At 56.1% G+C, this 288,358-nt stretch overlaps 1 protein-coding gene across 2 annotated transcripts; it reads right to left on the minus strand.

Moving 5' to 3' along the window:
* Nucleotides 1-5,943: 5,943 nt before the first annotated feature.
* On the minus strand, nucleotides 5,944-229,770 carry ST3GAL3 (ST3 beta-galactoside alpha-2,3-sialyltransferase 3). Of its 2 annotated transcripts, XM_078867490.1 has the most exons (12): nucleotides 229,653-229,770; nucleotides 90,184-90,251; nucleotides 81,663-81,827; nucleotides 76,238-76,280; nucleotides 74,937-75,029; nucleotides 68,569-68,663; nucleotides 64,290-64,353; nucleotides 63,547-63,639; nucleotides 62,846-63,032; nucleotides 40,676-40,822; nucleotides 19,355-19,501; nucleotides 5,944-12,811 (listed from the first exon to the last, which is right to left on the minus strand). In XM_078867490.1, the coding sequence occupies exons 3-12, from the start codon at nucleotides 81,778-81,780 to the stop codon at nucleotides 12,722-12,724; spliced, it is 1,077 nt and encodes a 358-aa protein (XP_078723616.1). In that variant the 5' UTR covers nucleotides 81,781-81,827; nucleotides 90,184-90,251; nucleotides 229,653-229,770; the 3' UTR covers nucleotides 5,944-12,721. The 2 variants fall into 2 exon arrangements, with proteins under 2 accessions (XP_078723616.1, XP_078723617.1); XM_078867491.1 differs by lacking the exons at nucleotides 81,663-81,827; nucleotides 90,184-90,251; nucleotides 229,653-229,770 and adding an exon at nucleotides 80,597-80,863.
* Nucleotides 229,771-288,358: the final 58,588 nt, after the last annotated feature.

Consider the following 288,358-nt stretch of genomic DNA (forward strand, 5'->3'; position numbering starts at 1 on the left):
TGGGCGACGTTCGGCGTTTCATTGGGTTTGCATACTACTATCGCCGGTTCGTTAAGAACTTTGCCACACTGGCTAAACCACTGCATGTTCTGACGGGCAAAAATCAGAGGTTGAAATGGGGTCCGGAGGAGGAACGCTCTTTTCACTCGCTTCGGGATTACCTCGCCACGGCGCCTACGCTCGACTACCCAGACTTTTCCCAGCCGTTCATCCTTGACACGGATGCTAGCGATATCGGCATCGGGGCCGTTTTATCGCAACGTAAAGACGGAGTTGAGCGAGTAGGGTTCTGTCCCCTGCAGAAACACGATATTGCGTGACGAGGCGGGAACTTTTGGCGATCGTACATTTTGTCCGGCTGTACCGGCCCAGCCTGTATGGGAGGAAATTCCTCGTTCGCACTGATCACGCGGCTTTGCAATACTCGTTAAAATTGGACCAACCATCAGGCCAATTGGCTCGGTGGTTGGAATCGTTACAGGAATTTTCCTTCGATATCACGTACCGTAAGGGTGCTCGCCACACCAACGCGGACGCGCTCTCCAGGTTACCACCCATTCCCCCGTGCGCTTGTCTAATGGGTATGCACCACTGTGCAGCGCCGCCTACCTCGCCCTGTCCGGTTATGGGAGTGATGTCGAACGAGGACAGCCAGGATGTACCAGTCGGCACTGATGATACACTGCGGCTGCCGCACTCGGTGTGGCTACGCGAGCAGGAGGCCGATGCCTCTCTGGCTCCGCTGCGGAAACTGATCGGGAAACCGAGAGCTCATTTGGCGGGATGGAAATGGCAGATGTTCCGGGGCCGGGGGTAACTATTGATGTGTACTGATGTATTGTCTGACCGATCACGCCTGGTCGTGCCTACATCCCTTCGCCATGACCTGCTCCGCTCTCTGCACGCTGACAAATTAATGCACCTCGGCGTGCAGAAGACTTTGGCCGCAATGCAGAAAGATTTATTTTGGTCCGGCATGACGGCAGACGTTAACGACTTTGTCCGGTCATGCCATGATTGTGCGAAGAGGAACCCGCCTCGGAAACATTATGTGCCGCCACTACGTTCCATTGAGGTATCCCGTATCAATGAATTAGTCGCTCTGGACATCCTGGGGCCGTTCCCTCCATCGGCTAGGGGCAACAAATACCTTCTGGTCGGGGTAGAATATTTTTCTCGATGGCCTATGGCCTGGCCTCTGCCTGACCAAACGGCCGCGTCCATCACCGATGCTTTCTTGAATGGTTATGTCATGGATAAAGGAGCACCCGAGAGGCTGCTCACAAATCAGGGACGTAACTTCTCCAAATTGCTCAAGGATGTTTGCGATGCGCTGGGCACCAAAAAAATCTGCACTTCCCCTTACCATCTGCAAACGGATGGCATGCTGGAACGATTTAACCGCACCCTTTCGGCTATGCTTTGTCACACGGTGAGTGAAAAACAGACTGATTGGGACTTGCACATACCGGGCGTCCTAGCGGCCTACCGCATAGTTCCGCACGCGTCCACGGGATATTCGCCATTTTTCCTGATGTATGGCCGTGAGAATGCACCCCCCATTGATGTGCAACTGGGTACGCCGAGTAAACAACCGTCCCTTTCCTTGCCTGGTCACGTACGGGACTCGCTTGCACGGGTTACAGAGGCGCGAGAGGCCGCCAGATGTGCGACGGTCCGTATGCAGGCAAGGAACGAGAGGTGTGCGCGTCGATCGCGTACTCACATGCCCTGGTCGGTGGGCGATCTGGCATGGCTCCACTGCCCTCAGGTGCCAGCGGGCACATCCCCTAAACTGCACAGGCCTTGGCGGGGGCCTGTGACGTTGGTGGACATTCGGAACCCACAGAGTGTTCGCGTCCAATACGGAAAACGTCAGTGGTACGTCCCATCGGTCGCGACTCAAACCCTACGTTGACCCGCGTGCCGACCCCTCATCTCCACTTGTTGACCTGCCGTGTTCTGATGTGCCAAATATGCCGATTGCCTCGCCCGTTGATCCCCAGCGGGACTGTGTTGTGCCCCCCGCAGATGAACAGGTTTTGAGGGCTGATGAGACCCCTGCCGTCCCTCCTCCAACGGGACATACCCCGGATACGACTGAAACTGAACATTCTCCTTCTTCTTCTTCACGTCAACCACTTCCTGCAGATCCGGCGGCAAGGCGACCATGCGCAGGAAGCGGAGAGGGTCCCGCGGTGCGTACGCGGTCGAAATCTCTTCCGTTTCGATAGCATTGATTGCCTTGCAGTCCCTTCCCTGTTGTTACTGCGCTGCAGGGGCGCCCTAATGTATGTCTGTTGTTCATGGGTGATTTTGTTTTTTTTTTCGGCGCAAAGACGCCTGTTTCACCCCTTTCCTTGTTAATGCATCTTAGACGCCCTAATAAGCAACTTTATGGGATCGGCTTGTTACCCTTTTCCCAGCCGAGACGGCTGACTTTTTCACCGGGGGGGGGGGGGGGGGGGGGGTGATGTAATGAGAGCCTATGTCCGGCTCACGTGGTGATCGGCTCTGCCGGTCTTGCACTACAGCCAATGGGGGGAGAGCCTGGGAGCATGACCCTGGCGTGATCGAGGGGTGTCAGCTAGGATGATTGGTTCTGCTGGTCTTGGCCTCAGCCAATGGGAAGACAAGTCAGGGGCGTGGTCCCGGGAGTTGATGGGGGAATCTGGAACATTCAGCGCAGGCTATTAAGGATTGGCTGGAGCGTACCACGTGACCCAGGCATTAAATATGGGAAGAGCCGAGGGACACGTGGTCAGACAAGGAACGGAGAGAGGGGCCACGCGCGAGCAGGGCTCCGAGTGCCACGTGGCGGTGCGTCTCTTGCGATCTGTCTGCCCACTTCCCGTTGCCTGCCAGCAACGGGGAGTGCTTGTGAACTGAGATAAGTAAATAAAAGGACCGATTCCACAAGCCGTCTCCAGAGTATTATTACACACACACAGTGTACACCACACACATACAGTGTACACCCCACACACACACAGTGTGTACACACACACAGTGCACACACCACAGTGTACACACACACAGTGTACACACACACACAGTGTACACACCACAGTGTACACACACAGTGTACACACACACACAGTGCACACACCACAGTGTACACACCACAGTGTACGCACACAGTGTACACACACACCACACACACACAGTGTACACACCACACACACACAGTGTACACCACACCCACACAGTGTACACACACACGGTGTGTACATCACAGACACATTGTACACACACACAGTGTACACACCACACACAGTGTACACACACACACAGTGTATACACCGCACACAGTGTACACACACACACAGTGTACACACACACACACAGTGTACACACATACACACAGTGTACACACACACACAGTGTACACACATACACACAGTGTACACACATACAGTGTGCACACCACACACACAGTGTACACACACACAGTGTACACACACACAGTGCACACGCATAGTGTACACCACACACAGTGTACACACACAGTGTGTACACCAACACACACAGTGTACACATACCACACACACAGTGCACACACGCAGTGTACACCACACACACACAGTGTACACACACAGTGTACACAGTGTACACACACATACACAGTGTACACACCACACACACACACAGTGTACACACACAGTGGACACACATACAGTGTACACACACACAGTGTACACCACACACACACAGTGTACACCCCACACACACACAGTGTACACACACACAGTGTACACCACACACACACAGTGTACACCCCCCCCCCCCACACACAGTGTACACACACACAGTGCACACACTAACACACACACAGTGTACACACACCGACACACACAGTGTACACCACACACACACGAAGTTTATTCACCAGGTACCCACAAAGACAACGATCCCCGTCTAAAGCCTTGGCACAGACTGCCCGGGAAAGTGCCGCTGGGTACACAACACGTGAGAAGCGACGACAAACGGAAAGGATCACGAAAACAGCCCCGCATGCATTATTTGGGTAAATGCTGTAAGCGAGCACCTATTAAGGCCGGCTCAGCACAATTGCCTGTCCGAGTGTTGGTGTTTGCTCACCTCCGCAGGAACACGTCAATGGTCGAGTCCACCTCGGGGGGAGGACCATCGCAGGTTCAGATACAACTCGGCCACTGAGGTTGCAAGTGAAATGGAGTATCGGTGACATCACCTCCGCGCTTGTGCCAGGCTAGGTGCACTTTGAGGCCCTCACGTGAAGTGCTGCTGGCAAGTCACGGGACACACCCAGCATGTGTGCATGTTGCACCTCTTTCGCACCGTACCTAGCCAACCGAGCTAATCTGTGGTGCGGGAGATTATTGTAGACCCGGGTGTTATGGGTTTGCTGACCTTGAGAGTGCATCACGTGTGTTCCCCGCTGTGTTTTAGCCGCCCGTCGCTTCGCTCGTTTTCGTGAGCGTCGCTCCTCCGCCCTCCGTTGTTGTTGGGAGGACGGCCGCCTCCAACTGCCCAGTAGCAGCGTCCTTCACGAGCCTCCTCCATCAGAGGCCGATCTTGGCACTGCCTGCACGAGCCATTGGCAACTCCACTGAACCCCCCCCACCCGTACCGCATCATCTCCAGCCCGTGCCGTGCTCGTTTACCCCCCACCCCAACCTCCATACGGCCAAACAAAAGCCGCGTGGGGCATACGGTGGCTGGGCATGCGGACGAGACGACCCAGTCAACGCAGCTTCGCCTGCCGGAGGAGCGAAGCGATGACCATTGTCCATATGTTTGAAGGTTACGTGAGCTCGCTAGAGCAATCTGGACAAACCCCAGGATGGATCGTATCCAGACCGGCCTCAGTAGTTCCAAGTGGGCGCAGGTGTTTCTATTAAATGGGAAAAAGGGGTATAGCTGTGGTCAGCGTGAAACCTACTTCGAAACTTCGTGCGGAGCGGGCTCGAGGCGACTTTCCACAGAAGAGCACGGCAAATGAAAAGATGACTTCACGGAGACGGCGATCACATCTTGTTTACAGCCCTGAGCCGAGTGGTGGGAATTCCGCATTCATCATTCAACGGCTGTTGACTCACCGACAAACTGGTGCTCACTTCGACTCCAGATGGACTGTGAGCTGCTTCAACCCCCAACAGTCACTCACACCTTCAGATCCACGCAACGATGTCTCGTATAGTTTTGAACAGACTGTTGGCGAGCACCTCCTAAGGTCAGATATTCTTCATGCATTGTTGGCTCTAAGCTGGAATCGAGCTCGGGTTGCCAGGTTCGTAACGCAGTACGCTAACCCAGTGGCACCGCTCACACACCAAGACCCCCATACAGCCTGTAACAGAACTGTTGGGGCAAGTGCTGTTAGCGAGCACTTATGAAGGCCGGCACACGAGGTAGGTGGCCAGCTGTCTTTGTCTTCCTAGTGGCGACATTTATACATCGCACCAGGTACATTTAAGTCTGAGTCGACCTAGGGGAGTCCCATGACCACCCACTCACACATTTTCACACAACCACCGGCCCCCACCCACACACAAATACAAAGAGCCCCCGTATAGCGCTAACAGACTGTTGGGCAAGTTCTGTTAGCGAGTAGCACCACGTGGAGGTGGGTAACCAGCAACAACGGCCAGCCACCTTTGTCTCCCTAGTGGCGATATCTACATGTTGCACCAGGTACTCATTTGAGGCTGAATCGGCCTAGGGGAGGCCCAGGACCAGTTCAGATAATATAATCGTTACTGGTGGTGGCCGTGAGCGGGAATTGAACTAGGGTGACCTGGTTTGTAGCGCAGCGCACAGACCACTACACTACCGCTCCCTCATATACCCCCTCCTACTCACACACCAATACATACTAACAACCCCTCACACCCACCAACACACCCACACACACACCAACACCTACCCACACACACACAGACACACACAGGGGACGCGATGTCCACAGAGCCGGGGTTTATTTACAAGGAGGAGGCCGGTGCCGTGAGCTGGCAGCGCGCGTGGTTAGAAGATCGCCGCGCTTGTTAATGGTCGCTAAATAAATACTCGAGAAACGAACATCGTCAAACAGCCCCCAACGTAAATAGGCCACCCTGCAGCCACCACCACCACCGCCGCCGTCAGTGGCTCTGCGGTGAGAACGCGAACTCGCCCACTCGGGGGGGGGGGGGGTTTCACGCCACAGCGTCGCTCGCTCCTTTGCCCGGACTCCAACCCTGGCTCTCGGACTTGAGCCGCGCCCTTTCCCGCTGCACCCGATAGGTGCCAGAGCGCAGCGCCAGCGGCGTGCACGATGCGCAGTGCACGCCGCGTCGAGACGGCGCGATGAGAAGGAGTGTGCGCTACAGAGTGTGGATTGGAAGGAGGCAGCCGAGCGGATAGCGCTGCGCTAACGAACCTGGCGACGCCAGTTCCGATTCCCGCTCACGGTCAACACCAGTGACGAATACCTGAACCGGTCCTGGGCCTCCCCTAGGTCGACTCAGCCTAAAATTAGAACCTGTTGCATTGTGTAAACATCGCCTCCTTGGGGAAACAAAGGCGGCCGGGCGTGATGCTGGTCACCGACCCCATCGTGTGCCGTGCCGGCCTTCATAGGCGGTCGCTCACAGCACTTTCCCCAAGTCTGTTAAGGCTACACGGGGATCTTTGTCTTTTGATGGGAGGGTGCGGCACGGTCCACAGCTCTTCAGGCATCCGCTGTGCTCGGTCAATGGGGAAGTTGCGCGGTTCGGGGCGTGCGCCGTCATCGGAGCGGACTTCCACCGAGGGAGCCTTCAAGAGGAGTCCCGCGCGCAGACGCACAGACTCGCGGTCGTGGCCACGTGCTCGTGAAGCGGTCGGGCTTCGTGGGGACGACTGCGGGTTGCAGAGCCGACCCAAGAGGAACCCCTCGGCTTCTTTGTCTTGTAGCGAGACCCCGCGAGGCAGCACCGGGGGAGTTGCCTCTTACGTTTCGTTTCCTTTAAAACGAGGTCCGCGTGTTCTTTGACGATTTGTGTTTTCGTTATCGTTGCTGTGTCCGTCACTGCCAAACTCAGTTTCGTCAAATAACATTTGTGTGTACACGATGAGTTGGGGAAACAAAGGCGATATTGATTTGCTTTGTTCTTTCTTTCTCAAACGCCACCACTGCGAGCGGGATTCGCCGCAGCGCTCTCGAGAGTCAATTGAAAGTTTCCGCGTGGAGAAACGGAAACCTTGAAAATAACTCTCTGTGCGCGGACCCCGTGGGTAGAGGACACGCGGCCCTGGGAATCCGTAAGGGGTGCCCGAGCGGGCCGCGACCCCAAATCAACCCCTTGACACGCCGACCTCAACACAGGAGCGAAGCCCCTCCGAGCCTGCACACTGATGAATTGTTAACAAGCAAAAAAAACTGCAAAGGATATATATTTAAATTGTTGTGCCCTCATACACGTGGGTTATCACGTCACGTCCCGGTTTCCCTCCCACATAAAGCCAAACGTTTATTGCAGGAGGAAAGCCATATCAGTACAACACATGGTTGGCTCGCTTACTCGGTTTAAAATCAGCATGCGCACTGCCGCGTGGATCAGCCCCGACTGATGAACACAGCGCGGGACACATTCGCTCATATCCACGCGCCCTTATTTTGCGTGGGTCATGAGCCAATGTCAATCTTCCCCCATCACAGTAGAAGCCGATTATATACACACCTTATAACTACAGTTCTGATATATGCAACACACCCTAACATTACACCGGCGGGAAGACGTATGACAGCTTCTGATACAAATACTCTACACTTGGAATACCGTGTCCCACCAGCTCCTCCACCACCACACTGCAGCCCACAGCAACCCACTCACTCGTGATTAGCATCGTTGTCCTTCCCCGCACCTCCGATTAACACGATTGGCTCTGTACGGTGCGAAAGTTCGACATATATTCAACCCATTCACTCACTCACTCACCCACTTGCCATACAGCAATCCACTCACTCGCACACACACTCACTCACCCACTCACTCTCACCCACTTACCAATTCACACTCAGCCACTCACACCCACTCACTCGTCACTTCTCTTTCTTCTCCCCTCGCGCCGCTCCACTTTGGAATTCCCTCCCATCGCCGTCTATCCCACCGAAGCGCTCATAAACAACAACCGTGCCCAGCGGAGACAAGTGTTAACCCTCATCCATTACAACCTTGATAAGAGATGTTTGTTGCCGGCCGAATGCCGTTTCGGACCTTTTGGTCAGCAACTATCAAAAATAACAAAACAACAAAGAGAAGAGATACGTGTGGCCTTGCTCCAAAAGCGAAGCGCTCGGTTGCTCAGCACCCAGCTTCTTCCGCTCGATCAGCAGGGCCTCCTTGGTCTCCCTTTCGGCTGTCACTCGGCCCGATCAGTCGAACGCACAGCGTGGAGGAAGCACGGACGAGGGGATCCGCCCGACGGCGACTTCAAAAACACCGTGGATGAGGAGGGAGCCTCCGACGATAACGCAAAGTCGCGGTTTGGTCTTCTTGGCCTCGCGTGCTTAGAAATCGCGGTCACTTCGGTGGCGGCGGGGGGATGCGAGCCGGCACCCTCGGTGTGACGGGGGTCTTGATGGTAGCGAAGGAGCTGCGAATCGTTCATCATCACCTTGCTGCTGCTTGGGCAACAGCTGCTGGGACCAGGGTACGAGGAGGAGCCGAAGCAGCGAGATGTGGGGCGAAGGACAGATGCGTGAGGTGGCAGAAGCAAAAGAGAGCACAGGGGTAGCTCGGTCACAGCCAAGAAGCTGGGAGGAGGTGGGGGAAGAGCTGCGAGAAGCAGCTGCTGATGAGGAAGTGGTGGGAGGAACCTGGAGAGAGATGCGAGAGGAAGAGACTGGGAGAGCTCAAGAATACAGATGGAGAAGAGAAGTCGTCTCCTCCTCTTCGCAGAGATACCCACGGACATCTCCGGGCAGGGGGTAGGGGGCTCTGTCTAGAGATGATTTGTGAGCTCCTCTCCTATGCCATCGCTTTTCTTTGTTCTGAGTAGCAAACAGGTGATGGGACATCAACATCAGCTACCATTCTCCACGAAGTAGTGGTGATATCAGCAAGGAATTTGTGCCAGGCTAGGTGTAGTCTGAAACTGTGTAGCGTCAATATCCTCGCTGGCACGTGGTGATGGGATGGACCCAGGTGCCATGGGTTGACTGAAATGCCCGACAGATGCACCACCTGTGCTCTCTACAGTGGTCACTCGCTCGATAAGCCACCCGGTGCTCCGCTCGTTGTTGTGAGCGTCGCAACGTCACCCTCCATTGTTGTTGGAGGGCGACTGCCTCCACCTGCCCAGTAGCGTCCTTCACGAGCCTCCTCCACAGAAGCCGTTTTTGACACCGCTGGTACCAGTTATCGGAAAGTTTCCCATACCACACCAACCCCTCCCACCCCCCCCCCCCCCGAGTACGTGATGTACCCAAGGCATGCCCCTTCATACTGAGTGAGAGTTCCACAGGACATGACGAAGCCAATGAAAGGATAACGCCGCTCTACTGAAACTTCCACTGCCAAACCAGAGCTGTCCACGAGCAACATTGCCCAGGTAAGCGAACACCTCCACCCTCTCTACAAGCTCCCGGGTGTTTTGCTTTGGTAGGGGTGATCCTAAGGCCCCATCTCTTTGTGGTATCCTCTATGCTAAGCAAAAAAGCCTCTAACTTTTTCTCGGAGTGAGCAACAGCATATCTAAACAACAGCATATTATAAACAACAGCATATCTAAGATGTTTTTATCAGTTTGGGAGACGTCTCTAGATATCGCCCGGCATCAACTAGCCTCCCACTGCATCTGTACCGGATATAAATTCCACTGCGACTGCCATGGAAAGCTACTCCAACTACGTGCTGAAAAAGTGAAATCGCGTAGGGGCCAGAGGTCATCCCTGTCACATCGCAAGGCAAACAAGGAATGGCTTCAACTCCAGACCACACAGCTATAGCTGGGACTACCCACCATCATGAAGGGCCTTAATGATCATAAGCAGAGGATCAGGGACCTGGAAAGCACCAAGAAACTAAAGCCCTCGTTTTTTTGTAATGGTATCATAGGCCTTGACATTGTCAATTAAGTAGAGATCTATATCCCGTTAACATTATTTGGCAAGGCTGGTGAGTCAGATGCCTTCCATGGTCTCCTCTACCAGGTGTGGCCCCATGAGTTATCTTATTTGAGGACTTAAATGCCCAAGTGGGTCAAGAAACTCGCACTTGGGTGATAGTCATTTGAGACAATGAGCCAGATCAGCTCAACAAACATGGTACTTAGCCAACGGGTTTGTAATCACCGACACAACTGTTCCGCCATCGACACATTAGACACCATCTTGGGTGCGCGCCGGGTCTGAGAAAAACTCATGTACTGGACTACGCAATGGAAGAAGAGTGAATGTGGGGCCATGCCTTTGATACCTAGAGGAACCTATCGTGTGTGTGGTCCGGGCACCGAACCATCGGCTTATCATCTATACGGTGGCGCCGACTTATGTTCTTTCACTGCGGCGGCGGTGGTGGATGTCAACCTACGGTGCCCCCTTTCAAGCCCGCAACGGCGAGCTGTTGAGAGCTGCAGGCGAGTATTTGACGACTGCTTTGCTGTTCAGTTTGGCGTCTGGCTCCCTCCCTTCTGATGCCGAGAGGGAAAATGGTCAAGGTTCAGGACCGTGGCTTACGCAGCCGCTACCGCTGTGGTATCTAGTCCGGACCTCCCCAGAAATCGTGGATGATGATGGAGTAGGTGTTTTCAGCGAGCCGAGATAAAAGCAGCAGAACAAATTCTGCACAACATCAGTCGCGCGCGCGTCTGCACCACGTCAACTCTGGCGAGCGACCCCCACGGCAGCAGCAAAGTGCCATTGAGGCGAGCGCCTGAAGAATTTTCCCGCAACCACGCTCTCGGCCTTAACGCAACTTTAGAATGCGACGACTCCTCGATACACGCCAACAGCGAGGCTGCGTGGCCTTCAAAGGAATCATACCGTTACAATGTATATGTACGCACACGCACAAGCGCACACACATGCACGCGCATGCGCACGCAGCGCCACGTACGTAAACATGATATACTGTAGCGTTTAAAATGTAGTGAGAGTGAAAATCTGCTGCGCGAGTGCCAACACAAACGTGATCGCCGAAGGTTGTAATACTGACAATGGCGCAGCAAATAAAGAGCTCGCGTTCGGGAGTCCTGTAAACTGCCCGCGTCTCAATCCCGCGCGTCCCCAACGCAATACTGCTCAGTGGGCACGGCGCGAGCTCCCCCCCCCCCCCCCGGAGTCGGTGGCTTTGATCTCGCCAGGATTCCTCCCGCCCAGCAGTGCAGCATCCCGCAGGTGAAGGGCACAGTGATGGGCGCAGCTCGGCCTCCAACGACTCGTTAACACTGATGGTGGTGTCGGGCTCGGTGGGCCACGGGCCGACCACCCTGATAATGCACATGCGAGCTTAATTAGTAATCTACGCGTCCCCCCCCCACCCCCAGCGCCCTCCCCCACCCTCGGAGATGATATTCTCACGAAGAAAAAAATGTACGCACAAAATCATTACAAATATGTAATGGGAGTGCGATTGGTAGACTAAGGCTATAAAATGTATACAGGTCGAGCGGGAATGTCGTCTCCGCTAGGACGGCAGGGGTAGCGGAGGTAGCCGGGGGGAGCACATTTTAAGTACTATTGGGGGGGGGCAGATGTCATGATGAACAGTTTAAACTTAACATTTAAAAAAATAATACTAATATTTTTAAAAGCGCTACAATTTTACATTCCAGCAGGGCCAGCGGATAGATCCCATGGCAGCGCCACGCTCACCATACAAGGGAACGTCAGTGCCGCCTCCTGGCCAAAGAAACCCGGAGCGCGATTGTTAATCGAGAACACAAAGTAACACTGATCTAGCGCCGCCATCACCGTCGTTGTTGTCACCGTCGGGGGCCGTCATCACGCGGCGCCGATTCACGCCAGGCTCCCCACGACGCTCTTCCGTCGACGTCTCGGTTCCTCTCTCGGCTCCTCTTCCCCGGGGCCGCCAGTCCTACGCGTCCGGGAGCGCGAGCGCTTGACGCCCGGGTGGGTGGGTGGTCGGGCGGGGCCACGGGTGGCACCGCGCGTGCCAGGGTTTGGCACCGCTCGCCACCGCTGCGCATTGGGAGCGCGCCAATGCGCGACGTGATATGCTCAACTCTCGCGTACGTCGCGGGGGGTGTTTTTGTTGTCATTTTGATTTGAAGTCTCCTCGGTCCGAGCGTCGTGCACGCGTCGCTTTTTGTCGATGTGTTTTTCGTTCACGGTGCGTGGAGATGGAGTGCAGAACCATTTCTTTTCCCCATAGCGGCAAACGGAGAGAGGGGGGGGAACCGCAGCGCCCGCCCGCTGCATACATCAGCGTCAAACAAACATGAGCTTGCGCCTGCCTGTTTACGTTGTCCCAAATACCTTTAAACGCCTGACCCTACCACTCCGCCTTTTCCGCCGCTGTCATTGCGCAACCTAGGTCGCCAAGAAAAATTTGGCACTTGTCGCAGTTATGAACGCGAAACAAAAGTTAGTGGGGGTTTTTTTTGCTGGCTCTTTAAAATATTTTGCTACTTGTTTTGCTTTCAGCTTATTTTCCATCGCAAGGTGAGCAAGGAGGAGGTCCGTGACTGCCAAGTCAGCTCCTGCGATGGCTCCTCGCCTCGACCTCCCCCCCCGCCCCCCCACAGCCCCCCGGGGTCAGATGCCTCCCGTCAGGTCCCTGATGACTCTGCCCCGCACGAGCTTCCGCAGGAAGTCCTTCTCCCTCGCGATGTTGTGAGTCCACGACTGTGGGGTCGGGGGGGATCGGCAGCGGTGGGAGGAGAGGGGAAGGAGGAGGGGGGGATAGTGAACAGTCAGGAGGGGGACGAGGACAGCGAGGGGTGGCGGTGCGCTGAGCGGGGAAGGGGGAGGGGCAGGGTCGGGAGGAGGCGACATGGAGGAGGGAGTGGGAAGATTTGGAAAGCGAACACCGAGGCAGGCGGCGCGGGTGAGGACATTGGCAAAAACGGAGGGCGGCTCGAGATCTTATCCGCGTTTGTCGCGGATTATATAATTTGCTTTGAGCTCAGGCGCCGCCGTAGCTGTGCGAGTGCTCCCTCGGAGCAAGCACTTTGTAAATAAACTTCAAGTCCACCTCACTAGGAATGACAGGAGCTGCAACGACAAAAAAAAACTCATTCTTTATGGGCCTCGGGGCCCCACTTTTCAGTCCCCTAAAACCCAAACAGCCCCGTTTGTTTGTGTGCTAATAGACGGGGGGGGGAGCGGTGGGGGCGCACTGCAGCACTGCCAGCCAGGCAGGACCTCTCACTGCAGCAAAAAACCACTCGAAAACAGCAAACATGGAATGTGTAAAGAAAGGAGAGGACGACGGCTTATCCATTGTGAGCAGCCCGCTTGCCCCACTCGCAGTAAACACCCGCCGGGGTAAACGCTCTCTCGCTGACCCGTGATAGAGCCCCTGGAGTGATCCCGCTGTGGGCTCACCACGGGGCGGGACATGTCGCGCGTGCGTGCCACAGACCCCCCTCTACCACAAACCCCCATGATGGCTCGGCCCCCCGGAGGGGGGCTAAAGGTGGCCCCGCGGGGCAGTGGCGATACTCGGAGTCCGCTTGCTTGCGCCGGCCTCTGCGCCTCCGTGAGCCGTTTGCGATGCATCCTTTGTGATTTTAACACGTAGTAGAAGCAGTGCTTTCTTGACCAATTATATCCACGATAGAGGTTTTTTGTTTGGTTATATCGCGTGAATAAAGATGTGTCGTGAATACCCATGACCACTACCCGACAATAGTAAGGTTTGTCACGTCAACAAAACGTGCCGATTAGTTACGAGTTTAGCACACCGGTTGTGTGTTGGAGAGTAAACCCACAACATTTACAATTCGAGTACCGTGACGTTCACCTGGTAATTACAACCAGCAGCCTTGTCAGGTGACAAACAGCTGCGGAGAAATCCTCCTTCTGTTTCGGTCTTAAGTAGAGGGGGTAAATGTGATGTCGTCACTTGTGAGCCAAACCAGAGGGCAGGTTAATATAGTCATGACAATGACAATGGATATCGATTATTAGTTGGATCATTCACAATTAATGTACGTACATTATGTACAATATGTTAATCTAACAATATGCAGAGAAGCAATTAATCCGGTACACACATTCATAGCTTTGCTAATACATCTTTCGTTTAGAGAAATTTGGCTGCTATAAATGTCCACGCGACAAGCCACTTTGTTGAGCTCTCATTTGTGGCCAGGTCGCTTCTGAAAAAGAGCTACGTAGCTCAGTAGGGCCTTACCTGGTAAAATAAAAAAAAACTGTTTTAATAGCTTAATTTGCAGTACCCATTATTGGCTGATTGCAGTTCATCACCATTCGCGTATGGTGACCTGTATAGGCATGCAGTTATACAGCGTACTATTATTTGGTAATACGCTTCCAAGCAGCACTAAGCCTGTAGTTATTCGAACGTTTAAAATGATTTTCATTTCTCTAGATTCTCTAATTAGTCTTGGCCAGTAGTAAGTAGTTTCACACAAAACATCAACATTATCGAAATCAATTATGTGTCCTTGTTGGCATGCGTGTTCGGCAACTGTTATTTTAGTCTTATGGTGATCAAGAAATTTAAACTGTTAAAATACCATACATTGGGGAGTAACTAATAAACTAGCCAGAATTTTGGAAAAACATTCGAGTAAGATTTGGCACGGTACATAAAATACAAAAACTAATGTCTGGTATCAATCTAGATTTGAAGTTTTCGTGACTGCAGGGATCCATACTCTTTGGTTCTTTCGGTAAAGTCACGTAGGTATAAATAATAAAATAAATTTAATTAGGACGTTTCGGGCGCAACACAAGCATCCGTCATCAGGTGGGACAACCACAGCAAGAAAGAATTGCTTAATCTTCAGCTGAATCTTCAGTGTTTTTTATATCTACGTGACTTTACCGAAAGAACCAAAGAGTAATGTCTGGTACTAAAGATGTTTTGCCGAAGCTATACACAGAAGGTGTGTACCGGATTAATTGCTCCTTTGGTAAATGCTATGTTGGTCAGACGGGTGGTGGTGGGTTTAACGACACATTTATATTTACGCGATCTAACCCAACGACTACCTCTATCATCCTTCGCGATGTCACAATTGGAATGATGGTGGCGACGCGGTCTCGCGCTCGCCCGCTCACCCGCCAGTCCTTGGCTGCTGGCAGTCAGGTGCCGGCCGGTCGGGCGCTTCCAGCGGGGGGGGGGGGGGCAATGCAACCGAGTCGGGTGACGCGGTATCCGCAACTGTCACCCTGAGCGCCGTGCGGCGCCACCCCTCGGCTGCCCTGGCTTCCTCTTCCCCTCTAAAGGAGCTGCGGTCGAGGCAGCCGGGGCAGCGTGAAGTCAGAGCCGACGCCGCTCAACATATCTAGGTTTGACTCTAAAGGTTCAGCCACCCATGGTAAACCGGTTCTCAAGTGTGGCGAGTTGATCGTCGTAGCCCTGGCACCAGTGATGATAGAGACCTGTAGACTCACACAGACTGGGTAATGATTAAACCGGGTTCTCAAGTGTATCGAATCGATGGTCTGAGCCCAGTTAACAACAAATGCACACGAAACAATTACGTAAAATTTTGCGCGAGTCTATGAATTTGGCTCAATTCCAACCAGTGAGAATTAGCAACGTCGGTTTGACTGCCACGTAACAAAACATTTCTCTGCATCAGGCCACGTGGCTCAGCGATTCTCCTACGCCGTGCGAATAAGAAATAACCTGGAGGCATTGCAGAAGTCGTTTTGCGACATCAGTTGACGAGGTGTGACGCGGCGCTCTGCGAGGACACCAGCATCAGCGTCAGGCCGATGTTGGTGCGAGTGCCACGCGGTGACGTCGTCGCAGACATTCAGAGGCGATGACATCACCGCTGCCCTTGTGCCAGGCTGGGCGCGCTATAAGATCACGTGAAGTGTCGAATGGTGCCATAGGTTGACTGAACGAGATGACTGACAGATGCACAACCTCTGCTCCCATTGTGCCAACTCGCTGCGTTTTAGCCACCTGGCACTCCGCTCGTTGTTGTGAGCATCGCTCCTCTGCCCTCCCGTTATTGTTGGAGGGCGACTGCCTCCAACTGCCCAGTAGCGTCTTTCACGAGCCTCCTTCACAGAGGCCTAATTTAACCACTGGTACCAGTCATCAGCAAGTTCACTCAGCTCCACATACTCCTGTACCACATCAGCCCATCTCTTCTCAAGCCAATGCAGCATCCATTTAGCCCCCTCTATGCAGCCAAACAGAAGCTGTTTGGGCATGCGGTGGATGGGCATGCAGGCTACAAGATCCAGCCATTGTAGCCTCGCCTACCAGAGGAGCTCAGCGCTGGGACTGTGTCCAGATCATTCAAGGATCTCTGAGCTCTTCACACAATCTAGTCTGGTTAAACCCAGGCTGGATCGTAGGCAGGCCAGCCAGTCCAGATGTTCCTTTAAATGGGTTCACGTTTCGCAAGCATAGAGAAGGGAGGGCAAGACTGTGAGCGAGCGACAGGCCGGGTGGCTTACATGCAGTTCCACGCAGTTGATGAAGAGATAATGCCGCTTGACTGATTAAGAGTGAGACCCCTGTTGTCCAGGTTATGGGACATTTTCAACTCTCTAAAACTGCCCATTACTCATGGGGAGTTGAGGGGGTGGATAATTTGCTGACACAAATTACCCAGCCGAGTGCATTATTATTTTGATTGGGCTCATGGTTCAGTAGGAGTCTAAAACTCTGAGCAGCAATTACCAGAGTATCAGTATAACATGCTTGACCAAATAGGAAGCCATTCCTTGACCACACCTGAGCATTGATCATTATCTGTACCAGAAGGGAATTCCTCTGATAAAACCATGGAAAGTGTATTTAACCACATCGGCAAAACAGACATTAAATAATGTAGGAGCCAGAGGACATCCCTGTTGCAACTCAAGGTGAAAGGGGGAATGGCTCTGACTCCCAGCCACGTAGCTGGCTGGGAGTCAGAGACCCTGAAAGCACAAACAACAACCCAGAGCCCTGGCCTACTGATGGTATACTAGGCCTTGACCATGTAAAAAAAGCAGAGATTTAGGTTCTGTTGAAATGAACTAGAACTCTATTGCAGCAGACGGACAAGGAATGTGACGTTTGTGCAGGACCGCCTCAGGCTAAAACCACATTGGGGCTCCGCAAGCCTCTCCTCGAGTGACAATGAACAATCCTTTCCAGGACCTTTGCCAGCTTCACTGAGAAGGGAATGCTACAGTAGTTGTTACAAACAATGCGGTCTCCCTTCTTAAAATGGGGGACCACCAGAGCAACCTTACAATCCTGGAAAACCTGTCCTGTGGTTCAGGCGGTTGTAATTATGTCATGAAGGGCAGCCTGCACACAATCACCACCCTCTCTGAGCAGTTCGCTTGGGAGGTCATCTCTGCTCGGCGCTTTTCCCGGTCTCAGGCTTTGGATCGCTCTTAAAACCTCCTTAGCAGATTGTATATCATCAGCCAGCCACTCAGAGGGAGTGGCTAATTCCTCCAATATTTGAGGGGACTGCAGCCCCAGCAGGGTGATGTTATGTGGGCTGAGGGGTTTTTCCTGCCCCAGGACAGCAATGCTCAGCAAACCTGCAGACCTGTTCCTTGGGGTCGGAGATCGGATCACCACCTTTACCCTTGGGGACGGTAATAAGTGTGGTGCTGCGAGTTACTTTTTTGATGGAAATAAAGAGTCATTTGTGATCGTGAGATGCTGAGGCATTTCCATCTCCTCAGCATCCCATGACCACCACTCATCCTTGCAGAGGCGCATGGATCTCTAACCCTCTGAATGGGCTTGTCACTTTCCCTCAGCTATTTCAAACACCTCCTCTGTCAGCAAGGGTTTCTGGGGGAGGTCTGGTCTGCGTACCCAATGTAGCCATTGCAGCTGCATGAGCCACAGACCTGAACCTCACCCATTTCCCCTTGGCATCAAAAGGAGGGGGGGAGGGTGATTCCAACCCCAGCTGCAAACAATGATGGCAATCTCACTTGCAAACTTTCATCAGCGAGACGACGCCAAGCCGCTGTGGGTTTTAATGGGGTCCTAGGTGGATGCCCAAGACCGCAGTGCAAATAACAAGCCGATGATTAGTGGGAAAATCACCCCCACCGTGGGTCCCGGTGTCAAGGACATGGGCCTGTAATCTCTGTTCCATCACTCTGCAGGCCAGCAGATGTTCTTTCTTGGACCCGGCGTACATCCATGTTGTGTGCATTCACTGAAGCCGGAACAGCGTATTCGTGATTACAAGACAATGGGCTGCACATATGTCTAGAAGCCTCCTGCTTTTATTGATCTGATCTGGCCCATGCCTTCCAATCATTCCAGTCCAGGTGCATGTATGATGACCAACTCGGGCATTAAAGTCACCCAACAAAATGAATTTGTCCTAAGGGGCCACTTTAGACAACATCGGGGAAAGGTCAGAGAAGGCATCCGACTCAACAGCCTCGCCTATATTACTCAAATAATTATTCATTTTGTGTGAGAGAGTAAGCCACCATCACCACCATTTCATGCCTCCCATTGACAGTAGCCTGGGAATCAGCTTCCCACACCTCACCGCCACACTCCCACATCCCCTTCAGTCTTTTGCTCAGAAAAAAAACCCCTCCCTGTTGTTTGGCAGTCTCCTGCCCCAAGTGAAGGACTGTCTATCCCTCATGGTGACCACAGCCACAACCATGTGAGCGTAAAAAATGAGAGCCTGTCACAGTGGCCCAGGCGGTGCCAGCGCAGCTCCCGACTGGGGAGCGGACAGCCTCTCCTCCGCAAGCGAGCGCTCGATCATTCGACGTGGATCAACCGTTTCTGAAAGAACCCGGAGGGGGTGGGGTGAGTGCTTCAGTTTCGCAGCTTGGCTATATGGGGTTTGGCCAGGAGAGCCTGTCCCAACCGAGGCCTCCGGCACAAGCACAATCTTCATCGGCTGTTTCCATCGTGAGTTTTGCTGAAGTCAAATGAAAGTCGAAGGCGTTACGAGCCCCAAGCTATACACGCAAAGACAAAGGTCCCCCATATAGCCTGAAAAGACTGTTGGGGCAAGTACTGTAAGCGAGCCCCTATGAAGGGCAGTACGAAACACGACGAGGTGGGTGGACAACACCACGCCCGGCCGCCTTTGTCTCCCTAGTGCTGATGTTTACACACTATACAAGGTAGTCATTTTAACTCGGGTCGCTGGGAATGTAGCGCAGCTAACCGCTGCTACACTACCTACTAAGGGACGCACACAAGCACATACACAAACAAAGAAACACACACAGAATCACCTCCTTGATGGCTGACATCTTGGTGCTCTCGTAGTAGTGCAACGGAGCGCTCAGGTTGCTCATATCGTAGCCGAAGCCGGCGACGTCCACTTCGTCGCAGTTGTGCAGCGCCATCGTGATGGCCACCGTGCCCAGTGTGGGGATGTTCTGCACGGTCAGAGGCGACAGTGGCACACAACGCCAAAACCAGCAGACACACAGAGATTACAAGACACTCACTTAGACCAGCAGACATACAAAGATCACTAGACACTCACTTAGACCAGCAGACACACAGAGATCACTAGACACTCACTTAGACCAGCAGACACAATGAGATCACTAGACACACACTTAGACCAGCAGACACACAGAGATCACTAGTCACACACTTAGACCAGCAGACACACAGAGATCACTAGACACTCACTTAGACCAGCAGACACTTAGACCAGCAGACACGCAGAGATCACTAGACACTCACTTAGACCAGCAGACACAATGAGATCACTAGACACTCGCTTAGACCAGCAGACACGCAGAGATCACTAGACACTCACTTAGACCAGCAGACACACAGAGATCACTAGACACTTACTTAGACCAGCAGACACACAGAGATAACTAGACACTCACTTAGACCAGCAGACACATAGAGATCACTAGTCACACTTAGACCAGCAGACACACAGATATCACTAGACACTCACTTAGACCAGCAGACACACAGAGATCACTAGACACACTTAGACCAGCAGACACACAGAGATCACTAGACACACACTTAGACCAGCAGACACGCAGAGATCACTAGACACACACTTAGACCAGCAGACACACAGAGATCACTAGACACTCACTTAGACCAGCAGACACACAGAGATCACTAGACACACACTTAGACCAGCAGACACGCAGAGATCACTAGTAACTCACGTAGACCAGCAGACACGCAGAGATCACTAGTCACTCACTTAGACCAGCAGACACACAGATATCACTAGACACTCACTTAGACCAGCAGACACACAGAGATCACTAGACACACACTTAGACCAGCAGACACACAGAGATCACTAGACACTCACTTAGACCAGCAAACACACATAGATCACTAGACACACACTTAGACCACCAGACACAGAGAGATCACTAGACACACACTTAGACCAGCAGACACGCAGAGATCACTAGTAACTCACTTAGACCAGCAAACACACAGAGATCACTAGACACACACTTAGACCAGCAGACACACAGAGATCACTAGACACACTTAGACCAGCAGACACACAGAGATCACTAGACACTCACTTAGACCAGCAGACACACAGAGATCACTAGACACTCACTTAGACCAGCAGACACACAGAGATCACTAGACACACACTTAGACCAGCAGACACGCAGAGATCACTAGTCACTCACTTAGACCAGCAGACACGCAGAGATCACTAGTCACTCACTTAGACCAGCAGACATACAGAGATCACTAGACACTCACTTAGACCAGCAGACACGCAGAGATCACTAGTCACTCACTTAGACCAGCAGACACACAGAGATCACTAGACACTCACTTAGACCAGCAGACACACAGATATCACTAGACACACTAAGACCAGCAGACACACAGAGATCACTAGACACTCACTTAGACCAGCAGACACACAGAGATCACTAGACACTCACTTAGACCAGCAGACACACAGAGATCACTAGTCACTCACGTAGACCAGCAGACACACAGAGATCACTAGACACTCACTTAGACCAGCAGACACACAGAGATCACTAGACACTCACTTAGACCAGCAGACACAAAGAGATCACTAAACACTCACTTAGACCAGCAGACACACAGAGATCACTAGACACACAATTACACCAGCAGACACACAGAGATCACTAGACACTCACTTAGAGCAGCAGACACACAGAGATCACTAGACACTCACTTAGACCAGCAGACACACAGAGATCACTAGACACACAATTAGACCAGCAGACACACAGATCACTAGACACACAATTAGACCAGCAGACACACAGAGATCACTAGACACTTACTTAGACCAGCAGACACACAGAGATAACAAGACACTCACTTAGACCAGCAGACACACAGAGATCACTAGTCACACTTAGACCAGCAGACACACAGATATCACTAGACACTCACTTAGACCAGCAGACACACAGAGATCACTAGACACACTTAGACCAGCAGACACACAGAGAGCACTAGACACTCACTTAGACAAGCAGACACACAGAGATCACTAGTCACTCACTTAGACCAGCAGACACACAGAGAGCACTAGACACTCACTTAGACCAGCAAACACACAGAGATCACTAGTCACTCACTTAGACCAGCAGACACACAGAGAGCACTAGCCACTCACTTAGACCAGCAGACATACAGAGATCACTAGACACTCACTTAGACCAGCAAACACACAGAGATCACTAGACACACACTTAGACCACCAGACAAACAGAGATCACTAGACACACACTTAGACCAGCAGACACACAGAGATCACTAGACACACTTAGACCAGCAGACACACAGAGATCACAAGACACTCACTTAGACCAGCAGACACACAGAGATCATCAGACACTCACGTAGACCAGCAGACACAATGAGATCACTAGACACTCGCTTAGACCAGCAGACACACAGAGATCACTAGACACACACTTAGACCAGCAGACACACAGAGATCACTAGACACTCACTTAGACCAGCAGACACTTAGACCAGCAGACACGCAGAGATCACTAGACACTCACTTAGACCAGCAGACACAATGAGATCACTAGACACTCGCTTAGACCAGCAGACACGCAGAGATCACTAGACACTCACTTAGACCAGCAGACACACAGAGATCACTAGACACTTACTTAGACCAGCAGACACACAGAGATAACTAGACACTCACTTAGACCAGCAGACACATAGAGATCACTAGTCACACTTAGACCAGCAGACACACAGATATCACTAGACACTCACTTAGACCAGCAGACACACAGAGATCACTAGACACACTTAGACCAGCAGACACACAGAGATCACTAGACACACACTTAGACCAGCAGACACGCAGAGATCACTAGACACACACTTAGACCAGCAGACACACAGAGATCACTAGACACTCACTTAGACCAGCAGACACACAGAGATCACTAGACACACACTTAGACCAGCAGACACGCAGAGATCACTAGTAACTCACGTAGACCAGCAGACACGCAGAGATCACTAGTCACTCACTTAGACCAGCAGACACACAGATATCACTAGACACTCACTTAGACCAGCAGACACACAGAGATCACTAGACACACACTTAGACCAGCAGACACACAGAGATCACTAGACACTCACTTAGACCAGCAAACACACATAGATCACTAGACACACACTTAGACCACCAGACACAGAGAGATCACTAGACACACACTTAGACCAGCAGACACGCAGAGATCACTAGTAACTCACTTAGACCAGCAAACACACAGAGATCACTAGACACACACTTAGACCAGCAGACACACAGAGATCACTAGACACACTTAGACCAGCAGACACACAGAGATCACTAGACACTCACTTAGACCAGCAGACACACAGAGATCACTAGACACACTTAGACCAGCAGACACACAGAGATCACAAGACACTCACTTAGACCAGCAGACACACAGAGATCATCAGACACTCACGTAGACCAGCAGACACAATGAGATCACTAGACACTCGCTTAGACCAGCAGACACACAGAGATCACTAGACACACACTTAGACCAGCAGACACACAGAGATCACTAGACACTCACTTAGACCAGCAGACACTTAGACCAGCAGACACGCAGAGATCACTAGACACTCACTTAGACCAGCAGACACAATGAGATCACTAGACACTCGCTTAGACCAGCAGACACGCAGAGATCACTAGACACTCACTTAGACCAGCAGACACACAGAGATCACTAGACACTTACTTAGACCAGCAGACACACAGAGATAACTAGACACTCACTTAGACCAGCAGACACATAGAGATCACTAGTCACACTTAGACCAGCAGACACACAGATATCACTAGACACTCACTTAGACCAGCAGACACACAGAGATCACTAGACACACTTAGACCAGCAGACACACAGAGATCACTAGACACACACTTAGACCAGCAGACACGCAGAGATCACTAGACACACACTTAGACCAGCAGACACACAGAGATCACTAGACACTCACTTAGACCAGCAGACACACAGAGATCACTAGACACACACTTAGACCAGCAGACACGCAGAGATCACTAGTAACTCACGTAGACCAGCAGACACGCAGAGATCACTAGTCACTCACTTAGACCAGCAGACACACAGATATCACTAGACACTCACTTAGACCAGCAGACACACAGAGATCACTAGACACACACTTAGACCAGCAGACACACAGAGATCACTAGACACTCACTTAGACCAGCAAACACACATAGATCACTAGACACACACTTAGACCACCAGACACAGAGAGATCACTAGACACACACTTAGACCAGCAGACACGCAGAGATCACTAGTAACTCACTTAGACCAGCAAACACACAGAGATCACTAGACACACACTTAGACCAGCAGACACACAGAGATCACTAGACACACTTAGACCAGCAGACACACAGAGATCACTAGACACTCACTTAGACCAGCAGACACACAGAGATCACTAGACACTCACTTAGACCAGCAGACACACAGAGATCACTAGACACACACTTAGACCAGCAGACACGCAGAGATCACTAGTAACTCACTTAGACCAGCAGACACACAGAGATCACTCGACACACTTAGACCAGCAGACACAGAGATCACTAGTCACACACTTAGACCAGCAGACACACAGAGATCACTAGTCACACTTAGACCAGCAGACACACAGAGATCACTAGACACACTTAAACCAGCAGACACACAGAGATCACTAGACACACACGTAGACCAGCAGACACACAGAGATCACTAGACACTTACTTAGACCAGCAGACACACAGAGATAACTAGACACTCACTTAGACCAGCAGACACACAGAGATCACTAGTCACACTTAGACCAGCAGACACACAGATATCACTAGACACTCACTTAGACCAGCAGACACACAGAGATCACTAGACACACTTAGACCAGCAGACACACAGAGATCACTAGACACACACTTAGACCAGCAGACACACAGAGATCACTAGTCACTCACTTAGACCAGCAGACACACAGAGATCACTAGACACACACTTAGACCAGCAGACACACAGAGATCACTAGACACACTTAGACCAGCAGACACACAGAGATCACTAGACACACACTTAGACCAACAGACACACAGAGATCACTAGACACTCACTTAGACCAGCAGACACACAGAGATCACTAGACACACTTAGACCAGCAGACACACAGAGATCACTAGTCACTCACTTAGACCAGCAGACACACAGAGATCACTAGTCATTCACTTAGACCAGCAGACACACAGAGATCACTAGTAACTCACTTAGACCAGCAGACACACAGAGAGCACTAGACACTCACTTAGACCAGCAGACACACAGAGATCACTAGTCACTCACTTAGACCAGCAGACACACAGAGATCACTAGACACTCACTTAGACCAGCAGACACACAGAGATCACTAGTCACTCACTTAGACCAGCAGACACACAGAGAGCACTAGACACTCACTTAGACCAGCAGACACACAGAGATCACTAGTCACTCACTTAGACCAGCAGACACACAGAGAGCACTAGACACTCACTTAGACCAGCAGACACACAGAGATCACTAGACACTCACTTAGACCAGCAAACACACAGAGATTACTAGACACCAGAGGTGGGACAAAGTCATTGTTATGCAAGTCCAAGTCGAGTCGCAAGTCATCAAATTCATGACTCGAGTCTGACTCGAGTCCAAGTCACATGACTCGAGTCCACATCTCAGAGGTGGGACAAAGTCATTGTTATGCAAGTCCAAGTCGAGTCGCAAGTCATCAAATTCATGACTCGAGTCTGACTCGAGTCCAAGTCATATGACTGGAGTCCACACCTCTGCTAGACACACACTTAGACCACCAGACACACAGAGATCACTAGACACACACTTAGACCAGCAGACACACAAAGATCACTAGACACACTTAGACCAGCAGACACACAGAGATCACTAGACACTCACTTAGACCAGCAGACACACAGAGATCATCAGACACTCACTTAGACCAGCAGACACACAGAGATCACTAGACACACACTTAGACCAGCAGACACACAGAGATCACTAGACACTCACTTAGACCAGCAGACACTTAGACCAGCAGACACGCAGAGATCACTAGTCACTCACTTAGACCAGCAGACACACAGAGATCACTAGACACTCACTTAGACCAGCAGACACACAGAGATCACTAGACACTCACTTAGACTAGCAGACACACAGAGATCACTAGACACTCACTTAGACCAGCAGACACACAGAGATCACTAGACACACACTTAGACCAGCAGACACACAGAGATCACTAGACACTCGCTTAGACCAGCAGACACACAGAGATCACTAGACACACACTTAGACCAGCAGACACACAGAGATCACTAGACACTCACTTAGACCAGCAGACACTTAGACCAGCAGACACGCAGAGATCACTAGACACTCACTTAGACCAGCAGACACAATGAGATCACTAGACACTCGCTTAGACCAGCAGACACGCAGAGATCACTAGACACTCACTTAGACCAGCAGACACACAGAGATCACTAGACACTTACTTAGACCAGCAGACACACAGAGATAACTAGACACTCACTTAGACCAGCAGACACATAGAGATCACTAGTCACACTTAGACCAGCAGACACACAGATATCACTAGACACTCACTTAGACCAGCAGACACACAGAGATCACTAGACACACTTAGACCAGCAGACACACAGAGATCACTAGACACACACTTAGACCAGCAGACACGCAGAGATCACTAGACACACACTTAGACCAGCAGACACACAGAGATCACTAGACACTCACTTAGACCAGCAGACACACAGAGATCACTAGACACACACTTAGACCAGCAGACACGCAGAGATCACTAGTAACTCACGTAGACCAGCAGACACGCAGAGATCACTAGTCACTCACTTAGACCAGCAGACACACAGATATCACTAGACACTCACTTAGACCAGCAGACACACAGAGATCACTAGACACACACTTAGACCAGCAGACACACAGAGATCACTAGACACTCACTTAGACCAGCAAACACACATAGATCACTAGACACACACTTAGACCACCAGACACAGAGAGATCACTAGACACACACTTAGACCAGCAGACACGCAGAGATCACTAGTAACTCACTTAGACCAGCAAACACACAGAGATCACTAGACACACACTTAGACCAGCAGACACACAGAGATCACTAGACACACTTAGACCAGCAGACACACAGAGATCACTAGACACTCACTTAGACCAGCAGACACACAGAGATCACTAGACACTCACTTAGACCAGCAGACACACAGAGATCACTAGACACACACTTAGACCAGCAGACACGCAGAGATCACTAGTCACTCACTTAGACCAGCAGACACGCAGAGATCACTAGTCACTCACTTAGACCAGCAGACATACAGAGATCACTAGACACTCACTTAGACCAGCAGACACGCAGAGATCACTAGTCACTCACTTAGACCAGCAGACACACAGAGATCACTAGACACTCACTTAGACCAGCAGACACACAGATATCACTAGACACACTAAGACCAGCAGACACACAGAGATCACTAGACACTCACTTAGACCAGCAGACACACAGAGATGACTAGACACTCACTTAGACCAGCAGACACACAGAGATCACTAGTCACTCACGTAGACCAGCAGACACACAGAGATCACTAGACACTCACTTAGACCAGCAGACACACAGAGATCACTAGACACTCACTTAGACCAGCAGACACAAAGAGATCACTAAACACTCACTTAGACCAGCAGACACACAGAGATCACTAGACACACAATTACACCAGCAGACACACAGAGATCACTAGACACTCACTTAGAGCAGCAGACACACAGAGATCACTAGACACTCACTTAGACCAGCAGACACACAGAGATCACTAGACACACAATTAGACCAGCAGACACACAGATCACTAGACACACAATTAGACCAGCAGACACACAGAGATCACTAGACACTTACTTAGACCAGCAGACACACAGAGATAACAAGACACTCACTTAGACCAGCAGACACACAGAGATCACTAGTCACACTTAGACCAGCAGACACACAGATATCACTAGACACTCACTTAGACCAGCAGACACACAGAGATCACTAGACACACTTAGACCAGCAGACACACAGAGAGCACTAGACACTCACTTAGACCAGCAGACACACAGAGATCACTAGTCACTCACTTAGACCAGCAGACACACAGAGAGCACTAGACACTCACTTAGACCAGCAAACACACAGAGATCACTAGTCACTCACTTAGACCAGCAGACACACAGAGAGCACTAGCCACTCACTTAGACCAGCAGACATACAGAGATCACTAGACACTCACTTAGACCAGCAAACACACAGAGATCACTAGACACACACTTAGACCACCAGACAAACAGAGATCACTAGACACACACTTAGACCAGCAGACACACAGAGATCACTAGACACACTTAGACCAGCAGACACACAGAGATCACAAGACACTCACTTAGACCAGCAGACACACAGAGATCATCAGACACTCACGTAGACCAGCAGACACAATGAGATCACTAGACACTCGCTTAGACCAGCAGACACACAGAGATCACTAGACACACACTTAGACCAGCAGACACACAGAGATCACTAGACACTCACTTAGACCAGCAGACACTTAGACCAGCAGACACGCAGAGATCACTAGACACTCACTTAGACCAGCAGACACAATGAGATCACTAGACACTCGCTTAGACCAGCAGACACGCAGAGATCACTAGACACTCACTTAGACCAGCAGACACACAGAGATCACTAGACACTTACTTAGACCAGCAGACACACAGAGATAACTAGACACTCACTTAGACCAGCAGACACATAGAGATCACTAGTCACACTTAGACCAGCAGACACACAGATATCACTAGACACTCACTTAGACCAGCAGACACACAGAGATCACTAGACACACTTAGACCAGCAGACACACAGAGATCACTAGACACACACTTAGACCAGCAGACACGCAGAGATCACTAGACACACACTTAGACCAGCAGACACACAGAGATCACTAGACACTCACTTAGACCAGCAGACACACAGAGATCACTAGACACACACTTAGACCAGCAGACACGCAGAGATCACTAGTAACTCACGTAGACCAGCAGACACGCAGAGATCACTAGTCACTCACTTAGACCAGCAGACACACAGATATCACTAGACACTCACTTAGACCAGCAGACACACAGAGATCACTAGACACACACTTAGACCAGCAGACACACAGAGATCACTAGACACTCACTTAGACCAGCAAACACACATAGATCACTAGACACACACTTAGACCACCAGACACAGAGAGATCACTAGACACACACTTAGACCAGCAGACACGCAGAGATCACTAGTAACTCACTTAGACCAGCAAACACACAGAGATCACTAGACACACACTTAGACCAGCAGACACACAGAGATCACTAGACACACTTAGACCAGCAGACACACAGAGATCACTAGACACTCACTTAGACCAGCAGACACACAGAGATCACTAGACACACTTAGACCAGCAGACACACAGAGATCACAAGACACTCACTTAGACCAGCAGACACACAGAGATCATCAGACACTCACGTAGACCAGCAGACACAATGAGATCACTAGACACTCGCTTAGACCAGCAGACACACAGAGATCACTAGACACACACTTAGACCAGCAGACACACAGAGATCACTAGACACTCACTTAGACCAGCAGACACTTAGACCAGCAGACACGCAGAGATCACTAGACACTCACTTAGACCAGCAGACACAATGAGATCACTAGACACTCGCTTAGACCAGCAGACACGCAGAGATCACTAGACACTCACTTAGACCAGCAGACACACAGAGATCACTAGACACTTACTTAGACCAGCAGACACACAGAGATAACTAGACACTCACTTAGACCAGCAGACACATAGAGATCACTAGTCACACTTAGACCAGCAGACACACAGATATCACTAGACACTCACTTAGACCAGCAGACACACAGAGATCACTAGACACACTTAGACCAGCAGACACACAGAGATCACTAGACACACACTTAGACCAGCAGACACGCAGAGATCACTAGACACACACTTAGACCAGCAGACACACAGAGATCACTAGACACTCACTTAGACCAGCAGACACACAGAGATCACTAGACACACACTTAGACCAGCAGACACGCAGAGATCACTAGTAACTCACGTAGACCAGCAGACACGCAGAGATCACTAGTCACTCACTTAGACCAGCAGACACACAGATATCACTAGACACTCACTTAGACCAGCAGACACACAGAGATCACTAGACACACACTTAGACCAGCAGACACACAGAGATCACTAGACACTCACTTAGACCAGCAAACACACATAGATCACTAGACACACACTTAGACCACCAGACACAGAGAGATCACTAGACACACACTTAGACCAGCAGACACGCAGAGATCACTAGTAACTCACTTAGACCAGCAAACACACAGAGATCACTAGACACACACTTAGACCAGCAGACACACAGAGATCACTAGACACACTTAGACCAGCAGACACACAGAGATCACTAGACACTCACTTAGACCAGCAGACACACAGAGATCACTAGACACTCACTTAGACCAGCAGACACACAGAGATCACTAGACACACACTTAGACCAGCAGACACGCAGAGATCACTAGTAACTCACTTAGACCAGCAGACACACAGAGATCACTCGACACACTTAGACCAGCAGACACAGAGATCACTAGTCACACACTTAGACCAGCAGACACACAGAGATCACTAGTCACACTTAGACCAGCAGACACACAGAGATCACTAGACACACTTAAACCAGCAGACACACAGAGATCACTAGACACACACGTAGACCAGCAGACACACAGAGATCACTAGACACTTACTTAGACCAGCAGACACACAGAGATAACTAGACACTCACTTAGACCAGCAGACACACAGAGATCACTAGTCACACTTAGACCAGCAGACACACAGATATCACTAGACACTCACTTAGACCAGCAGACACACAGAGATCACTAGACACACTTAGACCAGCAGACACACAGAGATCACTAGACACACACTTAGACCAGCAGACACACAGAGATCACTAGTCACTCACTTAGACCAGCAGACACACAGAGATCACTAGACACACACTTAGACCAGCAGACACACAGAGATCACTAGACACACTTAGACCAGCAGACACACAGAGATCACTAGACACACACTTAGACCAACAGACACACAGAGATCACTAGACACTCACTTAGACCAGCAGACACACAGAGATCACTAGACACACTTAGACCAGCAGACACACAGAGATCACTAGTCACTCACTTAGACCAGCAGACACACAGAGATCACTAGTCATTCACTTAGACCAGCAGACACACAGAGATCACTAGTAACTCACTTAGACCAGCAGACACACAGAGAGCACTAGACACTCACTTAGACCAGCAGACACACAGAGATCACTAGTCACTCACTTAGACCAGCAGACACACAGAGATCACTAGACACTCACTTAGACCAGCAGACACACAGAGATCACTAGTCACTCACTTAGACCAGCAGACACACAGAGAGCACTAGACACTCACTTAGACCAGCAGACACACAGAGATCACTAGTCACTCACTTAGACCAGCAGACACACAGAGAGCACTAGACACTCACTTAGACCAGCAGACACACAGAGATCACTAGACACTCACTTAGACCAGCAAACACACAGAGATTACTAGACACCAGAGGTGGGACAAAGTCATTGTTATGCAAGTCCAAGTCGAGTCGCAAGTCATCAAATTCATGACTCGAGTCTGACTCGAGTCCAAGTCACATGACTCGAGTCCACATCTCAGAGGTGGGACAAAGTCATTGTTATGCAAGTCCAAGTCGAGTCGCAAGTCATCAAATTCATGACTCGAGTCTGACTCGAGTCCAAGTCACATGACTGGAGTCCACACCTCTGCTAGACACACACTTAGACCACCAGACACACAGAGATCACTAGACACACACTTAGACCAGCAGACACACAAAGATCACTAGACACACTTAGACCAGCAGACACACAGAGATCACTAGACACTCACTTAGACCAGCAGACACACAGAGATCATCAGACACTCACTTAGACCAGCAGACACACAGAGATCACTAGACACACACTTAGACCAGCAGACACACAGAGATCACTAGACACTCACTTAGACCAGCAGACACTTAGACCAGCAGACACGCAGAGATCACTAGTCACTCACTTAGACCAGCAGACACACAGAGATCACTAGACACTCACTTAGACCAGCAGACACACAGAGATCACTAGACACTCACTTAGACTAGCAGACACACAGAGATCACTAGACACTCACTTAGACCAGCAGACACACAGAGATCACTAGACACACACTTAGACCAGCAGACACACAGAGATCACTAGACACTCAATTAGACTAGCAGACACACAGAGATCACTAGACACTCACTTAGCCCAGCAGACACACAAAGATCACTAGTCACTCACTTAGACCAGCAGACACACAGAGATCACTAGACACACACTTAGACCAGCAGACACGCAGCGATCACTAGTCACTCACTTAGACCAGCAGACACACAGAGATCACTAGACACTCACTTAGACCAGCAGACACACAGAGATCACTAGACACTCACTTAGACCAGCAGACACACAGAGATCACTAGACACACACTTAGACCAGCAGACACACAGAGATCACTAGACACACTTAGACCAGCAGACACACAGAGATCACTAGACACACACTTAGACCAGCAGACACACAGAGATCACTAGACACTCACTTAGACCAGCAGACACACAGAGATCACTAGACACACTTAGACCAGCAGACACACAGAGATCACTAGTCACTCACTTAGACCAGCAGACACACAGAGATCACTAGTCACTCACTTAGACCAGCAGACACACAGAGATCACTAGTCACTCACTTAGACCAGCAGACACACAGAGAGCACTAGACACTCACTTAGACCAGCAGACACACAGAGATCACTAGTCACTCACTTAGACCAGCAGACACACAGAGATCACTAGACACTCACTTAGACCAGCAGACACACAGAGATCACTAGTCACTCACTTAGACCAGCAGACACACAGAGAGCACTAGACACTCACTTAGACCAGCAGACACACAGAGATCACTAGTCACTCACTTAGACCAGCAGACACACAGAGAGCACTAGACACTCACTTAGACCAGCAGACACACAGAGATCACTAGTCACTCACTTAGACCAGCAGACACACAGAGATCACTAGACACACTTAGACCAGCAGACACACAGAGATCACTAGACACACACTTAGACCAACAGACACACAGAGATCACTAGACACTCACTTAGACCAGCAGACACACAGAGATCACTAGACACACTTAGACCAGCAGACACACAGAGATCACTAGTCACTCACTTAGACCAGCAGACACACAGAGATCACTAGTCATTCACTTAGACCAGCAGACACACAGAGATCACTAGTAACTCACTTAGACCAGCAGACACACAGAGAGCACTAGACACTCACTTAGACCAGCAGACACACAGAGATCACTAGTCACTCACTTAGACCAGCAGACACACAGAGATCACTAGACACTCACTTAGACCAGCAGACACACAGAGATCACTAGTCACTCACTTAGACCAGCAGACACACAGAGAGCACTAGACACTAACTTAGACCAGCAGACACACAGAGATCACTAGTCACTCACTTAGACCAGCAGACACACAGAGAGCACTAGACACACACTTAGACCACCAGACACACAGAGATCACTAGACACACACTTAGACCAGCAGACACACAAAGATCACTAGACACACTTAGACCAGCAGACACACAGAGATCACTAGACACTCACTTAGACCAGCAGACACACAGAGATCATCAGACACTCACTTAGACCAGCAGACACACAGAGATCACTAGACACACACTTAGACCAGCAGACACACAGAGATCACTAGACACTCACTTAGACCAGCAGACACTTAGACCAGCAGACACGCAGAGATCACTAGTCACTCACTTAGACCAGCAGACACACAGAGATCACTAGACACTCACTTAGACCAGCAGACACACAGAGATCACTAGACACTCACTTAGACCAGCAGACACACAGAGATCACTAGACACTCACTTAGACCAGCAGACACACAGAGATCACTAGACACACACTTAGACCAGCAGACACACAGAGATCACTAGACACTCACTTAGACCAGCAGACACACAGAGATCACTAGACACTCACTTAGCCCAGCAGACACACAAAGATCACTAGTCACTCACTTAGACCAGCAGACACACAGAGATCACTAGACACACACTTAGACCAGCAGACACGCAGCGATCACTAGTCACTCAATTAGACCAGCAGACACACAGAGATCACTAGACACTCACTTAGACCAGCAGACACACAGAGATCACTAGACACTCACTTAGACCAGCAGACACACAGAGATCACTAGACACACACTTAGACCAGCAGACACACAGAGATCACTAGACACACTTAGACCAGCAGACACACAGAGATCACTAGACACACACTTAGACCAGCAGACACACAGAGATCACTAGACACTCACTTAGACCAGCAGACACACAGAGATCACTAGACACACTTAGACCAGCAGACACACAGAGATCACTAGTCACTCACTTAGACCAGCAGACACACAGAGATCACTAGTCACTCACTTAGACCAGCAGACACACAGAGATCACTAGTCACTCACTTAGACCAGCAGACACACAGAGAGCACTAGACACTCACTTAGACCAGCAGACACACAGAGATCACTAGTCACTCACTTAGACCAGCAGACACACAGAGATCACTAGACACTCACTTAGACCAGCAGACACACAGAGATCACTAGTCACTCACTTAGACCAGCAGACACACAGAGAGCACTAGACACTCACTTAGACCAGCAGACACACAGAGATCACTAGTCACTCACTTAGACCAGCAGACACACAGAGAGCACTAGACACTCACTTAGACCAGCAGACACACAGAGATCACTAGACACTCACTTAGACCAGCAAACACACAGAGATCACTAGACACACACTTAGACCACCAGACACACAGAGATCACTAGACACACACTTAGACCAGCAGACACACAAAGATCACTAGACACACTTAGACCAGCAGACACACAGAGATCACTAGACACTCACTTAGACCAGCAGACACACAGAGATCATCAGACACTCACTTAGACCAGCAGACACACAGAGATCACTAGACACACACTTAGACCAGCAGACACACAGAGATCACTAGACACTCACTTAGACCAGCAGACACTTAGACCAGCAGACACGCAGAGATCACTAGTCACTCACTTAGACCAGCAGACACACAGAGATCACTAGACACTCACTTAGACCAGCAGACACACAGAGATCACTAGACACTCACTTAGACCAGCAGACACACAGAGATCACTAGGCACTCACTTAGACCAGCAGACACACAGAGATCACTAGACACACACTTAGACCAGCAGACACACAGAGATCACTAGACACTCACTTAGACCAGCAGACACACAGAGATCACTAGACACTCACTTAGCCCAGCAGACACACAAAGATCACTAGTCACTCACTTAGACCAGCAGACACACAGAGATCACTAGACACACACTTAGACCAGCAGACACGCAGCGATCACTAGTCACTCACTTAGACCAGCAGACACACAGAGATCACTAGACACTCACTTAGACCAGCAGACACACAGAGATCACTAGTCACTCACTTAGACCAGCAGACACACAGAGATCACTAGACACTCACTTAGACCATCAGACACACAGCGATCACTAGACACTCACTTAGACCAACAGACACGCAGAGATCACTAGACACTCACTTAGACGAGCAGACACACAGAGATCACTAGACACACACTTAGACCAGCAGACACACAGAGATCACTAGACACTCACTTAGACCAGCAGACACACAGAGATCACTAGACACTCACTTAGACCAGCAGACACACAGAGATCACTAGTCACACACTTACACCAGCAGACACACAGAGATCACTAGACACTCACTTAGACCAGCAGACACACAGAGATCACTAGACACACACTTAGACCAGCAGACACACAGAGATCACTAGACACACTTAGACCAGCAGACACACAGAGATCACTAGACACACACTTAGATTAGCAGACACACAGAGATCACTAGACACTCACTTAGACCAGCAGACACACAGAGATCACTAGACACACTTAGACCAGCAGACACACAGAGATCACTAGTCACTCACTTAGACCAGCAGACACACAGAGATCACTAGTCACTCACTTAGACCAGCAGACACACAGAGATCACTAGTCACTCACTTAGACCAGCAGACACACAGAGAGCACTAGACACTCACTTAGACCAGCAGACACACAGAGATCACTAGTCACTCACTTAGACCAGCAGACACACAGAGATCACTAGACACTCACTTAGACCAGCAGACACACAGAGATCACTAGTCACTCACTTAGACCAGCAGACACACAGAGAGCACTAGACACTCACTTAGACCAGCAGACACACAGAGATCACTAGACACACACTTAGACCACCAGACACACAGAGATCACTAGACACACACTTAGACCAGCAGACACACAAAGATCACTAGACACACTTAGACCAGCAGACACACAGAGATCACTAGACACTCACTTAGACCAGCAGACACACAGAGATCATCAGACACTCACTTAGACCAGCAGACACACAGAGATCACTAGACACACACTTAGACCAGCAGACACACAGAGATCACTAGACACTCACTTAGACCAGCAGACACTTAGACCAGCAGACACGCAGAGATCACTAGTCACTCACTTAGACCAGCAGACACACAGAGATCACTAGACACTCACTTAGACCAGCAGACACACAGAGATCACTAGACACTCACTTAGACCAGCAGACACACAGAGATCACTAGACACTCACTTAGACCAGCAGACACACAGAGATCACTAGACACACACTTAGACCAGCAGACACACAGAGATCACTAGACACTCACTTAGACCAGCAGACACACAGAGATCACTAGACACTCACTTAGCCCAGCAGACACACAAAGATCACTAGTCACTCACTTAGACCAGCAGACACACAGAGATCACTAGACACACACTTAGACCAGCAGACACGCAGCGATCACTAGTCACTCACTTAGACCAGCAGACACACAGAGATCACTAGACACTCACTTAGACCAGCAGACACACAGAGATCACTAGTCACTCACTTAGACCAGCAGACACACAGAGATCACTAGACACTCACTTAGACCATCAGACACACAGCGATCACTAGACACTCACTTAGACCAACAGACACACAGAGATCACTAGACACTCACTTAGACCAGCAAACACACAGAGATCACTAGACACTCACTTAGACCAGCAGACACACAGAGATCACTAGACACACACTTAGACCAGCAAACACACATAGCTCACTAGACACACACTTAGACCACCAGACACGCAGAGATCACTAGTAACTCACTTAGACCAGCAGACATACAGAGATCACGAGTCACTCACTTAGACCAGCAGACATACAGAGATCACTAGACACACTTAGACCAGCAGACACACAGAGATCACTAGTCACACACTTAGACCAGCAGACACACAGACATCACTAGACACTCACTTAGACCAGCAGACACACAGAGATCACTAGACACACACTTAGACCAGCAGACACACAGAGATCACTAGACACTCACTTAGCCCAGCAGACACACAGAGATCACTAGTCACTCACTTAGACCAGCAGACACACAGAGATCACTAGACACACACTTAGACCAGCAGACACGCAGCGATCACTAGTCACTCACTTAGACCAGCAGACACACAGAGATCACTAGACACTCACTTAGACCATCAGACACACAGCGATCACTAGACACTCACTTAGACCAACAGACACGCAGAGATCACTAGACACTCACTTAGACGAGCAGACACACAGAGATCACTAGACACACACTTAGATCAGCAGACACACAGAGATCACTAGACACTCACTTAGACCAGCAGACACACAGAGATCACTAGACACTCACTAAGCCCAGCAGACACACAGAGATCACTAGTCACTCACTTAGACCAGCAGACACACAAAGATCACTAGACACATACTTAGACCAGCAGACACGCAGAGATCACTAGTCACTCACTTAGACCAGCAGACACACAGAGATCACTAGTCACTCACTTAGACCAGCAGACACACAGAGAGCACTAGACACTCACTTAGACCAGCAGACACACAGAGATCACTAGTCACTCACTTAGACCAGCAGACACACAGAGATCACTAGACACTCACTTAGACCAGCAGACACACAGAGATCACTAGTCACTCACTTAGACCAGCAGACACACAGAGAGCACTAGACACTCACTTAGACCAGCAGACACACAGAGATCACTAGACACACACTTAGACCACCAGACACACAGAGATCACTAGACACACACTTAGACCAGCAGACACACAAAGATCACTAGACACACTTAGACCAGCAGACACACAGAGATCACTAGACACTCACTTAGACCAGCAGACACACAGAGATCATCAGACACTCACTTAGACCAGCAGACACACAGAGATCACTAGACACACACTTAGACCAGCAGACACACAGAGATCACTAGACACTCACTTAGACCAGCAGACACTTAGACCAGCAGACACGCAGAGATCACTAGTCACTCACTTAGACCAGCAGACACACAGAGATCACTAGACACTCACTTAGACCAGCAGACACACAGAGATCACTAGACACTCACTTAGACCAGCAGACACACAGAGATCACTAGACACTCACTTAGACCAGCAGACACACAGAGATCACTAGACACACACTTAGACCAGCAGACACACAGAGATCACTAGACACTCACTTAGACCAGCAGACACACAGAGATCACTAGACACTCACTTAGCCCAGCAGACACACAAAGATCACTAGTCACTCACTTAGACCAGCAGACACACAGAGATCACTAGACACACACTTAGACCAGCAGACACGCAGCGATCACTAGTCACTCACTTAGACCAGCAGACACACAGAGATCACTAGACACTCACTTAGACCAGCAGACACACAGAGATCACTAGTCACTCACTTAGACCAGCAGACACACAGAGATCACTAGACACTCACTTAGACCATCAGACACACAGCGATCACTAGACACTCACTTAGACCAACAGACACGCAGAGATCACTAGACACTCACTTAGACGAGCAGACACACAGAGATCACTAGACACACACTTAGACCAGCAGACACACAGAGATCACTAGACACTCACTTAGACCAGCAGACACACAGAGATCACTAGACACTCACTTAGACCAGCAGACACACAGAGATCACTAGTCACACACTTACACCAGCAGACACACAGAGATCACTAGACACTCACTTAGACCAGCAAACACACAGAGATCACTAGACACTCACTTAGACCAGCAGACACACAGAGATCACTAGACACACACTTAGACCAGCAAACACACATAGCTCACTAGACACACACTTAGACCACCAGACACGCAGAGATCACTAGTAACTCACTTAGACCAGCAGACATACAGAGATCACGAGTCACTCACTTAGACCAGCAGACATACAGAGATCACTAGACACACTTAGACCAGCAGACACACAGAGATCACTAGTCACACACTTAGACCAGCAGACACACAGACATCACTAGACACTCACTTAGACCAGCAGACACACAGAGATCACTAGACACACACTTAGACCAGCAGACACACAGAGATCACTAGACACTCACTTAGCCCAGCAGACACACAGAGATCACTAGTCACTCACTTAGACCAGCAGACACACAGAGATCACTAGACACACACTTAGACCAGCAGACACGCAGCGATCACTAGTCACTCACTTAGACCAGCAGACACACAGAGATCACTAGACACTCACTTAGACCATCAGACACACAGCGATCACTAGACACTCACTTAGACCAACAGACACGCAGAGATCACTAGACACTCACTTAGACGAGCAGACACACAGAGATCACTAGACACACACTTAGATCAGCAGACACACAGAGATCACTAGACACTCACTTAGACCAGCAGACACACAGAGATCACTAGACACTCACTAAGCCCAGCAGACACACAGAGATCACTAGTCACTCACTTAGACCAGCAGACACACAAAGATCACTAGACACATACTTAGACCAGCAGACACGCAGAGATCACTAGTCACTCACTTAGACCAGCAGACACACAGAGATCACTAGTCACTAACTTAGACCAGCAGACACACAGAGATCACTAGACACACACTTAGACCAGCAGACACGGAAATTGCACAACACGTGTAAAAAAAATTTGCAGGAAAGATTCTTCAAGTCTTCAAGCGATTTTCGGGAAGGCACAGCACTGAAGAATCTGGCCGATACTTTTTCGGGGGGGGGGAAGGGGGGCGGGGGTGTTCAGTTTGCAAACACATCTCAAAATGAAAGGAGATATGAGGGCGTGGGAATGTGGGGGACACGGAGATGCACAGACGTGGGGACACGGGGTCACGGCTGGCGCAGGATGTCTCGCTCAGCTGCGAGACACCCTGCGTAGGTTTGGTAGGGCGTCGAGCCACCCCGTGCCTCGGGCGCTGTGTGGGGTCCCTCAGAGGCCGCACTCACCCCGTGGCCCATCATGCCGTTGTTGACAGGAAGGCCGATGAAGGTGAAGGCAGCCTCTCGGATGAAGTACGGGTTGAGGATGCGGATGTCCTCTGGTCTCCTCGGGACCTGCGTGGCCACGGACTTCCAGAAGCCCTGGATTGGGTGCTGGGTGCGCGTTCCGTGTACGTTCGCATGTAATCAGGTGTGCGTGCGTGCGTGTGCGCATGTCCGTTTGTGTGTATTTGTACGCGAGTGTGTGTATGTGTGCGCGTGTAGGTTTGTGTGTGTGTGTGTTTGTATGTGAGTGTGTGTGTTTGTACGCGAGTGTGTGTATGTGTGCGTGTGTAGGTTTGTGTGTGTGTGTTTTGTACGAGAGTGTGTGTGTTTGTATGCGAGTGTGTGTATGTGTGCGCGTGTAGGTTTGTGTGTGTGTGTGTTTGTACGCGAGTGTGTGTGTAAGCGTGTAGGTTTGTGCGAGTGTGTATGTATGCGAGTGTGTGTATGTAGGTTTGTGTGTGTGTTTGTACGCGAGTGTGTGTATGTGTGTGCGTGTAGGTTTGTGTGAGTGTGTATGTATGCGAGTGTGTGTATGTAGGTTCGTGTTCGTGTATGTATGCGAGTGTGTGTATGTGTGTAGGTTTGTGTGTGTATGCGGGCGTGTTAGCCCATGGGAAATAAGAAGCCACACATGCATCGGCGTAAGCTGCTTATCGAATCCTTTGCAGAGGCGCCAACTCCACGCTTGTGGATTGGCCGCTTTAACGCTGCTTTTGCTTCTGCGAGAAAAAACGATTTGGTGACGGTTTTATTTTTCAGCATCTTCGTTCACCGTCATGGAAACAGAATATCCCACATTGCAGCAATTAACTAAGCTCATTAAGCCACGCAACATTCCGGACGCGCACGTGTACACACACCCATACACACGTACTAAGGGATGTGTTCCCGATTTTCTAATTCGAATATCACACGTTAATAATCTGGACAATCTAAAAACAAAACTTTCGGTTCGATACGGAGGCGAGCGATCGGGTGGAGCGACGACGCTCCGACTCGGCATGACCACTGATCCATGTGTGTCCTGTACATGAGTTGAACTTCTTTCGCACCGTACGTAGCCAACCACGCTTAATCGGAGGTTTAGCATGATCCCTCTTGTTTTGCAGGAGGATGCGGTACATTATCAAGATATCCCAAAAAATATAATAACATTTTTAATAACCTAAATCCATCGTTATCATAAAAATAGTTTCCCACCCTCTGATGCTGAGAACGTGTTGAGAATTAAATGCGCCAATGAGCACCTCTGACGCGAAGCCTCAAACTGTCGGTTGTCACCGTGCGCCCAGAGCTTCACCACGGGGCGTCAATGGAGCTACGGGGTGAGTCAACATTCGTGATTCATTCAAAAGCAATCCACTGTGCTCACGTCGCTGCTTCGGAAGTCGGCAAGAGCCCCTCACACGCACTTACAGACTGTGTCCATACTCACGCACATGCAACAAAGACAAAGGTCCCCTGTTACAGCCTTTACAAAGACTGTTTGGGCAAGTGCTGTTCGAGAGCACCGATGAAGGCCGGCACGGCACGAGGGGGTAGGTGGCCAACACCATACTCGGCTGCCTTTGCCTCCCCAGTGGTGATATTTATGCACTATACCAAGTAATTATTTGAGGCTGAGTCGATCTAGGGCATGCCCAGGACAGGTTCAGATAATCACCACTGGTGTTGGTCGTCTACAATGTTTTAGACGTCGTCTGCTTCAGAGATGTTAATTATGGATTTTGATGTGCTGAATTCAAATATGATAATTACAACAACTGATTGGCTACTGTTCCCAAGATATTTACGTTATCACATTTTAGGTCTCTGTATATTGTGTAGATAATAGAGTTTTACTCATAAGTTGTAAACCTAGGTCTTTTCATGTGTTTATGGTTGCTTTACACGATAACATGTCACCTGTCCTGTTCACGTAACACTTTTAAATCAGCAAAAGGGTTATATAAATAAAATGTATCATGAAACAAAAGGCAAAAAACTATTATGTATATATAAGTACAAAGTTTAGTCCTCATTCAGTGTCTACTCGGCGCTTCTTGGCTTCTCTCTTGTATTCATTACATGGAGCATCTCGTGTCACTGTCCAGCAATAGTCTGCAAGCATTGATGGGCTCCATTTGTCGCAATGTCCCGGTGACATCGCTCGCCATGCTCATTGCTCACTGCTCCACAGTTCGGTGGGAAAACATCTATAGGAGAGTGCAAAAAATGTATCTTTAGTGACATGTTGCCTTGAGGAGGTTTTCCACCAACTCCCTGTGGTTGTCTGCCTTGTTGTTTCCGAGAAAATGTGTTGCTACTAACTGGAAGGCGTTCCATGCCGTCTTTTCCTTGTCACGCAGTGCACTGTCAAATGCATCATCTCGAATAAGTTCACGAATCTGAGGACCAACAAAGACACCTTCCTTTATCTTAGCTTCACTTAACCTTGAAAGATTTCTACGGAGGTACTTGAAAGCTGCTTGTATTTTGTCCATGGCTTTGACAAAGTTCTTCATCAAACCCAGCTTGATGTGTAAGGGTGGTAACAAAATCTTCCTTGATTCAACAAGTGTTGGACGCTGGACACTTTTCCTCCCAGGCTCCAATGAATGTCGGTGTGGCCAATCTGTCTTGATGTAGTGGGAATCTCTCACACGACTATTCCATTCGAAGGCAAAACAGCAGTACTTTGTGTACCCAGTCTGCAGACCAAGCAAGAGAGCAACAACCTTCAAATCGCCATAAAGCTGCCACTGATGTTGGTCATAGTTTATGCACCTCAAAAGTTGTTTTATGTTGTCATAGGTTTCCTTCATATCGACTGCATGACCAACTGGAATTGATGGCAAAACATTGCCATTATGCAGCAAAACAGCTTTAAGACTCATCTTCGATTAATCAATGAACAGTCTCCACTCATCTGGATCATGAACGATGTTGAGGGCTGCCATCACACCATACATGTTGTTGCAGGCTACAAGATCACCTTGCATGAAGAAGAATGGAACAAGACCCTTTTGATGGTCATGGAACATGGAAACCCTAACATCACCTGCCAGGAGATTCCACTGCTGCAGTCTGGAGCCCAACAGCTCTGCCTTACTCTTGGGCAGTTCCAAATCCCTGACAAGGTCACCTTGTGTTATGAGGTGTGGTTCAGAGGAGGATGGGAGAAAATCTGGGTCATGTGACCTTGATGGTTCAGGACCAGAAGTTTCATCCTCTTCCTCGTCTGACTTAAGTGAGAATTATTCTGGTGCATCAGGAACCGACAGTCCTTCTCCGTGGGGTAGTGAGCATATAGCTGATGGAATGTTTGGATAATGCACAGTCCACTTTTTCTTCTTTGACATACCTTTCCCAACTGGAGGCACCATGCAGAAGTAACAATTGCTGATATGATCCTTTGACTCTCTCCAAATCATTGGCACTGCAAAAGGCATAGATTTCCTTTTCCTGTTCAATCACTGGCGAAGATTTGTTGCATAAGTGTTGCAGCATATGTGTGGGGCTCACATCTTGTACTGATCTCCAATTTTGCAGCCAAAATGAAGGTGATAGGCTTTTTTGATATGAAGCTTTCGTGACTGCAGGAATCCATAGCTTTCCCACCTGATGACGGACGCTTGTGTTGCGCCCGAAACGTCGTGAATTATTTTATTTTATACCTACGTGACGTTACCGAAAGTATCAGAGAGTATGTGATAGGCTTTCTTAACCATAGTGGTTATACTGCGCTTTTGCGATGCAAAAGTCACTTCACCACAAACAGCAGGCGTTATCTGCTTTGTTCACACAATTACGAGGCATCTCTGCTCACTTTGGCTAAACAGAATTGTTTCCCTTTGCAAAATCAAACACTGACAAATACGAGAGCACGACACTGCATGATTTTTAGAGCTGATATAGGGCAATTTGTTCAGCAGAGGGATGTAAGTCTAGTTATGATTTCATCATCCATGACTTCTAGGAATAACATGATGCAATTCATAAAATGTATGACGTAATACCAGGTTCAGATTGCATCATGCATTATTTTGCTCAAAAAGCAAGTACTGGCCAAAACCAGTCGTAGATTTACTCATAGATCCAGTCAGATATGTATTTTAGTCATTTCTGGTTTAAATTGAGATCCCTTCCCTTTATAACGCACTTATCCTCCGCCACTCCCAAGTCAAGGGTCGTATTTATTGACCCAGTAGCATATCTTGAAAACTAGAGCCAATCAACAATTTTAAGCGTCATTTTCATTCTTAGTGACCCAGAATTAGTGAAGTTGAACTACATTTATTTCGGAAGCATTTTGGCTGTAGACCAGTGTATAATCAAACTCCGGTCGCCAAGTTTGTAGTGCAGCGCGCTAACCGCTACACTACCGCTCCCCATACACACACACACACAGGGCCACACACACGCACCACACACATCCATCAACACACACGGGCACATACACACAGGAAGACAAAGATGCCCCTATAGCCGTGTAATAGCTTGTTGAGGCAAGTGCTGCTGGCAAAAACCATTAAGAATGGCACGGAGCATGAGGACGTGGTGTGGTTAGCACCACGCCCGGCTGCCTTTGTCCCCCCCCCTCCGCCGCATGCAGATGTTTAAACAGCCTACTGGGTACTCATTTGATGTTTAATTGATCTAGGGAAGGAACAGGACTGGCTCAGATATCACTTGCCACTGATGGTAGCCATGGCTGGGAATTGAACTCAAGTGTGCTGGGTTTGTAGTACAGTGCGCTAATCACCACACAACCACATCCCCACACAACAATTGCCCGCCACTGTTTTTGGAAGGGCGACTGTCTCCGAATGCCCAGTAGCGTCCTTCACGAGCCTCCTCCAGAGGCCGATCTTGAAACCGCTGGTATGCAGGTAGCTTCCAAACGGAGCTACACAGGGGATGCCAATTCATGGCGTTTGACTGATTAGGAGACCTCTGCTGACAATACCAGAGCGAGTCATAAAGCACACTGCTCGTGTTTGGAATACTTCCCCACTCTCTTCAAAACTGATCCATCACTCATGGGAAATGGAGGGGGTGGAATGTTTGATGACACAAAAACCCAGGCAGGTGCTTCGTTTTTGTGGGACTAATTAGGCCGCTGTACGTGAGCTGTATCGTTCAGTTTCGTTCCGACAAACGGGGCACTACTTTTTCTTTGGCTCAATATGTTCAACGTTAATAAAAGGTATCCAAGCAAAAAGTTCTCCACGCATTATCCTGCAGTTAATGAGAAAAGTGTAATTTATTGGCGCACTATATTGACTGCGTATTGAGACATATAAAACTGTTGAGCTAGATTTTAAACCAATCAGCATCGAAAATGTAAGTAGATCAGAGCCAAAATCAGGCCAATATCACTACGCACATGTAAACATGGAGGAGGACATAAGCAGCGCAGCTTCATCTGATAGCGGCGATCAAGCTCGATGCAGCGTATCATCCCAAGACTAGGTGAGTTCCACACAGCCATGTCCTTTATGGCAGTGATAGGCAAACGTTTCAAAGAAGCAGGACTACAGGATATGCTGATTGAATCAAATGTGGTAGCTGTTGGTTCACTAAATGGAGTCATTAGTGGACATCACTACAACGTAGTATTCGTGCACACAAACTCCTATTTGAGGCAATGCATATCTTGCGGTTGAGGTCATTTCTTCAGTCCCTTCCTGAGCAACATCACACTCGTTACATATCAGCCATGGAAGATATAGTACGAGAGTACAAGTCTGAGGCAGGATTTTCATATAACTCAGTGTCTGACATATTATCAGATATGCTGTCCTGCTATGATAGATATGTACATGAGATGAACTCTGTTAATTCCACCTTTGAACTTTGGAGCTCATACATTGAAATGGTTCAACTGTTACTGAGTTTCATTAGAGCAACCAGAGACTCTGACTGGAGCCTTCACTTAGCAACAGTGAGACGTATGCTGGCATGGTATTTTGCATATGACCGCCAAAATTATGCAAGGTACCTATCAGAATATTGGGTCGAGATGATCAATCTTCCAAAGACTCATCCACACTGCTATGAAGAAGTTACTGCAAAAGGAAACTGGACAGTACAGCGTAAGGATGCTAACAGGTTCTCATCCATAGCTTGTGACCAAGCAATAGAACAAACCTGCAACCGTGATTCAAAGACCAAAGGCGGAAAACTGGGATAACATTGAACAGAGGTGCCATCCAGCGATGGATACTGTCTCATCCTGAACATTCTGCAATCACAAGGCAGTGTGAAATGATGGCTGGAATGCAACATGAAGAGAGGGGTCATAAAGAGTTGGATGCAACAATAATTGCAAAAGACAATGCTGCTGTTATATCTTTGGTTTCAGCGGTTGAGTCTATGATCAATCCCTTCCTGCCTCGTGAAGATCTTGTATGTATTAGCTCTGGTGTTGTTGCTACAAAGACTGTCAGAGATGACATACAAAGTGCTTGTGATAAAGGTGAAACAGCTCTGAAAAATGTCATCCAAGATCGAGTCCAGTCATCAAAAACAGACTTCTTCTCTCCAATAAAGTCCTTGAAGCTCACTACGTTTGGGGATCAAATGAAGAAATCATCCAAGACAAAAGATGGAAATAAAGTCATTCTAAAAAATGACAGGAGACTCTTTGCACGACTGTTAGTGATAAGTCAATCCTGGTCTGTAAACTTAAAGAGATTCTGACATATTCACTTGGCAATATCTCATCCCCGCTAGCAAGCACTGGTGGTTCATTAGCCAAAACAAATAAGGCTGCTCTTCTAGCTTGTTTAGAATCAAAGAACAAGGACTGTCATGTGAACAAGACTGTTGGTGATAATGGTGCCCTATTGATAGATGGCATGGCATTGATCAGGAGTCTCAAGAATATACCAGACACATTCGGTGAGCTTGCTGATGATCTTCTTCAACTTATGATTAAGATGGGTAGAAAGTTCAGTTGTCCAAGGGTCGATTTTGTCATTGATCGCTACCCGGCAGTGAGCATCAACAATGCTGAACGATCAAGACGTGCTGTTGCTGGACAACAATTACTGCAAATATACAGCATGAAGCAGAAGACTCCAAGTCAGTGGACCAAGTTTCTAGCCAGTGGTGAAAATAAAGAAGCCTTGACAGACTTTCTCTTTGAGACATGGAGAACTGTGCCTTTACAAGCAGCTGGAAAAGACATAGCTATCTTTGTGGCACACAGAAATGTATGTCATCAACTCACTCTTAAAGATGGCATTATGTCTGTCAAAGAGGTAGAATCTTTGACTTGTGACCATGAAGAAGCTGACACGAGGCTCCTACTTCATGCAAAACATGACTGGAGTGAACTTTATAATAAGATAATCATCCAGAGTCCTGACACTGATGTTGCTATCATTTCACTTTCAATAATGGCTAAGCTTCCCTCAGAAAAGATGTACTTTCTGACAGGAACAAGACAGGCAAAGAATGTTAGATCTCCAGACTATTGGTTCTGCTTTGGGTCCTTCACTAACAGAGGCACTGATAGGACTACACACATTCACTGGCTGTGACTCATCTAGTTCCTTTTATGGGAAAGGAAAAGAGAAACCACTAAATATAGTGTCTGGAAATGCAGAGTACGTCAGTGCATTTGTTGCTCTTGGGAGGCAATTTGAAATGGACAGCACCACATTTGTGACCATAGAACGTTTTGTGTGTGAGCTGTATGGAGAAAAGGTATCAGATGTTAATTTGGCCAGATACAATAGGTTCTGTGTCCAGGCCTCTTCCAAACAGACATTACCTCCAAAAAAAGATGCACTTACAGAGCACTTCAAGCGTGCTAACTACCAAGCTGCAATCCACAGGAGAGCATTGGATCCGTTTATAAATGCTCCCAGTCCAGACGACTTTGGATGGATTGTCAAGGATGGTGATCTCATTATATCATGGATGACTAAAGATCCAGCTCCTCAACAGATTTTGGGGTCACTCCACTGTGGGTGTAAGTCTGGTACTTGTACAGGTGGAAGATGCTCATGCCACAAGGCTGGCCTGGCCTGCACTGACCTATGTAAATGTGTTCATTGTGACAATGTGAGATTAACTGAGGATATTGTTTCATGTGAATCTGATGGTGAGGACAGTGATCTTGATATTTAGTGATGTGTATATGATCATACAATTAATATAGGACATATATATTTAATATAAATCAATCAAAATTAAATCTTGTTTACAATAATCATTCCTGTGAATATGTACATGTAGTGCAGTTACTGCTCGTGTATGCGAATTGACAATTCACCATTAAATGTGTTATTTTGAAAAGTGTTTTTTTTATATATTATATTTTGGCTTAATTCTATTTGTTATTCAGATTTTACCTCAAATATTACCTTTGAATTGAAACAACATAATGATAAGTAATTGGGATGTTAATGCTACAGTAGAAGTTTTCTTGATAATCTTATCATGTTTACTGTGCATAGATAGCAACTTCAGGTATATCACACATTTCAAACTGGTTTATTTTGTACTTCAAGTGGTAATTCTGCATTTTTGGGTTTATATGATAAACAGGTTTGAAAGTGCAAAATTCCCTATGGTTTCCCTTTTTTCAAAATGGGCACCTTTAGCATCATTTCTCTCAAAAACTGCAAGGTTGTGTGCGGAGAACTTTTTCCTAAGGAGTCTCTATATATTTCTGATGTTAAATATAAAAAAAGTAGGTAGTGCCCCACTTGGTGGAACGAAACCCTATTTCTAGGCCTCTTTTAGGCTACCGACAGCGGCCTAAATGTTAAACCCCCATCTCTGAACCCTTTCTCATACCGAGACATCTGCAAGTTGCAGGGTGGGTGTCCCATTCACTGCTCAATCTAGGAGCGCGCAAGCGGGTCAGCGTTAATTTTATTTCGAGAGGTGTAGTCTTGCACCTGTTTTTAAAGACGTTGCAGAGAACTGAAGCGACACGACCACTATACTCTATGATAGCTGGCACCAAAATTGCCACATGCCCTCGTGCATGGCCTTGTGAGAGCGTCGGTAGTGATAAGGTTTTTTAGTTTTTTTCCAGTTGCGTTTTGATGACGTACAGGTACGTCATTATAACGAGAAAGAGGGTTAAGTGGCACGCTCCAGGTTCAGCAGCAATCTTCCAGATCATCAGCTTCTCAAACTACATATTCAAAGCCGATATTAAGTGACGTAAGAGCTGAGGACATCCTTGTTGCACGCCAAGGTGAACAGGGAATGGCTCTGACTCACCAAAACGTAGCCTCACAAGGGCCTGCCCACCATCATGAAGGTCTTTAATGATCGTAAGTAGAGGGTCTGGGTCTCTGAAAGCACGAATAATAACCCAGAGCCCTGGCCTATTGATGGTATCCTAGGCCTTGACCAGGTCAATAAATATTCTTGGGTCTTTCGGTAGTCACGTAGATAGGTTCAAAGAAAATAACAAAAAATAACAAAAAACTACGACGTTTCGATCGCAACACAAGCGTTCGTCATCAGGAAACAGCTGCTGAGGCAGACTGTTTTGAAAGGTTTAAAATGGGTGTAGCACAAGGGTCATGAACGAAGTGGGCGGGGCTAGTGATAAATTAGCATGTTAATGTAAGATCGGAGAGCGGTCTCCATGTGGGCGTGGAGGTGACTATGATACTGTGAGAGATTAGCATGTTAATGGAAGATCGCAGAGCAGCAACGTCGAGCTCGTGAGTGAGGTGGCTGTTTTAGTGTGGGAAATTTAACCTGTTAATGTAAAATTAGAGAGCCGAAAATAACAACTAAAGTAGTAGAATGGGAACATCACAGCCAGTTATGACTTAAACTGGTTGATAACGTCCTTCCAATGTTTGCTCAGTTCATACCCATCTTCTCGAATTAAGTTGTGTCTGTCTTGAACCTATCTACGTGACTTTACCGAAACACCCAAGAATATGAATTCCTGCAGTCACGAAAGCTTTAAGTCAAGATTCAGATCAATAAAGCATAGATGTAGGTCCTGTTGAAATTCTCTACTCCTCTGCTGCAGCAGACGGACAGCTTCCGTGCAGGACCGCCCTGGTTTGAAACCACATTGGGGCTCCGCAAGCCTTACCTGAGCATGCCTCACAAGGCAATGTTGACTAACCCTTGCCAGGACATTTTCTGGCACACGGAAGTGGGAGATGCCCCGGTAGTTGTTACAATCAGTATGGTCCCCCTTTTTGAAGAGGGGAACCACCAGGGCCATCCTTCCAATCCTGCGGAAGCCGTCCTGTAATCCAGGCAGTTGTAAATATGTCATGAAGGGTAGCCTGCACACAATTCCGCTCTCAGACTCTGAATCGCTCTTCGCACTGCCTCAACAGATGGCACATCACAGGAAGCAGCGACTGCTTCCTACAATACACGAGGCACCACAGCCCCTTCAGGATGAATCCCACCTTGCCCCATGATGTTATCTGGGCTGAGGGGTTTCACCTCCCCCCAAGATCTCACAGAAATGCTCAGCAAACATGCTGACCTGTTCCTGATGGGAATAAGCATGGCACTGCAACTTGCTTTTTTGATGGAATTAAATAGTGTCGAGGCATATTCTTTGGGTCTTTCGGTAAAGTCATGTAGATAGAAAAAATAATAACAATAAAATAATAAATATAAAAAATGAAAATAAAGTGAATAAAAAAATTATAAAAATATCACGACGTTTCGATCGCAACACAAGCAATCGTCATCAGGCAATCGTCATCATCTGCTGATGACGACTGCTTGTGTTACAATCGAAACGTTGTGATATTTTTATTATTTTGTATTCAATCTATTTTCATTTCTTATTATTTTATTGTTATTATTTTATCTATTTACGTGACTTTACCGAAAGACCCCAAAAATATGAATTTCTGCAGCCACAAAAGCTTTAAGTCAAGATTTAGTGTCGAGGCAGTTTACATATTCTCAGCAAACCACGACCACCGCTCACTCGTACAGCGCCACACAGCTTGCTGAACCTTCAAATGAAGGCTGCGGTAAGCCTCCTCGCTCACCAACATGAGAGACTGCAGAAGGTGGGAGTGGGCCTGTCGCATTCCCTCAGCTAGTCGGAACACCTCCTCTGACAGCCATGGTTTATCGGGAGGTCTGGACTGCGTGCCCAATGCAGCAATAGCAAGCAGCTGCATGAGCCATAGTCCAGAACCTCACCGATTTCCATTCAGCATCAGAAGAGGGGGTGTGGGGGGGGATGCAAACCCCAGCAGCAAGCGAAGATGAAATTCTCGCAAGCCGAGATCAGGCCATTGTGGATTTGAATGGGGTCCTAGGGGGCCATCCACCAGCACAGTGCATGCACATCCCGGCACCAGCACATACACACCAACCCTCACCACATGGGCCCATACACACAAACAAAGATTCACCATATAGCCTTAACGGACTATTGGGGCAAGTGCTGTTAGCAAGTAGCACCAATGAAGGCTGGCACTGTGGCACAAGAGGGGGTAGGTGGCCAGCACCACGTCTGATCGCCTTTGTATCCCCAGCGGTGATGTTTAAACACTGCACCAGGTGCTAATTTAAGGCACATTGGTGTTGGCCGTGAACAGGAAATAAACTCGGGTTGCCGGGTTCGTAGAGCAGTGCGCTAACCACTGCGCCACCGCTCCACACTTAAAAACACACCCACACGCGCAAACACAACCCCCACACACCACACACGGACACAATCACGTTCGTCCAAACACACACAGACAAAGATCCCCCCCTCCCCACCCCCAGTATAGCCTCAGCAGACTGTTGGGGGCAGGTGCTGTTAGAGAGCACACACACACCCACACACAATAAACCAGTTCCAAGTGCCACTGAGGCTGACCCGTCGATGTCGACTTAATGCATAATTTCGCCTGGCAGCTCTAATTGCGCAGTGTCTCGTTTATTTACTCGGAAGAGTTGTACTCCTTAAAAACCAATAACTCTACTGGAGGGGGATGGGGGGGTGGGGGTGGCCCAGGCACCCGCGTGTGGTCCCGCTCAGCCCTGGCCCCAATGGCTGGCGCAATCACGGCGCGATATTCACGAGCGTGACGTTACCGCGAGAGAGAACACTGCGACACAAACAGCTCGCGACACAGCACGCTCCGCCGACGTTTTCACGCGTCAATTTATTTTGGGTTTTTGAAGACGTTCAATGCATCTGAAAAAGCTAAGCGTCAAATTTTGCTCGACGCGCGATTTTTGTGAAAGCAATGGGAGAAGCCGGCTACCAGCGACGGGCGTCGAGTTCGGGAGCGCGGTACGGCCAACGCTCTTATTTCTTTTTTTATTTGAATATCCAAGCGCAAGCGCGCGTGTTTGTTGTTTTATCGAGAGAGTCGCATCTTTAAGCAATCAGCGCTGTAGGGAGGGACGCTCCGCACTCCTCTGCTCTGCTCCGCGCGCTCCGCCTCGGCACAACAACAGCCGCAGCGGCGGCCGCAGCGGCGGCGGCGTAATCTGTGAAACCCAAGCACCTCCCCACTTCACGTGCCGCAGGACCTTGCCACAAAACTTATACGATCCGGCGGGACATTTGCCAACAATGTTAGTGTGCACACTCATTACGATTAGCAAAGCTATAAACGCGTTTGACATCCTGAACCCGTGGGAGAGCGGCACCATCTGCCGCTCCTGCTCTGCTTTCATGAGACACCTATGTGCTCGCCCCCCCCACTTCTGCCCCCGACCAGCACTGCTCTGGATCCTGACCGCTCTGACATATGTTAACCCCGAGCGGGGTTCCGACATCCCTGAAGGGAGCGCGCACGACGAGGGCAACATCCAGAGCCATGGCAACTCGGTCCCTGTTGCAGCTTCCGGTCGAACATGGGCAGCACACAGCCTCGACCGGGCAGCGCGTGGCCGTGCTGCCCCGCTTGGAGCGGGCCCCCGGGCCCCCCGCCGAATCCGAGCCCGCCACCGCTCAAATTACACTCCGCGTCCCAGCTGCGCGTCTTGCCAAAACCGTTTCGTCTGAAACAGTTCGGGGAAAAAAGTGTTTTTTCTCCGAGCATATCGGCTCGTCGGGATTCGGCGTGCAAGCGACGCGGCCGCTCGAAGGAGCCACGTGGCGCCGCGGGCGCTTTCGGCGCTCCACGCGGTCGCTCCACCCGGCAAGGAAGGTCAACCCTGAGAGCGGCCGGGAACGCCCCGGGTGAGCTGTTGATCGACGGCGACGCTAGCGGCTCGTCGGCGCTCGTGCAGCATTGCCGTCGTTGCCCTCGCCGCCCCCCCGGCGTATTTACAAAACGCAACGGCGACAACCGGAATTCCGATCGGCCACTTAACCCGGTTCGCCGCCATGCAGCTCGGTAACGGAGGGGCACAAAACAGGGCGAGCTGTAAGCGATACACGGGGCACCGCGCGACTCCCGGGTGGATGTACCCTGGGCGTATGAGACCACGAGACTTGACCTTTACAGGGTTAAGCAATCATCATTAGGAGTGACAATGTGGCTCACGGCGCTGGTCCCCGATTCATTGATTTGCGATCGAGGAGCGAGGTGCCAATTACCCACCGTGGGAGCGATCACAATGTGTCGGTGGGCCCCCTTCCGTAGCGCGAGAAGACAATCCGGATTGTGACGAGCCAAGGGGGGGGTTGCGCTGCATACGCGCGTGCGTGCATTCAAACCCATTGTCACAAATCTCCGAGTATGGTGAGAAAGACAATTCCCGAGCGCAGGTTTTCCGACTTCTCAGGGTCCCGTTGCGCAGCGTCGTTCACAATGGGGCAGATTGTCCCGACGGCGCGCGCATCAACGGCTTCACGCGGCTTAGGATTGAGGATCGAGCGCGCCGCATGCACCACCCCCACCCCCACCGACCCCACCCCCACCGACCCCCCCACCCCCCCGTCGGTCGGTCTCACATCGCCACGGCCGCTCCCGGCCAACGGTTCCGCTGCTACGGAGGCCGTGCCAGGCGCAACTGCGAGACAATCGGGAGTATAAAGCGCAGCGGGAAGCGATACGCACGCTCGCGTTTGTGCGGGTGGGATTTATTGCCGTGTTTATCGGGTGCACTCCGCGAATCCCGACCACCCCCACCGCTCCCCCCCCGCCACGGCCGTGACAAACGCATCCTCTGATTATTCTCATCGCTGAGACACGTTTGGCAGAGCCGGGAGCTGGCGTGCACGCCTGCGCCGGCGCGCACCCCTGCGCGGCTCCTGTCGCCACGATTAGGGCACCGCGCTGATTGCACGGAGCCGCCACTCTGTTGAATCAAGAGACAGTATTTGTTGTTACGAGACAAAGGGGAAAGGGCTCTTTAACATCGAGACATTTCCTGCAGTGGCGACGTGTTATTGGGAAATGTGGTCACGATGTGACAATCGTAGTGTGAGGCTTGGTGTGTGTACACATGCGCGTGTGTGCACGTGTGTACGTATGTGGGGAGCGGTAGCATAACGGTTAGCGCGTTGCACTATGAACCTGGCGATTCGAGTTCCATTCCCGCTCATGGCCAACGTCAGTGACGATTATTTGAATTGGTCCTGGGCCTCTCCTAGGTCGATTCAGCCTCAAATAAGTACCTGGTGTGTGTGTAAATATCATAACTTAGGGAGACAAAGGTGACCAGGCAAGGTGTTGGCGCACCCACCCCGTCGTGTGCCGTTCCGGCCTTCATAGGTGCTCGCTCACAGCACTTGCACCAACAGTCTGTTCAAGCTGGACAGCGGAATTTGGCCTCTGTACGTGTGTATGAATGTAAGTGTGTATGAATGTACGTGTGTATGAATGTACGTGTGTATGAATGTACGTGTGTATGAATCTACGTGTGTATGTATGTATGTGTGTATGAATGTACGTATGTATAATGTACGTGTGTATGCGTGCGTCTGTGTGTAATGCAATCAAAGCTGAGTGAAACAAATGATTATCTCCAGGTAGGCACCAGGAGGTTGAGTGTGAAGTCACAACACTCTGACCACCAACAACTAAACACCACACAGCTGAATTCCTCTATAACCACCACCACCACCACAGCCTCATTCCTCTACAACCACCACCACCCCAGTCTCATTCCTCTATAACCACCACCACCACACAGCTGAATTACTCTATAACCACCACCACACAGCCTCATTCCTCTACAACCACCACCACCACCACAGCCTCATTCCTCTACAACCACCACCACCACCACAGCCTCATTCCTCTATAACCACCAACACGACACCGCCTCATTCCTCTACAACCTCTGCTACAGAAGCTGCCTGAAATCACTTCTGACCCAATATCACTCTTAAATATTTACCCAAATAAGCTTAATAAATTCTCAAATACATATTATACTCATTATGTTTTATTTTACCAGGTAAAAAGTCCATTGAGCTATACAGCTCTTTTTCATAAGCAACCTGGCAACAAATGATAGCTCAACCAAGTGGCTTATCACGTGGAAATGTATAGCAACCAAATACTCTAAATGCATGTTTGTAAATGCGGAGGGAAAAACCAGAGGACCTGGAGAAAAATCCACGCGACCACAGGGAGAGAGACATGCAAACTCCAAATATATAGCAGACGTCAGGCTCGGGATAGAACCCACAACCTCCTGTATACCAGGCCAGGTAGCGCCAGCGCGACGCTGGAGGATCCTGTATTGGGATGTTTCGCCAAATTACATCACTTGGTGTCGCAATGTGGGAGGGTGGAAACTGGAGAACTCGGAGAATCCCTGGCCGTCAAGGGGCGACACTCAGCACTGCCTGCTGACCTCCTCGCAACCCCACGCCTACAGCAGCCGGCAAGCCTTGGTGGGTCGCCTATTCAGCTCCTAACCCAGCTCAACCCTTGCTCAGATCTCCTGAGAGATCTGATGGCGTGCATTTCGGGTGATGGGGCCATAGGCGTGGCGAGGGAGCCACCCCGACCGCACATGATCACTGCTTCAAACGTCCGGCAGTTCACCACCAGCGTTGGTTCAAGCGAGTCTGATAGCTGATGAGACACAGTGTGTCAACACCCGGTCCAGAGTTTTGCTTGTGTCGAACCAATGCTGCTAAAATTATTCAATCCCAGAAGGCCGTGTGGCTGAAGGGATGTTTAAACAATCACTGCTTAGCGAGTTTGCTACTTGTATTCCCCAACCGCGACCCCAATGGCGATAGCAGCGCATCGTAGCACGTAGCGGTCGTAGTGACATGGAGGGAGCGATAGTGCCATTCACGGTCAGGCGTGCACTCCTCTCCCGTCCCGTCCACCGTTTGGCTCACACCTGGGCCGCCCCCCCCACTCGCCCTCTCGCCTGCCCGCACTGCAAGGGGGAGCCCTTGCAAGGACCCCCCGCGACCACCGGCAAATAAAATAAATCACTCTCGTCGCTTGCACAACGGCGACGCGGAATCGCCGGGCAGCCGCGGTTTATTTGCCGTGCCGACGACGCGCTGCGGCGATAGCGTGCAGGTGTGTGTGGACAAGAATGCGCGCACGCGTGCTTGTGCGTGTGTACGTGCGTTTGTGTGCACTCTGCGCTCGTGTGCCTGTGCGCGCGTGTGAAGTGCTAGTGCGGCGGTCGGCTCTATCAACCCGGTGACACGAGTTCGATTCCCGGTGTCGAATATCTGCACCGGTCTTGGGCCTTTGCTAGGTCAACCAGTGCGGTGTGTAAACATCAGCTTCTGGGAAACAAAGGCGGCCAGGTATGGTACTGTCCACCCAGTTTCTCGTGAGCCATGCCAGCCTTAATAGGTGCTCGCTAACAGCACTTTCCCCAAAAACCTGTTAAAGCTATACGGGGGATCTTTGTCTTGGCTTGTGTGGAGCGGTAGTTCACCGGTCAGCTCTATGAACCCAGCGACCCGAGTTTAATTCCCGCTCACAGCCAACATCAGTGACGAATATCTGCATTGGTTCTGGGCCTTCCCCAAGTAAATTCAGCTTCAAATGAGTACCTAGGTGTGGTGTGTAAACATAAGCTTTAGGGAGACAAAGGTGGCCGGGAATGGTGTTGGCTACCCACCCTTCGTGAGCCGTACTCGCGAACAGTACGTGCATGCGTGTTCGTGGGTGCGTGTGTAGTGGTGCAACGGTTAACGTGCTGCACTACAAACTCAGAGACCCGAGTTCAATTCCCGATCAGGGCCAACGCCAGTGACGATCATCCGAGCCAGTCCTGGGCCTCCCCTAGGTCGACTCAGCCTCAAACAAGTACCTGGTGCAGTGTGTAAACATCGCCACTGGCGGCAGGCGTGGTGCTGGCCACCCTCCCCCCTTCGTATGCCATGCCAGCATTAATAGGTGCTCGATAACAAGCCATTGCCCCAACAGTCTGTTTAAAGGCTACACCGGGACCTTTGCCTTTGCTGGGTACGAGCACGAGTGCGTGTACGTATGCAGAGAGCGTGCTGGCAGCGCGCGCACACACACACTCGCACACGCTATTAAGCGGCCCGGTCCCATCTCCTTCAAGCCAATTTCCCCGGGAGTGGCTAGCACTGATAAGGATGCTTATCTGTCTTTTAAACAAATTGACTGGAACTTATCAACGGGGGGGGGGGGTGTAGCTGCTGAGTCAATTATGAAGCCGAGAGGCTGAGGACAAAGTGAACGTCTGCGTTGAACTGAGGGGGCGGGGGAGGAAATAAATAAATGGAAAAACCAAATGGAAAGAAAACTCGACTGTTTTCTCAGCCCGTCTCACGAGCCAGCACCCGGCACGCCGGCCCGAATTCTTGAAAATGTTTTCACAAACCCCGCAAAGTCCCAAACGTCAATGTGAAGATTCTGTAGCATCCAACCGTGACTCGAGGGGGGGGGGGGGCAACAGACACCCCTCCCCAATAACCGGCAAAATGGAACCAAATACATCACTCGCTCTGTTTGGACTGCGCGAAAAGCGAGTCAGCGGCACCGGCTGGTGGGAACCGCGGCGTGCCCGGTAACCCTCGCGCGAGCGCGGGACGACGGAGGAGGAGCGGTGGCGCTGAGTGATTTGAACCCTGTGCCGCGCACGCGGTCCCTAGCCAGGGAGAGGCCCCCCGAGCGCAGCGCTCTGCTCCGAATTAAGCCGGCAAAATTTGGGAGGTGATTTGACGGTCGACTGAAGTCCGCCAGATTTTAATGAAGCCATGCGGTGGAGAAACGCCGTTGTTTTTCAGTGTCACGCACGCACGCGCGCCGCCCGGTGATTACAATGCCAAGCCCGCTACCAGAAACCCGACGCTCTCGTTCATGAAAACAAAAATCGTGGCTATTAGCAGTTCGGTGGGTCAGGGATTTGAGGGGCGACCCTTTTTGCGTCGCCGTTGGGAGGTTCCTATCGCGTTACCTAATCAGCCACGAACACGACTTGCCCTCCCCGTCTCCTTTCCCCCCCATCCCCATCCTACCAAGCAAAGCCCACCGAGGTATTAACTTATTTTTCAGAAGCGACCTGGCCACAAATGATAGCTCAGCAAAGTGGCCCATCATTTGGACATTTATAGCAGCAAAGTTTATAGTGGAGCCACGTACGAGGAGTCACCGCACAAGGGCCTCGCTCCACGCTGCCTGGAGGCCTCCCCCCCATCTCCACCCAGACCTCGCTCCATTGGAGGGGTTTGACTGTCGCTCGGCACTCGTGGAGCGACGGCTCCTCGAGTGCCGAGCTCAATGATTCACGCGCATAGATGCAAACTTGGGCACGACTCCCCAATGGACGCGCTTCACCGCAGCGCCAGCGCATGGCCACCGCGGGAACCGACACTGCGCGCCGAGAGCCCCCGGGTCAACCGGCGCCGTGGGTGGAGGAACGGTGCCGTGGGTGGGGGAACGGTGCCGTGGGTTGGGGAACGGTGCCGTGGGTGGGGGAACGGTGCCGTGGGAATGGTGCCGGGAGTAGGGGAACGGTGCCGGGGACGGGGAAACGGTGCCGGGGACGGGGGAACGGTGCCGTGGGTGGGGGAACGGTGCCGTGGGTGGGGGAACGGTGCCGGGGACGGGGGAACGGTGCCGGGAACGGTGGGAGGCTGGCGAGCACGAGTAGGGCCCGACAGTGCGCACTAACAAACGTTGATTTACGACCTTGCAGCAGGCTCCCCCTGCCGCGGATGAAGATGAAGAAACGATTTAGAAACTCCGTGAGAGCTCGGTAGTAAACAGCGACACGGGGGCCGAGTAGCCATCGGGACGCGCAAGGGGCACACGGGCCAACCGAACATCGACGCCCGCGGCCTCCCGATACGGTAACGCCGAGCGTGTGGAGGCCGCGACGGCGACATCCCAGGCCTGCTTCAAACAAACGCACCACACTTCAGTTTCTTGGGAAAAACATTGAAAAGAAAATTATCAGAGACATGCGCACTAACACACGCGAAAACTAACACAGGCGCGCGCTAACACAGCCGCGTGCGCGTAGACACTCGGCTACAAAGACAGAGATCCCCCATCAAGCCATAACAGACTGTTGGGGCAAGTGCACCTATGAAGGCCGGCACACCGCACTAGGGGGTGGATGGCCAGCACCGTGCCCCGGCCGCCTTTGTCTCCCTATTAGCAACATTGATGCTGAGTCGACCTTGGGGAGGGCCAAGACCAGTTCAGAAAATCATCACTGGTTTTGGCCATGAGTGGGAATCGAACTCATGTGGCCGTGTTTGTAGCTCAGATACACATATAGACGTGGTCACAAACATACAATCACATACCGTCACACACCCGGAGTCACACCCTATACATACACAGTCACACGTATATGGTCACACACAATTACAACAGTTACATACACACCCATTGACACATGCACACACACACACACTGTCAAACGCATTGTCGCACACGGTCACTCATGCGCACAGAGGCTCACACGCACACGATCACGCACACATATGCATGCACACGCACGCACGCGCACGCACGCAAGAGGAGCGGCGCACACACTCGGGGACGGCCGCATGACACTCTGTGCCAACGGCAGGGATCACGCTGCGGCAGAGGAGGAACGCCATTTGCGTTCTTGTGGTTCGGGTGATTAAGTGCGGTCCGCATCAGCCAGGTTTCTCCCGCGCCCTGCCAAGGAGCGACGCGCATTCCATAGTAATAGAGGTTTTTTTTTCATCTCAAAATAACCGATCGCGTTACCTGAGAGCTGTCGCTCAGAGCCGCGCTCGCCAAAGCCATTTCCCCCCCACATCCCTCCCCTTTCTGGGCAAATTAAATATATAAAATGGGACGGCTGCCGCTTTGTCGCGGCAGCGCGGAGAGGGAGAAAAAAACCAAAGCTTCCTCTGAAAATGGAAAATGTTTACACAGATTCGCCAGCGGCCCGAGACCCACGCAGGAATTTGAACGCAACAATCGCTGCGGCTCCGCGAGCCGTGGCGGCCGGGCCCCTCCGCCTCCTCTGCCATGGCCGCGCTCGCCTTTCACTCCACGCCGTTTAAAAGCAGCCGCGCTCCGCGGGGCGGAACGGCGTCCCGCTCGCCGGGGGGGGCCGCCTCGCGCTGCCGCCCCATCACGGCGTCCCCGCGACTCTTTCCACTCCCCGGTCGACGAGCGAGCGAGCGAGCGAACGGCTGGTGCTTGTTTCTCTCTCCGCTACACCGGGGGGCCATTGTCGCGTGAGCATAGGACGCGCGCAAAAGCGAGCGAGCAAGCGAAGTGGCGGAAGAGCGTTGGATGAGGGAGGGTGCGCGGACCCCCCGCCCCCCCCCCCCGGGTTGAAGGTGGTTGCGGTGGCGGCAGCGGCAGCAGCGGCGTCGCGTCGCTAAAACGGGTCCTAGCAAGGGGCCCCCAACACCTCCCAGAGCAGCGCAGTAAACGCTTCTCGTTCGTGAAGCAATTGGGGCCTTCTGAAGCGTTATGCGTGTGGCCGCTCGGGTTGCGCAGGCCAAACACGGCGAGGGGGGGGGGGCTGACGAGATTGAAAGTGACTCGGCCGCGGCAGTCGGCATATGGGATCACTCTGCGCATCGCCAAACATTTCTGAGCATCTTTCAAACAACAAGCAAAGCGCAAAGCTAAACATTACGTGTATGTAGCCCCGTTGCGATCGCACAAAGGTGACCCACGAGGTTCGGGGCCCCCGGGCCCGCCTGCTCGGCCGCACTCCGCTGACAACACGCCGCATGACCTCCCGCACCGCCGCCCGTGCTGACGATGGCCTCTCGCTGCTTTCTGCGGGCCGCCCCCCCCGCCCCCACCTGCACCCCCCCACCCCACCGGCCCCCGTACCCGGCCCCAACACACGTGGTCCAAAAGGGCTCCGAGGTCACTTCATTCAAACGGCGTTTGAACGCTCGCAAAGCCCAAGCATGTGGCATTGAAAAATGCTGGCAACACCGGCGAGCGCTGTTCTCATACGGCGTGCACTCTCTCTGCTAGCTCTGCTCTCCGTCTCTCTCTCTCTCCTGGTCTCTCGCTCTCTGTCGAGGCCTGCTAGGTGCAACACAATACGTGTTTGGGTTTATACAGCGTCTAAATGCTGTACCCGCATGTCAAGACACTGTGCGCAACAAACAGAGGGAGTGTTTATTCTTCATCGAGAAAGGCAGACTCGGTCATTGGTGGAGAAGCAGAGGAGGATCTTGAGCTGAAACTTTGAGCAGGGGCAGGGACTCGACAGCATAGGGGCAACAGAGCAGAATGAGCGACCTTCCACTGAACAAAGGTCGACTGGAGGCTTTGACAAAAAGTATTGGTTGCTTGAGCTGACAGTGCGTGGAGGTGGAGTAGAGTGAGATGAGAGGGATGCGGTACGAGCGTGCGTGGATAATCTCAAATCGGGTGACTATGCGATCTTGAAATTGATCTAGGATTGTATTGGGAGCCAGTGAAGAGACGGGAGCATTGTGGTGATGTCGTTTTTGTTGTGGGTGTGGATGAGAAGCCTGGCAGCGGCATCTTGAAGCTCGGCATCAGTGACCACTGCAAGGCTTTGGCCACCCTAGGCCAGTGCGGTGTCAAGAGTTCAAGAGGTCAAGCCAAGTCTATTTGTGCTAGCTCAAGGCGGATACTTTACCGACTGTGAACATTTAGCCAAACAGGAGGATAGACTCTCTCTCCAGTCTCACAGGTGTACTCTTTCTCTGTCTGCTTCTGTGTTATCACTTTTCCCCTCTGGTCTCTCTATCTCGGCTGTGGCTGTCGGCTACGCAATTGACGCCCCCCCTCTCTCTCTCGCTCTTACTCATTCACCCATCCGCCCGCTCGCCCACTCACTCACCATCTTCTCACTGTACACGACGCTGCGTAGCCAGCGGAAGTCGTGCGGCTTGAAGCCGGCGAAGACGAACAGCGAGTCGGCCTCGTACTTGCGCGGGTCCTGGATGGCGCCCTCGGGGTAAGTGATGCGCATGGTGGTGCGCGCGCCCACGTCGCGCTCGAACCCACGCACCGGAGCGTTGTTCAGCCTGGGGGCGGGCGGCGGCACAACAAAGCACTGTGGTTGGGGTGGTGGTGGTAGTGTCCGTGATGGTTGGTGGAGGAGGTATCCACAATTGGGATGGTGGTGGTGAAGGTGCTGGTGGTGAAAGTGCTGGTGGTGAAGGTAGTGGTGTTGGTGAAAGTGGTGAAGGTGTTGTGGGAATTGGTGAAGGTGTTGTGGTGCAAGTAGTGACAGTAGCGAGGGTGTTCATGGTGGTGGTGATTCACATAAGGGTGGTCGTTGTGGTGATGTTCGCAATATTGGTTGTGGTGCCCACGAGGTGGAGTCCATGTGGTGGTGGTGGATCAGCAGGAGACTTGATGATGAAGCGAGCTCCTTGTGCGCTTTACATTCAGTCGCCAGCAGTTCCCCTCTCGGGGGGGAGGGGGGGGGGCGGCAGCTCGCTCAATAATCGGTGGAGACCCGGGAAGTGCACAGAGGTGGCGCGGAGCCCAGAAAGCGCCGCGAGCTTCTGGCTCCGCTCCGGCACCGAAACCCACCGGATGATGAAGTCGTACTCGTCGATCCGGGCGCCCAGCGACTTGTTGAAGAGGATTCCGCCACTCCCCACGATCACGCAGCGCCTGCACGCGCTGCACCACCACGCGTGCGTGGTCGGGGAGTGGGTCGCAGGTCAGCGTCGCGCGCGGGGAAAATATGTTCGGCCCTCTCTTGCGCTCCCGACGCGCCGGCCCCGTTGGGGGCGAGCGAGCTGCGGCGCGGACACCGCGCAGGAAACATTCGAACGCGACGCTGGGAGAGGTTGCCGCCACGTTGCAGAACGTCAACGCTGTCGGACGGTGTAAACCGAATGCCTCAGTAACAGCGCCACATTGATTGCAGGGGAGGACACGTGATCTCTCGGCGCACGGTGGCCTTAGTAACCTGGGTGGGGGGGGGGAGTGCTGGGACTTGGGGGTGGGGGCGCAGAGACCAGCGGTCTGTATTGGGGGGGTCGCCATACAGGCGCTGTGGGCCGACCTCGAAGCCAAAACAACCGAGTGTGGTCACAAAGATTTTGCGGTAAACTCTGCATTTGGCTTCGAGTCCAGTGGTTTAGGATTGTTTAGAAAAAAATACCGAGGTTTGTTAACATCGCGCCGCTTGCGCTCGAAATGCGCCGGCCTCAGAATTCACCGCCAAGAACGCGTGGGGGACCGATCCCGCGCTCCTTAGCAGCAGATGTGCGCCGCTGCAAACCTGGCCGCCCCGTCAGGCCTCGCTGGGCCCACGCTCCGCTCACCTCTGCAAGTGGAGAGGCAGGTCCGACTCTTTCGTCTTCGCCAAGATTTCGTTGACGATCTTTTCTGCAAGGACAAGGCAGGGCCGTCGTTAAGAACTCCGTCGTGAGGAATTCGAGCGGCCGCCAGCGGCGAGAGGAGTACGGGCCATGCGGCGCTCGCGGTCTCGGCGCGCTCGCAATCACCACGACGTACCGCTCTGCGCCGACATTCCTCGGGCGGGACGGCGAGCGGCGCGAAGGTAAGCAACGCAGCCAGAGCCCGCGTTTTCCTGCGAGTTTTCAACACCTCACGGGCATGCACCGTCGTTGAGAACGTCGGTCAATTGATCCAAACAGGGGGTACAGGGAGGCCGATCGAAAACGACGGCAAGCGGCGGCGGTGGCGAGTCGCGATGCGAGGAGCCGATTGTGTCGGATTGAAAGGCCGAGCCAGGGCCGTCCCACACCCGGGGGGGGGGAGGGGTGGGTAGCGGTGGCGCGTTTTCACCACGAAGGCTCATCCTGAATGACGGAACCGAACAACGTCCCCATGCCATTCCCACCCCTCCCTCCTGGCTCCATAGCCCATGCGCCCGCCCGCCCGGCTGCCATCAGGACCCTTATCTCCAGACTCCATGGTGGATTTCCACGCCCGCCCCCCCCAAAACAAACTCGCCGTATCGCGCGGCGCAGCCCAAACGCCAAGGGCCGTCACAAAAGCCGCCGCGCAATCAGGTGCCAACGCTCACGCCAGCCTCGCAAAGCCGCGACCCTCCGGCTGCGGCCGCCCCCATCCCCCCCCCTCTGCCATCATGGCCGGCGCTCCGCTCCACTCTAGGCGCGGTCGCCAAGGGAAGCGGTCGCCGGGCCTGCGGACGGCCGGGGTTTACGGGCGCGATTGTCAGCGGGCTTGGCACGGTGCCACCTGCTGCCGGGGCTTGCGAGCGTACGCTTGTGTGTACGTGCACATGCACACGCGTGTGCACGTGCATGTGTGCATGAGTGTGTACGTGCGAACCCACTCGATTCCCACTCACAACCAATAACAATGGCGGATATTTTAACTGAACCTGGGCCTCCCCTATGTCCACAATAATGAGTACCTGGTGCGGTGCATAAACATTGCCACTGGGGAGACTAAGGTGGTCGGGTGCGGTGCTATGAAAGCCGTGCTCGCATTCACAGGCGCTCCCTAACAGCCCTTGCCCCAAATGTCTGTGGAGGCCCTAGGGGGGATTTGTTTTAATACATGTGTGTACATGCGTGCATGTGTGTGCATGTCGATTCCTGCTCACGGCCACCAACATCAGTGACTATTATCTGAACCGATCTTGGGCCTCCACTTGGTAAACTCAGCCTCAAATGAGTACCTAGAACGGCGTGTAAACATCGCCACTGGGGAGAAAAAGGCGGCCGGGCGTGGTGCTGGCCACCCACCGCCTTCGCGTGCCATGTCGGCCTTCATAGGTGCTCGTTAACAGCACTTGCCCCAACAGTCTGTTAAGGCTATACGGGGGATCTTTGTACGTGTGTGTGTACGTGTGACTTTGTATAAGCGGCGTGCGTACGCGCCTGCATGGGTACGTGCGTGGGTACGTACGTGCGTGCATACGTATTTCGCCCCGGTTTGACGAGCGGCCACCGCTCCGATCGAGTGACCTTAAACGCCCGAGCCCAAGATCCCAGGCAGAGCCACATCTCTTGTCTCGTGAGGCATCCTGGGGTAGCACGGAGCGCGATAGAAGGCCGGTGGTAAAGTGCGGAGCGGGCGGTGTGGAGGGACGATGTGAAAAGGCCGATCGCGTCGGAGACGCAGAACGAGGGGACAGACGCTACGAGGAACTGACGGGAAGTCGTCGGGGAGGAAGGTGGAGGTGTAGGCGTGACTCGCCACAAGTGGCTCGGCCGGGTTGATCAGGAAGACGATCGTTGATGGAAAAATGGAGAACGGAAAGCGGGAAGAGGAAGGACGCCGAAACGTACGCGGTCGAACGTATGCGGCATTCCGTGGGAAGATGCTGACAATAACAAATTATGGAGAGCGTCCGTCACGCGGGACTCAAGCAGCGGCTGCGAGGGTGACACCGAGAGAGAGAGATCGACGAAGGCCAGATGTAAGTAAAAAAAATATAGAGGATTAAGAAGCTCGCGTCCAAATCAAAGTTCACAAGATCGTGTGAAACCGCGGCCCCGGGGACGGAATCCATGGGGGCCACGGCGTTGAAAAATGGTGCCGCGGTATTAAAAATGGAAGCGGGAAACGATCCGAGACTCACCGTGCCATCACCCCGACCCCCGAGAAAGCGCTAATTCGTCTTACTGATGACTGTCAAAACAAGGGATTTTTTTTAGCAATGTACTTGGCATTCCAATAAATATCTGTCTAACTGATAACTGTCAAAACACGATGTGCCAGCGACGTACATGGCCGTGCCATTAAACACAACGCGCAGCGAGCGCGAGCCCAGGGCGTCATTTTTCAATCCAGCCTGCCGTATATTTTTCTTCATTGGTTATGATTTTAGGGAGAGAAAAAATATATTTAATTCCCGTTTGTGTTATGCTCTAAAAACCTGTCCTGTTTGAGACCTAAAACTAACACCGGCAGTCGCAGTGGACTCCACTCGGCGGTGGAGATCATCATCATCGTCGGAGAAAGCCACGGCACACAGCGATGTCTCTGAACCGCCACAACAACGGCCGCTCATCGCCCTGGAGGCATCCACCAGTGGTGTCCACCAGTGGAGTCCACCAGACAAGTCCACCAGTGGTGTCCACCAGAGGTATCTCCAAGGGGTGTCCACCAGTGGTGTCCACCAGGCGTTTCCACCAGAGCCGTCCAACATTCACCGATACAGCCACCCCTCCACCCCCCCCACCCCACCAACCCCACCACGTGCGTAAGAGGTTTCCTGGCCCTGGGCAGCTGGACCACTCACGGTGCTGCTGGACTATTACTATTACTGAGCTATCATTACTGAGCTATCATTACAGCTCTTAGGTGCCGGACACTTAGGTGCTGGCATTTGGGGCCTGTGTGTTCAGCAAAAATGATTTAAAACAACACACACACGCACGCACGGCTACAATCCAAGACAACAGCCATAGCAACAGCTGGAACACGACACAGCCAAAACCGCAGCCCCAGCCACTACCCCATCCACTGCCACAGAAATGATTATAATCATCATCACAACTTCTACTACAGCAACAACAAGCTGAACCACGGTCACCACCACGACATCAAACAGTTAAAGCCACAACCTGAACGACAGTCACAACCACAATCCCAGTCACAATCAATCCCAGCCACAATCCCAGCCACGACCACAATCCCAGCCACGACCACAATCCCAGCCACGACCACAATCCCAGCCACAATCCCAGCCATGACCACAATCCCAGCCACGACCACATTCCCAGCCACGACCACAATCCCAGCCACAATCCCAGCCACGACCACAATCCCAGCCACGACCACAATCCCAGCCACAATCCCAGCCACGACCACAATCCCAGCCACAATCCCAGCCACAATCCCAGCCACAATCTCAGCCACGACCACAATCCCAGCCACAATCTCAGCCACGACCACATTCCATGGCAGCCGAGGCTCGGGGGGGGGGTGTAGGGATTTACCAACCGGAAGCAATTCCTACGCTCAGTGGGCACACATGAAGCCGCGAGCGTGGAGCCGCGAGTGTGGAGCCACGCACGCAAACTAGCGGCATTCGCTTACAGTCCGGGGATACGACAGCTTCTGTCGTCACAGAGCAGACCAAAGGGTGCAAGTGAGACAAACGAGCACCAAGACGCAATGAAGCATGTTCGTGTGCAGCCCTCCGTCCATCCACTGCCAATGACAACCACCTACCCATCGCCAACCGCGACCTCACCAATGCTCCTCGCCGCCAACTCAAGTCCCGATCCCACCTCTGGGATCGCACAGCTGCTGTCACCCTCGAAGACTCTCACCAAGATCCGGAATGCTGGCAAACAGACAAAACTCTTGGCCGGTTTAAACGTTCAATGTCTCATCAGCAGAGTCAGGCTTGACTGAACCAATGCTGGTTAATAGCCAGACGTTTAGAGGCAGCAAGGACCCCTAACCCTGTGAGATATGGGTCCTATTTTGACACACAACTCTATAAAAATACCCAGCGCAAAGTAATCAATCAATACAAATGCCTGAGTCTTGGCCCAGGCTCACAGAACCACAGCCAGCGGGTCTACACTGTTGCCCTGTTTGTTATTTGTATTTCCTAAACGAGGGAGGGGAGGGGGCAGGGAAGGGACCAACCTTGGCCGCGGAGCCCGAAGGGCGGGGAAAAGTCTCGGAGTCTCCCCCACCTCTTGAAGCTCCTGTCCAGGAACATGGGTGCCACGCGGACAAACCTGCAGGACACAGGGTCACGTGACAGACACGCGGTCACGTGGCGCAGACACAGGGTCACATGACACACACATGCTCACATGACACAGAGTCAAGTGACACAGACACTGGGTCACGTGACACAGACACATGATCACGTGAGATGTGTGACACATACGGTCACATGACACACCCGAGAGCAATCTCAGGTAAGACACAGAGAGCGACCCGTGACACAGACTCCCATGGCACATACAAAGCCGCGATTTCGCGTGACGCGGTGTTCGCTTGACACGGACCGGATCTCTCGCAACACAGGCGGGGAATCATGTGACGGGGTGTCAATGACAAACAGGATCTAATGTGACGGAGGGACGGGATTTTGTGTAACGCAGACGACCGCGACACAGTCAGGACCCCCGTGTGATACAGACGGTCTCGCGTGACACGCGGGCGTCTCCTGTGACGCGGAACAACAAAGGGCCCGCTTCGTTGCTCTCTCCCAACCCCCCGGCGGCAGAGGGCTCCATCTTTCAGTGCCGTCGCCGGCACGAGGATTGACGGCGGGGCAGGTGTGGGGGACGTGGGCGCCCGTTTCTCACGGATTCCAGCGCCGCCACCGCCGCAACCGCCACAGCCACCACCGCCGCGGTGGCCCCCCGGCTCGGTGTCAGGTTTAACGAGTGCGCCTTTTGGCCCAAAACGGCGCTCGGCGGACGCATGTGGCGGCAGTGACAGGTGCTCGCGACGGCGGGGACGGCAGCTTTCCGGAAAAGAAAACAACGTATCGTCAGGGAAAAACTCGATGGCAGAAGGAGAGACATTGACAAGGAGCGGGGGATCTCCGGTGCCAATGCTCGAGGGGCAGGAGCTTCGGGGCCACGCGAGCGAGCGACCGGGCCCGGCGCAGGATTGGCAAAAGCGGCAAACGGCTGCCGCTCCCCCAGTTTCGCCACCCGGCGAAACAAACGCCAAACCAAACCTGACGGGGCATTTCAACCAGAGATCTGCGCCGGCGTCGCTCGTGATTACAGGCAGGAGGGCGCATTCTCGTCCCGCCCGATTTGGTAGGCACCAGCGATCACGGGCGGGCGGTCCGTCCGACGTGTTCCGGGGGTCTCTGTCCGCTTCTGAAAACGAACCTGGCGCTCGTCCCGAAACGAATATTTTACTAGCGGTAAAGATATGGAGGCCGCGAGCAGCCCACCCGCACGCGCGAGCATCTGGCCCGCGGACGTCCGAGCACAAATTGGGCGCGCTCGTAAAAATCGTCTCGGGGCCGGACTCGCCCGCCAGATGAACGCGTGGGGCCAAGGGAGGGAGGGAGGAGCGCCAGGTTCGTTTTCGGAGGGAAGGAGGGAGGGAGGGGCCTCCCGCCGCGAGCTTGCGGTGCAGCCACCGGCGCCCGTGATCCGAACTCGGCATTATCTCCCTCATGGATTGCGAAACCGGCCACAACGCCGACGTCAAAACCGCTCCGACATCCAGCGGCTGACGGTTGAGCTCCGGAATGTTAAGCCTTCACCGGGCGTGGACGCGCTTCCCAGCGAGCATTAATTGGGAAGCCGTGGGTCACGAGTCTGCCTTGCCCTGTTAATATTGTAAAAACCGTCCACCTTTGACCGCCGCAGTGATTGGACTCCACCCTTCAAACCCAATCGACAGGGTCGTGTTGGAGGCAGCACGGCCAAGGATCCCTTAAGCTGATCAGAAACATGATTTATCCGGCTGTGTTTTAATTACCATTATGCAGGTAGCAGAAGAAGGGAGAGGAGGAGGCAGAGGAGGAGAAGCCCGTATTTCACTAAAGCGGGGCTCACCGAGTAAGACAGAACCCCTCGGCCGACAGACACGATGGGCCAACAAAAGCGAGCGGCGATGATGATGACCCTAGAGACCGGTGCCGCAGCGCAGCACAACCACGCTGGCGGGAAATCTCATTGGACGTTCGGGGCACGTCCGACAGGGACGACCGCGCGTCTGTCGACAAGTGTGAAGGCCGTGACGGAAAGCTTTCGCGATCTGACATCCCCCCGCTGCAGAAGATTAAGATGTCAACGATAAGGACGCCAGCGCCGTCCTGATTAGCACAACCCGGGGCGGGTGGCACGCGGGCCGCGGGGGGAGGGGAGAGTGCGGCGGGGATGCTGGAAAGACGGGGCGTGAGTGGGGGGGGTGTGGGAGGATGGGGGGGCGGGGTGCGGGCCAGACGCTGTCCGTTATGCGGCCGTACGAGCCAGGAATAGACGCGCGTGCTCTGAGAAGAGGCGATCGTTGTCACACGTCCCCCCTGACCTCATCCGCGCACAGGTTTGACATGCACGCCATCGGACGAGCCGCCGCACGCGCACGCGCGCATCGCGGCGCTGCGTCTTTTCCATACGGCTGCTGCTGCTATCGATGCAGAGCAGCAGCTGTGACGCTACGCTGAGGTGGTGGCGGAGTGGTGAATCGTCGCTATGATGATGCTGTGAGCCTGGCACGAATTGACACTGTCGCGTCTTCAACTGTGTAACTTATAAATAATCATGAGCATCGTCGGGAGAATACGACTTTCTGGGAGTGTGGTTTTCCAATACAAACGTCTGGAACTTCAGCGGCAATGGATCAAGCTGAGACACTGAATGTCAAAACCGGGTCCAGAGTTTTGCTTGGGTTGAAGCAATGCTGCTGAAATTATGCTGCTGACGGGATGTGTGAAACATACTTTCTTGCTTTGTTCCTTGGAGGGATGGATGTGACGGAGGCCAATTGTCTGCCCGTTACTGTCGTATTTTTTTCCTTTCGCTATTTACACCCCGAGAGATATCCCCACCGTGTCATCGTCATCGTGCCACGATTGGTAAAGGCGCAGCCCAGCGATCGCCCACCCACGCCAGCTCTGGAGATACGGAAAGCCCCCTCTCAACGACATGAAGCTGAACTGTTCCACCCTGGCCCCAATGAACGTCTCGGAACACATATCACGCCGTGCGATGTGTCAGAGAACGGTTGCGGAAGATAACGTCACAGAACCACATCTGAGGTGCCTTTACCCAGATAGCCGTCAGTAAGCGTTTTCTTTTGGTAAACGCTGTCTGTGTTATTTTACCATTTCAACCCCGTCCGTGCAGAATATCCATTGGCGATGTGTAAATGGGGAGACAAAGGCGGCTGAGCGTGGTGTTGGCCATCTACCCCCTCGTGTGCCGTGCCGGCCTTCATAGGTGCTCGCTAACAGCACTTACCCCAACAGTCTTTTAAGGCTATACGGGGGACCTTTGTATTTGACCCCTGAGTTAAGAAGCGGTGGCGCAGTGGTTAGCGCACCGTGCTACGAACCCGGCAACCCAAGTTCGATTCCCACTCACGACATCAACAGTGGCGAATATGTGAACCGGTCCCACCACCTCATGCGCCGTGGTGCTCATGAAGTGATCTGTTCAGGCTATCCGGGGGGACCTTTGTCTTTGTTTGACCCCTGAACCACCTGGCTACTCTCGCTTCCAAATAGAGATCCAGTTCAAGCTGAACAGGCACTAAATCTAATGCCAAGTGAACGGTCTCGTCATTGTGAAGGAGTGGGATTGAGTGTGGATGCTTCCTCTCCTCGCCCGCAACACTCTCATCCCATAGTTTCATTTCCGGGATGTGGTCCACTGAGCTCTGTTGGAGCCCAGGCTGATCGTGACGAACGCTGCAGGAGCAGTTGCAAGCCAAGTCAAAGTGCTCAAAACTGGCATTCGGGCTGCTCTCATTTCATGTTTACAGCCCTGGAACCAGTAGTGGAAATTCCCAATTCCCATGGCAGGGATGAGTCAATGCATAGGACAATTATCGGTGACTTACCCCACAAAGCGGTCATAATTTTATCAACCCCGGAGGGAGGGATGATGGGCCTAGTCAACCTCCCCAACCAGAACTTGAACTCACAGCCTTCCGAATGTGAGCCGCTCGCTCTAGCGCTGGGCAGCCACCTGACTGACTGAGTGAAAATACGAAATCTCCCTCTGTGGGAATGACCATCCAGGCCCACAGTTTAAACCTGGGGACCCGTTCTTGGGAAGTAGCCCGAGCCCGATGGAAGACGAGGGGGGCGAGGAGCAGCGGGAGGTCACGGGCCCCGGCTCACTCGCTCGCTCGCTCCAGGGAGCAGCGGGCACGCCAAGGGGGCAGGCGGCGCTGCCCAGTGAAGCTCGACAAAGCCGCGTGCCGCTGCCGCAGCCCCGCCGTGCCACGCGTGACCCCGAGAGGGGCCGCATGCCGTCACCAGCAGAGGGAACAAAACCGGGCCGGGTGAGCAGCCTCGCTCCCTCGCTGGCTCGCCTATCCCGTCACCGCCTGTTGTGAAGGGTGAAGGGATTTGGAGGCTTAGGCTAAAACGCTGCGCTGTCGTCTGCGCTGCCTTCAAGGCGCGAGCTTTAGGGGCTGAACTGGCAAAAATCCTCCTGTGACTAAAATAAACAAATAGCGAGCGGCCAAGAGAGAGAGCGCGCGCATATACACGTTACGCAAACGCACACGCTGTGCAAGCCGCACAGAGGCGCACACGTGTGCAGTACACACACGCATGACGTGCGCACACTTTGTGCACGTGCAGAACACTCGCTCACTCACTGGCTCAGTCTCCTCATCATTCTTCTATCGCTACTACCATGGTTACTGTGTTCCATGAACCTCAATAATTGATTCCTCCTGCTATGTTGAGAGCTCAGTCTACCAGACACTGACTGTTTCGTCTCACCCAACACACTCATCCGTACCGTGTTCAACGACCAAACTGCAGGTCACGACAACACACACCAATCACTAATCGACCACTCACTCACTCACTATCCTATGCACCAACATACACAATCACTCACCTACCCACTCTTCCACTTACCCGCCCACCCACCACACTGCAGGTCACTTCACTTCTCTTTCAGCTTCGTCCCTCGCACCGCTCCACTTTGGAATTCCCTCCTCCCATCATACTCATCATCATCGTCTTTCCCCCCACCCCTCACTCAATTCAAGACACGTGTTACACTCCAACTATTTACCGCTTTGCTAACAGTGCTGTTGGTTGCTGGCCGCGTGACGGGACAGGCCTCTGCTTGGCAGTTGCGTAAACATATATAAATAAAAAGGGAAAATATAAAAAAGTAGAAAAAAAATAGATCGCTAGAGCGCGTCACTGCGTGTGTGTTGTGCGGTCGTGCGGCCCGCGCATCGCTGCGTGTGCGTTGGCCTCAAGCCCGGCCCAGCCCGGCCACTCACGACCGTCATCTGGAGCGCTCTCCGCACGAAACAAGGCCGCCACGCTCATTGTAATAAACTACAAGTATACTATTTTATTCCACAAGGTAAGACCCACTGAGCTACATCGATATTTTTCAGAAGTGGATGACTTGCCCAAGCTATAAATCAGATCTATATAAATTACTTATTATTTAGTTACATGTAGTTACTTGCTTTCCTTTTTCTCTATGTTGTACTCCTATCGTGATGTTTTTCCTGTTCGCTGTTCTAACTTGCTGACCTGCCCAATACGGACATCTGTGAAAAAGAGCTTCATAGCTCATCGGATTCCTCTTCCTGCAGTCTAAATATTCCATTCTGATTGTCACGTGGAACTTCATAGTCGTCAAATCCTCTAAACACGTGACATTGATTCTAAACTTGGAAAAACCGAAGGACCCAGAGTAAAATCCACATGACCACGAAGAGAGAGACACACAAACTCCAAATATACAGCAAGCGTCGTCAGGGTCGGGATCAAACCCACGTCCTCCTGCATACCAGGCGAGGGAGCCCCCCTAATGGACTCTTCCTCTTTTTTCTCTTCTCTGGACGGAGTTTTTTTTATTTTCCACAGTTTTTTCCACGTTCCATTTAAGCAGCGGTGCGGGGCCGATCTCCGGCGCCCCGTCGCGTCCGCGCCGCGGGGAGCGCGACTCTTCGCTCGTTGACGGGATATTTAAACAAAATACTCCTTCATGTGCAGGTATAGATTCGTACGTGGAGGTACGGAAAGGCGGCAGTGTCTGCTTATGGTTTTTGTTGTTGTCGCTTATATTCTCTGCAATACCGCAAATTATGGTCTCGCGGGATCTAGTTTTGCGTCGAACTAGGACCCACATCTAAGAGAGAGAGCCCTTTGCCTATGCACATCTGGACAGTTCACCAGAATCGGTTTAAGCAAGCAAGACTGCTGACGAGACACAGAATGCGTTGAACCGATGCAGCTGAAATTACGCGTAAAAAAACGCTGGTATGTTTGTGAGCGGAGGGACAGTGGTGGTGGCGGCGTACGCGTTGGCTCTGTTACTCACTTGGGGAAGATGGCCGTCATCTGGCTGGGGGTGTAGCTCCCGCGGCACGCAGGCTCCGTGCCGTTCCCTCCTCGAGCATCTTCCGTGGCGGCCCTGGGGGGGAGGGGGGGATGGGGGGCGAGTGGGGTCAGGGGATTGGCCGAGTGGGGTCAAGGAACCGAGGTGTCAGGGGTCAGGAAGAGGGGGTGACAGGGGGTCGCAGGGATGAAGTCAGCGGGATCGGAGAGACGGGGTGAGCGGGAGATCAGCGCCGTGTCGGGCGGAAAACGTAAATCAACTTTGAGCGGCGGCCACCACCGCGGCCTCTCTGACATCTGCCCCTTCCCCCACTCCGCTCTGCCCCCCGTGCACCTGTGGAGAATCTGAGCGTCACCCCCTACGGATGTCTCCACCGTGCCGCCCCAACCGCACTCACTGCTGGATCTCCTGATGTCTAACTCCACCCCGGGGACGGGGGCAGGGGACGTGCAGAGCACAGCAGCGCAACTCCCTCCCACCGCAGGCGCGAACGGGAGGCCTGGCCTGCTAAGCCGAGCCGCTCAGCGTGCCCCTGAGCGGTTACAGGCCCAGCGCTGGAGCCTCCGCAACAAACCAAGACCACGAGCGGGAGGCCACAGCTCGTTATTACTTCTTAAATGAGGCGTTGAAGGGGGGTAGGGGGATGGCATGCACCCCACAGAATGGACACAGATGGTGCTGCACCACCCAGCGGGTTCAAGATTTTGTCAAACAACGTGGAGCCCCCCCCCCACTTCCCCAAACCCCCACCACCCCCCCACCACCCGCTCTTTGCTTGCCCAAATTAAACAAAAGGCCGCAAGGAACCGGGGTTTAAACGGCAATTTGAAGAACTTTGACAATTCAGGGCCACTGCTTGAAACACAAACTCATTCCGTTTAGCATCTCGGGAGTCACCTCAGGTGCCTCTTCTCAACGCGGCTTTTGCCTGCGCCCATTGGCTTAAGCGTCCCATTAGGATAACTCAAACAGCACCGTAGCAGGCTCCCACCGCCGCCTCCGCGGGCTGTTAAAGGACGAGTCGGCGACTTGTTACACCCGCTTACGAAAACACGCCGAGCGAGAATCGACGGCTTTGTTCACTTAAAGTAAATAAGCGATTCCTGTCGGCCTGAGGAGGAATTAACCTCTCGCGCAATTCAGCAACGCGAGGGCTCCGAGCGGTATCATGGCGTAGAGGGATGGATGTTTTAACGGCGCCGCCGTCTTCTTTATTGGCGAGCGAGTGGCGCGACCGCCGCGGCGGCCTAGCGGGATAATTACAAAGGCATGTCTCGACTCACCCTCGCGGCTCGAACTTCAGCACGAATCCCAGCCGATCAAACTCTGCAAGAAACAGAGGGGGGGAGGGAAACAAGCAGAACAAGGTCTCGTCACTCGGCGGCCCGGCCGCCCGGCTCTCCCACCGGGCCCTGCGGCCCCGAGGCAGCGGCCGCGCTCGGGGCATTAACCGTGGCGCTTCCCACGACTTGAAACTTCGAGCCGAGCGCACATGGGCGGAGGGAGCGAGCGTAGAATGGGAAAGGAGGCCCGCGCTCGTACGCGAGTCTGGCGCGGCACGCACGTTAAGGGCCGCGAGCGACACGTACCGTCGCGTCCGTGTGGGGTCGCTCGAGGCGCAGGTGGGAACGGTGCGAGTTTTGTTTGAGGGACTGCAGGCCAGCGCTCGCCGCTGCCGAGCCTGCGCCGGGACACGGTGAATCGCGCGGAGGAAATCACATTCCGAGTCGGTCGGCCAGCTCTTGGGCACAGCGCGGGTCCTTAGGCCACGTCGAATTCGCAAGAGACGTCCGTTTGGACTTTCGGGGCACGGGCGACGGTCACGGCGGCCCGGCGGTGGTGGCGTCGGCAGCGCCACTTCCCGCCTCGCTGGCCACGGGCGCTATGAGCGAGCTCACGGATCGGCCAGACTGGCGAGAACGAAGTCAGATCAATCAGTAATGGGCAGCTGCTTGTCTCATTGTAATTCACAACGGCTGCATTAGATCGGAGGAAAGCTTTGTTTATTCTTTCAAATTGCTTGAAAACTACCTCGGAAAATATAACTCGTGGAAATGTGATCCATTTGAATCATTTGAAACGTTTCTAACTCGCGTGCCTTGTGAAACTGCCACTGCTCAGGACTACTCAGAGCGACCCGGCACGGGACTTATGCGAGCGTAATTATTGACTCGTCTTACCCCGTTGTTAGAGGACCATTATAATAACCGCAGTTATCGCGGGGTCCAAAACAAAGAGGAGCGAGCGAGAGGGGGTTGGGGAGTGGGGAGGGGATACGGGCAGAGACTCGGGACGTGGGACGCGGGACATTCTATTCCCAGCTCTGCCGGCGACCCGCGCAGATTTATCGCCCCGCTCGGCCGTTTTACATAAGCATCCGAGCGGCTTCATAACAACAAATCTCACCGCTGCAGTTGATGATTTCTCAGCATCTGGTATTTTGCGTTAAAAACGTTGATTTCACCTCCGCGCACTCGGGGCCCGGCGTGGTGTTTTTGTTTGGCGCGGCGCGGAATCGGTGGACGGGATGGGGGCCCGGCCCGGCGCGGTGCGAAAACATGGCGCGGACCGTTTTGGCGAGCCCGCTGCTTTCTCTCAAAACAGCGACGGCGGCAAACAAAGTTGAAGAATCGCTCGCAAGACATTCATCAGCGGCGGCGAGGAGGAGGAACCCTACCCCGCAATCCCCCCCCCGCTCCCCCCCTGAACCCAGAGGGCCGCGAAGCTGCGGGCACAACAGCGGCGCAGTGGCATGGATGCGCGGAATGCGCCCGGCGTGGGCACTGCCGGCGCTCCGCGCGGATAAGCCCTGCCATTTTTATACGCTTTATCGGAGGGGCCGCAGGCGCCTCGATCACCCTCGCGCCATTACTCAGCACGCTGTTGCGACGAGCGGGTGCCTGCCGGTCATTTAGCCCGGGCACTTCTGGGCGACACTTCTTCGCGAGACGCCGGGAGAAACGCACGCATGAGATAACCGTGACTTCACCGGCCGCCGCATCACCACAAAGAAATCCTCGACTCCTCGCGCACATGCACGTATGCGCAAACAGGCGCATGAAATGCAACCGCGACTCTTGAAAGGACGAAGCTCATGACCGTGGCACTGCATTTTCGGCATGCTTCAAGCGTGAGATTTTCTCCTCCTTGTCACACAGACTGCCAAACTTTATGAGCAAACAGCCTCAGCGGACTACACCTCTGCCCACGCGCGCGTAAATAAAAGCATTTTTTGCGCGCATGAGATGTTTTTGCCCCGTGGATGCCACGAGGGCCGTAAACACGCTGCTCCGTGCACCCATGTAGAGGCGTCGCGCCGAGGCAGATGCCCCCCCCTCCCCCGCCGCGTGCCGTGTTTGTTCAATCCCAGCGCCGCAAACCCTCGCTCGCCTCCACCGCCACTCTGTGTCACGTCACCGCCGCAATTGTTAACATGCCCTCTCGCCGACAAACATCCGCGGGGGTATCAAACGGGGCGCACACGGGACCAGAACCGCGAGCGCCCCGTGCAGGGCAAGTGGTGGTGGGGGGGGGTGTCCGCAAGCCGCCCTGTAGTTCTCATTAAAAACAATCGTTTTTTTGTAAAAACAACTTTTAAGACTCGGGCCGCGGACGGGCACACGTTTGGATCAGACGGCGAGAAGAGCCGTGACGCCGGGAGAGACGCGGGGAGAGATGCTGCGAGAAATTCTGGGAGAGACACGGGGAGAGCTGCCGAGAGACACGCAGGGAAAGACGCGTGGAAAGATGCTGGGAATCCACGCCGGGAACCCACCGCGATGCAAAACCCTACGCCGTTCCATCCGGCAACATCAACCACTAATCACTTGACAACTTCCGCTTTATAGACAGGGCCTAATTTGGCAATGCGGCCTGACTGCTCTAACAAGACAAAAAAAAACACACCCCCCAGCTCGGCCACTCACCAAAATAAAACCATCATCACCGCCGTGTTTATAGTGCGGCCATTCCGAGCTCAACACAGTACGCCCGAACGTAACTTGCCCCCGCGTCTCGTAAACTGGTCCTCGCGCTCGGCGCTCGTATTTTGTTGGATCCCCTGTGCTGCAGTTTGCCGCCGGATTCCGAGTGGGCTGAGGCAGGAGACAGGACCGCGGTCCGGGGCACGCACGCCCCGGCGGGCGGCGTGCCACTCGGCGCTCACTGGCGCGGGGGTTTTGTTTCGGGCGCCCCGCGTGGCATCGCGCACGTGTCCGTGGACGCCGGTGAGCTCGGCGTGGGTTATGTGGGCGCGGTTCTCGTGAGATCCGGCGCGACACAGCACGGAACGCACCACGGCCACAATGTGTCCCCCACCGGGGCTACGCTGAGCAGCAGATGGGAGGCTCGAGGGGCCACTGCTCACGGTGACGATTCGGCACGGGACAATCCACACCCCCCACCGCCCCCCGGCGACTCCACAAGGTCCCCATTCTGGGACACGATTCTACTCCAGAATGAGCTCGAGCGTTGCGTCATTGTTGTTACCGTCGCCATCCATCTCACTCCACCTCAAGAGCTTATCTCATCGCTCCATCGCCGGTGGTGGTCGTGCCGCTTCATCACCGGTGTCATCCGGCGACCATCAGTGGACATTCTCTCCCTTGGCTGCCGCTCCATCCAACGATGACGTGTCCAGCCCGACGCAACTCTTTTTGACGATCAACCTGGGCGTCTCTCGTTTTGTTTCTCTACTAATCCCTGTCCTCTCCTCGCCGTCACTCGGTGTACATTCCCAGCATACGTCTCTCCACTTGCGAAGACTTTTTGGGAACCGTATATACCCTAGATTCTCTTACACGCCTCCTGATTCAACGCCGCGTATCGCGAGCACAATAATCGAGTGTAATAATCGACTAATCGTTGCATTGTGACGACCAACTGCCGCAGCCAGCATATAGAACGCCCCCGCCGGGCCGTGAGTAGCACCCTGGCAGGGTCACCTCTTCTCACCCATGCAGCTCAGGGCATCAGGCAGGGTGTGCAGCTCAGGGCATCAGGCAGGGTGTGCAGGTGACAGCTGCACTCGAACTCAATGAGCCTTGAGTTTTTCTCTTCCGTCCTCCAGCTTCCTTCGTCCGATTTTGACTTGTTGCCTTCTTCTTCTTCACGTGCAGGCCTTCCTTCTAGTCAATCGAGCGGCACCTTTTCTGTCTCACACTCTCTTCAGTTTTCAGTGCACCCTGGGCAAGCATCGGGACTGCTCACCCATTTGCTACCGCGCCCGCTCCCCAGCCCACCCACCCACCCGCTCGCCCAGCCGCTCGCCGATCACCTGGGCAACTGTGGTTGCGGACGCGCACGGAGAACAATGGAGCAGCGAGAAGCCAGCCTGGATCCGCGCTCCGCGCCGCTGCTGCTGCGCTGCCCCCTGCTGCTCGTGGCACGCACGCGCAGGGCTCACGACGGGCAGCGTCACCGCAGGACTCGCCACGGACAGCGCCACTGCAGGGGGCATGGGGGGGGGTGGTGCATAGCGGGGGGCAGCTGGCGAGATGAACCCTTCGCCTCCCCACAAATCGATGAAGATGTATCACAAAGTCATCACTATCAGCCATCGTCAATCCAAGGCCTCTCCAAGCCGCCGCCATGTTTCGCGATCCCGCGATGTAACGATCCACCCGCGCACGAACCAAGCTCACCGCTCCATCCCCCCGGTTGGCCGCCCTCTTGGGTGCGTTCCATCCATCGTCCAACATCCCTGCTATCGTTGAGGCATCCTGTCCAGGCCCCACTCGCTTCTCTTGATAGTCTGGATGATGATGATGTCTCTATCCTGTTCTCTAATCCATGGATTCCTCGTCTCTCCGTCTCTCAGTGCCATCCCACGCGCGCGTCTTGCGCACTCGTCGGTTTCTGTTCCGCACGTTTGGGTCGTGGCCGCGGTGTCGGCAGTAGGAGGCGCTGCTACCACGCTCTGGCGAGACACTTTTTTATAATTTTGGGCGGAAGCGTTTGTGACCAAAATACTGACTCCAGGGGCACGAAAGCACTATGCGACACATCATGTAAAAAATATGAGAACAATAATATATATAGTCAGAGCCTACGTATTTTTTACGTTAAAACCTAACAATAGGTTTTACCCTTTCTGGCAATAAAACAGGTGCTAAGATGTTCAAACACCAAATAGAATCCTCTTTCAAGGAATCCTGTCTGCATTACCCACACGTGTGTTTGTCAACTCGTAATTGATGTTATTTTCGTGGAGATTTCTTTCTGTGCAGTTTAATCAGGCGTGGCCCTAAACGTCACCCATCACGTTTTTCCGTGATTATTGATGAGCGTGTTGATTTTTATTTATTCGATACCTGAATTGCTTTTAGACTTTTTTTTACATCATTCAGTCGTACGCAAGCGAACCACCCCCACGCCCGCCGCGGAAACCGTTCCTCGATCCAATCGATTCGTGGCCGCCACTGCAAGACATCGGGGTGCAGGGGTCCACGCGGGGTGGCGCCCTGGACGCCAGGCGCTTTCCGCGCACTCGACGCAGTGCAGCGGCACGAGGGATCCCGCGGTGGGATGGCGACGGCCGCTGCACGGGGGGCGGCTAGCGGGGCAGGGGGGCGCCTCGTCTCCCGAGAGACGGCGACGAGCGAGAGGCTTCATTGGAAACGGGGAAGCAGCTCGAGCCCGGACTGGAAAATAAAACGGGGAGGGGGGTGGGGTTATGGGGGAGAGGGTACGGAGGGGAGGGGCACTCACGTGGCTCGTGGGCCCAGGCCACCTGGTGCAGCTTGCCGGAGGAGTAGTAGAGGAACCCCACCACCAGGGTGAGGCAGAGCGCCGCAAGGACGCTGCGCGCCATCGGGAGCGCGCTCATCCTCACATCGTCATCCTCACATCGTCATCCTCACATCGTCCTGCCGTCTGCTCCCTCGCCCCGCATCGCGCACACGGGGGGGGGGGGGGGCGTGAGAAGTGATAATAAAGATGATGAGAGATGTGAGGGATGAAAGAGAGGCAGGTAAATGCGTGTGTGAGGGGTGAGGGGGAAGTGGGTGAGGGGTGAAGGGGAAGTGGGTGAGGGGTGAGGGGAAAGTGAGTGAAGGGAAAGTGAGTGAGGGGTGGGGGGGAAGTGAGTGAGGGGTGAGGGGGAAGTGGGTGAGGGGTGAGGGGGAAGTGGGTGAGGGGTGAGGGGGAAGTGGGTGAGGGGTGAGGGGGAAGTGAGTGAGGGGTGAGGGGGAAGTGGGTGAGGGGTGAGGGGGAAGTGGGTGAGGGGTGAGGGGGAAGTGGGTGAGGGGTGAGGGGGAAGTGGGTGAGAGGTGAGAGGGAAGTGGGTGAGGGGTGAGGGGGAAGTGGGTGAGGGGTGAGGGGGAAGTTGGTGAATGATTGACATAGAATGATTGGGCACAGTGGTTGTAACACAGACACACACATAGACACACACACAGACACACACACACAGACACACGCATAGACACACACACAGACACACAGACACACACACAGACACTCTATGTAATAACACCAACAGACAACTGCACATGGCGCAATCCCCGCTGAAGCTTCACGTTACGTGACTTCCCTCCCCCTCTTCATCTAGTGCTGAACTTCTTTCGCACCGTACGTAGCCAACTGTGCTAATCCGGCGGGGACGTTTGCCCAAACAATCGACGAGGCTCACGGGTCTTTTGAAATCGAGGGGAATTGCAAGGCACACAGAGACGTAAACGAGGCGGCGCACTGGGATACCTCAGGGCCCGGATGCATTGTCTCACACATCTAGCCAGCCTCCACGGAGGTAAACTGAATGATCTAATAACCTCAATCCACAAACACATATTTCTGTTCCACCTTGCCTTAGCAGCTGCTCATATTCAAGGCTGGATCGACCTCATGAAGGCTGCAGCACTGGTTCGGCTACCACTCGCCACTGACGTTAACCGTGGCAGCTGGGAAATGAACTCGGCGAGGGTGGGAGTCAACAACAAGGGAGCAGTGCGGATCGGAGTGGTAGTTCCACTGCTGGGGAGCTCCGCCTCTGGGTGGCTGCAAGCTGGGTGGCTCCACTGACAGCGGCTCAGCCTGCGTTTTTGATTTTGGCCCCAGAGAGTTTCCTCCACGAGACGTTCTAACGAGCGCCGTGAGCTCCTCTCCGGCTGCAGAGCCCAGCAGCACCGCGGTCGCGCAACGAACGGTTTAACAATCGTCATCATCGTCCGTGGTCAATGCACCGCTGGATGAATGCCTCCCCATGCCGCCGCCAACTTCCACACGATTCTGCGAAGCAACAATCCATCCGGCACCTGGCGATGCACAAACTGGTTCCGCCGCTCCATCTCCTTCATGGTGGACGCCCTCTCTGGAGCGTTCCGTTCCTTTGCTGCCACTCCGTTGTTGTTATTATACCTGACCATCGGCCATCGTCCCTTGTGACCGCAACACATCCTGCCCTGCCTGAGGCCGACTCGCTTCTCTTTGGACGAAGTCACCGACCCACGGATATTCTCTAATCCACGTGTTCCTCTGCCTTGGCTAAAATCAGCTTGCTGGCAGACCCGTGAGTTGGCGCGTGACCAGCAACCACAGTCATTGGGACAGGTATACCCATGCGGTGTGCCGGGCATGGAAATATTGCCAGGGTTGTCAAGGCAGACAGAATCAGCTGCAGTTGTAGGAAAACAAAGCGATTTCCTGCTCATGAGAACATTTGAGGCAATGGTGCTCAACTCCTTTATTACAGCCCTGCAACGCCAGTTGTGAAAATTCCACATTCCTATGGCGGGGCGGAGTCCCATCAGGCATAGCCGCAAACCGTCGGGACGCCTCAGGCAGACGTCGGAATAACAGAAAGGCCGGGAAGAGACGCAAATGTGCCGTGACGAGCAGCACCACACCTCCCCGCACCGCACACACCGCACGCTGTGCACCGCAGTGGTGGCGGTGAGCTCTCACCACCCGCCACGCGCCGCACCTCTGCGCCACCCGCTGCTTCGCTGCCACCACCCTGACAACGAAGGGGGGGGGGGGCTATCGCCAACGCTGCCCGTCCCGCCGCCACAGCTGCGCGAGGCCCGGAGCCACGCGTGGGCGGCGTGGGGAACGGGGGGCCCCGGTGCCTTCGCGAGCCACCGGGGAAGAGGAAGAGGCGGGCGGGGGGGAGGTGCGGAGGCCGTCTGTCGCCGCGGCGACGGCTTCACGGCCGACCCCGACGGTGGCGGCCGCGAGGGGTTTGCGCTCAGCCCTCGCGGGCGTCAAATTTCCGACGACTTCTGCGAGGTGGCCGGTACTGCGGTGAAGTACGGTCAAACAGCCCCAAGGACCCGCGCGGCGTGGGGAGGTCACACGTCCTCGCGGTAGATTGACACACGGTTCCCGTGCGCGTACAGATTACCGAGACCTGAAGCCTGCTGCAGGCTTCCAGCATAACTGTCGGTGTGACTGTCGGTGTGACTGTCGGAGTGACTGCCGGCATAACTACCAGCATGACTGCCAGCATGACTGCCAGAGTCACCGCCAGAGTGACTGCCAGCAAGTGGCTTAAAGGAGCCAACGAGCATGGCGTATAACCAAGATGGCGATGTCGTCACCGTGGCCAAGCCCAGCGATGACGACATCGCCACCACCGCACCTCCTCACCACCACCGCACCTCCTCACCACCACCGCACCTCCTCACCACCACCGCACCTCCTCACCACCACCGCACCTCCTCACCACCACCGCACCTCCTCACCACCACCGCACCTCCTCACCACCGCCGCACCTCCTCACCACCGCCGCACCTCCTTACCACCACCGCACCTCCTCACCACCACCGCACCTCCTCACCACCACCGCACCTCCTCACCACCACCGCACCTCCTCACCACCACCGCACCTCCTCACCACCACCGCACCTCCTCACCACCACCGCACCTCCTCACCACCACCGCACCTCCTCACCACCACCGCACCTCCTCACCACCACCGCACCTCCTCACCACCACCGCGCTCTACCCTTCATGCAGTCGACACACGGAGGCCACCAAGATCTACCCGGACAGCCTCGTACCGTGTGACCTTCGACTCTCACAGACTCACACGGAGCCCCACAGGCTCACATGGAGACACACACTGACCCACAGATCTTCCCTGACAGTCTCCCATCATCTGCTCTTAAGTCTCCTCTTCCGCTTGTGTCTCCGGGGGCAGTCTCCCCACCAGGCACGAACTGGGCCCAACCCGCTTGGCTCCCAGCACCGGGTGGGATCGTGCGTGTGCAGTGCCATTCGGTCGTCGGGCTCCGTCAAAGGCAGGGTTCGTGCCGTCAGTAAACGGGTTAACGAGACCAGCCACTGGTGGCCGCTACACTTGCGATGATGCTAAAATACAACAATTGATCTTCGAATCGGATTACGACCTTGAATAAATCCCCTGCCATCATCGTCTCCTTTTTCCAAGCTCAATCACTCCCCAACTTGCCACTCACTCACCCACCACACCTACTGACACCCTCACTCACCCACGGACCCACCCACCACACCTACTCACTCTCCCTTATTCACCCCCCACACCTACTCACTCTCACTCACCCATGCACTCAACCACCACACCTACTCACTCTCAATCACTCACCCACGCACTTACCCATACACCTACTCACTCTCACAACAACCGCCATTCGTCACTAAGTGGCGGTGACGTCACCACGATGCTTTTGCCAGGCTATGTGCACTTTGAGGCCACGTGAAGTGTCGAACGCCCGCTGGCAGGTCACGGTGCAGACGCAGGTGCCACGGGTCGACTGACTGAGATGACTGAGACGACTGGCTGATGCACCACCCTGTGCCCCCTACTGTGCAAATTTGCTGTGCTTTATCCACCCAGCGCTCCGCTCGTTGTTGTGAGCGTTGCTCCTCCGCCCTCCGTTGTTGTTGGAGGGCGACTGCCTCCAACTGCCCAGTAGCGTCCTTCACGAGCCTCCTCCACAGAGGCTGATCTTGACACCGCTGGGATCAGTCATTGGCAAGTCCACTCAGCTCCATATCCTCCTGTACCACATTACTCCATCTCTTCTCTAGCCCATGCCGCGCCCGTTTAGCCCCCTCGATCCGGCTGAACAAAAGCTGCTTAAGCATGTGGTGGCTGGGCATGTGGCCTACATGACCCAGCCAACGCAGCCTTGCCCGACGGAGGAGCTCACCAATGGGACTTTGTCCAGATCTGGTTAAACCCAGGATGGATCGTCGGCAGGCCAGCCTAAATGTTTCTAACAGGCGAAGATGTTTCATTAGGAAGGATCCACGTTTCGCAAGTGTAGTGAGTTCAACTGCATCGCAGATGCACTTCTTGGAGGCAACACATTTATTAAACCAACACACGGGGTACTACCCCTTAACACATTAACAACCTATAGTGGTAGACCACCAGGCTATCTACACTAATTACACGGGAATTAGCTACGATGGATCGGACCCTGGCATGGGTCCGGGTCCACGTGTTGGTGACTCTTGTAGGATGTAGAATGTAGAATGTAGATTCTTCAGGATGAACAAGAACAGCCGGTCTCTCTCGGGGACCCGGCTTTTATCCTCTGTGGCGGGGCTAGCTCCGCCCTTAGCCACGACCACCTTCTGGAATCCTCTAGCAGGTTCCCGGCCCTGACACGTGACCACCCCTGTGTAGACTATACTGGTCACGTGTCCTTCGGGGTCAACCAGAGTGCCATGGCCATTAGTAACCCCATTCCCATGGCCGGCACTCTCACACCCTACCCTGTAGGGGTCGGCACTGCACGCAGAGCACTGCCAGTCAGTGCTCACCGAGTACCTCTAGGGCCGGTACTGCACCCACATATACGTGGTGCCCGCGATGTCGATACATCGCATGCCGTGCCTCTCTCGGGCCGGCATTACAGTGACATCCGCGATGTCACTACACAAGTGTAGGGGTGTTACGGAGGGGCTGTATACATAGGATCACACGGGAAACAAACACAGTGGGCGGGGCTTCGTGAGTGCACGGGGAGGTGCTCTCAACGACGTCCGCACAGGGCAGCCTGGGGGGGCTGGCCCCACCCCTCAGCGAGGGGTTTTGGTATAAAAGGGGATGAGCCGGAGAGCTCGGGGTAGAATGTTAAAGCTAAACCAGTGAAGACCGAAGATCGTCTAGCTAGAGCCCTGGACTCCCCTGGGTCGCCGCCCTTGTCAGGGCCGCGCAGGACCGAGCCAGCGGCGTGGTCCCGAGAACCAGAGCTAGTGCTCTGGGACTCCGGGTACCGTAGCCCGACTTACCAGTGTCGGGCCAGACAGCCTCCCCTAGCCCGTTAGTGGAGGACTAGGAGGTAGGTCAGAGATAGCTAGCAGTGTATTCCCAGCTAGCGGGTGAGGGGGCCGATACCCCCTCCAGTGTTGTATGTCCGCGGTTGTGACAACTGTTGCGGAATAAATACGTGTGCCTCAACCCCGGCGTCCAAGAGTCCTCAACGATATTACACAAGCATAGAGAAGGGAGGAAATGACTGTGGCAGAGAAGACCTGAAGCTTTGTGCGGAGAGACAGGCCAGGTATCTTCCACACAGCGTTACGCAACCGAAGAAAAGATTAATGCCGCTCGACTGATTCGGAGTGAGACCTCTGCTGTCAAACTGGAGCCGGTCATGAGCACACTGCCCAGGTATGGTAAACTCTCCACTCTCTCCACAACTGCCCATCCCCCACCACACCTACTCACTCTCCCTTACTCACCCCCCACACCTACTCACTCTCACTCACCCACGCAATCACCCACCACACCTACGCACTCTCCCTCACTCACCCACGAACTCACCCACACGCCTACTTACTCGCACTCACTCACCCACACACCTAATCACTCTCACTCACTCACCCACACACTCACCCATCACACTGCCCTTGCGCTCGCACTGCCCCACTCTGGAATTCCCTCCTCCGGTCGTCGCCATCGAACGTCGTCGTAGTCATCCTCGTCGCTTTCCCCCACTCAATTCAAGGAACGTGTTAACTCTGATAGATCTATCTCACAACTTGTATGGTGCGGTTTGTTGCTGGCCGATCGTGCTCAGCAACGGCGTCGACCGTGAAACGGATTGACCGCGGTTCCAAGGGCTCACAAAGGCACCGCGACAATCGGCATGACGGAGCTCACGGTGACGCCACATGCACCGTGCGTGCCGGCGTCTCATCAGCCGGGCGGTGGCTACGGCGCACGGGGCCCGGCGATCATCGGGCGTTGTGGAGGCAGCAGCGAGGTAGGTGGATCACATGCGGGTTTTACAATACTCCCCTCCTGCGGCTGTGGAGGAGTAGCCGCACCCTGGCTCCCCACGAGTTTGCGCTTACGGCCAAAAATGTGGAACTCCACCTGTTCCGTCTGTACGGGATCAAGCGTTGTCCCTTCGTGCCCGCGCATGGGTTTCCTCCCGTGTCCTCTGGTTTCTCTCCCACGTGTTAATACTCATTCAATTGACCTTCGTATATAGAGGACCGCAGAGCATGAGCAACTGTTGGTAGCGTCAGCTCCTCACCACCACGTGGCTGCTCTCGCTGCTGCCTTCCCACTACTCGTCTGAGGTTCCTCCTCCTCTGAGTTGGTCCGTTACCAGTTGACATCAATATCAGCGTACCAGTTGACATCAATATCATTGTGACTGAGCGGGGTCAGCGGGGTCAGCGGGGGTGAGCGGGGGGAGTGGGGTTAACGGGGTGAGCGGGGTGAGCTGGGTGAGTAGGGCTGAGCGGGGTGAGTGGGGGTGAGCGGGGTTAGTGGGGGTGAGCGGGGTGAGTGGGGGTGAACGGGGGTTAGTAGGGGTGAGCGGGGTAAGCAGGGTGAGTGGGGTCAACGGGAGTGAGTGGGGTCAACGGGGGTGAGCGGGGTGAGTGGGGGTAAGCAGGGTGAGTGGGGGTGAGCGGGGTGAGCGGGGGTGAGTAGGGGTGAGTGGGGGTGAGCGGGGTGAGTGGGGGTGAGCGGGGTGAGTGGGGGTCAGCGGGGTGAGTGGGGATGCGTGGGAGTGAGCGGGGTGAGTGGGGGTGAGCGGGGGTGAGCGGGGTCAGTGGGGGTGAACGGGGGTTAGTAGGGGTGAGCGGGGTAAGCAGGGTGAGTGGGGTCAACGGGAGTGAGTGGGGTCAACGGGGGTGAGCGGGGTGAGTGGGGGTAAGCAGGGTGAGTGGGGGTGAGCGGGGTGAGCGGGGGTAAGTAGGGGTGAGTGGGGGTGAGCGGGGTGAGTGGGGGTGAGCGGGGTGAGTGGGGGTCAGCGGGGTGAGCGGGGATGAGTGGGAGTGAGCGGGGTGAGTGGGGGTGAGCGGGGTGAGTGGGGTCAGTGAGAGTGAGTGGGGTGAGTGGGGGTGAGCGGGGTGAGTGGGGTCTGCGGGGGTGAGCGGGGGTGAGCGGGGGTGAGAGGGGTGAGTGGGGGTGAGCGGGGTGAGCGGGGGTGAGTGGGGTCAGTGGGGGTGAGTGGGGTGAGTGGGTGTGTGTGGGGTGAGTGGGGTCAACGGGGTGAGCGGGGTCAACGGGGTGAGCGGGGTGAGTGGGGGTGAACGGGGGTTAGTAGGGGTGAGCGGGGTAAGCAGGGTGAGTGGGGTCAACGGGAGTGAGTGGGGTCAACGGGGGTGAGCGGGGTGAGTGGGGGTAAGCAGGGTGAGTGGGGGTGAGCGGGGTGAGCGGGGGGTGAGTAGGGGTGAGTGGGGGTGAGCGGGGTGAGTGGGGGTGAGCGGGGTGAGTGGGGGTCAGCGGGGTGAGTGGGGATGCGTGGGAGTGAGCGGGGTGAGTGGGGGTGAGCGGGGGTGAGCGGGGTCAGTGGGGGTGAACGGGGGTTAGTAGGGGTGAGCGGGGTAAGCAGGGTGAGTGGGGTCAACGGGAGTGAGTGGGGTCAACGGGGGTGAGCGGGGTGAGTGGGGGTAAGCAGGGTGAGTGGGGGTGAGCGGGGTGAGCGGGGGTAAGTAGGGGTGAGTGGGGGTGAGCGGGGTGAGTGGGGGTGAGCGGGGTGAGTGGGGGTCAGCGGGGTGAGCGGGGATGAGTGGGAGTGAGCGGGGTGAGTGGGGGTGAGCGGGGTGAGTGGGGTCAGTGAGAGTGAGTGGGGTGAGTGGGGGTGAGCGGGGTGAGTGGGGTCTGCGGGGGTGAGCGGGGGTGAGCGGGGGTGAGAGGGGTGAGTGGGGGTGAGCGGGGTGAGCGGGGGTGAGTGGGGTCAGTGGGGGTGAGTGGGGTGAGTGGGTGTGTGTGGGGTGAGTGGGGTCAACGGGGTGAGCGGGGTCAACGGGGTGAGCGGGGTGAGCGGGGTGAGCGTACCGGGTGAGCGGGGTGCAGGGCGGTGTCTCTTCACGGCCAGGACACCCAGCGGGGCCAGTGCATGGCGTCTGTGGTGGAGCAGAGACAGAGTCGACACAGTGGCCTCACACTCACCAGCACTCACAAACACTCACCAGCACTCGCCAGCTCTCACCAACATACACACAAACACACATAAACACCAGTGCCCCACCAGTGCGCCACCCGTGCCCCACAAGTGTGCCACCCTTGCCCCTGTGCCCCACCCGTGCCGCACCCGTGCCTCTCTCACCCTGGAGTCGCTACTCACGGCGGGAACCTAGCTCCATCTTGAGCTTCTACTATACGCATCCTAAAATAGCCGTGGCTCACTCATGCACACACACGCACGAACACACACGCACAAACACACGCACGCACACACACGCACACAACAACAACCGCCATTCGCCACTAAGTGGCGGTGACGTCACCACGACGCTTGTGCCAGGCCATGTGCACCTTGAGGCCACGTGAAGTGTCGAACGCCCGCTGGCAGGAGGTCACGGGGCAGACCCAGGTGCCACGGGTCGACTGACCGAGATGACCGAGATGACTGACTGATGCACCACCTGTGCCCCCTACTGTGCCAACTTGCTGTGCTTTAGCCACCCGGCGCTCTGCTCGTTGTTGTGAGCGTCGCTCCTCCGCCCTCCGTTGTTGTTGGAGGGCGACTGCCTCCAACTGCCCAGTAGCGTCCTTCACGAGCCTCCTCCACTGAGGCCGATCTTGACACCGCTGGTACCAGTCATCGGCAAGTCCACTCAGCTCCACGTCCTCCTGTACCACATCACTCCATCTCTTCTCTAGCCCGTGCCGCGCCCGTTTAGCCCCCACGATCCGGCCGAACAAAAGCTGCTTAGGCATGCGGTGGCTGGGCATGCGGGCTACATGACCCAGCCAACGCAGCCTTGCCTGCCGGAGGAGCTCACACGCACACAACAACAACAACCGCCATTCGCCACTAAGTGGCGGTGACGTCACCACGACGCTTGTGCCAGGCCATGTGCACCCTGAGGCCACGTGAAGTGTCGAACGCCCGCTGGCAGGAGGTCACGGGGCAGACCCAGGTGCCACGGGTCGACTGACCGAGATGACCGAGACGAGTGGCTGATGCACCACCTGTGCCCCCTACTGTGCCAACTTGCTGTGCTTTAGCCACCCAGCGCTCCGCTCGTTGTTGTGAGCGTCGCTCCTCCGCCCTCCGTTGTTGTTGGAGGGCGACTGCCTCCAACTGCCCAGTAGCGTCCTTCACGAGCCTCCTCCACTGAGGCCGATCTTGACACCGCTGGTACCAGTCATCGGCAAGTCCACTCAGCTCCACGTCCTCCTGTACCACATCACTCCATCTCTTCTCTAGCCCGTGCCGCGCCCGTTTAGCCCCCTCGATCCGGCCGAACAAAAGCTGTTTAGGCATGCGGTGGCTGGGCATGCGGGCTACATGACCCAGCCAACGCAGCCTTGCCTGCCGGAGGAGCTCACTGATAGGACTTTGCCCAGATCTTTCAAGGACTTGTGAGCTCCTCACACAATCCAGCCTGGTTAAACCCAGGATGGATCGTAGGCAGGCCAGCCTAAATGTTTCCAACCGGCGAAGATGCTCCACTAGGGGGGTCCACGTTTCGCAAGCGTAGAGAAGGGAGGGAATGACCGTGGCCGAGAAGACCTGAAGCTTCGTGCGGAGCGACAGACCAGGTAGCTTCCACACAGCGTTACGCAACCGATGAAAAGATATTGCCGCTCGACTGATTCGGAGTGAGACCTCTGCTGATAAACTGGAGCCGGTCATAAGCACACTGCCCAGGTATGGGAAACTCTCCACTCTCTCCACAACTGCCCCATCACCGATTGGGAGTTGTGGGGGTGGAGTGCCAGATGGTACAAAATACCCAGGCAGGTGCTTAGTTTTGGTGGGGCTGATGGTAAGGCCCCACCTCTTAGTGGCACGCTCCAGTCTCAGCAGCAGCGTCTCCAACTCCTCTTCTGAATGAGCAGCTATTACCAAATCATCGGCATACATAACGTGGTTGACCAATAGGGAGCCATCCCTTGATCGCACCCGGGCGTCGATCAGCCTCCCATTATATCTGTACCAAATGGTAATTCCCCCGGTACAGCTATTGAAGGCTTCACGAACTACGCAGTCGAAATAGATGTTAAATAATGTGGGAGCCAGAGGACATCCCTGTCGCACCCCAAGGTGTACAGGGAAAGGCTCCGACTCCCGGCCACGTAGTTTTACCCGGGCCCGCTCACCATCATGAAGGTCCTTAATGATCGTGAGCAGAGGGTCAGGGACTCCGAAAGCACGAAGAACAACCCAGAGCCCAGTCCGACTGATGGTATCATAGGCCTTGACCAGGTCAATAAAGCAGAGATGTAGGTCTTTTTGGAATTCCCTACACCTCTGCTGTAGCAGACGGACAGAAAATATGGCATCTGTGCAGGACCGCCCTTTCCTGAAACCGCATTGGGGCTCCGCAAGCCTCTCCTCAGCGTGCCTAGCAAGGCGATGTTGAATAATCCTTGCCAGGACCTTACCCGGCACACTGAGGAGTGAGATGCCCCTGTAGTTGTTACAGTCGGTACGGTCCCCCTTCTTAAAGAGGGGGACCACCAGGGCATCCTTCCAGTCCTGCGGAACCCGTCCAGTGGTCCAGACTGTTGTTATGATGTCATATAGGGCAGTCTGTGCACAAACGCCACCCTCCCTCAGCATTTCGCTTGGGAGATCATCTCTGCCCGGTGCCTTCCCTGGTCTCAGACTCCGGATCGCCCTCAGTACTTCCTCAACAGCTGGTACCTCAGCCAGCCACTCACAGGGGGTGACCTCTTCCAATATTTGAGGCACCGCAGCCTCAGCAGGGTTATCCCCACTTTGTGCCATGATGTTTTCCTGGCTGAGAGATTTTCCCTCCCCCAGGACCTCACAGAAATGCTCAGCAAATCTGCAAACCAGTTCCTGGGGGTCGGAGATTGGATCACCGTTTTTTCCTCTAATGATGGTAATAGGTGTGGCGCTGCAGGTTACTTTTTTGATGGAGTTAAATAGTGATTTGTGATCGCGGGCCACTGAGGCAGACTCCATCTCCTCAGCAACCCGCGACCACCACCCATCCTTACAGCGCCTTACGGCTCTCCGAACCTCCGAGCGAAGGCTGCGGTAAACCTCCTCATTCTCTGACGTGGGATGCTGTAGGCGATGAGAGTGGGCCTGTCGCTTTTTCTCAATTAACCTGAACACCTCCTCCGTCAGCCAGGGTTCCCGGGGAGGTCTGGACCGCGTACCCAAAGCAGCCATTGCAGCTGCATGAGTCACAGTCTTAAACCTCGCCCATTTACCCTCGACATCAGGTGGAGTGGGGGACGATGCCAACCCCAGCTGCAAGCGATGATGAAATTCTCGCTTGCAACTTTCATCAGCTAACTTAGACCAGGCCACTTTTGGTTGGAATGGGATCCTGGGTGTACACCCACCACCGGAGTGGAAGAATGGCAGGCGCATCTTACAGATGACTAGTCGATGGTCAGAGGGCAGATCCGCTCCACGGTAGGTCCTGGTGTCAAGGACATGGGCTCGCATCCGCTGGTCCGTCACTATGTAGTCCAGCAGATGTTCTTGCTTGGACCCGGCATGCATCCATGATGTTGTGTGGATGCGCCGATGCCGGAAGAGCGTGTTGGTAATTACAAGCCCATGGGCTGCACAAAAATCTAGCAGCCTCCTACCGTTATTATTGAGCTGATCTGGCCCATGCCTTCCAATCACTCCAGACCAGGTGCCAGCATCATGACCAACTCGGGCATTGAAGTCACCCAACAAGATGACTCTGTCCCGAGTGGCCACTTTAGCCAGCACCTGTGACAGGAGGTCATAGAAAGCGTCCGACTCATCGGCTTTGCCTGCATCCCTCCACGGATGTTCGTCTTCGGTGGGGGCATAAGTAACCACGACCACCACTCCTCGCCTCTGGTTGATGGGAAGGCGAGCCCAAAGTATCCTGGGGCTTACAGCTTCCCACACCTCACCGCCACGCTCCCACGCCCCCTTCATTCTTTTGTTCAGAAGAAGAGCCACACCCTGTTGTTTGGCAGTCTCCTGCCCCGAGTAGAGGACTGTCCACCCCTCATGGTGGCAGGAGCCAGAACCGGTCCACCGGACCTCCTGAATGCCACAGAGATCCAGGCGGTACCGGTCCAGCTCCCGACAGAGGAGTGGCAGCCTCTCCTCCGCAGTGAGCGTTCGAACATTCCACGTGGCCATCCGCAATGGTTTTTCGTTGTTTCTGGAGAAGCCCCGAGGGTTAAAATTCAATCTCCTGGCTCCGCCAAATGGGGTTTGGCCAGGAGACGTCATAAAAGCCTGACCCCCCGGGGCCTCCGGCACAAGCTTATTAATTACAGGTTTATGTTTAATTCGTAGTTTAGTGGTGGTTAATTGAAGGTGGAGGGGTTACCAGCCCCTCGCACCCGTCCAGAGCCCCCGTTTAGCCACTGTGGTGGTCACAGACGCCATGAGGGGAGAGGCCAATGGGCATTGGCCCTCCCCCCACAGCACTGCCCACGACAGTGTTGCCCGTCCGGCACCGCGAGGAGGTAGGAGGTTGTTTTGCCGGACACACACACGCACGCACACACACGCACACACACACGCAAGCGCACACACACGCACACACACACGCATGCACACACACGCACACACGCACAAACACACGCATGCACACACACGCACACACAGGGCCATCTGCCGACTGCCGGCCACCGCCACTCGCCGCTCATGTAGATCGCGCCTTGAGGGCACGGCGCCGGAGATGCGACGGTGTTGGCATGCCAACAATTCCGCGGCCTCCACACTGCGCCCACGAGCAGGTCGCTGACACTCGAAACGTTCCGACGACGACCCTCCGGGTGCCGCGCCGCGTCACAAGCGTCGCGGCGACGCCGGGCTGGGCGATCGTGGCCGGGGCCGGGTACGGAGGACCCGGCTCACCGAGCGTCTCAATGAGCGTGACGACCGCTTGCTGCATAATTCACGGTGCCCCCCCCAACCCCCTACTACTCCGCGGGCACGGAGAGGATGCGGCGTTGACAACTCGCGGGCCCGGCAATCGCACGAGCGAGCGGCGCCATTAATCTCACTCGGCGTGCGCCCGCGACACGGGGCGAGCAAAAACAAACAGCGAGCACGCAGCAATCCACAGCCACTTGAGCACAGGCAGGCGGCAGTGACAACACGGGCGGCAGTGACAACACGGGCGGCAGTGTGACACTGACCCTGACGCACACAGAGACGTAGACACACGGACAAAGACACAGAGAGGGACGTAGACGCATAGACAGATACACGGACAGAGACACAGAGACAGATACACAGACCAAACACAGAGGCACATCGACAGATACACAGACCCATTAAGACACAGAGAGAGACACGCGCACACAGACACCTTCATCTATAGCCAGGTGAGTGAGCGTGACACACCTTGCTCACAGAGCGAGCGATCCCCTGCTCAACTGAGCATTGAGGCAACGGTGCTCATTCCACACTCGTGTTGCAGAGTCCACAGGACAACCGCTGTTGATTTCCCCCACAAAGTGGTTTCTTGTTGTATCGACCTCTGGAGGGAGGGATGATGGGCTGAGTCAACCGGTCTCCCACCTCCCAACCAGAATGTGAACTCGTGACGATGACGCTACGCGCGCGTTGCGACCCACTGAACAGAAGACCGGTCCTTGACGGCGAGCAGCCGTCTGAAGGCCGTCACGTCCCCAGTGTGACGCTGGTCGCGAAGCCCACACGCGATCAACACCGTGGCCATAAAAACGGAAAAACAAATACACCGTGGAAGACGTTTCGGGCAATGGCACTTCTTCATGGCAGAGAGAGCGTCGCCCTGGGCCATTGCCCGAAACGTCGACCAAAATGTATTTCCACCCGGAGGGCCCCACACGCGGTCGGGTGCCATTACGGACGGGCGCGAGGAGTAACGCCGTTGTTTGTGCCCATGCGTCCCGTTACACGCCGACACGAGTGGCCATTGTGTGACAGAAACAAAGCCGCTCCACGTGCGGGGTTAACGGCGCGCACCAGGAGCGGTGGGACCGTTAATCGTTCGCAGAGTCCACACGAACCGGCGGTGTGCACCACGGAATCGCGTACGGCAGGGGTCCCCAACTCCCAGGCCGCGGGCCGGTACCGTACGTGCGAGTGTGAGGAACCGGGCCGCACAGCAGGAGGTGAGCGGTGGGCGAGCGAGCGAAGCTTCATCGTCTGTATTGACAGCCGCTCCCCATCGCTCGCAATGACGTCTGAGCTCCGCCTCCTGACAGATCAGCGGCGGCACCCCCAGATGGGACCGTCTAGTTACAGGAAAACAAGCTCAGGACTCCCACTGATTCTGCATTATGGTGAGTTGAATAATGATTTCATTATATATTACAATGTAATAATAATATAAATAAAGTGCACAATAAATGTAATGCGCTTGAATCATCCCGAAACCATCCCCCCCCTCCCCTACCGGTCCCTGGTGCCAAAAAGGTTGGGGACCGCTGGTGTACAGCATCGCGTACGTGTGAGTGTGTGTTGGCTGGGTGCAATGTTCACTGTGTAAACACGCACTGTGTGTGTTGTTTGAGTGTGTGGAGTGGTAGTGTAACAGTTAGCGCAGCGCTACGAACTTGGCCACCCGAATTCGATTCCCACACACAGGCAACACCAGTGACGATAATCTGAACCGGTCCTGGGCCTCCCATAGGTCGACTCAGCCTAAAAACAGTACCTAATGCGGTATGGAAACATCGCCACTAGGGAGACAAAGGCAGCCGGGCGTGGTGCTGGCCACCCACCCCCTCGTGTGCTGTGCCAGACTTCAGAAGTGCTCGCTAACAGCACTTGCCCCAACAATCTGTAAAGGCTACACAAGGGATCTTTGTTTATGGTGTGGGGAGCGATAGTGTGGTGGTTAGCACGCTGCGCTACGAACTTGGTGACCTGAACTCCATTCTCGCTCACGGCCAACACCAGTGACCGGTCAAGGGCCTCCCCTAGGTCGACTCAGCTTCAAATGAATACCTGGTGCGGTGTGAACATATTGCCAACGGGGAGGCAAAGACGGAAAGATATGGAACTGTTCACCCATCTCGTGTGCCGTGTCGCCCTTCAAAGGTACTCGCTAACAGCACTTGCCCCAACAGTCAAGTTCAGGCTATATGGGGATCTTTGTCGCGGATTGACGCAAAGTGACACTGCAGCAGCATGCGCGCGTTGCGACCCACGAGCGCCGTGCCACGCACGGGGACATCTGCGAGTATGAATATTTAACGGGTCGCAAACCCAGAGGGGCCCAGGCTGGACCCAGCGCCAACGACGAACCTCAAACCGCACGCAAAAGCCGCAGAGGAGCGGCGAAAACTTAGGACGGCCACATTCGCTGCAATCACCTGCACACGTCCTGCACACGGGCTGCTTCCCACCGGCGAGTGGCTTCACTGGCAATGTGGCACCGACAACAGCAGCAGCAGCAGCACCACAAGATTACGTCAATTAGATTCTGCCTCCCGGTCTGCACAGCCCTCCGAGGGGTGGCCTGGAGTCTATTAATTGCACCCAAGTTTGCGAATTGGGAGTGATAGCCCCCCCCACCCACCCCCTCGAATAAGCAGCACCTCCTCGCTCACGTGCTCCCGCTTACGTGCAGTTCAAGTGCACCGTACGTTCACTTGCGTGTGCTCACTGGGTGAAAGCAGTGAACGCACACATGGGACATCCCCAACTGTTGCTACAACACTCAGGGAGTTTCAGCAACGACTTGGCAAGTCAGAATCTCCTCCCTCAGCATATCGACATCAAATCCCCAGCACCGTCCGTACCGTCCTCCCGTCTGAAATCGATCGAGACGTAGTCTATTTTGGGAGCGCGCCTCCACACTCCTCTGCCGGCTGTTAAGAACCCCCAGGTGGGCTGGGGAAACTTCCTCCGTTAGTGGTAACGATCGGAGACTTGGCAAACTGCTTATGCGGTGTGGGGCAGAGGTCGCAACCGGGTACCCGATACCTGTACCCTACCCGATACCTGGCTACCCGTACCCGGCCGGGTACGGGTACCCATTTGCGACCCTGGTGCGGCCGGGTACGGGTACGGGTAAGGAATCAAAGTCCGTTTGCGACCTCTGGTGTGGGGCGAACCATCAAGCGCACATCGCTGATGGCTACCCCAGTACAACAAGTTGACTAGTCCACTCAGCTACCCCACTACAAGTGGATTAGTCCACTCAGCTACCCCACTACAACAAGTGGATTAGTCCACTCAGTTACCCCACTACAACAAGTGGATCAGTCCACTCAGTTACCCCACTACAACAAATGGATTAGTCCACTCAGCTACCCCACTACAACAAGTGGATCAGTCCACTCAGTTATCCCACTACAACAAGTGGATCAGTCCACTCAGTTACCCCACTACAACAAGTGGATCAGTCCACTCAGTTACCCCACTACAACAAGTGGACTAGTCCACTCAGTTACCCCACTACAACAAGTGGATCAGTCCACTCAGCTACCCCACTACAACAAGTGGATTAGTCCACTCAGCTACCCCACTACAACAAGTGGATTAGTCCACTCAGTTACCCCACTACAACAAGTGGATTAGTCCACTCAGCTACCCCCACTACAACAAGTGGATTAGTCCACTCAGTTACCCCACTACAACAAGTGGATTAGTCCACTCAGTTACCCCACTACAACAAGTGGATCAGTCCACTCAGCTACCCCACTACAACAAGTGGATTAGTCCACTCAGTTACCCCACTACAACAAGTGGATTAGTCCACTCAGTTACCCCACTACAACAAGTGGATTAGTCCACTCAGCTACCCCCACTACAACAAGTGGATCAGTCCACTCAGCTACCCCACTACAACAAGTGGATTAGTCCACTCAGTTACCCCACTACAACAAGTGGATTAGTCCACTCAGTTACCCCACTACAACAAGTGGATTAGTCCACTCAGCTACCCCACTACAACAAGTGGATTAGTCCACTCAGTTACCCCACTACAACAAGTGGATTAGTCCACTCAGCTACCCCACTACAACAAGTGGATTAGTCCACTCAGCTACCCCACTACAACAAGTGGATTAGTCCACTCAGCTACCCCACTACAACAAGTGGATTAGTCCACTCAGTTACCCCACTACAACAAGTGGACTAGTCCACTCAGCTACCCCACTACTACAAGTGGACTAGTCCACTCAGCTACCCCACTACAACAAGTGGATTAGTCTACTCAGCTACCCCACTACAACAAGTGGACTAGTCCACTCAGCTACCCCACTACAACAAGTGGATTAGTCCACTCAGCTACCCCACTACTACAAGTGGACTAGTCCACTCAGCTACCCCACTACAACAAGTGGATTAGTGCACTCAGTTACCCCACTACAACAAGTGGATTAGTCCACTCAGCTACCCCACTACAACAAGTGGACTAGTCCACTCAGTTACCCCACTACAACAAGTGGACTAGTCCACTCAGCTACCCCACTACAAGTGGACTAGTCCACTCAGCTACCCCACTACAACAAGTGGACTAGTTCACTCAGCTACCCTACTACAACAAGTGGACTAGTCCACTCAGCTACCCCACTACAACAAGTGGACTAGTTCACTCAGCTACCCTACTACAACAAGTGGATTAGTCCACTCAGCTACCCCACTACAACAAGTGGATCAGTCCACTCAGTTACCCCACTACAACAAGTGGATCAGTGCACTCAGCTACCCCACTACAACAAGTGGATTAGTCCACTCATCTACCCCACTACAACAAGTGGATCAGTCCACTCAGTTACCCCACTACAACAAGTGGATTAGTCCACTCAGCTACTCCACGACAACAAGTGGATTAGTGCAGTCAGCTACCCCACTACAACAAATAGAAGTCCACTCAGCTACCCCACTACAACAAGTGGATTAGTCCACTCAGCTACCCCACTACAACAAGTGGATTAGTCCACTCAGCTACCCCACTACAACAAGTGGACTAGTCCACTCAGCTACCCCACTACAACAAGTGGATCAGTCCACTCAGCTACCCCACTACAACAAGCGTGTTCTGGTGGAACGAGCGGACTTCACTCAGCGACCACTCCGGATTCCGCGTAACAAGACTCACAACACTAAACGTACAACTGTGGCCCTGTTGCTTTTTTGAAACAACACACAAAAGAAGAAGACTGGGTGAGATGTCCACTGCAATCACGCACGCCATTGTATGCGTGTGTACACATGTCCTTCCGTGTTTGCTGTGTGTGTTGGTGGACCGTGAGCGAGTGTGCGTGTGTGCTTTTGTTGTTGTTAAGTGTGTATGTGTGGGTGAGTGAGTGTATGCGTGGGTGGATAAGCATGTACGTGTGGGTCAGCGAGTATATGCATGGGTGAGTGTGTGTGGTTGATGTGTGTGGTTATAGGGGAGCAGCATTGTAGCGGTTCACGCGCTATGCTACAAAACCGGCGACTCAAGAGTTCGATTTTCCTGCTCACAACCAACAGTGGCGAATATCTGAACCAGTCTTGGGCCTCCCCTAGGTCGACTCAGCCTCAAATGAGTACCTGGTGCGGTGTGGTAACATCGCCACTAGGCAGAGAAAGGCAGCCGGGCGTGGGGCTGTCCACCCACCGACCTTCATTGATGCTCGCTAATGGCATTGACGTATACGGGGTATATTTGTATGATTATAGACGTCACGTCATTGCATCTTTACTGCGATGGTGTTAACCGACGCCCTGGATGGGAGCCACTTCTCGAGGGCAGAGTGTCGTCTTTGTCTGCTAACAAGCGACTCGCACCACTTCCTTCCGTGGGATCTGGCGGACGGAAGGAAGCGACGTTCCGCTCACCGCGGAACCTCCTAGGAGGCTCTCCAATCTTCTGCTCACGGCTTCCGACGGTGAGAACCGGAGCGACCTCCCGCTGCTCAAACGATTCGAGGAAACCGGTTGCTCTCGTCTCCCGTTTACAGCCCCGAGCCTGCGGAGGAAATTCCACATTCCTACGTTGTTTATCGACCTCAGAGGGATGATGATGGGCTGAGTCAACCCCTAATCAACGAGGATTTGAACTCGCAACCTTTCCCACCGGAACCCTCTTGCATTACTGCTGAGCCGCCACTTAGCCGGTCACTTTGGCTTATAAATAAAAAATAGTGCCAGCTCACTCCCCACCCATATATTCGAGGTGCCACCCCCCCCCCCCTTTAGTGCCTCATTTGCCGTGCCCGAGAGTTGCTGGTGCAGCAGCAGCAGCCGAGTCCCGAACACCGCGGGGACGCCGTGGAGGAGGCCCGTGGCGTCCACTGCATCCCACGCGAGCACGGGAGGGGGGGGGGTAGAGCTCCAAATAGGACAATTGGCCCTGGGTCCCACACGAAAGAGGGCCCCAGGCCAGTCGTGGGAGCGCAGGCCTCACACGTGGCATTCTGTCCCCCGGGGCCTCCGGGAAACCTCTGGGTAGGCCCTGCACAAGGCCCCGCAATTATTAGATCCCACCTCGGGGAATGCAGCGTGCGCGAGAAACAGCGGTCCGTGCGGCCCTATCGTAGCTGGAGGCTGTCCAGACGCAATCGACCTCATCCAGAATTGATTAAGTGCGAATATCTTTAATGGGAGTCTCTCTGGGCTGGGCGTTCTGTCAACCCAGAGTGTTTAATAGTTTGTTAAATATTTAAGCGCCATTCCGCGAGGATTCAAGAATCATCGGCCGCGTTGCCATTTTCCAATACTTTTGTACAGCAGCGAAGCCCTGGGAAGCCATGGGAAATCAGCTGCAACAACCACAGTTGCAGAGTAAATAACTGCCCTTTGAGAGGCAATGGAAACGAGGACAATTATCTCCAGTTGAACTTTTAATTCCCTGTTGCCCCAAACCACTCCACCATAGAGAGCCGAAAGACTCTGGCCACCACCACCACCGCCATCACTACCGCCACCACCACCGCCACCACTGCCACCACCGCCGCCACCACCGCCACCACCACCGCCACCACCGCCGCCGCCACCGCCACCACCGCCACCACCGCCACCGCCACCACCATCGCCGCCGCCGCCACCATCGCCGCCGCCGCCACCAACGCCACCACCGCCGCCACCACCGCCACCGCCGCCACCGCCGCCACCATCGCCGCCGCCGCCGCCGCCGCCACCGCCGCCATCAATGCCGCCACCACCGTTAACGCCACCACCGCCTCCGCCGTATCCACCGCCTCCACCATCACGTGCACCCTGGGGCCCAATTTTCTGAAGGGGCGAGCGGCGGGAGGCTCCAGGTGCGAGACGAGGCTCACGCCAACCCCCCACACCCACCCCTCCTCCACCGGTTCCACTGCTATAACGGCTCCACCGGCTACATCAACTCCACCGGCTCCACCGGCTCCACCACTCTACTTGCTCCACCGCTCTACCCCTCCACCGCTCTACCCCTCCACCGCTCTACCCCTCCACCGCTCTACCCCTCCACCGCTCTACCCCTCCACCGCTCTACCCCTCCATCGGCTCCTCCCGCTCAACCGGCTCCTCCGGATCTGCCTCCAAGCGGCACTCGTTTCTGCCAAGGCTCATCGCCGTACCCGCCCGTACCAGCAAGTACCCCCAAGTACCTGCCAGGACCCGCACGTGCCCGCCCGTAGCTGCAAGTACCCACACGTACCCGCTAGCTCCCGTAAGAACCCGCCCATTCTCACCAGTACGCGCATGCACCCCCAAGTACCAGAGAGGACGACACTCTCTCTCTGCTGAAGCCCTCTCGTCATGGCCAGCAGCATGCGCATCGAGCTCCTGAACATCTGTCGCCGCCGCCGTCATTCCCAGGACGAGAATGTTTAGTCGCTCGCCCTGCGCAGCGTCTCACGGGGAAGGAACGCGCGCGAGGCTCCAATAGTTTGTTGAGTGTTGGCTACGTACGGTGCACACGGAGGACTAGAGTCGATGGTCATCTCAGCCGGGTCGTGCCTCCAAATAGCGCGGTTGGCTACGTACCGTGCCAAAGAAGTTCACACATACATACATACATAGACCACCAATATACTACCAACACCACACCGCCACTACTACTATCATCACCACCACCACTATACCACAAACACCACACCGCCACTGACATACACTATTAGCGCACCTCTGATTAGCATGGTTGGCAAAGTACGGGGCCAAAGAAGTTCAACGTACCTACGGTACATACGTACATACGTATATACGTACATACACGTCGCCAACGACTGCCCATGCGAGACACGCAGCCCTCGAGCTGGGCTCCTCGTGACAAGTCGCTCGTCTCCAGCGGCGTGGATGGGCAGCGTTGCCGCGAGCCTGGCACTGGCAGGGGACTCAGGAGTAAGTCCAGCGGTGTGCACAGAAGCCCAGCTCCAGACTGGAATCGTGGGCCGGGCAGTACGGCAATCGTTGATAAAGACTTTAAGTAACAAAAAAATGTTAATGCAATTTTATCTTCATAATTGCATAATTGTTATTAGTTGTTTATTATTATTGTGCATTCTTGAATGTACATCATTGTTTGTTGTTGTTATATCGACGAGTCAACAAATATAACTAGAACCTAAACTATTATTTTATTTGACTAGGTAAGGCCCACTGAGCTATATAGCTCTTTTTCAGAACCAACTTGGCCACAAATGGTCCCTCAACAAAGCGGCTAATAAAAATAAATCTAAACGCATGTTTACAAATATGGAGGAAAAACCAGAGGACCCAAAGAAAAACCCACACGACCACAGGGAGAACATGCACACTCCAGATATGCAGGCAAACACACGACTTCCTGCATACCGGGCAAGGGAGATCTCGCCACCGGTCACCCTGGGTGAGGGAGGAGTGGTGGGAGCTCTGTCTGTGCCCAGCCCAGCCTGGCTCCTCTCGGTAAACACGCAGCAGTTCAGTTGCACCTCCTTCCTGTAACTCTCCATGATGCCATCAATCCCCTCTCGAGGCAGCGTCGCAAGCTGAGACTGCCATTCACGAGGGTCCTGCCTCTTAGTTGTTTGACCAACACCAATATCCCTCTTTTTAAAGCTTTCGTGACTGCAGGGATTCATCTTCTTGGTTCTTTCGGGAAAGTCACGTAGAAGGGAAGTAATAAAATAATAAAATTAAACATAATAAAATAATTCTCACGACGTTTCGGCCACAACGCAAGCAGCCGTCCTCAGGTGAAGACCAGGTCTGTCGGGGAGACAGCGTCTGAATGAAACACCACCAAGCTTGGAGCGTATATTTAAGCTGGGTTGGAAGGGGGGAAGGGCGCCTTGACAACATAATTTGCATATCAAGAGGAATTTAGCATATTTATGGGAAATGCTAATATTGCATAATGCACGGGCATAATATGACTTTGAAACCCCCCGCACACCTCCTACGCATTTCACAAGTAGTACTAATCACATACCTGCATTTCCCATAAATATGCTAAATTCCTCTTGATATGCAAATTATTTTGTCAAGGCTCCCTTCCCCCCTTCCAACCCAGCTTAAATATACGCTCCAAGCGTGGTGGTGTTTCATTCAGACGCTGTCTCCCCGACAGACCTGGTCTTCACCTGAGGATGGCTGCTTGCGTTGTGGCCGAAACGTCGTGAGAATTATTTTATTATGTTTAATTTTATTATTTTATTACTTCCCTTCTACGTGACTTTACCGAAAGAACCAAGAAGACCAATATCCCTCTGCTGACCACAACCGGATTACAATTCACGACCTCCATCCTGCCCAGTTGCGTGTCAGGTGACGCGAGAGCACACAGCGGAGCGACCAGGAGGAGGAGGCTGCTACCATCTCCTTCCTCTCTGTCTGCCTCTTCCCTCGGACTGCTTCACTCTGGGAAGTCCCTCCTGCCGTCGTCTATTCTTCGACAAGCACGAATAGTAATAACCTTGCTCAATTCTATAATAATAATAACAGCCTTCCTAAATTCAATAATAACAATACCCGTGCTCAATCAAAACCCGTGTTACAACCGTGATGGCCCTGTCTGTTGCTGGCCGCTTGACGTTTTAGATCCTTGAGACCGTAACAAATAAACAATGGGTCACACTGTCTCTGGACTTTCGTGGAGGAATCCGATGAGCTATACAGCTCTTTTTAACAGATGTCCAGTATTTCACAGATGACCTTGAGAAAGCATGGCCACATCGCAGCTGGTGCCCCCCCGTGGATCTGTCCGGCGTCAGGTTATGGGTTAGAGTTCATGTAAGGTTAAGGATAAGGAGCTGGGGTTAGAGGTAATATGTGTGTATGTATAGACTGTGTATGTAGCCAACCGTGCTAATCGGAGGTTAGGGGTTAGGGTGACGGATTAGGGTTAGGATTAGGGCTAAAGTGTTAGAGATTAGGGTTAAGGGTTAAAAGTAAGCATTAGAGGTGAGGGTTATTGGTCAGGGTTAGAGATTTGGGTTACGGGTTAGAGGTTAACGGTTAGGGTTAGAGTTAATGGTTAGGTTAGAGGTTAATGTTGAGGTTTAGAGGTTAATGTTGAGGTTTAGAGGTTAATGGTTATGGGTAGAGGTTAACAGTTAGGGTTATCAGTTAATGGTTATGGTTAGAGGTTAATGGTTACGGTTAGCTGCAGCCATGGGAGGGCAGGGGTGGGAGTGACACCATCACCACGCCTTTGACGGCGCTCGGTGACGGCGGCTCCACTCAGCCCAGGGGCCTCCCCGGAGCCACGCTCCCCCTGCAGGCTAATTGCACCTCCGGTGAGTGCTGGCGCAACACGAACCCTACTAATTTAATTTCCACACGCAACACGGTGGAGGGCTGGCCGCGTTATTAAATACGCAGCGCAAACAGCGGCCACGCAGATCCCCCCAGCAGCGAGGACGCGGCGGCAGGGAGCAAACCGCTATGCCGCCACCACCACCGCCACCACGACCTCCGCCACAACCGCCACGACCATCACCACGACCTCCGCCACAACCGCCACCACGACCTCCACAACTGCCACGACCATCACCACGACCTCCGCCACAACCGCCACCATCACCACAACCACCGCCACGACCTCTGCCACCATCGCCACCACGACCGCCACGACCACAGCCACCACAACCTCCGCGACCTCCGCGACCGCCGCCACGACCGCCGCCACCGCGTGGCAGTGCCGCGCGGAGGCCGAGACGCCGCGGTTTATGGGGGAACGTGAAACGCAAGAAGCGGGAGCTGCCGGCGCCCGACACGGTTCTGTGTGAACGAGTGAGCGCCCGGCTCGGCCCCTCCACATGGCCCTCCCCCTCCCACGTGAACAGCATTGGAGCGTCCTTGCTTTTGTCTCCAAAATCCATCGTGCGCACTGCCTTCCCTTTTCTGGTTCAACGCCAGTTCACCGCAAACAAAAATCTGTGGACCTGTTTTGACATTCAGTGTCCCGTCAACAACAAAATTGATTTTAGGGTGCTCCCAGAAGGCCGTATGGCCAATGGGCATGCGTGGAACGACGCTTGCATTGTTCACGTGGAGAACCGGCTACGCGAAGGGGAAGTACTCTCTGCAGAGAAATTTCTTCAGTTATATTCTTCGCAATGACACTCATGATTTCCTTTTCATTATTGTGCATGTTGATGTTTTAGCTCCGATATGTATAAATATACAGACGTGCACGCACACACATTAGTGATAAATATCTTCACTTAAAGTTTCGTGACTGCAAGAATATGAATATAATTAATATTATTGGGTCTTTCGGTAAAGTCACGTAGATAGGTTCAAAGAAAATAACAAAAAATAACAAAAAACTACGACGTTTCGATGTCAACACAAGCGGTCGCCTTCAGGTAAAGGGGGGTTAGCTTCCAAGGCAAACTGTTTATAAGGGTTTGAAATGGGAGTAACCCAAATGTCAGAAGCCAATGATAATGTAAGTGGTGGGCAGCCAACCCGACGGTGGTTGGTTTTCACCAATCAAAGGGCTGCCAGGTGAAAATTTGCATGTTAAAGAGAGATGAGCATGTTAATCGCAGATCGCAGAGCCGCAACCAAGGGGTCGGCGTGAGAAGTGACTGCTAGTGTGAACCGAGTGAAAGCGCAAGTTTGAAATGGGAGTGAAGCACAACTAACATCGCAAGGTAGTAGGATGGGAACATCATAGCCAATTGTGCCTTAAACTGGTTAACATCCTTCCAATGATTGCTCAGTTTGTACCCATCTTCTCGGTTGAAATTGTGTCTGAGTCTATATATATGTATGGCTTCATGAACGAATCTTTGTTGATAACCAGTGGGCTTGCAAAGTACCATCGTCTTAGATAAATCAATTTCGTGAGCCCACCGCATTAAAACAATGATCAGCCACGGCCGAGGTATTGGTCCTACCGTGTTTCAGATCTGCCTTATGTATTATGACTGCAGAACATGGGAAATTGTTGGTAGCGCCGACTCATCTCTTGGCGGCCTTTCCCGCTCGTCTGTGGTTCCTCCTCCTCCTCCCCGCACCTCCGAGTCGTTCTCTCGGCACAGGAGCGAGCGGATAGTATGTGGCAGGCGGCGGCAGCGTGCTGACACAATGATGATTATAATTATTAGTAAGTGTAACGAGCAGCTGAGCGATGGTTATACTCGTTTACTCGATCCCAAGGTTAACTGCATCAACAACGCCTCCTCCTTTTCCTCCTCCTCATCGCATCACCGTCACCACCGCCGCCAGAACCCCTACGCCAGCAGCAGAGTGAGGGCCATGTTTCGCTATTGGTATCAAACATTTGCAGTCGTAATTTTCTGGGTATTTATCAATCCTTGGCAATTGTGCAGCCTCAAGAAACATTTCTTTGGATGTTAAATAAAAATCCAAATCTGGTAAGTGGGATTGTGACGAGATATGTTGTTTACGAACATGCGGTTAAATCCCTGCCACGGTTTAACCGCTTGGAGAGATGCCAAGGGGGGACATTTGTGGCAATTCTCCGTCTGGAACTTTCTCTCCCACTGCACACAGCAGCAGCAGTGTCCAGCCACCACCATCCACCTTCAAGCAAAAGATCAAGGCTCTCAGCCGTCCAGACTCTCACCCCTCCAGACTCTCACCCCTCCAGGCACTCACCCCTCCAGGCACTCACCCCTCCAGACACTCACCCCTCCAGACTCTCACCCCTCCAGACCCTCACCCCTCCAGACTCTCACCCCTCCAGACTCTCACCCCTCCAGACCCTCACCCCTCCAGACTCTCACCCACCCAGACTCTCACCCCTCCAGACTCTTACCTACCCAGAACACTTACCCATCCAGACTCTCACCCCTCCAGACTCTCACCCACGCAGACTCTCCCCCACCCAGACTCTCACCCACCCAGACTCTCACCCCTCCAGACTCTCACCCACCCAGACCCTCACCCATCCAGACTCTCACCCACCCAGACTCTCACCCCTCCAGACTCTCACCCACCCAGACTCTCACCCACCCAGACTCTCACCCACCCAGACTCTCACCCCTCCAGACTCTCACCCACCCAGAAACTCACCCTTCCAGACTCTCACCCATCCAGACTCTCACCCAATCAGACTCTCACCCACTCAGACTCTCACCCACCAAGACTCTCACCCACCCAGACTCTCACCCACCCAGACTCTCACCCATCCAGACTCTCACCCACCCAAACTCTCACCACTCCAGACTCTCACCCCTCCAGGCTCTCACCCCTCCAGACTCTCACCCCTCCAGACTCTCACCCATCCAGACTCTCACACCTCCAGACTCTCACCCACATAGACTCTCACCCATCCAGACCCTCACCCTTCCAGACACTCACCCACCCAGACTATCACTCCTCCAGACACTCACCCCTCCATACTCTCACCCATCCAGACTCTCAACCCTCCAGACTCTCACCCTTCCAGACTCTCACCCATCCAGACACTCACCCACCCAGACTCTCACCCCTCCAGACACTCACCCCTCCAGACTCTCACCCCTCCAGACTCTCACCCACCCAGACTCTCACCCCTCCAGACTCTCACCCCTCCAGACTCTCACCCTTCCAGACTCTCACCCCTCCAGACTCTCACCCACCCAGACTCTCACCCACCCAGACTTTCACCCCTCCAGACGCTCACCCCTCCAGACTCTCACCCACCCAGACTCTCACCCGCCCAGACTCTCACCCCTCCAGACTCTTACCCACCCAGAACACTTACCCACCCAGACTCTCACCCACCCAGACCCTCACCCATCCAGACTCTCACCCCTCCAGACACTCACCCGCCCAGACTCTCACCCCTCCAGACTCTCACCCACGCAGACTCTCACCCCACCAGACTCTCACCCACCCAGACTCTCACCCGCCCACACCCTCACCCACCCAGACTCTCACCCACCCAGACTCTCACCCACCCAGACTCTCACCCCTCCAGACTCTCACCCACCCAGACACTCACCCTTCCAGACTCTCACCCATCCAGACTCTCACCCAATCAGACTCTCACCCACTCAGACTCTCACCCACCAAGACTCTCACCCACCCAGACTCTCACCCACCCAGACTCTCACCCATCCAGACTCTCACCCACCCAAACTCTCACCCCTCCAGACTCTCACCCCTCCAGGCTCTCACCCCTCCAGACTCTCACCCCTCCAGACTCTCACCCATCCAGACTCTCACACCTCCAGACTCTCACCCACCTAGACTCTCACCCATCCAGACCCTCACCCTTCCAGACACTCACCCACCCAGACTATCACTCCTCCAGACACTCACCCCTCCATACTCTCACCCATCCAGACTCTCAACCCTCCAGACTCTCACCCTTCCAGACTCTCACCCATCCAGACACTCACCCACCCAGACTCTCACCCCTCCAGACACTCACCCCTCCAGACTCTCACCCCTCCAGACTCTCACCCACCCAGACTCTCACCCCTCCAGACTCTCACCCCTCCAGACTCTCACCCTTCCAGACTCTCACCCCTCCAGACTCTCACCCACCCAGACTCTCACCCCTCCAGACTCTCACCCTTCCAGACTCTCACCCCTCCAGACTCTCACCCACCCAGACCCTCACCCATTCAGACTCTCACCCCTCCAGACACTCACCCACCCAGACTCTCACCCACCCAGACTCTCACCCCTCCAGACTCTCACCCCTCCAGACTCTCACCCCTCCAGACTCTCACCCTTCCAGACCCTCACCCCTCCAGACTCTCACCCCTCCAGACTCTCACCCCTCAAGACACTCACCCCTCCATACTCTCACCCTTCCAGACTCTCACCCCTCCAGACTCTCACCCACCCAGACTCTCACCCCTCCAGACTCTCACCCACCCAGACTCTCACCCCTCCAGACTCTCACCCCTCCAGACTCTCACCCTTCCAGACTCTCACCCCTCCAGACTCTCACCCACTCAGACTCTCACCCACCAAGACTCTCACCCACCCAGACTCTCACCCACCCAGACTCTCACCCCTCCAGACTCTCACCCCTCCAGACCCTCACCCACCCAGACTCTCACCCACCCAGACTCTCACCCACCCAGACTTTCACCCCTCCAGACGCTCAGCCCTCCAGACTCTCACCCACCCAGACTCTCACCCGCCCAGACTCTCACCCCTCCAGACTCTTACCCACCCAGAACACTTACCCACCCAGACTCTCACCCCTCCAGACTCTCACCCACGCAGACTCTCCCCCACCCAGACTCTCACCCGCCCAGACTCTCACCCCTCCAGACTCTCACCCACCCAGACTCTCACCCATCCAGACACTCACCCACCCAGACTCTCACCCCTCCAGACACTCACCCCTCCAGACTCTCACCCCTCCAGACTCTCACCCACCCAGACTCTCACCCCTCCAGACTCTCACCCCTCCAGACTCTCACCCTTCCAGACTCTCACCCCTCCAGACTCTCACCCACCCAGACTCTCACCCCTCCAGACTCTCACCCTTCCAGACTCTCACCCCTCCAGACTCTCACCCACCCAGACCCTCACCCATTCAGACTCTCACCCCTCCAGACACTCACCCACCCAGACTCTCACCCACCCAGACTCTCACCCCTCCAGACTCTCACCCCTCCAGACTCTCACCCCTCCAGACTCTCACCCTTCCAGACCCTCACCCCTCCAGACTCTCACCCCTCCAGACTCTCACCCCTCAAGACACTCACCCCTCCATACTCTCACCCTTCCAGACTCTCACCCCTCCAGACTCTCACCCACCCAGACTCTCACCCCTCCAGACTCTCACCCACCCAGACTCTCACCCCTCCAGACTCTCACCCCTCCAGACTCTCACCCTTCCAGACTCTCACCCCTCCAGACTCTCACCCACTCAGACTCTCACCCACCAAGACTCTCACCCACCCAGACTCTCACCCACCCAGACTCTCACCCCTCCAGACTCTCACCCCTCCAGACCCTCACCCACCCAGACTCTCACCCACCCAGACTCTCACCCACCCAGACTTTCACCCCTCCAGACGCTCAGCCCTCCAGACTCTCACCCACCCAGACTCTCACCCGCCCAGACTCTCACCCCTCCAGACTCTTACCCACCCAGAACACTTACCCACCCAGACTCTCACCCCTCCAGACTCTCACCCACGCAGACTCTCCCCCACCCAGACTCTCACCCGCCCAGACTCTCACCCCTCCAGACTCTCACCCACGCAGACTCTCACCCCTCCAGACTCTCACCCACCCAGACTCTCACCCGCCCACACCCTCACCCACCCAGACTCTCACCCGCCCAGACTCTCACCCTTCCAGACTCTCACCCACGCAGACTCTCACCCGCCCAGACTCTCACCCTTCCAGACTCTCACCCACCCAGACTCTCACCCCTCCAGACTTTCATCCTTCCAGACTCTCACCCACCCAGACTCTCACCCACCCAGACTCTCACCCCTCCAGACTCTCACCCACCCAGACACTCACCCTTCCAGACTCTCACCCCTCCAGACTCTCACCCAATCAGACTCTCACCCACTCAGACTCTCACCCACCAAGACTCTCACCCACCCAGACTCTCACCCACCCAGACTCTCACCCATCCAGACTCTCACCCACCCAAACTCTCACCCCTCCAGACTCTCACCCCTCCAGGCTCTCACCCCTCCAGACTCTCACCCCTCCAGACTCTCACCCATCCAGACTCTCACACCTCCAGACTCTCACCCACCTAGACTCTCACCCATCCAGACCCTCACCCTTCCAGACACTCACCCACCCAGACTATCACTCCTCCAGACACTCACCCCTCCATACTCTCACCCATCCAGACTCTCAACCCTCCAGACTCTCACCCTTCCAGACTCTCACCCATCCAGACACTCACCCACCCAGACTCTCACCCCTCCAGACACTCACCCCTCCAGACTCTCACCCCTCCAGACTCTCACCCACCCAGACTCTCACCCCTCCAGACTCTCACCCCTCCAGACTCTCACCCTTCCAGACTCTCACCCCTCCAGACTCTCACCAACCCAGACTCTCACCCCTCCAGACTCTCACCCTTCCAGACTCTCACCCCTCCAGACTCTCACCCACCCAGACCCTCACCCATCCAGACTCTCACCCCTCCAAACACTCACCCACCCAGACTCTCACCCACCCAGACTCTCACCCCTCCAGACTCTCACCCCTCCAGACTCTCACCCCTCCAGACTCTCACCCCTCCAGACTCTCACCCTTCCAGACCCTCACCCCTCCAGACTCTCACCCCTCCAGACTCTCACCCCTCAAGACACTCACCCCTCCATACTCTCACCCTTCCAGACTCTCACCCCTCCAGACTCTCACCCACCCAGACTCTCACCCCTCCAGACTCTCACCCACCCAGACTCTCACCCCTCCAGACTCTCACCCCTCCAGACTCTCACCCTTCCAGTCTCTCACCCCTCCAGACTCTCACCCACCCAGACTCTCACCCGCCCAGACTCTCACCCCTCCAGACTCTCACCCCTCCAGACTCTCACCCCTCCAGACTCTCACCCACCCAGACCCTCACCCACCCAGACTCTCACCCACCCAGACTCTCACCCACCCAGACTTTCACCCCTCCAGACGCTCACCCCTCCAGACTCTCACCCACCCAGACTCTCACCCGCCCAGACTCTCACCCCTCCAGACTCTCACCCACGCAGACTCTCACCCCTCCAGACTCTCACCCACCCAGACTCTCACCCGCCCACACCCTCACCCACCCAGACTCTCACCCGCCCAGACTCTCACCCTTCCAGACTCTCACCCGCCCAGACTCTCACCCTTCCAGACTCTCACCCACCCAGACTCTCACCCCTCCAGACTTTCATCCTTCCAGACTCTCACCCACCCAGACTCTCACCCACCCAGACTCTCACCCGCCCAGACTCTCACCCTTCCAGACTCTCACCCACCCAGACTCTCACCCCTCCAGACTTTCATCCTTCCAGACTCTCACCCACCCAGACTCTCACCCCTCCAGACTCTCACCCCTCCAGACTCTCACCCATCCAGACTCTCACACCTCCAGACTCTCACCCACCTAGACTCTCACCCATCCAGACCCTCACCCTTCCAGACACTCACCCACCCAGACTATCACTCCTCCAGACACTCACCCCTCCATACTCTCACCCATCCAGACTCTCAACCCTCCAGACTCTCACCCTTCCAGACTCTCACCCATCCAGACACTCACCCACCCAGACTCGCACCCCTCCAGACACTCACCCCTCCAGACTCTCACCCCTCCAGACTCTCACCCACCCAAACACTCACCCACCCAGACTCTCACCCCTCCAGACACTCACCTCTCCAGACTCTCACCCTTCAAGACTCTCACCGCTCCAGACACTCACCCATTCAGACTCTCACCCCTCCAGACTCTCACCCCTCCAGACTCTCACTTCCAGACACTCACCCTTCCAGACTCTCACCCTTCCAGACACTCACCCACCCAGACTCTCACCCCTCCAGACACTCACCCCTTCAAGACTCTCACCCCTCCAGACCCTCACCCCTCCAGACTCTCACCCATCCAGACCCTCACCCCTCCAGACTATCACCCCTCCAGACTCTCACTCCTTCAGACCCTCACCCCTCCAGACTCTCACCCCTCCAGACTCTCACCCCTCCAGACTCTCACCCACCCAGACACTCACCCATCCAGACTCTCACCCCTCCAGACTCTCACCCATCCAGACCCTCACCCCTCCAGACTATCACCCCTCCAGACTCTCACCCCTTCAGACCCTCACCCCTCCAGACTCTCACCCACCCAGACACTCACCCATCCAGACTCTCACCCACCCAGACTCTCACCCCTCCAGACTCTCACCCCTCCAGACTCTCACCATTCCAGACTCTCACCCCTCCAGACTCTCACCCACCCAGACTCTCACCCGCCCAGACTCTCACCCCTCCAGACTCTCACCCACCCAGACTCTCACCCGCCCAGACTCTCACCCACCCAGACTCTCACCCGCCCAGACTCTCACCCTTCCAGACTCTCACCCCTCCAGACTCTCACCCACCCAGACTTTCACCCCTCCAGACTTTCACCCTTCCAGACTCTCACCCCCCCAGACTCTCACCCCTCCAGACTCTCACCCTTCAAGACTCTCACCCCTCCAGACACTCACCCATTCAGACTCTCACCCCTCCAGACTCTCACCCCTCCAGACTCTCACTTCCAGACACTCACCCTTCCAGACTCTCACCCTTCCAGACACACCCAGACTCTCACCCCTCCAGACACTCACTCCTTCAAGACTCTCACCCCTCCGGACTCTCACCCCTCCAGACTCTCACCCCTCCAGACTCTCACCCCTCCAGACCCTCACCCCTCCAGACTATCACCCTTCCAGACTCTCACCCCTTCAGACCCTAACCCCTCCAGACTCTCACCCCTCCAGACTCTCACCCCTCCAGACTCTCACCCACCCAGACTCTCACCCCTCCAGACTCTCACCCACCCAGACTCTCACCCCTCCAGACTCTCACCCCTCCAGACTCTCACCATTCCAGACTCTCACCCCTCCAGACTCTCACCCCTCCAGACTCTCACCCATCCAGACTCTCACACCTCCAGACTCTCACCCACCTAGACTCTCACCCATCCAGACCCTCACCCTTCCAGACTCTCACCCCTCCAGACTCTCACCCACCCAGACTCTCACCCGCCCAGACTCTCACCCTTCCAGACTCTCACCCCTCCAGACTCTCACCCCTCCAGACTCTCACCCCTCCAGACTCTCACCCATCCAGACCCTCACCCCTCCAGACTATCACCCCTCCAGACTATCACCCCTTCAGACCCTCACCCCTCCAGACTCTCACCCCTCCAGACTCTCACCCCTCCAGACTCTCACCCGCCCAGACACTCACCCATCCAGACTCTCACCCACCCAGACTCTCACCCCTCCAGACTCTCACCCCTCCAGACTCTCACCATTCCAGACTCTCACCCCTCCAGACTCTCACCCACCCAGACTCTCACCCGCCCAGACTCTCACCCCTCCAGACTCTCACCCACCCAGACTCTCACCCGCCCAGACTCTCACCCACCCAGACTCTCACCCGCCCAGACTCTCACCCTTCCAGACTCTCACCCCTCCAGACTCTCACCCACCCAGACTCTCACCCCTCCAGACTTTCACCCTTCCAGACTCTCACCCCTCCAGACTCTCACCCCTCCAGACTCTCACCCTTCAAGACTCTCACCCCTCCAGACACTCACCCATTCAGACTCTCACCCCTCCAGACTCTCACCCCTCCAGACTCTCACTTCCAGACACTCACCCTTCCAGACTCTCACCCTTCCAGACACACCCAGACTCTCACCCCTCCAGACACTCACCCCTTCAAGACTCTCACCCCTCCGGACTCTCACCCCTCCAGACTCTCACCCCTCCAGACTCTCACCCCTCCAGACCCTCACCCCTCCAGACTATCACCCTTCCAGACTCTCACCCCTTCAGACCCTAACCCCTCCAGACTCTCACCCCTCCAGACTCTCACCCCTCCAGACTCTCACCCACCCAGACTCTCACCCCTCCAGACTCTCACCCACCCAGACTCTCACCCCTCCAGACTCTCACCCCTCCAGACTCTCACCATTCCAGACTCTCACCCCTCCAGACTCTCACCCCTCCAGACTCTCACCCATCCAGACTCTCACACCTCCAGACTCTCACCCACCTAGACTCTCACCCATCCAGACCCTCACCCTTCCAGACTCTCACCCCTCCAGACTCTCACCCACCCAGACTCTCACCCGCCCAGACTCTCACCCTTCCAGACTCTCACCCCTCCAGACTCTCACCCACCCAGACTCTCACCTCTCCAGACTTTCACCCTTCCAGACTCTCACCCACCCAGACTCTCACCCACCCAGACTCTCACCCCTCCAGACTCTCACCCACCCAGACACTCACCCATCCAGACTCTCACCCACCCAGACTCTCACCCCTCCAGACTCTCACCCATCCAGACCCTCACCCCTCCAGACTATCACCCCTCCAGACTCTCACCCCTTCAGACCCTCACCCCTCCAGACTCTCACCCCTCCAGACTCTCACCCCTCCAGACTCTCACCCACCCAGACACTCACCCATCCAGACTCTCACCCATCCAGACTCTCACACCTCCAGACTCTCACCCACCTAGACTCTCACCCATCCAGACCCTCACCCTTCCAGACACTCACCCACCCAGACTATCACTCCTCCAGACACTCACCCCTCCATACTCTCACCCATCCAGACTCTCAACCCTCCAGACTCTCACCCTTCCAGACTCTCACCCATCCAGACACTCACCCACCCAGACTCTCACCCCTCCAGACACTCACCCCTCCAGACTCTCACCCCTCCAGACTCTCACCCACCCAAACACTCACCCACCCAGACTCTCACCCCTCCAGACACTCACCTCTCCAGACTCTCACCCTTCAAGACTCTCACCCCTCCAGACACTCACCCATTCAGACTCTCACCCCTCCAGACTCTCACCCCTCCAGACTCTCACTTCCAGACACTCACCCTTCCAGACTCTCACCCTTCCAGACACTCACCCACCCAGACTCTCACCCCTCCAGACACTCACCCCTTCAAGACTCTCACCCCTCCAGACCCTCACCCCTCCAGACTCTCACCCATCCAGACCCTCACCCCTCCAGACTATCACCCCTCCAGACTCTCACTCCTTCAGACCCTCACCCCTCCAGACTATCACCCCTCCAGACTCTCACCCCTTCAGACCCTCACCCCTCCAGACTCTCACCCCTCCAGACTCTCACCCCTCCAGACTCTCACCCACCCAGACACTCACCCATCCAGACTCTCACCCACCCAGACTCTCACCCCTCCAGACTCTCACCCCTCCAGACTCTCACCATTCCAGACTCTCACCCCTCCAGACTCTCACCCACCCAGACTCTCACCCGCCCAGACTCTCACCCCTCCAGACTCTCACCCACCCAGACTCTCACCCGCCCAGACTCTCACCCACCCAGACTCTCACCCGCCCAGACTCTCACCCTTCCAGACTCTCACCCCTCCAGACTCTCACCCACCCAGACTCTCACCCCTCCAGACTTTCACCCTTCCAGACTCTCACCCCTCCAGACTCTCACCCATCCAGACTCTCACCCTTCAAGACTCTCACCCCTCCAGACACTCACCCATTCAGACTCTCACCCCTCCAGACTCTCACCCCTCCAGACTCTCACTTCCAGACACTCACCCTTCCAGACTCTCACCCTTCCAGACACACCCTGACTCTCACCCCTCCAGACACTCACCCCTTCAAGACTCTCACCCCTCCGGACTCTCACCCCTCCAGACTCTCACCCCTCCAGACTCTCACCCCTCCAGACCCTCACCCCTCCAGACTATCACCCTTCCAGACTCTCACCCCTTCAGACCCTAACCCCTCCAGACTCTCACCCCTCCAGACTCTCACCCCTCCAGACTCTCACCCACCCAGACTCTCACCCCTCCAGACTCTCACCCACCCAGACTCTCACCCCTCCAGACTCTCACCCCTCCAGACTCTCACCATTCCAGACTCTCACCCCTCCAGACTCTCACCCACCCAGACTCTCACCCGCCCAGACTCTCACCCCTCCAGACTCTCACCCACCCAGACTCTCACCCGCCCAGACTCTCACCCCTCCAGACTCTCACCCACCCAGACTCTCACCCGCCCAGACTCTCACCCACCCAGACTCTCACCCGCCCAGACTCTCACCCTTCCAGACTCTCACCCCTCCAGACTCTCACCCACCCAGACTCTCACCCCTCCAGACTTTCACCCTTCCAGACTCTCACCCCTCCAGACTCTCACCCATCCAGACTCTCACCATTCAAGACTCTCACCCCTCCAGACACTCACCCATTCAGACTCTCACCCCTCCAGACTCTCACCCCTCCAGACTCTCACTTCCAGACACTCACCCTTCCAGACTCTCACCCTTCCAGACACACCCAGACTCTCACCCCTCCAGACACTCACCCCTTCAAGACTCTCACCCCTCCGGACTCTCACCCCTCCAGACTCTCACCCCTCCAGACTCTCACCCCTCCAGACCCTCACCCCTCCAGACTATCACCCTTCCAGACTCTCACCCCTTCAGACCCTAACCCCTCCAGACTCTCACCCCTCCAGACTCTCACCCCTCCAGACTCTCACCCACCCAGACTCTCACCCCTCCAGACTCTCACCCACCCAGACTCTCACCCCTCCAGACTCTCACCCCTCCAGACTCTCACCATTCCAGACTCTCACCCCTCCAGACTCTCACCCACCCAGACTCTCACCCGCCCAGACTCTCACCCCTCCAGACTCTCACCCACCCAGACTCTCACCCGCCCAGACTCTCACCCACCCAGACTCTCACCCCTCCAGACTCTCACCCACCCAGACTCTCACCCGCCCAGACTCTCACCCTTCCAGACTCTCACCCCTCCAGACTCTCACCCACCCAGACGCTCACCTCTCCAGACTTTCACCCTTCCAGACTCTCACCCACCCAGACTCTCACCCACCCAGACTCTCACCCCTCCAGACTCTCACCCACCCAGACTCTCACCCCTCCAGACTCTCACCCACCCAGACTCTCACCCACCCAGACACTCACCCATCCAGACTCTCACCCACCCAGACTCTCACCCCTCCAGACTCTCACCCCTCCAGACTCTCACCATTCCAGACTCTCACCCCTCCAGACTCTCACCCACCCAGACTCTCACCCGCCCAGACTCTCACCCCTCCAGACTCTCACCCGCCCAGACTCTCACCCACCCAGACTCTCACCCGCCCAGACTCTCACCCTTCCAGACTCTCACCCCTCCAGACTCTCACCCACCCAGACTCTCACCCCTCCAGACTTTCACCCTTCCAGACTCTCACCCCTCCAGACTCTCACCCCTCCAGACTCTCACCCTTCAAGACTCTCACCCCTCCAGACACTCACCCATTCAGACTCTCACCCCTCCAGACTCTCACCCCTCCAGACTCTCACTTCCAGACACTCACCCTTCCAGACTCTCACCCTTCCAGACACACCCAGACTCTCACCCCTCCAGACACTCACCCCTTCAAGACTCTCACCCCTCCGGACTCTCACCCCTCCAGACTCTCACCCCTCCAGACTCTCACCCCTCCAGACCCTCACCCCTCCAGACTATCACCCTTCCAGACTCTCACCCCTTCAGACCCTAACCCCTCCAGACTCTCACCCCTCCAGACTCTCACCCCTCCAGACTCTCACCCACCCAGACTCTCACCCCTCCAGACTCTCACCCACCCAGACTCTCACCCCTCCAGACTCTCACCCCTCCAGACTCTCACCATTCCAGACTCTCACCCCTCCAGACTCTCACCCCTCCAGACTCTCACCCATCCAGACTCTCACACCTCCAGACTCTCACCCACCTAGACTCTCACCCATCCAGACCCTCACCCTTCCAGACTCTCACCCCTCCAGACTCTCACCCGCCCAGACTCTCACCCGCCCAGACTCTCACCCTTCCAGACTCTCACCCCTCCAGACTCTCACCCACCCAGACTCTCACCTCTCCAGACTTTCACCCTTCCAGACTCTCACCCACCCAGACTCTCACCCACCGAGACTCTCACCCCTCCAGACTCTCACCCACCCAGACACTCACCCATCCAGACTCTCACCCACCCAGACTCTCACCCCTCCAGACTCTCACCCATCCAGACCCTCACCCCTCCAGACTATCACCCCTCCAGACTCTCACCCCTTCAGACCCTCACCCCTCCAGACTCTCACCCCTCCAGACTCTCACCCCTCCAGACTCTCACCCACCCAGACACTCACCCATCCAGACTCTCACCCATCCAGACTCTCACACCTCCAGACTCTCACCCACCTAGACTCTCACCCATCCAGACCCTCACCCTTCCAGACACTCACCCACCCAGACTATCACTCCTCCAGACACTCACCCCTCCAGACTCTCACCCCTCCAGACTCTCACCCACCCAAACACTCACCCACCCAGACTCTCACCCCTCCAGACACTCACCTCTCCAGACTCTCACCCTTCAAGACTCTCACCCCTCCAGACACTCACCCATTCAGACTCTCACCCCTCCAGACTCTCACCCCTCCAGACTCTCACTTCCAGACACTCACCCTTCCAGACTCTCACCCTTCCAGACACTCACCCACCCAGACTCTCACCCCTCCAGACACTCACCCCTTCAAGACTCTCACCCCTCCAGACCCTCACCCCTCCAGACTCTCACCCATCCAGACCCTCACCCCTCCAGACTATCACCCCTCCAGACTCTCACTCCTTCAGACCCTCACCCCTCCAGACTCTCACCCCTCCAGACTCTCACCCCTCCAGACTCTCACCCCTCCAGACTCTCACCCCTCCAGACTCTCACCCCTCCAGACTCTCACCCATCCAGACTCTCACCCCTCCAGACTATCACCCCTCCAGACTCTCACCCCTTCAGACCCTCACCCCTCCAGACTCTCACCCCTCCAGACTCTCACCCCTCCAGACTCTCACCCACCCAGACACTCACCCATCCAGACTCTCACCCACCCAGACTCTCACCCCTCCAGACTCTCACCCCTCCAGACTCTCACCATTCCAGACTCTCACCCCTCCAGACTCTCACCCACCCAGACTCTCACCCGCCCAGACTCTCACCCCTCCAGACTCTCACCCACCCAGACTCTCACCCGCCCAGACTCTCACCCACCCAGACTCTCACCCGCCCAGACTCTCACCCTTCCAGACTCTCACCCCTCCAGACTCTCACCCACCCAGACTCTCACCCCTCCAGACTTTCACCCTTCCAGACTCTCACCCCTCCAGACTCTCACCCATCCAGACTCTCAACCTTCAAGACTCTCACCCCTCCAGACACTCACCCATTCAGACTCTCACCCCTCCAGACTCTCACCCCTCCAGACTCTCACTTCCAGACACTCACCCTTCCAGACTCTCACCCTTCCAGACACACCCAGACTCTCACCCCTCCAGACACTCACCCCTTCAAGACTCTCACCCCTCCGGACTCTCACCCCTCCAGACTCTCACCCCTCCAGACTCTCACCCCTCCAGACCCTCACCCCTCCAGACTATCACCCTTCCAGACTCTCACCCCTTCAGACCCTAACCCCTCGAGACTCTCACCCCTCCAGACTCTCACCCCTCCAGACTCTCACCCACCCAGACTATCACCCTTCCAGACTCTCACCCCTTCAGACCCTAACCCCTCCAGACTCTCACCCCTCCAGACTCTCACCCCTCCAGACTCTCACCCACCCAGACTCTCACCCCTCCAGACTCTCACCCACCCAGACTCTCACCCCTCCAGACTCTCACCCCTCCAGACTCTCACCATTCCAGACTCTCACCCCTCCAGACTCTCACCCCTCCAGACTCTCACCCATCCAGACTCTCACACCTCCAGACTCTCACCCACCTAGACTCTCACCCATCCAGACCCTCACCCTTCCAGACTCTCACCCCTCCAGACTCTCACCCACCCAGACTCTCACCCGCCCAGACTCTCACCCTTCCAGACTCTCACCCCTCCAGACTCTCACCCACCCAGACTCTCACCTCTCCAGACTTTCACCCTTCCAGACTCTCACCCACCCAGACTCTCACCCACCCAGACTCTCACCCCTCCAGACTCTCACCCACCCAGACACTCACCCATCCAGACTCTCACCCACCCAGACTCTCACCCCTCCAGACTCTCACCCATCCAGACCCTCACCCCTCCAGACTATCACCCCTCCAGACTCTCACCCCTTCAGACCCTCACCCCTCCAGACTCTCACCCCTCCAGACTCTCACCCCTCCAGACTCTCACCCACCCAGACACTCACCCATCCAGACTCTCACCCATCCAGACTCTCACACCTCCAGACTCTCACCCACCTAGACTCTCACCCATCCAGACCCTCACCCTTCCAGACACTCACCCACCCAGACTATCACTCCTCCAGACACTCACCCCTCCATACTCTCACCCATCCAGACTCTCAACCCTCCAGACTCTCACCCTTCCAGACTCTCACCCATCCAGACACTCACCCACCCAGACTCTCACCCCTCCAGACACTCACCCCTCCAGACTCTCACCCCTCCAGACTCTCACCCACCCAAACACTCACCCACCCAGACTCTCACCCCTCCAGACACTCACCTCTCCAGACTCTCACCCTTCAAGACTCTCACCCCTCCAGACACTCACCCATTCAGACTCTCACCCCTCCAGACTCTCACCCCTCCAGACTCTCACTTCCAGACACTCACCCTTCCAGACTCTCACCCTTCCAGACACTCACCCACCCAGACTCTCACCCCTCCAGACACTCACCCCTTCAAGACTCTCACCCCTCCAGACCCTCACCCCTCCAGACTCTCACCCATCCAGACCCTCACCCCTCCAGACTATCACCCCTCCAGACTCTCACTCCTTCAGACCCTCACCCCTCCAGACTATCACCCCTCCAGACTCTCACCCCTTCAGACCCTCACCCCTCCAGACTCTCACCCCTCCAGACTCTCACCCCTCCAGACTCTCACCCACCCAGACACTCACCCATCCAGACTCTCACCCACCCAGACTCTCACCCCTCCAGACTCTCACCCCTCCAGACTCTCACCATTCCAGACTCTCACCCCTCCAGACTCTCACCCACCCAGACTCTCACCCGCCCAGACTCTCACCCCTCCAGACTCTCACCCACCCAGACTCTCACCCGCCCAGACTCTCACCCACCCAGACTCTCACCCGCCCAGACTCTCACCCTTCCAGACTCTCACCCCTCCAGACTCTCACCCACCCAGACTCTCACCCCTCCAGACTTTCACCCTTCCAGACTCTCACCCCTCCAGACTCTCACCCATCCAGACTCTCACCCTTCAAGACTCTCACCCCTCCAGACACTCACCCATTCAGACTCTCACCCCTCCAGACTCTCACCCCTCCAGACTCTCACTTCCAGACACTCACCCTTCCAGACTCTCACCCTTCCAGACACACCCTGACTCTCACCCCTCCAGACACTCACCCCTTCAAGACTCTCACCCCTCCGGACTCTCACCCCTCCAGACTCTCACCCCTCCAGACTCTCACCCCTCCAGACCCTCACCCCTCCAGACTATCACCCTTCCAGACTCTCACCCCTTCAGACCCTAACCCCTCCAGACTCTCACCCCTCCAGACTCTCACCCCTCCAGACTCTCACCCACCCAGACTCTCACCCCTCCAGACTCTCACCCACCCAGACTCTCACCCCTCCAGACTCTCACCCCTCCAGACTCTCACCATTCCAGACTCTCACCCCTCCAGACTCTCACCCACCCAGACTCTCACCCGCCCAGACTCTCACCCCTCCAGACTCTCACCCACCCAGACTCTCACCCGCCCAGACTCTCACCCCTCCAGACTCTCACCCACCCAGACTCTCACCCGCCCAGACTCTCACCCACCCAGACTCTCACCCGCCCAGACTCTCACCCTTCCAGACTCTCACCCCTCCAGACTCTCACCCACCCAGACTCTCACCCCTCCAGACTTTCACCCTTCCAGACTCTCACCCCTCCAGACTCTCACCCATCCAGACTCTCACCATTCAAGACTCTCACCCCTCCAGACACTCACCCATTCAGACTCTCACCCCTCCAGACTCTCACCCCTCCAGACTCTCACTTCCAGACACTCACCCTTCCAGACTCTCACCCTTCCAGACACACCCAGACTCTCACCCCTCCAGACACTCACCCCTTCAAGACTCTCACCCCTCCGGACTCTCACCCCTCCAGACTCTCACCCCTCCAGACTCTCACCCCTCCAGACCCTCACCCCTCCAGACTATCACCCTTCCAGACTCTCACCCCTTCAGACCCTAACCCCTCCAGACTCTCACCCCTCCAGACTCTCACCCCTCCAGACTCTCACCCACCCAGACTCTCACCCCTCCAGACTCTCACCCACCCAGACTCTCACCCCTCCAGACTCTCACCCCTCCAGACTCTCACCATTCCAGACTCTCACCCCTCCAGACTCTCACCCACCCAGACTCTCACCCGCCCAGACTCTCACCCCTCCAGACTCTCACCCACCCAGACTCTCACCCGCCCAGACTCTCACCCACCCAGACTCTCACCCCTCCAGACTCTCACCCACCCAGACTCTCACCCGCCCAGACTCTCACCCTTCCAGACTCTCACCCCTCCAGACTCTCACCCACCCAGACGCTCACCTCTCCAGACTTTCACCCTTCCAGACTCTCACCCACCCAGACTCTCACCCACCCAGACTCTCACCCCTCCAGACTCTCACCCACCCAGACTCTCACCCCTCCAGACTCTCACCCACCCAGACTCTCACCCACCCAGACACTCACCCATCCAGACTCTCACCCACCCAGACTCTCACCCCTCCAGACTCTCACCCCTCCAGACTCTCACCATTCCAGACTCTCACCCCTCCAGACTCTCACCCACCCAGACTCTCACCCGCCCAGACTCTCACCCCTCCAGACTCTCACCCGCCCAGACTCTCACCCACCCAGACTCTCACCCGCCCAGACTCTCACCCTTCCAGACTCTCACCCCTCCAGACTCTCACCCACCCAGACTCTCACCCCTCCAGACTTTCACCCTTCCAGACTCTCACCCCTCCAGACTCTCACCCCTCCAGACTCTCACCCTTCAAGACTCTCACCCCTCCAGACACTCACCCATTCAGACTCTCACCCCTCCAGACTCTCACCCCTCCAGACTCTCACTTCCAGACACTCACCCTTCCAGACTCTCACCCTTCCAGACACACCCAGACTCTCACCCCTCCAGACACTCACCCCTTCAAGACTCTCACCCCTCCGGACTCTCACCCCTCCAGACTCTCACCCCTCCAGACTCTCACCCCTCCAGACCCTCACCCCTCCAGACTATCACCCTTCCAGACTCTCACCCCTTCAGACCCTAACCCCTCCAGACTCTCACCCCTCCAGACTCTCACCCCTCCAGACTCTCACCCACCCAGACTCTCACCCCTCCAGACTCTCACCCACCCAGACTCTCACCCCTCCAGACTCTCACCCCTCCAGACTCTCACCATTCCAGACTCTCACCCCTCCAGACTCTCACCCCTCCAGACTCTCACCCATCCAGACTCTCACACCTCCAGACTCTCACCCACCTAGACTCTCACCCATCCAGACCCTCACCCTTCCAGACTCTCACCCCTCCAGACTCTCACCCGCCCAGACTCTCACCCGCCCAGACTCTCACCCTTCCAGACTCTCACCCCTCCAGACTCTCACCCACCCAGACTCTCACCTCTCCAGACTTTCACCCTTCCAGACTCTCACCCACCCAGACTCTCACCCACCGAGACTCTCACCCCTCCAGACTCTCACCCACCCAGACACTCACCCATCCAGACTCTCACCCACCCAGACTCTCACCCCTCCAGACTCTCACCCATCCAGACCCTCACCCCTCCAGACTATCACCCCTCCAGACTCTCACCCCTTCAGACCCTCACCCCTCCAGACTCTCACCCCTCCAGACTCTCACCCCTCCAGACTCTCACCCACCCAGACACTCACCCATCCAGACTCTCACCCATCCAGACTCTCACACCTCCAGACTCTCACCCACCTAGACTCTCACCCATCCAGACCCTCACCCTTCCAGACACTCACCCACCCAGACTATCACTCCTCCAGACACTCACCCCTCCAGACTCTCACCCCTCCAGACTCTCACCCACCCAAACACTCACCCACCCAGACTCTCACCCCTCCAGACACTCACCTCTCCAGACTCTCACCCTTCAAGACTCTCACCCCTCCAGACACTCACCCATTCAGACTCTCACCCCTCCAGACTCTCACCCCTCCAGACTCTCACTTCCAGACACTCACCCTTCCAGACTCTCACCCTTCCAGACACTCACCCACCCAGACTCTCACCCCTCCAGACACTCACCCCTTCAAGACTCTCACCCCTCCAGACCCTCACCCCTCCAGACTCTCACCCATCCAGACCCTCACCCCTCCAGACTATCACCCCTCCAGACTCTCACTCCTTCAGACCCTCACCCCTCCAGACTCTCACCCCTCCAGACTCTCACCCCTCCAGACTCTCACCCCTCCAGACTCTCACCCCTCCAGACTCTCACCCCTCCAGACTCTCACCCATCCAGACTCTCACCCCTCCAGACTATCACCCCTCCAGACTCTCACCCCTTCAGACCCTCACCCCTCCAGACTCTCACCCCTCCAGACTCTCACCCCTCCAGACTCTCACCCACCCAGACACTCACCCATCCAGACTCTCACCCACCCAGACTCTCACCCCTCCAGACTCTCACCCCTCCAGACTCTCACCATTCCAGACTCTCACCCCTCCAGACTCTCACCCACCCAGACTCTCACCCGCCCAGACTCTCACCCCTCCAGACTCTCACCCACCCAGACTCTCACCCGCCCAGACTCTCACCCACCCAGACTCTCACCCGCCCAGACTCTCACCCTTCCAGACTCTCACCCCTCCAGACTCTCACCCACCCAGACTCTCACCCCTCCAGACTTTCACCCTTCCAGACTCTCACCCCTCCAGACTCTCACCCATCCAGACTCTCAACCTTCAAGACTCTCACCCCTCCAGACACTCACCCATTCAGACTCTCACCCCTCCAGACTCTCACCCCTCCAGACTCTCACTTCCAGACACTCACCCTTCCAGACTCTCACCCTTCCAGACACACCCAGACTCTCACCCCTCCAGACACTCACCCCTTCAAGACTCTCACCCCTCCGGACTCTCACCCCTCCAGACTCTCACCCCTCCAGACTCTCACCCCTCCAGACCCTCACCCCTCCAGACTATCACCCTTCCAGACTCTCACCCCTTCAGACCCTAACCCCTCGAGACTCTCACCCCTCCAGACTCTCACCCCTCCAGACTCTCACCCACCCAGACTCTCACCCCTCCAGACTCTCACCCACCCAGACTCTCACCCCTCCAGACTCTCACCCCTCCAGACTCTCACCATTCCAGACTCTCACCCCTCCAGACTCTCACCCACCCAGACTCTCACCCGCCCAGACTCTCACCCCTCCAGACTCTCACCCACCCAGACTCTCACCCGCCCAGACTCTCACCCCTCCAGACTATCACCCCTCCAGACTCTCACCCCTTCAGACCCTCACCCCTCCAGACTCTCACCCCTCCAGACTCTCACCCCTCCAGACTCTCACCCACCCAGACACTCACCCATCCAGACTCTCACCCACCCAGACTCTCACCCCTCCAGACTCTCACCCCTCCAGACTCTCACCATTCCAGACTCTCACCCCTCCAGACTCTCACCCACCCAGACTCTCACCCGCCCAGACTCTCACCCCTCCAGACTCTCACCCACCCAGACTCTCACCCGCCCAGACTCTCACCCACCCAGACTCTCACCCGCCCAGACTCTCACCCTTCCAGACTCTCACCCCTCCAGACTCTCACCCACCCAGACTCTCACCCCTCCAGACTTTCACCCTTCCAGACTCTCACCCCTCCAGACTCTCACCCATCCAGACTCTCACCCTTCAAGACTCTCACCCCTCCAGACACTCACCCATTCAGACTCTCACCCCTCCAGACTCTCACCCCTCCAGACTCTCACTTCCAGACACTCACCCTTCCAGACTCTCACCCTTCCAGACACACCCAGACTCTCACCCCTCCAGACACTCACCCCTTCAAGACTCTCACCCCTCCGGACTCTCACCCCTCCAGACTCTCACCCCTCCAGACTCTCACCCCTCCAGACCCTCACCCCTCCAGACTATCACCCTTCCAGACTCTCACCCCTTCAGACCCTAACCCCTCCAGACTCTCACCCCTCCAGACTCTCACCCCTCCAGACTCTCACCCACCCAGACTCTCACCCCTCCAGACTCTCACCCACCCAGACTCTCACCCCTCCAGACTCTCACCCCTCCAGACTCTCACCATTCCAGACTCTCACCCCTCCAGACTCTCACCCACCCAGACTCTCACCCGCCCAGACTCTCACCCCTCCAGACTCTCACCCACCCAGACTCTCACCCGCCCAGACTCTCACCCACCCAGACTCTCACCCCTCCAGACTCTCACCCACCCAGACTCTCACCCGCCCAGACTCTCACCCTTCCAGACTCTCACCCCTCCAGACTCTCACCCACCCAAACTCTCACCTCTCCAGACTTTCACCCTTCCAGACTCTCACCCACCCAGACTCTCACCCACCCAGACTCTCACCCCTCCAGACTCTCACCCACCCAGACTCTCACCCCTCCAGACTCTCACCCACCCAGACTCTCACCCACCCAGACACTCACCCTTCCAGACTCTCACCCATCCAGACTCTCACCGATTCAGACTCTCACCCGCTAAGACTCTCACCCACCAAGACTCTCACCCACCCAGACCCTCACCCACCCAGACTCTCACCCATCCAGACTCTCACCCACCCAAACTCTCACCCCTCCAGACTCTCACCCATCCAGACACTCACCCACCCAGACTCTTACCCCTCCAGAAACTCACCCCTCCAGACTCTCACCCATTCAGACTCTCACCCCTCCAGATCACCTCTCGAGACTCTCACCCCTCCAGACTCTCACCTCTCGAGACTCTCACCCCTCCAGACTCTTACCCACCTAGACTCTCACCCACCCAGACACTCACCCACCAAGACTCTCACTCCTCCAGACACTCACCCCTCCATACTCTCACCGATCCAGACTCTCAACCCTCCAGACTCTCACCCTTCCAGACTCTCACCCATCCAGACACTCACCCACCCAGACACTCAACCACCCAGACTCTCACCCCTCCAGACACTCACCCCTCCAGACTCTCACCCCTCCAGACTCTCACCCCTCCAGACTCTCACCCATTCAGACTCTCACCCCTCCAGATGACCTCTCGAGACTCTCACCCCTCCAGACTCTAACCTCTCGAGACTCTCACCCCTCTAGACTCTCACCCACCCAGACTCTCACCCATCCAGACTCTCACCCACCCAAACTCTCACCCCTCCAGACTCTCACCCCTCCAGGCTCTCACCCACCCAGACTCTCACCCCTCCAGACCCTCACCCATCCAGACCCTCACCCTTCCAGACTCTCACCCACCCAGACTCTCACCCCTCCAGACTCTCACCCCTCCAGACACTCACCTCTCCAGACTCTCACCCCTCCAGACTCTCACCCCTCCAGACTCTCACCCATTCAGACTCTCACCCCTCCAGATGACCTCTCGAGACTCTCACCCCTCCAGACTCTAACCTCTCGAGACCCTCACCCCTCCAGACTCTCACCCACCCAGACTCTCACCCACCTAGACTCTCACCCACCCATACTCTCACCCATCCAGACTCTCACCCACCCAAACCCTCACCCCTCCAGACACTCACCCACCCAGACCCTCACCCCTCCAGACCCTCACCCATCCAGACCCTCACCCTTCCAGACTCTCACCCACCCAGACTCTCACCCCTCTAGACTCTCACCCACCCAGACTCTCACCCCTCCAGACACTCACCCACCCAGACTCTCACCCCTCCACTCTCACCCTTCCAGACTCTCACCCTTCCAGAAACTCACCCACCCAGACTTTCACCCCTCCAGACCCTCACCCACCCAGACACGCACCCCTCCAGACTCTCACCCACCCAGACTCTCACCCCTCCAGAATCTCAGCCATTCAGACTCTCACCCCTCCAGACTCTCACCCCTCCAGACTCTCACCCTTCAAGACTCTCACCCCTGCAGACACTCACCCATTCAGACTCTCACCCCTCCAGACTCTCACCCCTCCAGACTCTCACTTCCAGACACTCACCCTTCCAGACTCTCACCCTTCCAGACACTCACCCACCCAGACTCTCACCCCTCCAGACACTCACCCCTTCAAGACTCTCACCCCTCCAGACTCTCACCCCTCCAGACTCTCACCCATCCAGACCCTCACCCCTCCAGACTATCACCCCTCCAGACTCTGACCCCTTCAGACCCTCACCCCTCCAGACTCTCACCCCTCCAGACTCTCACCCCTCCAGACTCTCACCCACCCAGACTCTCACCCATCCAGACTCTCACCCACCCAGACTCTCACCCCTCCAGACTCTCACCCATCCAGACTCTCACCATTCCAGACTCTCACCCCTCCAGACTCTCACCCACCCAGACTCTCACCCGCCCAGACTCTCACCCCTCCAGACTCTCACCCACCCAGACTCTCACCCGCCCAGACTCTCACCCACCCAGACTCTCACCCGCCCAGACTCTCACCCTTCCAGACTCTCACCCCTCCAGACTCTCACCCACCCAGACTCTCACCCCTCCAGACTTTCACCCTTCCAGACTCTCACCCCTCCAGACTCTCACCCATCCAGACTCTCACCCTTCAAGACTCTCACCCCTCCAGACACTCACCCATTCAGACTCTCACCCCTCCAGACTCTCACCCCTCCAGACTCTCACTTCCAGACACTCACCCTTCCAGACTCTCACCCTTCCAGACACACCCAGACTCTCACCCCTCCAGACACTCACCCCTTCAAGACTCTCACCCCTCCGGACTCTCACCCCTCCAGACTCTCACCCCTCCAGACTCTCACCCCTCCAGACCCTCACCCCTCAAGACTATCACCCTTCCAGACTCTCACCCCTTCAGACCCTAACCCCTCCAGACTCTCACCCCTCCAGACTCTCACCCCTCTAGACTCTCACCCACCCAGACTCTCACCCATCCAGACTCTCACCCACCCAAACTCTCACCCCTCCAGACTCTCACCCCTCCAGGCTCTCACCCACCCAGACTCTCACCCCTCCAGACCCTCACCCATCCAGACCCTCACCCTTCAAGACTCTCACCCACCCAGACTCTCACCCCTCCAGACTCTCACCCCTCCAGACACTCACCTCTCCAGACTCTCACCCCTCCAGACTCTCACCCCTCCAGACTCTCACCCATTCAGACTCTCACCCCTCCAGATGACCTCTCGAGACTCTCACCCCTCCAGACTCTAACCTCTCGAGACCCTCACCCCTCCAGACTCTCACCCACCCAGACTCTCACCCACCTAGACTCTCACCCACCCATACTCTCACCCATCCAGACTCTCACCCACCCAAACCCTCACCCCTCCAGACACTCACCCACCCAGACCCTCACCCCTCCAGACCCTCACCCATCCAGACCCTCACCCTTCCAGACTCTCACCCACCCAGACTCTCACCCCTCTAGACTCTCACCCACCCAGACTCTCACCCTTCCAGAAACTCACCCACCCAGACTTTCACCCCTCCAGACCCTCACCCACCCAGACACGCACCCCTCCAGACTCTCACCCACCCAGACTCTCACCCCTCCAGACTCTCACCCATTCAGACTCTCACCCCTCCAGACTCTCACCCCTCCAGACTCTCACCCTTCAAGACTCTCACCCCTGCAGACACTCACCCATTCAGACTCTCACCCCTCCAGACTCTCACCCCTCCAGACTCTCACTTCCAGACACTCACCCTTCCAGACTCTCACCCTTCCAGACACTCACCCACCCAGACTCTCACCCCTCCAGACACTCACCCCTTCAAGACTCTCACCCCTCCAGACTCTCACCCCTCCAGACTCTCACCCATCCAGACCCTCACCCCTCCAGACTATCACCCCTCCAGACTCTGACCCCTTCAGACCCTCACCCCTCCAGACTCTCACCCCTCCAGACTCTCACCCCTCCAGACTCTCACCCACCCAGACTCTCACCCATCCAGACTCTCACCCACCCAGACTCTCACCCCTCCAGACTCTCACCCCTCCAGACTCTCACCATTCCAGACTCTCACCCCTCCAGACTCTCACCCACCCAGACTCTCACCCGCCCAGACTCTCACCCCTCCAGACTCTCACCCACCCAGACACTCACCCGCCCAGACTCTCACCCACCCAGACTCTCACCCGCCCAGACTCTCACCCTTCCAGACTCTCACCCCTCCAGACTCTCACCCACCCAGACTCTCACCCCTCCAGACTTTCACCCTTCCAGACTCTCACCCCTCCAGACTCTCACCCACCCAGACTCTCACCCCTCCAGACTTTCACCCTTCCAGACTCTCACCCCTCCAGACTCTCACCCCTCCGGACTCTCACCCTTCAAGACTCTCACCCCTCCAGACACTCACCCATTCAGACTCTCACCCCTCCAGACTCTCACCCCTCCAGACTCTCACTTCCAGACACTCACCCTTCCAGACTCTCACCCTTCCAGACACTCACCCACCTAGACTCTCACCCCTCCAGACACTCACCCCTTCAAGACTCTCACCCCTCCGGACTCTCACCCCTCCAGACTCTCACCCCTCCAGACTCTCACCCCTCCAGACCCTCACCCCTCCAGACTATCACCCCTCCAGACTCTCACCCCTTCAGACCCTCACCCCTCCAGACTCTCACCCCTCCAGACTCTCACCCCTCCAGACTCTCACCCACCCAGACTCTCACCCCTCCAGACTCTCACCCACCCAGACTCTCACCCCTCCAGACTCTCACCCCTCCAGACTCTCACCATTCCAGACTCTCACGCCTCCAGACTCTCACCCACCCAGACTCTCACCCGCCCAGACTCTCACCCTTCCAGACTCTCACCGCTCCAGACTCTCACCCACCCAGACTCTCACCCCTCCAGACTTTCACCCTTCCAGACTCTCGCCCATCCAGACTCTCACCCCTCCAGACTCTCACCCACCAAGACTCTCACCCACCCAGACTCTCACCCCTCCAGACTCTCACCCTTCCAGACTCTCACCCTTCCAGAAACTCACCCACCCAGACTTTCACCCCTCCAGACCCTCACCCACCCAGACACGCACCCCTCCAGACTCTCACCCACCCAGACTCTCACCCCTCCAGACTCTCACCCATTCAGACTCTCACCCCTCCAGACTCTCACCCCTCCAGACTCTCACCCTTCAAGACTCTCACCCCTGCAGACACTCACCCATTCAGACTCTCACCCCTCCAGACTCTCACTTCCAGACACTCACCCTTCCAGACTCTCACCCTTCCAGACACTCACCCACCCAGACTCTCACCCCTCCAGACACTCACCCCTTCAAGACTCTCACCCCTCCAGACTCTCACCCCTCCAGACTCTCACCCATCCAGACCCTCACCCCTCCAGACTATCACCCCTCCAGACTCTGACCCCTTCAGACCCTCACCCCTCCAGACTCTCACCCCTCCAGACTCTCACCCCTCCAGACTCTCACCCCTCCAGACTCTCACCCACCCAGACTCTCACCCATCCAGACTCTCACCCACCCAGACTCTCACCCCTCCAGACTCTCACCCCTCCAGACTCTCACCATTCCAGACTCTCACCCCTCCAGACTCTCACCCACCCAGACTCTCACCCGCCCAGACTCTCACCCCTCCAGACTCTCACCCACCCAGACTCTCACCCGCCCAGACTCTCACCCACCCAGACTCTCACCCGCCCAGACTCTCACCCTTCCAGACTCTCACCCCTCCAGACTCTCACCCACCCAGACTCTCACCCCTCCAGACTTTCACCCTTCCAGACTCTCACCCCTCCAGACTCTCACCCCTCCGGACTCTCACCCTTCAAGACTCTCACCCCTCCAGACACTCACCCATTCAGACTCTCACCCCTCCAGACTCTCACCCCTCCAGACTCTCACTTCCAGACACTCACCCTTCCAGACTCTCACCCTTCCAGACACTCACCCACCTAGACTCTCACCCCTCCAGACACTCACCCCTTCAAGACTCTCACCCCTCCGGACTCTCACCCCTCCAGACTCTCACCCCTCCAGACTCTCACCCCTCCAGACCCTAACCCCTCCAGACTATCACCCCTCCAGACTCTCACCCCTTCAGACCCTCACCCCTCCAGACTCTCACCCCTCCAGACTCTCACCCCTCCAGACTCTCACCCACCCAGACTCTCACCCCTCCAGACTCTCACCCACCCAGACTCTCACCCCTCCAGACTCTCACCCCTCCAGACTCTCACCATTCCAGACTCTCACCCCTCCAGACTCTCACCCACCCAGACTCTCACCCGCCCAGACTCTCACCCTTCCAGACTCTCACCGCTCCAGACTCTCACCCACCCAGACTCTCACCCCTCCAGACTTTCACCCTTCCAGACTCTCACCCACCCAGACTCTCACCCACCCAGACTCTCACCCCTCCAGACTCTCACCCACCAAGACTCTCACCCACCCAGACTCTCACCCCTCCAGACTCTCACCCTTCCAGACTCTCACCCATCCAGACACTCACCCACCCAGACTCTCACCCCTCCAGATACTCACCCCTCCAGACTCTCACCCATTCAGACTCTCACCCCTCCAGATCACCTCTCGAGACTCTCACCCCTCCAGAGTCTCACCTCTCGAGACTCTCACCCCTCCAGACTCTCATCCACCTAGACTCTCACCCACCCAGACACTCACTCACCCAGACTCTCACTCCTCCAGACACTCACCCCTCCATACTCTCACTGATCCAGACTCTCAACCCTCCAGACTCTCACCCTTCCAGACTCTCACTCATCCAGACACTCACCCACCCAGACACTCACCCACCCAGACTCTCACCCCTCCAGACACTCACCCCTCCAGACTCTCACCCCTCCAGACTCTCACCCCTCCAGACTCTCACCCATTCAGACTCTCACCCCTCCAGATGACCTCTCGAGACTCTCACCCCTCCAGACTCTAACCTCTCGAGACTCTCACCCCTCCAGACTCTCACCCACCCAGACAATCACCCACCTAGACTCTCACCCACCCAGACTCTCACCCATCCAGACTCTCACCCACCCAAACTCTCACCCCTCCAGACTCTCACCCCTCCAGACTCTCACCCACCCAGACTCTCACCCCTCCAGACCCTCACCCATCCAGACCCTCACCCTTCCAGACTCTCACCCACCCAGACTCTCACCCCTCCAGACTCTCACCCACCCGGGCTCTCACCCCTCCAGACACTCACCCACCCAGACTCTCACCCTTCCAGACTCTCACCCTTCCAGAAACTCACCCACCCAGACTTTCACCCCTCCAGACCCTCACCCACCCAGACACTCACCCACCCAGACACTCACCCCTCCAGACTCTCACCCCTCCAGACACTCACCCACCCAGACTCTCACCCCTCCAGACTCTCACCCATTCAGACTCTCACCCCTCCAGACTCTCACCCCTCCAGACTCTCACCCTTCAAGACTCTCACCCCTCCAGACACTCACCCATTCAGACTCTCACCCACCCAGACACTCACCCCTCCAGACTCTTACCCCTCCAGACACTCACCCACCCAAACTCTCACCTCTCCAGACTCTCACCCATTCAGACTCTCACCCCTCCAGACTCTCACCCCTCCAGACTCTCACCCTTCCAAGACTCTCACCCCTCCAGACACTCACCCATTCAGACTCTCACCCCTCCAGACTCTCACCCCTCCAGACTCTCACTTCCAGACACTCACCCTTCCAGACTCTCACCCTTCCAGACACTCACCCACCCAGACTCTCACCCCTCCAGACACTCACCCCTTCAAGACTCTCACCCCTCCACACTCTCACCCCTCCAGACTCTCACCCCTCCAGACTCTCACCCCTCCAGACTCTCACCCATCCAGACCCTCACCCCTCCAGACTATCACCCCTCCAGACTCTCACCCCTTCAGACCCTCACCCCTCCAGACTCTCACCCCTCCAGACTCTCACCCCTCCAGACTCTCACCCACCCAGACACTCACCCATCCAGACTCTCACCCACCCAGACTCTCACCCCTCCAGACTCTCACCCCTCCAGACTCTCACCATTCCAGACTCTCACCCCTCCAGACTCTCACCCACCCAGACTCTCACCCGCCCAGACTCTCACCCCTCCAGACTCTCACCCACCCAGACTCTCACCCGCCCAGACTCTCACCCACCCAGACTCTCACCCGCCCAGACTCTCACCCTTCCAGACTCTCACCCCTCCAGACTCTCACCCACCCAGACTCTCACCCCTCCAGACTTTCACCCTTCCAGACTCTCACCCCTCCAGACTCTCACCCATCCAGACTCTCACACTTCAAGACTCTCACCCCTCCAGACACTCACCCATTCAGACTCTCACCCCTCCAGACTCTCACCCCTCCAGACTCTCACTTCCAGACACTCACCCTTCCAGACTCTCACCCTTCCAGACACACCCAGACTCTCACCCCTCCAGACACTCACCCCTTCAAGACTCTCACCCCTCCGGACTCTCACCCCTCCAGACTCTCACCCCTCCAGACTCTCACCCCTCCAGACCCTCACCCCTCCAGACTATCACCCTTCCAGACTCTCACCCCTTCAGACCCTAACCCCTCCAGACTCTCACCCCTCCAGACTCTCACCCCTCCAGACTCTCACCCACCCAGACTCTCACCCCTCCAGACTCTCACCCACCCAGACTCTCACCCCTCCAGACTCTCACCCCTCCAGACTCTCACCATTCCAGACTCTCACCCCTCCAGACTCTCACCCACCCAGACTCTCACCCGCCCAGACTCTCACCCCTCCAGACTCTCAACCACCCAGACTCTCACCCGCCCAGACTCTCACCCACCCAGACTCTCACCCCTCCAGACTCTCACCCACCCAGACTCTCACCCGCCCAGACTCTCACCCTTCCAGACTCTCACCCCTCCAGACTCTCACCCACCCAGACTCTCACCTCTCCAGACTTTCACCCTTCCAGACTCTCACCCACCCAGACTCTCACCCATCCAGACTCTCACCGATTCAGACTCTCACCCACTAAGACTCTCACCCACCAAGACTCTCACCCACCCAGACCCTCACCCACCCAGACTCTCACCCATCCAGACTCTCACCCACCCAAACTCTCACCCCTCCAGACTCTCACCCATCCAGACACTCACCCACCCAGACTCTTACCCCTCCAGAAACTCACCCCTCCAGACTCTCACCCATTCAGACTCTCACCCCTCCAGATCACCTCTCGAGACTCTCACCCCTCCAGACTCTCACCTCTCGAGACTCTCACCCCTCCAGACTCTTACCCACCTAGACTCTCACCCACCCAGACACTCACCCACCAAGACTCTCACTCCTCCAGACACTCACCCCTCCATACTCTCACCGATCCAGACTCTCAACCCTCCAGACTCTCACCCTTCCAGACTCTCACCCATCCAGACACTCACCCACCCAGACACTCAACCACCCAGACTCTCACCCCTCCAGACACTCACCCCTATAGACTCTCACCCCTCCAGACTCTCACCCCTCCAGACTCTCACCCATTCAGACTCTCACCCCTCCAGATGACCTCTCGAGACTCTCACCCCTCCAGACTCTAACCTCTCGAGACTCTCACCCCTCTAGACTCTCACCCACCCAGACTCTCACCCATCCAGACTCTCACCCACCCAAACTCTCACCCCTCCAGACTCTCACCCCTCCAGGCTCTCACCCACCCAGACTCTCACCCCTCCAGACCCTCACCCATCCAGACCCTCACCCTTCCAGACTCTCACCCACCCAGACTCTCACCCCTCCAGACTCTCACCCCTCCAGACACTCACCTCTCCAGACTCTCACCCCTCCAGACTCTCACCCCTCCAGACTCTCACCCATTCAGACTCTCACCCCTCCAGATGACCTCTCGAGACTCTCACCCCTCCAGACTCTAACCTCTCGAGACCCTCACCCCTCCAGACTCTCACCCACCCAGACTCTCACCCACCTAGACTCTCACCCACCCATACTCTCACCCATCCAGACTCTCACCCACCCAAACCCTCACCCCTCCAGACACTCACCCACCCAGACCCTCACCCCTCCAGACCCTCACCCATCCAGACCCTCACCCTTCCAGACTCTCATCCACCCAGACTCTCACCCCTCTAGACTCTCACCCACCCAGACTCTCACCCCTTCAGACACTCACCCACCCAGACTCTCACCCCTCCACTCTCACCCTTCCAGACTCTCACCCTTCCAGAAACTCACCCACCCAGACTTTCACCCCTCCAGACCCTCACCCACCCAGACACGCACCCCTCCAGACTCTCACCCACCCAGACTCTCACCCCTCCAGACTCTCACCCATTCAGACTCTCACCCCTCCAGACTCTCACCCCTCCAGACTCTCACTTCCAGACACTCACCCTTCCAGACTCTCACCCTTCCAGACACTCACCCACCCAGAATCTCACCCCTCCAGACACTCACCCCTTCAAGACTCTCACCCCTCCAGACTCTCACCCCTCCAGACTCTCACCCATCCAGACCCTCACCCCTCCAGACTATCACCCCTCCAGACTCTGACCCCTTCAGACCCTCACCCCTCCAGACTCTCACCCCTCCAGACTCTCACCCCTCCAGACTCTCACCCACCCAGACTCTCACCCATCCAGACTCTCACCCACCCAGACTCTCACCCCTCCAGACTCTCACCCCTCCAGACTCTCACCATTCCAGACTCTCACCCCTCCAGACTCTCACCCACCCAGACTCTCACCCGCCCAGACTCTCACCCCTCCAGACTCTCACCCACCCAGACTCTCACCCGCCCAGACTCTCACCCACCCAGACTCTCACCCGCCCAGACTCTCACCCTTCCAGACCCTCACCCATCCAGACCCTCACCCTTCCAGACTCTCACCCACCCAGACTCTCACCCCTCTAGACTCTCACCCACCCAGACTCTCACCCCTTCAGACACTCACCCACCCAGACTCTCACCCCTCCACTCTCACCCTTCCAGACTCTCACCCTTCCAGAAACTCACCCACCCAGACTTTCACCCCTCCAGACCCTCACCCACCCAGACACGCACCCCTCCAGACTCTCACCCACCCAGACTCTCACCCCTCCAGACTCTCACCCATTCAGACTCTCACCCCTCCAGACTCTCACCCCTCCAGACTCTCACCCTTCAAGACTCTCACCCCTGCAGACACTCACCCATTCAGACTCTCACCCCTCCAGACTCTCACCCCTCCAGACTCTCACTTCCAGACACTCACCCTTCCAGACTCTCACCCTTCCAGACACTCACCCACCCAGACTCTCACCCCTCCAGACACTCACCCCTTCAAGACTCTCACCCCTCCAGACTCTCACCCCTCCAGACTCTCACCCATCCAGACCCTCACCCCTCCAGACTATCACCCCTCCAGACTCTGACCCCTTCAGACCCTCACCCCTCCAGACTCTCACCCCTCCAGACTCTCACCCCTCCAGACTCTCACCCACCCAGACTCTCACCCATCCAGACTCTCACCCACCCAGACTCTCACCCCTCCAGACTCTCACCCCTCCAGACTCTCACCATTCCAGACTCTCACCCCTCCAGACTCTCACCCACCCAGACTCTCACCCGCCCAGACTCTCACCCCTCCAGACTCTCACCCACCCAGACTCTCACCCGCCCAGACTCTCACCCACCCAGACTCTCACCCGCCCAGACTCTAACCCTTCCAGACTCTCACCCCTCCAGACTCTCACCCACCCAGACTCTCACCCCTCCAGACTTTCACCCTTCCAGACTCTCACCCCTCCAGACTCTCACCCCTCCGGACTCTCACCCTAGAAGACTCTCACCCCTCCAGACACTCACCCATTCAGACTCTCACCCCTCCAGACTCTCACCCCTCCAGACTCTCACTTCCAGACACTCACCCTTCCAGACTCTCACCCTTCCAGACACTCACCCACCTAGACTCTCACCCCTCCAGACACTCACCCCTTCAAGACTCTCACCCCTCCGGACTCTCACCCCTCCAGACTCTCACCCCTCCAGACTCTCACCCCTCCAGACCATCACCCCTCCAGACTCTCACCCCTTCAGACCCTCACCCCTCCAGACTCTCACCCCTCCAGACTCTCACCCCTCCAGACTCTCACCCACCCAAACTCTCACCCCTCCAGACTCTCACCCACCCAGACTCTCACCCCTCCAGACTCTCACCCCTCCAGACTCTCACCATTCCAGACTCTCACCCCTCCAGAATCTCACCCACCCAGACTCTCACCCGCCCAGACTCTCACCTCTCCAGACTTTCACCCTTCCAGACTCTCACCCACCCAGACTCTCACCCATCCAGACTCTCACCGATTCAGACTCTCACCCACTAAGACTCTCACCCACCAAGACTCTCACCCACCCAGACCCTCACCCACCCAGACTCTCACCCATCCAGACTCTCACCCACCCAAACTCTCACCCCTCCAGACTCTCACCCATCCAGACACTCACCCACCCAGACTCTTACCCCTCCAGAAACTCACCCCTCCAGACTCTCACCCATTCAGACTCTCACCCCTCCAGATCACCTCTCGAGACTCTCACCCCTCCAGACTCTCACCTCTCGAGACTCTCACCCCTCCAGACTCTTACCCACCTAGACTCTCACCCACCCAGACACTCACCCACCAAGACTCTCACTCCTCCAGACACTCACCCCTCCATACTCTCACCGATCCAGACTCTCAACCCTCCAGACTCTCACCCTTCCAGACTCTCACCCATCCAGACACTCACCCACCCAGACACTCAACCACCCAGACTCTCACCCCTCCAGACACTCACCCCTATAGACTCTCACCCCTCCAGACTCTCACCCCTCCAGACTCTCACCCATTCAGACTCTCACCCCTCCAGATGACCTCTCGAGACTCTCACCCCTCCAGACTCTAACCTCTCGAGACTCTCACCCCTCTAGACTCTCACCCACCCAGACTCTCACCCATCCAGACTCTCACCCACCCAAACTCTCACCCCTCCAGACTCTCACCCCTCCAGGCTCTCACCCACCCAGACTCTCACCCCTCCAGACCCTCACCCATCCAGACCCTCACCCTTCCAGACTCTCACCCACCCAGACTCTCACCCCTCCAGACTCTCACCCCTCCAGACACTCACCTCTCAAGACTCTCACCCCTCCAGACTCTCACCCCTCCAGACTCTCACCCATTCAGACTCTCACCCCTCCAGATGACCTCTCGAGACTCTCACCCCTCCAGACTCTAACCTCTCGAGACCCTCACCCCTCCAGACTCTCACCCACCCAGACTCTCACCCACCTAGACTCTCACCCACCCATACTCTCACCCATCCAGACTCTCACCCACCCAAACCCTCACCCCTCCAGACACTCACCCACCCAGACCCTCACCCCTCCAGACCCTCACCCATCCAGACCCTCACCCTTCCAGACTCTCACCCACCCAGACTCTCACCCCTCTAGACTCTCACCCACCCAGACTCTCACCCCTTCAGACACTCACCCACCCAGACTCTCACCCCTCCACTCTCACCCTTCCAGACTCTCACCCTTCCAGAAACTCACCCACCCAGACTTTCACCCCTCCAGACCCTCACCCACCCAGACACGCACCCCTCCAGACTCTCACCCACCCAGACTCTCACCCCTCCAGACTCTCACCCATTCAGACTCTCACCCCTCCAGACTCTCACCCCTCCAGACTCTCACCCTTCAAGACTCTCACCCCTGCAGACACTCACCCATTCAGACTCTCACCCCTCCAGACTCTCACCCCTCCAGACTCTCACTTCCAGACACTCACCCTTCCAGACTCTCACCCTTCCAGACACTCACCCACCCAGACTCTCACCCCTCCAGACACTCACCCCTTCAAGACTCTCACCCCTCCAGACTCTCACCCCTCCAGACTCTCACCCATCCAGACCCTCACCCCTCCAGACTATCACCCCTCCAGACTCTCACCCCTCCAGACTCTCACCCACCCAGACTCTCACCCATCCAGACTCTCACCCACCCAGACTCTCACCCCTCCAGACTCTCACCCCTCCAGACTCTCACCATTCCAGACTCTCACCCCTCCAGACTCTCACCCACCCAGACTCTCACCCGCCCAGACTCTCACCCCTCCAGACTCTCACCCACCCAGACTCTCACCCGCCCAGACTCTCACCCACCCAGACTCTCACCCGCCCAGACTCTCACCCTTCCAGACCCTCACCCATCCAGACCCTCACCCTTCCAGACTCTCACCCACCCAGACTCTCACCCCTCTAGACTCTCACCCACCCAGACTCTCACCCCTTCAGACACTCACCCACCCAGACTCTCACCCCTCCACTCTCACCCTTCCAGACTCTCACCCTTCCAGAAACTCACCCACCCAGACTTTCACCCCTCCAGACCCTCACCCACCCAGACACGCACCCCTCCAGACTCTCACCCACCCAGACTCTCACCCCTCCAGACTCTCACCCATTCAGACTCTCACCCCTCCAGACTCTCACCCCTCCAGACTCTCACCCTTCAAGACTCTCACCCCTGCAGACACTCACCCATTCAGACTCTCACCCCTCCAGACTCTCACCCCTCCAGACTCTCACTTCCAGACACTCACCCTTCCAGACTCTCACCCTTCCAGACACTCACCCACCCAGACTCTCACCCCTCCAGACACTCACCCCTTCAAGACTCTCACCCCTCCAGACTCTCACCCCTCCAGACTCTCACCCATCCAGACCCTCACCCCTCCAGACTATCACCCCTCCAGACTCTGACCCCTTCAGACCCTCACCCCTCCAGACTCTCACCCATCCAGACTCTCACCCCTCCAGACTCTCACCCACCCAGACTCTCACCCATCCAGACTCTCACCCACCCAGACTCTCACCCCTCCAGACTCTCACCCCTCCAGACTCTCACCATTCCAGACTCTCACCCCTCCAGACTCTCACCCACCCAGACTCTCACCCGCCCAGACTCTCACCCCTCCAGACTCTCACCCACCCAGACTCTCACCCGCCCAGACTCTCACCCACCCAGACTCTCACCCGCCCAGACTCTAAACCTTCCAGACTCTCACCCCTCCAGACTCTCACCCACCCAGACTCTCACCCCTCCAGACTTTCACCCTTCCAGACTCTCACCCCTCCAGACTCTCACCCCTCCGGACTCTCACCCTAGAAGACTCTCACCCCTCCAGACACTCACCCATTCAGACTCTCACCCCTCCAGACTCTCACCCCTCCAGACTCTCACTTCCAGACACTCACCCTTCCAGACTCTCACCCTTCCAGACACTCACCCACCTAGACTCTCACCCCTCCAGACACTCACCCCTTCAAGACTCTCACCCCTCCGGACTCTCACCCCTCCAGACTCTCACCCCTCCAGACTCTCACCCCTCCAGACCCTCACCCCTCCAGACTATCACCCCTCCAGACTCTCACCCCTTCAGACCCTCACCCCTCCAGACTCTCACCCCTCCAGACTCTCACCCCTCCAGACTCTCACCCACCCAAACTCTCACCCCTCCAGACTCTCACCCACCCAGACTCTCACCCCTCCAGACTCTCACCCCTCCAGACTCTCACCATTCCAGACTCTCACCCCTCCAGAATCTCACCCACCCAGACTCTCACCCGCCCAGACTCTCACCCTTCCAGACTCTCACCGCTCCAGACTCTCACCCACCCAGACTCTCACCCCTCCAGACTTTCACCCTTCCAGACTCTCACCCACCCAGACTCTCACCCACCCAGACTCTCACCCCTCCAGACTCTCACCCACCAAGACTCTCACCCATCCAGACTCTCACCCCTCCAGACTCTCACCCTTCCAGACTCTCACCCATCCAGACACTCACCCACCCAGTCTCTCACCCCTCCAGACACTCACCCCTCCAGACTCTCACCCATTCAGACTCTCACCCCTCCAGATCACCTCTCGAGACTCTCACCCCTCCAGAGTCTCACCTGTCGAGACTCTCACCCCTCCAGACTCTCATCCACCTAGACTCTCACCCACCCAGACACTCACCCACCCAGACTCTCACTCCTCCAGACACTCACCCCTCCATACTCTCACTGATCCAGACTCTCAACCCTCCAGACTCTCACCCTTCCAGACTCTCACTCATCCAGACACTCACCCACCCAGACACTCACCAACCCAGACTCTCACCCCTCCAGACACTCACCCCTCCAGACTCTCACCCCTCCAGACTCTCACCCCTCCAGACTCTCACCCATTCAGACTCTCACCCCTCCAGATGACCTCTCGAGACTCTCACCCCTCCAGACTCTAACCTCTCGAGACTCTCACCCCTCCAGACTCTCACCCACCCAGACAATCACCCACCTAGACTCTCACCCACCCAGACTCTCACCCATCCAGACTCTCACCCACCCAAACTCTCACCCCTCCAGACTCTCACCCCTCCAGACTCTCACCCACCCAGACTCTCACCCCTCCAGACCCTCACCCATCCAGACCCTCACCCTTCCAGACTCTCACCCACCCAGACTCTCACCCCTCCAGACTCTCACCCACCCGGGCTCTCACCCCTCCAGACACTCACCCACCCAGACTCTCACCCTTCCAGACTCTCACCCTTCCAGAAACTCACCCACCCAGACTTTCACCCCTCCAGACCCTCACCCACCCAGACACTCACCCACCCAGACACTCACCCCTCCAGACTCTCACCCCTCCAGACACTCACCCACCCAGACTCTCACCCCTCCAGACTCTCACCCATTCAGACTCTCACCCCTCCAGACTCTCACCCCTCCAGACTCTCACCCTTCAAGACTCTCACCCCTCCAGACACTCACCCATTCAGACTCTCACCCCTCCAGACTCTCACCCCTCCAGACTCTCACTTCCAGACACTCACCCTTCCAGACTCTCACCCTTCCAGACACTCACCCACCCAGACTCTCACCCCTCCAGACACTCACCCCTTCAAGACTCTCACCCCTCCAGACTCTCACCCCTCCAGACTCTCACCCCTCCAGACTCTCACCCCTCCAGACCCTCACCCCTCCAGACTATCACCCCTCCAGACTCTCACCCCTTCAGACCCTGACCCCTCCAGACTCTCACCCCTCCAGACTCTCACCCCTCCAGACTCTCACCCACCCAGACTCTCACCCCTCCAGACTCTCACCCACCCAGACTCTCACCACTCCAGACTCTCACCCCTCCAGACTCTCACCCCTCCAGACTCTCACCCATTCAGACTCTCACCCCTCCAGATGACCTCTCGAGACTCTCACCCCTCCAGACTCTAACCTCTCGAGACTCTCACCCCTCCAGACTCTCACCCACCCAGACAATCACCCACCTAGACTCTCACCCACCCAGACTCTCACCCATCCAGACTGTCACCCACCCAAACTCTCACCCCTCCAGACTCTCACCCCTCCAGGCTCTCACCCGCCCAGACTCTCACCCTTCCAGACCCTCACCCATCCAGACCCTCACCCTTCCAGACTCTCACCCACCCAGACTCTCACCCCTCTAGACTCTCACCCACCCAGACTCTCACCCCTTCAGACACTCACCCACCCAGACTCTCACCCCTCCACTCTCACCCTTCCAGACTCTCACCCTTCCAGAAACTCACCCACCCAGACTTTCACCCCTCCAGACCCTCACCCACCCAGACACGCACCCCTCCAGACTCTCACCCACCCAGACTCTCACCCCTCCAGACTCTCACCCATTCAGACTCTCACCCCTCCAGACTCTCACCCCTCCAGACTCTCACCCTTCAAGACTCTCACCCCTGCAGACACTCACCCATTCAGACTCTCACCCCTCCAGACTCTCACCCCTCCAGACTCTCACTTCCAGACACTCACCCTTCCAGACTCTCACCCTTCCAGACACTCACCCACCCAGACTCTCACCCCTCCAGACACTCACCCCTTCAAGACTCTCACCCCTCCAGACTCTCACCCCTCCAGACTCTCACCCATCCAGACCCTCACCCCTCCAGACTATCACCCCTCCAGACTCTGACCCCTTCAGACCCTCACCCCTCCAGACTCTCACCCCTCCAGACTCTCACCCCTCCAGACTCTCACCCACCCAGACTCTCACCCATCCAGACTCTCACCCACCCAGACTCTCACCCCTCCAGACTCTCACCCCTCCAGACTCTCACCATTCCAGACTCTCACCCCTCCAGACTCTCACCCACCCAGACTCTCACCCGCCCAGACTCTCACCCCTCCAGACTCTCACCCACCCAGACTCTCACCCGCCCAGACTCTCACCCACCCAGACTCTCACCCGCCCAGACTCTAACCCTTCCAGACTCTCACCCCTCCAGACTCTCACCCACCCAGACTCTCACCCCTCCAGACTTTCACCCTTCCAGACTCTCACCCCTCCAGACTCTCACCCCTCCGGACTCTCACCCTAGAAGACTCTCACCCCTCCAGACACTCACCCATTCAGACTCTCACCCCTCCAGACTCTCACCCCTCCAGACTCTCACTTCCAGACACTCACCCTTCCAGACTCTCACCCTTCCAGACACTCACCCACCTAGACTCTCACCCCTCCAGACACTCACCCCTTCAAGACTCTCACCCCTCCGGACTCTCACCCCTCCAGACTCTCACCCCTCCAGACTCTCACCCCTCCAGACCCTCACCCCTCCAGACTATCACCCCTCCAGACTCTCACCCCTTCAGACCCTCACCCCTCCAGACTCTCACCCCTCCAGACTCTCACCCCTCCAGACTCTCACCCACCCAAACTCTCACCCCTCCAGACTCTCACCCACCCAGACTCTCACCCCTCCAGACTCTCACCCCTCCAGACTCTCACCATTCCAGACTCTCACCCCTCCAGAATCTCACCCACCCAGACTCTCACCCGCCCAGACTCTCACCCTTCCAGACTCTCACCGCTCCAGACTCTCACCCACCCAGACTCTCACCCCTCCAGACTTTCACCCTTCCAGACTCTCACCCACCCAGACTCTCACCCACCCAGACTCTCACCCCTCCAGACTCTCACCCACCAAGACTCTCACCCATCCAGACTCTCACCCCTCCAGACTCTCACCCTTCCAGACTCTCACCCATCCAGACACTCACCCACCCAGACTCTCACCCCTCCAGACACTCACCCCTCAAGACTCTCACCCATTCAGACTCTCACCCCTCCAGATCACCTCTCGAGACTCTCACCCCTCCAGAGTCTCACCTGTCGAGACTCTCACCCCTCCAGACTCTCATCCACCTAGACTCTCACCCACCCAGACACTCACCCACCCAGACTCTCACTCCTCCAGACACTCACCCCTCCATACTCTCACTGATCCAGACTCTCAACCCTCCAGACTCTCACCCTTCCAGACTCTCACTCATCCAGACACTCACCCACCCAGACACTCACCCACCCAGACTCTCACCCCTCCAGACACTCACCCCTCCAGACTCTCACCCCTCCAGACTCTCACCCCTCCAGACTCTCACCCATTCAGACTCTCACCCCTCCAGATGACCTCTCGAGACTCTCACCCCTCCAGACTCTAACCTCTCGAGACTCTCACCCCTCCAGACTCTCACCCACCCAGACAATCACCCACCTAGACTCTCACCCACCCAGACTCTCACCCATCCAGACTCTCACCCACCCAAACTCTCACCCCTCCAGACTCTCACCCCTCCAGACTCTCACCCACCCAGACTCTCACCCCTCCAGACCCTCACCCATCCAGACCCTCACCCTTCCAGACTCTCACCCACCCAGACTCTCACCCCTCCAGACTCTCACCCACCCGGGCTCTCACCCCTCCAGACACTCACCCACCCAGACTCTCACCCTTCCAGACTCTCACCCTTCCAGAAACTCACCCACCCAGACTTTCACCCCTCCAGACCCTCACCCACCCAGACACTCACCCACCCAGACACTCACCCCTCCAGACTCTCACCCCTCCAGACACTCACCCACCCAGACTCTAACCCCTCCAGACTCTCACCCATTCAGACTCTCACCCCTCCAGACTCTCACCCCTCCAGACTCTCACCCTTCAAGACTCTCACCCCTCCAGACACTCACCCATTCAGACTCTCACCCCTCCAGACTCTCACCCCTCCAGACTCTCACTTCCAGACACTCACCCTTCCAGACTCTCACCCTTCCAGACACTCACCCACCCAGACTCTCACCCCTCCAGACACTCACCCCTTCAAGACTCTCACCCCTCCAGACTCTCACCCCTCCAGACTCTCACCCCTCCAGACTCTCACCCCTCCAGACCCTCACCCCTCCAGACTATCACCCCTCCAGACTCTCACCCCTTCAGACCCTGACCCCTCCAGACTCTCACCCCTCCAGACTCTCACCCCTCCAGACTCTCACCCACCCAGACTCTCACCCCTCCAGACTCTCACCCACCCAGACTCTCACCACTCCAGACTCTCACCCCTCCAGACTCTCACCCCTCCAGACTCTCACCCATTCAGACTCTCACCCCTCCAGATGACCTCTCGAGACTCTCACCCCTCCAGACTCTAACCTCTCGAGACTCTCACCCCTCCAGACTCTCACCCACCCAGACAATCACCCACCTAGACTCTCACCCACCCAGACTCTCACCCATCCAGACTGTCACCCACCCAAACTCTCACCCCTCCAGACTCTCACCCCTCCAGGCTCTCACCCACCCAGACTCTCAACCCTCCAGACCCTCACCCATCCAGACCCTCACCCTTCCAGACTCTCACCCACCCAGACTCTCACCCCTCCAGACTCTCACCCCTCCAGACTCTCACCATTCCAGACTCTCACCCCTCCAGACTCTCACCCACCCAGACTCTCACCCGCCCAGACTCTCACCCTTCCAGACTCTCACCGCTCCAGACTCTCACCCACCCAGACTCTCACCCCTCCAGACTTTCACCCTTCCAGACTCTCACCCACCCAGACTCTCACCCACCCAGACTCTCACCCCTCCAGACTCTCACCCACCAAGACTCTCACCCATCCAGACTCTCACCCCTCCAGACTCTCACCCTTCCAGACTCTCACCCATCCAGACACTCACCCACCCAGACTCTCACCCCTCCAGACACTCACCCCTCAAGACTCTCACCCATTCAGACTCTCACCCCTCCAGATCACCTCTCGAGACTCTCACCCCTCCAGAGTCTCACCTGTCGAGACTCTCACCCCTCCAGACTCTCATCCACCTAGACTCTCACCCACCCAGACACTCACCCACCCAGACTCTCACTCCTCCAGACACTCACCCCTCCATACTCTCACTGATCCAGACTCTCAACCCTCCAGACTCTCACCCTTCCAGACTCTCACTCATCCAGACACTCACCCACCCAGACACTCACCCACCCAGACTCTCACCCCTCCAGACACTCACCCCTCCAGACTCTCACCCCTCCAGACTCTCACCCCTCCAGACTCTCACCCATTCAGACTCTCACCCCTCCAGATGACCTCTCGAGACTCTCACCCCTCCAGACTCTAACCTCTCGAGACTCTCACCCCTCCAGACTCTCACCCACCCAGACAATCACCCACCTAGACTCTCACCCACCCAGACTCTCACCCATCCAGACTCTCACCCACCCAAACTCTCACCCCTCCAGACTCTCACCCCTCCAGACTCTCACCCACCCAGACTCTCACCCCTCCAGACCCTCACCCATCCAGACCCTCACCCTTCCAGACTCTCACCCACCCAGACTCTCACCCCTCCAGACTCTCACCCACCCGGGCTCTCACCCCTCCAGACACTCACCCACCCAGACTCTCACCCTTCCAGACTCTCACCCTTCCAGAAACTCACCCACCCAGACTTTCACCCCTCCAGACCCTCACCCACCCAGACACTCACCCACCCAGACACTCACCCCTCCAGACTCTCACCCCTCCAGACACTCACCCACCCAGACTCTAACCCCTCCAGACTCTCACCCATTCAGACTCTCACCCCTCCAGACTCTCACCCCTCCAGACTCTCACCCTTCAAGACTCTCACCCCTCCAGACACTCACCCATTCAGACTCTCACCCCTCCAGACTCTCACCCCTCCAGACTCTCACTTCCAGACACTCACCCTTCCAGACTCTCACCCTTCCAGACACTCACCCACCCAGACTCTCACCCCTCCAGACACTCACCCCTTCAAGACTCTCACCCCTCCAGACTCTCACCCCTCCAGACTCTCAACCCTCCAGACTCTCACCCCTCCAGACCCTCACCCCTCCAGACTATCACCCCTCCAGACTCTCACCCCTTCAGACCCTGACCCCTCCAGACTCTCACCCCTCCAGACTCTCACCCCTCCAGACTCTCACCCACCCAGACTCTCACCCCTCCAGACTCTCACCCACCCAGACTCTCACCACTCCAGACTCTCACCCCTCCAGACTCTCACCCCTCCAGACTCTCACCCATTCAGACTCTCACCCCTCCAGATGACCTCTCGAGACTCTCACCCCTCCAGACTCTAACCTCTCGAGACTCTCACCCCTCCAGACTCTCACCCACCCAGACAATCACCCACCTAGACTCTCACCCACCCAGACTCTCACCCATCCAGACTGTCACCCACCCAAACTCTCACCCCTCCAGACTCTCACCCCTCCAGGCTCTCACCCACCCAGACTCTCAACCCTCCAGACCCTCACCCATCCAGACCCTCACCCTTCCAGACTCTCACCCACCCAGACTCTCACCCCTCCAGACTCTCACCCACCCGGGCTCTCACCCCTCCAGACACTCACCCACCCAGACTCTCACCCCTCCAGACTCTCACCCTTCCAGACTCTCACCCTTCCAGAAACTCACCCACCCAGACTTTCACCCCTCCAGACCCTCACCCACCCAGACACTCACCCACCCAGACACTCACCCCTCCAGACTCTCACCCCTCCAGACACTCACCCACCCAGACTCTCACCCCTCCAGACTCTCACCCATTCAGACTCTCACCCCTCCAGACTCTCACCCCTCCAGACTCTCACCCTTCAAGACTCTCCCCCTCCAGACACTCACCCATTCAGACTCTCACCCACCCAGACACTCACCCCTCCAGACTCTTACCCCTCCAGACACTCACCCACCCAGACTCTCACCCCTCCAGACTCTCACCCATTCAGACTCTCACCCATCCAGACTCTCACCCCTCCAGACTCTCACCCTTCAAGACTCTCACCCCTCCAGACACTCACCCATTCAGACTCTCACCCCTCCAGACTCTCACCCCTCCAGACTCTCACTTCCAGACACTCACCCTTCCAGACTCTCACCCTTCCAGACACTCACCCACCCAGACTCTCACCCCTCCAGACACTCACCCCTTCAAGACTCTCACCCCTCCAGACTCTCACCCCTCCAGACTCTCACCCCTCCAGACTCTCACCCACCCAGACTCTCACCCCTCCAGACTCTCACCCACCCAGACTCTCACCCCTCCAGACTCTCACCCCTTCAGACCCTCACCCCTCCAGACTCTCACCCCTCCAGACTCTCACCCTTCCAGACTCTCACCCTTCCAGAAACTCACCCACCCAGACTTTCACCCCTCCAGACCCTCACCCACCCAGACACGCACCCCTCCAGACTCTCACCCACCCAGACTCTCACCCCTCCAGACTCTCACCCATTCAGACTCTCACCCCTCCAGACTCTCACCCCTCCAGACTCTCACCCTTCAAGACTCTCACCCCTGCAGACACTCACCCATTCAGACTCTCACCCCTCCAGACTCTCACCCCTCCAGACTCTCACTTCCAGACACTCACCCTTCCAGACTCTCACCCTTCCAGACACTCACCCACCCAGACTCTCACCCCTCCAGACACTCACCCCTTCAAGACTCTCACCCCTCCAGACTCTCACCCCTCCAGACTCTCACCCATCCAGACCCTCACCCCTCCAGACTATCACCCCTCCAGACTCTGACCCCTTCAGACCCTCACCCCTCCAGACTCTCACCCCTCCAGACTCTCACCCCTCCAGACTCTCACCCACCCAGACTCTCACCCACCCAGACTCTCACCCCTCCAGACTCTCACCCCTCCAGACTCTCACCATTCCAGACTCTCACCCCTCCAGACTCTCACCCACCCAGACTCTCACCCGCCCAGACTCTCACCCCTCCAGACTCTCACCCACCCAGACTCTCACCCACCCAGACTCTCACCCACCCAGACTCTCACCCGCCCAGACTCTCACCCTTCCAGACTCTCACCCCTCCAGACTCTCACCCACCCAGACTCTCACCCCTCCAGACTTTCACCCTTCCAGACTCTCACCCCTCCAGACTCTCACCCCTCCGGACTCTCACCCTAGAAGACTCTCACCCCTCCAGACACTCACCCATTCAGACTCTCACCCCTCCAGACTCTCACCCCTCCAGACTCTCACTTCCAGACACTCACCCTTCCAGACTCTCACCCTTCCAGACACTCACCCACCTAGACTCTCACCCCTCCAGACACTCACCCCTTCAAGACTCTCACCCCTCCGGACTCTCACCCCTCCAGACTCTCACCCCTCCAGACTCTCACCCCTCCAGACCCTCACCCCTCCAGACTATCACCCCTCCAGACTCTCACCCCTTCAGACCCTCACCCCTCCAGACTCTCACCCCTCCAGACTCTCACCCGTCCAGACTCTCACCCACCCAAACTCTCACCCCTCCAGACTCTCACCCACCCAGACTCTCACCCCTCCAGACTCTCACCCCTCCAGACTCTCACCATTCCAGACTCTCACCCCTCCAGAATCTCACCCACCCAGACTCTCACCCGCCCAGACTCTCACCCTTCCAGACTCTCACCGCTCCAGACTCTCACCCACCCAGACTCTCACCCCTCCAGACTTTCACCCTTCCAGACTCTCACCCACCCAGACTCTCACCCACCCAGACTCTCACTCCTCCAGACTCTCACCCACCAAGACTCTCACCCATCCAGACTCTCACCCCTCCAGACTCTCACCCTTCCAGACTCTCACCCATCCAGACACTCACCCACCCAGACTCTCACCCCTCCAGACACTCACCCCTCCAGACTCTCACCCATTCAGACTCTCACCCCTCCAGATCACCTCTCGAGACTCTCACCCCTCCAGAGTCTCACCTGTCGAGACTCTCACCCCTCCAGACTCTCATCCACCTAGACTCTCACCCACCCAGACACTCACCCACCCAGACTCTCACTCCTCCAGACACTCACCCCTCCATACTCTCACTGATCCAGACTCTCAACCCTCCAGACTCTCACCCTTCCAGACTCTCACTCATCCAGACACTCACCCACCCAGACACTCACCCACCCAGACTCTCACCCCTCCAGACACTCACCCCTCCAGACTCTCACCCCTCCAGACTCTCACCCCTCCAGACTCTCACCCATTCAGACTCTCACCCCTCCAGATGACCTCTCGAGACTCTCACCCCTCCAGACTCTAACCTCTCGAGACTCTCACCCCTCCAGACTCTCACCCACCCAGACAATCACCCACCTAGACTCTCACCCACCCAGACTCTCACTTCCAGACACTCACCCTTCCAGACTCTCACCCTTCCAGACACTCACCCACCCAGACTCTCACCCCTCCAGACACTCACCCCTTCAAGACTCTCACCCATCCAGACCCTCACCCTTCCAGACTCTCACCCACCCAGACTCTCACCCCTCCAGACTCTCACCCACCCGGGCTCTCACCCCTCCAGACACTCACCCACCCAGACTCTCACCCTTCCAGACTCTCACCCTTCCAGAAACTCACCCACCCAGACTTTCACCCCTCCAGACCCTCACCCACCCAGACACTCACCCACCCAGACTCTCACCCCTCCAGACTCTCACCCCTCCAGACTCTCACCCATTCAGACTCTCACCCCTCCAGATGACCTCTCGAGACTCTCACCCCTCCAGACTCTAACCTCTCGAGACTCTCACCCCTCCAGACTCTCACCCACCCAGACAATCACCCACCTAGACTCTCACCCACCCAGACTCTCACCCATCCAGACTCTCACCCACCCAAACTCTCACCCCTCCAGACTCTCACCCCTCCAGGCTCTCACCCACCCAGACTCTCAACCCTCCAGACCCTCACCCATCCAGACCCTCACCCTTCCAGACTCTCACCCACCCAGACTCTCACCCCTCCAGACTCTCACCCACCCGGGCTCTCACCCCTCCAGACACTCACCCACCCAGACTCTCACCCCTCCAGACTCTCACCCTTCCAGACTCTCACCCTTCCAGAAACTCACCCACCCAGACTTTCACCCCTCCAGACCCTCACCCACCCAGACACTCACCCACCCAGACACTCACCCCTCCAGACTCTCACCCCTCCAGACACTCACCCACCCAGACTCTCACCCCTCCAGACTCTCACCCATTCAGACTCTCACCCCTCCAGACTCTCACCCCTCCAGACTCTCACCCTTCAAGACTCTCACCCCTCCAGACACTCACCCATTCAGACTCTCACCCACCCAGACACTCACCCCTCCAGACTCTCACCCATTCAGACTCTCACCCATCCAGACTCTCACCCCTCCAGACTCTCACCCTTCAAGACTCTCACCCCTCCAGACACTCACCCATTCAGACTCTCACCCCTCCAGACTCTCACCCCTCCAGACTCTCACTTCCAGACACTCACCCTTCCAGACTCTCACCCTTCCAGACACTCACCCACCCAGACTCTCACCCCTCCAGACACTCACCCCTTCAAGACTCTCACCCCTCCAGACTCTCACCCCTCCAGACTCTCACCCCTCCAGACTCTCACCCACCCAGACTCTCACCCCTCCAGACTCTCACCCACCCAGACTCTCACCCCTCCAGACTCTCACCCCTTCAGACCCTCACCCCTCCAGACTCTCACCCCTCCAGACTCTCACCCCTCCAGACTCTCACCCACCCAGACTCTCACCCACCCAGACTCTCACCCCTCCAAACTCTCACCCACCCAGACTCTCACCCCTCCAGACTCTCACCCCTCCAAACTCTCACCCACCCAGACTCTCACCCCTCCAGACTCTCACCCCTTCAGACCCTCACCCCTCCAGACTCTCACCCCTCCAGACTCTCACCCCTTCAGACCCTCACCCCTCCAGACTCTCACCCCTCCAGACTCTCACCCCTCCAGACTCTCACCCACCCAGACTCTCACCCCTCCAAACTCTCACCCACCCAGACTCTCACCCCTCCAGACTCTCACCATTCCAGACTCTCACCCCTCCAGACTCTCAACCACCCAGACTCTCACCCGCCCAGACTCTCACCCCTCCAGACTCTCACCCACCCAGACTCTCACCCGCCCAGACTCTCACCCACCCAGACTCTCACCCGCCCAGACTCTCGCCCTTCCAGACTCTCACCCCTCCAGACTCTCACCCACCCAGACTCTCACCCCTCCAGACTTTCACCCTTCCAGACCCTCACCCACCCAGACTCTCACCCACCCAGACTCTCACCCCTCCAGACTCTCACCCACCCAGACACTCACCCTTCCAGACTCTCACCCATCCAGACTCTCACCCATTCAGACTCTCACCCACCAAGACTCTCACCCACCCAGACCCTCACCCACCCAGACTCTCACCCATCCAGACTCTCACCCACCCAAACTCTCACCCCTCCAGACTCTCACCCCTCCAGATTCTCACCCATCCAGACACTCACCCACCCAGACTCTCAACCCTCCAGACACTCACCCCTCCAGACTCTCACCCATTCAGACTCTCACCCCTCCAGATCACCTCTCGAGACTCTCACCCCTCCAGACTCTCACCTCTCGAGACTCTCACCCACCCAGACACTCACCCACCCAGACTCTCACTCCTCCAGACATTCACCCCTCCATACTCTCACCGATCCAGACTCTCAACCCTCCAGACTCTCACCCTTCCAGACTATCACCCATTCAGACACTCACCCACCCAGACACTCACCCACCCAGACTCTCACCCCTCCAGACACTCACCCCTCCAGACTCTCACCCCTCCAGACTCTCACCCCTCCAGACTCTCACCCATTCAGACTCTCACCCCTCCAGATGACCTCTCGAGACTCTCACTCCTCCAGACTCTAACCTCTCGAGACTCTCACCCCTCCAGACTCTCACCCACCCAGACTCTCACCCACCTAGACTCTCACCCACCCAGACTCTCACCCATCCAGACTGTCACCCACCCAAACTCTCACCCCTCCAGACTCTCACCCCTCCAGGCTCTCACCCACCCAGACTCTCACCCCTCCAGACTCTCACCCGCCCAGACTCTCACCCCTCCAGACTCTCCCCCACCCAGACTCTCACCCGCCCAGACTCTCACCCACCCAGACTCTCACCCGCCCAGACTCTCACCCTTCCAGACTCTCACCCCTCCAGACTCTCACTCACCCAGACTCTCACCCCTCCAGACTTTCACCCTTCCAGACTCTCACCCCTCCAGACTCTCACCCTTCAAGACTCTCACCCCTCCAGACACTCACCCATTCAGTCTCTCACCCCTCCAGACTCTCACCCCTCCAGACTCTCACTTCCAGACACTCACCCTTCCAGACTCTCACCCTTCAAGACTCTCACCCCTCCAGACACTCACCCATTCAGACTCTCACCCCTCCAGACTCTCACCCCTCCAGACTCTCACTTCCAGACACTCACCCCTTCAAGACTCTCACCCCTAAAGACTCTCACCCCTCCAGACTCTCACCCCTCCAGACTCTCACCCCTCCAGACTATCACCCCTCCAGACTCTCACCCCTTCAGACCCTCACCCCTCCAGAATCTCACCCCTCCAGACTCTCACCCCTCCAGACTCTCACCCACCCAGACTCTCACCCCTCCAGACTCTCACCCCTCCAGACTCTCACCATTCCAGACTCTCACCCCTCCAGACTCTCACCCACCCAGACTCTCACCCGCCCAGACTCTCACCCCTCCAGACTCTCACCCACCCAGACTCTCACCCGCCCAGACTCTCACCCACCCAGACTCTCACCCGCCCAGACTCTCACCCTTCCAGACTCTCACCCCTTCAGACTCTCACCCACCCAGACTCTCACCCCTCCAGACTTTCACCCTTCCAGACTCTCACCCACCCAGACTCTCACCCACCCAGACTCTCACCCCTCCAGACTCTCACCCACCCAGACACTCACCCTTCCAGACTCTCACCCATTCAGACTCTCACCCACTCAGACTCTCACCCACCAAGACTCTCACCCACCCAGACCCTCACCCACCCAGACTCTCACCCATCCAGACTCTCACCCACCCAAACTCTCACCCCTCCAGACTCTCACCCCTCCAGACTCTCACCCATCCAGACTCTCACCCCTCCAGACTCTCACCCTTCCAGACTCTCACCCATCCAGACACTCACCCACCCAGACTCTCACCCCTCCAGACACTCACCCCTCCAAACTCTCACCCATTCAGACTCTCACCCCTCCAGATCACCTCTCGAGACTCTCACCCCTCCAGACTCTCACCTCTCGAGACTCTCACCCCTCCAGACTCTCACCTACCTAGACTCTCACCCACCCAGACACTCACCCACCCAGACGCTCACTCCTCCAGACACTCACCCCTCCATACTCTCACCGATCCAGACTCTCAACCCTCCAGACTCTCACCCTTCCAGACTCTCACCCATCCAGACACTCACCCACCCAGACACTCACCCACCCAGACTCTCAACCCTCCAGACACTCACCCCTCCAGACTCTCACCCGTCCAGACTCTCACCCCTCCAGACTCTCACCCATTCAGACTCTCACCCCTCCAGATGACCTCTCGAGACTCTCACCCCTCCAGACTCTAACCTCTCGAGACTCTCACCCCTCCAGACTCTCACCCACCCAGACTCTCACCCACCTAGACTCTCACCCACCCAGACTCTCACCCATCCAGACTCTCACCCACCCAAACTCTCACCCCTCCAGACTCTCACCCCTCCAGGCTCTCACCCACCCAGACTCTCACCCCTCCAGACCCTCACCCATCCAGACCCTCACCCTTCCAGACTCTCACCCACCCAGACTCTCACCCCTCCAGACTCTCACCCACCCAGACTCTCACCCCTCCAGACACTCACCCACCCAGACTCTCACCCCTCCAGACTCTCACCCTTCCAGACTCTCACCCTTCCAGAAACTCACCCACCCAGACTTTCACCCCTCCAGACCCTCACCCACCCAGACACTCACCCACCCAGACACTCACCCCTCCAGACTCTCACCCCTCCAGACACTCACCCACCCAGACTCTCACCCCTCCAGACTCTCACCCATTCAGACTCTCACCCCTCCAGACTCTCACCCCTCCAGACTCTCACCCTTCAAGACTCTCACCCCTCCAGACACTCACCCATTCAGACTCTCACCCACCCAGACACTCACCCCTCCAGACTCTTACCCCTCCAGACACTCACCCACCCAGACTCTCACCCCTCCAGACCCTCACCCATTCAGACTCTCACCCCTCCAGACTCTCACCCCTCCAGACTCTCACCCTTCAAGACTCTCACCCCTCCAGACACTCACCCATTCAGACTCTCACCCCTCCAGACTCTCACTTCCAGACACTCACCCTTCCAGACTTTCACCCTTCCAGACACTCACCCACCCAGACTCTCACCCCTCCAGACACTCACCCCTCCAGACTCTCACCCCTCCAGACCCTCACCCCTCCAGACTATCACCCCTCCAGACTCTCACCCCTTCAGACCCTCACCCCTCCAGACTCTCACCCCTCCAGACTCTCACCCCTCCAGACTCTCACCCACCCAGACTCTCACCCCTCCAGACTCTCACCCACCCAGACTCTCACCCCTCCAGACTCTCACCCCTCCAGACTCTCACCATTCCAGACTCTCACCCCTCCAGACTCTCACCCACCCAGACTCTCACCCGCCCAGACTCTCACCCCTCCAGACTCTCACCCACCCAGACTCTCACCCGCCCAGACGCTCACCCACCCAGACTCTCAACCGCCCAGACTCTCACCCTTCCAGACTCTCACCCCTCCAGACTCTCACCCACCCAGACTCTCACCCCTCCAGACTTTCACCCTTCCAGACTCTCACCCCTCCAGACTCTCACCCCTCCAGACTCTCACCCTTCAAGACTCTCACCCCTCCAGACACTCACCCATTCAGACCCTCACCCCTCCAGACACTCACCCTTCCAGACTCTCACCCTTCCAGACACTCACCCACCCAGACTCTCACCCCTCCAGACACTCACCCTTTCAAGACTCTCACCCCTCCAGACTCTCACCCCTCCAGACTCTCACCCCTCCAGACTCTCACCCCTCCAGACCCTCACCCCTCCAGACCATCACCCCTCCAGACTCTCACCCCTTCAGACCCTCACCCCTCCAGACTCTCACCCCTCCAGACTCTCACCCCTCCAGACTCTCACCCGCCCAGACTCTCACCCGCCCAGACTCTCACCCGCCCAGACTCTCACCCCTCCAGACTCTCACCCACTCAGACTCTCACCCGCCCAGACTCTCACCCACCCAGACTCTCACCCCTCCAGACTCTCACCCACCCAGAATCTCACCCCTCCAGACTTTCACCCTTCCAGACTCTCACCCACCCAGACTCTCACCCACCCAGACTCTCACCCCTCCAGACTCTCACCCACCCAGACACTCACCCTTCCAGACTCTCACCCATCCAGACTCTCACCCATTCAGACTCTCACCCACCAAGACTCTCACCCACCCAGACCCTCACCCACCCAGACTCTCACCCATCCAGACTCTCACCCACCCAAACTCTCACCCCTCCAGACTCTCACCCCTCCAGATTCTCACCCATCCAGACTCTCACCCCTCCAGACTCTCACCCTTCCAGACTCTCACCCATCCAGACACTCACCCACCCAGACTCTCACCCCTCCAGACACTCACCCCTCCAGACTCTCACCCATTCAGACTCTCACCCCTCCAGATCACCTCTCGAAACTCTCACCCCTCCAGACTCTCACATCTCGAGACTCTCACCCCTCCAGACTCTCACCCACCTAGACTCTCACCCACCCAGACACTCACCCACCCAGACTCTCACTCCTCCAGACACTCACCCCTCCATACTCTCACCCAGCCAGACACTCACCCACCCAGACTCTCACCCCTCCAGACTCTCACCCCTCCAGACTCTCACCCCTCCAGACTCTCACCCACCCAGACTCTCACCCCTCCAGATGACCTCTCGAGACTCTCACCCCTCCAGACTCTAACCTCTCGAGACCCTCACCCCTCCAGACTCTCACCCACCCAGACTCTCACCCACCTAGACTCTCACCCACCAAGACTCTCACCCATTCAGACTCTCACCCACCCAAACTCTCACCCTCCAGACTCTCACCCCTCCAGGCTCTCACCCACCCAGACTCTCACCCCTCCAGACTCTCACCCATCCAGACCCTCACCCATCCAGACCCTCACCCTTCCAGACTCTCACCCACCCAGACTCTCACCCCTCCAGATTCTCACCCATCCAGACTCTCATCCCTCCAGACTCTCACCCTTCCAGACTCTCACCCATCCAGACACTCACCCACCCAGACACTCACCCACCCAGACTCTCACCCCTCCAGACACTCACCCCTCCAGACACTCACCCCTCCAGACTCTCACCCCTCCAGACTCTCACCCATTCAGACTCTCACCCCTCCAGATGACCTCTCGAGACTCTCACCCCTCCAGATTCTAACCTCTTGAGACTCTCACCCCTCCAGACCCTCACCCACCCAGACTCTCACCCATCCAGACTCTCACCCACCCAAACTCTCACCCCTCCAGACTCTCACCCCTCCAGATTCTCACCCATCCAGACTGTCACCCCTCCAGACTCTCACCCTTCCAGACTCTCACCCATCCAGACACTCACCCACCCAGACTCTCACCCCTCCAGACACTCACCCCTCCAGACTCTCACCCAGACTCTCACCCCTCCAGATCACCTCTCGAGACTCTCACCCCTCCAGACTCTCACATCTCGAGACTCTCACCCCTCCAGACTCTCACCCACCTACACTCTCACCCACCCAGACACTCACCCACCCAGACTCTCACTCCTCCAGACACTCACCCCTCCATACTCTCACCGATCCAGACTCTCAACCCTCCAGACTCTCACCCTTCCAGACTCTCACCCATTCAGACACTCACCCAGCCAGACTCTCACCCCTCCAGACTCTCACCCCTCCAGACTCTCACCCCTCCAGATGACCTCTCGAGACTCTCACCCCTCCAGACTCTAACCTCTCGAGACCCTCACCCCTCCAGACTCTCACCCCTCCAGACTCTCACCCATCCAGACCCTCACCCATCCAGACCCTCACCCTTCCAGACTCTCACCCACCCAGACTCTCACCCCTCCAGATTCTCACCCATCCAGACTCTCATCCCTCCAGACTCTCACCCTTCCAGACTCTCACCCATCCAGACACTCACCCACCCAGACACTCACCCACCCAGACTCTCACCCCTCCAGACACTCACCCCTCCAGACACTCACCCCTCCAGACTCTCACCCCTCCAGACTCTCACCCATTCAGACTCTCACCCCTCCAGATGACCTCTCGAGACTCTCACCCCTCCAGATTCTAACCTCTCGAGACTCTCACCCCTCCAGACTCTCACCCACCCAGACTCTCACCCACCTAGACTCTCACCCACCCAGACTCTCACCCAATCAGACTCTCACCCACCCAAACTCTCACCCCTCCAGACTCTCACCCCTCCAGGCTCTCACCCACCCAGACTCTCACCCCTCCAGACCCTCACCCATCCAGACCCTCACCCTTCCAGACTCTCACCCACCCAGACTCTCACCCCTCCAGACTCTCACCCACCCAGACTCTCACCCCTCCAGACACTCACCCACCCAGACTCTAACCCCTCCAGACTCTCACCCTTCCAGACTCTCACCCTTCCAGAAACTCACCCACCCAGACTTTCACCCCTCCAGACCCTCACCCACCCAGACACTCACCCACCCAGGCACTCACCCCTCCAGACTCTCACCCCTCCAGACACTCACCCACCCAGACTCTCACCCCTCCAGACTCTCACCCATTCAGACTCTCACCCCTCCAGACTCTCACCCCTCCAGACTCTCACCCTTCAAGACTCTCACCCCTCCAGACCCTCACCCCTCCAGACTATCACCCCTCCAGACTCTCACCCCTTCAGACCCTCACCCCTCCAGACTCTCACCCCTCCAGACTCTCACCCCTCCAGACTCTCACCCACCCAGACTCTCACCCCTCCAGACTCTCACCCACCCAGACTCTCACCCCTCCAGACTCTCACCCCTCCAGACTCTCACCCCTCCAGACTCTCACCCTTCCAGACTCTCACCCTTCCAGACTCTCACCCATCCAGACACTCACCCACCCAGAATCTCACCCCTCCAGACACTCACCCCTCCAGACTCTCACCCATTCAGACTCTCACCCCTCCAGGTCACCTCTCGAGACTCTCACCCCTCCAGACTCTCACATCTCGAGACTCTCACCCCTCCAGACTCTCACCCACCTAGACTCTCACCCACCCAGACACTCACCCACCCAGACTCTCACTCCTCCAGACACTCACCCCTCCATACTCTCACCGATCCAGACTCTCAACCCTCCAGACTCTCACCCTTCCAGACTCTCACCCATCCAGACACTCACCCAGCCAGACACTCACCCACCCAGACTCTCACCCCTCCAGACACTCACCCCTCCAGACTCTCACCCCTCCAGACTCTCACCCCTCCAGACTCTCACCCACCCAAACTCTCACCCCTCCAGACTCTCACCCCTCCAGGCTCTCACCCACCCAGACTCTCACCCCTCCAGACTCTCACCCATCCAGACCCTCACCCATCCAGACCCTCACCCTTCCAGACTCTCACCCACCCAGACTCTCACCCCTCCAGATTCCAACCCATCCAGACTCTCATCCCTCCAGACTCTCACACTTCCAGACTCTCACCCATCCAGACACTCACCCACCCAGACACTCACCCACCCAGACTCTCACCCCTCCAGACACTCACCCCTCCAGACACTCACCCCTCCAGACTCTCACCCCTCCAGACTCTCACCCATTCAGACTCTCAACCCTCCAGATGACCTCTCGAGACTCTCACCCCTCCAGATTCTAACCTCTCGAGACTCTCACCCCTCCAGACCCTCACCCACCCAGACGCTCACCCATCCAGACTCTCACCCACCCAAACTCTCACCCCTCCAGACTCTCACCCCTCCAGATTCTCACCCATCCAGACTCTCACCCCTCCAGACTCTCACCCTTCCAGACTCTCACCCATCCAGACACTCACCCACCCAGACTCTCACCCCTCCAGACACTCACCCCTCCAGACTCTCACCCATTCAGACTCTCACCCCTCCAGATCACCTCTCGAGACTCTCACCCCTCCAGACTCTCACATCTCGAGACTCTCACCCCTGCAGACTCTCACCCACCTAGACTCTCACCCACCCAGACACTCACCCACCCAGACTCTCACTCCTCCAGACACTCACCCCTCCATACTCTCACCGATCCAGACTCTCAACCCTCCAGACTCTCACCCTTCCAGACTCTCACCCATCCAGACACTCACCCAGCCAGACACTCACCCACCCAGACTCTCACCCACCCAGACTCTCACCCCTCCAGATGACCTCTCGAGACTCTCACCCCTCCAGACTCTAACCTCTCGAGACCCTCACCCCTCCAGACTCTCACCCAACCAGACTCTCACCCACCTAGACTCTCCCCCACCCAGACTCTCACCCATCCAGACTCTCACCCACCCAAACTCTCACCCCTCCAGACTCTCACCCCTCCAGGCTCTCACCCACCCAGACTCTCACCCCTCCAGACCCTCACCCATCCAGACCCTCACCCATCCAGACCCTCACCCTTCCAGACTCTCACCCACCCAGACTCTCACCCCTCCAGACTCTCACCCTTCCAGACTCTCACCCCTCCAGACTCTCACCCACCCAGACTCTCACCCCTCCAGATGACCTCTCGAGACTCTCACCCCTCCAGACTCTAACCTCTCGAGACCCTCACCCATCCAGACCCTCACCCATCCAGACCCTCACCCTTCCAGACTCTCACCCACCCAGACTCTCACCCCTCCAGACTCTCACCCTTCCAGACTCTCACCCCTCCAGACTCTCACCCACCCAGACTCTCACCCCTCCAGATGACCTCTCGAGACTCTCACCCCTCCAGACTCTAACCTCTCGAGACCCTCACCCCTCTAGACTCTCACCCACCCAGACTCTCACCCACCCAGACTCTCACCCACCTAGACTCTCACCCACCAAGACTCTCACCCATCCAGACTCTCACCCACCCAAACTCTCACCCCTCCAGACTCTCACCCCTCCAGGCTCTCACCCACCCAGACTCTCACCCCTCCAGACTCTCACCAATCCAGACCCTCACCCATCCAGACCCTCACCCTTCCAGACTCTCACCCACCCAGACTCTCACCCCTCCAGATTCCCACCCATCCAGACTCTCATCCCTCCAGACTCTCACACTTCCAGACTCTCACCCATCCAGACACTCACCCACCCAGACACTCACCCACCCAGACTCTCACCCCTCCAGACACTCACCCCTCCAGACACTCACCCCTCCAGACTCTCACCCCTCCAGACTCTCACCCATTCAGACTCTCAACCCTCCAGATGACCTCTCGAGACTCTCACCCCTCCAGATTCTAACCTCTCGAGACTCTCACCCCTCCAGACCCTCACCCACCCAGACTCTCACCCATCCAGACTCTCACCCACCCAAACTCTCACCCCTCCAGACTCTCACCCCTCCAGATTCTCACCCATCCAGACTCTCACCCCTCCAGACTCTCACCCTTCCAGACTCTCACCCATCCAGACACTCACCCACCCAGACTCTCACCCCTCCAGACACTCACCCCTCCAGACTCTCACCCATTCAGACTCTCACCCCTCCAGATCACCTCTCGAGACTCTCACCCCTCCAGAGTCTCACCTGTCGAGACTCTCACCCCTCCAGACTCTCATCCACCTAGACTCTCACCCACCCAGACACTCACCCACCCAGACTCTCACTCCTCCAGACACTCACCCCTCCATACTCTCACTGATCCAGACTCTCAACCCTCCAGACTCTCACCCTTCCAGACTCTCACTCATCCAGACACTCACCCACCCAGACACTCACCCACCCAGACTCTCACCCCTCCAGACTCTCAACCTTCCAGACTCTCACCCATCCAGACACTCACCCACCCAGACTCTCACCCCTCCAGACACTCACCCCTCCAGACTCTCACCCATTCAGACTCTCACCCCTCCAGATCACCTCTCGAGACTCTCACCCCTCCAGAGTCTCACCTGTCGAGACTCTCACCCCTCCAGACTCTCATCCACCTAGACTCTCACCCACCCAGACACTCACCCACCCAGACTCTCACTGATCCAGACTCTCAACCCTCCAGACTCTCACCCTTCCAGACTCTCACTCATCCAGACACTCACCCACCCAGACACTCACCCACCCAGACTCTCACCCCTCCAGACACTCACCCCTCCAGACTCTCACCCCTCCAGACTCTCACCACTCCAGACTCTCACCCTTCCAGACTCTCACCCATCCAGACACTCACCCAGCCAGACACTCACCCACCCAGACTCTCACCCCTCCAGACACTCACCCCTCCAGACTCTCACCCCTCCAGACTCTCACCCCTCCAGACTCTCACCCACCCAGACTCTCACCCCTCCAGATGACCTCTCGAGACTCTCACCCCTCCAGACTCTAACCTCTCGAGACCCTCACCCCTCCAGACTCTCACCCAACCAGACTCTCACCCACCTAGACTCTCCCCCACCCAGACTCTCACCCATCCAGACTCTCACCCACCCAAACTCTCACCCCTCCAGACTCTCACCCCTCCAGGCTCTCACCCACCCAGACTCTCACCCCTCCAGACCCTCACCCATCCAGACCCTCACCCATCCAGAACCTCACCCTTCCAGACTCTCACCCACCCAGACTCTCACCCCTCCAGACTCTCACCCTTCCAGACTCTCACCCCTCCAGACTCTCACCCACCCAGACTCTCACCCCTCCAGATGACCTCTCGAGACTCTCACCCCTCCAGACTCTAACCTCTCGAGACCCTCACCCCTCTAGACTCTCACCCACCCAGACTCTCACCCACCCAGACTCTCACCCACCTAGACTCTCACCCACCAAGACTCTCACCCATCCAGACTCTCACCCACCCAAACTCTCACCCCTCCAGACTCTCACCCCTCCAGGCTCTCACCCACCCAGACTCTCACCCCTCCAGACTCTCACCCATCCAGACCCTCACCCATCCAGACCCTCACCCTTCCAGACTCTCACCCACCCAGACTCTCACCCCTCCAGATTCCCACCCATCCAGACTCTCATCCCTCCAGACTCTCACACTTCCAGACTCTCACCCATCCAGACACTCACCCACCCAGACACTCACCCAACCAGACTCTCACCCCTCCAGACACTCACCCCTCCAGACTCTCACCCCTCCAGACTCTCACCCATTCAGACTCTCAACCCTCCAGATGACCTCTCGAGACTCTCACCCCTCCACATTCTAACCTCTCGAGACTCTCACCCCTCCAGACCCTCACCCACCCAGACTCTCACCCATCCAGACTCTCACCCACCCAAACTCTCACCCCTCCAGACTCTCACCCCTCCAGATTCTCACCCATCCAGACTCTCACCCCTCCAGACTCTCACCCTTCCAGACTCTCACCCATCCAGACACTCACCCACCCAGACTCTCACCCCTCCAGACACTCACCCCTCCAGACTCTCACCCATTCAGACTCTCACCCCTCCAGATCACCTCTCGAGACTCTCACCCCTCCAGACTCTCACATCTCGAGACTCTCACCCCTGCAGACTCTCACCCACCTAGACTCTCACCCACCCAGACACTCACCCACCCAGACTCTCACTCCTCCAGACACTCACCCCTCCATACTCTCACCGATCCAGACTCTCAACCCTCCAGACTCTCACCCTTCCAGACTCTCACCCATCCAGACACTCACCCAGCCAGACACTCACCCACCCAGACTCTCACCCCTCCAGACACTCACCCCTCCAGACTCTCACCCCTCCAGACTCTCACCCCTCCAGACTCTCACCCACCCAGACTCTCACCCCTCCAGATGACCTCTCGAGACTCTCACCCCTCCAGACTCTAACCTCTCGAGACCCTCACCCCTCCAGACTCTCACCCAACCAGACTCTCACCCACCTAGACTCTCCCCCACCCAGACTCTCACCCATCCAGACTCTCACCCACCCAAACTCTCACCCCTCCAGACTCTCACCCCTCCAGGCTCTCACCCACCCAGACTCTCACCCCTCCAGACCCTCACCCATCCAGACCCTCACCCATCCAGACCCTCACCCTTCCAGACTCTCACCCACCCAGACTCTCACCCCTCCAGATTCTCACCCATCCAGACTCTCATCCCTCCAGACTCTCACCCTTCCAGACTCTCACCCATCCAGACACTCACCCACCCAGACACTCACCCACCCAGACTCTCACCCCTCCAGACACTCACCCCTCCAGACACTCACCCCTCCAGACTCTCACCCTTCCAGACTCTCACCCATTCAGACTCTCACCCCTCCAGATGACCTCTCGAGACTCTCACCCCTCCAGATTCTAACCTCTTGAGACTCTCACCCCTCCAGACTCTCACCCACCCAGACTCTCACCCACCTAGACTCTCACCCACCCAGACTCTCACCCATCCAGACTCTCACCCACCCAAACTCTCACCCCTCCAGACTCTCACCCCTCCAGGCTCTCACCCACCCAGACTCTCACCCCTCCAGACCCTCACCCATCCAGACCCTCACCCTTCCAGACTCTCACCCACCCAGACTCTCACCCCTCCAGACTCTCACCCACCCAGACTCTCACCCCTCCAGACACTCACCCACCAAGCCTCTCACCCCTCCAGACTCTCACCCTTCCAGACTCTCACCCTTCCAGAAACTCACCCACCCAGACTTTCACCCCTCCAGACCCTCACCCACCCAGACACTCACCCACCCAGACACTCACCCCTCCAGACTCTCACCCCTCCAGACACTCACCCACCCAGACTCTCACCCCTCCAGACTCTCACCCATTCAGACTCTCACCCCTCCAGACTCTCACCCCTCCAGACTCTCACCCTTCAAGACTCTCACCCATCCAGACCCTCACCCATCCAGACCCTCACCCATTCAGACCCTCACCCTTCCAGACTCTCACCCACCCAGACTCTCAACCCTCCAGATTCTCACCCATCCAGACTCTCATCCCTCCAGACTCTCACCCTTCCAGACTCTCACCCATCCAGACACTCACCCACCCAGACACTCACCCACCCAGACTCTCACCCCTCCAGACACTCACCCCTCCAGACACTCACCCCTCCAGACTCTCACCCCTCCAGACTCTCACCCATTCAGACTCTCACCCCTCCAGATGACCTCTCGAGACTCTCACCCCTCCAGATTCTAACCTCTTGAGACTCTCACCCCTCCAGACTCTCACCCACCCAGACTCTCACCCACCTAGACTCTCACCCACCCAGACTCTCACCAATCCAGACTCTCACCCACCCAAACTCTCACCCCTCCAGACTCTCACCCCTCCAGGCTCTCACCCACCCAGACTCTCACCCCTCCAGACCCTCACCCATCCAGACCCTCACCCTTCCAGACTCTCACCCACCCAGACTCTCACCCCTCCAGACTCTCACCCACCCAGACTCTCACCCCTCCAGACACTCACCCACCCAGACTCTCACCCCTCCAGACTCTCACCCTTCCAGACTCTCACCCTTCCAGAAACTCACCCACCCAGACTTTCACCCCTCCAGACCCTCACCCACCCGACACTCACTCACCCCTCCAGACTCTCACCCCTCCAGACACTCACCCACCCAGACTCTCACCCCTCCAGACTCTCACCCATTCAGACTCTCACCCCTCCAGACTCTCACCCCTCCAGACTCTCACCCTTCAAGACTCTCACCCCTCCAGACACTCACCCATTCAGACTCTCATCCCTCCAGACTCTCACCCCTCCAGACTCTCACCCTTCCAGACACTCACCCATTCAGACTCTCACCCCTCCAGACACTCACCCTTCCAGACTCTCACCCATCCAGACCCTCACCCATCCAGACCCTCACCCATTCAGACCCTCACCCTTCCAGACTCTCACCCACCCAGACTCTCACCCCTCCAGATTCTCACCCATCCAGACTCTCATCCCTCCAGACTCTCACCCTTCCAGACTCTCACCCATCCAGACACTCACCCACCCAGACACTCACCCACCCAGACTCTCACCCCTCCAGACACTCACCCCTCCAGACACTCACCCCTCCAGACTCTCACCCCTCCAGACTCTCACCCATTCAGACTCTCACCCCTCCAGATGACCTCTCGAGACTCTCACCCCTCCAGATTCTAACCTCTTGAGACTCTCACCCCTCCAGACTCTCACCCACCCAGACTCTCACCCACCTAGACTCTCACCCACCCAGACTCTCACCAATCCAGACTCTCACCCACCCAAACTCTCACCCCTCCAGACTCTCACCCCTCCAGGCTCTCACCCACCCAGACTCTCACCCCTCCAGACCCTCACCCATCCAGACCCTCACCCTTCCAGACTCTCACCCACCCAGACTCTCACCCCTCCAGACTCTCACCCACCCAGACTCTCACCCCTCCAGACACTCACCCACCCAGACTCTCACCCCTCCAGACTCTCACCCTTCCAGACTCTCACCCTTCCAGAAACTCACCCACCCAGACTTTCACCCCTCCAGACCCTCACCCACCCGACACTCACCCACCCAGACACTCACCCCTCCAGACTCTCACCCCTCCAGACACTCACCCACCCAGACTCTCACCCCTCCAGACTCTCACCCATTCAGACTCTCACCCCTCCAGACTCTCACCCCTCCAGACTCTCACCCTTCAAGACTCTCACCCCTCCAGACACTCACCCATTCAGACTCTCATCCCTCCAGACTCTCACCCCTCCAGACTCTCACCCTTCCAGACACTCACCCATTCAGACTCTCACCCCTCCAGACACTCACCCTTCCAGACTCTCACCCTTCCAGACACTCACCCACCCAGACTCTCACCCCTCCAGACACTCACCCCTTCAAGACTCTCACCCCTCCAGACTCTCACCCCTCCAGACTCTCACCCCTCCAGACTCTCACCGCTCCAGACCCTCACCCCTCCAGACCATCACCCCTCCAGACTCTCACCCCTTCAGACCCTCACCCCTCCAGACTCTCACCCCTCCAGACTCTCACCCCTCCAGACTCTCACCCACCCAGACTCTCACCCCTCCAGACTCTCACCCACCCAGACTCTCACCCCTCCAGACTCTCACCCCTCCAGACTCTGACCCTTCCAGACTATCACCCCTCCAGACTCTCACCCGCCCAGACTCTCACCCGCCCAGACTCTCACCCCTCCAGACTCTCACCCACCCAGACTCTCACCCGCCCAGACTCTCACCCACCCAGACTCTCACCCGCCCAGACTCTCACCCTTCCAGACTCTCACCCCTCCAGACTCTCACCCACCCAGACTCTCACCCCTCCAGACTTTCACCCTTCCAGACTCTCACCCACCCAGACTCTCACCCATTCAGACTCTCACCCACTCAGACTCTCACCCACCAAGACACTCACCCACCCAGACCCTCACCCACCCAGACTCTCACCCATCCAGACTCTCACCCACCCAAACTCTCACCCCTCCAGACTCTCACCCCTCCAGACTCTCACCCCTCCAGACTCTCACCCTTCCAGACTCTCACCCATCCAGACACTCACCCACCCAGACTCTCACCCCTCCAGACACTCACCCCTCCAGACTCTCACCCCTCCAGACTCTCACCCCTCCAGACTCTCACCCCTCCAGACTCTCACCCTTCCAGACTCTCACCCATCCAGACACTCACCCACCCAGACTCTCACCTCTCGAGACTCTCACCCCTCCAGACTCTCACCCCTCCAGACTCTCACCCACCCAGACTCTCACCCGCCCAGACTCTCACCCCTCCAGACTCTCACCCACCCAGACTCTCACCCGCCCAGACTCTCACCCACCCAAACTCTCACCCATTCAGACTCTCACCCCTCCAAATCACCTCTCGAGACTCTCACCCCTCCAGACTCTCACCTCTCGAGACTCTCACCCCTCCAGACTCTCACCCACCCAGACTCTCACCCACCTAGACTCTCACCCACCCAGACTCTCACCCATCCAGACTCTCACCCACCCAGACTCTCAACCCTCCAGACTCTCACCCACCCAGACTCTCACCCCTCCAGACACTCACCCACCCAGACTCTCACCCCTCCAGACTCTCACCCTTCCAGACTCTCACCCTTCCAGAAACTCACCCACCCAGACATTCACCTCTCCAGACTCTCACCCATTCAGACCCTCACCCCTCCAGACTATCACCCCTCCAAACACTCACCCATTCAGACTCTCACCCCTCCAGACACTCACCCCTTCAAGACTCTCACCGCTCCAGACCCTCACCCTTCCAGACTCTCACCCACCCAGAATCTCACCCCTCCAGACGCTCACCCTTCCAGACTCTCACCCCTCCAGACTCTCACCCAACCAGACTCTCACCCACCCAGACTCTCACCCACCCAGACTCTCACCCACCCAGACTCTCACCCCTCCAGACTCTCACCCATCCAGACTCTCACCCACCCAAACTCTCACCCCTCCAGACTCTCACCACTCCAGGCTCTCACCCCTCCAGGCTCTCACCCCTCCAGACTCTCACCCCTCCAGACGCTCACCCCTCCAGACTCTCACCCCTCCAGGCTCTCACCCCTCCAGACTCTCACCCATCCAGACTCTCACACCTCCAGACTCTCACCCACCCAGACTCTCACCCATCCAGACCCTCACCCTTCCAGACACTCACCCACCCAGACTCTCACCCCTCCAGACACTCACCCCTCCAGACTCTCACCCATCCAGACTCTCACCCCTCCAGACTCTCACCCTTCCAGACTCTCACCCATCCAGACACTCACCCACCCAGACTCTCACCCCTCCAGACTCTCACCCACCCAGACTCTCACCCACCCAGACTCTCACCCCTCCATACTCTCACCCACCCAGACACTCACCCTTCCAGACTCTCACCCATTCAGACTCTCACCCACTCAGACTCTCACCCACCCAGACTCTCACCCATCCAGACTCTCACCCACCCAAACTCTCACCCCTCCAGACTCTCACCACTCCAGGCTCTCACCCCTCCAGACTCTCACCCCTCCAGACTCTCACCCCTCCAGACTCTCACCCCTCCAGGCTCTCACCCATCCAGACTCTCACCCATCCAGACTCTCACACCTCCAGACTCTCACCCACCCAGACTCTCACCCATCCAGAACCTCACCCTTCCAGACACTCACCCACCCAGACTCTCACCCCTCCAGACACTCACCCCTCCAGACTCTCACCCATCCAGACTCTCACCCCTCCAGACTCTCACCCTTCCAGACTCTAACCCATCCAGACACTCACCCACCCAGACTCTCACCCCTCCAGACACTCACCCCTCCAGACTCTCACCCCTCCAGACTCTCACCCTTCCAGACTCTCACCCATTCAGACTCTCACCCACCTAGACTCTCACCCACCCAGACTCTCACCCATCCAGACTCTCACCCACCCAGACTCTCACCCCTCCAGACTCTCACCCACCCAGACTCTCACCCCTCCAGACACTCACCCACCCAGACTCTCACCCCTCCAGACTTTCACCCTTCCAGACTCTCACCCACCCAGACTCTCACCCATTCAGACTCTCACCCACTCAGACTCTCACCCACCAAGACTCTCACCCACCCAGACCCTCACCCACCCAGACTCTCACCCATCCAGACTCTCACCCACCCAAACTCTCACCCCTCCAGACTCTCAACCCTCCAGACTCTCACCCCTCCAGACTCTCACCCTTCCAGACTCTCACCCATTCAGACACTCACCCACCCAGACTCTCACCCCTCCAGACACTCACCCCTCCAGACTCTCACCCCTCCAGACTCTCACCCATCCAGACTCTCACCCATTCAGACTCTCACCCCTCCAAATCACCTCTCGAGACTCTCACCCCTCCAGACTCTCACCCCTCCAGACTCTCACCCACCCAGACTCTCACCCGCCCAGACTCTCACCCCTCCAGACTCTCACCCACCCAGACTCTCACCCGCCCAGACTCTCACCCACCCAAACTCTCACCCATTCAGACTCTCACCCCTCCAAATCACCTCTCGAGACTCTCACCCCTCCAGACTCTCACCTCTCGAGACTCTCACCCCTCCAGACTCTCACCCACCCAGACTCTCACCTACCTAGACTTTCACCCACCCAGACTCTCACCCATCCAGACTCTCACCCACCCAGACTCTCAACCCTCCAGACTCTCACCCACCCAGACTCTCAACCCTCCAGACTCTCACCCACCCAGACTCTCACCCCTCCAGACACTCACCCACCCAGACTCTCACCCATCCAGACCCTCACCCTTCCAGACACTCACCCACCCAGACTCTCACCCCTCCAGACACTCACCCCTCCAGACTCTCACCCATCCAGACTCTCACCCCTCCAGACTCTCACCCTTCCAGACTCTCACCCATCCAGACACTCACCCACCCAGACTCTCACCCCTCCAGACTCTCACCCACCCAGACTCTCACCCACCCAGACTCTCACCCCTCCATACTCTCACCCACCCAGACACTCGCCCTTCCAGACTCTCACCCATTCAGACTCTCACCCACTCAGACTCTCACCCACCCAGACTCTCACCCATCCAGACTCTCACCCACCCAAACTCTCACCCCTCCAGACTCTCACCACTCCAGGCTCTCACCCCTCCAGACTCTCACCCCTCCAGACTCTCACCCCTCCAGACTCTCACCCCTCCAGGCTCTCACCCATCCAGACTCTCACCCATCCAGACTCTCACACCTCCAGACTCTCACCCACCCAGACTCTCACCCATCCAGACCCTCACCCTTCCAGACACTCACCCACCCAGACTCTCACCCCTCCAGACACTCACCCCTCCAGACTCTCACCCATCCAGACTCTCACCCCTCCAGACTCTCACCCTTCCAGACTCTAACCCATCCAGACATTCACCCACCCAGACTCTCACCCCTCCAGACACTCACCCCTCCAGACTCTCACCCCTCCAGACTCTCACCCTTCCAGACTCTCACCCATTCAGACTCTCACCCACCTAGACTCTCACCCACCCAGACTCTCACCCATCCAGACACTCACCCACCCAGACTCTCACCCATCCAGACCCTCACCCTTCCAGACACTCACCCACCCAGACTCTCACCCCTCCAGACACTCACCCCTCCAGACTCTCACCCATCCAGACTCTCACCCCTCCAGACTCTCACCCTTCCAGACTCTCACCCATCCAGACACTCACCCACCCAGACTCTCACCCCTCCAGACTCTCACCCACCCAGACTCTCACCCACCCAGACTCTCACCCCTCCATACTCTCACCCACCCAGACACTCGCCCTTCCAGACTCTCACCCATTCAGACTCTCACCCACTCAGACTCTCACCCACCCAGACTCTCACCCATCCAGACTCTCACCCACCCAAACTCTCACCCCTCCAGACTCTCACCACTCCAGGCTCTCACCCCTCCAGACTCTCACCCCTCCAGACTCTCACCCCTCCAGACTCTCACCCCTCCAGGCTCTCACCCATCCAGACTCTCACCCATCCAGACTCTCACACCTCCAGACTCTCACCCACCCAGACTCTCACCCATCCAGACCCTCACCCTTCCAGACACTCACCCACCCAGACTCTCACCCCTCCAGACACTCACCCCTCCAGACTCTCACCCATCCAGACTCTCACCCCTCCAGACTCTCACCCTTCCAGACTCTAACCCATCCAGACACTCACCCACCCAGACTCTCACCCCTCCAGACACTCACCCCTCCAGACTCTCACCCCTCCAGACTCTCACCCTTCCAGACTCTCACCCATTCAGACTCTCACCCACCTAGACTCTCACCCACCCAGACTCTCACCCATCCAGACTCTCACCCACCCAGACTCTCACCCCTCCAGACTCTCACCCACCCAGACTCTCACCCCTCCAGACACTCACCCACCCAGACTCTCACCCCTCCAGACTTTCACCCTTCCAGACTCTCACCCACCCAGACTCTCACCCATTCAGACTCTCACCCACTCAGACTCTCACCCACCAAGACTCTCACCCACCCAGACCCTCACCCACCCAGACTCTCACCCATCCAGACTCTCACCCACCCAAACTCTCACCCCTCCAGACTCTCACCCCTCCAGACTCTCACCCTTCCAGACTCTCACCCATTCAGACACTCACCCACCCAGACTCTCACCGCTCCAGACACTCACCCCTCCAGACTCTCACCCCTCCAGACTCTCACCCATCCAGACTCTCACCCATTCAGACTCTCACCCCTCCAAATCACCTCTCGAGACTCTCACCCCTCCAGACTCTCACCCCTCCAGACTCTCACCCACCCAGACTCTCACCCCTCCAGACTCTCACCCACCCAGACTCTCACCCGCCCAGACTCTCACCCACCCAAACTCTCACCCATTCAGACTCTCACCCCTCCAAATCACCTCTCGAGACTCTCACCCCTCCAGACTCTCACCTCTCGAGACTCTCACCCCTCCAGACTCTCACCCACCCAGACTCTCACCTACCTAGACTTTCACCCACCCAAACTCTCACCCATCCAGACTCTCACCCACCCAGACTCTCAACCCTCCAGACTCTCACCCACCCAGACTCTCACCCCTCCAGACACTCACCCACCCAGACTCTCACCCCTCCAGACACTCACCCTTCCAGACTCTCAACCATTCCAGAAACTCACCCACCCAGACTTTCACCTCTCCAGACTCTCACCCATTCAGACCCTCACCCCTCCAGACTATCACCCCTCCAGACACTCACCCATTCAGACTCTCACCCCTCCAGACACTCACCCCTTCAAGACTCTCACCGCTCCAGACCCTCACCCTTCCAGACTCTCACCCACCCAGAATCTCACCCCTCCAGACTCTCACCCTTCCAGACTCTCACCCCTCCAGACTCTCACCCAACCAGACTCTCACCCACCCAGACTCTCACCCACCCAGACTCTCACCCACCCAGACTCTCACCCCTCCAGACTCTCACCCTTACAGACTCTCACCCACTCAGACTCTCACCCACTCAGACTCTCACCCACTCAGACTCTCACCCACCCAGACTCTCACCCATCCAGACTCTCACCCACCCAAACTCTCACCCCTCCAGACTCTCACCACTCCAGGCTCTCACCCCTCCAGACTCTCACCCCTCCAGACGCTCACCCCTCCAGACTCTCACCCCTCCAGGCTCTCACCCCTCCAGACTCTCACCCATCCAGACTCTCACACCTCCAGACTCTCACCCACCCAGACTCTCACCCATCCAGACCCTCACCCTTCCAGACACTCACCCACCCAGACTCTCACCCCTCCAGACACTCACCCCTCCAGACTCTCACCCATCAAGACTCTCACCCCTCCAGACTCTCACCCTTCCAGACTCTCACCCATCCAGACACTCACCCACCCAGACTCTCACCCCTCCAGACTCTCACCCACCCAGACTGTCACCCACCCAGACTCTCACCCCTCCATACTCTCACCCACCCAGACACTCACCCTTCCAGACTCTCACCCATTCAGACTCTCACCCACTCAGACTCTCACCCACCCAGACTCTCACCCATCCAGACTCTCACCCACCCAAACTCTCACCCCTCCAGACTCTCACCACTCCAGGCTCTCACCCCTCCAGACTCTCACCCCTCCAGACCCTCACCCCTCCAGACTCTCACCCCTCCAGGCTCTCACCCATCCAGACTCTCACCCATCCAGACTCTCACACCTCCAGACTCTCACCCACCCAGACTCTCACCCATCCAGACCCTCACCCTTCCAGACACTCACCCACCCAGACTCTCACCCCTCCAGACACTCACCCCTCCAGACTCTCACCCATCCAGACTCTCACCCCTCCAGACTCTCACCCTTCCAGACTCTAACCCATCCAGACACTCACCCACCCAGACTCTCACCCCTCCAGACACTCACCCCTCCAGACTCTCACCCCTCCAGACTCTCACCCTTCCAGACTCTCACCCATTCAGACTCTCACCCACCTAGACTCTCACCCACCCAGACTCTCACCCATCCAGACTCTCACCCACCCAGACTCTCACCCCTCCAGACTCTCACCCACCCAGACTCTCACCCCTCCAGACACTCACCCACCCAGACTCTCACCCCTCCAGACTCTCACCCTTCCAGACTCTCACCCATCCAGACACTCACCCACCCAGACTCTCACCCCTCCAGACTCTCACCCACCCAGACTCTCACCCCTCCAGACACTCACCCACCAAGACTCTCACCCACCCAGACCCTCACCCACCCAGACTCTCACCCATCCAGACTCTCACCCACCCAAACTCTCACCCCTCCAGACTCTCACCCCTCCAGACTCTCACCCATCCAGACTCTCACCCCTCCAGACTCTCACCCTTCCAGACTCTCACCCATCCAGACACTCACCCACCCAGACTCTCACCCCTCCAGACACTCACCCCTCCAAACTCTCACCCATTCAGACTCTCACCCCTCCAGATCACCTCTCGAGACTCTCACCCCTCCAGACTCTCACCTCTCGAGACTCTCACCCCTCCAGACTCTCACCTACCTAGACTCTCACCCACCCAGACACTCACCCACCCAGACGCTCACTCCTCCAGACACTCACCCCTCCATACTCTCACCGATCCAGACTCTCAACCCTCCAGACTCTCACCCTTCCAGACTCTCACCCATCCAGACACTCACCCACCCAGACACTCACCCACCCAGACTCTCAACCCTCCAGACACTCACCCCTCCAGACTCTCACCCGTCCAGACTCTCACCCCTCCAGACTCTCACCCTTCCAGACTCTCACCCATCCAGACACTCACCCACCCAGACACTCACCCACCCAGACTCTCAACCCTCCAGACACTCACCCCTCCAGACTCTCACCCGTCCAGACTCTCACCCCTCCAGACTCTCACCCATCCAGACTCTCACCCCTCCAGACTCTCCCCCTTCCAGACTCTCACCCATCCAGACACTCACCCACCCAGACGCTCACCCCTACAGACACTCACCCCTTCAGACTCTCACCCCTCCAGACTCTCACCCCTCCAGACTCTCACCCATTCAGACTCTCACCCCTCCAAATCACCTCTCGAGACTCTCACCCCTCCAGACTCTCACTCCTCCAGACTCTCACCCACCCAGACTCTCACCCGCCCAGACTCTCACCCCTCCAGACTCTCATCCTTCCAGACTCTCACCCTTCCAGACTCTCACCCCTCCAGACTCTCACCCCTCCAGACTCTCACCCCTCCAGACTCTCACCCATCCAGACTCTCACCCCTCCAGACTCTCCCCCTTCCAGACTCTCACCCATCCAGACACTCACCCACCCAGACTCTCACCCCTACAGACACTCACCCCTTCAGACTCTCACCCCTCCAGACTCTCACCCCTCCAGACCCTCACCCATTCAGACTCTCACCCCTCCAAATCACCTCTCGAGACTCTCACCCCTCCAGACTCTCACCCCTCCAGACTCTCACCCACCCAGACTCTCACCCGCCCAGACTCTCACCCCTCCAGACTCTCACCCACCCAGACTCTCACCCGCCCAGACTCTCACCCACCCAGACTCTCACCCGCCCAGACTCTCACCCTTCCAGACTCTCAACCCTCCAGACTCTCACCCCTCCAGACTCTCACCCACCCAGACTCTCACCCCTCCAGACTTTCACCCTTCCAGACTCTCACCCACCCAGACTCTCACCCATTCAGACTCTCACCCACCAAGACTCTCACCCACCCAGACCCTCACCCACCCAGACTCTCACCCATCCAGACTCTCACCCACCCAAACTCTCACCCCTCCAGACTCTCACCCCTCCAGACTCTCACCCATCCAGACTCTCACCCCTCCAGACTCTCACCCCTCCAGACACTCACCCCTCCAGACTCTCACCCCTCCAGACTCTCACCCCTCCAGACTCTCACCCACCCAGACTATCACCCATTCAGACTCTCACCCACTCAGACTCTCACCCACCAAGACTCTCACCCACCCAGACCCTCACCCACCCAGACTCTCACCCATCCAGACTCTCACCCATCCAGACTCTCACCCACCCAAACTCTCACCCCTCCAGACTCTCACCCCTCCAGACTCTCACCCATCCAGACTCTCACCCCTCCAGACTCTCACCCTTCCAGACTCTCACCCATCCAGACACTCACCCACCCAGACTCTCACCCCTCCAGACACTCACCCCTCCAGACTCTCACCCATTCAGACTCTCACCCCTCCAGATCACCTCTCGAGACTCTCACCCCTCCAGATTCTCACCTCTCGAGACTCTCACCCCTACAGACTCTCACCCACCTAGACTCTCACCCACCCAGACACTCACCCACCCAGACTCTCACTCCTCCAGACACTCACCCCTCCATACTCTCACCGATCCAGACTCTCAACCCTCCAGACTCTCACCCTTCCAGACTCTCACCCATCCAGACACTCACCCACCCAGACACTCACCCACCCAGACTCTCACCCACCCAGACTCTCACCCCTCCAGACACTCACCCCTCCAGACTCTCACCCCTCCAGACACTCACCCATTCAGACTCTCACCCCTCCAGATGACCTCTCGAGACTCTCACCCCTCCAGACTCTAACCTCTCGAGACTCTCACCCCTCCAGACTCTCACCCACCCAGACTCTCACCCACCTAGACACTCACCCACCCAGACTCTCACCCATCCAGACTCTCATCCACCCAAACTCTCACCCCTCCAGACTCTCACCCCTCCAGGCTCTCACCCGCCCAGACTCTCACCCCTCCAGACCCTCACCCATCCAGACCCTCACCCTTCCAGACTCTCAGCCACCCAGACTCTCACCCCTCCAGACTCTCACCCACCCAGACACACCCACCCAGACTCTCACCCCTCCAGACTCTCACCCTTCCAGACTCTCACCCTTCCAGAAACTCACCCACCCAGACTTTCACCCCTCCAGACCCTCACCCACCCAGACACTCACCCACCCAGACACTCACCCCTCCAGACTCTCACCCCTCCAGACACTCACCCATTCAGACTCTCACCCCTCCAGACTCTCACCCACCCAGACACACCCACCCAGACTCTCACCCCTCCAGACTCTCACCCTTCCAGACTCTCACCCTTCCAGAAACTCACCCACCCAGACTTTCACCCCTCCAGACCCTCACCCACCCAGACACTCACCCACCCAGACACTCACCCCTCCAGACTCTCACCCCTCCAGACTCTCACCCATTCAGACTCTCACCCCTCCAGACTCTCACCTCTCCAGACTCTCACCCCTCCAGACTCTCACCCTTCAAGACTCTCACCCCTCCAGACACTCACCCATTCAGACTCTCACCCCTCCAGACTCTCACCCCTCCAGACTCTCACCCCTCCAGACACTCACCTCTCGAGACTCTCACCCCTCCAGACTCTCACCCACCTAGACTCTCACCCACCCAGACACTCACCCACCCAGACTCTCACTCCTCCAGACACTCACCCCTCCATACTCTCACCGATCCAGACTCTCAACCCTCCAGACTCTCACCCTTCCAGACTCTCACCCATCCAGACACTCACCCACCCAGACACTCACCCACCCAGACTCTCACCCCTCCAGACACTCACCCCTCCAGACTCTCACCCCTCCAGACTCTCACCCCTCCAGACACTCACCCATTCAGACTCTCACCCCTCCAGATGACCTCTCGAGACTCTCACCCCTCCAGACTCTAACCTCTCGAGACTCTCACCCCTCCAGACTCTCACCCACCTAGACTCTCACCCACCCAGACACTCACCCACCCAGACTCTCACTCCTCCAGACACTCACCCCTCCATACTCTCACCGATCCAGACTCTCAACCCTCCAGACTCTCACCCTTCCAGACTCTCACCCATCCAGACACTCACCCACCCAGACACTCACCCACCCAGACTCTCACCCCTCCAGACACTCACCCCTCCAGACTCTCACCCCTCCAGACTCTCACCCCTCCAGACACTCACCCATTCAGACTCTCACCCCTCCAGATGACCTCTCGAGACTCTCACCCCTCCAGACTCTAACCTCTCGAGACTCTCACCCCTCCAGACTATCACCCACCCAGACTCTCACCCACCTAGACACTCACCCACCCAGACTCTCACCCATCCAGACTCTCATCCACCCAAACTCTCACCCCTCCAGACTCTCACCCCTCCAGGCTCTCACCCACCCAGACTCTCACCCCTCCAGACCCTCACCCATCCAGACCCTCACCCTTCCAGACTATCAGCCACCCAGACTCTCACCCCTCCAGACTTTCACCCACCCAGACTCTCACCCCTCCAGACACACCCACCCAGACTCTCACCCCTCCAGACTCTCACCCACCCAGACTCTCACCAATCCAGACTCTCACCCACCCAAACTCTCACCCCTCCAGACACTCACCCCTCCAGACTCTCACCCCTCCAGACACTCACCCATTCAGACTCTCACCCCTCCAGATGACCTCTCGAGACTCTCACCCCTCCAGACTCTAACCTCTCGAGACTCTCACCCCTCCAGACTCTCACCCACCCAGACTCTCACCCACCTAGACACTCACCCACCCAGACTCTCACCCATCCAGACTCTCATCCACCCAAACTCTCACCCCTCCAGACTCTCACCCCTCCAGGCTCTCACCCGCCCAGACTCTCACCCCTCCAGACCCTCACCCATCCAGACCCTCACCCTTCCAGACTCTCAGCCACCCAGACTCTCACCCCTCCAGACTCTCACCCACCCAGACACACCCACCCAGACTCTCACCCCTCCAGACTCTCACCCTTCCAGACTCTCACCCTTCCAGAAACTCACCCACCCAGACTTTCACCCCTCCAGACCCTCACCCACCCAGACACTCACCCACCCAGACACTCACCCCTCCAGACTCTCACCCCTCCAGACACTCACCCATTCAGACTCTCACCCCTCCAGACTCTCACCCACCCAGACACACCCACCCAGACTCTCACCCCTCCAGACTCTCACCCTTCCAGACTCTCACCCTTCCAGAAACTCACCCACCCAGACTTTCACCCCTCCAGACCCTCACCCACCCAGACACTCACCCACCCAGACACTCACCCCTCCAGACTCTCACCCCTCCAGACTCTCACCCATTCAGACTCTCACCCCTCCAGACTCTCACCTCTCCAGACTCTCACCCCTCCAGACTCTCACCCTTCAAGACTCTCACCCCTCCAGACACTCACCCATTCAGACTCTCACCCCTCCAGACTCTCACCCCTCCAGACTCTCACCCCTCCAGACACTCACCTCTCGAGACTCTCACCCCTCCAGACTCTCACCCACCTAGACTCTCACCCACCCAGACACTCACCCACCCAGACTCTCACTCCTCCAGACACTCACCCCTCCATACTCTCACCGATCCAGACTCTCAACCCTCCAGACTCTCACCCTTCCAGACTCTCACCCATCCAGACACTCACCCACCCAGACACTCACCCACCCAGACTCTCACCCCTCCAGACACTCACCCCTCCAGACTCTCACCCCTCCAGACTCTCACCCCTCCAGACACTCACCCATTCAGACTCTCACCCCTCCAGATGACCTCTCGAGACTCTCACCCCTCCAGACTCTAACCTCTCGAGACTCTCACCCCTCCAGACTCTCACCCACCTAGACTCTCACCCACCCAGACACTCACCCACCCAGACTCTCACTCCTCCAGACACTCACCCCTCCATACTCTCACCGATCCAGACTCTCAACCCTCCAGACTCTCACCCTTCCAGACTCTCACCCATCCAGACACTCACCCACCCAGACACTCACCCACCCAGACTCTCACCCCTCCAGACACTCACCCCTCCAGACTCTCACCCCTCCAGACTCTCACCCCTCCAGACACTCACCCATTCAGACTCTCACCCCTCCAGATGACCTCTCGAGACTCTCACCCCTCCAGACTCTAACCTCTCGAGACTCTCACCCCTCCAGACTATCACCCACCCAGACTCTCACCCACCTAGACACTCACCCACCCAGACTCTCACCCATCCAGACTCTCATCCACCCAAACTCTCACCCCTCCAGACTCTCACCCCTCCAGGCTCTCACCCACCCAGACTCTCACCCCTCCAGACCCTCACCCATCCAGACCCTCACCCTTCCAGACTATCAGCCACCCAGACTCTCACCCCTCCAGACTTTCACCCACCCAGACTCTCACCCCTCCAGACACACCCACCCAGACTCTCACCCCTCCAGACTCTCACCCTTCCAGACTCTCACCCTTCCAGAAACTCACCCACCCAGACTTTCACCCCTCCAGACCCTCACCCACCCAGACACTCACCCACCCAGACACTCACCCCTCCAGACTCTCACACCTCCAGACTCTCACCCATTCAGACTCTCACCCCTCCAGACTCTCACCCCTCCAGACTCTCACTCCTCCAGACTCCCACCCTTCAAGACTCTCACCCCTCCAGACACTCACCCATTCAGACTCTCACCCCTCCAGACTCTCACCCCTCCAGACTCTCACCCTTCCAGACACTCACCCATTCAGACTCTCACCCCTCCAGACACTCACCCTTCCAGACTTTCACCCTTCCAGACACTCACCCATCCAGACTCTCACCCCTCCAGACACTCACCCCTTCAAGACTCTCACCCATCCAGACTCTCACCCCTCCAGACTCTCACCTATCCAGACTCTCACACCTCCAGACTCTCACCCCTCCAGACCCTCACCCCTCCAGACTATCACCCCTCCAGACTCTCACCCCTTCAGACCCTCACCCCTCCAGACTCTCACCCCTCCAGACTCTCACTCCTCCAGACTCTCACCCACCCAGACTCTCACCCCTCCAGACTCTCACCCACCCATACTCTCACCCCTCCAGACTCTCACCCCTCCAGACTCTCACCCTTCCAGACTCTCACCCCTCCAGACTCTCACCCACCCAGACTCTCACCCGCCCAGACTCTCACCCTTCCAGACTCTCACCCCTCCAGACTCTCACCCACCCAGACTCTCACCCCTCCAGACTTTCACCCTTCCAGACTCTCACCCACCCAGACACTCACCCATTCAGACTCTCACCCACTCAGACTCTCACCCACCAAGACTCTCACCCACCCAGATCCTCACCCACCCAGACTCTCACCCATCCAGACTCTCACCCACCCAAACTCTCACCCCTCCAGACTCTCACCCCTCCAGACTCTCACCCCTCCAGACTCTCACCCATCCAGACCCTCACCCCTCCAGACTCTCACCCTTCCAGACTCTCACCCATCCAGACACTCACCCACCCAGACTCTCACCCCTCCAGACACTCACCCCTCCAGACTCTCACGCCTCCAGACTCTCACCCCTCCAGACTCTCACCCATTCAGACTCTCACCCCTCCAAATCACCTCTCGAGACTCTCACCCCTCCAGACTCTAACCTCTCGAGATTCTCACCCCTCCAGACTCTCACCCACCCAGACTCTCACCCACCTAGACTCTCACCCACCCAGACTCTCACCCATCCAGACTCTCACCCACCCAGACTCTCAACCCTCCAGACTCTCACCCACCCAGACTCTCACCCCTCCAGACACTCACCCACCCAGACTCTCACCCCTCCAGACTCTCACCCTTCCAGACTCTCACCCACCCAGACTTTCACCTCTCCAGACTCTCACCCATTCACACCCTCACCCCTCCAGACTATCACCCCTCCAGACACTCACCCATTCAGACTCTCACCCCTCCAGACTCTCACCCCTCCAGACTCTCACCCTTCCAGACACTCACCCTTCCAGACTCTCACCCTTCCAGACACTCACCCACCCAGACTCTCACTCCTCCAGACACTCACCCCTTCAAGACTCTCACCGCTCCAGACCCTCACCCTTCCAGACTCTCACCCACCCAGAATCTCACCCCTCCAGACTCTCACCCTTCCAGACTCTCACCCCTCCAGACTCTCACCCAACCAGACTCTCACCCACCCAGACTCTCACCCACCCAGACTCTCACCCACCCAGACTCTCACCCACCAAACTCTCACCCCTCCAGACTCTCACCCTTCCAGACTCTCACCCCTCTAGACTCTCACCCACCCAGACTCTCACCCACCCAGACTCTCACCCCTCCATACTCTCACCCACCCAGACACTCACCCTTCCAGACTCTCACCCATCCAGACACTCACCCACCCAGACTCTCACCCCTACAGACACTCACCCCTTCAGACTCTCACCCCTCCAGACTCTCACCCCTCCAGACTCTCACCCATTCAGACTCTCACCCCTCCAAATCACCTCTCGAGACTCTCACCCCTCCAGACTCTCACCCCTCCAGACTCTCACCCACCCAGACTCTCACCCGCCCAGACTCTCACCCCTCCAGACTCTCACTCCTCCAGACTCTCACCCACCCAGACTCTCACCCCTCCAGACTCTCACCCACCCATACTCTCACCCCTCCAGACTCTCACCCCTCCAGACTCTCACCCTTCCAGACTCTCACCCCTCCAGACTCTCACCCACCCAGACTCTCACCCGCCCAGACTCTCACCCGCCCAGACTCTCACCCTTCCAGACTCTCACCCCTCCAGACTCTCACCCACCCAGACTCTCACCCCTCCAGACTTTCACCCTTCCAGACTCTCACCCACCCAGACACTCACCCATTCAGACTCTCACCCACTCAGACTCTCACCCACCAAGACTCTCACCCACCCAGATCCTCACCCACCCAGACTCTCACCCATCCAGACTCTCACCCACCCAAACTCTCACCCCTCCAGACTCTCACCCCTCCAGACTCTCACCCCTCCAGACTCTCACCCATCCAGACCCTCACCCCTCCAGACTCTCACCCTTCCAGACTCTCACCCATCCAGACACTCACCCACCCAGACTCTCACCCCTCCAGACACTCACCCCTCCAGACTCTCACGCCTCCAGACTCTCACCCCTCCAGACTCTCACCCATTCAGACTCTCACCCCTCCAAATCACCTCTCGAGACTCTCACCCCTCCAGACTCTAACCTCTCGAGACTCTCACCCCTCCAGACTCTCACCCACCCAGACTCTCACCCACCTAGACTCTCACCCACCCAGACTCTCACCCATCCAGACTCTCACCCACCCAGACTCTCAACCCTCCAGACTCTCACCCACCCAGACTCTCACCCCTCCAGACACTCACCCACCCAGACTCTCACCCCTCCAGACTCTCACCCTTCCAGACTCTCACCCACCCAGACTTTCACCTCTCCAGACTCTCACCCATTCACACCCTCACCCCTCCAGACTATCACCCCTCCAGACACTCACCCATTCAGACTCTCACCCCTCCAGACTCTCACCCCTCCAGACTCTCACCCTTCCAGACACTCACCCTTCCAGACTCTCACCTTTCCAGACACTCACCCACCCAGACTCTCACTCCTCCAGACACTCACCCCTTCAAGACTCTCACCGCTCCAGACCCTCACCCTTCCAGACTCTCACCCACCCAGAATCTCACCCCTCCAGACTCTCACCCTTCCAGACTCTCACCCCTCCAGACTCTCACCCAACCAGACTCTCACCCACCCAGACTCTCACCCACCCAGACTCTCACCCACCCAGACTCTCACCCACCAAACTCTCACCCCTCCAGACTCTCACCCTTCCAGACTCTCACCCCTCTAGACTCTCACCCACCCAGACTCTCACCCACCCAGACTCTCACCCCTCCATACTCTCACCCACCCAGACACTCACCCTTCCAGACTCTCACCCATCCAGACACTCACCCACCCAGACTCTCACCCCTACAGACACTCACCCCTTCAGACTCTCACCCCTCCAGACTCTCACCCCTCCAGACTCTCACCCATTCAGACTCTCACCCCTCCAAATCACCTCTCGAGACTCTCACCCCTCCAGACTCTCACCCCTCCAGACTCTCACCCACCCAGACTCTCACCCGCCCAGACTCTCACCCCTCCAGAATCTCACCCACCCAGACACTCACCCTTCCAGACTCTCACCCCTCCAGACTCTCACCCCTCCAGACTCTCACCCACCCAGACTCTCACCCCTCCAGACTTTCACCCTTCCAGACTCTCACCCACCCAGACTCTCACCCATTCAGACTCTCACCCACTCAGACTCTCACGCACCAAGACTCTCACCCACCCAGACCCTCACCCACCCAGACTCTCACCCATCCAGACTCTCACCCACCCAAACTCTCACCCCTCCAGACTCTCACCCCTCCAGACTCTCACCCATCCAGACTCTCACCCCTCCAGACTCTAACCCCTCCAGACACTCACCCCTCCAGACTCTCACCCCTCCAGACTCTCACCCCTCCAGACTCTCACCCACCCAGACTCTCACCCATTCAGACTCTCACCCACTCAGACTCTCACCCACCAAGACTCTCACCCACCCAGACTCTCACCCGCCCAGACTCTCACCCCTCCAGAATCTCACCCACCCAGACACTCACCCTTCCAGACTCTCACCCCTCCAGACTCTCACCCCTCCAGACTCTCACCCACCCAGACTCTCACCCCTCCAGACTTTCACCCTTCCAGACTCTCACCCACCCAGACTCTCACCCATTCAGACTCTCACCCACTCAGACTCTCACGCACCAAGACTCTCACCCACCCAGACCCTCACCCACCCAGACTCTCACCCATCCAGACTCTCACCCACCCAAACTCTCACCCCTCCAGACTCTCACCCCTCCAGACTCTCACCCATCCAGACTCTCACCCCTCCAGACTCTAACCCCTCCAGACACTCACCCCTCCAGACTCTCACCCCTCCAGACTCTCACCCCTCCAGACTCTCACCCACCCAGACTCTCACCCATTCAGACTCTCACCCACTCAGACTCTCACCCACCAAGACTCTCACCCACCCAGACCCTCACCCACCCAGACTCTCACCCATCCAGACTCTCACCCATCCAGACTCTCACCCACCCAAACTCTCACCCCTCCAGACTCTCACCCCTCCAGACTCTCACCCATCCAGACTCTCACCCCTCCAGACTCTCACCCTTCCAGACTCTCACCCATCCAGACACTCACCCACCCAGACTCTCACCCCTCCAGACACTCACCCCTCCAGACTCTCACCCATTCAGACTCTCACCCCTCCAGATCACCTCTCGAGACTCTCACCCCTCCAGACTCTCACCTCTTGAGACTCTCACCCCTCCAGACTCTCACCCACCTAGACTCTCACCCACCCAGACACTCACCCACCCAGACACTCACCCACCCAGACTCTCACTCCTCCATACTCTCACCGATCCAGACTCTCAACCCTCCAGACTCTCACCCTTCCAGACTCTCACCCACCCAGACACTCACCCACCCAGACTCTCACCCCTCCAGACACTCACCCCTCCAGACTCTCACCCCTCCAGACTCTCACCCCTCCAGACACTCACCCATTCAGACTCTCACCCCTCCAGATGACCTCTCGAGACTCTCACCCCTCCAGACTCTAAACTCGCGAGACTCTCACCCCTCCAGACTCTCACCCACCCAGACTCTCACCCACCTAGACACTCACCCACCCAGACTCTCACCCATCCAGACTCTCATCCACCCAAACTCTCACCCCTCCAGACTCTCACCCCTCCAGGCTCTCACCCACCCAGACTCTCACCCCTCCAGATCCTAACCCATCCAGACTCTCACCCTTCCAGACTCTCACCCACCCAGACTCTCACCCCTCCAGACTCTCACCCACCCAGACTCTCACCCCTCCAGACACACCCACCCAGACTCTCACCCCTCCAGACTCTCACCCTTCCAGACTCTCACCCTTCCAGAAACTCACCCACCCAGACTTTCACCCCTCCAGACCCTCACCCACCCAGACACTCACCCACCCAGACACTCACCCCTCCAGACTCTCACCCCTCCAGACTCTCACCCATTCAGACTCTCACCCCTCCAGACTCTCACCCCTCCAGACTCTCACCCTTCAAGACTCTCACCCCTCCAGACACTCACCCATTCAGACTCTCACCCCTCCAGACTCTCACCCCTCCAGACTCTCACCCTTCCAGACACTCACCCATTCAGACTCTCACCCCTCCAGACACTCACCCTTCCAGACTCTCACCCTTCCAGACACTCACCCACCCAGACTCTCACCCCTCCAGACACTCACCCCTTCAAGACTCTCACCCCTCCAGACTCTCACCCCTCCAGACTCTCACCTCTCCAGACTCTCACCCCTCCAGACCCTCACCCCTCCAGACTATCACCCCTCCAGACTCTCACCCCTTCAGACCCTCACCCCTCCAGACTCTCACCCCTCCAGACTCTCACTCCTCCAGACTCTCACCCACCCAGACTCTCACCCCTCCAAACTCTCACCCACCCAGACTCTCACCCCTCCAGACTCTCACCCCTCCAGACTGTCACCCTTCCAGACTCTCACCCCTCCAGACTCTCACCCACCCAGACTCTCACCCGCCCAGACTCTCACCCTTCCAGACTCTCACCCCTCCAGACTCTCACCCACCCAGACTCTCACCCCTCCAGACTTTCACCCTTCCAGACTCTCACCCACCCAGACACTCACCCATTCAGGCTCTCACCCACTCAGACTCTCACCCACCAAGACTCTCACCCACCCAGATCCTCACCCACCCAGACTCTCACCCATCCAGACTCTCACCCACCCAAACTCTCACCCCTCCAGACTCTCACCCATCCAGACTCTCACCCCTCCAGACTCTCACCCTTCCAGACTCTCACCCATCCAGACACTCACCCACCCAGACTCTCACCCACCCAGACACTCACCCTTCCAGACTCTCACCCCTCCAGACTCTCACCCCTCCAGACTCTCACCCACCCAGACTCTCACCCCTCCAGACTTTCACCCTTCCAGACTCTCACCCACCCAGACTCTCACCCATTCAGACTCTCACCCACTCAGACTCTCACGCACCAAGACTCTCACCCACCCAGACCCTCACCCACCCAGACTCTCACCCATCCAGACTCTCACCCACCCAAACTCTCACCCCTCCAGACTCTCACCCCTCCAGACTCTCACCCATCCAGACTCTCACCCCTCCAGACTCTAACCCCTCCAGACACTCACCCCTCCAGACTCTCACCCCTCCAGACTCTCACCCCTCCAGACTCTCACCCACCCAGACTCTCACCCATTCAGACTCTCACCCACTCAGACTCTCACCCACCAAGACTCTCACCCACCCAGACCCTCACCCACCCAGACTCTCACCCATCCAGACTCTCACCCATCCAGACTCTCACCCACCCAAACTCTCACCCCTCCAGACTCTCACCCCTCCAGACTCTCACCCATCCAGACTCTCACCCCTCCAGACTCTCACCCCTCCAGACTCTCACCCACCCAGACTCTCACCCCTCCAGACTTTCACCCTTCCAGACTCTCACCCACCCAGACACTCACCCATTCAGACTCTCACCCACTCAGACTCTCACCCACCAAGACTCTCACCCACCCAGATCCTCACCCACCCAGACTCTCACCCATCCAGACTCTCACCCACCCAAACTCTCACCCCTCCAGACTCTCACCCATCCAGACTCTCACCCCTCCAGACTCTCACCCTTCCAGACTCTCACCCATCCAGACACTCAGCCACCCAGACTCTCACCCACCCAGACACTCACCCTTCCAGACTCTCACCCCTCCAGACTCTCACCCATCCAGACTCTCACCCCTCCAGACTCTCACCCTTCCAGACTCTCACCCATCCAGACACTCACCCACCCAGACTCTCACCCACCCAGACACTCACCCTTCCAGACTCTCACCCCTCCAGACTTTCACCCTTCCAGACTCTCACCCACCCAGACTCTCACCCATTCAGACTCTCACCCACTCAGACTCTCACGCACCAAGACTCTCACCCACCCAGACCCTCACCCACCCAGACTCTCACCCATCCAGACTCTCACCCACCCAAACTCTCACCCCTCCAGACTCTCACCCCTCCAGACTCTCACCCATCCAGACTCTCACCCCTCCAGACTCTCACCCCTCCAGACTCTAACCCCTCCAGACACTCACCCCTCCAGACTCTCACCCCTCCAGACTCTCACCCCTCCAGACTCTCACCCACCCAGACTCTCACCCATTCAGACTCTCACCCACTCAGACTCTCACCCACCAAGACTCTCACCCACCCAGACCCTCACCCACCCAGACTCTCACCCATCCAGACTCTCACCCATCCAGACTCTCACCCACCCAAACTCTCACCCCTCCAGACTCTCACCCCTCCAGACTCTCACCCATCCAGACTCTCACCCCTCCAGACTCTCACCCTTCCAGACTCTCACCCATCCAGACACTCACCCACCCAGACTCTCACCCCTCCAGACACTCACCCCTCCAGACTCTCACCCATTCAGACTCTCACCCCTCCAGATCACCTCTCGAGACTCTCACCCCTCCAGACTCTCACCTCTTGAGACTCTCACCCCTCCAGACTCTCACCCACCTAGACTCTCACCCACCCAGACACTCACCCACCCAGACACTCACCCACCCAGACTCTCACTCCTCCATACTCTCACCGATCCAGACTCTCAACCCTCCAGACTCTCACCCTTCCAGACTCTCACCCATCCAGACACTCACCCACCCAGACACTCACCCACCCAGACTCTCACCCCTCCAGACACTCACCCCTCCAGACTCTCACCCCTCCAGACTCTCACCCCTCCAGACACTCACCCATTCAGACTCTCACCCCTCCAGATGACCTCTCGAGACTCTCACCCCTCCAGACTCTAAACTCTCGAGACTCTCACCCCTCCAGACTCTCACCCACCCAGACTCTCACCCACCTAGACACTCACCCACCCAGACTCTCACCCATCCAGACTCTCATCCACCCAAACTCTCACCCCTCCAGACTCTCACCCCTCCAGGCTCTCACCCACCCAGACTCTCACCCCTCCAGATCCTAACCCATCCAGACCCTCACCCTTCCAGATTCTCACCCACCCAGACTCTCACCCCTCCAGACTCTCACCCACCCAGACTCTCACCCCTCCAGACACACCCACCCAGACTCTCACGCCTCCAGACTCTCACCCTTCCAGACTCTCACCCTTCCAGAAACTCACCCACCCAGACTTTCACCCCTCCAGACCCTCACCCACCCAGACACTCACCCACCCAGACACTCACCCCTCCAGACTCTCACCCCTCCAGACTCTCACCCATTCAGACTCTCACCCCTCCAGACTCTCACCCCTCCAGACTCTCACCCTTCAAGACTCTCACCCCTCCAGACACTCACCCATTCAGACTCTCACCCCTCCAGACTCTCACCCCTCCAGACTCTCACCCTTCCAGACACTCACCCATTCAGACTCTCACCCCTCCAGACACTCACCCTTCCAGACTCTCACCCCTCCAGACACTCACCCCTTCAAGACTCTCACCCCTCCAGACTCTCACCCCTCCAGACTCTCACCTCTCCAGACTCTCACCCCTCCAGACCCTCACCCCTCCAGACTATCACCCCTCCAGACTCTCACCCCTTCAGACCCTCACCCCTCCAGACTCTCACCCCTCCAGACTCTCACTCCTCCAGACTCTCACCCACCCAGACTCTCACCCCTCCAGACTCTCACCCACCCATACTCTCACCCCTCCAGACTCTCACCCCTCCAGACTGTCACCCTTCCAGACTCTCACCCCTCCAGACTCTCACCCACCCAGACTCTCACCCGCCCAGACTCTCACCCTTCCAGACTCTCACCCCTCCAGACTCTCACCCACCCAGACTCTCACCCCTCCAGACTTTCACCCTTCCAGACTCTCACCCACCCAGACACTCACCCATTCAGACTCTCACCCACTCAGACTCTCACCCACCAAGACTCTCACCCACCCAGATCCTCACCCACCCAGACTCTCACCCATCCAGACTCTCACCCACCCAAACTCTCACCCCTCCAGACTCTCACCCATCCAGACTCTCACCCCTCCAGACTCTCACCCTTCCAGACTCTCACCCATCCAGACACTCACCCACCCAGACTCTCACCCCTCCAGACACTCACCCCTCCAGACTCTCACCCCTCCAGACTCTCACCCCTCCAGACTCTCACCCATTCAGACTCTCACCCCTCCAAATCACCTCTCGAGACTCTCACCCCTCCAGACTCTAACCTCTCGAGACTCTCACCCCTCCAGACTCTCACCCACCCAGACTCTCACCCACCTAGACTCTCACCCACCCAGACTCTCACCCATCCAGACTCTCACCCACCCAGACTCTCAACCCTCCAGACTCTCACCCTTCCAGACTCTCACCCATCCAGACACTCACCCACCCAGACACTCACCCACCCAGACTCTCACCCCTCCAGACACTCACCCCTCCAGACTCTCACCCCTCCAGACTCTCACCCCTCCAGACACTCACCCATTCAGACTCTCACCCCTCCAGATGACCTCTCGAGACTCTCACCCCTCCAGACTCTAAACTCTCGAGACTCTCACCCCTCCAGACTCTCACCCACCCAGACTCTCACCCACCTAGACACTCACCCACCCAGACTCTCACCCATCCAGACTCTCATCCACCCAAACTCTCACCCCTCCAGACTCTCACCCCTCCAGGCTCTCACCCACCCAGACTCTCACCCCTCCAGATCCTAACCCATCCAGACCCTCACCCTTCCAGACTCTCACCCACCCAGACTCTCACCCCTCCAGACTCTCACCCACCCAGACTCTCACCCCTCCAGACACACCCACCCAGACTCTCACCCCTCCAGACTCTCACCCTTCCAGACTCTCACCCTTCCAGAAACTCACCCACCCAGACTTTCACCCCTCCAGACCCTCACCCACCCAGACACTCACCCACCCAGACACTCACCCCTCCAGACTCTCACCCCTCCAGACTCTCACCCATTCAGACTCTCACCCCTCCAGACTCTCACCCCTCCAGACTCTCACCCTTCAAGACTCTCACCCCTCCAGACACTCACCCATTCAGACTCTCACCCCTCCAGACTCTCACCCCTCCAGACTCTCACCCTTCCAGACACTCACCCATTCAGACTCTCACCCCTCCAGACTCTCACCCCTCCAGACTCTCACCTCTCCAGACTCTCACCCCTCCAGACCCTCACCCCTCCAGACTATCACCCCTCCAGACTCTCACCCCTTCAGACCCTCACCCCTCCAGACTCTCACCCCTCCAGACTCTCACTCCTCCAGACTCTCACCACCCAGACTCTCACCCCTCCAGACTCTCACCCACCCATACTCTCACCCCTCCAGACTCTCACCCCTCCAGACTGTCACCCTTCCAGACTCTCACCCCTCCAGACTCTCACCCACCCAGACTCTCACCCGCCCAGACTCTCACCCTTCCAGACTCTCACCCCTCCAGACTCTCACCCACCCAGACTCTCACCCCTCCAGACTTTCACCCTTCCAGACTCTCACCCACCCAGACACTCACCCATTCAGACTCTCACCCACTCAGACTCTCACCCACCAAGACTCTCACCCACCCAGATCCTCACCCACCCAGACTCTCACCCATCCAGACTCTCACCCACCCAAACTCTCACCCCTCCAGACTCTCACCCATCCAGACTCTCACCCCTCCAGACTCTCACCCTTCCAGACTCTCACCCATCCAGACACTCACCCACCCAGACTCTCACCCCTCCAGACACTCACCCCTCCAGACTCTCACCCCTCCAGACTCTCACCCCTCCAGACTCTCACCCATTCAGACTCTCACCCCTCCAAATCACCTCTCGAGACTCTCACCCCTCCAGACTCTAACCTCTCGAGACTCTCACCCCTCCAGACTCTCACCCACCCAGACTCTCACCCACCTAGACTCTCACCCACCCAGACTCTCACCCATCCAGACTCTCACCCACCCAGACTCTCAACCCTCCAGACTCTCACCCACCCAGACTCTCACCCCTCCAGACACTCACCCACCCAGACTCTCACCCCTCCAGACTCTCACCCTTCCAGACTCTCACCCACCCAGACTTTCACCTCTCCAGACTCTCACCCATTCACACCCTCACCCCTCCAGACTATCACCCCTCCAGACTCTCACCCTTCCAGACACTCACCCTTCCAGACTCTCACCCTTCCAGACACTCACCCCTCCAGACTCTCACCTCTCCAGACTCTCACCCCTCCAGACCCTCACCCCTCCAGACTATCACCCCTCCAGACTCTCACCCCTTCAGACCCTCACCCCTCCAGACTCTCACCCCTCCAGACTCTCACTCCTCCAGACTCTCACCCACCCAGACTCTCACCCCTCCAGACTCTCACCCACCCATACTCTCACCCACCCAGACTCTCACCCACCAGACTCTCACCCCTCCAGAATCTCACCCTTCCAGACTCTCACCCCTCTAGACTCTCACCCACCCAGACTCTCACTCACCCAGACTCTCACCCCTCCATACTCTCACCCACCCAGACACTCACCCTTCCAGACTCTCACCCATTCAGACTCTAACCCACTCAGACTCTCACCCACCCAGACTCTCACCCACTCAGACTCTCACCCATCCAGACTCTCACCCACTCAGACTCTCACCCACCCAGACTCTCACCCATCCAGACTCTCACCCACCCAAACTCTCACCCCTCCAGACTCTCACCACTCCAGGCTCTCACCCCTCCAGACTCTCACCCCTCCAGACTCTCACCCCTCCAGACTCTCACCCCTCCAGGCTCTCACCCCTCCAGACTCTCACCCATCCAGACTCTCACACCTCCAGACTCTCACCCACCCAGACTCTCACCCATCCAGACCCTCACCCTTCCAGACACTCACCCACCCAGACTCTCACCCCTCCAGACACTCACCCCTCCAGACTCTCACCCATCCAGACTCTCACCCCTCCAGACTCTCACCCTTCCAGACTCTCACCCATCCAGACACTCACCCACCCAGACTCTCACCCCTCCAGACTCTCACCCACCCAGACTCTCACCCCTCCAGACTCTCACCCTTCCAGACTCTCACCCATTCAGACTCTCACCCACCTAGACTCTCACCCACACAGACTCTCACCCATCCAGACTCTCACCCACCCAGACTCTCACCCCTCCAGACTCTCACCCACCCAGACTCTCACCCCTCCAGACACTCACCCACCCAGACTCTCACCCCTCCAGACTCTCACCCTTCCAGACTCTCACCCATCCAGACTCTCACCCACCCAGACTCTCACCCCTCCAGACTCTCACCCACCCAGACTCTCACCCCTCCAGACACTCACCCACCCAGACTTTCACCCCTCCAGACTCTCACCCTTCAAGACTCTCACCCTTCCAGACTCTCACCCTTCCAGACTCTCACCCCTCCAGACTCTCACCCCTCCAGACTCTCACCCCTCCAGACTCTCACCCATCCAGACTCTCACCCCTCCAGACTCTCCCCCTTCCAGACTCTCACCCATCCAGACACTCACCCACCCAGACTCTCACCCCTACAGACACTCACCCCTTCAGACTCTCACCCCTACAGACTCTCACCCCTCCAGACTCTCACCCATTCAGACTCTCACCCCTCCAAATCACCTCTCGAGACTCTCACCCCTCCAGACTCTCACCCATTCAGACTCTCACCCACTCAGACTCTCACCCACCAAGACTCTCACCCACCCAGACCCTCACCCACCCAGACACTCACCCATCCAGACTCTCACCCACCCAAACTCTCACCCCTCCAGACTCTCACCCCTCCAGACTCTCACCCATCCAGACTCTCACCCCTCCAGACTCTCACCCCTCCAGACACTCACCCCTCCAGACTCTCACCCCTCCAGACTCTCACCCCTCCAGACTCTCACCCACCCAGACTCTCACCCATTCAGACTCTCACCCACTCAGACTCTCACCCACCAAGACTCTCACCCACCCAGACCCTCACCCACCCAGACTCTCACCCATCCAGACTCTCACCCATCCAGACTCTCACCCACCCAAACTCTCACCCCTCCAGACTCTCACCCCTCCAGACTCTCACCCATTCACACCCTCACCCCTCCAGACTATCACCCCTCCAGACTCTCACCCTTCCAGACACTCACCCTTCCAGACTCTCACCCTTCCAGACACTCACCCCTCCAGACTCTCACCTCTCCAGACTCTCACCCCTCCAGACCCTCACCCCTCCAGACTATCACCCCTCCAGACTCTCACCCCTTCAGACCCTCACCCCTCCAGACTCTCACCCCTCCAGACTCTCACTCCTCCAGACTCTCACCCACCCAGACTCTCACCCCTCCAGACTCTCACCCACCCATACTCTCACCCACCCAGACTCTCACCCACCAGACTCTCACCCCTCCAGAATCTCACCCTTCCAGACTCTCACCCCTCTAGACTCTCACCCACCCAGACTCTCACTCACCCAGACTCTCACCCCTCCATACTCTCACCCACCCAGACACTCACCCTTCCAGACTCTCACCCATTCAGACTCTAACCCACTCAGACTCTCACCCACCCAGACTCTCACCCACTCAGACTCTCACCCATCCAGACTCTCACCCACTCAGACTCTCACCCACCCAGACTCTCACCCATCCAGACTCTCACCCACCCAAACTCTCACCCCTCCAGACTCTCACCACTCCAGGCTCTCACCCCTCCAGACTCTCACCCCTCCAGACTCTCACCCCTCCAGACTCTCACCCCTCCAGGCTCTCACCCCTCCAGACTCTCACCCATCCAGACTCTCACACCTCCAGACTCTCACCCACCCAGACTCTCACCCATCCAGACCCTCACCCTTCCAGACACTCACCCACCCAGACTCTCACCCCTCCAGACACTCACCCCTCCAGACTCTCACCCATCCAGACTCTCACCCCTCCAGACTCTCACCCTTCCAGACTCTCACCCATCCAGACACTCACCCACCCAGACTCTCACCCCTCCAGACTCTCACCCACCCAGACTCTCACCCCTCCAGACTCTCACCCTTCCAGACTCTCACCCATTCAGACTCTCACCCACCTAGACTCTCACCCACACAGACTCTCACCCATCCAGACTCTCACCCACCCAGACTCTCACCCCTCCAGACTCTCACCCACCCAGACTCTCACCCCTCCAGACACTCACCCACCCAGACTCTCACCCCTCCAGACTATCACCCTTCCAGACTCTCACCCATCCAGACTCTCACCCACCCAGACTCTCACCCCTCCAGACTCTCACCCACCCAGACTCTCACCCCTCCAGACACTCACCCACCCAGACTTTCACCCCTCCAGACTCTCACCCTTCAAGACTCTCACCCTTCCAGACTCTCACCCTTCCAGACTCTCACCCCTCCAGACTCTCACCCCTCCAGACTCTCACCCCTCCAGACTCTCACCCATCCAGACTCTCACCCCTCCAGACTCTCCCCCTTCCAGACTCTCACCCATCCAGACACTCACCCACCCAGACTCTCACCCCTACAGACACTCACCCCTTCAGACTCTCACCCCTACAGACTCTCACCCCTCCAGACTCTCACCCATTCAGACTCTCACCCCTCCAAATCACCTCTCGAGACTCTCACCCCTCCAGACTCTCACCCATTCAGACTCTCACCCACTCAGACTCTCACCCACCAAGACTCTCACCCACCCAGACCCTCACCCACCCAGACACTCACCCATCCAGACTCTCACCCACCCAAACTCTCACCCCTCCAGACTCTCACCCCTCCAGACTCTCACCCATCCAGACTCTCACCCCTCCAGACTCTCACCCCTCCAGACACTCACCCCTCCAGACTCTCACCCCTCCAGACTCTCACCCCTCCAGACTCTCACCCACCCAGACTCTCACCCATTCAGACTCTCACCCACTCAGACTCTCACCCACCAAGACTCTCACCCACCCAGACCCTCACCCACCCAGACTCTCACCCATCCAGACTCTCACCCATCCAGACTCTCACCCACCCAAACTCTCACCCCTCCAGACTCTCACCCCTCCAGACTCTCACCCATCCAGACTCTCACCCCTCCAGACTCTCACCCTTCCAGACTCTCACCCATCCAGACACTCACCCACCCAGACCCTCACCCCTCCAGACACTCACCCCTCCAGACTCTCACCCATTCAGACTCTCACCCCTCCAGATCACCTCTCGAGACTCTCACCCCTCCAGACTCTCACCTCTCGAGACTCTCACCCCTCCAGACTCTCACCCACCTAGACTCTCACCCACCCAGACACTCACCCATTCAGACTCTCACCCCTCCAGATGACCTCTCGAGACTCTCACCCCTCCAGACTCTAACCTCTCGAGACTCTCACCCCTCCAGACTCTCACCCACCCAGACTCTCACCCACCTAGACACTCACCCACCCAGACTCTCACCCATCCAGACTCTCATCCACCCAAACTCTCACCCCTCCAGACTCTCACCCCTCCAGGCTCTCACCCACCCAGACTCTCACCCCTCCAGACCCTCACCCATCCAGACCCTCACCCTTCCAGACTCTCACCCACCCAGACTCTCACCCCTCCTGACTCTCACCCACCAAGACCCTCACCCCTCCAGACACACCCACCCAGACTCTCACCCCTCCAGACTCTCACCCTTCCAGACTCTCACCCTTCCAGAAACTCACCCACCCAGACTCTCATCCACCCAAACTCTCACCCCTCCAGACTCTCACCCCTCCAGGCTCTCACCCACCCAGACTCTCACCCCTCCAGACCCTCACCCATCCAGACCCTCACCCTTCCAGACTCTCACCCACCCAGACTCTCACCCCTCCTGACTCTCACCCACCAAGACCCTCACCCCTCCAGACACACCCACCCAGACTCTCACCCCTCCAGACTCTCACCCTTCCAGACTCTCACCCTTCCAGAAACTCACCCACCCAGACTTTCACCACTCCAGACCCTCACCCACCCAGACACTCACCCACCCAGACACTCACCCCTCCAGACTCTCACCCCTCCAGACTCTCACCCATTCAGACTCTCACCCCTCCAGACTCTCACCCCTCCAGACTCTCACCCTTCAAGACTCTCACCCCTCCAGACACTCACCCATTCAGACTCTCACCCCTCCAGACTCTCACCCCTCCAGACTCTCACCCTTCCAGTCACTCACCCATTCAGACTCTCACCCCTCCAGACACTCACCCTTCCAGACTCTCACCCTTCCAGACACTCACCCACCCAGACTCTCACCCCTCCAGACACTCACCCCTTCAAGACTCTCACCCCTCCAGACTCTCACCCCTCCAGACTCTCACCTCTCCAGACTCTCACCCCTCCAGACCCTCACCCCTCCAGACTATCACCCCTCCAGACTCTCACCCCTTCAGACCCTCACCCCTCCAGACTCTCACCCCTCCAGACTCTCACTCCTCCAGACTCTCACCCACCCAGACTCTCACCCCTCCAGACTCTCACCCACCCATACTCTCACCCCTCCAGACTCTCACCCCTCCAGACTCTCACCCTTCCAGACTCTCACCCCTCCAGACTCTCACCCACCCAGACTCTCACCCGCCCAGACTCTCACCCACCCAGACACTCACCCATTCAGACTCTCACCCACTCAGACTCTCACCCACCAAGACTCTCACCCACCCAGACCCTCACCCACCCAGACTCTCCACCATCCAGACTCTCACCCACCCAAACTCTCACCCCTCCAGACTCTCACCCCTCCAGACTCTCACCCCTCCAGACTCTCACCCATCCAGACTCTCACCCCTCCAGACTCTCACCCTTCCAGACTCTCACCCATCCAGACACTCACCCACCCAGACTCTCACCCCTCCAGACACTCACCCCTCCAGACTCTCACCCCTCCAGACTCTCACCCCTCCAGACTCTCACCCATTCAGACTCTCACCCCTCCAAATCACCTCTCGAGACTCTCACCCCTCCAGACTCTAACCTCTCGAGACTCTCACCCCTCCAGACTCTCACCCACCCAGACTCTCACCCACCTAGACTCTCACCCACCCAGACTCTCACCCACCCAGACTCTCACCCACCCAGACTCTCACCCCTCCAGACTCTCACCCCTCCAGACTCTCACCCCTCCAGACTCTCACCCCTCCAGGCTCTCACCCCTCCAGACTCTCACCCATCCAGACTCTCACACCTCCAGACACTCACCCACCCAGACTCTCACCCTTCCAGACTCTCACCCACCCAGAATCTCACCCCTCCAGACTCTCACCCTTCCAGACTCTCACCCCTCCAGACTCTCACCCAACCAGACTCTCACCCACCCAGACTCTCACCCACCCAGACTCTCACCCACCCAGACTCTCACCCACCCAGACTCTCACCCCTCCAGACTCTCACCCTTCCAGACTCTCACCCCTCTAGACTCTCACCCACCCAGACTCTCACCCAACCAGACTCTCACCCCTCCATACTCTCACCCACCCAGACACTCACCCACCCAGACTCTCACCCATCCAGACTCTCACCCACCCAAACTCTCACCCCTCCAGACTCTCACCACTCCAGGCTTTCACCCCTCCAGACTCTCACCCCTCCAGACTCTCACCCCTCCAGACTCTCACCCCTCCAGACTCTCACCCCTCCAGGCTCTCACCCCTCCAGACTCTCAACCATCCAGACTCTCACACCTCCAGACTCTCACCCACCCAGCCTCTCACCCACCCAGACCCTCACCCTTCCAGACACTCACCCACCCAGACTCTCACCCCTCCAGACACTCACCCCTCCAGACTCTCACCCATCCAGACTCTCACCCCTCCAGACTCTCACCCTTCCAGACACTCACCCATCCAGACACTCACCCACCCAGACTCTCACACCTCCAGACACTCACCCCTCCAGACTCTCACCTCTCCAGACTCTCACCCCTCCAGACTCTCACCCTTCCAGACACTCACCCATCCAGACACTCACCCACCTAGACTCTCACCCCTCCAGACACTCACCCCTCCAGACTCTCACCCCTCCAGACTCTCACCCACCCAGACTCTCACCCCTCCTGACTCTCACCCACCAAGACCCTCACCCCTCCAGACACACCCACCCAGACTCTCACCCCTCCAGACTCTCACCCATCCAGACTCTCACCCACTCAGACTCTCACCCACCCAGACTCTCACCCATCCAGACTCTCACCCACCCAAACTCTCACCCCTCCAGACTCTCACCACTCCAGGCTCTCACCCCTCCAGACTCTCACCCCTCCAGACTCTCACCCCTCCAGACTCTCACCCCTCCAGGCTCTCACCCCTCCAGACTCTCACCCATCCAGACTCTCACACCTCCAGACTCTCACCCACCCAGACTCTCACCCATCCAGACCCTCACCCTTCCAGACACTCACCCACCCAGACTCTCACCCCTCCAGACACTCACCCCTCCAGACTCTCACCCATCCAGACTCTCACCCCTCCAGACTCTCACCCTTCCAGACTCTCACCCATCCAGAAACTCACCCACCCAGACTCTCACCCCTCCAGACTCTCACCCACCCAGACTCTCACCCCTCCAGACTCTCACCCTTCCAGACTCTCACCCATTCAGACTCTCTCCCACCTAGACTCTCACCCACACAGACTCTCACCCATCCAGACTCTCACCCACCCAGACTCTCACCCCTCCAGACTCTCACCCACCCAGACTCTCACCCCTCCAGACACTCACCCACCCAGACTCTCACCCCTCCAGACTCTCACCCTTCCAGACTCTCACCCATCCAGACTCTCACCCACCCAGACTCTCACCCCTCCAGACTCTCACCCACCCAGACTCTCACCCCTCCAGACACTCACCCACCCAGACTCTCACCCCTCCAGACTCTCACCCTTCAAGACTCTCACCCTTCCAGACTGTCACCCTTCCAGACTCTCACCCCTCCAGACTCTCACCCCTCCAGACTCTCACCCCTCCAGACTCTCACCCATCCAGACTCTCACCCCTCCAGACTCTCCCCCTTCCAGACTCTCACCCATCCAGACACTCACCCACCCAGACTCTCACCCCTACAGACACTCACCCCTTCAGACTCTCACCCCTACAGACTCTCACCCCTCCAGACTCTCACCCATTCAGACTCTCACCCCTCCAAATCACCTCTCGAGACTCTCACCCCTCCAGACTCTCACCCATTCAGACTCTCACCCACTCAGACTCTCACCCACCAAGACTCTCACCCACCCAGACCCTCACCCACCCAGACACTCACCCATCCAGACTCTCACCCACCCAAACTCTCACCCCTCCAGACTCTCACCCCTCCAGACTCTCACCCATCCAGACTCTCACCCCTCCAGACTCTCACCCCTCCAGACACTCACCCCTCCAGACTCTCACCCCTCCAGACTCTCACCCCTCCAGACTCTCACCCACCCAGACTCTCACCCATTCAGACTCTCACCCACTCAGACTCTCACCCACCAAGACTCTCACCCACCCAGACCCTCACCCACCCAGACTCTCACCCATCCAGACTCTCACCCATCCAGACTCTCACCCACCCAAACTCTCACCCCTCCAGACTCTCACCCCTCCAGACTCTCACCCATCCAGACTCTCACCCCTCCAGACTCTCACCCTTCCAGACTCTCACCCATCCAGACACTCACCCACCCAGACCCTCACCCCTCCAGACACTCACCCCTCCAGACTCTCACCCATTCAGACTCTCACCCCTCCAGATCACCTCTCGAGACTCTCACCCCTCCAGACTCTCACCTCTCGAGACTCTCACCCCTCCAGACTCTCACCCACCTAGACTCTCACCCACCCAGACACTCACCCATTCAGACTCTCACCCCTCCAGATGACCTCTCGAGACTCTCACCCCTCCAGACTCTAACCTCTCGAGACTCTCACCCCTCCAGACTCTCACCCACCCAGACTCTCACCCACCTAGACACTCACCCACCCAGACTCTCACCCATCCAGACTCTCATCCACCCAAACTCTCACCCCTCCAGACTCTCACCCCTCCAGGCTCTCTCCCACCCAGACTCTCACCCCTCCAGACCCTCACCCATCCAGACCCTCACCCTTCCAGACTCTCACCCACCCAGACTCTCACCCCTCCTGACTCTCACCCACCAAGACCCTCACCCCTCCAGACACACCCACCCAGACTCTCACCCCTCCAGACTCTCACCCTTCCAGACTCTCACCCTTCCAGAAACTCACCCACCCAGACTCTCATCCACCCAAACTCTCACCCCTCCAGACCCTCACCCATCCAGACCCTCACCCTTCCAGACTCTCACCCACCCAGACTCTCACCCCTCCTGACTCTCACCCACCAAGACCCTCACCCCTCCAGACACACCCACCCAGACTCTCACCCCTCCAGACTCTCACCCTTCCAGACTCTCACCCTTCCAGAAACTCACCCACCCAGACTTTCACCCCTCCAGACCCTCACCCACCCAGACACTCACCCACCCAGACACTCACCCCTCCAGACTCTCACCCCTCCAGACTCTCACCCATTCAGACTCTCACCCCTCCAGACTCTCACCCCTCCAGACTCTCACCCTTCAAGACTCTCACCCCTCCAGACACTCACCCATTCAGACTCTCACCCCTCCAGACTCTCACCCCTCCAGACTCTCACCCTTCCAGTCACTCACCCATTCAGACTCTCACCCCTCCAGACACTCACCCTTCCAGACTCTCACCCTTCCAGACACTCACCCACCCAGACTCTCACCCCTCCAGACACTCACCCCTTCAAGACTCTCACCCCTCCAGACTCTCACCCCTCCAGACTCTCACCTCTCCAGACTCTCACCCCTCCAGACCCTCACCCCTCCAGACTATCACCCCTCCAGACTCTCACCCCTTCAGACCCTCACCCCTCCAGACTCTCACCCCTCCAGACTCTCACTCCTCCAGACTCTCACCCACCCAGACTCTCACCCCTCCAGACTCTCACCCACCCATACTCTCACCCCTCCAGACTCTCACCCCTCCAGACTCTCACCCTTCCAGACTCTCACCCCTCCAGACTCTCACCCACCCAGACTCTCACCCGCCCAGACTCTCACCCACCCAGACACTCACCCATTCAGACTCTCACCCACTCAGACTCTCACCCACCAAGACTCTCACCCACCCAGACCCTCACCCACCCAGACTCTCACCCATCCAGACTCTCACCCACCCAAACTCTCACCCCTCCAGACTCTCACCCCTCCAGACTCTCACCCCTCCAGACTCTCACCCATCCAGACTCTCACCCCTCCAGACTCTCACCCTTCCAGACTCTCACCCATCCAGACACTCACCCACCCAGACTCTCACCCCTCCAGACACTCACCCCTCCAGACTCTCACCCCTCCAGACTCTCACCCCTCCAGACTCTCACCCATTCAGACTCTCACCCCTCCAAATCACCTCTCGAGACTCTCACCCCTCCAGACTCTAACCTCTCGAGACTCTCACCGCTCCAGACTCTCACCCACCCAGACTCTCACCCACCTAGACTCTCACCCACCCAGACTCTCACCCACCCAGACTCTCACCCACCCAGACTCTCACCCCTCCAGACTCTCACCCCTCCAGACTCTCACCCCTCCAGACTCTCACCCCTCCAGGCTCTCACCCCTCCAGACTCTCACCCATCCAGACACTCACACCTCCAGACACTCACCCACCCAGACTCTCACCCTTCCAGACTCTCACCCACCCAGAATCTCACCCCTCCAGACTCTCACCCTTCCAGACTCTCACCCCTCCAGACTCTCACCCAACCAGACTCTCACCCACCCAGACTCTCACCCACCCAGACTCTCACCCACCCAGACTCTCACCCACCCAGACTCTCACCCCTCCAGACTCTCACCCTTCCAGACTCTCACCCCTCTAGACTCTCACCCACCCAGACTCTCACCCAACCAGACTCTCACCCCTCCATACTCTCACCCACCCAGACACTCACCCACCCAGACTCTCACCCATCCAGACTCTCACCCACCCAAACTCTCACCCCTCCAGACTCTCACCACTCAAAGCTCTCACCCCTCCAGACTCTCACCCCTCCAGACTCTCACCCCTCCAGACTCTCACCCCTCCAGACTCTCACCCCTCCAGGCTCTCACCCCTCCAGACTCTCAACCATCCAGACTCTCACACCTCCAGACTCTCACCCACCCAGACTCTCACCCACCCAGACCCTCACCCTTCCAGACACTCACCCACCCAGACTCTCACCCCTCCAGACACTCACCCCTCCAGACTCTCACCCATCCAGACTCTCACCCCTCCAGACTCTCACCCTTCCAGACACTCACCCATCCAGACACTCACCCACCCAGACTCTCACCCCTCCAGACACTCACCCCTCCAGACTCTCACCCCTCCAGACTCTCACCCCTCCAGACTCTCACCCTTCCAGACACTCACCCATCCAGACACTCACCCACCCAGACTCTCACCCCTCCAGACACTCACCCCTCCAGACTCTCACCCCTCCAGACTCTCACCCACCCAGACTCTCACCCCTCCTGACTCTCACCCACCAAGACCCTCACCCCTCCAGACACACCCACCCAGACTCTCACCCCTCCAGACTCTCACCCTTCCAGACTCTCACCCTTCCAGAAACTCACCCACCCAGACTCTCATCCACCCAAACTCTCACCCCTCCAGACTCTCACCCCTCCAGGCTCTCACCCACCCAGACTCTCACCCCTCCAGACCCTCACCCATCCAGACCCTCACCCTTCCAGACTCTCACCCACCCAGACTCTCACCCCTCCTGACTCTCACCCACCAAGACCCTCACCCCTCCAGACACACCCACCCAGACTCTCACCCCTCCAGACTCTCACCCTTCCAGACTCTCACCCTTCCAGAAACTCACCCACCCAGACTTTCACCCCTCCAGACCCTCACCCACCCAGACACTCACCCACCCAGACACTCACCCACCCAGACACTCACCCCTCCAGACTCTCACCCCTCCAGACTCTCACCCATTCAGACTCTCACCCCTCCAGACTCTCACCCCTCCAGACTCTCACCCTTCAAGACTCTCACCCCTCCAGACACTCACCCATTCAGACTCTCACCCCTCCAGACTCTCACCCCTCCAGACTCTCACCCTTCCAGTCACTCACCCATTCAGACTCTCACCCCTCCAGACACTCACCCTTCCAGACTCTCACCCTTCCAGACACTCACCCACCCAGACTCTCACCCCTCCAGACACTCACCCCTTCAAGACTCTCACCCCTCCAGACTCTCACCCCTCCAGACTCTCACCTCTCCAGACTCTCACCCCTCCAGACCCTCACCCCTCCAGACTATCACCCCTCCAGACTCTCACCCCTTCAGACCCTCACCCCTCCAGACTCTCACCCCTCCAGACTCTCACTCCTCCAGACTCTCACCCACCCAGACTCTCACCCCTCCAGACTCTCACCCACCCATACTCTCACCCCTCCAGACTCTCACCCCTCCAGACTCTCACCCTTCCAGACTCTCACCCCTCCAGACTCTCACCCACCCAGACTCTCACCCGCCCAGACTCTCACCCACCCAGACACTCACCCATTCAGACTCTCACCCACTCAGACTCTCACCCACCAAGACTCTCACCCACCCAGACCCTCACCCACCCAGACTCTCACCCATCCAGACTCTCACCCACCCAAACTCTCACCCCTCCAGACTCTCACCCCTCCAGACTCTCAACCCTCCAGACTCTCACCCATCCAGACTCTCACCCCTCCAGACTCTCACCCTTCCAGACTCTCACCCATCCAGACACTCACCCACCCAGACTCTCACCCCTCCAGACACTCACCCCTCCAGACTCTCACCCCTCCAGACTCTCACCCCTCCAGACTCTCACCCATTCAGACTCTCACCCCTCCAAATCACCTCTCGAGACTCTCACCCCTCCAGACTCTAACCTCTCGAGACTCTCACCCCTCCAGACTCTCACCCACCCAGACTCTCACCCACCTAGACTCTCACCCACCCAGACTCTCACCCACCCAGACTCTCACCCACCCAGACTCTCACCCCTCCAGACTCTCACCCCTCCAGACTCTCACCCCTCCAGACTCTCACCCCTCCAGGCTCTCACCCCTCCAGACTCTCACCCATCCAGACTCTCACACCTCCAGACACTCACCCACCCAGACTCTCACCCTTCCAGACTCTCACCCACCCAGAATCTCACCCCTCCAGACTCTCACCCTTCCAGACTCTCACCCCTCCAGACTCTCACCCAACCAGACTCTCACCCACCCAGACTCTCACCCACCCAGACTCTCACCCACCCAGACTCTCACCCACCCAGACTCTCACCCCTCCAGACTCTCACCCTTCCAGACTCTCACCCCTCTAGACTCTCACCCACCCAGACTCTCACCCAACCAGACTCTCACCCCTCCATACTCTCACCCACCCAGACACTCACCCTTCCAGACTCTCACCCGTTCAGACTCTAACCCACTCAGACTCTCACCCACTCAGACTCTCACCCACCCAGACTCTCACCCATCCAGACTCTCACCCACCCAAACTCTCACCCCTCCAGACTCTCACCACTCCAGGCTCTCACCCCTCCAGACTCTCACCCCTCCAGACTCTCACCCCTCCAGACTCTCACCCCTCCAGACTCTCACCCCTCCAGGCTCTCACCCCTCCAGACTCTCAACCATCCAGACTCTCACACCTCCAGACTCTCACCCACCCAGACTCTCACCCACCCAGACCCTCACCCTTCCAGACACTCACCCACCCAGACTCTCACCCCTCCAGACACTCACCCCTCCAGACTCTCACCCATCCAGACTCTCACCCCTCCAGACTCTCACCCTTCCAGACACTCACCCATCCAGACACTCACCCACCCAGACTCTCACCCCTCCAGACACTCACCCCTCCAGACTCTCACCCCTCCAGACTCTCACCCCTCCAGACTCTCACCCTTCCAGACACTCACCCATCCAGACACTCACCCACCCAGACTCTCACCCCTCCAGACACTCACCCCTCCAGACTCTCACCCCTCCAGACTCTCACCCCTCCAGACTCTCACCCATTCAGACTCTCACCCACCTAGACTCTCACCCCTCCAGACACTCACCCACCCAGACTCTCACCCCTCCAGACTCTCACCCTTCCAGACTCTCACCCTTCCAGACTCTCACCCTTCCAGACCCTCACCCCTCCAGACTCTCACCCCTCCAGACTCTCACCCATTCAGACTCTCACCCACCTAGACTCTCACCCACCCAGACTCTCACCCATCCAGACTCTCACCCACCCAGACTCTCACCCCTCCAGACTCTCACCCACCCAGACTCTCACCCCTCCAGACACTCACCCACCCAGACTCTCACCCCTCCAGACTCTCACCCTTCCAGTCTCTCACCCTTCCAGAAACTCACCCACCCAGACTCTCACCCATCCAGACTCTCACCCACCCAGACTCTCACCCCTCCAGACTCTCACCCCTCCAGACTCTCACCCACCCAAACTCTCACCCCTCCAGACTCTCACCACTCCAGGCTCTCACCCCTCCAGTCTCTCACCCTTCCAGAAACTCACCCACCCAGACTTTCACCCCTCCAGACTCTCACCCACCCAGACACTCACCCCTCCAGACTCTCACCCCTCCAGACTCTCACCCACCCAAACTCTCACCCCTCCAGACTCTCACCACTCCAGGCTCTCACCCCTCCAGACTCTCACCCCTCCAGACTCTCACCCCTCCAGACTCTCACCCCTCCAGGCTCTCACCCCTCCAGACTCTCAACCATCCAGACTCTCACCCCTCCAGACTCTCACCCTTCCAGACTCTCACCCTTCCAGAAACTCACCCACCCAGACTTTCACCCCTCCAGACTCTCACCCACCCAGACACTCACCCCTCCAGACTCTCACCCCTCCAGACACTCACCCACCCAGACTCTCACACCTCCAGACTCTCACCCTTTCAGACTCTCACCCCTCCAGACTCTCACCCATCCAGACTCTCACCCCTCCAGACACTCACCCATTCAGACTCTCACCCCTCCAGACTCTCACCCCTCCAGACTCTCACCCTTCCAGACACTCACCCTTCCAGACTCTCACCCTTCCAGACTCTCACCCTTCCAGACACTCACCCACCCAGACTCTCACCCCTCCAGACACTCACCCCTTCAAGACTCTCACCCCTCCAGACTCTCACCCTTCCACTCACCCACCCAGACTCTCACCCCTCCAGACACTCACCCACCCAGACTCTCACCCCTCCAGACTCTCACCCCTCCAGACTCTCACCCCTCCAGTCTCTCACCCCTCCAGACTCTCACCTCTCGAGACTCTCACCCCTCCAGACTCTCACCTCTCGAGACTCTCACCCCTCCAGACTCTCACCCATTCAGACCTTAACCCCTCCAGACTCTCACCCACCCAGAATCTCACCCCTCCAGACCCTCACCCACCCAGACACTCACCCCTCCAGACTCTCACCCCTCCAGACCCTCACCCACCCAGACACTCACCCCTCCAGACTCTCCCCCACCCAGACTCTCACCCATTCAGACTCTCCCCCATCCAGACTCTCACCCCTCCAGACTCTCACCCATCCAGACTCTCACCCACCCAGACTCTCCCCCATCCAGACGCTCACCCACCCAGACTCTCTCCCATTCAGACTCTCACCCTTCCAGGCCCTCACCTGTCCAGGCTCTCCCCCATTCAGACTGTCACCTGTTCAGGCTTCCACCGAGTACTCAATAAGACATTGCATCCAATTTGTGAACTATACGCAAGTTACAAATCATGTTTATCATTAAAAGAATAGCACAAAGTTAACAATTTTAACGGTGAGTTAGTCCAGGTGGGAGCACGATCACACTGATAAAGTGGTGCCTCAAATTGGCTGAGTAGCTGAAAATGAGCTGCACGTCCAAACACCGTGCTTCGCGAGACCATTCTGAAAGGCAGAGCAACGGTTCGGGAATTCGTCCGCTCCTGTGCACTCCAAACTCGCGACACTCACGCGTCAAATTGCGCAAGGATAAAGGCCTTCATCCAGCAGTGGATAGATCACGACTGCCGATGACGTGAGTTGTACATTAGGGGTTCTCTCCACATCACGTAACAAAAGTAAAGTTTTTTTTTACAAATCCCATCGGCGACGCCACCCTCCTGGGGAGTGCAGAAGGGTTGGTGGCCTGGCCTCAAAACAAAACTCAAGCTGCAGGGGCCGGTGTCGGCGGTATCGTCGTCGTCCACGCCGTTTAACCTCGGCGTCTTTTGGTGGCGTGTAAAGTAAAAGAAGAATACAAAAATTCAACAAAACGACTGCGTACTTGAATGGCGCCACGACGCCCGCAAGCATTGACCACGCCGGACCGTTCGGATGCCCCGGCACGCTCACCGCGAGGGCTGCGGTACAACGGAGCTCCAGGAACACCTGGCCAGGGGGCACCGGGCCCGCCCGCGGCATCAGGGTTGCCCAAAGCCGGCCGCTGAAAAACGCTTTCGAGGTGCGGCGGTCTTTTCACCGTGGCTGCCAAAACACAACCGGCGCTCGTAAAATCCCTGGCAGGGCACGCGGGCCGTTGGTCCCGTATGGGTGCATTGTGCGGGGCGCTCCGCAAGGGGCATGACTACGAGTGGTCATGTTTGTTTGGAGGATAGAAAACAAACACGAAACGTGTCTCTAAATCAAGCTGGGAGTGCGCCAACCAATCTGCTCGTGGTGGGCACCAACGGTGTGTGCCACCCCGAGTCGGTAGTGACCACAGCCCCCACGGCTGCCCCGCGTGTGACTGCGACCCCACCCAGCGCAGGCCGTTGCATAGCCGCCCCCAGCGTGGGCACCCCTCCACCCATTGGCATCGGGCATCCCACCGCTCCACCGCCTGGCGCTGGGCACCCCACCGCTCCACCCCACAGCACTAAGCGCCCCACCGCCCCACCCCACGGCGCTAAGTGCCCCACCGCCCCACCCCACGGCGCTAAGCGCCCCACCGCTCCACGCCACAACACTAAGTGCCCCACCGCTCCACGCCACAACGCTAAGTGCCCCACCGCTCCACCCCACAACACTAAGTGCCCCACCGCTCCACCGCCTGGCGCTGGGCACCCCACCGCTCCACCCCACGGCGCTAAGCGCTCCACGTCACAGCGCTAAGCGCCCCACCGCTCCACCCCACAGCACTAAGCGACCCACCGCTCCACCTCACAGAGCTCATTCACGGACTGCAAAGCGAGCGACCATGCCTGACGAGAGGGGTGTGTGTTAGAGGAGAAGCCGGCACTCAATTGGATTTGCACGACGAGAAGTCAGGCGTGACTCACCACTTCCACTGCCCAACTAACGCTCTCTGTCAGCACTCGTACCTGACTGATGGTACCGGCTCTGAGCGGTGCTGTCAGTCAGTGGCGGGTGGGCGGGGGGGCCTGGTGGGGGTGCCTATACAAGCGATCCATCATGCAAAAGTTTCCTGTTTAAGGTTCAATGAAATAAACCCACGAACTCCCGTATATCAGATGAGGTCGTTAACATCATCTCCCAGCCACCGCGGCGAGTTCACAACTCGCGGCGGAATAGACGAGTTCAACGAGATGAAACATTTCCGACATAAAACAAAATCCTGACCGCCCCCCCCACCCGCCCCAAGTCGGTCGTCTCTCTGGGGGCAGAAACCGGTACAAGACGGGCAAAGGGCCGACGGTGCCGATCACCGACCGTGGTTGCTGCCGGCCAGGCGGCCTGGAGTCACGCGAGCCCAGCGGCCTGACTCCAGGCCACCTGTCCGGCATTCGTGTGATGCGCGGCGTCTCCTCATTACAAACACGGCGACACGAGCCGTCTCGCGTCTCCATTTGAGCGGCAGTGAACGTGCAATGAAGGACGTCCATGGAGGAGATGGAGGAAAGTGAAATCGGTTCACGCGCGGGTCGCCCGATGGGTCGTCGCAGCCCGGGATCATGGGAAGGCGGCAGCATGGGGAGGCCCTCCACCAGCAATGGATCGATGATGGCCGACGATGATGACGAAGGCGACGATGACGATGATGACGTGGAACACGGATGCAGCGGGAGTAAGACTGCGTAAAGCGCGAGATGGGGGAGGGGAGCGAGAAGGGGGAGGGGGAGCCGGCGGAGAGCCGACGCGCGGTGGCACGCGAGGGAGGGAGCGGAGCGACGTTCGGCCGCCGGGGAAGCGAGGGCCAGGCGCTGGCTGCCCGCAAGCCCTCGCGACGTGGCGCTCCGTGACGCTTTTGTCGCTGGGCGCGGCCGCTGCCACGCACCGCCCTCGGCCAGGACCCGACACAGTGCGACCGAACGAGGACACGCACGAACGTATCGGCGGTACGCCGGCGGTGCCGTGGTATGACAAAAAAGCAGATTTTTCGCAATAATTATTTATTTCCCAGCAATTCGCAACCTCCGGTTAGAAGATATTGCGGGGTGGTGGTGGTGCGTCAAAATCATTGCTCGTGATGTCGAAGGGGTCGGAAGATGAGCGTCAGTTCAAATTGTGATTTTAGAACTGTTTTATGAGGACCGGTGTGTTACGCTGGACCGGTGTACTGCCAATATGTCCAAATACACACACACACACACTGTATATATATACTGTATATATAAGGCGACGTTTTTGGCAATGGTCCTTCTTCAGCAAATGCGTCACATCAAGCACAACATTGCTCATCTGCTATGAACAAAAGACCAGTGGCAGTGTTGTTGTTGACAAAACGTGCTGCGTTGTTGTTGTGCATCTCTGGCAACGCAGTGTCAGCATCAAGTAACCTGGACAATTTTAACCGGTACTGAGGGCCAGAACATCCCCAATGCTGAGAAATATACAAATCACTCATTGTCGATTCAACACATTGTGCATTGAACAACGGATTACAACAGCCCCCGGCCCCGACCGCTGGGAAAACTTTGGCAGGACCCTCCTGACAAAGCATTGTCGAGACTCGGCGAAGATTTTCCTGGGGCGAACAAACAGTCGCGCCTGAGAATGCGACGCTGGGAGGTAGGGAAGCTACACGCGGAGCCGTGAGGCAGGCTCGTGAGCACGCTGAAGCGCAGCACCAACTCACGCTGCAGGCTCTGAAATGACACAGCACGTCGCATGGGTTACACGCACCGAACCGAACAGGACGTCTTTACAAACGCAACGGCACGGCGGCCGTTCAAAATAATCAGGTGTTTTTACCTCGCGTTGATGAACCAACGCCGGCTTAAATTACCCACTCCCAGAAGGCCACGGTGGGGCTGATGGGATTTACGTGCAGGGACAGATGCGGGCAGGAGGCGTGTATTATCGTCCGCTTGGTTATTTAATATTTTTTTTAATCCGTGTGCTCAGCGTTCTAAATCACGCCCGCAAGCACGCACACACACGCATGCATACACACGCACACACACACGCACAGACACAGACACACACATGCACGCAGCTGAGCCCACTCGAGAGAGAGCACCAGAGAGCGGCGACCTCTCAAGTGGTGGCGCTCGTGGGGCGGTGCATGGGCCAGGCTCTCATCACGTGCCACGGTAACTGAGCAGCCACCGGTAACCGAGCAGGCTACGGTAACTAAGCAGGCCACGATAACTGAGTAGGTCACGGTAAGCGAGCAGGCCACGCTAACCAGGCAGGCCATGGTAACCTAGCAGGCCATGGTAACCTAGCAGGCCATGGTAACCTAGCAGGCATGCTAACCAGGCAGGCCATGGTAACCTAGCAGGCCATGGTAACCAGGCAGGCCATGGTAACCTAGCAGGCATGCTAACCAGGCAGGCCATGGTAACCTAGCAGGCCATGATAACCTAGCAGGTCACGGTAACTGAGTATGCCACAGTAACCAGGCAGGCCATGGTAACCTAGCAGGTCACGGTAACTGAGTAGGCCACAGTAACCAGGCAGGCCATGGTAACCTAGCAGGCCATGGTAACCAGGCAGGCCATGGTAACTTAGCAGGCATGATAACTGAGCAGGCCATGGTAACCAGGCAGGCCATGGTAACCAGGCAGGCCATGGTAACCTAGCAGGCCATGGTAACCAGGCAGGCCACGCTAACCAGGCAGGCCATGGTAACCAGGCAGGCCATGGTAACCTAGCAGGTCACGGTAACTGAGTAGGCCACAGTAACCAGGCAGGCCATGGTAACCTAGCAGGCATGATAACTGAGCAGGCCGGGCCCAGGCTAGAAGGCACATGGGAAAAACACTCACTTCCTGTGGTCAGTGATACAGTTAAATACCCCACATGTCAATCACACCGCCTCGTATAAATCACAGCGCTCACAGTTTGACTAAAACGACGAAAGATAAATCCATTACTTAATCAACCAAAAGGGCACCATTTTAAGTAGCCAATTAGTGGATTAGCCAGGCAATTCGAGCCACGGGCTAATAGTACTGTTCACTGCCAGATCACCACTGCTTTTGTTTTAGATTGTAAACGCAATTGCTGAGCACAAGCTGCGAAGGCCAAACACAACCAAGCGAGGTTAATATTATTATGACCAAAATTATTATTAGTATCGTGACTATCATAGTATAAGAGCTTGGGGCATATGAGATGATGACGACGTCAAGAGGGAATTTTTTAAAAGTGGAGTAGTGCGAGGGGAAGAAGCAGAATTAGAAAAGCGTTGTGACCTGCAATGTGATGAGTGGGTGAGTGGGTGGGTGAATGGGTGAGTGAATGGGTGAGGTTACAAAAATAAACAAAATTATTCACTCACTCACCCACCGGCTCACTCACCCACCCACCCACTCAGCCACTTACTCACCCACTCAACCACTCCCTCACCATGCTGAAATAAATAAATATATAACCACTTGAGTGTCGCCAGCACTGTGGAGAGAAAGCCATTGAAACTCTGCGCTGGAGAGGCCTTGAGACGAATATTTTACAAAGCTGGCTGCCCTCGAGCGTGAGCGTACGTGCACCGCAGCGCTCGGACACGCTCCGGGAGATTTGCGTCTCAACAAGTAAGGGATCTCGGGCCGGGAGAGATCCTGGCAGCAGCAGCAGCAGCAGGAGGAGGTAACATGATCGGGCAGGCCCTGTGACACAGCACATGTGCTCGACAACACACGCCTAAAGTCCTGTGGCACTTCAGCAACGCGGACGGCCCGCGACTCACCTTCAAATGCTGCATCCGCCACCGAGACAGACTCCCATCATCTGGCCTGAGGCTCACATAGACCCATAGACTCACATGATGACCAATGGATTCACAAAGAGACTCACAGAGACCCATAGATCTGCCATAACAGTCTCCCATCACCTGCCATTATAGACTCACATGGCAACCCATAAACTCACACAAATAACCTTAGATCTGCCCTGACAGTCTCCCACTGGGCTCAACCCCAAACCTGTCAACCCCGTATCAGTGCCTCCCTTATTACAAACCAATTCAGACCTTATTGGTTACCCCATGCACTTATAAATCCCAACGTTCATCCTACAAAGTCCCGTCACAAGGGAGAAATAAAAACAAAGACTATATATATTTGCCCGTATTGTAACGGCTGTACGCCATATGGACCTAAAAAAGCAATTCCCCTGTACACGAATACGAGTAAACCGTATGGGTTGACAGGTATAGAACCCTGCCGTTAATAAACAAGCGACTGTGGCTGGACTGTGGCCGGGCAATTACCGTGGAGTGAGGCAGTGTCAGGTTTATTCACCGGGGTATCCGGTGTGAGTTTTATAGCTCATTGGATTCCTCCAGTACAAATACATATTCCATTTCTGATTTTTTTCAGTTTACTGATAGCAGTGAACATATAACAATTCGCAATACCCCCAAAAGATTCACAATCTGTCGATTCAACAATCACCACATCTCTGTTTCGTGTTAACATCTCCTTTGTATTGTTGTTGTTTTCTCACTTTCGAGTTGTTTATACACTTTTGTTGACTTGGTAACACCCGGGCTATCTGGGCACCGGCTCGCAGCATTTTGCCTTTAGCCGACACCAGGTCAAGTCGATATCCAGGACACAACCATTGGTTAACTTCACCACAAAGTAGTACTCGTTTTAAAGACAGTGGAGGGATGATGGGCTGAGTCAACCACCCCCAAGTAGGCTTGGAGTTAAACAAGCTGTCTCTGTTCCTCCTTGTGCTCAATGCACACGTTAGCTCTCTCTGTCTTCTCACTCCCCTTCACTGGAACAAACTTCCCCTCCACATTAAGCAGTCACCTTCGCTCACTCGTTTCTGCTCCACACTCAAAACTCACACTTATTGTTTCCTCGCTCCCCCTCGTAACCACCAACGTGAAGCTTCCCTGTTCATATTCTCATTACATGGCTTTCACTCATTCCCTATTCATTCAATCCATTCATCATAATTTACAGTAAGTCCCCGGGTTGCGGATGACCCCACTTAGGGGCCGTCCATAAATTACGTCACGCACCTAGCGGGGGGGGGGGGTCAGACATTTGTGACGATGTGTGACGGGAGGTTCTACTTAATTAAATAGACTTTTTAATAAATGTTTTCTCCTACAACATCATAGTGCAGCGCCACATTAAATACGCACTACAATGACAATAGTTTAAAGCGATTTGAAGCATGCTTTTTTTGGGGGGGGGGGGCAGAGCTTTGTGACGTCATATTTGAGGGGGGGGGCTGACTTTTTGTGACGCCGTATAACGATAGGGGGGGGGTCAAAAATCGTCAAAAATCGCGTGACATAATTTATGGACGGCCCCTTACGGAAAACCGACCTTACGGAAATTGTCCCATAAAGGGGCCATCCATTTAGTAGGTACGCAAAAAATCTGTCAAAACTTGACCCCTCCTTGTACGCACGTGGACTTTTTACCCCCCACCTGCGTTAGACGCTTGACGCACCCCCCCCCCCCCTAATCCTATAGAACGGCCGATGTTTCATCCACGCAGAAACAATCAAGAATTCATAATATCCACGTGTTTAAGCAAACAGATACAGTGAGGGAAAAAAGTAATTGATCCCCTGCTGATTTTTTACGTTTGCCCACTGACAAATAAATGATCAGTCTATAATTTTAATGGTAAGTTCATTTTAACAGTGAGAGACAGAATAAAAACAACAAAAATCAAAAAAACGCATTTCAAAAATGTTATAAATTGATTTGCATTTTAATGAGGAAAATAAGTATTTGACCCCCTCTCAATCATAAAGATTTCTGGCTCCCAGGTGTCTTTTATACAGGTAACGAGCTGAGATCAAGAGCACACTCTTAAAGGGAGTGCTCCTAATCTCCGCTTGTTACCTGTATAAAAGACACCTGTTCACAGAAGCAATCAATCAATCAGATTCCTAAACTCTCCACCATGGCCAAGACCAAAGAGCTCTCCAAGGATGTCAGGGACAAGATTGTAGACCTACACAAGGCTGGAATGGGCTACAAGACCATCGCCAAGCAGCTTGGTGAGAAGGTGACAACAGTTGGTGCGATTATTCGCAAATGGAAGAAACACAAAAGAACTGTCAATCTCCCTCGGCTTGGGGCTCCATGCAAGATCTCACCTCGTGGAGTTGCAATGATCATGAGAACGGTGAGGAATCAGCCCAGATCTACACGGGAGGATCTTGTCAATGATCTCAAGGCAGCTGGGACCATAGTCACCAAGAAAACAGATGGTAACACACTACGCCGTGAAGGACTGAAATCCTGCAGCACCCGCAAGGTCCCCCTGCTCAAGAAAGCACATATACATGCCCGTCTGGAGTTTGCCAATGAACATCTGAATGATTCAGAGGACAACTGGGTGAAAGTGTTGTGGTCAGATGAGACCAAAATGGAGCTCTTTGGCATCAACTCAACTCGCCATGTTTGGAGGAGGAGGAATGCTGCCTATGACCCCAAGAACACCATCCCCACCGTCAAACATGGAGGTGGAAACATTATGCTTTGGGGGTGTTTTTCTGCTAAGGGGACAGGACAACTTCACTGCATCAAAGGGACGATGGACGGGGTCATGTACCGTCAAATCTTGGGTGAGAACGTCCTTCCCTCAGCCAGGACATTGAAAATGGGTCGTGGATGGGTATTCCAGCATGACAATGACCCAAAACACACGGCCAAGGCAACAAAGGAGTGGCTCAAGAAGAAGCACATTAAGGTCCTGGAGTGGCCTAGCCAGTCTCCAGACCTTAATCCCATAGAAAATCTGTGGAGGGAGCTGAAGGTTCGAGTTGCCAAACGTCAGCCTCGAAACCTTAATGACTTGGAGAAGATCTGCAAAGAGGAGTGGGACAAAATCCCTCCTGAGATGTGTGCAAACCTGGTGGCCAACTACAAGAAACGTCTGACCTCTGTGATTACCAACAAGGGTTTTTCCACCAAGTACTAAGTCAAGTTTTGCAGAGGGGTCAAATACTTATTTCCCTCATTAAAATGCAAATCAATTTATAACATTTTTGACATGCGTTTTTCTGTATTTTGTTGTTTTTATTCTGTCTCTCACTGTTCAAATAAACCTACCATTAAAATGATAGACTGATCATGTCTTTGTCAGTGGGCAAACGTACAAAATCAGCAGGGGGTCAAATACTTTTTTCCCTCACTGTAGTCCACCGCTGGACTATCTAACTCATTTGAAGGCAAAATTAGACAAATTATTATCGAAGCTTTACCCCCCCCCCCCCCCGTTTCCTATGCGTACGTACATTGTCAGTAGACCCCCCATACGCAAGCGTACGCATTTCGGTTAACCGCCCCTCCCCCCTCCATGTGTACGTACTAAATGGAGGGCCCCAAATCATGCAATGTTTGCGTTAGTTACGCAAGAGCGAGTCGTGCAGCGCGGCGAGGTTGCGGGTGAAGACTGCGGAGCGAGGAGGCGTCAGGCGTTCGGAGATGTCTCGGCCTAGCCTAATGGAAAAGTCAAGGCCGAGCCTACTTTCTGTTAACAATTAATATTTAAATGTTTCGTCGTATTCACAAACAATCAGATACAGTATATGTTCCATTAGTTTAATTATGAGAAGTGTTAGGGTAAATAAAAGCATCATAGGAAGTGCAGAGGGTATGTACTGTGATGTGATAAAGGTAGCGATATTAAACGAACTACAGCGCAGTACAGTACTGAGAGAAAACCAACCTAGTAATCGGGTAGGGGAGGCACAACTATGGCACAACTATTTCCGGCTACGAAATTTTATCGTTGATTTTGGAGGGAAATTGTTCAGTTTCCGACATACGGAAAATCCGAGTTACGGATCGTTCATGGGAGCTTCACCCTTTCGTAACCCGCGGACTCCCTGTACTGTCATCGATTTTGCTTTCACCAAATTCACGCATCACAAATTTGCCCATTGCTTCCTCTAATCTATTACAGTCACCTAATCTCCATCAATACATTCGTATGTACTATTGTTACATCTGTGTAAAGTGCCTTGGATAAGGCGCTATATAAATTATTTTAAAATAATTGCGATCCGCTCCCTCTCACGCTGATTCACCGGGCCTAGTGAACGTAACTCTGGTGCGTCGTCTTCACGCGAATTTGAGTGGTAAAGAATATTTCCCTAAGCACAAAAGCCAATGGCATGTATCGCGATCGTAAGAGTCGATGTTAATCAATGGGTCAGTAAACGTCAACTCTGATGAATGTTGAACTTCTTTCACACCATACTTAGCCAACCCTGATAATCAGAGGTGCGGGTGCAGGACAACAAACTAAACACAAAACGCAGTTCTAAAGAAGTGAGTTTTCAATCTAAATTTTAAAGTGCATCGCCCCAGTGGCCTCCTAAGGAAGAGCGTTCTGAAAGCGCTCGATGCGATGACCACCGTCTCTGTTCGATGGCTAAGCCAAAAGCCACCGCTGCTGCTGCGAGGATGAGCGGAGTTTGCGTGATGACGGTTTATGCCCCTTGACGAGATCAGCGAGGTGTCGTGGGTTCGTACTGTACGCACGTTACCTGTTGTGCCGGGACGCAATGGCTCTCTCCTCAGGCGACGCCGCGAGGGGACCGAGCGGGAGGTTGGTAACGGCGGTGGCCGGATCGAATCCCCGTTACGCGATTAAATCCGGCGCACGGCAGGAGACACCGGTGACTGTGGCCGGCACACGTGGTCGTTACCCAGACCCGCGCGCCCCGCGTGCCAATCCACTGATGAATGAGGGGGGGGGCTCTCCCCCCTACGCGCTGCTCCAGCCGTGGAGGCTGTTCCAGCAAAACCTCCACCGCTGGGCGGTGCGGGGGTTGGCGAAGGCCCGGGGGCATCGCACGGACGGTGGGGAGCGCAGAAGTACAGCACAACAGTGCAACCGCCCCCGACCGTCCTCTCTCTCTCTCTGCCACCCAGCACCACGTCGCTCCGTGGGCAATATAGCAACCCGCCTGTTGCTCGCCCGCTCCCAATCGCCCGACAAGGCTCAGCACCTGCTTGGATTTCAATATCAGAGTAAAAATGAGTCCTGTGCTTCATACTAACCACTCTTGGCAGCAGCGGCAGCGGCAACTGGGAAACACTTAATCCAGAAGGCTTAATATCTAATATCCCCCCCCCCACTCTTAATCGCTATGGCAACCGCAGTGTGTGGCAAGGCTGGTTCCAAAGTCGAGCGCCTCCGCCGTCGGGGATGCGCAGATTCATCGATTGCAATCAACTCTCCTTCCACTCGCGGTGCATTCATAGAGCCAACCCGTCCAAGTGGACTGCAACAAGCAGCACTTGTCAACACGAAGTCGTAATAGATAAAAGAGTCCAACACGCTTATTTTAACGGGGCAGGGTTATTGTTGCGAGAGTTTTGGGGGGAACGTGACGGCGATACATAGGCAGGAGGGATATTCCAAAGTGGAGCAGTGCGAGGGGAAGAATCATAAAGAGAAGTGAGGTGACCTGCAGTGCAGTGGATAAGTGGGTGAGTGAGTTAGTGAGTGGGTTAGCGAGTGGGTGAGTCCCATGATGGGTGAGTGAGTAGGTGAGTGGGTTCGTGAGTGGCTGAGTGGGTTATTACAACGCCGTGCAGTATCCTATGGTTACTACCACACCACCACGCAGTATCCTATGGTCAGTACCACACCACCGCAGTGTTAACCAGGGCAGGCCTGCCAAATTCGAAAGGCGAACTCCTGCAACATGCGCGGAACGCGCTTACCCCTGGGCCACGGGTCACACTGCCCCGCCGGGGTCAAGGCGAATAACGGGCTCCACGTGACCCCCAGCTGCCACTAGAAGCCGCCATAACTCAGGCCACGTTAAGTGTCGAACGCCCGCTGGCAGGAAGTCACGGGACAGATCCAAGTGCCATGGATTGACTGAGACCACCACAGCCAACCCCACATACACACCCCCCCGCAGCGCATTCACCAATTCTCTTTAAACCTGTCTTTCCCTGAAAAAGGGCAACGGGCCGAAACGGCTGGATTGCCCTTTCTCCTCGGTTGAATTTGAACCACACATTTGCTTTGCACGTCCACCAGCGTAGCTACGAACTGCACACTTGCAGAAAACGGCGCTACCGCGCTAGCTTCTGTGTGCCATGTGATTCCACCCCCGTGTGATTGTAATCTGATGGGGAGCGATGGTGTGGCAGTTAGCACAGCGCGCAATGAACCCAGCGACATGAGTTTGATTCCCACTCGTGACTCAACATGAGTGACAAACGTCGGAAGCAGGTTCTGGGCCTCCCCTTGGTCGCCTCGGCCTAAAATGAGTACCAGGTGCGGTATGTGCAAAACATCGAGCACTTGAGATACAAAGATAGCCGGGCATGGTGCTGGCGACACAACCCCCTCGTGCACCGTGCCGACCTTCATAGATGTCACTCCAACTGCAGCACTAGCCCCAACAGTCGGTTAAAGGCTATACGGGGATCTTTGTGTTTGTATATCATGTGATTGTTATGTAATTGTGTGGTTTAGCAGGTCGTGCACATTAGGGTACGTTTACGCCTGCAAAATAAACATCATATTACGTGAAAGCATCTGTTGGCAGAGTGACTCACAATGTTGACAAGTTAAATATTTAAATCAATATTTACCAACAGTAAACAATGATACTCAGCACCTTCATTAATATAATAAAATGTTTGCACTTCAAGTGTCAGTCATCTTTGCTCTTTACATCAACAATGCATTTATTAATAATTATGATCCAGCCCTATCCCAGGGTCAGGGTTAATAACCTGGCCCTATCCCAGGGTTAGGGTTCATATCCTGGCCCTACCCCAGGGTCAGGGTTCATAACCTGGCCCTATCCCAGGGACAGGGTTCATAACCTGGCCCTACCCCAGGGTCAGGGTTAATAACCTGGCCCTACCTCAGGGTCAGGGTTCATAACCTGGCTCTACCTCAGGGTCAGGGTTCATAACCTGGCCCTATCCCAGGGTCAGGGTTCATAACCTGGCCCTACCCCAGGGTCAGGGTTCATAACCTGGCCCTATCCCAGGGTCAGGGTTCATAACCTGGCCCTACCCCAGGGTCAGGGTTAATAACCTGGCCCTACCTCAGGGTCAGGGTTCATAACCTGGCCCTACCCCAGGGTCAGGGTTCATAACCTGGCCCTATCCCAGGGTCAGGGTTCATAACCTGGCCCTACCCCAGGGTCAGGGGTTAATAACCTGGCCCTACCCCAGGGTCAGGGGTTAATAACCTGGCCCTACCCCAGGGTCAGGGTTCATAACCTGGCCCTATCCCAGGGTATGAATCATTTAAAAACGGATTCTCATGTTTTGTTGATGTATTTTTTGTTATAACCCCATACCTGAGGGCTTATTACAGTTGCTGAGCACAGGCATCACAGTGCCAAGTGGCCAGCAACGAACAGCACTGTTATCAAAGTTGCAATAGATCTATCAGAATTTACACAATTCTTTAATTGAACAACGTTAGCATTGTTATTAAGACCTTTGGAGAAAGAGATGAAGATGATGAAGGGAGGAATTCCAGAGTGGAGCAGTGCAAGGGAAGAAGCAAAAAGAGAAGTGGGGTGATCTGCAGTGTGGTGAGAGGGTGAGTGATTGACTAAGTAGGTGGGTGGATGAGTCTATGAGTGGTTAAGTGAATGAGTGATTGGGTGGGTGGGTGAGTAAGTGGGTGAGGAAGTAGTTGAATGAGAGGGTGGGTGGGTAAGTCAGTGAGTGGTTGAGTGATTGAGTGAGTGGGTGAGTGAGTTAGTGGGTGAGAGATAAACGAGTGGGTGTGAGTGGACGAGTAGGATTTTGGACTTTTGACTTGCTAAATCATATCTCTCATTTTGTCCTGGACTTTGTCTTACAAACTAAACACTGTACTCATGACTGTGACCTTTACTCCAAAGAGCATTACTGCGTACACACCTAATTCAGTAACTTACTTATCCAGTGGTAATTATGGATCTGAACCATCAAATCTCCAGACGCCCCAAATATGCACCGTACCAAGGACGTAAACGCACGAGGCTCTCACTCATTTTCTGTGAATGCCCCAAACACCTGGAATCCCATTGCCTAAAGTAAACTCATAGACTCACAGAAATCCATAGACCCATACAGAGACACAGAGTATAAATCACTATAGACTAGCATTGCCCAGAGACTAACACTGCCCAAGGACTTACATTTCCTGGATATTAACAATGCCCATTTGACTCACACACCTGCGTCTCTTTACACATTAGTACAAAACACCCTGTATACGTTTCATGTTTCTATAACTAAATGTCAACATAATCTGCTGGAGTTGACTCACGCTACAGGGAATTTATTATGTAACAGTGACGTGTGTTTGTGACAGTTGATTTCAAGCCGATTTCTATTTGCATCATTGCGGTCACTTTACTGGTTTGCATCTGTCATTTTGTGTGTATGTTGAATTTCTTTCACGCTATACGTAGCCAAACGTGCTCAGCGGTTGGTACGGTTTTGGGTCACCCAGCTCAAATCTCTCTTGCAAATTAGGCCCAAGGTGGTCTCCAGAGTTCTAGTCTGGTAAAACAGAACCCAACTTGAAACTTGGCAGACACACAGGCAATGCAGTCCATCACGTGGCATTAAAAAAAAATGAGAGCTTTAAACCGTTGCCAAATTAAGTGCAGAAGTAAATTGAATATATGTTGAACTTCTTTCGCATCGTACGTAGCCAACCATGCTAATCGGAGGTGCGAATGTGATGGGAGTTGTTGTTTTTTTCATCTGAGCCACCTGAACTGGGGATCTGGGTGGTACAAGCACAGCACTGTGATCTCCGAGCCGTGTGGACAAGCCCGCCGGCTGATATGGGCAGGAGAGAGCAGCAGCAGCAGCACAGCAAGTGGGCTGCTCAACAAGTCTTCAAGGGAATAACGCCGCTGGCAGCGGTCCCCTCATCTGTGTGAAATTCTCCGGTTTCCTCCGGAATGAAAAAACAATAACTCTAAAATAACTTGCCAAACGTCTCAATGCAGGACCCTACTGTATCTCTGCAAATTAACACAGAACCATAAGAGTCTTCAAGGTGCCAAAGTCTGCCTCAATGAGCCTCTGTCATTAACAAAGGACCCTAAGAATATTCAACATGCGTTGATCACATTTCACTAAAACGCTCCTTGGAAAGGAAATTGCCAAGCATGCCAATGGATGACCCTCTGGGGAAAGGGTCTTGAGATTCGGCGAGGCTTTGCTGGATACAGTGTACGACACCGCTATGTTTATCGTTCAATGTATTGTGCTCCACGAAAATAAGAGAACATCTCAGTGGGCTCTGCCTGTTAGGATGGGGATGGTGTAATTTAATTTGTATGTGTGTGGCTGATCTGTTTACTTTTCTTGTACTTTGCACTACGATCATGTTTTTGTATTGGGCATCTGTGAAAAATAGTGTTATAGCTCATCGGATTCCTCCAGTATGAATACGTATTCTGATTCTGATTCTATACACATGGCGCTATGCACACGGGGTGACATACACGAAAAATACAAAAATCCCCCCAAAGCCTTAACAGACTGTCGGGGCAAGTGCTGTTAGTGAGCACCTATGAAGGCCAGAACGGCACACGAGGGGGTGGGTGGCCAGCACCACAACAAGCTGCCTTTGTCTCCCCAGTGGCGATGTTTTTACACACTGCACCAGGTACTCATTTGAGGCTGATTCGACCTCGGGGAGGCCCAGGACCGGTTCAGATAATCTTCACTGATGTTGGTCGTGAGCAGGAATCGAACTCGAGTCGCCATGTTCGTAGCGGAACGTGCTAATCGCTACACCACCGTTCCCCACGTACACACACACTACACGCTGGTACGTGGAGAACAAGGCAGAGACCCAAAGATTCACACAAACTGGGTAGTAATTACACCAGGTTCTGAAGTGTTGTGAGGTGATGGTCTCAGCCCCTGTCATCAGTGACTCTGAGAGACTTAAAAACTCCTACAGACAACCCACACACACAGAGACCCATAGATTCACACAAACTGGGAAGTGATTAAACTGGGTTCTCAAGTGTCGTGAGGTGATGTTCCCAGCCCAGTCACCAATGATTGAACAATAAAAATGTGGCCCAATTCTCGTCTCCTATTTGACTGTCCCATAATGCACATTACTCTCACGTGGGAGTGCGAGTGGCAAATCCTGCACTTTACTGTGTGTGGACCAGCGGTCACTTGAAGAAGAAGGGATCTCAGGGGCAGTTCTGTGCTATCCGCTTCCGTGGGCCGTTCTCTAAAACAAAGGAGGGTCGCACTGCTCTGCGGGAGAGACGCGAGTGGATTCCTCGTCTCAGACGCCAAGACGCCGACGAGCACAACCGTGTGGTCACGAGCACACGACGCGGGGAGCACACGACACGGAGGACATCGGACGGCACCACCAGATACGATAGACAAGAGAGCACAAGGGACAATGTATCGAGGACAAGACAGAACACGATGGACAATAAGAGGCGGCACAAACAGCACAAGGCCACAACAGAGACAGAGAGACAGCACAACCGGCAGGACAAACGAACGGAAGAAGAGACGGGACACGAGAATCGGACGGCACGAGACGAGACGGAGCTCCCACTCGGGTGGAGACAGCACGGGGGAGACAGGAGGGGAGCGGACAGGCTCTGCACGGAGCACTGTAGCCACTGTCTTCCGTGCTGTGCTACGCCAAGGTCCACTCAGCCACAAACTTGACCTGCCTACTCTCCCTCCTGGGCTATGGCATTTGTCTAACCCCGTGTCTCTGCCCTCTCTGTCCTAGACTGTTGTCCCTGTGCCTCAGAGTCCTCGTCTCTGTGTCTGATATGTCCCTGTCCAAGACTGTGTGTCTCTGTGTCTCTGTCCCAGACTCTGTGTCTCTGTATCTCTGTCCAAGACTGTGTCCCTGTGTCTCTGTGTCTCTGTCATAGATTATGTGTCTATGTGTCTCTGTCCCAGACTTTGTGTCTCTGTGTCTCTGTCCTAGACTTTGTGTCTCTGTCCTAGACTTTGTGTCTCTGTGTCTCTGTCCCAGACTCTGTGTCTCTGTGTCTCTGTCCAAGACTCTGTGTCTCTGTGAGTCTGTCCCAGACTCTGTGTCTCTGTGTCTCTGTCCAAGACTCTGTGTCTCTGTCCCAGACTCTGTGTCTCTGTGTCTCTATGTCTCTGTCCCAGACTCTGTGTCTCTGTCCTAGACCTTGTGTCTCTGTCCTAGAATTTGTGTCTCTGTGTCTCTGTCCCAGACTCTGTGTCTCTGTGTCTCTGTCCTAGTGTCTCCGTGTCCATGTGCCTTCTTGTCTGTGACCGGCTGTCGTCTGCGTCCTGTCTGCATGTCCCCGATTCATCTGTGTCTGCCACGACTGTATTCCCATGTCCCCCTGTCCCCGTGTCTGTCCCGTTAACCTCGTGTCCCTCCTCTCTCCGTCCCCGTGTCTGTCCTCCTGTCTCCCTGTCCCCATTAACATCTCCCTGTCTGTGTATGTCTGCTTCCCCCCTGTCCACATGTCTATCCTCAATCTCACGGTCCTTGTACAGTTATCTTGTCTCCATGTCCCCGTTTCTGCCCTCCTGTCTCTGTCTCAATGTCCCGTGTCTGTCTTTCCTCCGGTCTCGCTCTCCCTGTGTTCCGTTATTCGCCTGTCTCCCTGTCCCCCTCTCCCAGTGTCCGTGTCCATCCCGATACTCTAGTGTGTCTCCTCCTGTCCCCCTCTCCCAGTGTCTGTGTCCATCCCGATATTCTAGTGTGTCTCCTCCTGTCCCCCTCTCAGTGTCTGCCCCCTATCCCCTGTCCCCGTGTCCCCTATCCCCTGTCCCCTATCCCCCTATCCCCGCGTGTCCGTGGGCCCAGGCGCGGTCCCGTTAGGACCGCTATGGATCTTGCGTCGGCCACGCGCCATGGAGGCTCCCAGCCACCACCACCACCACCAAACACATCGTCAACAACCACTCACCACCACCAAACACATCGTCAACAACCACTCACCACCACCGAGCCACCAACCACAACAGCCAGGACGAATAGCGGACAGCAAAACAACCAATTGCCACGACCAGCACAACAACAACAACTACCATAACCAACATCGTCATACACAACCACCGCCAACCACCATGACCGAAACAACAACCGCTACCACCACCTCATGAGGCAGCAGCAGCCCGCGTTCGGCTCGCTCAGCGCTCCGTGCGAGACGGTGACAGTGATGATGATATTGGTGATGGTGATGTTGGTGATGATGATGGTGATGATGATGTGAAGTGAGCGCGCATCCCTCACCTCGTCTCGGACAATGACCGGGCCGCGGGTAGCGGTCCGCCTCTGTCTGTAGCCTCCTCTCCCTTTCTCCCTGCGTCTCCCCCTCCACTCCTCCTCCTCCCTGCCACTCCTCCTCCTCACGACCTCCGCCTCCTCCTCCCCCGCCTCCTCCCTCCCTCCCAATCCCTCCTCTCCTCCCTTTGCCGCAGCTCCGCGTCACGCCGCCGCTCGGCGTGCTCCCAGCGTCGTGACGTCACCGCGCCCTCTCGCGCGCTCGCACAGAATCGAGAATGTTGCTATTTATATTTTTATTTATTTTTATTTTTTGTACTGGAAAAGGATTCCGATGAGCTATGAAGTTATTTTTCAGGGACTTCCCGCAGGGAACAACCCAGCTCCGAGCCGAGGTCGCCCCCCGACTGCGCTGTGTGTGGACCCTGGGCACCTTGACAAGGGTCCTGAGATCGTCCCAGGCAGTTCGCTATGGTTACAACTAATATCGAGGTCCACCCAAGTCCTTCTCAGATTCCCAGGGTTCTTACAGGGACCGCTCAAGATCCCATCCAGGTGGCTATCGTTACAGTTCGTATCCAACCAGCTCCTCAGGTTCATGTGCTTTTCGGAACCATCCAGGTCCTTCTAAATTCGACCAGGTACTATAGGGGCCGTTCAGATCACACCTGGAGTCCGAGAGTCACAGTGGCTACCCAGGTTACCATGATCCGACAGAACCCACCCAGGTTCTTATTTACAACAGGAACCGCTAAGATCCCAAAAAGTCCTGATCCCCCCTGTAGGGACATCCCGGATCCTTCCAGGGTTTCCTAAAAGCCCCATCCAGGTCACTATGGTTACAGGTTCCCAGGATCCTACACGTCCTTCTCAGATGTATCGGGTTCTAGAGAGACCGCTCAGCTCCCATACAAGATTCCTAGGATTATACAGCAACTATCCAGATCCGTGTCCTCCTATGGGGCCGATCTACTCACACGGCCCTGTGCTGCTATGGGGCCCATCCTGAACCCTAGCGTTTCGTAGAAATCACTCGGGTCCCTATGGTTACAGGGTCCATCCAGGAAACCCCCTGGTCCCTGTGCTTCTACAGGAAATACCCAGGGCCCATCCAGTTCCCTGGGGTCCAAGCACAGGCACCCACGGCCTTAATCTTTCTCTACAGACTAACCTGGTCCCTAGGGTTCTAGAGATTGTACAAGGATTAGTATGCTAGCTCAGTAGCCTCCTCACAGGGTACATCGAGATCCATACTGGGCCCATTTCACGACCCTCAGCTTCAAGAGAAGGGGCATCCCGACTCCAACAAGCACGGGGAGGGGGGGGGAAGCGCTCACTCCGCAGGAACAGCCAGGAGGAGGAGGGGGAGGAGGGGGAGGAGGAGGGGGGGAGAAGGGTGTGGAGGAGGATGTGGAGGAGGAGGGGGAGGATGTGGAGGAGGGGGAGGGTATGGAGGAGGATGTGGAGGAGGGGGAGGGTGTGGAGGAGGAGGGGGAGGAGGAGGAGGGTGTGGAGGAGGAGGGTGTGGAGGAGGAGGGGGAGGAGGGGGGGATGGGGAGGAGGGGGATGAGGAGGGAGGAGGAGGGGGAGGGTGTGGAGGAGGAGGGTGTGGAGGAGGAGGGGGAGGGTGTGGAGGAGGGTGTGGAGGAGGGGGTGGAGGGTGTGGAGGAGGAGGGGGAGGGTGTAGAGGAGGAGGGGGAGGGTGTGGAGGAGGAGGGTGTGGAGGAGGAGGATGAGGATGCTGCTGCTGCTGTCCCCGTCAGCAGGGGGACGCTGCGTGGCCGCGGGGGAGTCGCCGCGGTGGAGCCGTGGCGCAGTCGGCGGCCAGTGACGTCTCGGGGAGCCCCCCACCACACAGGGGGGGGGGGGCTGTGATGACGCCACGTGGTGCCCCCACCGAGACCCCCACCTCCCACGCTGTGTAACAGCTATGCCTTGATTGGACACCCATGAGTCGTAGCTGCTCACCTATTCGTATTTAAAGCAAAAAGCCGTGTTTTTGTACGCATTCCGTCAGCCCCAAGGGACCTTTACTGAGAGCGCATCGTGGTGGCAACAGCAGCAGTGATCGTCAACACAAGCGGAACTTTTCGATTTAAAGCTTTCGTGACTGCAGGGATTCATCTTCTTGGTTCTTTCGGTAAAGTCACGTAGAAGGGAAGTAATAAAATAATAAAAATAAAACATAATAAAATAAAATAATTCTCACGACGTTTCGGCTACAACGCAAGCAGCCGTCTTCAGGTGAAGAATGAGACACTACCAAGCTAGGAGCTTATATATAAGCTGGGTTGGAGGTGGAAGAGCGCCTTAACAAAAAGAATGTGCATATGAAGAGGAATTTAGCATATTCATGGGAAATGCGTAGGAGGTGGGCGGGGGGGTTTCAAAGTCATATTATGCCCATGCATTATGCAGGATCAGCAGCACCAAGGGGGGGTGCAGGGAGTAGCATTAACAAAGGAAAGGAATGTTAATGATATGTAGCTGCAGTTACTAAACAACCACGTAGAAAACTAAAGTATAAACTACATAAAAAACTAAAGTATAAACTGCATAGCACCATCAGTATACTTACTATACTCTACAATAAGCTGAGTTACTAACAGCAAGTAATACATTACAATTCTACGTCGTAAAAATTATATAATATGCTTCCATCTAAACTTTATTCTCTTACATCACACGAGCATATACCGTACTATATACTGCCATAGATAAACCCAACATTAAATTATATACTGTATTGCTATAAACCACCCTATACCTTATACATTTTAATATAACACTATGTATTATTCTACCCACCCTAATGTGTATCACACTGCTATATGTTTACTATACAATTACGATACTATATATTACTTTGTACAATGTATTAAGCATATAAATGTTATACTATTTGTTATTATACACTGTACCATTGACCGTCGTGTCAATGGGTGAGTCGTGGGGGGAAAAAATTTGCAGCGGAGCAAAGAATCCATTCCCTGCGGAGAATACAATGCCAGTGAGTGGAACGCGGTCTGAAAGTCACCGTAAACGTGAACACAATCAGTTAAGATCCGAAATGGTTTATTACGTCCTTCCAATGATTGCTAAGCCAGAATCCATCTTCTCGGTTAAAATTGTCTCTGTGTTTGTATATGTGGATCGCCTCATGAACGAATCTCTCATGATAGCCAGATGGCTTGCAGAGAACCTCTGTCTTGGAGAAGTCAATGTCATGTGAGCCCACTGAATTGTAACAGTGATCTGCCACGGCTGAGGTGTTTGTCCTACCGTGTTTCAGGTCTGCTTTATGTTCACGGATGCGGTCCGAGACATGTCGTTTGGTTTCCCCAATGTAACTGCTACCACAGAGGCAGGATCCTTCTTGTTGAGGAGCCTTTCAAGACCATCACCTTACCCTACATTGCTGGGGTCACAAAAAAGATCTCCAAAATCCTGATTAAACACAAGATCCAGGTCCGATTCAACAGAGTACATAAAATCCGTGATCTGGTACCGTCTGTAAAAGATGTGGTTCCAGACATACAGTACCCTGGCGTCTAGAAACTAAGTTGCCTCTGTGGTAGCAGTTACATTGGGGAAACCAAACGACATGTCTCGGACCGCATCCGTGAACATAAAGCAGACCTGAAACACGGTAGGACAAACACCTCAGCCGTGGCAGATCACTGTTACAACTCAGTGGGCTCACATGACATTGACTTCTCCAAGACAGAGGTTCTCTGCAAGCCATCTGGCTATCATGAGAGATTCGTTCATGAGGCGATCCACATATACAAATGTAGTGGTGGTATTGACGTGCGCCGACTGTGACAGTGATGGATCACGGGGCGGCGCGGGGTGCGGGGTTGGGCACGCGTTGTGGGCGTGGTGTGGACGCGCGCGCCGGGAGTGACAGATGACGAGGCGGCGCGGAGGGAGTGGTGAGGCACGATGAGATGTGGGAAAAGAGGATCGTAGCCAGCACCCGGCGATTGGTCGAATAAGTGGGTGCTCGCAGCGACGTCCGCAGGTGGGGTATAAAGGGGGACGCGCGAGAGCACTCGGAAAGAGTTACCCAGTTGAAGACCCGAAGACGGAGCTGAAGACCTAGTGAAGCCGAGTAGCTCAGTGGCGTTAGTCGCCGAGTAGCTAAGTGGATGTTGGTCATCCGAGTAGCTCAGTGGGCGTTAGTCGCCAAGTAGCTAAGTGGGTGTTTGTCACCCGAGTACTAAGTGGATGTTGGTCATCCGAGTAGCTCAGTGGCGTTAGTCGCCAAGTAGCTAAGAGGATGTTGGTCATCCGAGTAGCTCAGTGGGCGTTAGTCGCCAAGTAGCTAAGTGGGTGTTTGTCACCCGAGTACTAAGTGGATGTTGGTCATCCGAGTAACTCAGTGGGCGTTAGTCGCCAAGTAGCTAAGTGGGTGTTTGTCACCCGAGTACTAAGTGGATGTTGGTCATCTGAGTAACTCAGTGGGCGTTAGTCGCCAAGTAGCGAAGTGGGTGTTTGTCACCCGAGATACAAAGTAGGTGTTAGTCACCTGTAACCAAGTTTGATAAAATAAAGAGTGTGTTACCCGTGAAGTCGTCTCCCGTGGAGTTACTACATTACACAAACACAGAGACAATTTTAACCGAGAAGATGGATTCTGGCTTAGCAATCATTGGAAGGACGTAATAAACCATTTCGCGTTTACGGTGACTTTCAGACCGCGTTCCACTCACTGGCATTGTATTGTGTTTTTTATGTAGTTTATACTTTAGTTTTCTACGTGGTTGTTTAGTAACTGCAGCTACATATCATTAACATTCCTTTCCTTTGTTAATGCTACTCCCTGCACCCCCCCTTGGTGCTGCTGATCCTGCATAATGCATGGGCATAATATGACTTTGAAACCCCCCCGCCCACCTCCTACGCATTTCCCATGAATATGCTAAATTCCTCTTCATATGCACATTCTTTTTGTTAAGGCGCTCTTCCACCTCCAACCCAGCTTATATATAAGCTCCTAGCTTGGTAGTGTCTCATTCTTCACCTGAAGACGGCTGCTTGCGTTGTAGCCGAAACGTCGTGAGAATTATTTTATTTTATTATGTTTTATTTTTATTATTTTATTACTTCCCTTCTACGTGACTTTACCGAAAGAACCAAGAAGAAGCGGAACTTTTTTTTGTATTAACACACGGGGCTAAATTTAACACAATACATTGGGAATCACAAGCAAATTGTGGACCGGCTTCGACATTCGGTGTCTCATCGGCAGTCAGCATCGCTTGAACCAATGCTGGTGAACTGCCCTGGGCATGGGCCGCTTGCCCTGGGCAGTTGATCCTCGTTGGACGTAGCGTGCGTCATCCAATTCTGTACGGCGATAAAGGTGAACCTCTGGGAGTACTGTGGCTGATGGGATGTGTAACACAAATTTGTAATCGGAGAGACTTATTGCAAGGAGCTGTTATTTATTTTACGTTGAATAATACTGATGAAAAGCCTTGCTGAGTGTCAGGGTGAGTTTTCGGGAGAGTCCTGTCGTGGTGATGTTTGTTCACACGTAATGAGTTTGCTCGGCTCTGTGTGGAGGCAACCAGAGCTCACAGCCCCGGGGCATATTTCCCTCGGCTCGCGTTCCCGCGACACAGAACGACAGCGGATCTGCGGGAACCTCCGACAGCATGAGATTGGCGCTTGCCAACGGGAAAGCGACTGGCACGAGTCACGCAGGCGTGGTCTGGCGCTGCTGCGTTGCACAAGCACAGTTAACAAAGACAACACCTCAACTCTCGTCGACACCACTTTCGATTTAAAATAATATATAATCGGCGAAGTTTTGGGAAATGGCCCTTCTTCAGATCATACAGATCCACTCATTCATGCACTTATTCATTTACTCTACACACTCACCTAAGCAGCCACTCACCTACACACCCAACAACAACCGCCATTCGCCACTAAGTGGCGGTGACGTCCCCACGACGCTTGTGCCAGGCTATGTGCACCTTGAGGCCACTTGAAGTGTCGAACGCCCGCTGGCAGGAGGTCACGGGACAGACCCAGGTGCCACAGGTCGTCTGACTGAGACGACTGGCTGATGCACCACCTGTGCCCCCGACTGTGCCAACTTGCTGTGCCCTAGCCACCCGGTGTTCCGCTCGTTGTTGTGAGCGTTTCACCATCATTTCGGTCCTTAATGATCTTGAGCAGAGGGTCAAGCACTCCGAAAGCATGAAAAACAAGCCAGAGCCCAGGCCTACTGATGGTATCATAGGCCTTGACCAGGTCAATAAAGCAGAGATGTAGGTCTTGCTGGAATTCCCTACACCTCTGCTGTAGCAGACGGACAGAAAATATGGCATCTGTGCAGGACCGCCCCTTCCTGAAACTGCATTGGGGCTCCGCAAGCCTCTTCTCAGCGTGCCTAGCAAGGCGATGTTGAATAATCCTTGCCAGGACCTTTCCCGGCACACTCAGGAGTGAGATGCCCCTGTAGTTTTTACAGTCTGTGCGGTCCCCCTTCTTAAAGAGGGGGACCACCAGGGCATCCTTCCAATCCTGCGGAACCCGTCCAGCGGTCCAGACTGATGTCATGTAGGGCAGTCTGTGCACAAACGCCACACTCCCTCAGCATTTCGCTAGGGAGATCATCTCTGCCCGGTGCCTTTCCTGGTCTCAGACTCTGGATTGCCTTCAGTACTTCCTCAAACACGTTCCTTCGGAGTGGGCAGGTAGGAACTTGGTTGGACAGCGCATTCGTGCACGACAGACAGACAAATAATCCTTGGTGGGCAGTGTGGAACCTGTTGTTCCTACGTGTATAAAGATAAATTGACTTTAGGTAGCCAGGCAGCCAGCCAGGTAGCCAGCCCCCTTAACTATCGGCCCCTCCTCCTTGCTTAGGCACCTCCCCTTACCCCCCTCCCCTAGGCCCCTCCCCCCTTAGGCCCCTCCCCTGACCACCCCCCATATCCTCAGGCCCCTCCCCTGACCCCCCTTCACTTAGGCCCCTCCCCTGACCACCCCCCCCCCCCATATCCTTAGGCCCCTCCCCTGACCCCCCTCCCTTAGGCCTCTCTCCGTACCCGGCAGTAGGTCTCCACCAATCAAAGAGCTGTTTATATTATATATATATATTTATGCACGACAGAGAGTCAGACAGACAGTCAGACAGATAAATAATCCCTGGTGGGCAGTGTGGAACGTTGTTCCTACCTGTAAAAATGGCACCTCAGCCAGACACTCACAGTGGGTGACTTCCTCCTCCAATTTTTGAGGCACCGCAGCCTCAGCAGGGTCATCCCCACTTTGTCCCACAATGTTTTCCTGGCTGAGGGATTTCGCCTCCCCCAGGACCTCACAGAAATGCTCAGCACATCTGCAAACCTGTTCCTAGGGGTCGAAGATTGGATCGAGGTTCTATCCCCTAATTATGGTAATAGGTGTGGTGCTGCAGGTTACTTTTTTGATGGAGTTAAAGAGCGATTTGTGATCGCGGGCCACCCGCGACCACCACCCATCCTTGCAGCACCTCATGGCTCTCCGAACCTCCGAGCGAAGGCTGCGGTAAGCCTCCTCATTCTCCGACGTGGGATGCTGTAGCCGATGAGAGTAAGCCTGTCGCTTTTTCTCAGCCAGCTTGAACACCTCCTCTGTCAGCAAGGGTCTTTGGGTAGGTCTGGACCGTGTACCCAAAACAGCCATTGCAGCTGCATGAGCGACAGTCCTAAACCTCGCCCATTTCCCCTCGACATCAGGAGGAGTGGGGGACGATGCCAATCCCAGCTGCAAGTGATGATGAAATTCTCGCTTGCAACTTTCATCAGCTAGCTGAGACCATACCACTAAGGGTTTGAATGGGATCCTGGGTGTACACCCACCACCGGAGTGGAAGAATGGCAGGCGCATCTTACAGATGACAAGTCGATGGTCAGTGGGCAGATCAGCTCCACGGTAGATCCTGGTGTCAAGGATATGGGCCCGCATCCGCTGTTACGTCACTATGTAGTCCAGCAGATGTTCTTTCTTGGACCCGGCATGCATCCATGATGTAGTGTGGACGCACTGATGCCGGAACAGCGTGTTGGTAATTACAAGCACATGGATTGCACAAAAATCTAACAGCCTCCTGCCCTTGTTATTGAGCTGATAGGCCTCTATGGAGTTGGTGTCCTCAAGCTGCCCCTCACCAGTCTAACCGAGGAATTCAAGTGTGCAAAAACCAGGCTCCAGATGACACTGAATGAATCTCGAGACCCAGTGGTGAGAACAACGCGCCGACCTTGGCAACTGGGCGCAAATGGAGGCCAGGAAAAGCAGTCCAGGAGGCAACAGCAGCTCTCAGACATGCTGACATTGTGGGTCATGTTCAACAAGGGAGAGGAAGCCTTGGGCTAACTAGCCGTGCTGCTTGGAGTAAGGCCACTGCACCAGAGCGGCGGAAGATGGTAGTGCAGGAAGTACGCCATCAGGAGGAGGCTGCAAGGTGGGCCAAGGCAGTCTCTCTTGCCAAACAGGGACAGTGGACTCGATGGGACAGTGTGGAGAAGAGGAAGATCAGCTGGAAGGATCTGTGGGCCATGGAAGCGAGGCGGTTGAGCTTTTCCATCAGAGCAACATATGACGTCCTTCCAACACCAGTTAATCTTCACCAATGGTATGGTGAAGATCCGGACTGTGCCCTCTGTTCCATGCCAGCCAACCTCAGGCACATTCTCACAGGGTGTAAAACAAGCCTCACCCAAGGACGCTACACTTGGCGTCACAACCAAGTCCTTAAAAACCTTGCGTCCGCCCTGGAGGACAAGCGAGCTGCCACCAACTCCCTACCACCCCCAGCAGCATCACACCCCTTACGGACGACCTTTGTCCGCGAAGGGGCTAAACCACCGAAGAGCGGCTCTACACCAATAGAGCGAGACCAGCTGCGCTTGGCCCGCGACTGTAAAATGCTAGCTGACATTGGCCGGCAACTTGTGTTTCCTCCGGAGATCGCAACCACCACCCTAAGACCTGACATGGTGCTCTGGTCCCGTTCGCTCGAGAAGGTCTTCATCATTGAGCTCACAGTACCCTGGGAGGACTCAGTAGATGAGGCTTATGAGCGAAAACATCTGCGCTATGCCGATCTAGCTGCCGAAGCACGGCATCATGGCTGGAACACAGAAGTCCGACCAGTGGAGGTGGGCTGCAGAGGTTTTGTGGCAACATCTACAACCAGACTGCTTAGAGACCTGGGAATTAAGGGCCAGAGCCAGCGTTCGGCAATCCGAGCTGTATCGGAGGCGGCAGAAGGCAGCAGTCAGTGGCTGGATGAAGAGGAAAGACTCCAGCTGGGCCCCAAAGTGAGAGGGCCAGGAGGTATGCAGTCAACAATGCTTGACTCAGGGAGGAGGACGCCCCTGCCATGCATAGTCCCATGGGATGTTGGCTATCAACAACAAGGCAACTCCTATGACTAATTGGGAATGGGACGCAAGCGTAGGATTGATCACCCTGTCGCTGGCCGCCTTTGGGGAGGGTGTATAGTATGAAAGGCCGAAACACCCTAGGACCCAAAGGTTCACTACTGACGATGCGCTCCCCAAATTTCACCAGGCTCACTGTTCATGAACTCTTGGAAGTGCTTGCACAAAGGATAGTAACATCTCATCCTGTGTTCTTTGGAATCTGATCTGGCCCATGCCTTCCAACCACTCCAGACCAGGTGACAGCATCATGACCAACTAGGGCATTGAAGTCACCCAACAAGATAACTATATCCCAAGGGGCCACTTTAGCCAGCACCTGTAAAAGGTCATCCCTCCATGGACGTTCGTCTTCAGTGGGGGTGTAATGTGAGGATATATCTGGCTCACTGACGTATCACAACTCATCTTCTTGGTTCTTTCGGTAAAGTCACGTAGAAGGGAAGTAATAAAATAATAAAAATAAAACATAATAAAATAATTCTCACGACGTTTTGGCTACAACGCAAGTAGCCGTCTTCAGGTGAAGAATGAGACACTACCAAGCTAGGAGCTTATATATACGCTGGGTTGGAGGTGCAAGAACAGCGCCTTAACAAAAAGAATGTGCATATGAAGAGGAAATTAGCAAATTCATGGGAAATGCGTAGGAGGTGGGCGGGGGGGTTTCAAAGTCATATTATGCCCATGCATTATGCAGGATCAGCAGCACCAAGGGAGGGTGTACGGAGTAGCATTAACAAAGGAAAGGAATGTTAATAGTATGTAGCTGCCTTTGTAGCTGCAGTTACTGCAGCTACATACTATTAACATTCCTTTCCTTTGTTAATGCTACTCCGTACACCCTCCCTTGGTGCTGCTGATCCTGCATAATGCATGGGCATAATATGACTTTGAAACCCCCCCCGCCCACCTCCTACGCATTTCCCATGAATTTGCTAATGTCCTCTTCATATGCACATTCTTTTTGTTAAGGCGCTGTTCTTGCACCTCCAACCCAGCGTATATATAAGCTCCTAGCTTGGTAGTGTCTCATTCTTCACCTGAAGACGGCTGCTTGCGTTGTAGCCGAAACGTCGTGAGAATTATTTTATTATGTTTTATTTTTATTATTTTATTACTTCCCTTCTACGTGACTTTACCGAAAGAACCAAGAAGATGAATCCCTGCAGTCACGAAAGCTTTAAATCGAAAAGTATCACAACTTGTCATGATGATTGGCTCTGCCGGTCCTGGTTTATAGCCAATGGGGGGAACCCTAGGGGCGTGGCCCTGACGTAATGAAAAGGTGACAGCTGTAAGGATTGGTTCTGCTGGCTTTGGCCACAGCCAATGGGGAAAGGAGTCAGGGGCGTGGTCCCGGGAGCTTACGAGGGTGCCTGGAATATTCCATGGAGGCTAACGAGGATTGACGGAAACGTACCACATGACCCGGGTATTAAATAGGGGTGTAGACGAACGACACGTGGTCAGAACGGGAACGAACAGAGGAAGGGGGCCACGCGGGAGCGGGGCTTCGGGTTGCCACGTGCAGTGTGTCTCTCTCTCTATCTGTCCCTCTCACGCTGCCTGTCAGCAGTGTGAAGGAAAGCTGTAATACAAGTTGAATAAAAGACGGATTCCAGAAGTCGTCTCAACGAGCTTTATTACATTGGTGTCAGAAGTATCTCTTGAGACCGTTTGGACGATCCTTTAAGATGTCCAAGCACCTCAAGAAGAAAAACCCACCAGACCCTCTGTTGGAGGAAGAAGTTGAGGCGGACGAGGACGAGCTGCTGGGAGCTGCGGGTCCTCTGCCTCCGGCTGCTACTCTCTCCGACGCCACTCGTCGCCGACAGGCTGGAGAAGCGACGTCCTCGACTGCGGACGTGGGATGGCGGCGACTGGCGGAGCAAATTGATTCGCTCCGTGCGATTTTGCTGAATCTGGTGACGGCGGTCGCATCCTCAGTGGCCCTCGGGCAGCCGTGGGGATTTCAACCAAGTGCCGATGACCAGGATTTTCAGCGGGAATCGACGTCCGCCATTGTTCCTGCCGTGCAGGGAGAGGCCTCCATCTTGGACGGGGCTGCTGCGATGAAGCCACCGGACGCCATCTTGGGAGGGGCTGCTACCACGCGGCCGCCGGACGCCATCTTGACGGAGCCGCGAAATACGCGGGAAGCGGGAATGGAGACGCTCGAGGCGTCGAACATTCACAAGGAATTTGTCGCCGGGGGCGATTGGAGTGCGTTCACGTGGCGGTTCGAGTCAGCCTTTCGATCCGTACAATGGACAGAGGCGGAGGCACTGGAGGCGCTGCCCACGCTGCTAGATGATGTCTCCCTGGCGGTCTTTCGATCCATCCCGGCGACTAAGAAGAAGACGCTTCGTGACGCTTTCACAGAAATGGCGGAGTTTTAAGAACCGCCGACGGTGGCTACCAGGAAATTTATGTCACGTCGTCGAGGACCAGAGGAATCGCCCTTGGCCTACCGAGGAGCACTGTTAGCGCTGGCCATGGCCGCCTACACCGACTCATCAGCTGATCTCCAGGATCCTCTCATCCTTTCCCGAATGATTGAGCTGACCCAGGAACTAAACATCTCGTTGCCGGTATGCGGCCACGAACCGCTTACGTCGCGATGGGCGGCGCGCTGCTTGGACGCTAAGTTCAACCTGAAGCGCTGGGATCAGATGGCGGCATGGACAGGGAATCCCGAAATAGACGGTCCACCGTTGGGGTGGTCTCCAAGTCGGGTCGTCCACGGCTCCAATGACTCCAGCGACGACGAGGTAATCGCTGCTGTTCCTCTCTGGGTCCCGAACCGCCGGCTGCGCGACCAGCGTGATGGGGATGGTCGACCACGTGCAGGGCTCGGGACGAGCAACCGCCGGGTGACGACGGCCACGTGCTTTCAGTGTGACCGATGAGGCCATTTCGCCCGGGATTGCCGCTGCCGACCTCAGCCTTCTCAGCTCCCGTCGGGCCGGCTTCCATCTCCTCCACCGGACGCGGATCCACGACACCCTCGGGCAAGTCGGCACACATCGGACACCGGGCTGGTCTTGTCACATCACCCATCCACTCGCACACATGTTTGCGCTCCGGACGGAAATTGTGGTACACTTGTGTCAATGCCGCACTCTGCGACACAATGGAATTGGCCCGTAGGGTGATAGCAGCCGCGTCGGGCTCATCGATGGTACGGGGTACCATCGATGGGATCGATGTTCGTATTTTGGTGGACACAGGCGTGTCTGCCACCATCATTTCCGATGTAATTTTTCATCTCCTGTCCATTCCTACGTCACGGATCCGACCGGTTAATGACGCATACGTTGCTGCTAATGGGGGTACCATGGGTATTTTGGGGCAAGTTGATGTGCGCATTGCTATCGGGAATATCACCGCAGAGGGATCAGTGTTGATTTCTCGTTCACTGGCCATCCCATGCCTATTGGGCATCGATTTCTTGCGCAGCATGCCAGTTAAGATACTCGTCGACCAAGGTTGCTTAGAAATGCCAGGGGGCCGTAGGATGTCGTTCCTGCCTTTCCTGCTGGGCCGTTCGCCCCCGGGTAATGCGGTTAACGTGATTGTTGCTGCCACGGTGGAGGTGCCGTCGGGCTCGCAAATGCTTGTTCCGCTGCATTACCGAAAGCGTTTGGATGCTGTGGACGGTGCGACGGGTGTGCTGTTGTCCCCGTCGAATTCGGTGGCAAGATCCTTTTCCCTAGTAGCGGCTCAAACTATCGTTCGGCCTGGTCAGGCCCTGTTCATACAAGTGTTAAATGGGGGCCCGAACCAGGTCGTCGTCCCGGCTGGATCGGTATTGGCTCACGCCACTACCGATTTCACCAGCTTTCAGGGTAAACCACCCACTAAAATGGCCGCTGGCGGGCCTCGAAACGATCGTTCACACGATCGATGGATAGCAGATTTGTGCGGGGAAAATACATCTTTGTCGGCCACGCAAAGGAGTGCTTTGCAATCATTATTGTTGGAGTACGCTGACGTTTTCAGTAAAAACGATTTGGATCTGGGCCTCTTGTCGCACCATATTGACACCGGTGCAGTGGGACCGATTTGTATGCATCCGCATCGCATGAGCCCTGCTGAAAGGGAACACGTGCGCGGCGTGGTGGAAGAGATGTTGGCGGCCGATATAATTTCGCCGTCCAACAGTTGTTGGGGCGCGCCGGTGGTGCTGGTTAAGAAAAAGGATGGTGGGACGAGGTTTTGTGTAGTTTTCCGCCAATTGAATAAGATATCCGTGGCAGACGCATACCCCTTGCCACGGATAGACGACTCGTTGGACGCTTTATCAGGGGCAAATTTTTTCTCCACCCTCGACCTGTTGTCGGGGTTTTGGCAGCTTCCCCTCGATGACGCGTCCAAGCCAAAAACGGCGTTCCACACGCCACAAGGCCTCTTTGAGTTTAACCGCTTACCTATGGGCTTGAATGCAGCACCGGCGACGTTCCAACGCTTGATGGAACTGGTGCTAGCGGGGCTGCAGTGGGAAACATGCCTCATATATTTGGACGATATCATCGTATTCAGCCGCACGTTCGAAGAACACCTCCAACGCCTGGAGACTGTCTTTCAGAGGATGCGCTCGGCTGACCTAAAATTTAAACCGAAGAAGTGCCACCTTTTGCGACAGTCTGTCTGATACTTGGGTCACATCGTCAGCTCGGACCTTCAGAAAATGGCGTGTGTCCGAGAGTGGCCCACGCCCACTTCGGTGGGCGACGTACGGCGGTTTATTGGGTTCGCATCCTACTATCGCCGTTTTGTTAAAAACTTCGCGACGCTGGCTAAGCCACTGCATGTTCTGACGGGGAAAAATCTGAGATTTAAATGGGGCCCGGAAGAGGAGCGCTCTTGATAATTGGTTCTTTACCCTTCTATCTGGCAACAAAACTGACACCTTTTTACAAGGAGTCATGTTTGCATAGACCGCAATACCTGCAGTCATAATACAAACAAAAGAACATAACTCTGATAATGTGCACTGTCCTTAAAGTTGATTGATCCACACCCGAGACAGCTTTCCTTAGAGCCTAGTCTCATATGGGTTGGACCAGATGACGCCAAAAGGCGCACAACTCAAAGACAATGCACCATCAGAGTATGAGAGCTCGGGGCAAGCATCTACACTATGGGAACCTCATTTGCCAGTAAAAATATGATAATTGGTTCTTTACCCTTCTATCTGGCAACAAAACTGACACCTTTTTACAAGGAGTCATGTTTGCATAGACCGCAATACCTGCAGTCATAATACAAACAAAAGAACATAACTCTGATAATGTGCACTGTCCTTAAAGTTGATTGATCCACACCCGAGACAGCTTTCCTTAGAGCCTAGTCTCATATGGGTTGGACCAGATGACGCCAAAAGGCGCACAACTCAAAGACAATGCACCATCAGAGTATGAGAGCTCGGGGCAAGCATCTACACTATGGGAACCTCATTTGCCAGTAAAAATATGATAATTGGTTCTTTACCCTTCTATCTGGCAACAAAACTGACACCTTTTTACAAGGAGTCATGTTTGCATAGACCGCAATACCTGCAGTCATAATACAAACAAAAGAACATAACTCTGATAATGTGCACTGTCCTTAAAGTTGATTGATCCACACCCGAGACAGCTTTCCTTAGAGCCTAGTCTCATATGGGTTGGACCAGATGACGCCAAAAGGCGCACAACTCAAAGACAATGCACCATCAGAGTATGAGAGCTCGGGGCAAGCATCTACACTATGGGAACCTCATTTGCCAGTAAAAATATGATAATTGGTTCTTTACCCTTCTATCTGGCAACAAAACTGACACCTTTTTACAAGGAGTCATGTTTGCATAGACCGCAATACCTGCAGTCATAATACAAACAAAAGAACATAACTCTGATAATGTGCACTGTCCTTAAAGTTGATTGGTCCACACCCGAGACAGCTTTCCTTAGAAAAAGGTGGCAGTTATTCGGGATCACCTCGCCACCGCGCCGACGCTCGACTACCCGGACTTTTCCCAGCCGTTCATCCTTGACATGGATACTAGCGATATCGGCATAGGAGCCGTTTTGTCGCAATGGAAAGACGGGGTCGAGCGAGTGGTGGCATACGGCAGCAGGGTTCTGTCCCCTGCCGAAACGCAATATTGCGTGACGCGACGGGAACTGTTAGCAATCGCACATTTTGTTCGCCAGTACCAGCCGTACCTGTATGGAAGGAAATTCCTCGTGCGAACTGACCACGCGGCTTTGCAATATTCGTTGAAATTGGAACAACCATCGGGTCAATTGGCTCGGTGGTTGAAATCATTACAGGAATTTTCCTTCGATATCACGTACCGCAAGGGTACTCGCCATGGCAACGCGGTTGCTCTCTCCAGGTTGCCCCCCACTCCTCCCTGCGCCTGTCTGACGGGTAAGCACCGCTGTGCAGTGCTGCCTACTTCGCCCTGTCCGGTTATGGGGGCGATGTCGAACGATGAAGGCCAGGATGTACCCGTTGGCGCCGACGATACGCTGCATTTGCCGCACTCGGTGTGGCTACACGAGCAGGAAGCCGATGCCTCTCTGGCTCCGCTGCGGAAACTGATCGGGAAACCGAGATATCATTTGGCGGGATGGAAATGGAAGATGTTCCGGGGCCAGGCAGGACTATTGATGTGTGCAGATGGATTGTCTGACCGTTCACGCCTGGTTGTGCCGACATATCTTCGCCACAACCTGCTTCGCGCTCTGCACGCCGATAAACTGATGCACCTCGGCGTGCAGAAAACGTTGGCCGCGATGCAGCAGAATTTCTTTTGGCCCGGCATGACGGCAGATGTCACTAACTTTATCCGGTCATGCCATGATTGTGCAAAGAGGAAACCGCCTCGTCAAAATTATGTTCCGCCACTACGTTCGATTGAGGTGTCCCGCATTAATGAGCTAGTTGCTCTGGACATCCTGGGCCCGTTCCCTCCATCGGCGAGGGGAAACAAATACCTTTTGGTCAGGGTCGAATATTTTTCTTGCTGGCCTATGGCCTGGCCTCTGCCTGACCAAACGACCTCGTCCATCACCGAGGCTTTCTTGAATGGTTACGTCATGGATAAAGGAGCACCCGAAGGGCTGCTCACAGATCAAGGACGTAAATTCTCCTCCAAATTGCTCAAGGATGTATGCGCTGCGCTGGGCACAAAGAAAATCCGCACTTCCCCTTACCATCCATAAACGGATGGCATGGTGGAACGGTTTAACCACACCCTTTCGGCCATGCTTTGTCACACAGTGAGTGAAAAACAAACCGATTTGGACTTGCACATACCGGGCGTCCTGGCGGCATACCGCATGGTTCCGCACGCGTCCACAGGATATTTGCCATTTTTCCTGATGTATGGCCGTGAGAATGTACCCCCGATTGATGTGCAACTGGGTGTGGTGGGTAAACAACCGTCCCCTTCCTTGCCTGATCCCGTACGGGACTCGCTTAAACGGGTTACGGAGGCGCGAGAGGCCGCCAGATGTGCGACGCCCCGTACGCAGGCAAGGAACGAGAGGTATGCGCGTCGATCGCGAACTGACATGCCCTGGTCGATGGGCGATCTGGCATGGCTCCATTGCCCTCAGGTGCCAGTGGGCACGTCCCCTAAACTGCACAAGCCTTGGCAGGGGCCTGTGAGGCTGGTGGACATTCGGAATCCCCAGAGTGTTCGCATCCAGTACGGCCAACGTCGTTGGTATGTCCATTCATCGCGACTCAAACCGTATGTTGACCCGCGTGCTGGCCCTTCATCTCCACTTGTTGACCTGCCGGGGTCTGGTGTGCCGAATGTGCCACTTGCCTTGCCCGTTGATCCCCAGCGGGGATGTGTTGTACCCCCCGCAGATTAACAGGTTTTGAGGGACGACGAGACCCCGGACGTCCCTCCTTCAACGGGATCTTTCCCAGATACAACGGAAACCGAACATTCTTCTTCTCTACGGCAACCACCTCCTGCTGATCAGTCGGCGAGGCAACTATGCACGAACAACGGAGAGGGTCCAGCGTCGCGTACGCGGTTGAAATCTCTTCCGTTTCGCAAGTATTGATTGCCTTGCGGGCTGTCACCCTGTTGTTACTGCGCTACAGGGGCGCCCTAATGTATGTCTGATGTTAAATGTTTGGATTCCTCGGCGCGTAGATGCCTACTCCTCCCTTACCTTGTTAATGCGTCTTAGATGCCTTAATAGTTATCCAAATGGGATTCGGCTTGTCACCCTTTTCCCAGCCGAGACGGCTGACTTTGTACACCAGGGGGGGGGGGGGGGGGGGTGATGTAATGTGAGGATATATCCGGCTCACTGACGTATCACAACTCGTCATGATGATTGGCTCTGCCGGTCCTGGTTCATAGCCAATGGGGGGAAGCCTAGGGGCGTGGCCCTGACGTAATGAAAAGGTGACAGCTGTAAGGATTGGTTCTGCTGGCTTTGGCCACAGCCAATGGGGAAAGGAGTCAGGGGCGTGGTCCCGGGAGCTTACGGGGGGGCCTGGAATATTCCATGGAGGCTAACGAGGATTGGCGGAAACGTACCACATGACCCGGGTATTAAATAGGGGTGGAGACGAATGACATGTGGTCAGAACGGGAACGAACAGAGGAAGGGGGACACGCGGGAGCGGGGCTCCGGGTTGCCACGTGGCAGTGTGTCTCTCTATCTGTCCCTCTCATGCTGCTTATCAGCAGCATGAAGGAAAGCTGTAATACAAGTTGAATAAAAGACGGATTCCAGAAGTCGCCTCAACGAGCTTTATTACAGGGGCATAAGTAATCACGACCACCACTCCTCACCTCCAGTTAATGAGAAGGCGAGCCCAAAGTAGCCTCACCTGCACACCCACTCACTTACACAAAGACCCCCCGTATAGCCTGAACAGACTGTTGGGGCACATGCTGTTTGCGAGCACCTATGAAGGCCGGCACTGCACACGACGGGCGGGCGGCCAGCATCACCCCCGGCCGCCTTTGTCTCCCTCTTGGCGATGTTTACATACCGCACCAGGTACTCATTTGAGGCTGAGTCGACCTAGGGGAGTCCCAGGACTGGTTCAGATAATCGTTACTGATATTGGCCGTGAGCGGGAATCGAGCTCGGGTGGCCAGATTCGAAGCGCAGCGCGCCAACCGCTACACTACCGCTCCCCACACTCACCACGGCACTTGTGCCAAGCGAAGTGCACTTTGAGGCCACGTGAAGTGTCGAAGGACCGTTGGCAGGAGATCACCGAACAGACCCTACAGGTGCCATGGATTTAATGACTCAGATGACTGGCCGATGCACCAACTCTGCTCCCGATTGTGCCAACTATCTGCGTTTTATACGCCCAGCGCTCCGCTCGTTGTTGTGAGCGTCACTCCTCTGCCCTCTGTTGTTGCTGGAGGGCGACTGCCTTCAACTGCCCAGTAGCGTCCTTCACGAACCTCCTCCACAGAGGCCGATATTGACACCGCTGGTACCAGTCATCGGCAAGTCTAATCAGCTCTACATCCTTCTATACCTCATCAGTAGATCCCTTCCCTAGCCGTTTGACCCCATTTATGTGGCCGAAGGGAAGCTGCTTGCGGGCTACATGACCCAGCCAACGCAGGCTCGTTTGCTGATGAGACTGTGTCCAGATCTTTCAAGGATCTGTCTTGTTATACCCAGGTTTTATCTTAGGCAGGCCAGTTTGAATGTTTCAAACCGGCACAGACATTCCTTTCGAGGGCAACATGTTTTGCAATCATAGAAAAGGGAGGCCATAACTGTGGCCGAGAAGACCCGGAGTTTTGTATTGAGTGATAGGCCAGGTAGAGCATCCACAGACCATCTGATGAAAAGATAATGCCGATCGACTGATTCCGAGTGAGACCTCGGGTGCTAGTCCGGCGCTGGTCATAAGCACACTGCCCGGGTATGGGAAACTCTTCACTCTCTCCACAACTGCCCCATCACCGATTGGGAGTTGTGGGGGTGGAGTGTCCGATGGTACAAAATACCCAGGCAGGTGCTCCGTTTTGGTGGGGCTGATGGTAAGGCCACACCTCTTAGTGGCACACTCCAGCTTCAGCAGCAGCGCCTCTAACTTCTCCTCTGAGTGAGGAACAATTACCAGATCATCGGCATACATAACGTGGTTGAGCAATAGGGAGCCATCCCTTGACTGCACCTGTCCATCGATCAGCCTCCCATTATATCTGTACCAAATGGAAATTCCTCTGGTACAGCTATTGAAGGCTTCACGAACTACGTGGTCAAAATAGATGTTAAATAATGTGGGAGCCAGAGGACATCCCTGTCGCACCCCAAGGTGTACAGGGAATGGATGACTCCCGGCCACATAATTTTACCCGGGCCCGCTCACCATCATGAAGGTCCTTAATGAGCGTGAGCAGAGGGTCAGGGATTCCGAAAGCACGAAGAACAACCCAGAGCCCATGTCTACTGATGGTATCATAGGCCTTGACTGGGTCAATAAAGTAGAGATGTACGTCTTGTTGGAATTCCCTACACCTCTGCTGTAGCAGACGGACAGAAAATATGGCATCTGTGGAGGAACGCCCTTTCCTGAAACCGCATTGTGGCTCCGCAAGCCTCTCCTCAGCATGCCTAGCAAGCCGATGTTGAATAATCCTTGCCAGGACCTTTCCCGGCACACTGAGGAGTGAGATGCCCCTGTAGTTGTTACAGTCTGTGCGGTCCCCCTTCTTAAAGAGGGGGACCACCAGGGCATCCTTCCAATCCTGTGGAACCCGTCCAGTAGCCCAGACTGTTGTTATGATGTCATGTAGGGCAGTCTGTGCACAAACGCCACCCTCCCTCAGCATTTCGCTTGGGAGATCATCTCTGCCAGGTGCCTTTCCTGGTCTCAGACTCTGGATCGCCTTCAGTACTTCCTCAACAGATGGCACCTCATCCAGCCACTCACAGGGGGTGACTTCTTATTCCAATATTTGAGGCACCGCAGCCTCAACAGGGTCATCCCCACTTTGTGCCACGATATTTTCCTGGATGAGGGATTTCTCCTCCCCCAGGACCTCACAGAAATGCTCAGCAAATCTGCAAACCTGTTTCTGGGGGTCGGAGATTGGATCACCGTTTTTTCCCCTAATGATGGTAATAGGTGTGGCACTGCAGGTTACTTTTTTGATGGAAATAAATAGGGATTTGTGATTGCGGGCCACTGAGGCAGACTCCATCTCTTCAGCAACCCGCAACCACCACCCATCCTTGCAGCGCCTCATGGCTCTCTGAACCTCCGAGCGAAGGCTGCGGTAAGCCTCCTCATTCTCTGTCGTGGGATGCTGTAGACGATTAGAGTGGGCCTGTCGCTTTTTCTCAACCATACTGAGCACCTCCTCTGTCAGCCAGGGTCTTTGGGGAGGTCTGGACCGTGTACCCAAAGCAGCCATTGCAGCTGCATAAGTCACAGTCCTAAACCTCGCCCATTTACCCTCGACATCAGGAGGAGTGGGGAACGATGCCAACTCCAGTCGCAAGCGATGATGAAATTCTCGCTTGCACCTACACACTCACCCGCTCACCTACACACTCACCCGCTCATCTACGCAGCCACTTAAACCCACGTTTACGCACAGCAACGCAGCTGTGATTAACTACTCGGTCACTTCCGATGACATTTACTAGTTAGTCACGTAATAATGACATTAACTAGTCACTTCCTACTATCATTAACTATTCAGTCACTTCCTAATTACATTAACTAGTCAATTCTTATCCGCTTTAACTAGTCAGTCACCTAATAATGACATTTAGTCAATTCCTAACAGAATTAACTCGTCAGTCATTTTCTCATATTTCTCTCATTCTCCACTTCTTTCCTCTTACAGTTGCATCACCACCTCCTCTCCCATCCTCACCACCTCTTCTCCCATGCTCACCACCTCCTCTCCCATTCTCACCACCTCTTCTCACATCCTCACCACCTCCTCTCCCATCCTCATCACCTCCTCTCCCATCTTCACCATCTCCTCTCTCATCCTCACCACCTCCTCTCCCATCCTCAACACCTCCTCTCCCATCCTCATCACCTCCTCTCCCATCCTCACCACCTCTTCTCCCATCCTCACCACCTCCTCTCCCATCCTCACCACCTCCTCTCCCATCCTCAACACCTCCTCTCCCATCCTCATCACCGCCTCTCCCATCCTCACCACCTCCTCTCCCATCCTCACCACCTCTTCTCACATCCTCACCACGTCCTCTCCCATCCTCACCACCTCCTCCCCCATCCTCACCACCTTCTCTCCCATCCTCACCACCTCCTCCCCCATCCTCACCACCTTCTCTCCCATCCTCACCACCTCCTCCCCCATCCTCACCACCTCCTCTCCCATCCTCACCACCTTCTCTCCCATCCTCACCACCTCTTCTCCCATCCTCACCACCTCCTCTCCCATCCTCACCACCTCCTCTCCTATCCTCACCACCTCCCCCATCCTCACCACCTCCTCTCCCATCCTCACCACCTCCTCTATCATCCTCACCACCTCCTCCCCCATCCTCACCACCTCCTCTCCCATCCTCACTTACTCCTCTCCCATCCTCAACACCTCCTCTCCCATCCTCATCACCGCCTCTCCCATCCTCACCACCTCCTCTCCCATCCTCACCACCTCTTCTCACATCCTCACCACCTCCTCTCCCATCCTCACCACCTCCTCTCCCATCCTCACCACCTCCTCTCCCATCCTCACCACCTCTTCTCCTATCCTCACCACCTCCTCCCCCATCCTCACCACCTCCTCTCCCATCCTCACCACGTCCTCCCCCATCCTCACCACCTCCTCTCCCATCCTCACCACCTCCTCTCCCATCCTCACCACCTCTTCTCCCATCCTCACCACCTCCTATCCCATTCTCACCACCTCCTCTCCCATTCTCACCACCTCCTGTCCCATCCTCACCACCTCCTCTCCCATCCTCACCACCTCCTCGCCCATCCTCACCACCTCCTCTCCCATCCTCACCACCTCCTCTCCCATCCTCATCACCGCCTCTCCCATCCTCACCACCTCCTCTCCCATCCTCACCACCTCCTCTCCCATCCTCACCACTTCCTCTCCCATCCTCACCACCTCCTCTCCCATCCTCACTACCTCTTCTCCCATCCTCACCACCTCCTCTCCTATCCTCACCACCTCCTCTCCCATCCTCACCACCTCCTCCCCCATCCTCACCACCTCCTCCCCCATCCTCACCACCTCTTCTCCCATCCTCACCACCTCCTCCCCCATCCTCACCACCTCCCCTCCCATCCTCACCACCTCCTCTCCCATCCTAACCACCTCTTCTCCCATCCTCACCACCTCCTCTCCCATCCTCACCACCTCCTCTCCTATCCTCACCACCTCTTCTCCCATCCTCACCACCTCCTCTGCCATCCTCACCACCTCCTCTCCCATCCTCACCACCTCCTCTCCCATCCTCACCACCTCCTCTCCCATCCTCACCACCTCCTATCCCATCATCACCACCTCCTCTCTCATCCTCACTACCTCCTCTCCCATCCTCACCACCTCCTCTCCTCCCCACCTCCTCTCCCATCCTCAACACCTCCTCTCCCATCCTCACCACCTCCTCTCCCATCCTCACTACCTCCTCTGCCATCCTCACCACCTCCTCTCCCATCCACACCACCTCTTCTCCCATCCTCACCACCTCCTCTCCCATCCTCACCACCTCCTCTCCCATCCTCACCACCTCCTCTCCCATCCTCATCACCTCCTCTCCCATTCTCCCCCTGGCTGCAGTAATTTAGAGGTTGTGTATAACTCCATCATCAGCCATGATCAATCGATTGCTGAATAAAGACATCCCCAAGCCGCCACTCACCTCTCAATCCTGCGATGCAATAGTCAAACGACAACCTGCTTATTGTTTAAAAAACATTTTTTTAATTGCTCCATCTCCTCGGTGGCTGTCATCTCGGATGCGTTCCGTTCTTTGGCGGCTGCTCCATTCTCGTTGTGGTGGTGATGATTCGTGATGGGGAGACACAAGGTGTCGCCACTGAGTACGCATGCGGTAGAACTGCACTGGGACCACGCATGGGCCGTAGGGCTACAAGGAGTGGGGGAGGGAGGCGGACACGGGAGGGGCACTCAGGGGCGCAGCTTTGGTGGGGGGGGCAGCGTTTCTTTTTTACGATCAGAGTAAACAAGCAGATGCTCGGTGTAGTCGGAATTTTGCTTCGTTCATCATTTCGTTTTTTTAATGCTTTGCTTTATGTAACCCCAACTCCCTTTTTAAATGAAATATTTCACAAAAGATTTAACTTTCTGCTCTTATGCGACGCATTGGGGCCCAGTCGGCCACAAGGGTGAATCCAGAATCAACAGATAAATGAGTAACAACAATGTGTTCAGAAAAATTATTCAACATTCTTTATTCATAAGAAAAAGTATCTGTGGTCTACCATGGACCAAAACCGATTACGACCTCTGTCTATTGTATCAATAGAAGCAGCATAGAGTGGCGCCATCCACCGCCCTTTGAAATCCTGGACCGATGGGGCCGCATGAAAGCAAAGATGCATGATAACTTGTGAGTATTGTTTCCTTTAAATATGTTTTATTAATACTCTTTGGTTCTTTCGGTAAAGTCACGTAGGTAGAAATAAAATAAATCACGACATTTCGAACGCAACACAAGCGCCCGTCTTCAGGTGAAAATCGAGACAGCTACGATGTCTGCTGCGAGCAGCACGATCTGGTATGTCACTGTGAGCCTGTTTTCCTCGAAACCCAATACACCTAAAAGAATAGAAAGTTACGAGCAGGAAGTACCCAGCTTGGCCCCGGAGAAAAATAGATATATTTCAAAACTTGTCTTCACTTAAAAAAATATATCAAAAACAGTTGAAATCGGCCATTGCGACCCTGGTCCCACATAATTCACTTGCACCAGGGCCCATACCACCCACACGCTTCCACCAGGGCCCATACCACCCACACACTTCCACCAGGGCCCATGCCACTCACACACTTCCACCAGGACCCATACCACCCACACACTTCCACCAGGACCCATACCACCCACACACTTCCACCAGGACCCATGCCACTCACACACTTCCACCAGGACCTATACCACTCACACGCTTCCACCAGGACCCATGCCACCCACACAATGCCACCAGGACCCATACCACCCACACACTTCCACCAGGACCCATGCCACCCACACACTTCCACCAGGGCAAATGCCACTGACACACTTCCAACAGGACCAATACCACGCACACACTTCCACCAGGACCCATACTACCCACACACTTCCACCAGGACCCATGCCACTCACACACTTCCACCAGGACCCATACCACCCACACACTTCCACCAGGACCCATGCCACTCACACGCTTCCACCAGGGCCCATACCACCCACACACTTCCACCAGGGCCCATGCCACTCACACACTTCCACCAGGACCCATACCACCCACACACTTCCACCAGGACACATACCACCCACACACTTCCACCAGGACCCATGCCACTCACACACTTCCACCAGGGCCCATGCCACTCACACACTTCCACCAGGACCCATACCACCCACACACTTCCACCAGGACCCATGCCACTCACACGCTTCCACCAGGGCCCATACCACCCACACACTTCCACCAGGGCCCATGCCACTCACACACTTCCACCAGGACCCATACCACCCACACACTTCCACCAGGACACATACCACCCACACACTTCCACCAGGACCCATGCCACTCACACACTTCCACCAGGGCCCATGCCACTCACACACTTCCACCAGGACCCATGCCACCCACACAATTCCACCAGGACCCATACCACCCACACACTTCCACCAGGACCCATGCCACCCACACACTTCCACCAGGGCCCATGCCACTGACACACTTCCACCAGGACCCATACCACGCACACACTTCCACCAGGACCCATACTACCCACACACTTCCACCAGAACCCATGCCACTCACACACTTCCACCAGGACCCATACCACCCACACACTTCCACCAGGACCCATGCCACTCACACACTTCCACCAAGGCCCATACCACTCACACGCTTCCACCAGGACCCGTGCCACTCACACACTTCCACCAGGGCCCATGCCACCCACACACTTCCACCAAGACCCAAGCCACTCACACACTTCCACCAGGACCCATACCACTCACACGCTTCCACCAGGACCCATGCCACCCACACACTTCCACCAGGATCCATGCCACTCACACAATTCCACCAGGACCCATACCACTCACACGCTTCCACCAGGACCCATGCCACCCACACACTTCCACCAGGACCCATACCACTCACACACTTCCACCAGGACCCATACCACCGACACACTTCCACCAGGACCCATACCACTCACACACTTCCACCAGGGCCCATACCACTCACAAACTTCCATCAGGACCCATGCCACCCACACACTTCCACCAGGGCCCATACCACTCACACACTTCCACCAGGACCCATACCACTCACACACTTCCACCAGGACCCATACCACCCACACATTTCCACCAGGACCCATGCCACTCACACGCTTCCACCAGGGCCCATACCACTCACACATTCCACCAGGACCCATACCACTCACACACTTCCACCAGGGCCCATAGCATCCACACACTTCCACCAGAACTCATACCACTCACACACTTCCACCAGGACCCATGCCACTCACACGCTTCCACCAGGGCCCATACCACTCACACGCTTCCACCAGGACCCATGCCACCCACACACTTCCACCAGGACCCATACCACCCACACACTTCCACCAGGACCCATGCCACTCACACACTTCCACCAGGGCCCATACCACTCACACGCTTCCACCAGGGCCCATGCCACTCACACGCTTCCACCAGGACCTATACCACTCACACGCTTCCACCAGGACCCATGCCACCCACACAATGCCACCAGGACCCATACCACCCACACACTTCCACCAGGACCCATGCCACCCACACACTTCCACCAGGGCAAATGCCACTGACACACTTCCAACAGGACCAATACCACGCACACACTTCCACCAGGACCCATACTACCCACACACTTCCACCAGGACCCATGCCACTCACACACTTCCACCAGGACCCATACCACCCACACACTTCCACCAGGACCCATGCCACTCACACGCTTCCACCAGGGCCCATACCACCCACACACTTCCACCAGGGCCCATGCCACTCACACACTTCCACCAGGACCCATACCACCCACACACTTCCACCAGGACACATACCACCCACACACTTCCACCAGGACCCATGCCACTCACACACTTCCACCAGGGCCCATGCCACTCACACACTTCCACCAGGACCCATACCACCCACACACTTCCACCAGGACCCATGCCACTCACACGCTTCCACCAGGGCCCATACCACCCACACACTTCCACCAGGGCCCATGCCACTCACACACTTCCACCAGGACCCATACCACCCACACACTTCCACCAGGACACATACCACCCACACACTTCCACCAGGACCCATGCCACTCACACACTTCCACCAGGGCCCATGCCACTCACACACTTCCACCAGGACCCATGCCACCCACACAATTCCACCAGGACCCATACCACCCACACACTTCCACCAGGACCCATGCCACCCACACACTTCCACCAGGGCCCATGCCACTGACACACTTCCACCAGGACCCATACCACGCACACACTTCCACCAGGATCCATACTACCCACACACTTCCACCAGAACCCATGCCACTCACACACTTCCACCAGGACCCATACCACCCACACACTTCCACCAGGACCCATGCCACTCACACACTTCCACCAAGGCCCATACCACTCACACGCTTCCACCAGGACCCGTGCCACTCACACACTTCCACCAGGGCCCATGCCACCCACACACTTCCACCAGGACCCATGCCACTCACACACTTCCACCAGGACCCATACCACTCACACGCTTCCACCAGGACCCATGCCACCCACACACTTCCACCAGGATCCATGCCACTCACACAATTCCACCAGGACCCATACCACTCACACGCTTCCACCAGGACCCATGCCACCCACACACTTCCACCAGGACCCATACCACTCACACACTTCCACCAGGACCCATACCACCGACACACTTCCACCAGGACCCATACCACTCACACACTTCCACCAGGGCCCATACCACTCACAAACTTCCATCAGGACCCATGCCACCCACACACTTCCACCAGGGCCCATACCACTCACACACTTCCACCAGGACCCATACCACTCACACACTTCCACCAGGACCCATACCACCCACACATTTCCACCAGGACCCATGCCACTCACACGCTTCCACCAGGGCCCATACCACTCACACATTCCACCAGGACCCATACCACTCACACACTTCCACCAGGGCCCATAGCATCCACACACTTCCACCAGAACTCATACCACTCACACACTTCCACCAGGACCCATGCCACTCACACGCTTCCACCAGGGCCCATACCACTCACACGCTTCCACCAGGACCCATGCCACCCACACACTTCCACCAGGACCCATACCACCAACACACTTCCACCAGGACCCATACCACCCACACACTTCCACCAGGACCCATGCCACTCACACATTCCACCAGGACCCATACCACTCACACACTTCCACCAGGGCCCATACCACCCACACACTTCCACCAGGACCCATACCACTCACACACTTCCACCAGGGCCCATACCACCCACACACTTCCACCAGGACCCATACCACTCACAAACTTCCACCAGGGCCCCTACCACCCACACACTTCCACCAGGACCCATACCACTCACACGTTTCCACCAGGACCCATACCACTCACACGCTTCCACCAGGGCCCATACCACCCACACACTTCCACCAGGACCCATACCACCCACACACTTCCACCAGGACCCATGCCACCCACACGCTTCCACCAGGACCCATACCACTCACACGCTTCCACCAGGGCCCATACCACCCACACACTTCCACCAGGACCCATACCACTCACACACTTCCACCAGGACCCATACCACCCACACACTTCCACCAGGACCTATGCCACTCACACACTTCCACCAGGGCCCATACCACTCACACGCTTCCACCAGGATCCGTGCCACTCACACACTTCCACCAGGGCCCTTACCACCCACACACTTCCACCAGGACCCATGCCACTCACACACTTCCACCAGGGCCCATACCACTCACACGCTTCCACCAGGACCCGTGCCACTCACACACTTCCACCAGGGCCCATGCCACCCACACACTTCCACCAGGACCCATACCACTCACACGTTTCCACCAGGACCCATACCACTCACACGCTTCCACCAGGGCCCATACCACCCACACACTTCCACCAGGACCCATACCACCCACACACTTCCACCAGGACCCATGCCACCCACACGCTTCCACCAGGACCCATACCACTCACACGCTTCCACCAGGGCCCATACCACCCACACACTTCCACCAGGACCCATACCACTCACACACTTCCACCAGGACCCATACCACCCACACACTTCCACCAGGACCCATGCCACTCACACACTTCCACCAGGGCCCATACCACTCACACGCTTCCACCAGGATCCGTGCCACTCACACACTTCCACCAGGGCCCATACCACCCACACACTTCCACCAGGACCCATGCCACTCACACACTTCCACCAGGGCCCATACCACTCACACGCTTCCACCAGGACCCGTGCCACTCACACACTTCCACCAGGGCCCATGCCACCCACACACTTCCACCAGGACCCATGCCACTCACACACTTCCACCAGGACCCATACCACTCACACGCTTCCACCAGGACCCAAGCCACCCACACACTTCCACCAGGATCCATGCCACTCACACAATTCTACCAGGACCCATACCACTCACACGCTTCCACCAGGACCCATGCCACCCACACACTTCCACCAGGACCCATACCACTCACACACTTCCACCAGGACCCATACCACTCACACACTTCCACCAGGGCCCATACCACTCACACACTTCCATCAGGACCCATGCCACCCACACACTTCCACCAGGGCCCATACCACTCACACACTTCCACCAGGACCCATACCACTCACACACTTCCACCAGGACCCATACCACCCACACATTTCCACCAGGACCCATGCCACTCACACGCTTCCACCAGGGCCCATACCACTCACACATTCCACCAGGACCCATACCACTCACACACTTCCACCAGGGCCCATAGCATCCACACACTTCCACCAGGACTCATACCACTCACACACTTCCACCAGGACCCATGCCACTCACACGCTTCCACCAGGGCCCATACCACTCACACGCTTCCACCAGGACCCATGCCACCCACACACTTCCACCAGGACCCATACCACCCACACACTTCCAACAGGACCCAATGCACTCACACACTTCCACCAGGGCCCATACCACTCACACGCTTCCAACAGGGCCCATGCCACTCACACGCTTCCACCAGGGCCCAAACCACTCACACGCTTCCACCAGGACCCATACCACTCACACATTCCACCAGGACCCATACCACTCACACACTTCCACCAGGGCCCATACCACCAACACACTTCCACCAGGACCCATACCACTCACATACTTCCACCAGGGCCCATACCACTCACACGCTTACACCAGGGCCCATACCACTCACACACTTGCTCCAGGGCCCATACCACTTACACGTTTCCACCAGGACCCATGCCACTCGAACGCTTCCACCAGGACCCATACCACTCACACACTTCCACCAGGGCCCATACCACCCACACACTTCCACCAGGACCCATACCACTCACACACTTCCACCAGGGCCCATACCACCCACACACTTCCACCAGGACCCATACCACTCACACACTTCCACCAGGACCCATACCACCCACACACTTCCACCAGGACCCATGCCACTCACACACTTCCACCAGGGCCCATACCACTCACACGCTTCCACCAGGATCCGTGCCACTCACACACTTCCACCAGGGCCCTTACCACCCACACACTTCCACCAGGACCCATGCCACTCACACACTTCCACCAGGGCCCATACCACTCACACGCTTCCACCAGGACCCGTGCCACTCACACACTTCCACCAGGGCCCATGCCACCCACACACTTCCACCAGGACCCATACCACTCACACGTTTCCACCAGGACCCATACCACTCACACGCTTCCACCAGGGCCCATACCACCCACACACTTCCACCAGGACCCATACCACCCACACACTTCCACCAGGACCCATGCCACCCACACGCTTCCACCAGGACCCATACCACTCACACGCTTCCACCAGGATCCGTGCCACTCACACACTTCCACCAGGGCCCATACCACCCACACACTTCCACCAGGACCCATGCCACTCACACACTTCCACCAGGGCCCATACCACTCACACGCTTCCACCAGGACCCGTGCCACTCACACACTTCCACCAGGGCCCATGCCACCCACACACTTCCACCAGGACCCATGCCACTCACACACTTCCACCAGGACCCATACCACTCACACGCTTCCACCAGGACCCATGCCACCCACACACTTCCACCAGGATCCATGCCACTCACACAATTCTACCAGGACCCATACCACTCACACGCTTCCACCAGGACCCATGCCACCCACACACTTCCACCAGGACCCATACCACTCACACACTTCCACCAGGACCCATACCACCGACACCCTTCCACCAGGACCCATACCACTCACACACTTCCACCAGGGCCCATACCACTCACACACTTCCATCAGGACCCATGCCACCCACACACTTCCACCAGGGCCCATACCACTCACACACTTCCACCAGGACCCATACCACTCACACACTTCCACCAGGACCCATACTACCCACACATTTCCACCAGGACCCATGCCACTCACACGCTTCCACCAGGGCCCATACCACTCACACATTCCACCAGGACCCATACCGCTCACAGACTTCCACCAGGGCCCATAGCATCCACACACTTCCACCAGGACTCATACCACTCACACACTTCCACCAGGACCCATGCCACTCACACGCTTCCACCAGGGCCCATACCACTCACACGCTTCCACCAGGACCCATGCCACCCACACACTTCCACCAGGACCCATACCACCCACACACTTCCACCAGGACCCAATGCACTCACACACTTCCACCAGGGCCCATACCACTCACACGCTTCCACCAGGGCCCATGCCACTCACACGCTTCCACCAGGGCCCAAACCACTCACACGCTTCCACCAGGACCCATACCACTCACACATTCCACCAGGACCCATACCACTCACACACTTCCACCAGGGCCCATACCACCAACACACTTCCACCAGGACCCATACCACTCACACACTTCCACCAGGGCCCATACCACTCACACGCTTACACCAGGGCCCATACCACTCACACACTTGCTCCAGGGCCCATACCACCCACACGTTTCCACCAGGACCCATGCCACTCGAACGCTTCCACCAGGACCCATACCACTCACACACTTCCACCAGGGCCCATACCACCCACACACTTCCACCAGGACCCATACCACTCACACACTTCCACCAGGGCCCATACCACCCACACACTTCCACCAGGACCCATACCACTCACAAACTTCCACCAGGGCCCATACCACCCACACACTTCCACCAGGACCCATACCACTCACACGCTTCCACCAGGACCCATACCACTCACACGCTTCCACCAGGGCCCATACCACCCACACACTTCCACCAGGACCCATACCACCCACACACTTCCACCAGGACCCATGCCACCCACACGCTTCCACCAGGACCCATACCACTCACACGCTTCCACCAGGGCCCATACCACCCACACACTTCCACCATGACCCATACCACTCACACACTTCCACCAGGACCCATACCACCCACACACTTCCACCAGGACCCATGCCACTCACACACTTCCACCAGGGCCCATACCACTCACACGCTTCCACCAGGATCCGTGCCACTCACACACTTCCACCAGGGCCCATACCACCCACACACTTCCACCAGGACCCATGCCACTCAAACACTTCCACCAGGACCCATACCACTCACACGCTTCCATTAGGACCCATGCCACCCACACACTTCCACCAGGACCCATGCCACTCACACGCTTCCACCAGGAACCATGCCAACCACACACTTCCAGCAGGGCCAATACCACTCACACACTTCCACCAGGACCCATGCCACCCACACACTTCCACCAGGGCCCATACCACTCACACACTTCCACCAGGACCCATACCACTCACACACTTCCACCAGGACCCATACCACCCACACACTTCCACCAGGACTCATGCCACTCACACGCTTCCACCAGGACCCATAACACTCACACATTCCACCAGGACCCATACCACTCACACACTTCCACCAGGGCCCATACCACCAACACACTTCCACCAGGACCCATACCACTCACACACTTCCACCAGGGCCCATACCACTCACATGCTTACACCAGGGCCCATACCACTCACACACTTGCTCCAGGCCCATGCCACCCACACGCTTCCACCAGGACCCATGCCACTCGAACACTTCCACCAGGACCCATACCACTCACACACTTCCACCAGGGCCCATACCACCCACACACTTCCACCAGGACCCATACCACTCACACACTTCCACCAGGGCCCATACCACCCACACACTTCCACCAGGACCCATACCACTCACAAACTTCCACCAGGGCCCATACCACCCACACACTTCCACCAGGACCCATACCACTCACACGCTTCCACCAGGACCCATACCACTCACACGCTTCCACCAGGGCCCATACCACCCACACACTTCCACCAGGACCCATACCACCCACACACTTCCACCAGGACCCATGCCACCCACACGCTTCCACCAGGACCCATACCACTCACACGCTTCCACCAGGGCCCATACCACCCACCCACTTCCACCAGGACCCATACCACTCACACACTTCCACCAGGACCCATACCACCCACACACTTCCACCAGGACCCATGCCACTCACACACTTCCACCAGGGCCCATACCACTCACACGCTTCCACCAGGATCCGTGCCACTCACACACTTCCACCAGGGCCCATACCACCCACACACTTCCACCAGGACCCATGCCACTCAAACACTTCCACCAGGACCCATACCACTCACACGCTTCCACTAGGACCCATGCCACCCACACACTTCCACCAGGACCCATGCCACTCACACACTTCCACCAGGACCCATACCACTCACACGCTTCCACCAGGACCCATGCCAACCACACACTTCCAGCAGGGCCCATACCACTCACACACTTCCACCAGGACCCATGCAACCCACACACTTCCACCAGGGCCCATACCACTCACACACTTCCACCAGGACCCATACCACTCACACACTTCCACCAGGACCCATACCACCCACACACTTCCACCAGGACTCATGCCACTCACACGCTTCCACCAGGGCCCATACCACTCACACATTCCACCAGGACCCATACCACTCACACACTTCCACCAGGGCCCATACCATCCACACACTTCCACCAGGACTCATACCACTCACACACTTCCACCAGGACCCATGACACTCACACGCTTCCACCATGGATCATACCACTCACACGCTTCCACCAGGACCCATGCCACCCACACACTTCCACCAGGACCCATACCACCCACACACTTCCACCAGGACCCATGCCACTCACACTCTTCCACCAGGGCCCATACCACTCACACGCTTCCACCAGGGCCCATGCCACTCACACGCTTCCACCAGGACCCATGCCACTCACACACTTCCACCAGGGCCCATACCACTCACACGCTTCCACCAGGGCCCATGCCACTCACACGCTTCCACCAGGGCCCATACCACTCACACGCTTCCACCAGGACCCATACCACTCACACATTCCACCAGGACCCATACCACTCACACACTTCCACCAGGGCCCATACCACCCACACACTTCCACCAGGACCCATACCACTCACACACTTCCACCAGGGCCCATACCACTCACACACTTCCACCAGGGCCCATACCACTCACACACTTCCACCAGGACCCATACCACTAACACACTTGCTACAGGGCCCATGCCACCCACATGCTTCCACCAGGGCCCATACCACTCACACACTTCCACCAGGACCCATACCACTCACACACTTCCACCAGGGCCCATACCACTCACACGCTTCCACCAGGGCCCATACCACTCACACACTTGCTCCAGGGCCCATGCCACCCACACGCTTCCACCAGGACCCATGCCACTCGAACGTTTCCACCAGGGCCCATACCACTCACACGCTTCCACCAGGACCCATACCACTCACACATTCCACCAGGACCCATACCACTCACACACTTCCACCAGGGCCCATACCACCCACACACTTCCACCAGGACCCATACCACTCACACACTTCCACCAGGGCCCATACCACCCACACACTTCCACCAGGACCCATACCAATCACAAACTTCCACCAGGGCCCATACCACCCACACACTTCCACCAGGACCCATACCACTCACACGTTTCCACCAGGACCCATACCACTCACACGCTTCCACCAGGGCCCAAACCACCCACACACTTCCACCAGGACCCATACCACCCACACACTTCCACCAGGACCCATGCCACCCACACGCTTCCACCAGGACCCATACCACTCACACGCTTCCACCAGGGCCCATACCACCCACACACTTCCACCAGGACCCATACCACTCACACACTTCCACCAGGACCCATACCACCCACACACTTCCACCAGGACCCATGCCACTCACACATTCCACCAGGACCCATACCACTCACACACTTCCACCAGGGCCCATACCACCCACACACTTCCACCAGGACCCATACCACTCACACACTTCCACCAGGGCCCATACCACCCACACACTTCCACCAGGACCCATACCACTCACAAACTTCCACCAGGGCCCATACCACCCACACACTTCCACCGGGACCCATACCACTCACACGTTTCCACCAGGACCCATACCACTCACACGCTTCCACCAGGGCCCATACCACCCACACACTTCCACCAGGACCCATACCACCCACACACTTCCACCAGGACCCATGCCACCCACACGCTTCCACCAGGACCCATACCACTCACACGCTTCCACCAGGGCCCATACCACCCACACACTTCCACCAGGACCCATACCACTCACACACTTCCACCAGGACCCATACCACCCACACACTTCCACCAGGACCCATGCCACTCACACACTTCTACCAGGGCCCATACCACTCACACGCTTCCACTAGGACCCATGCCACCCACACACTTCCACCAGGACCCATGCCACTCACACACTTCCACCAGGACCCATACCACTCACACGCTTCCACCAGGACCCATGCCAACCACACACTTCCAGCAGGGCCCATACCACTCACACACTTCCACCATGACCCATGCCACCCACACACTTCCACCAGGGCCCATACCACTCACACACTTCCACCAGGACCCATACCACTCACATACTTCCACCAGGACCCATACCACCCACACACTTCCACCAGGACTCATGCCACTCACACGCTTCCACCAGGGCCCATACCACTCACACATTCCACCAGGACCCATACCATTCACACACTTCCACCAGGGCCCATACCATCCACACACTTCCACCAGGACTCATACCACTCACACACTTCCACCAGGACCCATGACACTCACACGCTTCCACCATGGATCATACCACTCACACGCTTCCACCAGGACCCATGCCACCCACACACTTCCACCAGGACCCATACCACCCACACACTTCCACCAGGACCCATGCCACTCACACTCTTCCACCAGGGCCCATACCACTCACACGCTTCCACCAGGGCCCATGCCACTCACACGCTTCCACCAGGACCCATGCCACTCACACACTTCCACCAGGGCCCATACCACTCACACGCATCCACCAGGGCCCATGCCACTCACACGCTTCCACCAGGGCCCATACCACTCACACGCTTCCACCAGGACCCATACCACTCACACATTCCACCAGGACCCATACCACTCACACACTTCCACCAGGGCCCATACCACCCACACACTTCCACCAGGACCCATACCACTCACACACTTCCACCAGGGCCCATACCACTCACACACTTCCACCAGGGCCCATACCACTCACACACTTCCACCAGGACCCATACCACTAACACACTTGCTACAGGGCCCATGCCACCCACACGCTTCCACCAGGGCCCATACCACTCACACACTTCCACCAGGACCCATACCACTCACACACTTCCACCAGGGCCCATACCACTCACACGCTTCCACCAGGGCCCATACCACTCACACACTTGCTCCAGGGCCCATGCAACCCACACGCTTCCACCAGGACCCATGCCACTCGAACGCTTCCACCAGGGCCCATACCACTCACACGCTTCCACCAGGACCCATACCACTCACACATTCCACCAGGACCCATACCACTCACACACTTCCACCAGGGCCCATACCACCCACACACTTCCACCAGGACCCATACCACTCACACAATTCCACCAGGGCCCATACCACCCACACACTTCCACCAGGACCCATACCAATCACAAACTTCCACCAGGGCCCATACCACCCACACACTTCCACCAGGACCCATACCACTCACACGTTTCCACCAGGACCCATACCACTCACACGCTTCCACCAGGGCCCATACCACCCACACACTTCCACCAGGACCCATACCACCCACACACTTCCACCAGGACCCATGCCACCCACACGCTTCCACCAGGACCCATACCACTCACACGCTTCCACCAGGGCCCATACCACCCACACACTTCCACCAGGACCCATACCACTCACACACTTCCACCAGGACCCATACCACCCACACACTTCCACCAGGACCCATGCCACTCACACATTCCACCAGGACCCATACCACTCACACACTTCCACCAGGGCCCATACCACCCACACACTTCCACCAGGACCCATACCACTCACACACTTCCACCAGGGCCCATACCACCCACACACTTCCACCAGGACCCATACCACTCACAAACTTCCACCAGGGCCCATACCACCCACACACTTCCACCAGGACCCATACCACTCACACGTTTCCACCAGGACCCATACCACTCACACGCTTCCACCAGGGCCCATACCACCCACACACTTCCACCAGGACCCATACCACCCACACACTTCCACCAGGACCCATGCCACCCACACGCTTCCACCAGGACCCATACCACTCACACGCTTCCACCAGGGCCCATACCACCCACACACTTCCACCAGGACCCATACCACTCACACACTTCCACCAGGACCCATACCACCCACACACTTCCACCAGGACCCATGCCACTCACACACTTCCACCAGGGCCCATACCACTCACACGCTTCCACCAGTATCCGTGCCACTCACACACTTCCACCAGGGCCCATACCACCCACACACTTCCACCAGGACCCATGCCACTCACACACTTCCACCAGGGCCCATACCACTCACACGCTTCCACCAGGATCCGTGCCACTCACACACTTCCACCAGGGCCCATGCCACCCACACACTTCCACCAGGACCCATGCCACTCACACACTTCCACCAGGACCCATACCACTCACACGCTTCCACCAGGACCCATGCCACCCACACACTTCCACCAGGATCCATGCCACTCACACAATTCCACCAGGGCCCATACCACTCACACGCTTCCACCAGGACCCATGCCACCCACACACTTCCACCAGGACCCATACCACTCACACACTTCCACCAGGACCCATACCACCGACACTCTTCCACCAGGACCCATACCACTCACACACTTCCACCAGGGCCCATACCACTCACACACTTCCATCAGGACCCATGCCACCCACACACTTCCACCAGGGCCCATACCACTCACACACTTCCACCAGGACCCATACCACTCACACACTTCCACCAGGACCCATACCACCCACACATTTCCACCAGGACCCATGCCACTCACACGCTTCCACCAGGGCCCATACCACTCACACATTCCACCAGGACCCATACCACTCACACACTTCCACCAGGGCCCATAGCATCCACACACTTCCACCAGGACTGATACCACTCACACACTTCCACCAGGACCCATGCCACTCACACGCTTCCACCAGGGCCCATACCACTCACACGCTTCCACCAGGACCCATGCCACCCACACACTTCCACCAGGACCCATACCACCCACACACTTCCACCAGGACCCATACCACTCACACACTTCCACCAGGGCCCATACCACCCACACACTTCCACCAGGACCCATACCACTCACACACTTCCACCAGGGCCCATACCACCCACACACTTCCACCAGGACCCATACCACTCACAAACTTCCACCAGGGCCCATACCACCCACACACTTCCACCAGGACCCATACCACTCACACGCTTCCACCAGGACCAATATCACTCACACGCTTCCACCAGGGCCCATACCACCCACACACTTCCACCAGGACCCATACCACCCACACACTTCCACCAGGACCCATGCCACCCACACGCTTCCACCAGGACCCATACCACTCACACGCTTCCACCAGGGCCCATACCACCCACACACTTCCACCAAGACCCATACCACTCACACACTTCCACCAGGACCCATTCCACCCACACACTTCCACCAGGACCCATGCCACTCACACACTTCCACCAGGGCCCATACCACTCACACGCTTCCACCAGGATCCGTGCCACTCACACACTTCCACCAGGGCCCATACCACCCACACACTTCCACCAGGAGCCATGCCACTCAAACACTTCCACCAGGACCCATACCACTCACACGCTTCCACTAGGACCCATGCCACCCACACACTTCCACCAGGACCCATGCCACTCACACACTTCCACCAGGACCCATACCACTCACACACTTCCACCAGGACCCATACCACCCACACACTTCCACCAGGACCCATGCCAACCACACACTTCCAGCAGGGCCCATACCACTCACACACTTCCACCAGGACCCATGCCACCCACACACTTCCACCAGGGCCCATACCACTCACACACTTCCACCAGGACCCATACCACTCACACACTTCCACCAGGACCCATACCACCCACACACTTCCACCAGGACTCATGCCACTCACACGCTTCCACCAGGGCCCATACCACTCACACATTCCACCAGGACCCATACCACTCACACACTTCCACCAGGGCCCATACCATCCACACACTTCCACTAGGACTCATACCACTCACACACTTCCACCAGGACCCATGACACTCACACGCTTCCACCAGGGCCCATACCACTCACACGCTTCCACCAGGACCCATGCCACCCACACACTTCCACCAGGACCCATACCACCCACACACTTCCACCAGGACCCATGCCACTCACACTCTTCCACCAGGGCCCATACCACTCACACGCTTCCACCAGGGCCCATGCCACTCACACGCTTCCACCAGGGCCCATACCACTCACACGCTTCCACCAGGACCCATACCACTCACACATTCCACCAGGACCTATACCACTCACACACTTCCACCAGGGCCCATACCACCCACACACTTCCACCAGGACCCATACCACTCACACACTTCCACCAGGGCCCATACCACCCACACACTTCCACCAGGACCCATACCACTCACAAACTTCCACCAGGGCCCATACCACCCACACACTTCCACCAGGACCCATACCACTCACACGTTTCCACCAGGACCCATACCACTCACACGCTTCCACCAGGGCCCATACCACCCACACACTTCCACCAGGACCCATACCACCCACACACTTCCACCAGGACCCATGCCACCCACACGCTTCCACCAGGACCCATACCACTCACACGCTTCCACCAGGGCCCATACCACCCACACACTTCCACCAGGACCCATACCACTCACACACTTCCACCAGGACCCATACCACCCACACACTTCCACCAGGACCCATGCCACTCACACACTTCCACCAGGGCCCATACCACTCACACGCTTCCACCAGTATCCGTGCCACTCACACACTTCCACCAGGGCCCATACCACCCACACACTTCCACCAGGACCCATGCCACTCACACACTTCCACCAGGGCCCATACCACTCACACGCTTCCACCAGGATCCGTGCCACTCACACACTTCCACCAGGGCCCATGCCACCCACACACTTCCACCAGGACCCATGCCACTCACACACTTCCACCAGGACCCATACCACTCACACGCTTCCACCAGGACCCATGCCACCCACACACTTCCACCAGGATCCATGCCACTCACACAATTCCACCAGGGCCCATACCACTCACACGCTTCCACCAGGACCCATGCCACCCACACACTTCCACCAGGACCCATACCACTCACACACTTCCACCAGGACCCATACCACCGACACTCTTCCACCAGGACCCATACCACTCACACACTTCCACCAGGGCCCATACCACTCACACACTTCCATCAGGACCCATGCCACCCACACACTTCCACCAGGGCCCATACCACTCACACACTTCCACCAGGACCCATACCACTCACACACTTCCACCAGGACCCATACCACCCACACATTTCCACCAGGACCCATGCCACTCACACGCTTCCACCAGGGCCCATACCACTCACACATTCCACCAGGACCCATACCACTCACACACTTCCACCAGGGCCCATAGCATCCACACACTTCCACCAGGACTCATACCACTCACACACTTCCACCAGGACCCATGCCACTCACACGCTTCCACCAGGGCCCATACCACTCACACGCTTCCACCAGGACCCATGCCACCCACACACTTCCACCAGGACCCATACCACCCACACACTTCCACCAGGACCCATACCACTCACACACTTCCACCAGGGCCCATACCACCCACACACTTCCACCAGGACCCATACCACTCACACACTTCCACCAGGGCCCATACCACCCACACACTTCCACCAGGACCCATACCACTCACAAACTTCCACCAGGGCCCATACCACCCACACACTTCCACCAGGACCCATACCACTCACACGCTTCCACCAGGACCAATATCACTCACACGCTTCCACCAGGGCCCATACCACCCACACACTTCCACCAGGACCCATACCACCCACACACTTCCACCAGGACCCATGCCACCCACACGCTTCCACCAGGACCCATACCACTCACACGCTTCCACCAGGGCCCATACCACCCACACACTTCCACCAGGACCCATACCACTCACACACTTCCACCAGGACCCATTCCACCCACACACTTCCACCAGGACCCATGCCACTCACACACTTCCACCAGGGCCCATACCACTCACACGCTTCCACCAGGATCCGTGCCACTCACACACTTCCACCAGGGCCCATACCACCCACACACTTCCACCAGGAGCCATGCCACTCAAACACTTCCACCAGGACCCATACCACTCACACGCTTCCACTAGGACCCATGCCACCCACACACTTCCACCAGGACCCATGCCACTCACACACTTCCACCAGGACCCATACCACTCACACACTTCCACCAGGACCCATACCACCCACACACTTCCACCAGGACCCATGCCAACCACACACTTCCAGCAGGGCCCATACCACTCACACACTTCCACCAGGACCCATGCCACCCACACACTTCCACCAGGGCCCATACCACTCACACACTTCCACCAGGACCCATACCACTCACACACTTCCACCAGGACCCATACCACCCACACACTTCCACCAGGACTCATGCCACTCACACGCTTCCACCAGGGCCCATACCACTCACACATTCCACCAGGACCCATACCACTCACACACTTCCACCAGGGCCCATACCATCCACACACTTCCACTAGGACTCATACCACTCACACACTTCCACCAGGACCCATGACACTCACACGCTTCCACCAGGGCCCATACCACTCACACGCTTCCACCAGGACCCATGCCACCCACACACTTCCACCAGGACCCATACCACCCACACACTTCCACCAGGACCCATGCCACTCACACTCTTCCACCAGGGCCCATACCACTCACACGCTTCCACCAGGGCCCATGCCACTCACACGCTTCCACCAGGGCCCATACCACTCACACGCTTCCACCAGGACCCATACCACTCACACATTCCACCAGGACCTATACCACTCACACACTTCCACCAGGGCCCATACCACCCACACACTTCCACCAGGACCCATACCACTCACACACTTCCACCAGGGCCCATACCACCCACACACTTCCACCAGGACCCATACCACTCACACGCTTCCACCAGGACCCATACCACTCACACGCTTCCACCAGGGCCCACACCACTCACACGCTTCCACCAGGACCCATACCACTCACACATTCCACCAGGACCCATACCACTCACACACTTCCACCAGGACCCATACCACTTACACGCTTCCACCAGGACCCATGCCACTCGAACGCTTCCACCAGGACCCATACCACTCACACGCTTCCACCAGGACCCATACCACTCACACATTCAACCAGGACCCATACCACTCACACACTTCCACCAGGGCCCATACCACCCACACACTTCCACCAGGACCCATACCACTCACACACTTCCACCAGGGCCCATTCCACCCACACACTTCCACCAGGACCCATACCACTCAGAAACTTCCACCAGGGCCCATACCACCCACACACTTCCACCAGGACCCATACCACTCACACGCTTCCACCAGGACCCATACCACTCACACGCTTCCACCAGGGCCCATACCACCCACACACTTCCACCAGGACCCATACCACCCACACACTTCCACCAGGACCCATGCCACCCACACGCTTCCACCAGGACCCATACCACTCACACGCTTCCACCAGGGCCCATACCACCCACACACTTCCACCAGGACCCATACCACTCACACACTTCCACCAGGACCCATACCACCCACACACTTCCACCAGGACCCATGCCACTCACACACTTCCACCAGGGCCCATACCACTCACACGCTTCCACCAGGATCCGTGCCACTCACACACTTCCACCAGGGCCCATACCACCCACACACTTCCACCAGGACCCATGCCACTCAAACACTTCAACCAGGACCCATACCACACACACGCTTCCACTAGGACCCATGCCACCCACACACTTCCACCAGGACCCATGCCACTCACACACTTCCACCAGGACCCATACCACTCACACGCTTCCACCAGGATCCATGCCAACCACACACTTCCAGCAAGGCCCATACCACTCACACACTTCCACCAGGACCCATGCCACCCACACACTTCCACCAGGGCCCATACCACTCACACACTTCCACCAGGACCCATACCACTCACACACTTCCACCAGGACCCATACCACCCACACACTTTCACCAGGACTCATGCCACTCACACGCTTCCACCAGGGCCCATACCACTCACACATTCCACCAGGACCCATACCACTCACACACTTCCACCAGGGCCCATACCATCCACACACTTCCACCAGGACTCATACCACTCACACACTTCCACCAGGACCCATGACACTCACACGCTTCCACCAGGGCCCATACACTCACACGCTTCCACCAGGACCCATGCCACCCACACACTTCCACCAGGACCCATACCACCCACACACTTCCACCAGGACCCATGCCACTCACACTCTTCCACCAGGGCCCATACCACTCACACGCTTCCACCAGGGCCCATGCCACTCACACGCTTCCACCATTTGCCCATACCACTCACACTTTTCCACCAGGACCCATACCACTCACAAATTCCACCAGGACCCATACCACTCACACACTTCCACCAGGGCCCATACCACCCACACACTTCCACCAGGACCCATACCGCTCACACACTTCCACCAGGGCCCATACCACCCACACACTTCCACCAGGACCCATACCACTCACACGCTTCCACCAGGACCCATACGACTCACACGCTTCCACCAGGGCCCATACCACCCACACACTTCCACCAAGACCCATACCACCCACACACTTCCACCAGGACCCATACCACTAACACACTTGCTACAGGGTCCATGTCACTCACACACTTCCACCAGGGCCCATACCACTCACACACTTCCACCAGGGCCCATATCACTCACACACGTCCACCAGGACCCATACCACTCACACACTTCCACCAGGGCCCATACCACTCACACACTTCCACCAGGGCCCATACCACTCACACACTTGCTACAGGGCCCATGCCACCCACACGCTTCCACCAGGGCCCATTCCACTCACACACTTCCACCAGGACCCATACCACTCACACACTTCCACCAGGACCCATACCACCCACACACTTCCACCAGGACTCATGCCACTCACACGCTTCCACCAGGGCCCATACCACTCACACATTCCACCAGGACCCATACCACTCACACACTTCCACCAGGGCCCATACCATTCACACACTTCCACCAGGACTCATACCACTCACACACTTCCACCAGGACCCATGCCACTCACACGCTTCCACCAGGGCCCATACCACTCACACGCTTCCACCAGGACCCATGCCACCCACACACTTCCACCAGGACCCACACCACCCACACACTTCCACCAGGACCCATGCCACTCACACACTTCCACCAGGGCCCATACCACTCACACGCTTCCACCAGGGCCCATGCCACTCACACGCTTCCACCAGGGCCCATACCACTCACACGCTTCCACCAGGACCCATACCACTCACACATTCCACCAGGACCCATACCACTCACACACTTCCACCAGGGCCCATACCACCCACACGCTTCCACCAGGACCCATACCACTCACACACTTGCTACAGGGCCCATGTCACTCACACAATTCCACCAGGGCCCATACCACTCACACACTTACACCCGGTCCCATACCACTCATACAATTCCACCAGGGCCCATACCACACACACACTTCCACCAGAACCCATACCACTCACACGCTTCCACCAGGACTCATACCACTCACACGCTTCCACCAGGGACCATACCACCCACACACTTCCACCAGGACCCATACCACCCACACACTTCCACCAGGACCCATGCCACCCACACGCTTCCACCAGGACCCATGCCACCCACACGCTTCCACCAGGACCCATACCACTCACACACTTGCTACAGGGCCCGTGTCACTCACACACTTCCACCAGGGCCCATACCACTCACACACTTCCACCAGGGCCCATACCACTCACACACTTCCACCAGGACCCATACCACTTACACACTTCCACCAGGGCCCATACCACTCACACACATCCACCAGGGCCCATACCACTCACACATTTGCTACAGGGCCCATGCCACCCACACGCTTCCACCAGGGCCCATACCACTCACACACTTCCACCAGGACCCATACAACTCACACACTTCCACCAGGGCCCATACCACTCACACGCTTCCACCAGGGCCCATGCCACTCACACGCTCCCACCAGGGCCCATACCACCCACACGCTTCCACCAGGACCCATACCACTCACACACTTGCTAAAGGGCCCATGTCACTCACACACTTCCACCAGGACCCATACCACTCACACGCTTCCACTAGGACCCATACCACTCACACGTTTCCACCAGGGCCCATACCACCCACACACTTCCACCAGGACCCATACCACCCACACACTTCCACCAGGACCCATGCCACCCACACGCTTCCACCAGGACCCATACCACTCACACACTTGCTACAGGGCCCATGTCACTCACACACTTCCACCAGGGCCCAAACCACTCACAGACTTCCACCAGGGCCCATACCACTCACACACTTCCACCAGGACCCATACCACTCACACACTTCCACCAGGGCCCATACCACTCACACACTTCCACCAGGGCCCATACCACTCACACACTTGCTACAGGGCCCATGCCACCCACACGCTTCCACCAGGACCCATACCACTCACACACTTCCACCAGGGCCCATACCACCCACACACTTCCACCAGGACCCATACCACTCACACATTTCCACCAGGGCCCATACCACCCACACACTTCCACCAGGACCCATACCACTCACACGCTTCCACCAGGACCCATACCACTCACACGCTTCCACCAGGACCCATGCCACTCACACACTTCCACCAGGACCCATACCACTCACACGCTTCCACCAGGGCCCATGCCACTCACATGCTTACACCAGGGCCCATACCACTTACACGCTTCCACCAGGACCCATACCACTCACACATTCCACCAGGACCCATACCACTCACACACTTCCACCAGGGCCCACACCACCCACACACTTCCACCAGGACCCATACCACTCACACACTTCCACCAGGGCCCATGCCACTCACACGCTTCCACCAGGGCCCATACCACTCACACGCTTCCACCAGGACCCATGCCACCCACACACTTTCACCAGAACCCATACCACACACTTCCACCAGGACCCATGCCACTCACACACTTCCACCACGGCCCATACCACTCACACGCTTCCACCAGTGCCCATGCCACTCACACGCTTCCACCAGGGCCCATACCACTCACACGCTTCCACCAGGACCCATACCACTCACACATTCCACCAGGACCCCTACCACTCACACACTTCCACCAGGGCCCATACCACCCACACGCTTCCACCAGGACCCATACCACTCACACACTTGCTACAGGGCCCATGTCACTCACACACTTCCACCAGGGCCCATACCACTCACACACTTACACCAGGGCCCTTACCACTCACACACTTCCACCAGGGCCCATACCACCCACACGCTTCCACCAGGGACCATACCACCCACACACTTCAACCAGGACCCATACCACCCACACACTTCCACCAGGACCCATGCCACCCACACGCTACCACCAGGACCCACACCACTCACACTCTTGCTACAGGGCCCGTGTCACTCACACACTTCCACCAGGTCCCATACCACTCACACACTTCCACCAGGGCCCATACCACTCACACACTTCCACCAGGACCCATACCACTTCCACACATCCACCAGGGCCCATTCCACTCACACACTTCCACCAGGGCCCATACCACTCACACATTTGCGACAGGGCCCATGCCACCCACACGCTTCCACCAGGGCCCATACCACTCACACACTTCCACCAGGACCCATACCACTCACACACTTCCACCAGGGCCCATACCACTCACACGCGTCCACCAGGGCCCATACCACTCACACACTTGCTCCAGGGCCCATGCCACCCACACGCTTCCACCAGGACCCATGCCACTCACACACTTCCACCAGGACCCATACCACTCACACACTTCCACCAGGGCCCATACCACCTACACACTTCCACCAGGACCCATACCACTCACACGCTTCCACCAGGACCCATACCACTCACACGCTTCCACCAGGGCCCATACCACCCACACACTTCCACCGGGTCCTATACCACCCACACACTTCCACCAGGACCCATGCCACCCACAAGCTTCCACCAGGACCCATGCCACCCACACACTTCCACCAGGGCCCATACCACCCACACGCTTCCACCAGGACCCATACCACTCACACACTTGCTACAGGGCCCATGTCACTCACACACTTCCACCAGGGCCCATACCACTAACACACTTACACCAGGGCCCATACCACTCACACACTTCCACCAGGGCCCATACCACCCACACACTTCCACCAGGACCCATACCACTCACACGCTTCCACCAGGACTCATACCACTCACACGCTTCCACCAGGGACCATACCACCCACACACTTCCACCAGGACCCATACCACCCACACACTTCCACCAGGACCCATGCCACCCACACGCTTCCACCAGGACCCATACTACTCACACACTTGCTACAGGGCCCGTGTCACTCACACACTTCCACCAGGGCCCATACCTCTCACACACTTCCACCAGGGCCCATACCACTCACACACTTCCACCAGGACCCATACCACTTATACACTTCTACCAGGGCCCATACCACTAACACACTTCCACCAGGGCCCAAACCACTCACACATTTGCTACAGGGCCCATGCCACCCACACGCTTCCACCAGGGCCCATACCACTCACACGCTTCCACCAGGACCCATACCACTCACACATTCCACCAGGACCCATACCACTCACACACTTCCACCAGGGCCCACACCACCCACACACTTCCACCAGGACCCATACCACTCACACACTTCCACCAGGGCCCATGCCACTCACACGCTTCCACCAGGGCCCATACCACTAACACGCTTCTACCAGGACCCATGCCACCCACACACTTTCACCAGAACCCATACCACACACTTCCACCAGGACCCATGCCACTCACACACTTCCACCACGGCCCATACCACTCACACGCTTCCACCAGGGCCCATACCACTCACACACTTACACCCGGTCCCATACCACTCATACAATTCCACCAGGGCCCATACCACACACACACTTCCACCAGAACCCATACCACTCACACGCTTCCACCAGGACTCATACCACTCACACGCTTCCACCAGGGACCATACCACCCACACACTTCCACCAGGACCCATACCACCCACACACTTCCACCAGGACCCATGCCACCCACACGCTTCCACCAGGACCCATGCCACCCACACGCTTCCACCAGGACCCATACCACTCACACACTTGCTACAGGGCCCGTGTCACTCACACACTTCCACCAGGGCCCATACCACTCACACACTTCCACCAGGGCCCATACCACTCACACACTTCCACCAGGACCCATACCACTTACACACTTCCACCAGGGCCCATACCACTCACACACATCCACCAGGGCCCATACCACTCACACATTTGCTACAGGGCCCATGCCACCCACACGCTTCCACCAGGGCCCATACCACTCACACACTTCCACCAGGACCCATACAACTCACACACTTCCACCAGGGCCCATACCACTCACACGCTTCCACCAGGGCCCATGCCACTCACACGCTCCCACCAGGGCCCATACCACCCACACGCTTCCACCAGGACCCATACCACTCACACACTTGCTAAAGGGCCCATGTCACTCACACACTTCCACCAGGACCCATACCACTCACACGCTTCCACTAGGACCCATACCACTCACACGTTTCCACCAGGGCCCATACCACCCACACACTTCCACCAGGACCCATACCACCCACACACTTCCACCAGGACCCATGCCACCCACACGCTTCCACCAGGACCCATACCACTCACACACTTGCTACAGGGCCCATGTCACTCACACACTTCCACCAGGGCCCAAACCACTCACAGACTTCCACCAGGGCCCATACCACTCACACACTTCCACCAGGACCCATACCACTCACACACTTCCACCAGGGCCCATACCACTCACACACTTCCACCAGGGCCCATACCACTCACACACTTGCTACAGGGCCCATGCCACCCACACGCTTCCACCAGGACCCATACCACTCACACACTTCCACCAGGGCCCATACCACCCACACACTTCCACCAGGACCCATACCACTCACACATTTCCACCAGGGCCCATACCACCCACACACTTCCACCAGGACCCATACCACTCACACGCTTCCACCAGGACCCATACCACTCACACGCTTCCACCAGGACCCATGCCACTCACACACTTCCACCAGGACCCATACCACTCACACGCTTCCACCAGGGCCCATGCCACTCACATGCTTACACCAGGGCCCATACCACTTACACGCTTCCACCAGGACCCATACCACTCACACATTCCACCAGGACCCATACCACTCACACACTTCCACCAGGGCCCACACCACCCACACACTTCCACCAGGACCCATACCACTCACACACTTCCACCAGGGCCCATGCCACTCACACGCTTCCACCAGGGCCCATACCACTCACACGCTTCCACCAGGACCCATGCCACCCACACACTTTCACCAGAACCCATACCACACACTTCCACCAGGACCCATGCCACTCACACACTTCCACCACGGCCCATACCACTCACACGCTTCCACCAGTGCCCATGCCACTCACACGCTTCCACCAGGGCCCATACCACTCACACGCTTCCACCAGGACCCATACCACTCACACATTCCACCAGGACCCCTACCACTCACACACTTCCACCAGGGCCCATACCACCCACACGCTTCCACCAGGACCCATACCACTCACACACTTGCTACAGGGCCCATGTCACTCACACACTTCCACCAGGGCCCATACCACTCACACACTTACACCAGGGCCCTTACCACTCACACACTTCCACCAGGGCCCATACCACCCACACGCTTCCACCAGGGACCATACCACCCACACACTTCAACCAGGACCCATACCACCCACACACTTCCACCAGGACCCATGCCACCCACACGCTACCACCAGGACCCACACCACTCACACTCTTGCTACAGGGCCCGTGTCACTCACACACTTCCACCAGGTCCCATACCACTCACACACTTCCACCAGGGCCCATACCACTCACACACTTCCACCAGGACCCATACCACTTCCACACATCCACCAGGGCCCATTCCACTCACACACTTCCACCAGGGCCCATACCACTCACACATTTGCGACAGGGCCCATGCCACCCACACGCTTCCACCAGGGCCCATACCACTCACACACTTCCACCAGGACCCATACCACTCACACACTTCCACCAGGGCCCATACCACTCACACGCGTCCACCAGGGCCCATACCACTCACACACTTGCTCCAGGGCCCATGCCACCCACACGCTTCCACCAGGACCCATGCCACTCACACACTTCCACCAGGACCCATACCACTCACACACTTCCACCAGGGCCCATACCACCTACACACTTCCACCAGGACCCATACCACTCACACGCTTCCACCAGGACCCATACCACTCACACGCTTCCACCAGGGCCCATACCACCCACACACTTCCACCGGGTCCTATACCACCCACACACTTCCACCAGGACCCATGCCACCCACAAGCTTCCACCAGGACCCATGCCACCCACACACTTCCACCAGGGCCCATACCACCCACACGCTTCCACCAGGACCCATACCACTCACACACTTGCTACAGGGCCCATGTCACTCACACACTTCCACCAGGGCCCATACCACTAACACACTTACACCAGGGCCCATACCACTCACACACTTCCACCAGGGCCCATACCACCCACACACTTCCACCAGGACCCATACCACTCACACGCTTCCACCAGGACTCATACCACTCACACGCTTCCACCAGGGACCATACCACCCACACACTTCCACCAGGACCCATACCACCCACACACTTCCACCAGGACCCATGCCACCCACACGCTTCCACCAGGACCCATACTACTCACACACTTGCTACAGGGCCCGTGTCACTCACACACTTCCACCAGGGCCCATACCTCTCACACACTTCCACCAGGGCCCATACCACTCACACACTTCCACCAGGACCCATACCACTTATACACTTCTACCAGGGCCCATACCACTAACACACTTCCACCAGGGCCCAAACCACTCACACATTTGCTACAGGGCCCATGCCACCCACACGCTTCCACCAGGGCCCATACCACTCACACGCTTCCACCAGGACCCATACCACTCACACATTCCACCAGGACCCATACCACTCACACACTTCCACCAGGGCCCACACCACCCACACACTTCCACCAGGACCCATACCACTCACACACTTCCACCAGGGCCCATGCCACTCACACGCTTCCACCAGGGCCCATACCACTAACACGCTTCTACCAGGACCCATGCCACCCACACACTTTCACCAGAACCCATACCACACACTTCCACCAGGACCCATGCCACTCACACACTTCCACCACGGCCCATACCACTCACACGCTTCCACCAGGGCCCATGCCACTCACACGCTTCCACCAGGGCCCATACCACTCACACGCTTCCACCAGGACCCATACCACTCACACATTCCACCAGGACCCCTACCACTCACACACTTCCACCAGGGCCCATACCACCCACACGCTTCCACCAGGACCCATACCACTCACAAACTTGCTACAAGGCCCATGTCACTCACACACTTCCACCAGGGCCCATACCACTCACACACTTACACCAGGGCCCTTACCACTCACACACTTCCACCAGGGCCCATACCACCCACACGCTTCCACCAGGGACCATACCACCCACACACTTCCACCAGGACCCATACCACCCACACACTTCCACCAGGACCCACACCACTCACACTCTTGCTACAGGGCCCGTGTCACTCACACACTTCCACCAGGTCCCATACCACTCACACACTTCCACCAGGGCCCATACCACTCACACACTTCCACCAGGACCCATACCACTTCCACACATCCACCAGGGCCCATACCACTCACACACTTCCACCAGGGCCCATACCACTCACACATTTGCTACAGGGCCCATGCCACCCACACGCTTCCACGAGGGCCCATACCACTCACACACTTCCACCAGGACCCATACCACTCACACACTTCCACCAGGGCCCATACCACTCACACGCGTCCACCAGGGCCCATACCACTCACACACTTGCTCCAGGGCCCATGCCACCCACACGCTTCCACCAGGACCCATGCCACTCACACACTTCCACCAGGACCCATACCACTCACATACTTCCACCAGGGCCCATACCACCTACACACTTCCACCAGGACCCATACCACTCACACGCTTCCACCAGGACCCATACCACTCACACGCTTCCACCAGGGCCCATACCACCCACACACTTCCACCGGGTCCTATACCACCCACACACTTCCACCAGGACCCATGCCACCCACACGCTTCCACCAGGACCCATGCCACCCACACACTTCCACCAGGGCCCATACCACCCACACGCTTCCACCAGGACCCATACCACTCACACACTTGCTACAGGGCCCATGTCACTCACACACTTCCACCAGGGCCCATACCACTCACACACTTACACCAGGGCCCATACCACTCACACACTTCCACCAGGGCCCATACCACCCACACACTTCCACCAGGACCCATACCACTCACACGCTTCCACCAGGACTCATACCACTCACACGCTTCCACCAGGGACCATACCACCCACACACTTCCACCAGGACCCATACCACCCACACACTTCCACCAGGACCCATGCCACCCACACGCTTCCACCAGGACCCATACTACTCACACACTTGCTACAGGGCCCGTGTCACTCACACACTTCCACCAGGGCCCATACCTCTCACACACTTCCACCAGGGCCCATACCACTCATACACTTCCACCAGGACCCATACCACTTATACACTTCTACCAGGGCCCATACCACTCACACACTTCCACCAGGGCCCATACCACTCACACATTTGCTACAGGGCCCATGCACCCACACGCTTCCACCAGCGCCCATACCACTCACACACTTCCACCAGGACCCATACCACTCACACACTTCCACCAGGGCCCATACCACTCACACGCGTCCACCAGGGCCCATACCACTCACACACTTGCTCCAGGGCCCAAGCCACCCACACGCTTCCACCAGGACCCATGCCACTCACACACTTCCACCAGGGCCCATACCACTCACACACTTCCACCAGGGCCCATACCACTCACACACTTCCACCAGGACCCATACCACTCACACACTTCCACCAGGGCCCATGCCACTCACACACTACCACCAGGGCCCATACCACTCACACACTTGCTGCAGGGCCCATGCCACCCACACGCTTCCACCAGGGCCCATACCACTCACACACTTCCACCAGGGCCCAAACCACCCACACACTTCCACCAGGACCCATGCCACTCACACACTTCCACCAGGGCCCATACCACCCACACACTTCCACCAGGACCCATACCACTCACACGCTTCCACCAGGACCCATACCACTCACACTCTTCCACCAGGACCCATGCCACTCACACACTTCCACCAGGGCCCATACCACTCACACGCTTCCACCAGGGCCCATGCCACTCACATGCTTCCACCAGGGCCCATACCACTCACACGCTTCCACCAGGACCCATACCACTCACACATTCCACCAGGACCCATACCACTCACACACTTCCACCAGGGCCCATACCACCCACACACTTCCACCAGGACCCATACCACTCACACACTTCCACCAGGGCCCATACCACCCGCACACTTCCACCAAGACCCATACCACCCACACACTTCCACCAGGACCCATACCACTCACACACTTGCTACAGGGCCCATGTCACTCACACACTTCCACCAGGGCCCATACCACTCACACACTTCCACCAGGGCCCATATCACTCACACACTTCCAGCAGGACCCATACCACTCACACACTTGCTCCACGGCCCATGCCACCCACACGCTTCCACCAGGACCCATGCCACTCACACACTTCCACCAGGACCCATACCACTCACACACTTCCACCAGGGCCCATACAACCTACACACTTCCACCAGGACCCATACCACTCACACGCTTCCAACAGGACCCATACCACTCACACGCTTCCACCAGGACCCATACCACCCACACACTTCCACCGGGATCTATACCACCCACACACTTCTACCAGGACCCATGCCACCCACACGCTTCCACCAGGACCCATGCCACCCACACACTTCCACCAGGGCCCATACCACCCACACGCTTCCACCAGGACCCATATCACTAACACACTTGCTACAGGGCCCATGTCACTCACACACTTCCACCAGGGCCCATTCCACTCACACACTTACACCAGGGCCCATACCACTCACACACTTCCACCAGGGCCCATACCACCCACACACTTCCACCAGGACCCATACCACTCACACGCTTCCACCAGGACTCATACCACTCACACGCTTCCACCAGGGACCATACCACCCACACACTTCCACCAGGACCCATACCACCCACACACTTCCACCAGGACCCATGCCACCCACACGCTTCCACCAGGACCCATACCACTCACACACTTGCTACAGGGCCCGTGTCACTCACACACTTCCACCAGGGCCCATACCACTCACACACTTCCACCAGGGCCCATACCACTCACACACTTCCACCAGGACCCATACCACTTATACACTTCCACCAGGGCCCATACCACTCACACACTTCCACCAGGGCCCATACCACTCACACATTTGCTACAGGGCCCATGCCACCCACACGCTTCCACCAGGGCCCATACCACTCACACACTTCCACCAGGACCCATACCACTCACACACTTCCACCAGGGCCCATACCACTCACACGCTTCCACCAGGGCCCATGCCACTCACACGCTTCCACCAGGGCCCATACCACCCACATGCTTCCACCAGGACCCATACCACTCACACACTTGCTACAGGGCCCATGTCACTCACACACTTCCACCAGGGCCCATACCACTCACACACTTCCACCAGGGCCCATACCACTCACATGCTTCCAAGCAGGACCCATACCACTCACACTCTTCCACCAGGACCCATGCCACTCACACACTTCCACCAGGGCCCATACCACTCACACGCTTCCACCAGGGCCCATGCCACTCACATGCTTCCACCAGGGCCCATACCACTCACACGCTTCCACCAGGACCCATACCACTCACACATTCTACCAGGACCCATACCACTCACACACTTCCACCAGGGCCCATACCACCCACACACTTCCACCAGGACCCATACCACTCACACACTTCCACCAGGGCCCATACCACCCGCACACTTCCACCAAGACCCATACCACCCACACACTTCCACCAGGACCCATACCACTCACACACTTGCTACAGGGCCCATGTCACTCACACACTTCCACCAGGGCCCATACCACTCACACACTTCCACCAGGGCCCATATCACTCACACACTTCCACCAGGACCCATACCACTCACACACTTCCACCAGAGCCCATACCACTCACACACTTCCACCAGGGCCCATACCACTCACACACTTGCTACAGGGCCCATGCCACCCACACGCTTCCACCATGGCCCATACCACTCACACACTTCCACCAGGACCCATAGCACTCACACACTTCCACCAGGGCCCATACCACTCACACGCTTCCACCAGGGCCCATACCACTCACACACTTGCTCCAGGGCCCATGCCACCCACACGCTTCCACCAGGACCCATGCCACTCGAACGCTTCCACCAGGGCCCATACCACTCACACGCTTCCACCAGGACCCATACCACTCACACATTCCACCAGGACCCATACCACTCACACACTTCCACCAGGGCCCATACCACCCACACACTTCCACCAGGACCCATACCACTCACACACTTCCACCAGGGCCCATACCACCCACACACTTCCACCAGGACCCATACCACTCACACGCTTCCACCAGGACTCATACCACTCACACGCTTCCACCAGGGACCATACCACTCACACGCTTCCACCAGGACCCATACCACTCACACACTTGCTACAGGGCCCATGTCACTCACACACTTCCACCAGGGCCCATACCACTCACACACTTACACCAGGGCCCATACCACTCACACACTTCCACCAGGGCCCATACCACCCACACACTTCCACCAGGACCCATACCACTCACACGCTTCCACCAGGACTCATACCACTCACACGCTTCCACCAGGGACCATACCACCCACACACTTCCACCAGGACCCATACCACCCACACACTTCCACCAGGACCCATGCCACCCACACGCTTCCACCAGGACCCATACTACTCACACACTTGCTACAGGGCCCGTGTCACTCACACACTTCCACCAGGGCCCATACCTCTCACACACTTCCACCAGGGCCCATACCACTCACACACTTCCACCAGGACCCATACCACTTATACACTTCTACCAGGGCCCATACCACTCACACACTTCCACCAGGGCCCATACCACTCACACATTTGCTACAGGGCCCATGCCACCCACACGCTTCCACCAGCGCCCATACCACTCACACACTTCCACCAGGACCCATACCACTCACACACTTCCACCAGGGCCCATACCACTCACACGCGTCCACCAGGGCCCATACCACTCACACACTTGCTCCAGGGCCCAAGCCACCCACACGCTTCCACCAGGATCCATGCCACTCACACACTTCCACCAGGGCCCATACCACTCACACACTTCCACCAGGGCCCATACCACTCACACACTTCCACCAGGACCCATACCACTCACACAGTTCCACCAGGGCCCATACCACTCACACACTTCCACCAGGGCCCATACCACTCACACACTTGCTACAGGGCCCATGCCACCCACACGCTTCCACCAGGGCCCATACCACTCACACACTTCCACCAGGGCCCATACCACCCACACACTTCCACCAGGACCCATGCCACTCACACACTTCCACCAGGGCCCATACCACCCACACACTTCCACCAGGACCCATACCACTCACACGCTTCCACCAGGACCCATACCACTCACACTCTTCCACCAGGACCCATGCCACTCACACACTTCCACCAGGGCCCATACCACTCACACGCTTCCACCAGGGCCCATGCCACTCACATGCTTCCACCAGGGCCCATACCACTCACACGCTTCCACCAGGACCCATACCACTCACACATTCCACCAGGACCCATACCACTCACACACTTCCACCAGGGCCCATACCACCCACACACTTCCACCAGGACCCATACCACTCACACACTTCCACCAGGGCCCATACCACCCGCACACTTCCACCAAGACCCATACCACCCACACACTTCCACCAGGACCCATACCACTCACACACTTGCTACAGGGCCCATGTCACTCACACACTTCCACCAGGGCCCATACCACTCACACACTTCCACCAGGGCCCATATCACTCACACACTTCCAGCAGGACCCATACCACTCACACACTTGCTCCACGGCCCATGCCACCCACACGCTTCCACCAGGACCCATGCCACTCACACACTTCCACCAGGACCCATACCACTCACACACT

This window comes from Lampetra fluviatilis, chromosome 24 (assembly GCF_964198595.1).
Source record: "Lampetra fluviatilis chromosome 24, kcLamFluv1.1, whole genome shotgun sequence".
Classification (NCBI taxonomy): domain Eukaryota; kingdom Metazoa; phylum Chordata; class Hyperoartia; order Petromyzontiformes; family Petromyzontidae; genus Lampetra; species Lampetra fluviatilis.

Coding starts and splice junctions, on each gene's coding strand:
- ST3GAL3 (XM_078867490.1), bottom strand. CDS start 81,780: ATGAGCGCGCTCCCGATGGCGCGCAGCGTCCTTGCGGCGCTCTGCCTC. Junction 68,664..74,936: donor ATGACGGCCATCTTCCCCAA/GTGAGTAACAGA, acceptor TGTGTCCTGCAG/GTTTGTCCGCGTGGCACCCA. Junction 19,502..40,675: donor ACGGCATGATGGGCCACGGG/GTGAGTGCGGCC, acceptor CTGACCGTGCAG/AACATCCCCACACTGGGCAC.